At 33.4% G+C, this 241050-nt stretch overlaps 14 protein-coding genes and 1 long non-coding RNA gene across 27 annotated transcripts; 6 read left to right on the forward strand and 9 right to left on the reverse strand.

Annotated features, from left to right (window-relative positions):
- Window positions 1-2442: 2442 nt before the first annotated feature.
- On the forward strand, window positions 2443-15992 carry LOC106668060. Its single transcript, XM_014396480.2, has 5 exons — window positions 2443-2540; window positions 11521-11619; window positions 14489-14590; window positions 14666-14874; window positions 14934-15992. The coding sequence occupies exons 1-5, from the start codon at window positions 2529-2531 to the stop codon at window positions 15955-15957; spliced, it is 1446 nt and encodes a 481-aa protein (XP_014251966.1). The 5' UTR covers window positions 2443-2528; the 3' UTR covers window positions 15958-15992.
- A 42-nt stretch (window positions 15993-16034) lies between these two features.
- LOC106668061 (DNA polymerase beta-like) lies at window positions 16035-19429 on the reverse strand. The gene is made up of 8 exons (XM_014396482.2): window positions 19331-19429; window positions 17438-17509; window positions 17174-17373; window positions 16960-17120; window positions 16776-16898; window positions 16522-16702; window positions 16279-16462; window positions 16035-16225 (listed from the first exon to the last, which is right to left on the reverse strand). Exons 2-8 carry the CDS (start codon window positions 17499-17501, stop codon window positions 16134-16136), a joined length of 1005 nt encoding a protein of 334 aa, XP_014251968.1. The 5' UTR covers window positions 17502-17509; window positions 19331-19429; the 3' UTR covers window positions 16035-16133.
- On the reverse strand, window positions 17516-18976 carry LOC106668002 (DNA-directed RNA polymerase II subunit rpb1-like; the record flags this gene model as incomplete). The annotated part of the gene is made up of 1 exon (XM_024224850.1): window positions 17516-18976. A coding segment is annotated over one exon (588 nt), but the record flags the coding sequence as incomplete, so codon positions are not given.
- Window positions 19430-21164: 1735 nt separating the features above from the next.
- Window positions 21165-31275, reverse strand: LOC106668023 (ectonucleotide pyrophosphatase/phosphodiesterase family member 5-like). 2 transcript variants are annotated; one of them, XM_014396404.2, is made up of 7 exons: window positions 30589-31275; window positions 28630-29083; window positions 28364-28567; window positions 28026-28277; window positions 23760-23832; window positions 23617-23700; window positions 21165-21468 (listed from the first exon to the last, which is right to left on the reverse strand). In XM_014396404.2, exons 1-6 carry the CDS (start codon window positions 30946-30948, stop codon window positions 23637-23639), a joined length of 1407 nt encoding a protein of 468 aa, XP_014251890.1. In that variant the 5' UTR covers window positions 30949-31275; the 3' UTR covers window positions 21165-21468; window positions 23617-23636. The 2 variants fall into 2 exon arrangements, with proteins under 2 accessions (XP_014251890.1, XP_014251891.1); XM_014396405.2 differs by lacking the exons at window positions 21165-21468; window positions 23617-23700; window positions 23760-23832 and adding an exon at window positions 27749-27787 and having other exon boundaries at window positions 30589-31274.
- Window positions 25230-42789, forward strand: LOC106668024. Of its 2 annotated transcripts, none has more exons than XM_014396407.2 (8): window positions 25230-25316; window positions 40334-40385; window positions 40461-40499; window positions 40847-40887; window positions 41030-41066; window positions 41822-41910; window positions 41981-42102; window positions 42168-42789. In XM_014396407.2, exons 2-8 carry the CDS (start codon window positions 40362-40364, stop codon window positions 42386-42388), a joined length of 573 nt encoding a protein of 190 aa, XP_014251893.1. In that variant the 5' UTR covers window positions 25230-25316; window positions 40334-40361; the 3' UTR covers window positions 42389-42789. The 2 variants fall into 2 exon arrangements, with proteins under 2 accessions (XP_014251893.1, XP_014251892.1); XM_014396406.2 differs by lacking the exon at window positions 25230-25316 and adding an exon at window positions 37298-37655.
- Window positions 42790-58113: 15324 nt separating this feature from the next.
- Window positions 58114-89851, forward strand: LOC106668068 (formin-G). 2 transcript variants are annotated; one of them, XM_014396491.2, is made up of 7 exons: window positions 58114-58182; window positions 84350-84640; window positions 88350-88605; window positions 88829-88927; window positions 89015-89239; window positions 89344-89509; window positions 89580-89851. In XM_014396491.2, exons 1-6 carry the CDS (start codon window positions 58177-58179, stop codon window positions 89496-89498), a joined length of 1032 nt encoding a protein of 343 aa, XP_014251977.1. In that variant the 5' UTR covers window positions 58114-58176; the 3' UTR covers window positions 89499-89509; window positions 89580-89851. The 2 variants fall into 2 exon arrangements, with proteins under 2 accessions (XP_014251977.1, XP_014251976.1); XM_014396490.2 differs by lacking the exon at window positions 89580-89851 and having other exon boundaries at window positions 89344-89523.
- A 4935-nt stretch (window positions 89852-94786) lies between these two features.
- Window positions 94787-120189, forward strand: LOC106668066. 2 transcript variants are annotated; one of them, XM_014396487.2, is made up of 3 exons: window positions 94787-94858; window positions 115840-116460; window positions 118851-120189. In XM_014396487.2, the coding sequence occupies exons 1-3, from the start codon at window positions 94853-94855 to the stop codon at window positions 119922-119924; spliced, it is 1701 nt and encodes a 566-aa protein (XP_014251973.1). In that variant the 5' UTR covers window positions 94787-94852; the 3' UTR covers window positions 119925-120189. The 2 variants fall into 2 exon arrangements, with proteins under 2 accessions (XP_014251973.1, XP_024080636.1); XM_024224868.1 differs by lacking the exon at window positions 94787-94858 and adding an exon at window positions 104899-105054.
- Window positions 100110-121873, reverse strand: LOC112126224. Its single transcript, XR_002909842.1, has 3 exons — window positions 121785-121873; window positions 100393-100552; window positions 100110-100319 (listed from the first exon to the last, which is right to left on the reverse strand). It is a non-coding gene; the product is annotated as an uncharacterized LOC112126224 (long non-coding RNA).
- An 822-nt stretch (window positions 121874-122695) lies between these two features.
- Window positions 122696-163989, reverse strand: LOC106668017 (lysosomal-trafficking regulator). 3 transcript variants are annotated; one of them, XM_014396388.2, is made up of 45 exons: window positions 163707-163986; window positions 143837-143925; window positions 143614-143773; window positions 141289-143551; window positions 141110-141223; window positions 140527-140669; window positions 140339-140458; window positions 138631-138770; window positions 138400-138563; window positions 138218-138327; window positions 137983-138142; window positions 137762-137908; window positions 137569-137703; window positions 137343-137494; window positions 136927-137286; window positions 136788-136863; window positions 136387-136562; window positions 136152-136319; window positions 135661-135930; window positions 135276-135599; window positions 135113-135211; window positions 134990-135055; window positions 134424-134567; window positions 134182-134364; window positions 133973-134105; window positions 133738-133907; window positions 133440-133634; window positions 133195-133378; window positions 130784-130933; window positions 130531-130705; window positions 126952-127329; window positions 126560-126894; window positions 126292-126497; window positions 125954-126073; window positions 125649-125893; window positions 125515-125581; window positions 124930-125055; window positions 124630-124868; window positions 124287-124573; window positions 124020-124235; window positions 123663-123840; window positions 123397-123598; window positions 123122-123336; window positions 122992-123063; window positions 122696-122919 (listed from the first exon to the last, which is right to left on the reverse strand). In XM_014396388.2, exons 1-45 carry the CDS (start codon window positions 163794-163796, stop codon window positions 122796-122798), a joined length of 9870 nt encoding a protein of 3289 aa, XP_014251874.1. In that variant the 5' UTR covers window positions 163797-163986; the 3' UTR covers window positions 122696-122795. The 3 variants fall into 3 exon arrangements, with proteins under 3 accessions (XP_014251874.1, XP_014251875.1, XP_014251876.1); XM_014396389.2 differs by lacking the exon at window positions 134990-135055; XM_014396390.2 differs by lacking the exons at window positions 122696-122919; window positions 122992-123063; window positions 123122-123336; ... (2 more) ...; window positions 124020-124235; window positions 124287-124573 and having other exon boundaries at window positions 124723-124888; window positions 163707-163989.
- A 1707-nt stretch (window positions 163990-165696) lies between these two features.
- Window positions 165697-180177, forward strand: LOC106668014 (WW domain-binding protein 4). The gene is made up of 6 exons (XM_014396377.2): window positions 165697-165975; window positions 178654-178726; window positions 178801-178935; window positions 179049-179400; window positions 179462-179765; window positions 179823-180177. Coding segments are annotated over exons 1-6 (1068 nt in total). The 5' UTR covers window positions 165697-165973; the 3' UTR covers window positions 180025-180177.
- A 5029-nt stretch (window positions 180178-185206) lies between these two features.
- Window positions 185207-215516, reverse strand: LOC106668013 (1-phosphatidylinositol 4,5-bisphosphate phosphodiesterase classes I and II). 5 transcript variants are annotated; one of them, XM_024224858.1, is made up of 25 exons: window positions 215259-215516; window positions 214973-215200; window positions 205122-205199; window positions 204290-204358; window positions 201555-201695; window positions 201353-201486; window positions 201210-201294; window positions 196568-196668; window positions 196195-196508; window positions 195819-196138; window positions 195516-195750; window positions 195285-195452; window positions 195003-195212; window positions 194825-194918; window positions 194193-194418; window positions 194032-194132; window positions 192061-192292; window positions 191779-192007; window positions 191599-191714; window positions 191438-191532; window positions 190338-190509; window positions 190099-190271; window positions 187950-188094; window positions 187744-187887; window positions 185207-187630 (listed from the first exon to the last, which is right to left on the reverse strand). In XM_024224858.1, exons 4-24 carry the CDS (start codon window positions 204353-204355, stop codon window positions 187798-187800), a joined length of 3447 nt encoding a protein of 1148 aa, XP_024080626.1. In that variant the 5' UTR covers window positions 204356-204358; window positions 205122-205199; window positions 214973-215200; window positions 215259-215516; the 3' UTR covers window positions 185207-187630; window positions 187744-187797. The 5 variants fall into 5 exon arrangements, with proteins under 5 accessions (XP_024080626.1, XP_014251860.1, XP_014251861.1 ...); XM_014396374.2 differs by lacking the exons at window positions 214973-215200; window positions 215259-215516 and adding an exon at window positions 212353-213069; XM_014396375.2 differs by lacking the exons at window positions 214973-215200; window positions 215259-215516 and adding an exon at window positions 212353-213069 and having other exon boundaries at window positions 185207-187645.
- A 108-nt stretch (window positions 215517-215624) lies between these two features.
- Window positions 215625-216814, reverse strand: LOC112126101 (N-acetylglucosaminyl-phosphatidylinositol de-N-acetylase). The gene has a single exon (XM_024224861.1). It carries the CDS (start codon window positions 216738-216740, stop codon window positions 215874-215876), a length of 867 nt encoding a protein of 288 aa, XP_024080629.1. The 5' UTR covers window positions 216741-216814; the 3' UTR covers window positions 215625-215873.
- Window positions 216340-220617, reverse strand: LOC106668056 (protein cornichon homolog 4). Its single transcript, XM_014396473.2, has 5 exons — window positions 220281-220617; window positions 220101-220169; window positions 219924-220036; window positions 219725-219865; window positions 216340-216821 (listed from the first exon to the last, which is right to left on the reverse strand). Exons 1-5 carry the CDS (start codon window positions 220350-220352, stop codon window positions 216755-216757), a joined length of 462 nt encoding a protein of 153 aa, XP_014251959.1. The 5' UTR covers window positions 220353-220617; the 3' UTR covers window positions 216340-216754.
- A 1459-nt stretch (window positions 220618-222076) lies between these two features.
- Window positions 222077-226600, forward strand: LOC106668065 (coiled-coil domain-containing protein 97). 2 transcript variants are annotated; one of them, XM_014396485.2, is made up of 6 exons: window positions 222077-222253; window positions 224183-224520; window positions 225759-225937; window positions 226006-226176; window positions 226228-226350; window positions 226423-226600. In XM_014396485.2, exons 2-6 carry the CDS (start codon window positions 224203-224205, stop codon window positions 226553-226555), a joined length of 924 nt encoding a protein of 307 aa, XP_014251971.1. In that variant the 5' UTR covers window positions 222077-222253; window positions 224183-224202; the 3' UTR covers window positions 226556-226600. The 2 variants fall into 2 exon arrangements, with proteins under 2 accessions (XP_014251971.1, XP_024080628.1); XM_024224860.1 differs by lacking the exon at window positions 222077-222253 and adding an exon at window positions 223049-224128.
- Window positions 226601-227375: 775 nt separating this feature from the next.
- Window positions 227376-239223, reverse strand: LOC106668051 (prolyl endopeptidase). 2 transcript variants are annotated; one of them, XM_014396461.2, is made up of 17 exons: window positions 239138-239223; window positions 238978-239056; window positions 238773-238868; window positions 238489-238712; window positions 238249-238436; window positions 238102-238184; window positions 235248-235393; window positions 235018-235180; window positions 234752-234952; window positions 231897-232085; window positions 231730-231843; window positions 228314-228462; window positions 228031-228243; window positions 227833-227974; window positions 227654-227764; window positions 227523-227591; window positions 227376-227457 (listed from the first exon to the last, which is right to left on the reverse strand). In XM_014396461.2, the coding sequence occupies exons 3-17, from the start codon at window positions 238836-238838 to the stop codon at window positions 227392-227394; spliced, it is 2124 nt and encodes a 707-aa protein (XP_014251947.1). In that variant the 5' UTR covers window positions 238839-238868; window positions 238978-239056; window positions 239138-239223; the 3' UTR covers window positions 227376-227391. The 2 variants fall into 2 exon arrangements, with proteins under 2 accessions (XP_014251947.1, XP_014251946.1); XM_014396460.1 differs by having other exon boundaries at window positions 238978-239209.
- Window positions 239224-241050: the final 1827 nt, after the last annotated feature.

Raw genomic sequence — 241050 nt, forward strand, 5'->3', positions numbered from 1 at the left:
ATCTCTTTTTCCAACTCAATTTCCATATCTTTTTTGTATCTCTATTTCCCAAGTTGTACCTAACTTTACCTATCTTTTCAACTGTTTAGTTCCCTCTTTCGCCCTCTCTCTCTCTCTCTCTCTCTCTCGCCCTCACTCTCTCTCTCTCTCTCTCTCTCTTTCTTTCTCTTTCTCTCCTCTCTTTCCTTCTCTTTCTACTTCGCTCTCTATCTATCTGTCTATCTTTCTGTTTGTCTTTATCCATATCTCCTCCTTCTATCTTTATATTTTTTCTCTATTCCTTCTTGTCCCTATCTCTCAAGCATATATTTACTTTTTTTTTCGCAAGAACTTACAACCGACCAACAGCCAGATCTAATTTTTTATGAATTATTATTAAAATCGATTTAGGTGGCCACTTCTTCCAACTTCAGTATATATTCAGTACAATAATTGTGCTACATGTCTTTTACGTTTTTCCTATATTAGTGACATTTTTCAATTTTTTAAAATAAATTAATTATACCTCTCTCTCTCTCTCTCTCTCTCTCTCTCTCTATCTATCTATCTGGCTCTCTTCCCTTCTCTTCCTGCTTCGCTGTCTATCTATGAATCTTTCTGTTCATCTTTCTTCATATCTCCTATAATCAATTATCGCCATAAATGATTTTATCTGATTTATCTATCGATCTATCTCCATCATTTATTTGATCTATCTATTTATCTAATTTATCTATCTCCGTCTATTTATTTTATCTATCTATTTATCTAATTTATCTATCGCTGTCTATTTGTTTGAGCTATTTATCTCTATCTATTTATCTACTCTGTATATCTATCTCTATCTACTTATTTTATCTATATATCTATCAACCTATCTCGATCTATTTTTTTCTATCTATTTATTAATCTATCTCCATCTATTTATTCACCTATATATCTATCAATCTATCTCAATCTAATTATTTTATTTATCTATGTATTTATTAATTTATTTTACCTATTTCTTTAAATTTCTATCTCCAACTTATTTCATCTATCTAGTTAACTATCTCCATATATTTATTTTATCTATATATCTATCAATCTAACCCGTTCTAATTATTTTATTTATCTATCTATTTATTAATCTATCTCCAAATATTTATTTTAACTATCTATTTCCATCTATTTATATGTCTATTATTTATTTTATCTATATATCTATCAACTTATCTCAATTTAATTATTTTATTTATCTATCAATTTATAAATTTATCCGAATCTATTTTTTTAGCTATCTATTTAACTATTTGTTTCCATTTGTTTATCCAATATATCTATCTAACTATTTCCATCTATTTATTTTATCTATGTATTTAACAAATAAATATATGTATCTATTTAGCTCCATCTCAGACTATTTATCTATTCTATCAATCTATCTCTTTCTATTTATTGTACATATCTATTTACCTATCTTTATCCATCTATTCATCTAATCTCTCTCTCTCTCTCTCTCCTTCTCTCTATCACTCTCATTTCTTCTCTATTTCTTTATATCTTGTTCTCTCTCTTTCTCTCTATATCGTTCTTTCCCTTCCCGTCTGTTGTGTTCTGACTATTTATTTTCTACCTACTATGTGTGGTATTTATTTGTCAATCTACTTCTTTTTGTAAGTACATTTTCTTAGTTACATCTAACTTTGTTTACAGATTCAACTTTTCAGTTGCCTTTCTCTCTTCTACTTTCTTTTACCATAGGCTTAACTTTAGGGCTGCACGTGAACATCAGATCTTGTACCATTTTTGATATTGGACCCATTGGGATGCTGAACATTGGCGCTTTGGAATATTTCATTACAATCTCAGTATAAAGCAGATAAGTTTTATAGCATGTAATATGACTTAAAAAGCATCACTTGGACCCAGAAATCAGACCTCTCTCTTTCTCTCTCTCTCTCTCTATCTCTATCTCTATCTCTCTCTCTCTCTCACTCTCTCTCACTCTCCCCCTTCTCTATTTCTCACTCTATGAAAACTATGAACATATTTTTTAATATAATAATCGGCACAGTAATCGGACATGATACTCGGGCTTCGATCTTCTCCGGTCCGCCAAACCTCGCTTTGTGTGTTGTCCGAAGCGTTTGATCAAAACACCTAAAATAGGTCATAACCAATTTAATTAAATCCTCCTTACATAGACAGACCAAAATAATTGGAAACGACCAATATACAGTTTCGTCAGCGGGAAGACCTCAAGACTTGAACTTGAGGCTTGTTAAGTCCCGTTCGAATAAATCTAAAGGAAACTTTAAACTTACTCTTCATCAGGACTTAGTGAAAACTTGCCGAATTCTCTCTTCGTCCTTCGCATGAGGTCATGCGCTTAAATAAAAATCAGTTTTCTATTGTTACACAGCTTTTAAGCACGATTCGGTTTTACAAAGAGGAGCTTTGAGGGGAAACTCCGAGCACTTTCGAATCTGTGTCGAGTGGGGGCAAAGGAATGAATTCCCCTGACCACGCCGGTCTAACTCACAGTCAGTCGCCAGTGCCGAACAGCCATGGATTATATCGTAAGTAACAATGATAAATTGGAAATGAAAGAAATAAATAAAACAGAGTTCTTATTTTAAAAAACAAAGGAGGTCATCTACTAAATTACTCAATCAAAACAAAAAATAATGGAATAACTAAAAAGCTAAAATTTCCATGCACTTTTTTTTTGATCATCAATCAGTCAAAAATTTCTCTAAATTAAACTTGCGTTTAATTTTTTTCAATTAATCATGCTAAAATGGAAATAGAGAGTTCGTCTCTTCTACGACCGGTCTTAAGTTGATGTAGGTGTAAATTTCTCCTTCGGTCAAGGCTGCCTCCTGTTAAAATTAAGTTCCCTAACTTTGAGGCTTGATATGAAACCATCCAATTATTATGGATGCACATAAGAACCGAACAAAAAATTAAATTCTTGACGGTTTTTCTTTAGTATGCCTTAACTCAATTTTTCCATCTCTTGTCGATTGGGTGAAATATTCAATTTTTTCCAACGGTACATAAATTTTATTCGTATGTAAAGTCTGTTTGCTTATTTAAAACGCATTGAGGAGGAGGCTAAAAGTGCCTCGAAATACATAAAAATAAAAAAAGATATAATTTACGAAAAGCTTGAATAGAAAAATCACCCAAACATACAGGTTAATATTTTTATAATTTTTCTAGAGGAATTCGTGTACTTTTTTGTCAAATTTACATAAAACATGACAGTTATAAGCTTTAAAATGAAGAAAAAAAAGACTTTAAAAGACTGTACGAATTGGCTCAAACTTTCACCCCCAACTTATGCTACAAATTTTCACCATGCAAATATACAAATTTATTTTGCAAAACTTTACACTTCATTCTTTTCTCAAAAATAAAAATAAATAAAACACGTAAAGTCACAGTAGGACTCATCGTCTAGCAATAATTACCTCATTTTAGACTTTTTATTTTTTAGTCTATTATTATATTTTTACACCCTTTTTTTAAAAATTTGTTGTCAGGGTACTTTAGTGTCGGAACAATTTTGAAATTTTAAATGAGAACGTACACTTTTTACCCACTGTTTTCAAGTGATTACTCTGAATATTTAAAATGTTTAACAAATGGGGTAAAAACATAAATCTGCACTAAAATAGGTACATGTTTGTAAACAAAATTATTGTGTTTTTTTGATAATGTTATATTTTTAAGAGAAATTCAGCCGGGACATCAAAAAAGACACCCTATACACAAAGTAGGAAACAATACAATTAACAATTAAAATTGAAAAGTAAAGTTTAATTACATTTTAAACTAAGTTCGATTCAACATGTCAAACTGTCTTATAAAAATCTTCAATGGCATTTTTAGTAGTTTAATTATTTAATGAAGTACATAACAAATACAAAATTATTTATTCTTTAAGTTGATTCTAAATGGTCGAAAACCAGGCAATCGAGTTTGTCATTTTATAATTTTCTAACGTTTTAATTTGTATTTCATGGATTTAAATTGACGAGTTAACGTTTAAAAAGCCCGTAGAAAAATTCGTCAGTCAGATTTATGCAAAATATTACAAATATAAAGTTTTAAAATATATGTATGCAGAAATCGACTGACAAACCTTGACTCATACTATAAATTCTTTAAAAAAAACACTTGCAATTTAATTTGACAGAAAACAGTCGACTTGACGTTATAAAATTGTATTATTATGGGTATAAAAACTTTAGAAAAAAATCTGTCCTTGAATTAATTATTTAGGCTTCTTGAAAAACGTCGAATACTTGCAATTGTTTAATTTGACAAAAATCTGACGACTTGACGTTAAGAATTTTCATTATTATTGATATAAAACTTTAGAAAAAATCTGTCCTTGAATTAATTATTTAGGCTTCTTGAAAAACGTCGAATACTTGCAATTGTTTAATTTGACAGAAATCAGTCGACTTGACGTTAAACATTTTTATTATTATGGATATAAGAACTTTAGAAAAAAATCTGTTCTTGAATTAATTATTTAGTCTTCTTGAAAAACGTGGAATACTTGCAATTATTTAATTTGACAAAAATCAGTCGATTTGATGTTATAAATATTCATTATCATGGACACAAAACCTTTAGAAAAAATCTGTCCTTGAATTAATTATTTAGGCTTCTTGAAAAACGTCGAATACTTGTAGTTGTTTAATTTGACAAAAATGAGTCGACTTGACCTTATAAATTTTTATTATTATGGTCATAAAAACTAAAAAAACAAATCTGCCCTGAAATTAATTATTTAAGGTTTTTGAAAAACGTGGAAAACATGGAATTGTTTAATTTGACAAAAATTATTCGACCACTTTATAAATTTTTATTATTATGGACATAAAAATTAGAAAAACAAATTTGTCTTGAAATTAATTATTTAAGCTTATTTCAAAACGATGAAATACAGGCAATTGTTTAATTGCGACGAAAGTCTCGATTTATTTGCCATTTCATAGTGATTTAACTTTTCAAATTTTATTTTTAATGGACCTAAAGCAAGCTTAATTTTTTGTAAAATTTTAGAAAGATAAATTTGAATGACAAACGTTTATCTTTTTTTTTATGAATCACAAAAATTAAATATAAATTCCCAGTACGGCCCACCTGAATTATTTTAAAAAAATTAAACATATTTAAATGGAAGGTTCCTTGAAATACATAGTTCTCAGAAGAGCCAAATTTTGATCATACACATTTACCAATTTATTAATTTAAACTAAATACCAAAAAATGTTGTTACATTTAACAAAAATCTCGATCTTTAGACAATTTATACTGATTTCACGTTTTAAATTTTAACGTTTAAAACTTACCTGGCGTTATAGTTGAAAGTGGCTCTTTGTCACTTCAACTTCGTTTGCGACTTGTTACTTCGTACTTCTTCAACTTCTTAAGACTTATTGGATGTCGTTAATCCTTCTGTCGGATTAACAGAAAAGCTAGATTTTTGAATAGATTTTTACAATAAAACGGTCAAAAATATATTCCCTTTTTAGTATCCCAAATGGTAACTGTAGTGATTGATTGTTTTGATTTAGAAAGTTTTAATTTGCCCGGTGGGCAGGCAAAATCCGGGGAAAAGTGAGAAACAGAGTGGCACAGACAAAAGATTCTTCAAGAAATCTCGTGAGACGGTGCAGGGAATAAATTCATTCTAGAGATTTTTATCGCACACTTAAGATTTAATATTACTCTAAATAATAAAATAATATTTTCTTAAATGAATTTAAAAATATATCAGATCTTCATGTTAAAACTTGCCTCGACGTATGAAAAATAATCCAATTTTTTAATTCTTGACCGTCACGGATTTAAAAGTCAAATATTGATCAGTAATGATTAAATACAGTATAGGAAACTTTTCATATCCACTGGATTAAATTTACACGTTAAAAAACATTCACAAATATTAAATATGATTTCGCGTAAAAAAACGCAGTGATCGAAGAAGAAAATTTTTCCTCAGATCATGGCGATTTGTTTTATTCTGTTGTCTGTTTTATTTTAATTTCATACTGGCTCTTTCTAATTGCTCTTTGTTACATCTGAAATAACGGCATTCAATGTTTCCTTGGATGCTATTCACGAAAAAACCTCCAAAATCTTTACGCTACAGTTTAAAACGCTTTGAATTTTTGGTTTGTTGTAATATCGAATGAACAGACTAGCTGTTCAGTATTTATAGTTTAAAGTATCAATTTTTTTCATAAATAAGTTAAATTATTTCGTGTTTTAGACGTGTGTTGAGTTGTATATCCTATTAATTTTAACGATTATTACTGATATATTGTAAATTTATGGTAAAGCTGTCTTTAATTTTTTTCTATCTCTGTTTAATTATCTTTCTATCTATATATTTTCATTTCTCTCTCTCTCTCTGTCTCTCTCTTTCTCTCTCTCTCACTCTCTCACTGTCTCACTCTCTCTCTCCCTCTCACTTTCTTTCTCTATCCACCTCTATCTGTCTATCTATCTTTTATGACCACTCTCCATTTGTCGGGATTTCTCTCTCTCTCTCTCTCTCTCTCTCTCTCTCTCTCTCTCTCTCTCTCACTTTCTTTCTCTATCTACCTCTATCAATCTATCTATCTTTTATGATCACTCTCCATTTGTCGGGATTTCTCTCTCTCTCTCTCTCTCTCTCTCTCTCTCTCTCTCTCACCCTCTCTCTTTCTTTCTCTTAATCTTCCTATCTCTCTCTCTGTCTATCGATCCATCTATCTACCTACCTATCTATAGGTATATTTATATCTCCATCTCTTCATCTATCTATTTCCTTATATGGATTTATATTTCGTTCTTCGTATACACATACATGATGTGATAGATATCAACCTTCATACTACAGTCGCGGATTGCAATCAAAAATAAAGATTTGCAAAAATGCAAATTTGGATGCTTTTGAGTGATATACGCCCTTTACCAGAGCTTTAAAACTATTTCTTATCATTTGAATAGTTATCAAATAGAAAATCTGCTTACATTTAAAAAATAATGGCTTCAACCTTACCAGTTTTAGAAGTAGAGTGGACGAATTCTAGCCATCCATGTTGTACGGACGGGTGGTCCGTACAACATTTTTATTTTTCGTCTATCCGTCCGTCGGTTTTATATATTTTTCTTTAAATATATTATCTTTTTTTTTGTTTTAACTTTTATAAAGATTATCTAAATTTTAATGCAAATAAAATATAATCTCTGCTGTCTACTTTAGGGGGAAGTAGGGAAGAAAAGGAAAATTTTCTTTTTTAGATATTTTGTCATTCACCCCAAGCACAATTTAAATCTGTTACCTACCAAGTGTGGAATAGAGAAAGTTACTTTTTACAAGTAACTTCGACCCCATAAACAAAAACTTACAATCTAAGCTATTGGGGGGGGACAAATTGTACTCTTTTCGAAAACAGGTGTGTCCAACGCACGGGACCGTCCCTGCGTCCATAACCGTTAACGTTCGGCACGTCAAAATAGCAGAAGGTGGACGATATTTTATCGTTCGGATCTAAGAGAGAAAGTGTCGCACTTGGCCCAATGCTATTCGGATTGAGACACGACGTATCCAATAAGTGATGGGCTCGGATTATAAACGTGACGAACGGCCGGCGATCACTTTCTTCGGCGTGGGATTTTATTTGGGTTACGAGGTCTCTGTGCTATATGTTGTCAGCGCCCACACGTCCTTCCACTTCCTACTCATTTGCAGTTCGATCATAAAAGATGGTATTCGATCATGGTTGATGATGACAATCACGCCTGAGACTGATTGGCTGCTTAATCCAGTTCATCAGCTCGATGAACAGAGAAATCCCTTGATTACGCGTCATCTTGTTTTTAAATATCTAAAAGGGAAACTTTCTTAATTAGTACGATGAAAGTAAACTCCAACATTCTCAATTTTTCGCCAAAAAAAAAAAAATTGTCCTGAAATTAATTAGTCCTGTCGGCATTGTCTTAGGAGGATCGTTCTCATAATTGTTTTTATGTTCAGTATTGTTGTTTATAATTGTAATTAATTTTAATTATTTTAACAAAAGAAATATATTACCTGAGAAAAAACTGTCAAAAATATAATATTTTCAAATTTTTTTAACCATCTTTCTCCACTTAAGGAGAGTTGGCTTGATGGTGAAAGTAACCTTCAAGAAGGTGGGACGCAGAGGTCATCGCCGAGTTTTGTAAACAACTGGCATTATGTTTATTAAACATAAATGCACCTGTACATGGATCCCACGTTTTCACGCTATGGCAATATTAATAAACATTTATAAAACGTCGCCATAAATACGCTAATAAATACATTCACACAGAGGAAAAATCAAATTCTCTATTCTAAGTTAATCTAATCGGTTCGACAGGTCTATGGATGGTAGATATCCATACATGATCAACCACTCACGCAAATAAATACATTCATGCAATGTCAAAGATTATCTAACCTAAGTTTGGCAAGAGCTTAGGTCGATCCCGAAAATTATGTATAGCCTAAACCGACGGTTTGGAGCACGGCAAGGGGATTTTCACCTTGACGCCCTTCCTTCATTCCCGATAATAAATACATTCATGCAATTTTAAAGATTATCTACTAAGTTTGGCAGGTCACAGGAGCTCGATATACTGGTGAGCGTTATCCTGAAAATTATGTATATCCTAAACCGATGGTTTAGAGCCCGGCAAAAGGATTTTAACCTTGACGCCCTTCCTTCATTCCCGATAATAAATACATTCATGCAATTTCAAAGGTTATCTAACCTAAGTTTGGCAGGTTTCAAGAGCTGAGGCCGATCCCGAAAATTATATATAACCTAAACCGACGGTTTGGGGCCCGGCAAGGGGATTTTAACCTTGACGCCCTTCCTTCAATCCCGCTAATAAATACATTCAAACATAGTAAAAACATTAGTTATTCTATTTTGTTACACATGTCTATGGGCTATTGATATTTCACAGACTGTGCTGTCACAGTCAACCACTTAGGCAGATACATTGACACAGTAAAAATCAAATTTCTTTCCTAAGTTAATATAACTGGTTCGACAGGTCTGTGGATGATCGATATTACACAGACTGTGCTATAAACACTCAACCATTCGAGCAGATAAATACATTCACACAATAAATACACATTCATGCAATTTTAAATATTATCTAACTTAAGTTTGGCAGGTCACAAGAGCTCGATATACTGCTGAGGCCCATCTCGAAAAATATGTACACACTAAACCTACGATTGGGTGCCTGGTAAGGCGATTTTCACCTTCATTCCCGCTAATAAATACATTCACACACAATAAAAATCCTAAGTTATTATATTTGGTTCGATAGGTCTGTGTATGCTGGATATTCCACAGACTGTGCTGTACATACTCAACCACTCAGGCAGATAAACACATTCACACATTTTAAAGATGATCTAACCGAAGTTTGGTAAGTCTCAAGTGCTCGATACATGCTGAGGCCCCATCACGACAACTACGTTAAAATGTATAGTTTAAACCAACGGTCAGGAGCCCGGCAAGGCGATTTTCAACTTGATGCCCTCCCTTCAATCCCGCTAATAAATACATTCACCACAGTGAAAATCCTAAGTTAATCTAATTGGTTCGACAGGTCTGCGGATACTAGCTGGGCTAGTTCTAAGAACATCATTGGTTTAACTTTGCAGAGCTTTGTCAGTGTGTCTCTGGTCTTAAATATTTTATCAAATTTTGCCATTGCTCTCCTCCCTAGAAGTAGTAATCTTAGCGCTTGAAAATACAAAGTCTGTCACTTATATTTGCCGGTGTTCGATCAAGCTCTTGGTTTTTTTAATGTTTAAGTGCGACCCAACTTTTGCACTTTTTTTTTCACTCTCGTCATAACCTCAACTCCTCCAGCCATTAAAATGATTTCTCAGTACAACCAGAGAATACTTTAGCACTTATGACAATTTTTATTTGTGGAAATCTTAAATTGTTTATGTCTCTTGAATGTTATAAACTAATTAATAAATATGGTGTTTTAATAATTTTTTACGAAGTTTCAGAACGATCTGATATTACAGAGTGTATCAAGGTTCACTAGCAAACTGAAAGCAAAATTTTGTGCAAAAAAATTAAAGGAAGTAATAACTGACTAGAGAATTCTGATAATGACATTAAAAAATTATAATCAGTCTCGTAGTAAAAAAATTACAAAAAATTTTTAAAATAAGAAGTAAGCTTCACAGTTGAGTCAAATGTTCGACGAAGAAACGATAGAAGTTACACTTTCGTCAGTTTACACACCTTATTCCAAATTTGGTTTCGCCGACCTGACCACTCATTGACCGAATTTCTTCCCTGCAAACAAACAAAACCCGAAGAAAGAGAAACTGTCAATATAAGAGAAAGCTTTTTTTGAATGATACGGTGCAAAACAATTTTTTTTTTGTTCAAAAATTAGAGATTGATTAAAGTTGGATAACAGAAAGAGGGAGAAACAAATGTAAAGTACTTGGTGGTGGTAAAAAAGTATATTTTTATTGGTAAAAAAATGTTTAGCCAATGCTTTTAAAAACCTGATTTTTTGAAAATGTTAGATTTGATTTCTTCTGGTCTGGACTCCAATGTAAAAACTCAATTTAATCTGTCAATAATTAATTGAATTCGAAAGTTGTCAGTCGAACCGTATCAAAAAAACCGCAACCATTATTAAAATGATGATGTGGTTTTCTGTCAAACTGGAAAAATTGGATTTTTTATCAAAACTTTTGACAAATAATTCTATGTTTACCACGGTTAAAAAAAGAAATCCTAAGCTATAATTTGATGAAAATTTTTAGACCTGGGATCAGATAAAAACAAAATACCATATCGTTGTTCTAATCGCAACCACTTTCCATCCATGCCCGAAGACAAAGCTCTTTCACCAACGCCGTTGTTGAAAATAGAATTTGAATATCGTCAAAACGGTCGAGGTCGTCGAAATGTTAAGGGTGAAATGTACGATGTGGGAAAAGGAAAAGAAAGTAATGCTCTTGTACCAGCGGACCTCCTAGAATCGACCTTAAGCTGCCTTGGCCTCTAAACCCTCAAGGCCATCCAAAACGGTGCCTTTGGGTCAAACACCTTCCATATTTCTTCAGCCCATTTTTATTATGTGGAAAAACTTTTTATTTGTCATTTTAATTCAAGCGTGAAGTTCCTAAGGCATCCTTGCGATCCGAGAGGGAAAGTGTGTCCAAAGTCTTTTCTCCAATAATAAAAAAATGATAAAGTACAATCGTATTAGATAATATTTCGGACTTTGTCTAATTCGTCGTGGCTGTTTAGGAATTAGTTATGTCTTTAATAAGATGGATGGAGAAAGCCCGGAGGAACCGTTTCCTCTTCACAAATACGATACTGGATCTCAGGAAATGCTGCTTTCCCTTGGCAACATAGAATCCGTATTAGCTCGACACTTTCCATTTCTAATATTCTTCTAAGCCCTAGACAAAGTTCGATTCAAAGACAATCTAACCATTTTCATTTTAATTTTCAGTGTCTTTTCCTCTTCGTCTTTTTTGGCGCTTCGGCGGCTGTTGAAATGTCTCCAAGGTCCAACAGGATAAGATTTCCGACGAATGAATCACCTTCTCAGGTAAAGTATATTTTACGTGTTATTTGATTAATAATTAATTGTTTTAATGTTCAATTAAGCGATTTTTCTAATTTTATTGTTCGGCCTCGAACAAAGCTTTATGCCCGCAACGCCTAAGAGAAAAGCTGGTTTAGCCTACCTTTCACAGAATCTAAACAAAAACAGATAACTCATAACGAAATAAAATACATGCAATCGTTTACACATATTCACATAGGAGGCCAATTTTTACTATAACTTCCTACTTTAGAATTTAATTTTTTTAAGTATATCAAACAAAAGTTAATTCAAGGTGTAAGCAGGAGCCGCCCCTTTATGTGCTTATCGCTTAACTACTTTTTGTCTATGATAAGGTAGGGATCCAAAAATACAATAAACACCAGAGAGAGATATACATAAATATTTATTTTTAAATTAGCTCGTCTTAATCTGGTAACAAACCAAAAGAAACGAAAAACAATCCAGGCAAGTCAGCCACAACTTTAGGATGGGCACAAGAGGACTGATGATCGTCAATACCATTTAGACATCATCCAGCGTCTTCCAGGATCTTCTTCCTGCAGCTCCTGGGTCCTTGACTTGTCACAATGGATGGTCCTTACTAGCTAGCACGGCTGAGGCCCAGACAAAGTTTGGCTGTTTACTGCAGACTCAGCTAACTTGACATGGCACTAAGAACCCTAAGGCTCTGAGTTTGGTGTGAGTGAATGAGCTGCCGAAATGAGTGCTGAAGTTCTAAGGGTAGTGTGGCAAAAGTTTCAACAATAAGAGCTCTGAGGTGAATATGGCAAAATGAGTTACCAATATGAATGGTGTGGCTATGAGGTTAATTTTACAAAACATGAGGCTCTGAGGTTATTTTGTCAAAGCGTGTAGCCAATAAAAGTGCTGATTGTCTGAGGTGAATATGACTAAACGAGTTGGCAATATGAATGGTGGTGCTATGAGGTTAATTTGACAAAACATGAGGCTCTGAGGTTATTTGGTCAAAATGTGTAGCCAATAAAAGTGCTGAGTGTCTGAGTTGAATATGAGTAAACAAGTTGTCAATGTGAACACAGTGGCTGTGAGGTTAATTTGACAAAACATGAGGCTCTGAGGTTATTTGCTCAAAATGTGTAGCCAATAAAAGCTGAGTATTTGAGTTTAATTTAAAAAATTAGTTGGCAATATGAATGGTGGTGATATGAGGTTAATTTGTCAAAACATGAGGCTCTGAGGTTATTTTGTCAAAACGTGTAGCCAATAAAAATGCTGAGTGTCTGAAGTGAATATGACTAAACGAGGTGAACACTGTGGCTGTGAGGTTAATTTGACAAAACATGAGGCTCTGAGGTTATTTGCTCAAAATGTGTAGCCAATAAAAGCTGAGTGTTTGAGTTTAATTTAAAAAATGAGTTGGCAATATGAATGGTGATGCTATGAGGTTAATTTGATGAAACATGAGGCTCTGAGGTTATTTTGTCAAAACGTGTGGCCTATAGAAACATTGAGTTCTGAGGTTAACTACACAAAACAAGTCACCAATATGTACACTTTGGTTCTACAGCAATTGTGAGTGAATGTTCAGGCAACGCCCCAAATGTACAGTCTCACAGCTGGATGAACTGTGTCAGTGTCAACCTTCCCACACTAAATAACTCTGGCTTTCATTAGTGCATAGACAATTCATCTTTGCATTCATTTAACTTCCAGATTGTGGGAAACCTCTTTTGCTCCCTACCGGATGGATGGTCTGTTCTACAGCCTTATTTTCAACATATTTTCTAAGACAGGCTTACAAAGAGAAAAACAAAGAAAACCCCTAAGCTGTATGTGAGGTTAGACTGAACTTGCAGCTTTGTCTTTCCTAAGGTGGTTAACAGCAGCAGGTATTACCCGACCCCCAAAGTTGACATTACAATACCGGCCTGTGCTTAAGAGGATAGCCTCTGTTTTTGTCAGACTTATTTTAATCCTCCATTTGTTACTGCCAATTCATGACATGGCCTTTGTAAGTCTCTAATACGTAGATGGTAATGTCATCAGTACATAAGGCCAGTCTACAGTCTTTTAGTCTTGGCTTTGTATTGGATAAAATAAAAACAAGATCAGGTCCTATTATGGATCGCTGTGAGCACCAGCAGATGTGTCACAACTTTGAGAAAGGGTTGAGTTGAGACAGATTCGAAATGTCCTATCATATAAATATTAGTGAATGATTTTAATGAAGCATGGGGGGAAAGCTGTAGTCTATCAGCCTGCTTATCCCTCCAACAGCCAAACTGCTCAGTCAAGCACCTTTAGGATGTCCATCAAAACCAAGCCAGTATGAATAGATTAAACAGCCCAGTTGCATCAACAACTCTAGCTAATTAGTAGTGGGAAATCCTGACTCAAACCCAAACTGTTCATATTGGATTATAAAAATGGTGTATATTGCGATGCACAAGCTATCCAACCCTTTCAATCAAAAGTCCTCAGACAAATCATAAAAGCTCCTTACTACATCACCGACCTTACACCTCCTATACACGACCTCTACATTCCTTTTGTTGACTTATCCATTCCCTATGTTTCATAGGGCATTAGTGTTTGTTCTTTGACCGTGTTAAAAAGAAAGTTTTGATGATCCAATTTGTTATATATCTTGTTATATACTTAGGATACAAGTAAAATAATTTTTTTTAAATTGTAAGGATAATTTTAGTTATAGTTAAGGTGTGTGTGTTGTAGTTTGGTTGTTCCCAATCCTTCTAGTCTGCCACTGAGCACCACTAAAAATGGTAAAATCCAGAAACATCGAGATGATTACAAATGACCCATCTACAAAGTTGAGAATTGATAATTTTTTTAAACAATAACCAACAAGACTGATCTTCTTTTACAGAATTACTTTGGACCACATATGTTCCCAGCGGAGAGTCAAGATGTACCTATAATTCGTGGAGTTCCAAATTTCAAGGGTATCCCACTCAACGTTGTACCACAGGTAATTTTATCGAGAAATCTAATTACAATAATAAAATCAATGTTCTTTAGCATTAAACAGATTATCTACTTTTAGGTCTCTTCTCTTTCAAAACCTTTTGGAGAAGAATCTTTAAAAGGTTACTCTGAAGGTATAATATATCAGCAGCCTGGTGGGTATGATGATGAGTTCTATCACGCCTCACCACCTGTAAGATCTGTTCCGTATGGTTCTCCTAAATTGCATGTTGGAAACAGCAATAAACCATCTAATTCTGGAAATAAACAAAAAAAGCACACAGAAAGGTATTAAATATGTTCATGGGTAATTAGATTTATTATTCATATTATGATTTTATTTTTAGACATAGGTTTTCACCTCAGAGATACAACCACAACCAAGTCAATCCGGGTAAACCTTTCCCACCTGCTGCAACACAAATATTCAATTCAAATCTAGGTAAAGAAACAAAACCAGAAAATGTTTATAAACATTTCATAATGACACACCACGGACTGCAGAAACAGCACAGTAATGGAAATGCTGATAGTGATTTTATGGAAGCGTTTAAAAATCACCAAATTAAGAAGCTTAGACCTCAGCAGCAGCCTGTAAAGCATTTTGCTAATAACGATGAAGAATATTTTGATTATGAACAACCTAGACCTCAATGGCAAATGAAGGAACATTTGCAAGAACTCACAGGCCACCCGATGCACTTTAAAAATAGCCATCCACACAATCATCACCAGCACAATGAAGAAACGAAGCAACATTTTCAACAAAATCCTGAAGAAAGCTACAGTTACGAGGATAGCTTCGAATCCCAAGAAGTTGTGAATAAATTCCCGCACAAGTACGTACCGGCCAACGATCATGTTCAGGAATATCATTCGGGTCATGATACAAGGCATAAGCCAAAATACGAAAATCACAAACACAATTTCCCGGAGGTTCAAGTCCACAGGAGGCCGGCTGAATACCAACAGAGCCATTTCAAAAAGGTTAAAGAGGAACCTTTTTTGGAAATAACAAAAGAAAAGATTACAAAGTACAACCCGCACAACTTTGAAAGGATCCACAGAAATCCGCCTTTCGAGCACAAATTGACTTCAGGCTCTGAGTGGATTCCAATCAACGCCCCTGAGGGCGCACTCCCCGCCAAATCTTACGAGATCCCAGCGCCGGATTTGTCCAAGGGCCACGATCACGCCCAGTTCCAAAGGATTACCGGCCAAAATTTTCACACAAACGAAAGAGTTCTGTACAGGCCTGGAACCGGCGACAACTTCAAATTAAGCCAAAGACCTAGTAACATAGTCTACGGAGGAAGAAAGAAAATTGGAAATGAGGAAGTGGTATCGGCTTCTGTGATGGTTAAGCAATAAAACAACCCGATACACATTAAATTAAATAATGGGTTTATGTTTTAATTTATTTTCTATTAATTACTGTATATACTATATTGTAAATAAGATCTCTTATATTGAATTAAAAACATAATTTATTGTAAATAACAAATAAATACACGATAAAATATATTGTTTCTATATTTAATGTAATTTTAACCTCTCTCCATTGGTTTTTTGTAAGGAAAATCTATATAATCAAATATATCTTCTTCAGAGGTCACTTTCACAGGTTCGCCTGGAACTCCTAATAAATATTTATTTTATGAATGAAATCAAAGAATAAGAAAAATGCCGTACCTGTTACGCCCATCGGCCTAAGGCAATATTCATTTAGGGTGAAACCATTTTTCAACGCATGCGCTCTCATTTCTTGATTAAAAGTATCACTTCCGGTAAAGTAGAGCGTGGCACAGTGGTACTGATCATGAGGTGTCAATCTTATATCCAAACGCCTTGATATGTCTTTTATCTTGCAAACTCCCTAGGGTCGAAAATTTAAGATTAAATCTCAAGCGATAAGGAAAACATGTAGATATATACCATAAACTTAACATCGCCGATTGATATAGTATCGGTAATGAGTTTGCATTTTTTTAGAGTTTCAACAATACTTTTCAAAAGATTAGCTTGTAGGGTTTTATTTTTGTTTTTGTTCACTTCAGAAGTAAACGTGGGGTGGGTGATGAGAAGGTCGATGTCACCACTCTCGGCTTTACCTCGTCTGAAATATATTATTTTTATCTTTTACACTTAAGCACATAAATATAAAACATCAGGGTTATTGATTTATAAACCTGTAACTCCCACAGATTGTTGTCATGAAATTTTCATCTAGCTTTTTAATATTTTCTTTAAGTAATTTCTCAATTTCTTCAATTTCAGCCCTTGGGATTTTCTTTTCAAAGTCTTCGACGTATCTGTATATTGTGATAAAAGATCAAAGTAAAAACTTTTAATTTATTGATTATGTTAACATACTTAAGACCTATTTGTTGGTGATGGGTCAATTTGTCCATGTTTTTCTTCAAGTCTTCGAGTGATTTAACGCCGCTGTTGAACAACTCCATCGCTTTGGCCGGTCCGATTCCGCTCACTCTTGTCAGAGTATTGACGGCTTGTGATGTTTCATCGTTCCGAATCTGTGAAAAAAATTCCTTTTAAATAATATAAAACAAATAAAGCGAAAACGTACATTGTCGAGTTTTCTCAATTTCCCAGTGTTCATGAACTCATCGATTTTTTCGGCGATTTTAGTTCCAATGCCTTTCAGTTTTTTAGCCTCCTCGCCGTTTTTGATGCGATTTGGGAGGGCTGCTAGCGTCTGAGCGGCCTTCCTGTAAGCATTGTGTTTGTGGATATTCCTGTTAACATTCTTCTCATAATCAGCGAGCTCTATAAGCAATAATAATATCATTAAACCAAACTCATGAATTGGTACATCAGGTTTTTTACATACCATGAAGGAACTCACAGAAATCATGATTCGGATTGGATATATCTTCAGCCTTACGTTTTCCCATACCAACAGCTAAAAAAATATTTTAAAAAATACAAATAAGATGTTGTACTAGTCCAACGAGGCCAAAAGTCTTGGTTGATTAAAAAAGTTAGCCTTCTCCCCAATACTTGAATAATGTGTCATCAAAAGGCCAATAAAAAAATACATCAAAAGAACTGAATGTGCAAATTAAATAATAAAAATTAAAAACTCAAGTTTGATAAGTAAACTGTAACAATTAGGCCTTACTCACACAGGGATACTCGGTGACCGAGAGACCCTGCCATGATTAATTAGGGGGTGTCAATCAAACAAGGTATTCACCTCTGAGCGACTGAGATACTCAGTGACCAAAAGAACCATCATGCATAATTAGGTGGTGTGTCAGTCAGAGTACAGGGTTGCCCCACGCGGTTACTCAAGGACCAGTCATGTTGGCATCCAAGTCGTCCAGTCTCTCAATTGCATTGTACCTATAGCGTGTGCCATGAACAATGTTCAATTTAAAATTTGTGTTAAAATGATTACAAGTTGAAAGTGTATTTGATGAAGGATATGGAAGAGAGAGCATAGCATGAAGGATGGACAACTCCAACTTTTCTCATTCTGTGCTAGTGGTACTGGATTATGATACCATCATCAATACTAGAATCATTAGGCACTGCCTAGGGATTGAATACATGTAGTGTATAAAACTGATTGATTTTCTATTCAAACCGCAAAAAAATTGGTAATACGAGCTACTCGAGTCATGACTGTATAAGGTGATGGGCTACTTGAGGCGTGACTGTATAAAGGTAATGGACTACTGGAGCCATGGCTATGTGAAGGTGATGGGCTACGCAATTCATGGCTGTATAAAGATGAAGGACTATTGGAGTCATGGCTAGGAGAAGGTGATGGGCTGCTTCAGCCATGAAGGTGTGAAGGTGATGGGCTACTTGAATAGAGACTGAGTGAAGGTGATGGGTTACTTGAGTCGTGACTATATGAAGGTGATGGGCTGCTTCGGTCCTGGCGGTGTGAAGGTGATGGACTACTTGAGTCCTGACTATATGAAGGTGATGGGCTACTCAAATTATGACTAGGTGAATGTGATGGATTGCTAAGATCATGACTAGGTGAAGGTGATGGGCTATTTGAGTCGTGATTATATGAAGGTGATGGGCTATTCGAGTTGTGATTGTATGAAGGTGATGGGCTACTCAAATCATGACCAGATGAAGGTGATGAGCTACTCAAATCATGACTAGGTGAAGGTTCTGAGCTACTCAAATTATGGCTAGGTGAATGTGATGGATTACTAAGATCATGACTAGGTGAAGGTGATGAACTACGCAAATCATGACTAGGTGAAGGTGCTGAGCTACTCAAATCATGACTAGGTGCAGATGCTGAGCTACTCAAATCATGACCAGGTGAAGGTGCTGAGCTACTCAAAACATGACTAGGTGAATGTGATACTAGAATTATGACTAGGTGAAGGTGACAAGCTGTTCAAATCATGACTAGGTGAATGTACTGGGCTACTTGAGTCATCCAATCACTCAGTCTTCTGGATGTCAGGCAGCAAGTGACCATATATGAATATCCTCGTGTAAGTAGGGCCTTAATAATAATGAGAATGTCCTTTATATCCTATACATTGATAAAATCATCATCAAATTAATTAAATGATTATCGAATTATATTCTCTTCCCTATATATGATAAACTTTGGAAGACCATACCAGATAAATTTACTTATCTAGGAAGTGTAGTAGAATTAATATTTCAAAAATACAACTGTCAACATGAATACTAATTAATAACTATTTTATCATTGCAGGTTTTTTAAATATTTAATACTCACAATGTAAGCCAAAAGGAGACACTAAACAGTAATTAATGCTGAAATGTAAACAAAAAACCTACTAACATGTTAGCATGATAAGAAACAAAATCGATTTTTTACATTGAATTTATTTCCCTCTTAACTTTAACTATCTCATCGATTTATGAAAATTCCAAAGATATATTTGGTTAATCATCAATAATCCAAAATAATCATTACATATCTTGGATGGGTTTCTTCACTCACCCCTTCCCCATCTGGGTGATTCTGGTTCCTATAAGGGAAAAGAGGAAAGGTGGAATTGAGCAAGAGGTTTATTAAAAAGTAACTAGGCTTGCTGAGGAGTTCCACAGAATTTTTACTTAATTATGAATATACTTACTTGCATACAAAATGCCAACACCAGTAGGAGTAAGACACACAAATAACCCAGAGATATGCTTTTTCTGTCATAGCTCAATTCCTAGTTTGTGGTTGGAAAGGGGATCCGGAGAAACAGTTTAAACTTCAATGTTCATCTCCCAAGAGACATTGCACTTTTTCATGCTGAATGAAACTTCTACAACCTGTCTGAGCTCTTTCTTTCCCTTTAGGGCTGGGCCACACTCCGTGCTTGGCAATGGGGCCACTTGGGTCTGATAATGGTTTTAAGAAGAGGAAAACAAACTTGGTAAAAGCATAGATACTCTGAATAACAATTATTATTTCACAAATCCATTGAATAGAATATCAAGCCTATTTCATTTCACTACATCTCCCTGACTCTGTCCTCTCACTGACCTTATAAATGAGGAAAAACTATCGGACAGATGGACAACTCTCTTAATGCAAGGGTTAATCATGATCTGGTCATAACACTCAGGAGTTTCCTTTACACAGACATCCCTAGACCTCCAAATTTATGGTGGCCCTTAGCTCATTGAACCATGTCCACATCTTGTGACAACTTTCCCATACTAAATACCTCTTTCATTAATTTATTAAGGGCTAGTCGCTTGTTGCATGCCGTCCAGGTTTTTGGAAAATGTTTCTTTACTCCCTGCTGGTTGGCGACCTGTCAGATTTAGTGCCCAATAAAAAAACATTTGTTTAAAATTCTTAACCACTTTTTCTAAGTCACACTAAGACTGGCTTAAAAAACAGACTGCTATTTCAAAACATACTTTATTTGTAACAAATCATCAGTGTCAACGATTAGCTAAACCATTTGTGAAATGTAAAATAAAAAAAATTATAATTTTTCTTACGGTTAACATCACAGTGAACCATTGCAACATAAATTAAATAACAAATAATACTCTCAGTAAAAAAACAAAAATGAAAAAAAAATTCAAGAAAAAATTATAAAGGTCTATGAGAAATTAATCATTAAAATAGTTTTTCATTATTAAATAATAATTTAATATTGCACAGCCAACATATTTTTTTGTACATATTTTAACATAAAGTACAGAAGTGCAAGTGAATTTATCAAATAGACTAAATGAAATAGTCCTCTCATTCACAGTCAATTATTACTGGACGGTAATTTTATTTATTAAGTGTAATGTAGGGTTGAATACATTAAAATTTAATTATTCTGGTTTTTTTACATTTGAATAATAATAAATGCAAAATTTTGCCTAATGAAATAGTTATTTTATTGGCCTTCTGATTTTGCATATGTCGTAGTTGTACGAGTATCAGGGAGGAAGCCAAAAGAAAACAAAATTATCAAGCTTTTGGTCTATTTAATGACTTAGTAATTAGAACAAATATCAAAAATTTTCTTTTAGAATCTGTCTGGACATCAGAGATGCAACAACTGAGTTTAGTTGTTTTTTTTTTTGTTTTTTTTGTGATATTTATTCTCATTTAAGTTATAGATTGTAGTCCTGATGAAGACATTAAATAGACCAAAAGCTTGACAATTTTGGAATTTTTCTCCCCGATACATAATACATTTTAATTTTTATTAAGTTCCTATAAAAACGTAATCACCTGTTTCAACAATGTTTTTCATTTTATTATTGAATCAGTTTATTATCACAGATAGAACATTTCTCACTACGTGAAGCTTTCTATGCACAATTGCATCTTTTTGGAAAAAATTATCACTAAATGTTGCTCCTACATGGCAGTCAGTTTAACAAAAGTGGACATTTTTGGAATTTAACCTGAAAAAAAAAGTTTTTAAGTTCATTTATTGTATGACACATACTGTTAAAGTTATATAAAGCCATGATTATAGTTTTGATATAAGTAAAGGACTTTATAAACAAAAGATTTCTTTTCAAGACTTTTCAATTAGCCCAAGAAGAGAGACAACTTCAGGCAAGCTGAAGAAAGAAGTTCACCAGTTATCCAAAGTTTACTTGACAATGCCAGAGAAAAAGAATGAAAATAAAGAAGTAAGAGTGATGATAAAGAAAAGCGTTTCAGAGAAAAAGAAGCATTTTTAATGAGGCTAGACGAGATAGGGCCAGGAGGAATCTCCAAGACACAAGCCACAATCTTGAAATTTGTCTTATTGATGCAACCAAGCAGATATAAGAACTTAAGGTTTTGGACGGCTCCAAACCCGACAAGGGCCCAGGCCTGGGGTCTTTGGGTTGTATCTTAAGACCGAACTGACAGTACCTAGGTAAATGTGTTTCAGTTTGAAATCATAGCGACCACTGTGCCAGGGAAATAAAAAGGATAGGAATACATTCCCAGAAGATAGCTATCTTCTCTGACTGTCAGGCAGCACTAAAGACCATAGCCTCATGCGAGGTGAAGGCAAAGAATGTTAGGGACTGCACAGAGGTCTAATGGAATAACCTGACTCTAGCATGGGCCCCTGAGCATTCGGGGCACATTGGCAACAAAAAGGCTGACATTTTGGCCAAAGAGGGAGCCAACATGGACTCTCTGAGTCCTGAACCCTACTGTGGCGTAGTAACTTGCCAAAAAAGAGGATACATCTTAAAATGGATCCTTAATTAGTACAAAACCTAGTGGAACAATGCCACAGGTATGAGGCATGCGAAGAGATTTATAGAATCATCAACAAAACTTACAAAGGAATTGCTGTAGGGCAACTGTAACAGAACAAGGATTTTGGTTGGACTCCTAACACAGCACTGCCACTTAAAAAAGCACGAGCACTGGATAGGAGTACAGAAAGAAGAAACACTGTGTAGATACTGCCAAGAAGAGGAGGAGACAACATAACACATTTTATGTTTCTGTGAAGGTCTATGTAGGTGCAGGTTGTTGCAACTAAGACAAGAACACAAGCAAGATCCTACACTAAGGAGCTGCTGGCAAGGCTATGGAGGTTGATTAACTATCTGAAGCTAGCCAGTGAGTTATAAAAAACAGGGGAGCACAATAGATCTACCCAGGTTGAGGTGCAGAAGGCCTTATGACCTCCTCTTTTATCCCTACCCCTATAACCTAAGGTTTTGGAGGATCTGAAGAAAGACAGCATTGGATGCATGGCTTTTCCACCTTGAAGGCAGCAACATGGGTTAAGTTGTCCACTTTTGCCGAATAGCTTGACTGAAGTGTAATCTTCCTTACAAGCTTCTTTCTCCTGCAAGACCATCTTGTCAGATCATAGGCTCAGTCTTATGGTGATGGCTCAATTGCAAGTGATAGCCTGCTAGAAGTTAATCCAAATGAAGTAAGAAAAGGGATTAATATGTTAATGTATCAAATGGCTCAGATTAAAATGGAGCAAAACTACCTGAAAGCCAATTTGAGTGACTTTAGGAAGTATATCAACTTTGTACTAAATTAAAATATACTCTTCAGCTTTTAAGACAGGCTCTTGTGGGCTCTTTACAGGTGTCAAAAAACTGTAGTTTTACAGTTACAGTTTCAAGCAATGCAGAGTAAAACTGAAGAAGGCCATCAAATGCAAGTGAAACTTACATTGAAATTGCACTGAAGAACATAACACAAGAAAAAGTCCGATGTGATGACCAACTTGAAAAGATTCAAACATTGGTTAAGACAAGAGATTTCTTCAAGATGAACAGGGCTACAAAACTCGAACTTGAGAGAATGTGAAAGGAAGGTGACATTTAAAGATTTCAGATCATAAAGCAGGAGAAAGATGCATCAAATCAGGCTAGAAAGGTGCCTATGTGTCGTAGCTGGAGGAAAGGTGTACTTTACATAAAGACTATAGTAGAGAGGTTGAATCAAACTTTTGGATTTCATCCCTTACAGAAATTAAACTTCAAGCAAAACTCACCAATTGATGATTGTAATATAAAATACTGTATCTTGAAAAAACCAAATTAATGTAAATTGAAAATTAACCAATTACTTACTAGAAAAATACTTTTGACTGTTACAATTCATCATCATCTACGTTAAGTTTGATGTAGTCAGAATTGTCGCTAACAACCAGATATCTACAATTAAGCATGGATTAGAACAAAGAATGAAAAGAGGCTTCAATTTTAGGGCTTACTTTTTAACATAAATGATTCCTAAAACCATTCCAATAATTCCGAGCAGGAGCAAAATCCCAACTGCAATAGTCACTGCAACAATGTTTCAATTATTACATTTACAATTTAATTAAAACACTGTAAAAAGAAAGTTATATTCAATTTCAATGAGCAAACATAATTATGTAGCATTATTTTTAATTTAAATAAAATTTTGATTTTGCTTTAGCCAACCAACACCTATAAAAACTATATTCATTAGCTGCCTATCCGCGGTGGGTTTGTCTGTCAGACGTTTCAGCATTTTGCCCTGAAGTTGGTGAAATGCCGAAAAATCTGACAAACAAACCCAGTGATTATAGTCAGGTCAAAATAATCAGTAACCAATCTATAAAAATGTTATTAACAACATAAGAAATGTAATTAAAATTGTAAAACATTTTTTTCTCTTATTCATTTCAGAGGAAAATTATGGTTGTTTTTTCTTTTCAACATCAATTCAATTAAAAATTTTGTTAGACAAAAAAATTAATATTAATTAATTGTGAATACACAAACATACAGTAACTACTTTACTCATTTTTATCTCCGTCTTTTAATTAAATTTCAGATATGAACCTTCAAGAGTGTACTAATTTGACTTAATAAGACTTAACTAATTTGACTAATTTGATTTAACAAGAACAAAGTGATTGATTATTAATATATTTATAGGTTGAGGGCATTAAGTTTTTTATTTTCAAAACAGCCTAATTTTTACGATAAATTTTTTCCATTATTTAAAAATAAATATAAAAATAAGAAAAATGTATTAAACATGAGTGAGAGATTTTTATTTTTTTACTGGAAATAACCTCAAATCCCAGTCATATATTTAAATATTAATCCATATATGTATTTAATAGTCATAATTGACTGTATTTAAATTAATCATAGTTTTTATCGAAGGTCTCAGTTGAGATGAAAAAGCTACCGTCATGAGTGGGATTCAAACCCACGACCCTTAGCTCAATACGCAGCTGCTCAAACCATTGAGATTTCGTGACTTCTAGTTAAGTTGGGATGAAGGTTGTAGGTTCGAATCCCACTCGTGACACTAGCTTTTTCATCTTACCCAAGACCTAGTTTAAAAAAAACCATATATTTAAAAGTTAAAAAAATTTTTAATTTTTTAATTACGGTAAAAATAACCACGGTAAAGTAAAACTTCAAGGGACAAGTGCAAAGAAAATAAAACTAATTTTACATATAAAACAAACAAGTAACATAGATGCATACAAAAAAAATAACACAATATATACAAAATGACATTTGCATATCTATAATAAATGCAACATTGTTTAAATAAGAATTGAATAAGTAAGAATTAAGGTGGAATAAATTTCAATTTTTATCACACATTAAAACTGTGACAAATTTATTAGTCATGGAAATGTAGATTAGGGAGCTATAAAATTATTCACAATTTTTGGTTTAGGTTAATCAAAGGGAGAAAGTTGATAAATAACAAATGTTCTAAAATACATTATTATTATAGTTATTTTTTATTTATTCTCTAAACAAGGAGGATGCCAAAGGTATGTTGTTTCTTATTGATTTTTTAAAATAATAGGTAGCTTAAAAACTAGCGATAGCATTTTTTGGTTTGAAATTTGGCTCAAGTTCAAATATAGTGGTAATTTTTCTAATATACAATTTACTACTGTATAAATTTCTTGTTTTTCATAATCCATGTTTTCCTTTTTCGCTGTCGTATAGCAATTTTATTACAAATGTTAAATGTATTTGAAACTTTTCAGTATAAAAATGAATACAGTGAAACTTCCCTTAACGGACATCTCTTCCCGTCTTCCCATTAAACCCTTCTATAAAGTTGCAACTCCCAATAACAATATAACAACTTAGACAGCTTTTTCGACTATATTCTGTCTGAATGAAACTCTCCCAAAAACGGACAGTAGCCAATAGAGAATAATTTTTTTCTGAGAAAAACCGTTTCTCCTGTTTTATTCACCTTCCAATATTTTCCAAATATTCCCAGATTATGCCACTTTGTATGTACTGTTTAAGTACTTTTTTGTGTATGTCCGATAATTAAAGAAAAAACTATATAATTAAAACAAGTGAAACACTAAGTATGCAAGACACGGTTGCAGTTTTCCATTGGAAAACCTCTATACAAAAGAAATTCTAAAGAATAAAAAGGAACTTTTAGACAAATTTTTCAAACATGGAAATGACCTAGACTTTTTTTTAAAATGGCTATAAACCAGGATGTGTGTGAATGGTTTTGCCATGCTCGGACTTACCACTGTCCAGTCTGCTTATCCGAGAAAATGCCTTAGAAGTTGCAAGACATTTAGGGCAAATTGATTTTAAAGCATCTTCAGGTTGGCATGATAAATTTAGATATAAGATGTCTTTCAAAACCATTAATGGAGCGAAGGACCGAAGTTGTAAAGTAATTCCTGTCATACAGGATAGCTTGACGATGAGGGGTCAAACTATTTTACTTCTTTCATACTATTCTCAATTAAAAAACCAAAAAAAAAAATTAAAAAACCCTAACCACTTGGCTGCGGTCTCCTGAATGAATGAGATTGTAGAGCAAAGTCATAGAAAAGCTAAACGATGAAGAGTCAAAACATTTTACACTCCTTTTTTCATACTATTCTTAATTAAAAAAAAAAAAATTCAAACCAAAAAATTCAGATTCAGACCTAGAGTAGCTAGTGTGGCAAATATGAATCAACCGCCCTAACCACTTGGCTGCAGTCTTCAGAATGAATGAGATTGTAGAGTTAAGTCATATAGAAAAACTAAACGACAAAGAGTCAAAACATTTTACACTATTTTTTTCATACTATTCTTAATTTTAAAAAAACACTAAGATTCAGACATAGAGCAGCTAGTGTGGCAAATATGAGTTGAACGCCATAACCACTGAAGGACCGAGGTTGTACACAACTGGATGGAAAAACTTAAACAACACCATACTGATTTTAAACCCAAAAACGTTTTTAATTGCAGAGACCCTTACTTTTTTAGAACATCCAAGATGTACAAACTGTTACAAAATGAGCTTTGGCACAGAGGAAAAGTTTCAAATTTTAACTTTGCTTCTATGCAAAAGTATGCTCGGTGAAAAACCCTCTTGTCATAGAAAAGTTAAAATTCTATTGATATCTTGTACTGCCCATTGTGACTTTGTAAAACTAATTTTTTTTCACTCTTATCCCAAAAATGGACACCTCTGTATAGCGAACAATATATCATTCCTCACGATAATCCGTCATAGAAAAGTTACAATGTAAATGTCAAAGTATGAAACAAATTTGTCAAGAGTAATATAATTTTTTTCCCTAAAATGCCTTTTATTGTTCACTCCTTTTTCATTTGAAGGTTGTTTTTTTTTAAGTTCTGTTAGCACAGGTTTTACATTACTGTGTTTAATAATGTCTGTGTTTGGACTATGAAATAATACAAACAAGTCGGTTTGTCGTAGAGTAACATTTAAATTCTCACTGATTAAAACATTTTTCAAAATTGCTCTTTACCATTGTGAAAAATATTTTATTGGAATAAAGGATGACCAAAGCTAAATGCAAACTAAAGGAAACTCAATTTAAGTAAGCAAAATTTATTTTCTGCATACACATAATAAATTATATACAACACTATTATTAAATATTTACATTTACAACAAATCCATTCGTGTTATTTGTTAATTTTCTTCCAATTAACCATAACATTTATTATTATATTTTTAATTAATTTATAATAAGAAAAAAAGATAAAATATTCAATCACCGCAACCATGTCAGAATCAGATTTTGTTGTAATAAAGCAAAACTATGTTATTAGGCTATATACATGCGTGCAAATATACAGAAAAAATTATGAAAGTGATGTATCTTGTAGTGCTAGTGAAAACGAAGATTTTTCGTTTGTGCTCATAAGCAATGAATAATGAGTGCAAGTATCAACAGCAAAAAAATGAGTTTTGTTTCCGTCATTTGGTGAAATTCTCCTTACTATAAGTGTGAGGCTGAAATTAAACATTTATTTACATTTTATTACATAAAAAAATTAAAAAAAAAAAAAAAAGCTGTGCTATATTATTAGAGTGAGCACACACGATTTAAAATGTGCAAAACCATGCATATAAAACTCAAAAGCAAGTTACCAAAGAATCAAAACATGCAACAGTTACCATTTTAGCTAGTGTTTCTTTTAAAATTTAATTATATTATAAATTGTCGATAAAGCTGGAATAAAATACAAACCCAGGGCAAAATTCTGAAGCTTGAGTGCCCCTGAATTAACAATTGATTCTATCCTATCAAACGATCCATCCTGCTTTATCCCTGATGTGTCTAAATTCAGGATTCGAGCGAACAGTAAAAACAGATCCACTGTAAAAATCTTCGGTGCTCTGAAATTCTCTTTGAACATTGGACCTATCGCTAAAAAGTAGGGATGCATCTTAATTGTTTCTGGATCGTATCCATGCACACCAAATGGTCCATCTCCTGTCACTAAAATCAAATGAAATTTGTTAAAGTAACTTAAGTTTTGTAAAAATAGGATTTAAAAATTACTTATATTAATTAAATTAGCTTACCATTGAAATATTCTATATACCATTTTATGTTTTCGTACAAATCCTGAAAAGCGTATTTTGGCTCAGCAAGAGCTAGGATTGGTGGAGCTCGCCTACATTTTTTATAGTGAAACGAATCCGGAATGTCATTTCTTTTGTACACTTTGAAGTTTTTCAGTTCTTTTGATTTTTTATCTAAGACATTAAATACTTCGTCTTCTTTACCTGAAGAAATTCAAAACCGTCAAATAAATGTCGAGTTAAAAAATTAAACAAACTAAACCTACCAACAACTGGATAGACCTGGAGGACTGGCGATGATCCGTACATTTTTGCATTCGAGCCCACAAAATCATTCAAATTAATAATATTGTTTTTAGCCACACTTTCCATCCCGTGATCGCTGAGGAATATCACATTTGTGTCGCCGAGGCCGTTTTGTTTTAACTTTTTCATAAGGTACCCGGCAACATCGTCAACGCGTCGAATCTGTGCATTGGTTTGAGTGGCATTAGGCCCGTACGCATGTTCATGTCTGTCCGGCTCTTCGAAATAAAGTAAAACCAGGTTGGCTGGATTTCTTTTGTCTGTCATCCATGATATACCAACATCGACTCTTTCTTTAAACGGTGTACTAGTATTGTACAGAAGGAAGTGGGTTGGCTTTGTATTGTTGTAAGAAAAATCTGACCCAGGCCACATACTAACTCCACTCACACCACCAAGCTTTTCATTTAATATCTGCAATTTACAAAAAAAAATTGCATATATTTAAAAACTATTATAATGATAATAATTAAATTTAATAATCAGCATTTTGCTGCAAGGAAGGGATCTCACCTATGAGGATAGGCCATACCCGACTGACACAGACACCTGCTTTTGAGGCAAACCCCGTGCAGGTGTTCTGCATATAGAGAAAAGTTTATCAGTGTCACACTTTGTCGAATAGTGCCAGGCCTTGGCACCTTATAGGGAGTGAGTAGGCATAGCACTCGATTTAAAGGCTTAGGCATGAGAGTATTTTGTTGGACCCCCTGTTCTGATAAGGGTGTCTCCCCATCTTTAAATATTGTAAATAATGTACGTAATGTCTGGGTGATTGAGTGAGAGGGCTGACTTATATGACTCCATTGTCGGTAGCCTTCATAATGAACAGTAGTGCATTTTTTTTCTCAGCCCACATGAGATAAAGCTCTAATTTATACTCGTACAATTTGTATATAATGATTTTTGCATTTGCAATTTATATGTATAGTTTTATGTAATTTTGTTATTAATAAATGAATTTTCATCTGTTAGCTTGAAAATAGGTACCTGCTTAAAAAGTGAAAAGAAAAAGACAATGTGAAGTTCATGAAATATACCAGTCACAAGATAAATTAAACAATGCACGTTAAATTATGTAAATTAATTATTTATCCCATGATAACAGGCTAAAATATTTCTCAATTAATATATCATTAATTATTTTTATCTTGTTTTTTTTTTTGCTAAAAGAGTTTGAAAACTGAAACAATATACCATAAAATTAAATTAATAGCAAATTAGTAAATTAAAATTATACAAATAAATAAAAAATAAACTATTATAATGATGTTTGTTTTTTTAGTGGCCGGTTGTTTAATAATTGCTTAGATTCATGAGTAGTGGTCAAAAAAAGAGATAGTTTATAAAAGACAACTTTTTCATTTTTTGCCGACGTTCCGACCTTTATTCAGGTCATCTTCAGGGCGAAAAGTGTGACACTATTCTTGTGGTGTCATATCGCATTTGCACAAAACCAATATGACGCCACAAGACTAGCACCACACTTTATGCCCTGAAGATGGTCCAAATAAAGGTCGAAACGTCAGCAAAAAAATGAAAAAAGTGTTTTTCCAAACTACCTCATTCTTCACCGGTAGTCAAGAATCCAACAAATTATCATAACAATAATTAATTTATGTTCAAATGTAGTTATCTCTTTAACATTGGCAAGAAAAAAAGTTATCTCTATTGTTTTATTGAAGGAATTTTTAATTGAAAGTGTTATCTGCATATCTCGCCAATCTGTTGTAAAAAATTAGATTAAGCGGGCAGCCTGATAATAAATTAAAGGAAATTTTTTTTTATATAAAGTTACAAAAAAAGTACAGTCAGTCAAGGATTTCTTGGCTGTTCAATACTAAAGAAAAGGCGATTATTTTATAATTAAAAAAACTTAATTTAACAAAGTTATACAATTTACAATATAAATATCATACCCAAATTGGTACAATGGAGTCGTCGTAGTGCCACAAGTCGTATCCGTACGTGAGGACTTTCTTTCGCTCAGCATCGTACACTTTGCTCTGGAGGACTCCGTGGTTCTCAGCGTACAAGCCGGTGGATATTGAAAAATGGTTCGGAAACGTCTGGGTCGGGAAAACATTAATGACCACCTGGGCAACCGTCGACTTGCTGACCACACGGTTAATATTAGGCGTTATATTCCTGTCCAAAAAGTCAAACCGGAACCCATCGAAAGACACTACGACCAGCTTGTTCCTATTCGGACCGGATGGCAAAGCGAACGGATGCTGAAAGCATGCTAGAAAAATTGCAACAAAAGCAATACGAGCCATCTTTTTTTAAATTTCTTTGTTATTTTTAAAATTATAAATGCTTTAAATCACACAAGACATAACTAGAGAATTTATGAGTTATTTATCAAGGCAAATTATAAATTATCTTTTTTGTTTTTTCTTTTCCTGGTAACTGAACTAAACCACCTAGTACATTATCACAAATCAATTTACTTAAGTGTACTACCACAGTCGATTTAAATTATAAAATACATTAAAACAATATCACGGGACGGTTTCCCTGAGGTAATGAGCAATAATTAATTTAATTAACACAAAACTGCCATTTGGAATGTGTGCCCCAGGGCTGTCATACTGTGGCACGTTTGAAAGTTTTGAGGTTTTATTACGGTTCTTCTCCCTTCTCTTGCCATGGCAACTCCCTCCACACTTTTCCACCTTTGCAATTTTTGAGTCACAGATAAAAGACAAATGTTATGTAAATGTATTCTGTATGTTAATCAATAAGCATTGTGCAAATGGAAAACCTGAAATGAAGCTTAACTTGGCAATAAAACCATAAAGAATAAAAATGGCACAATACCAGGGATAAATTTAGGCTACCCATATCCCATAAACATGTGCATCCCAAATTTTTGAAACGTTGGATAACGTTGAAAGTCCAGGTTTTTCATAATTTTAATAAATAGAAAAAATTGTAACTATACTAAAAGTATATAGCCCTGGGTGTGGCAAGAATTGAAAAACAAAAATAAGCAAAAAAAGGAACTACTCCAAAGTAGTTGCTCAAGGGGAGTATTTGGATCACACAGGGTGTAAAAAATACACATATACAAAAAAAAATTATTATTATTTAATATACAAAACCTTTCACAATTCAGTTTTTCTTTAAACAATCAGTTTTTAATTTTTTTAGATTTTACGTATACACACATGTACAAACACTCAAACGCACACAAAAAAAAAATCATAATTCAATTTTTCTTTAAAAAAAATCAGTTTTTCAGATTTATTTCAGATTTTACTCTGATAATTTCAGGGTATTACATACTCTTCGTTATGTGTTCAGGCAAGAGAATAAAAATTAAACCAATATTCTAAAGGTGTGTGATGCAAATGGAAAATATGAAAATTTTTAACTTGGCAATAAAACCATAAAGAATAAAAATGGCACGATATCAGGGATAAATTTAGGCTGCCCATATCCAATAATTTTGAAACCTTGGATAACATTAAAAGTCCACATTTTAATAAATAAAAAAAATTGTAACTATACTAAAAGTATACAGCCCTGGATGTGGCAAGAATTGAAAAACAAAAATAAGCATAAAAATGGCATAATATCCCAGAAATATTAGGGATAACTAAATAGGAAAACTAAATTTGCCTAAAAAATTTAGGCTGCCCATATCCCATATCCATGTGCATCCCAAGCCAAACTTTTGAAACCCTGGATATCATTAAAAATCCAGGTTTTTCATAATTTTAATAAATAAAAAATTTTTAACTATACTAAATATAGTTTATATATTTAGTATATATTATATATTTAGTTTATATACAGCCCTGGGTGGGGTAAGAATTTAAAAACAAAAATAAGCAAATACTAATTGCCACAGGGGAGTATTCGGATTACACAGGGTCTAAAAAAATTCATAAGTACAAAAAAAATTATACTTTATTATAATTTCATACACAAAACCTATTGTAATTCAATTTTTCTTTAAACAATCAGTTGGTGTGAAATGACCTTAGCTGTTAAAACACCCTTAAAAATTAATAATACTAGTAACAATCAGTTCTTAAAATTTATTTAACATTTTTCACACATTTTTAAGCATCAGGAATATTATACTGATGCAAGAAAAATGTAGACTTCATGTTTAAGCAGTGAAGGGAAATGAGGGGATTCATTGAACAAAATAAATCCTGGAAAATTCATGATCTACATAAATTAACTACATAAGCAATTGGAAGAACAAGAATTGTATGTTGTGGCACTTAAAAATAATATTCTATTGAATAGCACCATCAGAAGCCATGCCAATTAATTATTACCAAAATATTTTGGGTACACCCATAATATTGTAATTTTTTCACTTAACCAGACTATACACCGAAAAGGAGTCTTCACAAATGACTTACCAAATGTGTTTTGCCTGCAGTGTAGTTTCTACTCACATTCAATCGCAATCAAACATTTTGTCTTGGTTTTTTAATCAAACTGACTAATTTTGAGCCTAAACCTTTCCTTTTATATTAGCAATTCTTATGTGTTTAGACAACAGAATAAAAATTAAGCCAATATTCTAAAGATGTGAGATGGCTTTTCTACTAAATAATCATCCAGTGTGGTTTTAACATTTTTTCAATTAATAATAAACTTAAAAACGTCAAAAGAGAAAGTATTAAAATTTTGAAAATATTTTTTCTGCTTACATTCCCTAATAAATTGTAATAATCATTGTAAAATATAATTGATAATAATTTTTAAATAATGTTTAATTTGTTTCCTTTAAAATGCTGACTTTTTGATTTTTTTTTCCAATTTTGATTTCTGGAATGATTGGAGTAGTGAAGTTCGATATTTTTATGATATTTTTTCATAAAATGATAGTATCCTTTCTTTTGCTCACTGTTATTGAAAATCAACATGGTATCTCATCTTAAAATTTTTAAGTACATTCATTTCAAAATAATGTTTAATAAAATTTATTTATATTATTTTGTAATATTTCTCAATAGGGCGAGTAATTAACATTGGGCTTGGATTTTTTTTTTATTTGTTATCTTTGGCTATTCTTTGAAGTGTTTATTTGGTTAAATAATCTGGTCAAAAGGTAAAAGACTTGAACGCTTTGATATGAAAATTTTCTGCAAATATTTCATTCGATTTACATAATATAAAATCAATTCAGCTTTGTTAAAGCAGCTTTACTTGTGATTTATTTGTTTTAGTTTGTGAATATTTTTTTAGTTTGTGAATATTTTTTTCATTATTGTTGTATGATTATGTTCCATCCATTAAACTAATGTTAATCCAATTTTTTTACTTACACAGATTTGAAATAAGTATTTATAGTATTGAAAAATGCAAGGAAAAATGTATTTATTTTATTATGACATTTTTAAATTTAATTATTAAAACTATAAAAAATATATTAATATTATATAATAAATATAAAACAATTTAATAGCAGAGGCATCAGTGGCAACAACGGTTTAGGCGTTGATCGTTGGCGTTCATCACTGTATGGTTTGAACCCGACGGACAAATGGGCTTTTTTTCAAAAACACCGGCACCCTAAGAGTTTATATGATCTCTGCTGTTGCAGTTAAAACTATTTAATATTTGTCTTTTCAAAAATTGGTAGGTAAAAGAGTTGATAAATATCCATGAACTTGTGTTTTTTAATATAGAGGGAATTGTTTTCTTTCTAATTTGGTTCTTGAGATTTGTTTACACGTAATTTGCTTTGTATTACTTCTTAATGTCCCTGAGAAATTTTATTTGTGTGAAAACTCCACTTACAAATATAAAGCTTCTAAATGACACATTGTGTTTGAAGGTCATTTAATAATAAAAATGTAAAGCTTATCTGTTACTTGGCGTTTATATCTTTTGAAAAACAAAATAGTAAAATTATATTCATATCTGCTCAAATTTATTGTCAAACTAGCCTTGACTTGTGTTAGTCCATATCCTGGAAAAAAATATGATTATTGTGTCTTTATGAACACACTGAATTGGATTACCTAGTGAAATAATTGTATAGGAAAAAATACCTCAACAAATAGATTTGAATGATATACATTTTGAAATGGTTTGAAAATTTAGGACAGATAAATGAAGGAAAAATTGAAAATTAATAACAGGAATGGTGGCGTTTGCACTTTTCAGTTAGATGTACATGCATGGCCTATTCTTAGTTGTGTGAGAATGATTCTTCTACGAGTCAGGTCCATTTTATGGAACTAGACATCTATATTATTCAATGATGATGACCCTGCAGCCTTCCGACTTATTGTACTTTTCTAGTTCTTTAGTGCAATCGATTCAATCCTTCTCTTAAGAAGGGCTAAGTCATTGCTGCTAACTTCCTTGGGTTTTCTTTATATCCTGAGTTAAGTCTCCATTCACATTCGAAGAAGCCATGTGTGGCTGATTCCTCCTCATTGCATTACCTACAATAATGAGATGTTTTCTCAGTTGCCAGTGACCGGTATATAGTTGTAGGTACTCCTCTGAATTTAGCCATCTCTGTAGTAGTGAGTTTGCCTTGGGGAGAGTACTACTACTATATGTCTTTATTTCTTAATATAATACAAAGTTTACAAATCGGCAGTATATGTTGCAGAGCAAGAAAGACGTTCCTTATGGTTTAAAACTGTCTGAGGGAGTCTAGCAGATAAACTTATATAACTAAAATCTCTCTTTTTAGTATTTACAAGTAATTATAATTAGTATTTACAAGTAATTATAATTAGTATTTACAAAAGGAATATACACTTTCTTCAAAAATTTCAGTAATGTAATAATACAACATAATTATATAATAATAGCTGAAAAATTATTGCAAATATATACATCTCTTATTTATGATTACCTATAATGCATATAACTCAATAATAAAATAAACTAAACTAAAGTAAATGGAAATAATAAAAGTAAAAGTAATCTATAATAATAATAAGGAAAAATCTTGCCATCCATTCTGTCATTTAATATTACATAACCAAAATTATCAAGTATTTCCAATATCTTTTTTCCTTTTACATTTACCGTTACATCTTTGGAATTTCTACTCGAGTTAATCAATTTATCATTACTAGTGAAGTATTTTTCTGGGATTTGCTGCCAAGTACCGATTCTAGCATTAAAATCTCCAATCATAACAATGTTTAAATCATTACTATCTGATACTAAATTAAACAGTCTGTTGAAATGCATGTTCCACTAGATAAATGTACATACTTATTTGTTTTAACATTTAACATATCTATGTTTTTAATTTTACAAAAAGAAATATACCTTACTGCCACACTTCTTATATTAATGCCATATAGACAGCCTTCCGATGCTCTCCCAAATTTCACCTCTTTTGTTGCTGGGATCCATAATAGCTGGAAATCTTGAAAGGTTGATGAATAGTCCTCTTAATCCTTAGCATCTATGAAGGTCTCAAAGAGGAAAATAATGTCGAAGTTCTTGAGGTAGTTAAAAAAATTCTTACTTTTTTTTTATTCTTCAAGCCATGAATGCTGTATGCCGATATATCCAAATCCGTGTCAACTGATGATTGCTATTTCTTTTTAGATGTATTTTTCCCTGCTGTGTTTGTGTTTTCTCTGGCATCCCCAGCACTGTCCCCTGAAATACTAGGCGGCTTGGACATTAGTTCAATTTTTTGATTCCATGTAACATCTGGTTTGGTTCTTTTATGTTCCTTAATGATTTTTGTGTTTAATTCATTTTCAGATGGGGTGAATTATTAATGGTATTTTTTTAAGCTGATCGAACGTTTTATTGCCATTTTTAGTGGAGGACTCTCTAATTATCAACTTATACTTTAAAATTGCAAATTTTCCTTCTCTTCGCGATTAATGCCGGCTGTTCTGCGTGTTTCAGCTACTTCTTTTGGGAAGTCTTCACCTATCAAAATATTCGTTCCTTTTAACTTGGAACTATTTTTTACAATAAGTAATTTAGTGCGGAATTGTGTGAGTTCAATTAAAACTGGCCTGGCTTTGTCCTTCTCGCTCTTACCAATTCTTCTCACAAAGTCATAATCGGAGAGTGTTAGGTTTAACTCCAGCTTTTTATTTACAAAGTCACGAACAAAGGCTCCTTGTTCCCAATAATCAATGAATTCATTCTGCACTCCAAAAATTATTAAATTTTGCTTTCTATTATCCCTTTCCAAGTACCTCACTTTTGCGCTTACATTCTTGTATTTATTCTGGACGTCAATAATTGACTCTTTAATTTCCATAACTGTCAATTTGGGGAGAGTAGTTTTAACATAAACTGGGTCTAGCACTGCTAGAGTTGACCTTCTCCATTCTGAGATGGTATGGATTTTATGTTGCTTTTGTTATCCCAAGAATAGTTTCAGGGTCTATAGTCCTGCAGATCCTCCTCTTGCTATGTAATATGCTTGCCTTTTTGTTACACAAAATTCCTTATCTTTTCTCTTTATACTTACTAGAAATCCAAAAAAAGGACAAATTTTGATAGCTAGTCTTCTAATAAAGCAAAGCAGTTTAGGTGTTTTTTAAAAAATATATATATAAATAGATATTTGTGTATAAAATAATTGTTTGAATTAATGTGGTCAAATATGAATTTGGGCGCCAAGCAATGTGAGCATAGGATGCGCTAATGCTCCTCTGGGGTTTTGACAGCTTTCATGACAAGCTATGCTCCCCAAGTGAACTGACAACAAAAACCCAAGGGTTCTTGTTTTCCTCGTGCACCCAGTTTGTTTTTTGGTTTTTGTCATCGTTAGCAAAGTTCTCCCCTCTAACTTGACTCCAATTCATGCTTTTATTTATTTATTTAAATCGTCCACACCCCTGGTACACACTTATGTCTAATGAAAGAGGCTGTTTGTAGAAATCAAGTGAGGAATAAGGCAGAAGAAAAATTTTCACATCAATGTTTCAAACTTTTGTCCTGGATTGGAATAGCAAGACCCTGGAATGGGTGCTTGCTTCGGGCTTTTTAAGAAAAGGCCCAAGAAAAGGTATGATGACTCATTGTAAATTTTGTTTGTTTTACCATACATTATACCTTATGCTTTGTTCAATAAAAATGTCAGTGTAGAATAATTAAAATAAAAAATGAAAAGGTAGAGAACAGGAGTACAGTTGAATAACTAAAGATAAGATGAGTACTGTAGGAAAAAAGGATTGATACGGGGTATGTAGAGATTAACGATAGGGAAAGAATTTACTTATTTATTCAAGAGGAGAGTTGTTCAGACATTCCTTTTTAAATTATCAATTTACGTACTTGAAAGGAAAGGTACTCAGCAGGAGTAAGACACATAAATGGCCTGGAGATCCGATAAATTAACTATACAAGCAATAGGAAGAATGTACGACTTGGTGGTATGAAGGTGGCACTTCTAAATACAATCATCAGAAGTCACGTCGCCAATTAATTATGGCACCTGTACATCAAAATATTTTGGGTACACCTATGTAATAATTTTGCAATTAATAGTAATTTTGTCACATGACAAAACCATACACCAAAAAGGACTAATCACAAACTTACTAAACATGATTATTCAGAAATTGTGAGATGCGGTCTGGTGTGACGTAGGTTTTAGAAAAATATTTTCTTTATCGTGACAACGTTTTGATCTTATTGAGATCATCTTCAGGGCCTGGGATTTACAAATGTTTAAATTTAACAAAAATATGTAGGATGTGGAAAAAAGTGAATTTATACAATGCAAATAAATATTTTTTTATATTCAATCAAAGTATTTCTACTCACTCAAAGTGTTGTTTTTTTCTGCGTAATTATGGCACAATTAATAAGAATGGCACAATTATGCAGAAGACAAACACTTTGAGTGAGTAAAAATACTTTGATTGAATATAAAAAATATTTATTTGCATTGTATGAATTCACTATTTTCCACATCCTACATGCTTTTGTTAAATTTAAACAATGTTTGTAAATCCCAGACCCTGAAGAAGATGATCTCAATAAAGATTGAAATTCATTAATTTCGTGGTCCGCTTGACCAATTAATATATTACAATTAATTAAGGTTTTTAGTTGAGATAAAAGTCATTGGCACGAGCGGGATTGTGGGTTCGAATCCCGTTCGTGCCATTGACTTTTTTATCTCAACTAAAACCGTAATTAATTGAAAGATCGAAATGTTGACACGATAAAGAAAATGTTTTTCTGAAACCTACATCACATCAGACCGCATCTCACGATTTCTGAATAATCATCGACAAATGGTCACTAATCACCACACATTACTAAACATGTTTTACCTTGTCTGTGTTTTGACTTTTTCCAGTCAAGCTGAAATTCCTACTCCTGAGTGAGTAATAGCCTAGATCTGAAGGATACACATAGGAGCTCTTAATAAAGATTTGGAATCTGATAAAAAGCCTTAAACTTAACAAAGAGCTCTCGACAGTGATTGAGATTACACAATAGACCAATATTAGTCAGGGTGAGGAAAGTCGTAAAAATGTTTTAACCTTTAATCATTGTCTACCATCACTAGTCATTTCACCATCTTCAGCAGTAGCTTATGAGTACGATAGGGAAACAACCAAATTATACGTAAGTATTACATCCTGAGGTTTCTCCAGGCTGTTTGAAGCAAACCAGAAATACCATTTTAGTATAGTTTCAAGTGGGGAGAAACCACACTGGCAAAGTCGAATGTTCTGCTTCAGTCTGCTCCAGACAGAATTAGTCATTGTTTTTTTTTTTTTTTTTTTTTTTTTTGAGTCATTTGTCTATGTCTCATGCCTCTATATTTCAAGAAACAGCGGATGTTATTATTAACAAGGTTGAAGACCTGAGGACCAAGGTTGTAGATAAATTGTCAGAGGTGAGAAAACAAAAATTGTTAGTTTAACTTAACCACACAAGCAATTGGAAGAACCAAGAATTGTATGATGTGACACTTGAAAAAATATTCCATTGAATAGCATAATCAGACGCCAATTAATTATGGTGCCGGTGCATCAAAATATTTTGGATCACTTAACCAGACATTACACCAAAAAGGAGTCTTCATAAATGACTTACCAAACGTGTTTTGCCTGCAGTGTAGTTTCCACTCAAATTCAATCGCAATTAAACATTTTGTCACGGTTTTTTAACAAACTGACTAATCTAAAGGTGTGAGATGGCTTTTCCACTAAATAATCATCTAGTGTTATTTTAACATTTATTCAATTAATAATAAACTTAAAAATGTCAAACGAGCAGAAAGAGAAATTATTAAACTTTTTAAAGATGCTTTTTCTGCTTACCTTGTCTAATAAATTGTAATAATATTATCAAATATAATTATGTATTATATATTATTAATAATTATTATATATCATTATTATACATTATATAATTAATTAATAATTTTTAAAATATCAACCCATACAACTTGGCTGTTTGTAAAACAATTGTATATAAAATATCGAATCTTTTTTCTCTCTCTCTCTCTCTAACTTCTTTTTCTCTCTTGCACAGTTTAGAGCAGTGGTTCCCAACCTGATGTTGTTTGGAGACCCCCAAACCAATTTTAATTTTCCACGGACCCCCTGATGATACCGGGGACCCCTGGGGGTCCGTAGGGACCACTTTGGGAACCACTGATTTAGAGTACGGTTCAGTTCAATAGTTTGTATTTTTTTGTGATCTGTTTATTTTTGTTGTTAGGAACGTCACACTTCATAAATGCGTTTACATGCGAAACGAGGATACAATTGAGGTATGATTTTATTTCTCTTTTGCATTTATTTTGAAAATTGTAAAACGTCAAATTTAATGATTTGTAAAATTTCAGCTTCAACTCTTAGTCAATGCTGATGCAGATGAGATGACAGTAAGTGCTAACATATATTTTTGTACTCCGGCTGACGGACTGTTGTCCATGCCATAAAGTATTTTGTAACATATTTTGAGTTTGTTGTATTCCATGTAAATAAATACTATTATTCATTCATTCATATATTTTTGTAGATTGTTTAGGTAAATTCAAAAAGCTTTTAGCTGTATCTAACTAAAAGCTGTTTGAATTTACCTCAACAATCTGTTATGAGGTTCTATCACAAAGACGTGCATATATTAACAGAAATATATATATATTTTTTTTATTAATTACAACAAATAACATTTTTTGTTTTTAATTATACTAAAAAGAAAAAGTATTTCATTTTTGTTTTGTTTTAGGAAAATGAAGATTCCTCAGATGTGTGGACCATGTCTGGAAAGTAAGTTTGACCTTTTACCATTCCCCAAACAGATAATTGTTCTTTAAAAAAATTAGAAGACTAGTTGATTCATTAGATACAAACTAGAAGTAACACTTGTATTTTATGTAATAAATCTATTTCTTTGCATTCATGGATATAGTTTACCGTTGAACAATCCCTACGATAAGTTGTCCAAGGTAAGTTTCTAATAAAAAAAAAAGAAAAGAAAAGAAAATATGCAGATGATTTCATCACACAGCCTACAGCACTTCATTTTTCTCCTGTATACATAATTCCCTTGCACTCATAACAGTTCAGTTGCACACGTGTAGGTACAATTGGTGTCGGTCAATGAAATAAGTCAATTTTTTGTGGAAAATCTCATTTTGATGCAATTTAAACAATAGGCGTAAAAACATTTTTGTTTATATAACTGAAATGTAAGTTTTTCTCATTTAAAACTATGGGTCTATTGGTTTTTTTCATGTTAATATAAAAAAGTTTTAATTTAAATGTAAGAACTAAAAATCTGTAGCGTCAAAAATATCAATGGACAATGGTATTAAACATGCATCAAAACATGTTGCACATTCTTTTCTTGGCAAAATAATTGGTTATTTCCTATTTCATATATCTTCCATCTCATTTCCTCAACTAACTGCTTTGTATCAAATTGCCTTGTTTTGTTATATAATCAAACTGCTTCATTCATTTTATTTTAATTTTTAGTTTTCTTTAATAATGTTAAGAGGTTTCTGGTCTATTTTTTGAAAAATAGTGCTGTCTTAATTTGAGTAATTGTAAGTAGAACCTAATCGATTTTTAACTTTATATGTTTAATATGAACAAAACAGCTTATTTGGATTAAAATTTATAGGATGTTTAACCAAGGGCTATCTTGGTATTTTATGCTTATGGATTCTTAATATGTATATATGCTTTGGTATTATAGGTAAGCTGGGGGAGGAGAAAATTAGAGAAAAATTTAATTACCAAATCAGAACAATGTTTACTGGAAAATCTTCACAATGAGGATTTAGAGTATGGATTTTTTTTCAAAAATAAATTATTAGTAAGCTTTTGTTATTTATGTCACGATTTTTCTCTTTAGAGGTGCACAGCTTCTTCCACTCGACGCGCACACACTTGCCACTCGGGCTCTTCAGAAGAGGAAAGTCAGTTGTTCATCAGGCACCCCTCCAAGTTCAATAGACTTAGAATGGGAAAACGAAGGTAAATACAGATATACAGCGATATTGTAACATTTTGTTCAATTTTTAATTTAATTTCAAATTTAGCTGTATTCACCCATACGTACAAATTCAAAAGCCAATGTAACTCGGTTGTGGAAGATGTATCCTCGAATTCCGGCTGTGGGGAAGCCAGCCCGTCCGATTCGCTCGAATGGGACCCTTGCGACCCAGCGGGCATGGATTTGGAAACGGAACAGTTGTTAAATGAAATCGAACAATTGACCAATAAGGCTTTGAATGAAACAGGAGATTGGACAAACACATAAGCTCACACTCTGGACCATCTTAACAGGCCAATTTTTTTATCATGTAGAATCTGTGATATTTTACTGTTTTATTACCATATTTCTTAACTTATTTTTACTAAGATTTGAAGCAGAGTTGCAGAAGGAAAACTGTTCTTATTTCTAATCGTCTGAACTTTCGAATGGGCCATAAATAAAATTATTATTATAATCTAATTGCATTAATTAAATGCAGATACAGTGCTCTTTCCTTAATCTGAACTTCGGTACTCTGAACATTCTAGTAATCTAAAATACAAAAAAATTCAAGAACTCAGAATTTTAAAGGAAAGAATAAAAACATTAAGTGGGGGAGAGAATGGACAAATATAGTTTAATTTAAAAGCATCACAAATTTGGGTCACAATCTTTCTTAAGCCTAGTACGCACTGGGATTCTTTGAGTCCATTCATGTTGCAGGGCAGAGTCGGGGCTGTGTAGATTCATTGTTGCGATGCAGCCCCGACTCTGCTCCGCGACAAAGAATCGTGTCCAGACCAAGATTCAGTTAACATTCATCAGTGCCTGTAAAAATGACAGAGGTACTAGCTCTTAAAGGAATTCCCTTGCTCTTTTTGCATTATACGTAGTGAATCCAATCGGAGGTGCATTAAAAAAAACCCAAAAAGATGGTAGGTTCGACAAATATTTCATGGCGGGAATCAGCACGGGAAAAATCTTTTGGACACATTGCGATTAAAGTTCAGAAATTTTTTGAGGATGTCCCCGACCGATTTTGAAACCATTTTAATGAAAGTCGGTGGTCAAATTTCCAAGAAAGATACCCACTTTCGGGAATCTATCTCTCCCGCCACTCTCCGGTTCCTAGCAAGTGGAGACTTGTATACAAGCCTCAAGTACACCTTCAGGATTTCAAAACAATCAATATCAGATTTTATTCCAGAAATGTGCGAAGCCATCATTCATCGTTTTTTGGGCCAAACCGTTCGATGTTTGGCTTTTCAATTCCTGATTTCTGTCCATAAACGATACATCCTACAAACACCGATGGGAATGCACGTCTTTGATAAACTGTAATGTCAACTCGGTACTCCACAACATACCTTTATACAAGACACTGTCAAAATCTTCAAGAAAACACTACAACATCAACTAAATAAACGAGGCAAGAGTGCTTGTTCTGATTCACGTCCGTACTGGCAAATGCGCAACATTGAGTCAAAGAATCCTATATCAGATGGGATTCAAAAGAGTTCAAAAATGCTAGCCCGCAACACACCAGATTTATCGCAACAATGAGTCGGGGCAGCCTGGACTCAGGCTAGACACGCAGCTGAGACTCTCCGGCGATTCAAAGGGTCAACTCAAAGAATCCCAGTGCGTACTAGGCCTTACAATTAATGAGAGAGGGGGAGAGAGAGAGAAAGTGTGAAAGAAAAGAGAGGGAGTGAGTAAGTGAGAGATAGTGTTTGAGAGGGAAAAAGAAGAGAGAAGTAGTGAGTAAGTGGGTGGGTGAATTGAAAGAGTAAGTGAGTGAAAGTTAGCTCAAGACCAGCTTAGATTATACAAATTTTTGTGATGTTTTATTCAGTGGTTCACTCACCTCCTACCACTACTAAAAAATGAAGTGTTAGATCAGTATACATTTTTCTTGTGCTAAGTATAATAATACTACTACTAAAAAATGATTAAATAACAGGAAAAACCAATAAATAAAATGTTAAATAGATTTTTTTTTAAATTGACAATATATAGGTATTTTACTGTTTTATGTATGCAACAATAATAAAGTGCTGTGTTGCAATTTTTTTAAAACATTTTATGCATTTTTTTAACACCCTCTGCAATCTGAATTTTTCAGTCATCCGAATACTCCCTTGCATATATTAGTTCCGATTACTGAGAGAGCACTGCTCAGAATTAACGATACCTTTGACATGTTAACTGTAATTTATTATTTTAATACAAGAAATCTTCAAATTAAATAAAGCTTTTCTTCCCGAAAGCTCGAATTTTATAGACGGTTGTGAAAAGAAGTATTATATCTATTACTTTTTTAAATATAATTTTGTAATTTTATACCAATTTTTAAGTGTCGGTTATTTATATGTATCATTCAAGCTCATTTTAATGATAGCACAGTGTGTTGTAAATTGTTCTTAATTTTCTCTGCCTTAATTTTCTTTTCTAGTGTTAATATATATGAAAACAATATGAGCACTTAAATGCACATATACTAGTTATTTATTGTGACTTAATTGAAGAAAGAATGTAGGCCTGGATTACCCCATTTAAACATGTGCCACTTAATTATAATTATAATGCCACTATTTTGTATAGTACTAAATTAGGGCTGTTCGAATTTGTAGTTTTCATTGTTGTTCAATTAATCTTGGGGTAAATTTTAACTAGCAATGATTAATTATAAATTTAAGATATTTATACATAATAATTAAGCACAGATTGAGAAATGAAGGGAATTTTTATTTTGTTGCTTTTTCTGTAAACTGTCTTAAATTTGTTCTTCAACATTCTAAACGGAGTAAAGTTAATTTTTTTTTCAGAAATTCTTATTTCGTACTATTAAAAAAAAAAAATATTAACTGTCCATAATTTAAAAGTTAAAGTTTAATCAATGCTATTACAATAAAATCGTCTTCCATGACTATTTTAAGTCCATCCAAAATTTTAATTTTGCATAAATACAAGAATCGTGTGTTCTTTCGGTAAAATATCAAAAAATAAACAATATCCTATTTCTATCAATTAAAGGTATATTTTAAATTAGTAAAAACAAATTTTGTTAGGAAAATTTGAGGAATAGGACAAAATAAAGAAGGCAAGATTAGATGAACTAGAATCGTCAGGTTTTTACTTTTGATCTAAATAAAAATTAAGTAGAAAAGTTGGCTAGAAAATTTCGGTAGGTAAATTTAAAAAAAAAATTAATTTGTCATTGTTTAAACTCACTCTTACACACATTCACCTTTGGTTTTCAGCCTTTTTTGACACATATCAGAAAATAATCATATCCTTGTCGGATACACCGTATATATTTTTATATAAAAAATTAAAATGTTCAAATGAAAACTTTAATTTTTATTTAATTGGTTGAGTGAGTTTTCAGAATAATCTAATCTCTAGAGGATTAAAGTGCCTTCAGATTACGAAATCAATTGCTGAAGAGTGTTAATTTGGAAGGCTACTTACAGTAGAATTAGTAGTAGAATAAAAAAAAATGAATTTAAAAGTACTGAATAATTCATTGTTATTCTTGAAACGATGAGCTGAATGTCAAGCCATTTTAAAACAAACTGTAAAATAATATATTTTGTGGCATTTAAATTCACCGAGTTTGTATTGACATTGAAAATATTTGTAATTGTATAATTTTTATTTATTTTTTACTTTAATTTTTGATGAACGGTGCGGATAATAATTCGTGTTTGTCAAGGGAGGTTACCAAAAATTGTGCCTTAGCAATAAGTTAAATTTTTAAATCGAAACTAGTACTCCTAAACTGGGTAAATGACTAATAAAACGGATTATATTTAAATTCATGTTCAAAAATTTTAAAATTATCTGGCCTGTTTCTTAATTTATTGATACATATGTGGATCCAAAAGACATTGCTAGTTTTTAAAACAGAATTATAAGGGTAAGGAAGGAGAAAGAAAACTGCACAAGAAAGGTCTTGGATAAGTTCAATTAAACATAATTCCTCAGCTTGAAAATACATAGTGTATATTAAGTAATAAACAGTTTTCATTTATTTATGTCATTATAACATTGTGTACATGTAATTTATAATTTTAAATGATTGTCACAGTGCACCAACAATGAATGGAGTTTCTTTTGTACTGATTAATAAAGTATGCTGTCATTAAAAGTAAAACATTTCTTAATCCATACTTAAACCATAATTTGATTTATTGAGAACGGATTTGACCTGTGAATTAATATAAAAGATTTAAAATAGAACGAAATCAGCGATATACACAAGGATATAATTACTAATATTTATAATATAAATTGTATTAATATTTATATATAATTTGTTACTATTTATTGGTAGGCCCGGCTTCAGTGGTTGAATCTCTTCTGCGGTCGCATTGTACATCCCAAAGCCTTTCCTCCTGGGGGCAAGTGTAGCACTGCAGTTTGTTAGTAGGTGTGTTGGTGTCTCCTCTGCCTCTTTGCAGAATCCTGTTAGGATTCTCAGTTTATTCCTGCTTCCTTTGACACATTCTGTAACTTCTTTTCTTCCAAAATTTGTTAGGAGATTCTTGGATTGCCTGTGCCCAATGAGTGAATTCCATTGTTCCTTCATTTTCTTTTTGTCCTTCTGTCTGTGGTACTCATTGATAATGTGGGTTCCTATGCCACAGAAGGGTTCAGGTGCTGTCAGCAGTGTAGCAGCCCCTTTTTTTTGCAAGGGTGTCTGCTTTCTCGTTGCCTTCTATTCCCATGTGTCCTGGGACCCAGCAGAGGCTGACTTTGTTCTGCATACTAATAAGTTTAATTTGGTTTTGTAGTTCAACACCTATTTGTACTAATGATATTTGAGCTTAGTGCTTTGATTGCTGCTTGGCTATCTGACATGATAGCTATGTTCTTGTTTATGTACCTTTTAGTCAAGTTGATTTGAGTATATCTCTTCTTTCGGGAATCTCAGCTTGGAAGATACTGGTGTATTTTCCCATGGGTTCTGAGTATTTGCTTCCAGGACCGAATACTCCTACCCCTGTACTTTCTTGTGTTCTAGATCCATCTGTGTACCAAAAGATAGTGCCATTCTTAAAGGAGGTGTTTTCCTCTCGTTCCCAATTCATTTTAGTACTTACGTTTATTTGGAAGATTTAATTAAATTCAAACATCCTGTTCATGTCATCTCTTGGAGATTGCTATACTAGGAATATCACCTTTATTCTACCAGTGCTATCCACTATCCTATGACCTATAACTTTTATGAATCGTCCTAACCATTGCAGCCATCAACGCCCCCTGTCTTTTTTTATGTCCAATATGAAAATTCAAGTCGAACGTCCTAACCAATAGGCCACCGCCATATAATTATAAATAATTATTTATAATTTTAAATATATGAGTAAGTAATTATTTTCTCTTACAATTTGAGAACCTAAACATAAAACTTATGTGAGAAACTAAACATGAAAATTTTTATAATAAACAGATTTTCTGAAAAAAAATTTGATGTTTTATTTTAAGAATGGGAATTTATAATTTTAACATAAACTATCTGTGCGGATGCGCTAATGCTCCTCTGGGGTTTTGACAGCTTTCATGACAAGCTATGCTCCCGAAGTGAACTGACAACAAAAACCCAAGGGTTCTTGTTTTCCTCGAGAACCCAGTTTGTTTTTGTTTTTTGTTCTCTCTCCCTTGACTCTGATTCATGCTTTTATTTATTTAAATTGACTACACTCCTGGTCCCTATGTCTAATAAATGAGGCTTTTTTTTTTTTTTTTTTTTATTGCTCCTATGACATGCTATTATTTCGGTGTCACATGTTTTTTCCTTTCTTGCTTTTATACGATCTTTGTTGATTACAAATTGTTAGAAAAAAAAAAAAAAACTGTAAACCCAATTAAACGAGATCAGAAATTGGTGTTTAATAAAAATTATGATGGTTAGAAACAAAATTCTCCAAAACACCAGAAAATAATTTAGTTATATTTCTAAAATTTAATTAACAATTCACCTTATCAATGTATTTTATTAATTATTTACTTTTGATCTTGTTTAATTTGTTTACCTTAAAATAGTAAGTTGTAATTAATATGACAAGTAAAATATATATAGTTTCAAATAAACAACAAAATAAAATAAAACAAAAAAATCATGATTTACACTCTTCTTGCTTTTTTCTTGTTTTCTTTTTTCAATGTTTCAGTGTTCACGCGGACTGAGTTCAGTTCAGTTACAACAGTATTGCATCTAGGACTAGTATTTTTGTTCCTGGTACCTAGGCTTTGGGGATTTCGGATGCAATCACTGACTATACCAGTATACTACAGATACCAGACCCTAATTGTCTTTTTAACAGTGAAACATAGCAGATATAGCATAAAATACTTTGTTGTGTTTTAACCTAGAAAGAGATCCTTTTCCTCTCTCTATATATTTTATTTTCCTCTCTTTAAAATCAACACGACTCTCTTCTCTTAAACTTAGTTTATGGTGTCAAATTAACCATTTAAATTTAATCATAGCTAAATTCTCAGTAATTTTCTTTAATTTAATAATTAGAATTTCAACACCATTCTACGTATTCTCTCAAGAATAAGAGTAACTTGGGTATCTTGTTTGATAATAAGTTGTAATTTAAAGTGTATATTATTAGTGTTAATAAAAAAGCTTTCAAAATTCTGGGTTTTGTTATAAGACACGCTCGTAATATTCATAGTTTTTGTTTTATTCTTGAATTTTCTACTGTTGTATGGAATCCATACTTTTCTTCTCATTCTGAATTTTTTAGATAAAGTTCAAAATAAATTTATTAGAATCCTTTATTTTCACGGGGTACGAGTCTACCCAGGCATTTAACCCCTCGGGTCTTGGTCGCCCACCCTTCATACATATCCTTTATTTTCAATTTTCTCTCCATTCACCCTCAGAACTGTATTTTTCTCTTTACATTCTTCCCGCACTAGCTGACAGAAGGTTTTTTTTTCAATCTATTATTTCTTTATAATATAATCAACGGGTAACTGATTTTACTGGACTCACTTTCATTGTGGGGAATACATGCTACCAGGCATTCATCCATGTTTAGTGTACCCTTTTGTAAAACAAATTACATATTTTATTCACTTATAAATGGAATAATGACAGAAGAAAATAAAATATGTCCAAATATTAATTTGTTTTTTTCATTTAAAAATAAATGGAAGGCAATAGTTTTACAGATGGTTTTGGAATAAATATAGTCATATTATATAAAATTTAATTAACCTCTTATATAAAATATTAGACATTATTATATAAAACATATCAAGATATTTTATTGTTTATTGTTGTTTTGTTCTTGTTATTTTATACATTTTGTTTATCTATTTCATAAAGTGTTTTTAACCTCGTGATTTGTATTCTTTATAAAAGGAACATACATATAATTTAAAATAACTAAGTTAGTGTCATTTCCCAGAAATAAGAATAAGAAGAATTAAGAATAAAATAAGAAAGTCATGTTAAATCTGTTACCACACGCGATTTCTAACCAAAATTAAATTGAGGTTTGTATAAGATCTTTTTTGCTAAAGTTAATCGTTTCCGAATTAAATGGGTGGATTATAGAAGTTGATACACCCATTTAATTCGGAAACGATTGACTTTAGCAAAAAAGATCTTATAGAAACCCAAATTTAATTTTGGTTAGGAATCGCGTGGTGGTAACAGATTTAACATTACTTTCTTATTTTATTCTTAATTTTTCTTATTCTTAGTTCTGGGATATGACACTAAATTTGTTATTTTAAATGAGAATAACATATTTTTATTGAACAATTGAATTCTAGAGCTTATTTTATGGCACTTTTAATGAAAGGAAAATTTTTATAGGATCGACCATTTCTGGATTATGCCATACGGAAGACGCGAGAGGGGTTATGCTTTTTCCCTGGCCTCCAGACAAAAGAGCACGATGAGTGGCAGTAAATTGTGAACCATTTTCTGTAACTTTATGAATTCAATTGCCTTAGAAAACCTTTATGGTAGTACAAAAGTCTAGACTAGAAGCTACTTATTTAAAACTAAATTAATTAATTTCTGTTTAAGTTAATTTAATAATGCACTGTCGCTCACAACAATCACTTCCACATTCATCTCAAACTATCTTATAAACGTGTACATTTTGTTTTGCAAATGTTAAGTCCACTGACAATTTCTTCCAGAAAATTTTTTACGTAATTTTTTATAACGTACTTACAATTATATATTGAAGACAAATTAATGTTTCATGTATTGTTTTTTCGGTGTTGAAATGATCGTCTTTTAAAAAGCATAGTTTAGTTATGATGTGCGCTTTTGTCAAGGCGGATAATGGATTGTTTGCACTGAGGACTTCACCTTGACCCTGGGAGAAAGTCCGTGGGTGAGAGTTGTCGAATTACAAACTACATCTTTAATACTATTACGACTACGTCGGGTCTTGAATTCCGTAACGGGGACATTGACCGTAAAAATACGGTTCTTTTTAACCTCGAGATATTACTAGGTTAATATCTTATCCTTAGGTATTAAGGATTTTCCAGTGGTTCTGTAGAAAGATAATTGGTTCTTGAAAAAATTCTTGATAGAATCGACCAATAGATATTGTAATTATGTAGTGAACGGGGTTTTGGTCAGTATGTTTCCTTGTGGATTGTTTGATTAGATACGTAGAAGCATTTACTATTTTCCGGAAGATTTTGGTTGGGGAAATCTCGATTGTAGTTGGAATGTTTGGTTGAACCCCATAGTTCAATGTCATATGTCCAAAAGGGTTTATCGTCTCTCATATAAATAGTTTGTTGAAGCGTCAGTTTTGATCGTTTGTCTAAAAGTCGTGAGAGTGTTTTGTCTAGTCAGTGCCTTTTTAGTCTTGTTTATTCCAAGTCGTCTTTTATCGATATACAGCACGAGGTAGTGGACGTGGTATAAGGAGAGTGATGTAGGTATAGTGGTGGTATTTATTCTACGTCGGAGGGAAAACGTCATGGATTGGCTTTTACCTACATTTATTTTTATCTACCACTTTTTCAGCCAAGGTTCTGTCTCGATTGGATGAGCCTGTAGAGGTGATGTTAAAGGAAATAACCTTTATTTGAAGTAGGGTACCGGTGTACGTTGTAAACAGGAAGGGACCAAAGATGCTACCCTGTGAGAGTCCAGCTTTAACAGGATAGTAGAGAAAGATGTTCCCTGACTGACCCGAAAGGAGATAATTCAGTGGGACAAAGAAAGCACCCCTCATTATGAGATAGGATGTTTTGTTCTTCTGATTTTTACGAGAATAGGTAGGAAGCTTATCGGGTGAAGGATTGAGGTAAATGGGGTAGGTTTTGGGATCATTTTTATAATGAAAAACTTCCGTTGTAAAGGAAAGCTTGTAGTTCTTAGGACAGCATTATATATGCTAGAAACGTTTTTAGGAGGATCGAAGGATTTCAGAGGTTATAAGGTCATACTGGAGTTTTTTTTGGTATGGTTTTTTGTCAACTGGATTTTTGAAGATCGGAAAGCTTTGACTAGTTCCGGTGGTTTGATTTTTTTAAAGTTTCAAATTGGTTTGAGTGATGGTTTTAAGTGATACAAATTCGGTTAGGATCATAGCATTGTTGGAAGATGGAAGAAGAAGCGCCAGGGTGCTTAACATTTTCAGAAGAATTGTCCGAAGGGTCTTCCATTCTTCTCCTGGAGGTTACTGAAGAAGGCATGGATCAGGTCGCCATCGTGTCACATCTCAGAGAGATGATAATTTTATTGTTTCGAATGTATTCCGTAATCGATATACCGCTGTTGAGATCGAGCGACGCCTTCAACAAATTATAAATGGTTATATCACTGTAAGGCGAAGACTTTCAGAAACTGGAAAAAGCGAGAAAGCTGCCGCTGGTCCAGAACTGACAAGGCACTTAACAGCTCGGTTAAGTTTCGCAAGAAATCACATCCTGAGCAAGATTGGATTAAAATCTTGTTTTCGCATGAGTCAAGGGTTTGTTTGAGGTCTTCTGACGGCCGCGAGAAGGTTTGCAGAAGAACAGTAGAGCGATGTATCCTCATAACTTCGGAAAAGGTATGTAGGTGATGTTATGGTTTGGGCAGGCTATGGAAGGTCGCACATGATCTTCATGAACTGTGCTATACATTGAAGATGTGCTTCAGAAGGTGTTCCTTGTGCCCCACTAATTGAATTATTTTTATTCATGACAATTCAAAGCCCCACATAGCTAGGATCTTTGGTGACTGGTGACGTAACTGGGGCATTTGACCAACGAAAGCTAGTTTGGTTTTGATGGACGTCTAGAAGGCGTTTGACACGGTTTGGCAAGATGGAATGATAAGCAGGGTGATAGACAGCTTTCCCCCATACTTTATTAAAATCGTTCACTCATATTAATGCAATAGAAAATTTTGAATCACTTAACTCAACTCTGTCTCAAAGTTGTGATGCATCTTCTGGTAACAGGGATCCATAATAGGACTTGATCTTTTTCTTATTTTTTTCTATTACAATGCCATGACCTAAAACCTGCAGACTAACAGACAGAGTAACAAATGGAGGATTAAAATAAGTCTGACAAAAACGGAGGCTATCCTCTTAAGCACAGGCCGGTGTCAACTTTGGGGGTCGAGTAATACCTTGGTCTGCTACTGTTAAGCACCTTGGGAAAGACAAAGCTTGACAATTTGTGTCTCGACTGGGCAGAGACTCTAAAATGTCACCAGTAAACAAGGAGTGGTCTCTAGAAAGTAGTGGTCTGATCAATGCTCTTGTATGTTGGCCCCTCATCGGATTTGATATCTCAACCCTGTCTTAAAATTGTATCGCATCTGCTGGTATCCCAAAGGGGCCTGTTATTTTTATAATTTTTCAATGTAATGCCAAAACCTAACGATTGCAGACTGGCCTTCTATGCTGATGTCATTGCCATCTACACTTCGTCCTGGAGAGTGGATACAATAGCAGCATTGGCAGGTTCTGTAACAAATGGAGGATTGAAATAAAACCAACAAAAACGGAGGCTATCCTCTTGACAAAGCGCAGGTCTGTGTTGTATCCCACTGGTAAGTACCTTGGGGTAATACTTGACCAACTTGAAAGTAAGCTTTTGCCGCCCATGTAATGGATAGAGTGACTAAAGGCAAAGCTGAAATTCGTGTTTCCCTTATTGTGCAGAGACTCTAACCTGTCCCTGTAAACCATCTTCTCTTCTATAAAGTAGTTGTTAGACCAGATGTTCTTGTATGCGTGTCCCTCATGAGGCTTGACTTCACGATCGAAAACATAAAACACGTAAAACGCATCACAAAGAATTAATTTGAACGGTGTGTGCTAAGCAGTAATCAGTTCGACAAATTGGGTTCTTTTACTTGGACTTTGTGTACAAGCAAAGGAGAGTGAAGAACTCTTTAGTGCCCTTTCCTAGGGCTTATGGTTTTTCTTATTTTTTTAACCTTAAATTAAATTTTTTTAAAGATGATTAAAGACCGTTAAATTTCCAATAATATGTGATAAACAGTAAACTTGTAAACGTTGGGAAAATAAGCGTTTTAATAGACAGAACTTAGAAATTTTTTTTTTTTTTCAAAGTTGAAAAACTTACTACGGCGATTCTAAATTACTATTTCCAAACCTAGAGGCCAGTAAATTTTAGAAAACGTACTCCATTAAATATCCTTTTAGTAGAGTAATTGCTTTTTTAATTACTTTTTCGAAGATGAAGAAATTGATGAAAAAAGAAACTGATGGAAAAAACCGTGATTGACGGATTGTTAAGGTGGAAAGATTAAAACAAACAAAAAAAACACAAAGAAATTTTGAATGAATTTATCAAAAGATTTTAATTTGGGTTCAAAACCGAAATATTGCAAGTTTTTACTTATTTACCAACACGACTCCAACTTTGATTGAATCATTTTTATATTACTATTCCCCGGAATAAAAGAGTTTTAATATCCAAAACGTTTTTACGTATCTAGGTGATATCTTGTTAACACTATGGCTACTTTTTTTAATTTTTTTTAGTCTTTCCACCTATCCAACCTGTCAACCACGGATTTTTCATTTTCTTCATCAATTTCTTCATCTTTGAAAAAAGTAGTTAAAAAAGTAATTACACCACTAAAAAGGATATTAAATGGAGTACGTTTTCTGAAATTTTCTGTTCTCTAGGTTTGGAAGTAGTAAAAATATTTTTTAAAGTTCTGGCTACTAAAACGCATATTTCACCAAGTTTAGTATTTATCACAACTTATTGGAAATTTAACGTAGCTTTCAGTGGTATCAACGGATTTGTTCAAAACCTTTTAGTTTTAGAGTTATCATTGTTTATTTGAAGCAAGGTCGTGAAATTTTAAAAAATCAGAAAAACGGGAATAACGCCGAAACTTTTGAGATTGGGACCATAGTTAATTAGGACGTTTTGGTTCCATTTTGAATGCAGAATCTACTGGCAAAGTTTGTAACACGAGTAGCCGAACAACCTGTATAATATTATTGACAGAAATTTTACGAACCTTAACATCCTTTTAAAATTTAAAGCAAATTTTTTAAAATCTGTTAGCTCTTCTTTTATGTCGAATTGTTCGTAAAGTACGGACAAATTATTAGATATTTTTTCCAATTTAGCCATAATATGACTTGAAGTAACGTCCCCGCATCCCAATATCTGAAATAAATTGTATAATGACTAGCAAGGATGTAATAATCGAGCTAATATTAAAGATATAAAAATAATAAAATAAATATTGGAATATTTATCTTTTACGACTATGAAGTAGCCAACTATGACTTTTTTCGTAAGTTCGCTCAAGTAAAAGGTTGTAATTGTCGCCAAGTATGAAAAACCGTTTATGCGCGTGCTGTGTATTGTGAATTGCCAGTAAATTGATGTTTCAGTGGGAAAAAATGTACACCGACGGTTTCCTTCCTATTGCAAAAAGTCCGTTACATCCCTAGCTAAATGGGTGAATTGTTCATTTTTAATGTCACACTTAAATTTCACTATATTTCCTTTATGTCGTGTATAATTAATTAGGTCGACTCCATTATGCTACAGAGGTAGGTTGTTAAAATCTAATGTGTACATTTTTTCTTATGACAAAAGTTCACTGCAGCATAACATTGCCACGTAATCTGTTCTTTTACGTATTGCGATAAAAAATCAAAACGGTCAGAGATATGTATTTAAAAAATTGGCTTTTGATGATGATGATGATCCTAAGAAGAGGAGTTTGTGCCCCTCAGGCACTGTAGCCTTCTACATTGACTGTCGCTGTTACAATTTCATTGTTGAAACTTCTTTTAACATAAGCCTAGCACCTTTAAAGTGCACTTCTCTTTTTGTCTTTTTTTGGGTCTATTCTGAGATTGTTTTAGTTATCCCAAGAATAGATAAAAGGCGTATATGCAGATCTTCCTTTTTGCCAGAGCGCATGCTTTTTCGTTACCCCAAAATTCCTTATCTTTTCTCTTTATACGTAGTATATCAGAAATCCAAAAAATGACGAATCAATGCTAGTCGTCCAATAAAGAAAAGTATTTAAGATTTTTTTTAAATGATAAAAGATGTTATTATATCATATAAATGTTTGAAACAAAGTGGTCAAATTTGAATATGGGCGCCTAGCAATGTGAGCATAGGATGCGCTCACGCTGCTGGGGTTTTGACAGCTTCCATGACACGCTATGCTCCCCAAGTGAACTGACAACAAAAACCCAAGGGTTCTTGTTTTCCTCGAGAACCCAGTTTGTTTTTGGATTTTGTCGCCGTATTGCAAAGTTCTCCATTCTCAATTGACTCCAATTTATGTTTTTATTTATTTAAATTGTTTACGTTCCTAGAACGTATGTCTAATTAATGAGGTCTTTTTTAAAAATTAAGTGTTGGTGGAAACAGGGTTGTTACATTGTATATAGTACGGGTATTTTTGTGCCCTGGTACCGAAGATATCAGATTTTCCTAGGTTTTGGAGATTTCCTGTGCAATCACTGACTAATTTTGATTATTTTTTCCACTATAGCTTCCTAGCAAGCAGTGTTTTTCTATGGCCCAAGTTTTTGTTTTAATTTTGATTTTTTAAAAATAATTTTGATTATTTTCTCCACCGTAGCCTCCAGCCTCCTGACTGCATAATCGGCAATTGGGATCATCATTGCATATGGATGTTATGTCGATATTTTGTCAGATGCTAGTGACCAGTATATACTATTACTCATCTGAGTTTAGCCCACTCTTGGTGAATGTTGTTTTAATATAAGATTTGTGTATCGAGCACCTCTTGACTTTATCCACTTCTCCTTTTGTCTTCTTTGGATCCATTCTGAGTTGGAGGATTCCATGTTTGATATTCCAATAATATCATCAGGGCTATATACAGACTGGCAGGTCCTTCTCTAGCCAATGTATTTGCTTTTTCGTTAACCAAAATTCCCTTGTTCTTGTCAACCATCAAGTTTTCGAGAATTTGGTTGCATTAACTGACTAGTTTTGATGTGATTTTTTTTACACGTTAACGCTTTAATAGCTTGGCTATCCGATCTTATTACGATATTTTTGCACTTGTAACTAAGATTTTTTAAGGCACAACATTGATGGCATGTATTTATGCTTGAAATGCCAAAGTGTACTTTCTTAATGAGTTTGAGTGTTGATAAAAAGTCAGTGTCTGTCTGGGTAGACCAGCGGCGTGTCTAGCCGAAAATCGTGGGTTCGAATCCCGCTCGTGACACTGACTTTTTTATCTCAACTAAAAACCTTAATTAATTGAAAAGTATTAATTGCTCAAGCGGACCACGAAAACTAGTGAATTTTGGTACAAATGTAAGTCTTATAAGTAAAGGTACGAATTTCGCTCGTGACACTGACTTTTTTATCTCAACCAATATCTTACTTAAAGATTAATTAATTGAAAAACGTTATTCGGTCAATCGGACCACGAATTCTGATGAACTTGTAAATTATATATACCAACGTGTATATAAATTTACATACGTTGCATATTTGTTTGATTATTAATCTTTTAATTTATTTAATTTGTTTTTTATTTATTCATTTGTTTACGTTGATTAAACTTAAATTGATTATACTATTTATTATGCCAAGTTGTTATATTTTATTATTTTTATGTAGTTATTACATTTGCACTTATCATTTACTCCTGTGACATCACTAAAGTTACTCAATTCAATATGTACCTGATTTCATTTTGCTTATTTCCTATTTTTGTGTTGTTTTTTTAATTTTCCGCGAGCACAATATTGTTAAAACCTCTATATTTAGACTAGGGATCAAATAGATCAATTTTTTTGGAGGGGGTGCCGGTGTTTTTGAAAAAAGGCCCATTTGTAAGATGTCGTGTTCGAATGCAGGGCCGCTGGATTCGAACCCGGGACCTTTACCTTACAGTGATGAGCGCCGTGTCAACGACTAAACCGTAACGGCCACCGACGCCCCCTAGATCATTTATTGTAAAGGGATGTAACAGTGCCCTGCCACTTCCCCTGAAACTTAAAGGAATTTGTTCTAGGTAAATTTATTACAAATAAATAAAATCTAATATAAAAAAATCTGTCAGGTAAGGTTGGTATAGATAATTAGAATCTGTTTTGTGATTGAAATTGTTCAAACTGTCTATGGCACCTTTTGAAGATGGTTGCTGTTGATCTTTGTTTCGATTTCACGACAAAATTGTGTTATTCCTGTTTTCTTTGATTTGTTAATCATAAATGGGTAGAAATTTCTCGCTTTTTATATGAAACTATTGCTAAAACGTCGTTTACCAACGTTATCAGTCATGTCTATGTCAGACTTGACGTGCGCGTGAGATCTTAAACGTCCTTCCCGTCGTTTTATTTCCCAACGACATCCAGGGCGTCGAATCGGGAACCGAATGGTGCCTCCAATCAAAACTGCCAAGATGCTTCCTCCGTGTCGTATGGGGCACCGAAGGAGAATATGAAATTTCGTAACACGCCGGAACTGGGGGGTGGACTTACACCAAGTGGGGACCCCTGCGTTATAAGAAAGTTGCTATCACTTTTGAACCCTCAGTTAGTGCAAGGAATTAGAGAGTGCTGTTCACAATGAAAGTACGTACTACGTTTTTTCATTTTAAACTATTTAACATTTTTTAAATAAAAAAAATTATATAAAAATATTTGAAAATTAGCAGGCAATATACTTCAAAGATTAATAGTTGACCAATAATAAGATTTAAATCACTTTAATTAATTATACTTTTTATCTAAGATTTTGGTTGAGATGAAAAGTATAATTAATTCAAATAATTAATACTATCAATTTTGACTGTTATGATTATCATCATTAGGTCTGAAGATGTCAAATCATCTATATTCGATCATGGTCAATTTTTTGAAAATTTCATTACAGATTTTTAAAATGTTTGCCTGTTTTTTATTATTTCAATCAGTCAGCGCAAAACATCGCCAGAAAGACACCAATGAAGTTGGTGTGATGTGGGATTTTTTTTTCTAACAGTAACAATAAGGACTAAAATGATTGGAGACGTAATTAATCTTTTTATGTAAAGTTTTGGTTGAAATGAAAAAGTCATTGTCACGAGCGGGATTCGAACCCACGAACTTCGGCTCAATACGCCGCTGCTCTAACCACTTGAGCTATCGTGACTTCAAAAGATTAATTAATTGAAAGAAGTAATTTGGTCAATCAGACCACTAAATTTAAGGGATTTTTTATAAATTTGAACACTCCAGGTTGTAAATTGTCCAAAGGTTTATAGGCTATAACATTAAAAAACAAATTTCATGAAAAAAAGCGACAGTTATTTACAAAGATCCAGCCGAAAGGTGTATGAGTGAAAAGTAAACAGGCGAGAAAATTCGTACCCATGGAAATAGATCTGTTCAGAATTGAAACAAATCTTAATATAATCCATTATGCTTAGTGGTCTAATTGACCAAATTAATTATTTCAATTAATTATTGTTTTTATGTAAGGTCTTGGTTGAGATGAAAAAGTTAGTGTCACGAGCGTGGGTTCGAATCCTGCTCGTGACACTAACTTTTTCATCTCGACCAAGATCTTAACATAATGTTTATTTATTATTAAAGTATAAATTTTGGTCACCCAATGTAGCTTTATGTTGGTTGGATAGCTTCACAGTTTTTCAAAAAAATCTTCGTAGTTTAGTTTTTTGCTGGGAACTTTGGTGTATATTGTAGTCCAATATTTTCTTCTATTGCAACGGAATTGGATTTTTGGTTCATTTAGATTTCAAAGGAGGAGCCCCGGCTGGCTTCCTGCACAAGGCATGCTTAAGGGTGCGGAACATTTCACATGTCCGTTTCACTTTTACGCATGTAAGTTTCACATTGGCACATTCCTAGATAGACAGAACGGATATATTTCGAATATACTCCAATTGGATCGGGGGAAAAACACTATTTGAAAAAAATCAGGAGCAATAAGCAAAATATCCTTGGTATCCTTGGAGAAAAATAAAACAAGAATATTACCCACAAAAATAAAACACATTACGTTTTATATACATGATACAGTTTCAAATAAGGACAAACAGTTTTTGATCAATAAGTCAGGATCAATTTCATTATATATTCGTGGAATTTTTCTTAAATAAAGAAGTCACCACTTTGGGTATGTCCATCAATTTCTTTATTATACTTAAAATGAGAGCTAAAACTCTTTTGAGCCAGAAATTATGAGCAGTGCTAAACATAATTAGAAAAGTTCATTTCAAAAGAATCTACGTTTAAAAAATGAACAATCAATCAACAGTACGCTCTGCAGAAAGTAAAAGACTCTTCAGGTGGTCGACACTTTTTATTTCCTCTCATTCCCGTCATTAAAACTGACTTTTGCTCGAACACAATGGAAAGTATTTCCTCTGAGTTGATGAGAGTAAGAGAAAAGGTCCGTCCAAGTTGAGTCTATTAATCACTAGGCTACTTCCTTACTGTGAAATAAAACCTAACACTCCGGTGAAATTTTATTCTTCAAATTGATCAAATCGAAGTGAACTCGAAGCTTCAGACTTAGAAATGAAAACTTTCTATACCAGTTTATTCTTCAAATTACATATCTTTTTAAAGAACAAACTAATTTTAAAATTACTTGCTTGATATTATTGACACCTTTCTGTTTCTTTTTATACCGGGTTCGATATATGGTGGCGCTGACATTTGGAGTTCCGGTCCGGCGAGTGTTGAAAACGAAAGTCGAGAGTCGAAGAAGACACCCAAATGTGTATGTTGAAAAAATTTGAAAGTGGTAAAAGAGCCCTTGACAGAAAACTAGCTTTTGATCTGAGTTGAGGATTTGAGAACTATCCTTTACAACGCGTTTAAGCAATTTGAACGCAGCGATAACCGGCTTTTGTAAAAAGAAAGTGAATTTTCTATTTAAAAAGGAACAAAGTTTCCAAACAACTTTTGCACGCATTCACACTCTCTGAAATTTTCAGACACACATATTCACAAATTGCTTTACTCTTGCATTCACTCTCACTCACGCATTAACACACACTCTTAGTTGTCTAACAACCCGCATTTATTCACAAATTGACTTACTCATACTTACACTAACTCACGCTTTAACACACTCACATTCTCAGTCATTCACAGACATACACCTATTCACAAATCGACTTCCTCATACTTGCATTCACTCTCACTCACGCATTAACACACTCATACTTTCAGTCATTCACAAACATACACCTACTCACATATCATACTCGCATTCACACTCATTCATGCATTAACACACCACGCTCTCAGCCATTCACAGACCCAACCTATCCGCAAATTGACTTACTCTCACTTACACATTAACACACTCACACTCTCAGAAATTTACAGACAAACACTTTTTCACAAATTGACTTGATCATAGTCCCATTCACTCTCACCAATACATTAACACACTCACACTTTCAGTCATTCACAGACAAACACTTTTTCACAAATTGTCTTGCTCATAGTCCCATTCACTCTCACCGATACATTAACACACTCATACTCTCAGAAATTTACAGACAAACACTTTTTCACAAATTGACTTGCTCATAGTCCTATTCAATCTCACCGATACATTAACACACTCACACTTTCAGTCATTCACAGACACAACCTATTCACAAATTCGCTTACTCTTACCCGCATTCACTTTCACTCACGCATTACCCCACTCACACTTTCATCATTCTCCGACACACACTTATTCACATCTTCTGTTAGACTTATCACATTCACACTCATTCATGCATTAACACACCACACTCTCAGTCATCCACAGACACACACTTATTCGCACGTTCATTTGGTCTAAACAGATTCCCTCTCACTGAAAAATTAACATGCTTACACTTTCAGTCATTCACAGACTCTCAGCTGCAAAAGTGAATGAGAAATAAATTTTATTTTGCCCTGCAAATATTAGATTTAAAGTAACGATGTCCCTATTCGGAATTTACCATTTCACTTTATTTCGCGGAAGCTCATATTAAAAGTGAAAATTACAAGTGATATCAATCAAAAATACTCATGTCTTTCTATAATAACAGTGTTTTTTTCTGTTCCTATTTTCTCTTATTTTGCGGCTTTGTAGTCAGCCTAATACGACTGTTTCACCATTTTTTTCTGGCCCAGTTTCACTCCCTGTTGTCTTACGGCTGTACCTTCAAAAGTTCGAACACAATCAGCATAAATTCATTCAAGTACCGGGTTAAATGTAATGGAAGTTTAAATTAAATTTTATTCTTTAGACAAAAGACCGGATATAGAAATTTGATCAAAATGTGCTTGCTTCACTTATCCCACCTCGAAATAAATGGAGTTTTTTTTTTTTTTTTTTAACTGGACATGTTAAAGGACTGCGACAAATTAAGGCAATAATCGATTCGCAAGCCGATTTCACTCATGGTAATCGTGAAAAGGTTAATTTGAAAAGAGAAAGAAGTATTAAATGATATTTCAATATTTCAGATCCGCCTGTTGTAAATTACTCGACTTTCAGTATCATTTATCAATACAAAAAGCGACTCAGTCATTTCAGAACAATGAAACTTCTGCAGAGAAAGAATGAAAATTCAATGGAAAATCCAATTAATTTGAATTTATAGGAGTCCGATTTTTCGTTCATTATAACTAAGCTAAGAAAACAAAAAATCACTGATATCATAAATATCAGAAATCAATAAAAAATTGCAGCTTATGTACACAAACAAAAATGCCAACACTCACATTTTTTTCACAAGTTGATGGGCTCATCAGATACAGATTAAAGTAGGTATAAATAACTTCTGTAGTGTTGTCCAATTTTTCTGCTTCGCTTGTTCGCTATATTTCCTATTTTGTTTGATTTCCAAGTTTAATTTTTTTTGGGACTTTTTTATTAAGTTAAAGATGGCTTTTATAACTTCTGTAGTGTTGTTCGTTTATGTCTGTGTTTACTGAAGGTATTTTGTCCAATTTTTTTATTAGCTTTTTTTATTAGGTTAAAGTTGGGTTCTTTAATAGTGAAAACCGATAATTTCTTTCATAGTGAATAACCAAAGCAGAAAAATTATGTTGATTTTTTTCTTTCATTTTTGCATTTTTTAAATTAAAGTTGGGTTGGGGGAAATTCTGTAGTGTTGACTTTTTTTTGTGTGTGTTTACTGAAGGTGTTTTATTCAGTTTTTCTGTTTTGGTTGTTCGCTATGTTTATCATCTCTTTTTTTAATGTATTTTGTTTGATTTTTACATTAAATTTTTTAAAATCTTTTTGTTGGGTAAAAATTCGTTTTTAGAACTTGGGTAGTGTTGTCCGTTTTTTTTTTTCTGTTTTTACTGAAGGTATTTTGCCCATTTTTTCTGCATTGGTTGTTCGCTATGTTTATCATTTTTTATGTATTTTGTTTGATTTTTACATTTAATTTTTTTTAAACTTTTTTGTTAAGGTAAAAAATTGGTTTTTATAAATTCTGTGGTGTTGTTAGTTTTTTCTGGGTTTAGTGAAGGTATTTTGTCCATTTTTTTCTGCTTTGGTTGTTCGGTTTGTGTATTGTCCCTTTTGTATGTATTTTTTTATTTTTACTTTTAATTTTTTTAAAGTTTTTCTATTAGGTTAAAGTTGGGTGTATAACCCAAGGGGTGGTGTTGTTCTTTTCTGTCAGTGTTTACTGAGGGTATTTTGCCCATTTTTTCTGCTGTGGTTGTTCGCTACGTTTATCACCTCTTGCATATATATTGTTTTACATTTAATTTTTTTAAACTTTTTTATTAGGTTTCTTTCTGTCCTTACTGAAAGTATTTTGTCCAATTTGTCTGCTTTGCTTGTTCGCGATCTTTATCATTTGTTTTTAAATGTATTTTGTTTGATTTTTACATTTAATTTGTTTTTAACTTTGTTGTTAGGGTAAAATTGGTTTTTATAAATTCTGTGGTGTTGTTAGTTTTTTTTTTTCTGTGTTTAGTGAAGATGTTTTGTCCATTTTTTCTGCTTTGATTGTTTGCTATGTTTATCGTCCTTTTTTATGTATTTTGTTTGATTTTTACGTTTATTTTAATTTTTTTAAGCTTTTTTTATCAGGTTTGTATCAGGTTGGGTTGTACAAATTCTGTAGTGTTGTCCGTTTTTTGTGTGTTTACTGAAGGTATTTTGTCCATTTTTTCTGCTTTGGTTGTTCGCTATGTTTATCATCTCTTTTTTATGTATTTTGTTTGATTTTTACTTTTAATTTTTTTAAAAACTTTTTTGTTAGGTTAAAATTGGTTTTTATAACTTCTGGAGTGTAGTTAGTTTTTTCTGTGCTTAATGAAAGTATTTTGTCCATTTTTTCTGCTTTGGTTGTTCGCTGTTTATCGTCTTTTTTATGTTTTATTTTCTTTTTATTTTTTTAAATAAAAGTAATCGTGTTATCTTTAGCCATACAAGGTATACCATCCTCAGGACAGCTCGTCGTGTCCTTGAAGATGAGGTACGTTTTTAAAACGAATGATGCTCTTGAGGATGGTCACAATATAAAGATACAACTGATATTAGTGTGTGTTGAAAGTGAATGTATTTATTAGAGTGAACGTGTAGTGTAGATAGAACTGAGTGGGTAGGGGCTGAAATGACCTAGCTGTTGATCGCCCTTGAAGTCCAACCAGCTAGACGGATGGAATCGTTAATTTATTGTAATTTACAAAAGCTAGAATTGCCGGTGGTCTGCGAGAAATAGTAATGAATAGTAGACTCAACTCTGTGTATGTCGATAGGTGGCCCTGGGAGGATCTGACTCGTAGAAGAGTCATCCTCACCCGATTAACAATAGGCCATGTGAGGTTGACGAACCCTTGGGGCTAATTCTTGGCTCTATATAGAGAGCGCGTAGAAATGCCGCCTGTTATGAGAACCGAGTGCGTTGAGAGTGTATTTATTGGCGTGAATGCATAGAGTGAGAAATAGGCGGAATATTTCTTTTTATCAGATCATCTTTTTCTTAACATTTTCACTCTCTGAAACATATCGTTATCCTGCCTATATCAAGTTTTTTCCTTGGTAGTTAAAAAAGTATGGAACGTAATAAAGGCAAAGTGCACACAGCACAGCCGGATGACTTCTAACGCGGAACAAAGGAAAGCGATGTTGTTATTTTCACTTGTAACCACCGAGAAATATTTCCAGGGCACTCGGATGTCACACCGTGTCGAGATTCGGTTAGGCCTTTGTTTTAACATGCCTTCGACTTTCTACGTTAAACTACTTAAAAAGATCATTACCAACGCTTCTGCCAAAACGTGTGGAACACATGACTCTGTGCATACAAATGAATTTGAAATGTGAAAACCGTCCAGAAAATCGAATCCTATAGATTTATAATTAATTATAAGGAAAAAAGTTTATATAAATCTAACAAACTTGTTCCATCAAAAATCTATCAGTTGTGTTGAAATATTTTCCATAATTATATAACTAGCGGAAACATTTTTATCTATTGAATTAATTTCATCACGTTCAGAACAAGAAAAAGGTGGATTTTGGGCAGGAAAATAATATTTCACATTAAAAATGGACATATGATTTTTTTCTAGGTTTGGTCTACATTTTTGGTGGAAATCCACCATCAAAAGTTGAATATCAATGAGATCTTTAGTATATTGTATATAAGCTTCATCGATATTCAACCTTTTATAGTCATATAAATGTCTTTTTCTTGTAAAATTGGCGAGTTGTATGAAAATTTGTTCACAAATCCAAATTTGAATTAAATTTAAACGTATTGAACATATTCGCACATGTGAAAAATAGTGAGAAAATTTTAAAATGTAAAATCAAGATATGTTTAATTAAAAAAATAAAAATAAACTATATATTTAATGTCTTGGAACCTTGAGGACCGAGTGGTGAGGGCGTTCGACACTTATTTGCCTAGCTAGGGGTCCTGGGTTCGAATCCCGGCACAGCTCATGGAATTTTAATTTATCATAATAAGGAAAATATTTTAAAGTGGTTCGAAACCTCGACCGCGACATCTTTAGCATTAATCTTAAAAAATTTGGATATTTTAAACAAACAGTCCAATTTTTACGGAAAAAAATTTTCATAAGAAAAATAAGGAATTAGGCATTCTCAATTGAACTTGAAAGTTTTATTGGGTGCTCTCTATAATTAATTTATTGAATAAAATTTCATTAAAAATTTGCATTCTACGTAAAAATTATAGGGAAGAAGCGATACAATTTAAATTCTCCCACTATTAAGAAGAAAAACCAGCTTGTATGTATTACATACTTACAACGTATAATATGTGTATTGTACATATTTCCAACATACATAATTTGTCTATTAAAAAAATTAAAAAGCTTCTCTCAAAAAAGAACTGTCACAATTTTTACTAGAAATAAGTACCCGCCTCAAGGAATATCGAGTACTTTGAGGTGAGGGTGTGACGGCTGGAGAGTAAAGTAATTTATTAGCGTGAATGGGATGGGTTACCGAGGAATATCGGATACTCTGAGTGTGTGTGCTAGATGTCTGTTGGTATAGGTGTGGTGGTCTCGCTCAATGGTTGCAGATTGAAAAATGCGCGTGAAAGAGCCTTTTTTACTATCAATTAAGCAATCAAACTTTAGATACAATTGGGTTAATTTCCGTTTTTTTGATAAATGACAAAAGCTATATCTTTCCTCAACCCGAATAAATTCATGACTTCTAAATAAATGGTCCGGTTTTCACGAAACAAATCAAAGTAAAAGTAAAAAGGATATCTTGTGATGAAAAAAAGACAAAGAAATCACCATATCAGAGTGGATACAAAAGAAGTGGAGAAAATCTAGAGATGCCAGACACGGCAAAATGCATCCAAAAGCTGGGATGACTCAAACTGATGATATCTTGAATACCTGGGCGCAAAATAAATTTTCGGTGACAAAAAGGCAGGCACACACGCAAAATGTCATATAGAGGCCATGAACCTATTCGTGGGAAACAAAACAAACTTATAATCCGTCTTGTTAGAATAGATATTCAAAAAGACAAAAGGAGAAGCGGACAAATTCCAGAAGTGTTTCTAAGGCACTTATGATAGAAGAAACATCACCAAAACTGGCAAACACACTGCTACAGTTAGAGAGGCTAAACTCAGGTGATAGGACTACTATATTGGCCACTGGCATATAAGAAAACATCTTCTTAACTTACAACATGGTAATTTTCAATGATGACCCCATTTGTAGGTTATGGAATGAGGAGACAAACACGGCAAACTATAGAAGAACCATCACAAAAACTGGCAAACTGACTGCTACAGCTAGAAAGGCTGAACTTGTGAGTGGCATCTGAGAAAACATCTACATATCATGGGTATAATCAATGAAGATCCTGGTCAGGTTATGCAATGCTGAGGAAGAAACAGCCACACGTGGCTTCTCCGAATTCCAAGCAACCACTCATGCAGACATTACCTGAAACGCAACGAAAACCCAGGAGAAGAATTTGCTTCGACATCAGTCCAAGACCTAATACATCCTAAAAGAAGGTTGAGTCGATTATACTGAGCAGGGAAAATAGGAAAAGTACAATAAACTAGAAGGCTGTAATGCTTGGGCAACATAAAAACCCCATTTCCTAGCTCTATTCATCATCAAACATATTTGATGCCATAAGGCTTGAGGACCTGTTGGCAAAGAAATGGCATACAATGGGAAAGTTCGCTATACTGAAACTGTGGTATGATTTGACCATTAGTCTTACCGGCACCCCCAGACCTGGATGCTATAAGGCTTGAGGACCTGTTGGCAAAGAAATGGCATACTTGCAATGTGTAAGTACGCTATACTGAAGCCGTGGTATGATTTGACCATTAGTCTTACTGGTACCATACATCTGGATGCCACCACATCAACATCAGTTGAATTTTGAAAATCAAGGACCTAATACTTCTTGAAAGAAGGATTGAGTCTAGCTGAACTAAAGAACTAGGAAAAGTACAATAAGCCAGAAGGCTGCAGTGCTTGGGCATCATAAAAACCCCATTTCCTAGCTCAATATATACCTACATAATATAGTTTTTTTTGGTTAGTTCTAAATTATTAACTACCTCATCACAACTCTATAACGGCAAAAGCAATAAGTCTTGCGGTTTGAGACGTTTGATCTTTTTGGTTAGATGTTCCTCGTCTAACAGATGTTTCAGCACATAAAATATGCTGTATGTAAAATAAAACTGTTATCCTCCCTGGCATCGCCAGGTGTTTCAGGTAGTTTATTTATAAAAATAAGCACAAATACACATTTACAGTCTGTTTACTAGCCTTTATGGTTTTCTAATGATCGAATTCCCCCTGGAACTTGTAAGAGTGAAAGGAGAAAGAGGTTGGCCAATTATTTCACAAATTTCCAAACAGCGCCTAATCCGAAATTCTTTTCTTCAACCCGGTGAAATGTAAATTGCGAAAACGACAAGAGCCTAAACGGGAAATGCTCTCGTCGAAAGACAATTCGTCTCTAAGGAGCCGAGAAAACGAAAGTTTCCGTTCACACGGGGCAAAAACAAGGTTGGAATTTTTAATTGTCATCACGGCCCCTTGTCTAGCTAGAATAGAAACAATTAAGAGGAAATTCTTCGACCGAATTCGCTGATCTGGCTTTTGTAAGCTCGAGAATGCTCGACTAGGTATGCAAATAGACCAGTTTTGAGCTTTCAAACCCTTTCCTTTTGTTAAGTCGGAAAACAAATCTAAATCTCATCCGATACTGATTTTATCAAAGTTCAATCACCGGCCAACCTTGATCCTGAAACCGATGATATTTATAATACGATTTCTAAATAGTACCTTGGTTGGGGATGATGACGGGAAGGAATTCTTACGAAATCGAGAATGAATTGGACGAGATCCTACAACGATAGGCTGCCGGTAGAATCCACTTTTTTAATTTTAATTAGATAATATGCATAAGCGGCTCCAAATACATCAAAGTATGCATTAGAAAAAAATCTTTTAACAATTCAGCACAAAACCTCAGATAAAAGCATGATTGTGCAGTGTACTGCCTACAAAAAGAAAGTTCTAACTTTTGACATATTAGGTATGAAAATTCCATTAATTTTTTAAAATTAGATTTTTATTAAAAACAATAATAAATCAACATACAATAAAGATATAAAATACATGCTAGTTGTCCTGAAATTTGACTTTTTAAGTCCGTGGACATAATATCCACACAAAACTGTATAAATTATTAAGACTCAAAACATCTTGGTCAAGAGAAATATTGGACCAGTTTCAAAAATTCAACTTGATGTTTATGGACAGGAACTCTCTATTTTTTTATTGAAAACATGGCCTTACTTTATCAACTGGTGGTTAAACCTTATTCCACCCAGCTCTAGGAATGCCAGAAAACCAATGGTCAAACCATACCATGGTTTTAGAATAGCGTATATAGGCGTGGATCCTAGTACTGAAGAAAAGCAGAAAACCTTAACATTGATACAGTACAGGCAGCATGAAGCCAGCATCAGTCCGTCATCAAAGGTCACATCAAGGTTAAAGCACCTTTTGGACGAGGTACATCTAACCAGAAGACTCAAACGTCTCAAGCCACATGGCACATTGCTTTTGCTGGTGCAGCTTTGTGGTGAAGTGGTTAATAATTAAGAACTAAATAAAAAAACTACATTATGTAGGTATATAGCCTTATAGCATCCAGGTCTAGGGGTGCCAGTAAGACTAATGGTCAAATCATTCAATGTTTTCAGAATTGCTGTACTTTAGAAATGCAAAAGTCTTAATGCAGAAACAGTAATGGGAGCATAAAGCAGCATTAGTCCATTATCAAAGGGGTAAAACCATGCTAAGATTGTAGCACCTTTTCTGTACGAGGAACATCCTACCAGAGTACTCAAATGGCTCAATGACTTATTGCTTTTGGTGAAGCACGTGTAAACGTTGTGGTGAAGAGCTTAATAATTAAGAACTTAACAAAAAACTATATTATGTAGGTATAAAGCCTTATGTCATTCAGGTCTGGGGGTGCCAGTAAGACTAATGGTCAAATCATACCACGGTTTCAGAATAGCGTACTTTCCCATTGTAAATATGCCATTTCTTTCGAACAGGTACTAAGGCCTTACGGCATACAGGTCAAGGCATCAAATATGTTTGACGATAAATGGAGCTATGAAATGGGGTTTTTATGATGCCCAAGCACTGCAGCCTTCTGACATGTTGTACTTTTCCTAGTTCTTTAGTTCAGAGTAATCGGCTCAATCCTTCTTTCAAGTAGTACTTGTTCCTTGACTCAAAATTCAACTTGATGTTGATGAGCAGGAGCTCTATATTTCCCATTGTTAGTACGCCATTTCTTTGCCAACAGGTACTCACGCCTTACGGCATCCAGGTGTATGGGTACCAGTAAGACTAATGGTCAAATCATACCACGGTTTCAGTATAGCGTACTTACCCATTGTAAGTATGCCATTTCTTTGCCAACAGGTACTCACGCCTTACGGCATCCAGGTGTATGGGTACCAGTAAGACTAATGGTCAAATCATACCACGGTTTCAGTATAGCGTACTTACCCATTGTAAGTATGCCATTTCTTTGCCAAAAGGTACTAAGGCCTTCGGCATCCAGGTCAAGTCATCAAATATGTTTGATGATGAATGGAGCTAGTAAATGAAGGTTTTATGTTGCCCATGCACTTCGGGCTTCTGACCTAGTGTGCTTATCCTATTATATTTTTTCCAGTGTAATCGATTCACCCCTTTTTTAGGAAGTATTAGGTCTTTGACTGTTGTTGCAGCAAATTCTTTTCTTAAGATAGACTGAAATAGATACAGAGATTGGTGAATATTGATAGATCGATGATTATAGAAAGGCAAATAAATAAAAAGGAAAAATTGGTGTACGGAAGATTAAAAAGCGAAGAAAAGAGAGAGAGAAAGAGAAAAACAGAGAAGGGAGAAAGTTGTGTGTGTGATGGAGAGAGAGAAAGAGAGAGAATTTTATAGTCCCTCTCCCCCTCTCTCTCTCTCTCTCTCTCTCTCTCTCTCTCTCTCTCTCTCTCTCTCTCTCTCTCTCTCTCTCTCTCTCTCTCTCTCCCCTCATCCTCTATCTGTTTATATATCTATCTCACGCTCCTCATATATCGATTCACCCGATACATCAGTCCAAAAATATCGATATGAAGTACTCTAGAGGTATTCACAATTCTTTTTATAAATTTTTGTATATTCAAAGGGATGGGGGAAACGAGATGATATCGGGTCAGGAAAAGACAGTTTTTATATTATTATAAAAAATTTAATTACATCTCAAAAATGCAACCGCAGGAGTAGGCTTGCTGCAGGAAGCCTACTTAAATACGTATTTCAAAACAAGTAAGTCACTGATGACAGAAATAAAATTTTTGTGTCGATTCCTTGACAATCATCGGCAGCTCCAGGCTTTGAAAAAACCCTTTCGATTGGTATCAAATTTGACGAAATAGTTGCGTTTTTCTGTGAAAGTTTGTATAGATTTGTGTATTAACTTTCATCCCTTGCCACGTCATCGGATCTTGATGCAGATTAGCAACACCCACAGTTAAATATTTTCTTAGCTAATCGGAAGTCCCTCTTTTTTATGGTGGGCAAATATTTTCAAATCAGGGGATTTCTAACGTTTTCCTATCCTATCACCAGCCTCTCTACCTCAAGTCCTCGTCAATCTAGGATAAAATAAACACACAATAAATACAAAATGCTTCATACAAATAATAAGAGTGTAAACATTTAAAAGACATAGTAGTCCGGTGAGCATACTGCCCCAGAGTATTCGATATTCCTCAGGGTAATAGGCGGACCCTACACCTACAGTAACATTGCATAGTACTTTTATTGTGCGATAGTATTGAATGACATGCAGCTACCGTGTAAGACTGAAAATATTGAGCAATATTAATCCCTCACAGTGCAACGAAAAAATATTGTGAAATAAAAATTAAACTCGCTCAAACTTATGTTCACTCACTGAGCGAACTTCAATACTAACCCTAAACGGTCAAAATATTGCGCAATTCGTAATATTGTGCAATATAATTGATCGTCTAGAGTCGCAATAAAAGAAGAAGCTTCACGCTAATAAATTACATTCACACACCAAATTCATTCATGCTGCTCCAAGGTGCTCGATATTCTTCGGGTTAATAGACGGCCCTTAGTCCTGCAATAACATTGCACAGTACTTTTTATTGTGCAATAATATTGAATGCACAATACTTTTATTGTGCAATAATATTGAATGCACAATACTTTTATTGTGCAATAATATTGGATGATATCTTGATCCCAATTTATCACGCAATATTTTGACGGCCCATAAGCGCCAATGTTTTCGCTTGTGCAAGACCTCATGTTACAAGATGTCAGACCAAGATTAGGCCGCAGATATCGTGTAAGACCATAAAAAGACAAATTAAACCAGCCCAGATTTTTGTTCAATCAGTGAGCACACTAACCCTAAACGGTCAAGAATATTACGCAATTTCTAATATTGATCGTTTAGGTCCACCGTAGAAGAAAAAGCCTCACGCTAATAAGTTCACGCACTTCATTCATCCTGCCCCAGAGTAATCAACATTCCTGGGAATTTCTTCATTCACAGTAATTTATTTCACTTACTAACGAGCTTATCTGCTTATGAGCTGTTTTTCATTGTCATTTTTCATTTAAGCAAGTAAATATTGATACAACACATATCTCATAGATTTGCGCCCAAGTACTCGATATTCATGGGGGATCTAGGAGTCTGACCACTCCATTTTCGCTAATAAATACATTTTAAAATATTTATGGTTCTGAGGTCTCTCAGCGAAGTGACATCAAATTTTTGTATATTTATTGTCATCTTTCGCAGCTTGAACCACCATTCAAAGGATATGACATGGGTTGTTTCGAGTTGAGATGAACTTTATGAGAACAAATCAAATCCGCATATGTGGTGAGGATAGTTTCAGGAAAGGTTGGTGTGTCTGCGGTGTAAGTAGAGGATAGTTCCTAAGATTCTTTCTTGTGGTACCCTTGCATCTGAACGATAGCGGGCTGATAGAGAGGACTGATGACTTGATCTGTCGGTATACTATCGGAACCCGATGTAACGGTTGCTTCACATTAGGAATACCCTGGAGCAGCAATTTTAGCGATGATGTCTAAAACGCGATGGCACTGCTGAACAGAGGAATAAGAACGCCTCAACTAATAATCAGGTTTACAGGACTGAAGAATGGGATAATATTTACAGTTTTTCTAGTTCGACCATAACAGACTAATTGGACAGTAGAAAAAAAAGATGTTTATGAGGTTTTTTAGACTTTTGGATCATTCGGTTGAGAGAAACTTTCCATTGTGATGACAAGTATGCAGTTCTAAAGACAGACTTGTATAGATGTGCAGGGAAAACATATCCTTTTTTTTAGGAAGGTGTCAAAGAATTTTTACGGTAGGTCCAAACCAGGAAGTTTCTTTAAATGGTACAATATAAAATAAAATTTGTATTTAGTTATGTTTGTATTGATATGCTTTAGTGAACAATGCATCCAAACGAATTTTTTCCATCCAAACCTCTTATATTTTACGGTTTGAAAATCCCGTTTGAGCAACTAAAAGGTTAAAAATTTATCTTCCCGTCTACAACCAGTTTTCTTTCCTAACACTGTGTCGCAACATCTGCGGGATGAGTTTGAAAAAAATCCAAATCCAAAAAGGGGGCAAAAAAAGCACTTCCCACCTTTTAATTTAATGCCTACGATCCGTGAACAGATTAAAGATAGCCGATCTGATGACTATGACATCTTGAAAAATTAACAGTCGTCCAATGATGAATGATTCTTACTGAACTGAAAACATAAAGAGTCAGCTCCAAAGTTGATGCATAAACTAAAAAATGGAAGAGAGTAGTAAGAGTCATGAAAACTTACCAATAATAAGAAAGGATATCTATAAACTAAAAGTTTCTGAAATGAATTTTACTAATTTTTTTACAAGATTGGACTTTTTTAAATTGAATATAAAAATAGTTCGTTTCATTTTCAAGATTTCCTTTGCATTTATAGGTTTATTATTTGTTATTTATGTTTTATTATGTTATGCAATATAGTGACTAGACCCTTTCTTGTCATCATGGGATTTTTGTAAATTGAACAGCTTCTCTAAGGATTGTTTTTTTTCTGAACGAATTTCCTTACTATCTTTCTCCCAGCATTGTAGGAAAATTCCCGAATGCTTTTATGTTCAACTTTATTTCCGTGTCACCACCATGAGCATGCTTGATAGTTGTTTTCCTACGGAAAGAAAAGCCTAAGTCCCATTGTAAAGAAACAGTAATCTTCTGCAATTGTTTTATTTTAATGGTGTATTATTTTATAAAATAATTAATCATTTACTTTATTGCTTCGCAAAAAGAATGCATGTAAAATAGTGGAAAGTTCGATTTTTTCATCATAGAATCATAGGGAAATCATGTTTCGTCAAATGACCAAGTGTGACGCATAGATGCAGTTTTGTCTCAATCCTCTCACTTTCTAAAACAGGTTTGAGCTTTCTTCGGCCAATTGAGTTCGTTTGGCGTTACAGCTTAAATAAGAACGAAAAAAGTCTGAACAAAATTTTCCCTTGCAAAATCTTATAATATAGAAAAAATTAACAAAAATAATTAATAGTTTAAAAACACGGCTTGATTTATAATTAATAAAAATACGTGTCACTTTTAAAAAATGTACAATTTTAATCGCAACGCCTAAGAATTGACTTAAACCGTTAAAAAATAAGCATTCATCGCCATTTAAAAACAAAGTGCAAGAAGGTTTCGCAAGAATTCCTAAATATTTTAAGACATGATCCTGGTTGTTGATCACCTTTAGATTAAGTTAATGTTCAGGTTTTTCTTTGTCGGGGCTGGAGTACGGCAAGGAAGCATTCTAGGTCCTCTTCTGTGTGCAATACACACTGCCAATATCTCTCTGAATCCTACCATGACGATACATTTATCCTTTCCTCGCATCAAAATACAGAAATAGCCGCCTCCAACATCCAAACTTTTTAAACGATATCAATGGACCAAAAGATGGAGAATAAAAATTAATTTTAAAAAAAGTATCCACACAACCTTTACCCTCCGCGGCATTTCCAACACTCTACTTTAATATCACTAAATTCACTAATTTCGTGGTCCGCTTGACCAATTAATATATTACAATTAATTAAGGTTTTTAGTTGAGATAAAAAAGTCAATGGTAAAATTCAAAAGGTGCGGTTGAGATGGGAAGTTGGTGTCCGAGTGGATCGAGGTCACGATAGCTCAAGTGGTAGAGCAGCGGCGTATCAAGCCGAAGATCGTGGGTTCGAATCCCGCTCGTGTCATTGACTTTTTATCTCAAATAAAAACCTTAATTAATTTAACATCACTGTTGATATAGTGAAATATCTATGTTTCTCGAGAAAAATCGACATAGAGCCCCCATACTAAACTGAAAAGGCAGGAAATTAAAACATCACTCCTGACATAGTGAAATACCTATGTTTCTCGATAAAAGACCGACACGAAACCGCCACACTAAATTGAAAAGACAGGAACTTAAAATATCACTCACGACATAGTGAAATATCTATGTTTCTCGATAAAAGACCGACATGGAGCACCCATACTAAACTGAAAAGGCAGGAAATTAAAACATCACTCCTGACACAGTGAAATATCTATGTTTCTCAATAAAAGACCGGCTTGAAGCCTCCACACTAAACTGATAAGACAGGAACTTAAAACATCACTCCTGACATAGTGAGTCAGTCTAAATCTACTTAATAACCACTAGGTTATGTCGTCATTCGGGCCTCACGCCATTTTTTTATTGTATATATGTGTCACGTTTCGATTTGAATGTACCGCCAAGCCCCTCCACACACATCTGACAGTGAAAGGAGTAGGGGCTAGGAAAGGGCTATTTTTTTCAGTAAAAAAAAAACCAATTCCCTTTCTGTCCTCCGTGGGTTAAGAGCTGTTTTATTGTAATTAAGAAAAATTTGGTGTGCACACAAGTCAAGTGAGTAAATTTTATGTTTTGACGTCAAAAAAACTAAAAATAATAATTGTATTTTAATATAAAAAAGAGTTGTAACAAAAAATATATTTTTATAAAGAAAACTAAAAGAGATAGCATTTGATTTTAAAATTGATATTAAAATATTAATTGTATTTTCTAATTGGTGGTCAAAAATTAATAATAATAACAATAATAATAATTTCCTTTCCTTTTACTTTTCTTTATAAAACGAGAATTAAATTCGATTTTAAAATTAATGTTTGTAGATTCTGAAATAGGTTTTATTAAAGATTCTTTAAATTAAAAATAATAATTAATAAAATAAATTGTAATTTTATTTGGAAATAAAGTGTAATAAAAGATTTAAATTTAATTAATATTTTGGTCTCGTATTTATTTTGGTTTGAATTGAATATTGGAATTTTATATATCAAAAAAAGGTGCCTGATCATTAAATTAAATAATTGTAGTCAGGTCCGATCATAAAAAAATCTGGGACCTTGTTTTCGGTTTTCCGCATTCAGGGTTGGGCCCAAAACAGAAGAGACACGCTTACATATGTATGTAAATGTGCATGTGCATATGATTTCTTTATTAATTGTTGATTTTATTAATTTTGTTAATTAATATATCACTTTTGTTGTTGCATCTCTAGATGCAGGAACAAAATTCATACAAATAAAAAAACATTTAAAGTTAGTGCAGGATATATGCCAATACTACTGTGGAAAAATAAGCTTGGCAGTACTTACATGAACGTTGCTTTCTGTAATTATGGTTTCACAAGTTGCTTATCACATCAAATGTTAATTATGAATAATTTAAAATACAATATATCAGATTTGTTATGGTAAGCCAGTACCTACTTAGGTTTTATTGGCAGTACCAATGAATTTAATCGGGGAGTAGGTTATATAACCTAATACTTACTAATTATGAGCTAAGCATATATCTTGAAATGACACTGGGTACGCCTACACTCACGGGTTGCGAGAGACCCAGTACCTGGTCAACATCATCAACTTCAAAGGCTGTACCGTTTACTCCAGTAAATCGATTCGTGTTTAACTTAACTTCCATTTGGGTTCGGACGAGAGGTCAAACCACTTTACAATATATTTTTCATAATTTTAATTAAAAATCTAACCCAGGATCGATAGCGTGGCAATAACCACTCGGTCACCTGTCCCAGCAGCAAGTAAAATCTCTAATTACTTTTTCTTTAGTTGTTAATTATTTATTTTCCTCCAAAGAAAATTGTCAACTTGTTTATGTAACCTAAGCTAAGGTATTGGTACCATCCAAACACTATTTCAAGACATGACGATTATAGATTTTTTTGCTTGAGATGAAGGAATAAAATGAGAAAAATAATTTATATTTGATTACATTCTGGAAAAATTTTTGTTCCGGTGGAAAAATCGAGAAATCACAAGAATTCTTTAGCAGATTTGTTATATAAAGAAAGTCGATACATTTCGATGACTGAGATCTGTTCCGATGAACGGACTCCCACCCTGGAACTGTTCTTAATTAGCGTTATAATTAAAATATTTAAATCATATAAAAGTATGTTATATAAAGTTACATTTTACCGGATTTTTCCAGGAAATAATATCGATTTTAGTAAAGCGTATGGAACTGGGTAGAGTTGTTAAAATCAGGAGGGCTTGACTTCCAACTTCCAACTACCCGTTGGATTTTGCAAACGAGGGTTAAATCATTTTACAATACTTTCTCCATATTATTCACAATTGAAAATACACGGGATATGCCGGGATTCGAACCCAGGACCGCTACCTTGGCAAAGCCGGACGCCTTAAATATTCGTCCATCGCATAAAAAAACACTTAAAGATTGATATGAAACAGCTTAGCATTTAATAAAAACGAAATAATGAAGACTACAATTATTAATAAATCGTAGAATCATCGTTCTTCCTAACTGATGACTCCATTTTCTTAAGTTTTCTTCGGCAAGAAAACAATTTTTCGTTTAATTTATAAAAGTTTTAGTCCGATTCAATAATTTTATATTTTCTGAAATTAAAATATTTTGTAACAAATTACCTCTTCTAGCAATTATCGTTCCCTATTCTTTATTACTTTTGTCTTAGATTCTGCTGTATTAATTTAATTGACTTGAACCCCCAGACCTTTCTGTTTAAGTTATTTGAATTTTTATCGAGTTTTATTTACCTGGAACCTATTCCTTGGTTGTGAATTTCGTTTTAATAAACGTGTAGGGAAGCTAGATGAAATAATCAACCATTTAAAAAAATTTAATTAGTACGTTTTTAATTTTCCGGTTTCACCATCAGAATTCAAAGGATGAGAAAGAAAGATCTCAAAAATGTTCCAAAAAATAAAGGTTAAAAAGGTTCGATTAGTTTATCAACAATCTATCGAGTAAATATAAACCGAATTGGTAATCGCCTGAGTCATTCGAGCTGACTTGGGTATCGTACTTATGTCCATAGTTCCCCGGGTCTCAAGCCGTCGTGGATGATGAAGATGATCCTACTTGAACTTAAGGGGATAAGTACGGGCTTCTGAGTAATCACACGAGCCTCAAACAACTTTATATTCATCTATGTTCTGTCTGTTGATCTAGTACGGTTTCTTTTATTTTTCCAAGTTTGTCCTTACGTTTCGCATTGTTACTATAAAGAGCCTTGCTTTAGAAAATTCCCCAATTTCGGCGACAAAACCTCTACTTTGTTTCAATTTTTCATTTCGTTAATCTTAAGAAAAATAAAGTGTTATTGGGTATTTTAATTGGACAAATAAAAATAGATGTAGTTCGTTTGTCATTCTAACAAAATGAGAAAAAAGATCAACAGTGTTTTCTGTAAAAAGGAATAGGCCAAAGGTGCTCCCTTGAGGAACACCTGTACCTCAATCAATAGAATAAGATTATAATCCAATAAATTCTCCCTCCATCTCTCTCTCTCTCACTCTCACTCTCACTCTCACTCTCTCTCTCTCTCTCTCTCTCTCTCTATATATANCTCTCTCTCTCTCTCTCTCTCTCTCTCTCTCTCTCTCTCTCTCTCTCTCTCTCTCTCTCCCTGCCTCCCTCCGTCCCTCCCTCCCTCTCTCTCGCACATACCAAAACTTTACACGCACTCACTACCGACACACAAGCTCAAAAGGATCAATCTTTTGTTTACTTTCTTTCTACAAAGGATGAAAAAATAATGGCTTGTAAAAAACGTTCAATCTAGGTGATTATGATGATGATGTAAATCTTATGGTTTTATGGCTCTCGAACACTGCAGCTTTCTGGCCTGGGATCCTTCTATTTTTCATTGGCTCTCATTGCTACAAGTCCTTTTCCTGTTTCCTCCTCCTCATTCCATAACCTATAAATGGGGTTATCATTGAATATTGGACAGTATATTAGTCCTGCCCCCTGAGTTTACCTCTCAAGCTGTAGAAGTGTGTTTGCCAGTTTTGGTGATGGGTCATCTATCATAAGTTTCTAAGGCATCTCTAGAGTTTGTCAGCTTCTCCTTTTGTCTTTTTTTGGATACGTTTTAAGATGGATGATTCTGTGTCTGTATCGTCATCCCAAGGTTTTGCACTTATATGGTCTTGTGGATCCTCTTCTTGTCTGCGTTACCCAAAATTCTTTAGCGTCCTGGTATCTAAGATATCGTTGTCGCGTTTTCCCAGGTTTTGGAGATTTTATATGCATGTGAGGCATGACCATATTATCAAAAGCTATTAAATTAATTAATTATTTGCTATTTTTCCAAGTTTTTTAAAAAATGGTTTGTATTATTTTAGTTGGGATCTCTTGGATGCAGTTTATGTCAGTAATAGGCGTCTTCCTGGTAAATGTTGGATAATATCGTTCAAGACTTTTCAACACAAATAGACAAATTGGGTCTAAGGATGTCTGATTATATAATAGCATCGTAGAATTGGAACACCTCAGTCTGAGTTGTTATTTAAGCCGGATTTATTGATTCATAGACCAATGAGGCGAGGTTGGGGAAAAAAAATTGGGCCTCGTTGAAAAGACTTTCACTAATTCTTGGATGTTCTAAGACGAGGCAGGGACTTTCTTATTCATTTTACGCAATGTGTGTTATGAAAAGCCGGATATTCCGGCAATGTCGATGGGTTAATTTACAAAGCACCGGAATTTAGTACGGGCAAAGAATAAAAATGTAATTTGTGCAGTTTAGTTGCCCCCCCTCCATTTCAAAGAAAATCCCTTTTCCTACACATTATATACTTGGACAAATTACAAAGATTTTTTAAACATAAACTCTTTTCTTATTTCAAGAGAAAAATTGTCAAATATTTACCTAAATTCCCCATTAATACATTTTCTTGACATAGAAATTAATGATGTCCGGGTAAAGCTGAATATATAATTATTATCCCAAGTTGGTTGTAGTGTGCTCATTTTTCATTGCAAATACTATAAACCTATGGCAAAATTACGAAAAACTGTATTGTCCTATTCACTATATTAAAAAAATGAAAATTTAGTGATTCCCATCAAGTTATGCCTGATTGACGTCATTATTAAATTAAAAATTAATTGGCCTTGGAATTTTGCTTATTTTCAAGTTGTTTTTAGTGTGCACATTTTTCATTTGCAAATGCTATAAAGCAATGACAAAATTACGACAAAAATGTATTGTCTTATTTAAAATATTTAAAAAAATGGAAATTTCGTGATTCTCATCAAGTTACGACTGATTGACGTCATTATTAGGGATGCATGCTTTTAGGTTATCAATTATCATAAATCAAAATTGTATTAAATAGAAATAGAACTTTGTACATAGCAAATGGTGTTTTTATGTTTTATTATTGTATCAAAATTAAAGATTAATTGGCATTGGAATTTTGCTTATTTTCAAGCGTTTTGTAGTGTGCTCATTTTTCATTATAAATGCTATAAAACCGTGACAAAATTACCACAAAATTGTATAGTACTGTTCAAAATATTTTAAAAAATGAACATTTCGTGGTTCCCATTAAGTTACGACTGATTGACGTCATTATTGGGGATGCATGCGTTTAGGATCATGACGTCATTGTTGGAGTTGGTTTTTCGATATGCTAAGCTCGTAATCGCATTTTGATAATTATTTTGCTTAAAGCATAGAGCAAATATTATATTTCTTATATTTTATAAGTAATCAGAGTAAATAAAAATAATCTTTTGAAAAATAACTATTGTTAATTACAAAAATTTGTTGTTTTACCACAATAAACAATTATTTTGAAAGATTTTAAATACATTAAAATTTACGGAAACGTTTTAAGAACGAATTTCATGTTTCCAAAATATTTGGTACAATAGGGAATTATAATAATGTGATACTTTCTCGATATTTTTTACTTTCAATCATAATTTAATTTATATTAAATGTGTTCTTAATTCATAACGTAAATTGAATTAAGTAAAGTTTTTTTAATTCTAAAAACGTCTTAAAATTATGCTACTGATGTTTTGTTAAACATATTCCAACTCACATAGAATTTTGATCATATGTTCTAGCTAATAATTTACAAATTTTAATTAAAGGATATATTTTATGTATTAATTGTTTTAGTTCTGATGCTGGTGATTTAGTCATGAAAAGATTCGAAATTAATATTATTTGTTTTCAATCTGATTCATTGTCTTTTTTTTACTTACCGTTTTTATTATTTTTTCTCGAAAATATTATTGGGACCTTTATGGTTTGTAAGGTTTAAAATTATTGAAAATTATTGACCATTTTAGGTTTTCATAAATGACATAATAATTTATTAAAGAAGAAGTCAGCAGTCGTTAATCGTCGTGGGCGTGAATTTTACGGATCGTCGGACGTGAAATCCCAGAGGTCCGGCAGACCGTTGTAAGATACCATTAATTTAACAGGTCTAATAACATTTGTCGTGCACGGCTTCAGGAAGTTGTCACGCAGGGGATACGAACTCATTTTATAGAAAATACCGCTGGAATTAATCTAACAGTTCGGGGATGGGCCATTTCCCAATTTCTCTTTTTCACTTGCAAGATTCAAAAACAAAAAAAATGCCATACACATTCTTTGGCTGACTAATTTCTCCTGTTCTGCCCAATTGAAGATTGACAGGTGTATTTAGAAAATATCACAAATTATGTCATTCCTGTTGGTCAACAAACTATTTTTCTATTATTCAAAAGTTTAACAGAATTACATCCTATTTAACCTAATGAAATTGCAACCTTAAACGTTCCTCATCCAGTTTTTGCAATTAAATTTCATGATAAATTTATATAATTTAACTCCAAAAACTCTACTGTTACTATAAAAAACGTAACAACCATTCCATTTATTTAAAATACATTTGTCATACTAACAAGTACAACAAACGATATAGAAAAATGAGTCCTTTGTACAATTAAATTCACTATTTTTCGTGGTCCGCTTGACCAATTAATAAAATTCAATTAAGTAAGGTTTTTAAGTTGAGACAAAAAAGTCCACTGACTTTTCACGGGCGGGATTCGAACCCACGACCTTCGGCTTGATACGCCGCTACTCTACCACTTGAGGCTTGAGCTATCGTGACTTCGATTCCCTCGGGCACTAACTTCCCATCTCAACCCCCACCTTTTGAATTTTCCCTCCTGTTTTGCCATTTTTCATTTGAACGACATTTGATTAAAATTAAACGAAACGCATGAGAACGCATGTCGTTTTAATCTGCAGATTGCGAAGTTAAATGAATAGCTTCAGTATCATTTAGGTAACGGTGAAGGTTGTCAAGTAGTTTTTTTGTTTCTATTGGATGATACGAAAAACTTTTACTTTTGTCTTGATATACTCTACTTTAGAGTTAATTAAGGAAAACCTATCACTTTAGGCAATATGTCAAGTAAATCATATCCATCCTCGGCATACTCTAAATAATTTCACACATCGTCAGCTGCTGCTGCACTTAAAATATTGATTAATGTCTTATTGAGTAAACTCTCTTTCTCATATTTTAACAAATCCCTTGCACTATGCCGTTGTGCTCGCCCAGCACTTTTCCATGTATATCCACAATTTTGCCTCTTTGCACAGACTGTGGAGCTAACTTAGCTATTGTTTCACTATAGCTCTCAGAAACGAAGCATATATCTTGACTGTCTGGCTTTTCAGAAATTCGCAAACCAAAATGTTTTTAAGTTAAGTTTTTAACCAAAAGTGCTAAGAAATTTACTAAGCAGAAAAAAAAGGCAAAAGAAACCCAGAGCAGCTAGTATTCAAATTCTCCTTTGTTCTATTTGACGTTCTATACTGTCTTAAACGACTTATAAGCGCGTTTCAGTTTGTATAGGTAAAAACCAGAAGTTTTATAAAGACGTGAGGTGCACATAGTGCAAAAATTTTAAACATGAGACGCTAAATACCAAGTTTCCTTTGTCGTTTTAATCTGCAGATTGCGAAGTTAAATGAATAGCTTCTGTATCATTATAAGGGTAACGGTGAAGGTTGTCAAGTAGTTTTGTTGTTTCTATTGGATAATACTAGAATTCAGAAAGAAAGAAATTAGTTATGTTCTTTATCTTGTTTCACAACAATGCATCTTTTCAAGCCATATACATACTCTTGAAAAGATAACCCATAAGGGGATGATTTTGTCGATATCGTTTTGATCTTCGCCTATTTCCAATATTGCAAACCCATTCTTTTTAAGGCACTTTTTCAATATTGGAAAAATACTCAAGTAACAGCTCAAACCATCAATACCGCCATCAAGGGCCATTTTCGGTTCTTTTAAGGCTGCTAAGTACATGAAAGTTGGCATGCACGGTTCCACTTTTGGTGGCAATCCACTTGCAACTTCAGTAGGCAATGCTGTGGATAATTTGCTTAAAAACAAGATATCNTTTCCTAGCTAGCCCATTCTAAACGAAGCGGAAGAGTATCCTGTTCGGACGAATTACGTTAGATGTAGCAGTGTCGTCTATGTGTTGTTCGTTGCGTATAAGAATGGCGAACAATGCCAAGTTCAAGTGTAAATAAAATTTTATTTGGTTCATTGCTTGATCCGGTAAACCGGCCGATTCTGATTCACGTAATATAAACGGTTCAACCAGAACGTCATGTGCGGTACTAAGTGCAAAACCCGACGAGAGTGAAAGTGAAGAAAGTGGCCGGGCCGGGCCTGCACCTGCTCCCGGGTTCACGAACCACTTCTTCATGAATTTTTCTGCCCGTTCTTCGAAGAAAGTCCATCCAGGCAGAGCCGTTGAACCGCTCTGAACTTTGACGCCCGCTCCTCCCACGTCAAGGTGAAAGCAGCGTTTCGATAAAGGGTCCATATGGAAAAAAGTGACATTTCTCAAGTGGGAATTATCAAATTTTTCAGACCATCTCGACGCCGCTAATTTTTACAATATTTGGGATTCAGCACAAGTAGCTCAGATTCTTAGAGACAATAGGATTTATTGGTACAGACCATTTTTTCGTGCACAATCACGACCTAACGTTTATGATTTAGGTTTGGAAGTTTCCGATATTTTTGGTCCTCACTGACCCACGCAATAAAAATACTAAAAACGTTCGAAGGAAAGAGTGTTTTTTTTGTTTTTTTAAAGAAGAAATTCACTTTCTTCGCCTTTCTAGTCTTTCCTCTTCAGACAAATTACATAACATATATTAAATTTGATCATGTTCTTTCTATTTCAATTAATTAATTATTTATATTTTAATATTTTAGGTTTTTTTATTATTGCTATGTCTTGGCGGAGGTCCTGCCATTGTCTTTGCAACGGCGAAGGACACGAGCGATCAGAAGGAAGAAGCGGGCGTCGTAACTGAAAATCCGTCCAGCCTCACGCCAGCCGAGCAGGCGATGCTCGAGGAACTAGTCGACCATGCGATAGCTCAAGAAGAACTGCTCAGAAGTCGAAGGTCGGGCTTGATCAAGAAAAAATCGGACAAGATCAACAGACTCAGCTCCCTCGAGCATCCTCCGAGCGATCATTACGGCCCTCCGGAGCCACTCTCGGTAAATATCTCCATACCCAATTAGATGGTCGGTGAGTTGATTGGTACAATAATACAAGACGTTTATTCTTATACGCATCAGTGATGATTATCAGTAAAATCGAGCAGAATCGTTTACTATAATCTCTCCTTTTTTTCTTTTTTTTTTTTTGCAGAAAATGAAAGTAGAAAGAATGTTTCATAATTTGTATATATAACTGCTATTTTACATAGTAATTAGACCAATTTTACCCATGTAGCAACAGCTTTATGTTAGCCAGAGGCAGTTACTTAAAAGTTCTTCTAAATTTTCTCTCTTTCCCTCCTTCTCTTCCTGTATCGCTCTCTCTCTCTCTCTCTCTTTCTCTCTCTTTCTTTTCCTCTCTCTCTCTTTCTTTCCCTCTCTCTTTCTCCCTATCACTCTATCACTCTTTCTCTCGGTTTATTTTTTTCTATCACTCTCCTTCGCCCTCTCACACTTTACGTAGCTACCTATCTATTTATCTTTCTATCTACGTTCATTTCTCTCTCTCTCTCTCTATCTCTCTATCTATCTAGTTATTTATCTATCTATCTTTCTCCCACTCTTCCTGTATCATTCTCTGTCTTTCACCCTCTCTATTTACCAATCGCTTTCTCTCTTTCCCTTGGATCTCTCTTTGCCTCTATCAATCTGTCTCTCTCTCTCTCTGCTCTCTCACTCACTCTCTCTCTCTCTCTCTCTCTCTCTCTCTCTCTCTCTCTCTCTTTGTCTCTTTCTCCTTCTCTCTCCCATGACTCTCTCTCTCTCTTTCCTCCCATTCAATCAAAATCAATCTATGTATATATGTTTTTCTTTTTCTCTTTTTTTATGTTGGTCATATATTCAATCACAACACTCATCTAAAAAGACCTAATATCTGCAAAGCTTGTTTCAAATTGACTATTTCTTACATTTCAGACTGAAATTTTTAATTGAGTTATATGTATTGTACGTCCATTATTTATTGACGCATTTTAAATATTTATATTCATTCAGTTTAACTTTTTACTTCCACACTACACGAAATTTACTAAAATTCTTTTTGTGCACAAGAAAACTGAAAGGATATCGAAGGATGTTTATTTTTGCCCTGTAATCAATGAAACTTTTGTTGAAGTTGTAACGCTTGTACCGACAATGGACATGACATACTAACAGAACGTAGGTACCACGTCGTAAAACAGTAAGTACTTCTTTTTACAAAGCTTTTAAAGTTCTGACACGATGATTTATATCATACGTGTCAAGCCATGTGTTAACCGACATGCAAATCATAAGGAAATAAGTTTTACCTTTGATAAACAGGGACAAACTTATTTTGTAATACGTTAAGAATTTAAGCTTTTTATATTATAAAATTTCTATCATCAATTCAATTCTTTGAAAACCATTAAATTATTTTATTTTTTATATTTATATGATGTCTTTATATATACTTAATTAGTTAAAATAGAATATACTTTATTTGATTAATATTTACTCTTGTGATTTTTATTTGCTGTTTAAATTGAGTTTAGGTTGGTCAAGTGAAGTTCCTGCTTCCCTACTTCATTATTAATTTATGATTTTTCTTACTAGGTCATTACAATGGCCTTTGTGCGTGAATTAAGTTTTATTTAAATTTCAGTATAAAATGTAAATATGAAAATTATTCCTCAAAAGATAGGCCATTATCAACTACTTTAGCTCATCTTTCTGCCAGAAGGATTTGGTGGTGATACCAGTTCTTGGTTTTCGAGGCGAAGAACTCGCAACCTAATTTGACATACTGGTAGACCATAGTCAGACGGTGCGACGTCAGGGTTGTAAGGAGGGTGGGACAAGATGCTAACACCATTTATTTCTGCAAAAAAATTTCAGCTAAACTTGAACGATAGGCAGCAGCGTTGTCTGCTGAAATAACGCTTTATCCTGATTGAGGAAGAGTACTTATCTTTTAAAACCCCATATATTCTTTAAAGCTCAGTAAAGCTCTGCACAACCCCTGCCATCTGGAACTGCGCATAGTGCAAAACACCCTCACAAATTCACCAAACACAAAGCATAATTAAAAATATCCATTTTACATCGTTCGTTACAATTGTCTTCCAAAATCTATGATGATTTGGATTTTGAACCTGAACCAAAATGCTGCAGTGTTACGATGCATATTTTCACCTTCCACTGCACAAATTTCCTCGGCTGCTGCCTTCGCACTTATTCCTTTTTTCCCGTAGTGCCCAGAGACCACGAATATTATTTTTTTCTTCCGACATTTTCTGTGTGATTTGTAAAATGGAATGAAAGGCAGTCAGTTGGTATACATAATTAAATAAAGGATTAGCCAAAGTAATCAACGATGTATGCATAATATGCATCAAAGGCTAATAAGGATTAAAACTAAACTTCAATATCAACAATTAATTACTGTACAAAGACTTTTGTAATGACCTAGTACTAATTGAAATGTAACTAAAACTATTTTTGATCAAATGTCATTAAAATGTTTTTCCTCTAATTGATAATAATCTTGAAAAATTTTTTTTAAATAAACTGGAATTGACTTCTTCTGTAAAAAGGCTGCTGGATGATTCTTGGCTTGGGTTTGTGTACTAACAATTCAACTGGCGTAGCCTTAATGAAAGTTAAATATTGGGCGATAATTAATTTAGTACATTTCTAACTTTCACTCAAATAGGAGATTTCAAAAAAGTAGTAAAATGCTCGAATATCAACTCTACGTAACAATCTTGGACAGAGTGTCAAAAAAATTTTCATATCCCTGGGTAAATTAAATAATAAAAATAAATTCACTACTTTCGTGGTCCGCTTGACCAATTAATACATGACAATTAATTAAGGTATTTTAGTTGAGATAAAAAAAAAGTTAATGGCACGAGAGGGATTCAAACCCACGACCTTCGGCTAGATACGCCGCTGCTCTACCACCTGAACTATCGTGACATCTCAAAATCAAGTGATCGTGATCTCAAAAAAAACCCTCAGAAAACTCACAAGGTGGGGTTGAGATGGGGAGTTGATGTCCGAGTGGATCGAGGTCACGATAGCTCAGGTGGTAGAGCAGCGGCGTATCTAGCCAAAGGTCGTGGGTTCGAATCCCTCTCGTGCCATTAACTTTTTTTCATCTCAACTAAAAAAACCTTAATTAATTGTCATGAAATAAAAATAAAATTAATTTCACAGGAGGATGTTTTTATTAATCGACAGGCAATTTTTATCAAAATTACTTTTTGTTTTTCATACACATGCCAATTTTTCTACAACAATTTCAACAAACAACGTGACGCCAAAGATTATTGGTGTGCGAGAGGTGGTTCACTGTTATGTAAACTTTTGCCTTATTTTTTTCAATTTTTTATAACCAATAACAATTTACATATAAATAAAAATCTTTAAAATTGAGCGTTATGATTTCTAACTTATGATTTTCAACTTAGGATTGTACCAGTGATGACTTCCGTGATCTTTACTTCTGTTACTTTTCTGAACATAAAAATTTCATATGATATTGACATGAATTTTCTTTTTAAGTCTAGATTTAATTAAATTAGTTCAATTTTGATTACTTTTCTACATAAATTGTTACCTACTTTACATTTGGGTGGTGTAATCAGTTTAATATCTATTTTAAAACAATCAAACTATCTCAAGTTATGTGTTAAAGTTGCAAATGTAAAAAAAAAATTAATTAAGGTTTCTTGTGTGTTAGTATGGAACCAAATCATTCAGCTTGTGGTCATTCAAGAAGGCCATTTTGAACGCTCTCATTCAAGCCGTCAAGGCGATAACTGGCGGTGTTCTTGCGCTAAAAGGACAATTAGTCAAGGTCAAAGGTCATATTGTCGCTGCCAAGGGCAAACTGCTCGAGACGAAGGGTGACGCCATAACAGAATTTGGAAAACATCTGGCGACGAAAGCTCTGCTCACACCAGTCCATCTATCTAACTATGACCACTCAGGACCGGGTTAGTACTGAAATTAAGTTTTGCACATTCTAGTTGTAAGTTTTGTATTTAAAAATACATTTTTGTGTATATAAAGATAAATTTGATTAATTTATTTTAAAGACACAACTGCTTTATTTTATTTTCTGATGTGCTTTGTGATTAGCTTTTAAAAATAAGTATAGCACATGCACTGATTTTTATATACAGCTGTATAAAAACACCATCACACAAATTGTTGCAGCACATGGTCCATATCCATCAGCAGGATCTCCTAGCTATGGTCCCCCTGCTCATCACCCTCCACCCGCTCAAATCCCACCACCTAGCTCTAATTATGGAGGTACAGCTACTCTTAGAGCTTTCTTTCTTCTTCTTTCAATTTAGCCAAATCAATTTTTCTTAATCTTTGCAAAAAAAACAATTTCAGCTCCTTCATACGGACCACCTTCAGGACCTTACCCAGGTCATGCCCCACCATCTAGTTATGGCGCGCCACCACCACCATCGGCCAACTCTTACCTCCCGCCAAGCGGTGGATTTGGGTCGGAGTATATCCACGGAGAATTCCCACCCACAATGTTCGGACATCAGCTCAATAACGATTTCGGTAATCATCATCTGAAAAGGGATACAATTGACAATAACAAAGGATGTAAGTAACATATTAAACATGCTTGTAGAATTAAAAAAAATTATAGATGCAAAATATCGACATTGCAATGCAAGAAGTTTAATTAAATATTTTATTATTACCAGCTTCTGATGGTCTCCAAGCAGGGATCGTAGTGCTCAAACCTATCAATCTACCTCAGGCAAAAGAGCAAGATAGTGTATACAGACCACCTCAAGCATTCAGTACGAATGTGCATAAACACCGAAGAAGTATTAACAACAGACAAAGACAATTTTGACATTTTTTCAGGTATAATAAATATTAATTTTGAGTTTTATTGTCATTGAATATCTAAACATATGTTTTTTTATTTTTCTAGATCTCACGAAAAAAACTCATGGCAAGTGAATGTTTTGTGTGGAAGAATCTTTTTTCTATTTAACTATAAGTGTCATAAACTAAAAACAAAGGGGGCTTCATGCTCAGAATGTGCAGTGTAAGCTTAAAAGATCGACTAACTTCTGAATTTCTGAGTGGAGAAAGAGCAGATATGAGTTTTCATCTAGGTAGAACCATTCTATGTAAAATAGTGAATTTATAATTTATTAATTAGTCCTTTTGAGTAACTTATTCATCAAACTATACAATATGAACTTGTAAATATTATAAATAAATTTTTTATATTATACATTTTTTTTATTATGTCTTTCATGCAGCTACTACTTGACAAAATATCAAGTAACGAACAAAATTAACAATAGTATTTTAAAACCTGAAAACTTATGGGCTGAAACTTTGAACTTCTGCCAAGAGACACAATGAATCCAAACATCCCAATCCAAAATACTTAGAAAAATCTATGTTCTACTTTATCTTCAGAATGAAACCATCTGCAACGACCATAGTTTACCCGGCATACGGGACACTATCATATCCAGATATTCCACAATTCACTCATCCAACATTAACGCACTCATTCCACTGAATCCATTCAAACCATCCACATAGGCTAAAGAGACAAAAATCTGTCTAGTGACAATAGAGAACTAAAAAGGAGAGGTAATGTAATTTGGAGTGCCATGGGTAGTTTCTCCACTCTGATTATTTTATTTGTTTTTTCTTTCATTCTTCTGTTCACTATTGCTTGTCACCCAAAATTATGGGTAATTGTAATATTCAATATATAAAAATATCAAAAAATTGGATATTTCACAACAAATGTTTCATTCATCACCATGACTCATGACACTTATATATATGTAAATTTATGATGTACCAGAGTATACTCCAGGCTAAAAAAAAACCTGATAAAACCTTTTTTCTATTAATTCACAGGAAGAGAAGAATGGAATTTACGTTGACATGAATTTGTAATCAGTCATGTAATCACCTGTCAGACCCAGGGGGAGAGGTTAGTCCGTCCAACTCGTATTGACATGCTAGCTGATCAGGTTTCAAAAGCCAAAATTTTTATCGTGAATAATATGGAGAAAATATTGTAAAGAAGTTTGTCCCTTTGTCCGCGGGTTGGTTCAGAGTTTAGCCATGGTAAATAGTTCATTTCTAGACAGGGAACTGCGGCCTAGGTGGAGCATATGAATTAGTATGAGAGTGTGAGAGTGAATCTTATACAATAAAAAACAAAATACAACATAAGCATATACAATGTATTTAAAAAAGGCTCTTCTTGGCATGAAACAAACGGAACATTTACAATGTACAAGAAGTTCTTTTTCTAGCACAACAGTAATCTTTTACCAGGCAATGTTCAGAGATAAAACTTTAAACAAAATTCAAAATTAACTGAAATGAATTGAAAAGATATAAGTACCTTAAATCTTTCACTATGGCACAAAACAGTAAAATTTAAGACATCTTTCTGCCAGCGCACTCCTTTCCGGATTGGGGCTTATCTACTCTTTTTCCAATGTGTTTGCAATGATCGACCCTCTCTTCTACAGTGCAGATTCCTTTCTTCAGAACGATCATCACAAGTGTTGTTTATCTTATTGTTAGTTTTATTTTGATTTTTTGTATAAATGTATATATTCTTGTTTTCAAGTGGATTCCTTCATCACTAGCAGACGGTTTTGCAATCAATGCTGTATGATGCCCATACATCTATCTACCTATTGTATTTATCCATTTATCATCTATCTATCCATCTCTCAATTTATACATATACCTATCCATCTATCCACATAACTATCTGCTCATATATCTATCTACCTATTTATGCATTTATCCATCCATCTATCCACTTATCAATGTATCTGCCCATGTATCTATCCAACACTTTATCCACCTATTTCTCACTGATACACCTATCCATCTATCGAAATATCTATGTATCTGTCCATGTATCTACCTACCTATCTATTCATGTATCTATCAATGTATCTTGTCCATGTATCTCTCTACCAATTTATTTATACATTTATCTATCTCTCTTTATCTATATCAGCCCATATATCTAACTACCTATTTATGCTTTATCTATCTATCCATTTCTCAATTTATTCATATATCTATTCATCTATCCACATATCTATCTATATATCTGCTTATATCTACCAATCTATCCATTTCATTTTATCTATCCACCTCTCAATCTATTAATATTCCTATCCAATCACGACACATATATATGTATCAGCTCATATACCTGTCTACTTATTTATTCATTTATCTATTAATCTCTCAATTTATTCATATCCCTATGCATCTATCCACAAATCTTTCTATCTGCCCATATATCTATCTATCAATTTATCCATTTAACTATATATCCATCTCTCAATATACTCATATACCTATCCAATCTATCGAAATATGTATCTTGTCCACGTATTTCTCTTCCAATTGATCCATTTATCTATCTCTCAATACACTCATATACCTACCCAATCTATCCAAATATCTATGTATCTGTCCATATATTTATATAACAATTTATCCATTTGTCTCTTTATCTATTCCTCAATTTATTTACATTTTCATCTATCTACCTACATTTCTATGTTCCTATTTATCCATTTATTTATCCATTTATCTATCCATTTATCTATCCATCCATCTCTCAATCGATTCATATCCATCTATACATATCTAACTACCTATTTATGCTTTATCTATCTATCCATCTCTCAATTTATACATATACCTATACAGTTATCCATATATCTATCTGCTCTTAAATCGACCTATTTATCCATTTATCTATCCATCTATCCACATATCTATGTATCTGCAAATGTATCTATCTACCAATTTATCCACCTGTTTCTCTATCCGTTTCTCACTGTATTTATACACCTATCCATCTATCGAAATATCTATGTATCTGTCCATGTATCTACCTACCAATCTATTCATGTATGTATCTATGTATGTTTTCCATGTATCTCTCTACCAATTTATTCATTTATCTATCTCTCAATACACTCATGTACCTATCTAATCTATTTAAATATCTATGTATCTGTCCATATATCTATATACCAATTTATCCATTTATCTATCCATCCTCCTCCCAATCTATTCATATACCTATCTAATCAATCCACACATCTATGTATCAACCCATATAGCTATCTTCCTAGTTGTTCATTTATGTATTGATCTCTGAATTTATTCATATACCTATGCATATATATATATATATATATATATATATATATATCCACTCTCAATATTCTCATATACCTATCTAATCTATCCAAATATCTATGTATTTGTCCATATATCTATATACCTTTTTATCCATTTATCTCTCTATCAATTTATTCATATTTCAATCTATCTACATTTCTATGTACCTATTTAACAATTTATCTCTCTATTCATATCCATCTTTACACACATCTATGTATCAGCCCATATATACCTACCTACTTATGGTTTATCTATATATCCATCTCTTAATTTATTCCTATCCTATCCACATATCTATATATCTGCTTATACATCCATCTACAAATTTATCTATTTATCTAGCTATCAAACTCTCAATCATCTCATATACCTATTCAATCAAACCACATATCTGTGTATCACCCCATAATCTACCTATCTATTTATTCATTTATCTATTGATCTCTCAATTTATTCATCCACCTATCTATCTAAACACATATCTATCTATCTACCAATTTATCCATTTATCTATCTCTCCATCTCTCAATCAATTCATACACCTATCGATGTATCCAAATATCTATGTATCTACATTCCTATTTATCCATTTATCTCTTTATCTATTTCTCAATTTATTCATATTTCGATCTATCTATATACATTTCTATGTACCTATTAATCAATTTATCTATCTATCCACTTCTGAATCTATTCATATATCTTTCCATCCTTCGAACACTGAACACCAGCATTGGCTGGTTTCCCATAGCATGTGTCCAAGGGGTGCAATTTACGCATTATTATTTTTAACATGTACTAATATGTGTAGGCAAAAAATAATAATAAAAAATAAAAATAAATCTATTCTTCTATTACTCATCACGTAAAGTAATAGTGGTGATAAAAATTTGATAACTTTACCGGAATAAATTTTCAAATCTTTCATTATACAAAAATTGATTGAATATATAAAAAATATATTTTGCATTGTATAAAGTCAATTTTCCACATCCAAAATGTAATTGTTATATGTAGACAATGTTTGTAATTCCCAGGCCCTGAAGATGATCTCAATAAAGATCGAAACGTTGGCACGATAAAGAAAATGTTTTTCTGATACCTATATCATTCCAGACCGCATCTCACGATTTCTAAATAAATATCGATTAACGGTCACTAATCACCACACATTATACAAAAAATGGTTCCTATTGATGTCAAAATCTCAAGACGTTTGCAGTTAAAATGTTCAACTTTTACCGAAACTCCAATTTTATTTAATATATCACCAAAGCTAATATTGCTGTTTAATTATTTTAAAAGATGTATTTTTTGGTATTTCAAATTTCTTTTTACATACAGATAAATTATCCTGGGAAGCGTTCAGTTTAGTGTTACAGCATTGGTTTCTTGAATATTGTGTATGTAAAACATTAATTATATTCTGAAATTATACATCCTTTGATTTTTCATGATGCTAGTCAATAGCATAGTCATACACTCTTTCGCAAAAAAAAGTTATAAACCGGTTGAGAGAGATTTTGTGTGAATGGGTCGGTTGCACGAGTAATCGTCTGGAATCAGGGATTAGCTGAGATTTCTAATTCGTCCGAAACCCCTTTCTTCACCTTTTCAATGGTTGACAACGTCAAGATTGGCAGATCGGGGCATTTGAACAGCCTTAGGCCCGATCCTGTCGAACCGTTCCAATCAGCAAGAGAAATGCCACTCCTACCTTTCTCCGGAAAATTGCATACCCTCGGAAAGGTCAATAGATCTGAAACGAATCCGTGCCCTATCGTCTTGTTACGACTTATAACGGATGAGCCGGCAGCCGAGATATTACAAACCGGCCGAATGGAGGGAGAAAAGTGAGCAGGTTGCTTATTGAGGATGTCGGAGGGGAATAGGAAGTAGGATGTCGGGTCAGTGGCACACTTCTACAAGACGAGCTTTCCGTCATCAGTCTTCACCTTGCCCTTGACTTGGAACAACTCTTCAACCGACTCCGTAGACATGAGGGTACGTTAAACAAAACCAATAACATATAAATCATAAAATTTATCATATTTATAAAAACTCTTATGCTTGCGTTTGGATTTGACTTAGTCACTTTGCACGGTTCAGACTTCATAGAAAAAGATTTCAACAAATGTTCAAAAGCACCTATCAGATGCCGTACTAGATATACATACAGATATACTCGACTTTGAAACTTGTAATATTTATTTTATAGGAATTTTTTGTTAACATTCTTATGACATTCACTATTTTTCGTGGTCCGTTTGACCAATTAATATCATTTAATTAAGGTTTTTAGTTGAGATAAAAAAGTCAGTGTGACGAGTGGGGTTCGAACCCACGACCTTCGGCTTGATACGCCGCTACTCTACCACTTGAGCTATTTCACGATTTGAAGTCACGATAGCTCAAGTGGTAGAGTAGCGGCGTATCAAGCCGAAGGTCGTGGGTTCGAATCCCGCTCGTGACACTGGCTTTTTTATCTCAACTAAAAACCTTAATTAATTGAATTCTTATGACAGTTTAGTCATTAATCACATTCCATACAAATTATGTTATTTTTCATAAACTAGTAATTTGTACATGGCTTATGGGTGTCACTCTTCTCAATCCATTAACTTCACCAGCACATTCTGCACCCCAAACGGAAGAAAAAACACCTCATAAACCATGGTCCGAAACAACCCTTTCAAATTCAACATTTTTTTTCCCAACTACCTGCGGTTTTCGTCATTAATCTGTTTGAACTAGTGCTTTTTGGCGAAATCCAAAAGAAGCATTGAATTCTCCTAGAATTTTCAATTTAATTTTTCGTAAAAAACACAAAACCTTTGAAAAAGTGGTAAATTTAAAATTCGTAAAATAATTATTTTGTCTCCACTTTGAAAAAATCACGGTAGAGCTTGGTAAATTTCATAAAAACTTCTTCGTTTATTAAGCTTTCTGGCGGCAACACTTTTCTTTAATTACATCGGCCCGAAATGCAGGAATTTTATGGTAAGTGGAAAAAAAATTGGTGATGTTGTTAATCTAGTAATTCAACTTTTTGTCCTGCGCAAAATTTATTTCCCCAATTTTAAGTTTAAAAACACACACACACAAAAAAAGATAAACATAGCGAACAACCAAACCTAACTACACTACACACAGAAAAAATAGAAGAACAACACAGAAGTTTTAAAAACCAACTTTAACTTAATAAAAAAGCAGAAAAAAAGAAAACTACCGACAAACTAATTATACAAATAAGCAAAAAAAATCTTTGACATATGGAAAATCAACAATTAATTCAAATATTTGTGGGTTATAAAAAAATTTTGAAGTACATTTTAGGGCCAAAAAGTTATTATGTCATATAAATCACGATAAGCTGTGAGTGATAGTGGCAGAAAAGATTCAGACATTTTTCATTTGGAAACACTTTTGTTGAAGGCACAACAGAGAGAGAGAAAAAAAGAAAGGGATTGAGACAGATAGATAGATAGACTGTGAGAGAAGGAGTGAAACAGAGGGAGATGGAGAAGGAGGAAGAGAGAAGATAGGTAGATTGATCGACACAGAGAGAGAGAGAGAGAGAGAGAGAGAGAGAGAGAGAGAGAGAGAGGGAGGGAGGAAAATAGAAAGGAAATTGGTAGATAGAAAGAGATATAATATAGGAATTTAAAAAAGTTAGATAGATATATAAGAGAGAGAAAAATATATAAAGGAAAACAAAATAAGATTGATAGAGAGAGAACGAGTAACAGAGAGAGAGAGAGAGAGAGAGAGAGAGAGAGAGAGAGAGAGAGAGAGAGAGAGANATAGAAAGGAATATAGATAGATAGAAAGAGATATAATATAGGAATAAAAAAAGTTAGATAGATATATAACAGTGAGAAAAACATGTATAGGAAAAACAAAATAAGATTGGTAGAGAGAGAAAGAGTAACAGAGAAAAAGAGAGAGAGAGAGAGAGAGACAGAAAAGAGAAGAGACAAGAAGGAAGATATCCACACAAACGAGCACTCACACTCACGCACGAATGAGATGAAACAAGCACGCACGATAGATGGAGTAATAAATAGATAAATTGATAAAGAAAGAGGGAGAGAGCGAGAGACTGAGACATACAGGCAGCCAGACAAACAGGCAGACGGATGGACAGAAAGACAGACATACAGACAGAGAGAGAGGAGACAGGAAGAAAGATATACATACAAACATGCGCCCACACTCACGAATGATATAAAACCAATTCGCACGATAGATGGATAAATATATAGATAAATTGCTAGAGAGAAAGAGAGAGAGAGAGACTGAGACAGACAGACAGCCAGACAAACAGGCAGTCGGATGGGCAGAAATACAAACATACAGACAGAGAGAGAGGAGACAGGAAGAAAGATATACATACAAACATGCACTCAAACTCACGCACGAATGATAAAAAACAAACACCCACGATATATGGATAAATATATAGATAAATTGATGGAGAGAAAGAAAGAAAAGAGAGAGAGAGAGAAACAGAAAGGGACAAAGAAAGATCGATAGAGAGAGATACTAAAAGACAGGTGGTAACATACAAAAGAAAGACATATATAAGAGAGAGAAAGAGTGAGAGAAAGAAAGATAGGTACACAATTGCAATTCCTCAGAAAACACACGTGGAGTAAATGGGTAAATAAGGCAATAATAAAGCAATAAATTCAATTATATGTTTTTTTAAACAGGTTGATTTTTACTTGACTTTCTGATTTACTACTCGTGTTTTTTATCTGTGCGTGTCCGCACAAATCAAAAAATAACAAATAAACAGACGACAATAAAACAAATCAAGCTCGTTTTTAGTCTGTTTCTTAAAGTGAAATAGCATAACAATTTTTTATTGTCATTTGTAATATTGACCGACCTGGAAATGAACGTAAAATGTTTTATAATTGGATTCAATCTCACGCTATTGCCCCTAAAATGAATCTCAAGATATTTACCTATATGAATTATTAATACTATTATAAAACTGAGACGGTATTATTTTTTTTTAATAATTACACAACTAACAGATTTTAACATCGACTAGGCATTCGGTTTTTCTGTAAGGGAAGAAACTCTGTTTAAAAGGTTAGATTCCTCGATTGTTGGATGAAATATGGACGGGTATCGGGTGAAAGCCAAACAAACCTGATCTTTTCGCAGGATCTCGAGTTTATTTATTTTTAAAGTACGTCGACCCATCAACAGCAATGAAAATGCGTGCTATGTTGTTTCCGAGATTTAACTTTCTTTAACACCATTTAAACTTGGCCTGAAACATTTTTAGAAATCGTCACGTTTCTTGTCTAAAGTGGAGTAACAAAGTGTTAAATGTGCCCTTTGAATACATAAACTGCTTAAACTGAAGTAAACACACTCACACAAACACTTTTAAATCTTTTGACTTTTACAATCAACTGGTACATATCTCGAAACAAGTTTGTGTTGTTCTAGTGAATTTTTGTTTTTCTATACAGATCCGTTTATTTTCTATTTCATTCAAACGCATCTTCGCCTTTTTAGGATTCGTGGGAAATGTTACTCTAAGGGCGGAAATTTAAATTTTCGTACAGACGTAACACCCATCCGTTAAAAAAGAAACAAAAAAAGAGAAGGCCATTTCACGCGAACCGGGGTCTTTTAGAAAGTTGAAAGTCTTAAAAGCCCCTCTGGTGTCATTGTCGAGGACGGTAACACACTTTAAATTTACAAACGATCCTAGAACAGTTATCTAAGCCGGTGTCCTGAATAAAGAGAGCTTTAAACAATGCCGTTTTTAGACTTTTCTAAAAATACTCACATTTTCATACATTAGTTGCACAATGAAAATCTGTTTTTATTTTCTTGATTTTTAAAAAAACTTTATTATGTTTTAAAACTAAAATTTAAAACATTGAGATGAATTGCGCAAATATATTTTATTTTAAAAAAAGGAAAAAAATCCGTATCAATCGAACAAAATTCGGTTTTAGATGATTGGTAGAAAGGTCCAAGAGACGTAACTTTGCGAGATTAAATAAAGCGAAATCTCACTTTTTCTGCCTGTCCCAATCTTTTTTTTCTTCTCTGTTTTACCTTTCGTACACTACTTTTCCTTTTTTACTTATTTGTTTTTTTGTATGATCCACTCACTCATCCTCTCTCTCCCTCCCACTCTCGCCCTCTCCCCTCTCTCTCCTATCCTCTCTCTCTCTCTCTCTCTCTCTCTCTCTCTCTCTCTCTCTCTCTCTCTCTCTCTCTCTCTCTCTCTCTCTCTCTCTCAACCTCACCTCCGTTTTTTGCTCTGCATTTTTCTCCATCTTTCTATTTTGCTTTCTTTATCTCTGTACATCTCATTACCTCTCTATTTTTAACTGTCTTTCAATATCTACCTTTATCACTCTCTCTCTCTTTTTCTCTCTCTCTCTCTCTCTCTCTCTCTCTTTCTGACTCCGGTTTTTGCTGTGCATTTTTTTCTCCATCATTCTATTTTGCTTTCTTTATCAGTGTACATTACTTTTCTATTTTTAACTGTCTCTCACTATCTGTCTATCTTTCCCTCTTTCTCTCTCTCTCTCCCTGTCTCCATTTTTTGCTCTTCATTTTTTTCTGTAACTTTCTGTTTCGTTTCTTTATCTCTATATATCCCATTATCTCTAATGTTTTATTTTTTAACTGCCTCTCGTTATATCTCGCCTCTCTTTCTCTCTCTCTCTCTCTCTCTCTCTCTCTCTCTCCTTGGTTCGTAACTTTTCTCACACTCCCTTTTTATTTCTGTGCCTTTTCTACATTCATCAATCTATCAGTATGTAAATCTCTCTATCTCTACCTATCATGTAAAGTTTTTAAAATTTAAAAGTTCAAAAACCGAAATATCTATACGTAAAATTTAAGCACATGGTGAAATTCACGACAAAGATACTAGGTTTGCAAAGTCCCGTCTGCGAGTCGTTAAGCACAAAACCAAAACTTTTTAATAGGCCATTCTCGGTAAAAGAAGAAATGACTTTGCTTAGAGTACATATACACATAATAAACATAAAATTATGTAAAAATATCAACAATTTCCCTAATAGTCCTAAAAATCACTTTTTATCAAGTTACGATTGATGCTGAAAATTTGTTGCCTTAAAATTAGCTTCTTTTTTTATATATTATTATTCAGTGGCTAACATTTTTATTTCCACACTTATATTAACAATTTACAATTCATGTATTGAAAAAGTCTTTTTGTTCACTTGTTATATCAGTAATTTATTAATTGCTCAATTATTCTGTATGGTAGAAATTTCAATAGGCAATTTAATGTAAATACATATGAAATAAAGTTGTCATTATCTTCTCTCTGTCCATCTCATTTTTTGCTTCTTGTCCTTTCACCTCACTCTCTCTTTATTTCTCCATGTTTTGTACTCTCGTTTTTATATATTTTAAGACAGAATTCCACCCATTGGCAGATCAGGCAAAACAACTAGGCGAAAATAATTTGTACATATTTACTGTTGAAGTTATATTATATATATTTATAATTACTTAAGACTTACTGGGTCAGTCTACACTCGCCGGTCTACCTGTTGTTGCTCAGACACGTTTTGGCTACGCGCCATCATCATTGAGAGACTGTAGACGGTCTCGAGGACCGGTTCAACATGTTCACCGACTCTCAGACCAACGCCCTCATCAACTTTTTGCTGACACAATTTACTAAAACACAAACAATACGCTTATATTAGTGTTCTATTTTCGACAAAGAAAAAGCAAGATTTAAAATTTAATGCTTACAAATAATCAAACCTAATTATGTTAATTATGCTTGGGAGAATTCTAAATAAATTGTCAATGCCATAAGTTTGAAAAGTAAGTAAAAGGAAATAGAAAGAGAGCGAGAGAGAGAGAGTGATAGAGAGCGATAGGGGGGATAGTGAAAGTTCAATAGTTAAATACATAAAAAGATAGAGATAAAAAGAGAGAAGGAGAGAGAGAGAGAGATAGAAGGAATAGTGAAAGTACAATAATTAAATATATAGAAAGATAGAGAAAAAGAGAGAAAGAGAGAGAGAGAGCAGTAAAGGTACAATAGTTAAATAACTAGAAAGATAGAGAAAAAGAGAGAAAGAGAGAGAGAGAGAGAGAGAGAGAGAGTGAAAATACAATAGTTAAATAGATAAAAAGATAAAGAGAGAAAGAGGGATAGTGAAAGTACAATAGTTAAAGAGATAGAAAGATAAAGAGAGAGGGAGAGGGGGAGAGTGAAAGTACAATAGGTAAATAGATAAAAAGATAGAGATAAAGACAGAGAGAGAGAGAGAGAGAGAGAGAAAGAGAGGGATAAATAGTTATATAGATAAAAATATAGAAATACAGAGAGAGAAGGAGGGACAGTGAAAGTACAATAGTTAAATAGATAAAAAGATAGAGATAAAGACAGAGAGAGAAGGAGAGAGAGAGAGAGAGAGAGAGAGAGGGATAATGAAAGTACAATAGTTAAATATATAAAAAGATATAGATAAAGACGGGTACCACATAACTTTGTAGGTAAATCTGTATTTAAGTGAATATTTTACAATATTTGAAATAGGTACGTTAAAAAAAAATCGCCTTCTCCAGAGAGAATTTCTAGTGCTAATTTTGGTTTGTAAAGGCCGTTAAAAACAATGTGGTTTTCAATTGCTTTCTAAGGATGAAAGTGGCCGTATTGACCATCTCAGCGACCGCAGAATAAAAACAGAAGCATATCGATAATTTTCGAAACGGTGACCATTTATTCAGGAGCAAAATGCAAATTGTTTTTCTGTCAATTCACATTTCGCCTTTTCCCCATACATTTTTTCACCCCACTAACTTGAATTTTAATTAATGGAAAGCTGAACGAAGGGGCGAAATTGATCGAGGTTGACGTGCGTCCAGTAAAAGCGGATTTTGGTCAGTATTGAGATTAATATTAATGACTTAAGCGGATTAAACATTTATTTCTGGTCGAAACTTTTTTCTTCTTTTTTCGGTTTAATTCAATAAAAATACGCTTAACAATTGAGAACGCGGATGTGTGATATATCGGGCGTCTCTAGGCGTTGGTACTTTCAGGCACGTACCTCATTGTGGCCGGCACTTCTGAGGAGGTCAGTTGCATATTCCTTTCCGTCTTGCGAGAAAAAAACACTACGTGAATAGAATCCTTGAGAAAAACGGTCGTCTTTTCTAATAATATATCCTCGCTTTTCATCCTCTCAATGATATAACCACGTTTAGCAATTTATTACGATTTGCTACCCACAGACTGGCGGATCGTGACGAATTTTGTTTATATTAAACGTTTGTTACTTGAAATATTTTTATACAAGGTATCACAAACTTTGCCAGTGAATTTCACACCTCCGGAGTGACGAAAAGTCTGAACCATGGTCCTTATATCAACCCTTTCGCAAATATTCAGCATTTTATGTTTTTCTTTTTTTTTCATTTATCATCGGTTTTTGTCATAAATCGTAGCTCTTCAAATATTCNCAACGTGATTTTTTTTTGTTTTACAATTTCTGCAAGTTATAACTATCGTCTCTTTTTTATGTGTTTTTTGCGTTCAATTTTTTTTGTTTGTTCTTTTTTATTAGGTTAAACAACTCCTGTTTTGTTGTTCTTTTTTGTTTGTGGTTGGTGTACATATTTTGTTCATTTTTTTATTCGGTTGTTCTCTTTTTTATGCGTTTTGTTTCATTTTTCTTTCATTAAGTTAAAGTTGAGAAATAAATGTAGCCCAGGACAAAAGTGGAATTACTAGATTGTCATTACTAGAATTACTAGATTACTACATTGCCCCTTTTTCCCACCTTCACCACTTTTTTCCCATTTGGCATACAATTTCTACACTTTGGTACGATGTAATGAAAGAAAAAGAAGAAATTTTTTTGAAATTGATTTCAAATTTAGTTTTTTCCAAATTTTAAATTTATCTGTTTTTAAAAGATTTACCGTTTGTTTTTTCCCAAAAATTAAATGTTTTTAGTTTTTCAAGGAGGCCTTCTTAAAGGAAATTAAAGTAGATTTTAACGACTTCCTCGGATTTTTTTTTTTTGTTGTAACAATTGTAGTTTCCGGATTGCTATTGTTTTTCTGAAGTAAAGTCATTAAATCCTGAGAAAAAAACTAAAAAGTGAAATTTCTCCCTTACAGTTGATGATCGGACCATTGCACAGGGGGAATATTTTTGTCCCTCAGGAGGTGTGAAATTCACTGCCAAAGTTTGTGACGCGAGTAGCCTGATACCCTGAATATATATCATATTATATTACCTATCTAATATAATGATATATTATCAAAAATAAAATTTTGTCTTCTATGTGAATATTGATCGCTGGGCCTAGATCTCTCTGTCTGTCTGTCTCCTCTCTCTCCCTCTGTCACTCACCCTCTCTCTCTCTCTCTCTCTCACTCTTTCTCTCTCTCTCTCTCTCTCTCTCTCTCTCTTTCTCTCTTCCTCTCTTCTATCTATGTATGTATCTTTCTATCTATCTCTATCCATATATCTATGCATCTATCAATCTATCTCTATCTCTATCTATCGATCTATCTATGTATCCATCAATCTATCTCTATCTTTATCTATGTATCTATATATCTCCTATCTATCTATCTATGTATCCATCAATCTAACTCTATCTCTATCTATCTATCTCCTATCTATCTATGTATCCATCAATCTAACTCTATATCTATCTATCGATCTATCTATCTACGTATCCATCAATCTATCTCTATCTCTATCTATCTCTATCCATATATCTATGCATCTATCAATCTATCTCTATCTCTATCTATCGATCTATCTATGTATCTCTATCTTTATCTATGTATCTATATATCTCCTATCTATCTATCTATGTATCCATCAATCTAACTCTATCTCTATCTATCTATCTCCTATCTATCTATGTATCCATCAATCTAACTCTATATCCATCTATCGATCTATCTATCTACGTATCCATCAATGTATATCTATCTATGTATATATATATATGTCTATCTATCTCTCACTTTCTCTTTCTCTCTCAGATGAAAAATTCTAATAATTGTCTAATTACCACCAAAACGAGCCAAACCCACTTGGCGATGACCAGGCAGAATAAAAATCAAATAATGTTTATTTTTTAATAATAATAAGTTGAAAAAATTAAAATCATTCTTTACACTTTGGACAAATAGAATTTGCGATTTTAAACCTCCTACTTTCGAGCAATTATGTAGGTCCAATGAAATGGACCAAATAAATTCGTTTTCAAGCAATGTATAACAAATTCCTTTAGAAAAAATAACGTAAACAAATATACAAAATTTATGCAATAACTTACGGCCTTGTTTATGATGTACAATTCAATTCTTATTTATCCGACGTCTATCAGCAATTACAAAAGCGGTAGAGAAAAATCCGTTTAAAACAAGATTTAAAATGTTTCGAAAATTTTCCCGGCCAATTATGAAACAATAAATTATGTATTGAACCTAAAAGTAACGTTACGTACAAAACGTAGACATAGTTATGCTCGTGTCGCTTGACCAATACTGATGACATCTTTAATATTTTTATCACGTCTCACTTGGTTGCCAAACCGGAACACCCAGTTGTTATATTATGAATTATATTTGCACTTTTTACAAAAAAAAGAAGCCTCGGGAGCCTGGGGGATTATATGTAGGAAATAATTTTTTAAATAAGCCTTGACAAGAAATTTTGAAATCATGCTTGGTCGAAAAATGTATTTTTGGTATTAAAGGTTTATTATTGAATTGGGACTATTTCCTACCAAAAAACTTTGGTTTCTTTTCTCGTTTAAAGTCAAACGGAATTATTGTATAAATCCTCAGTGACGGATCAAATCCTCTTGGACTCCTTTTCGGTTCTTCGAACCATAGAATGAAATCACCGTCAATTCCAATTCGGACAGGTCGAATAAATTTCACCGGGGCGTTATTTCCAAAAATTGCTGGGCGGGCGAGTGGGTAGGGCGGGAAGACGGCGGTTAGAAAGTGAACTGGAATCCTGGAGATCCTTGTGGACATCAAATCCAAGTGGTCTCCGACAGTACCCGGACCTCCTCCGTCCGACCGTGGAAACGATTTTTAGCTCTCGAGAGGAATTCACATCACGAGGCAGACTCTTCTATGGGAATGATATGCGCTTTCTGAAGATGGAAAACTGCACTATAAAAGTGGTACGTCCGATCCGCAAATTTTTTAAATTCAATGCTAAGTTCGAGTTGGACTTCTTTCTTGAACATTTAATCTAATAATTCGCCTTTTTAAACAATTACAATAATTACTAATTTCGTGGTCCGCTTGACCAATTAATATATTACAATTAATTAAGGTTTTTAGTTGAAAAATGGCAAAAAGGAGGGAAAATGCAAAAAAGGTGCGGTTGAGATGGGAAGTTGGTCCGAGTAGATCAAGAGTTCACGATAGCTCAAGTGGTAGAGCAGCGGTGTATCAAGCCGAAGATCGTGGGTTCGAATCCCGCTGGTGCCATTGATTTTTTTATCTCAACTAAAAACCTTAATTAATTGTAATTACAATAATATCGAGTAATGAGGCTCAGACTGAGGGGAGTTTGGTCCAAAAGCTTTCTTAAGAAAATAAACATTAGTAGAAGAGTCCAAATAACTGGACAATTTGTTCTCGATATTCTTCGGAGTAATTGGGAGTAAGCCTATATTCACGCTAATAAATTACATTCGCACGTCGGACAAGTCCGACCAAGGTTTATACTCCAGAGTACTCGATATTCCTCGCAGTAATTAGGACTGAGCCATTCTATTCACGCTAATAAATTACTTCACTTGCCGGATTTGGTTTAAACTACCCAAGAGAACTAGATTTTCATCGGAGTAATTGCGAATGAGCCACTCCATTTGCGCTAATAAATTACATTCACTTGCCGGACTTAATTTAAATTATCCAAAAGTACTAGATTTTCTTGGCAGTAATCGCAAATGAGCCACTCCATTCGGGCTAATAAAATTCGGGAAAAATAAAGGCGTATTGACAAAACAAACACCACCTTCATGCCTTAAAATATACAATAATATTATTGTGACGTAAAAAACATGTCTCAAAAAATTATTATTAACCACTCGAAAAGCTGTAGCGTATAATATGATATAAACACATATAAATGCGTAATAAAGTACAAAATAAATATTTCTTATGCATACATAAATATTTAATCGAAATAAATAAGGTGGGAAGTTTCATATGGTGAGCTTTCTTTCGACTGGTTTCAACAAACGCGGAAACCTAAACCTGATTTCAGCTTTTCTGACTCAGAAACGGTGACATTTGACATTAGGATATTCTATTTAAATTGGAACAATTTCGCTTTTCTTCTAAACCGACCAAAAACAATTTATTTGAAATTTAACGATAAACCTGTTATACAAATAACTGGACAATTTGTTCTCGATATACTTCGGAGCAATTTAGAGTAAGCCATCCACGCTAATAAATTACATTCACTTGCCGGACTTGGTTTAAACTACCCAAGAGTACTAGATTTTCATCGGGGTAAATGCGAATTAACCACTCCATTCGCGCTAATAAATTACTTTTACACATTCATTCATAATACCTTGGAAGGCACGATATTCCTCGGAGTAATTGGGAATGAGCCAATCTATTCACGCTAATAAATTACATTCGCTTGCCGGACTTGGTTTGAACTATCCCAGAGTACTAGATATTCATCGGAGTCATTTCGAATAGCCATTTCATTCGCGCTAATAAATTACTTTCACACATTCATTCACACTACTCTAAAGTACTCGATATTCTTCGGAGTAATTGGGAATAAGCCACTCTATTGACGCTAATAAATTGCATTCGCAGTCGGATTTCGTTTAGACTTCTCCAGTCTCGATATTCCTCGGAGAATTTGGGAATGAGCCACTCCATTCGCGCTAATAAATTACTTCCCCGCATTCATTCGCAAAACCCCAGAGTACTAGATTTTTATCGGAGTAATTGCGAATGAGCCATTTCATTCGCACTAATAAATTACTTTCACACATTCATTCACACTACTCTAGGGTCCTCGATATTCTTCGGAGTAATTGGGAATAAGCCACTCTATTCACGCTAATAAATTACATTCACTTGCCGGACTTGGTTTAAACTACCCCAGAGTACTAGATATTCATCGGAGTAATTGCAAATGAGCCATTTCATTCAAGCCAATAAACTACTTTTACCCATTTATTCCAATACCCCGGAGGACTCGATAATCCTCGGAGTAATTAAGAATGAGCCACTCTATTATCGCTAATAAATTACATTTGCACGTCAAACTTCGTTTGTACTGCTCCAAAGTACTCCATATTCCTCGGAGTGATCGGGAATGAACCACTCCATTCACGCTAATAAATTCATTTGCCCGCCGGACTTGGTTTAACTTACCCCGGAATACTTCATATCCCCGGCTTAAGTGTGGATAAGCCCCTTCATTCACACTTGCCCAGAGTGCATTCTACATATTCTTCGAGTTAATTATGGATAAGCCCCTTCATTCACGCTAATAAATTACAACCACACAAATTTATAAATAATTAAGTGATTTGACCTTAAAAGGTTCAGTTTTAGATTATAAATTTTGACGAGATTATTTTATAAATGACATAGAGAAAGTGCCAACTGGTTTACATATCCATTACTATAATCATAATAATAAAATCAACATAATAAACACATACACACATAGTAATGTATGTAAAAACCCAGAAATGTTGGTTTTAATGGGCAATCTTACATAAAAGTATCTTGTTGAAATACATTTGGTAATTTATTTGTACTTGAGAGGTTGTATTTGTTTTCTATTCCCGGAAATGAGACGAGCTAGGCACAAAAACCGTTTTGTTACGCCCTCGTTAAATTTGAACATGTCATCAATTTAGCCGTAAAATTCGCCTTTCTCTTTTCATACGTTTTGTAATATTTCTGTTTTTTAAACTTTCTCGTCTCTTCGAGACTACGAGGCGACCTGGTGTAGAAAACAGCCTTTAAAGGCTAGACAAAAGGTTTGGACATTGTTTCTCTCTTGACAATGTAAATTCGATTCAATGAAAATTTTAATAACAACTAGAGTTTTCGTATGGAACTTTTACGTGAAACAATACCAAACTAAATAACCAGTCCAAAAATTAAAAACTTCATGTAACACACACACACACACTCTCTCTCTCTCTCTCTCTCTCTCTCTCTCTCTCTCTCTCTCTCGCTCTTTCCCTTCTATCGATCCATCCATCCAATCTTTCTCTCACTTACTCAATCTCCCTCTCACTCTCCATATATATATATATATAAATCTTTCTCTCACTTATTCAATCTCCCTCTCACTTACTCTCTCTCTTTTGCTCTCAATCTATTTATCTCTATATCTCACTCTTCAGTCTCTCTTTTTCTTTCTTTCTTTATACCTGTCTTCTCTCTTTTCTTTCTCCTTCTTTTTTTGTCTTTCACTCCCTTTCTCTTCTCTTTTTCTATTCTCCTGTCTCTCTCTTCTCTTTCTCTTGTTCTCTATCTTATTTCTCTCTTGCTTTTTTATCTTTTCCACATGCTTTATTATTTATTTGTCTTTCTGTACTGAACTATTTTTCTACATCTACCAATCTCTGCACCTTTGTCAGGCTAATTATCTATCTATTCATCCCTCACGCTTTTTTTGCCCCCTGTCTCCGTTCTTTACTCCGCCTTTTTTCACTTTTCCTTCTTTCCGTTTTACGTTCTTTATCTCTCTATTTAACTATCTTTTATTATCTATCTGTCTATACTTCTATCTATATATATCAATCTATCTATCTTTATTTCTTTCTGTCTCTCCTCTTTCCATATATTTTTTCTTTCTATTTCTCTCTCTCTCCCTCTCTCACACACACAAACACACGTCTTCACTTTTACCACACTCTTTTTTTTTAATTTATTTGTTTTGCTATATTGATCTATCTATCTATCTCTAAAAATGTTGTATCTTTGTCATCCTATCTATTTATTCATCTCTCACTCTTATTTTTTCCGCTCTCCCTCCTTTTTTTACTTTGCCTTTGTTCTGTTTTTTCTTTCTTTTTTTATTTTTGTTTTAATTTCTTTTCTTTACCTTTTATTATTTCTCGATTTAACTAACTAATCATTATCTTCCATCCGTATTTATCTTTCTCCCTCCCTTTATTCTTCTTTTTCTTTGTCTCTGTCTGTTTGTCTGTCTGTCTGTCTGTCTGTCTGTCTCACTCTCTCTCTCTCGCTCTCTCTCTCTCTCTCACACACACACACACCATGTATGTATAACAAATTAATAAGTATTATTCTCTCAATCAACTTTAATCAAACACTATACAAGTTGGAATCTGAAAGCTAAGCTAATAAGCTTAATATATCGTAAATCTGTGGGGAAAACAAGTAATTTTGACTTAATCGGTGAATGGAACTATTATTAAAACGATTATCACGGCATGTTTTTGTAATACCATAAAACCTATGCTAAGTGGTGATTTGTCGTAATTGCACACTTTACTTAAGATGTAAAATGCTCAAAATTACTTCACGAACATAGGTAAACAAGTAAGATTTCCTTTCATATCATTATTTAATTTTAATAACTATTTAAAGTCACTTTCTTTTTTCTTGATATCGGCTGACAGTTGATATCGCCCCTTGGCGGCAGTTGAAAGAGGTGAAATTTGGTCGGGCTAATTATTTAAAATAAAAATTTCGGTCATTTTGCTTTTACTCCCTCCCCCCTTGAAGATATCCCGGGCAGATGGTATTTTTTAATTGATTGCAGAGAAAGGGAGCCTCAGGAAGGGCAAAAATTGGAGAGAGACTCGCCACTTAGGATTGAGGCTGGTCAAAACCGGTTCTTTGCTCCGCGAGTCCAGAGCGAAAGTTGATCTCTCCAATATCAGACATGATGTAGATCAAGAGAAACACTAACCTAAGCTAAATAACCTAATTCTTTCTACGGGTATTTAAAAACTTTCATAAAAGGAAAAGAAAAAAAAAGCCCGTCGTCCAGTGTGACACTTGACCAATTAAAGGTAATAACTGGGAAGGGGGCAAGCGGGGCGGGGCCGGCTCGCCCTTTAATTTACTTCTCCAAGGAAGGAAACGACTTCTTCCTAGATGAAAAGTGATAGCTATGAGACTATCGGAAGATAGGAGAAGGGTGTTAATAAGCATGTCGCACCGAAATAGAGAGCGAAAGAAAAGTAGGAAATGAAAATATAAAAAACGTAGGTAGATATGATTGTAAAAGCGTTCATGATGCATTCTCTCCCTCCCTCTCACACTCTCTCGCTCACTCACACACTCTCTCTCTTTCTCTATTTATCTATCCGTCTATCTATCTATCACCCGTCTCTATCTCTATCTATCTATCTATTTTTATCTATCTCTCTATCTCTATCTATCTGTCTATCGCCCTATCTATCTATTTTTACCAGTTTATCTCTATCCACCTCAATTTCTACCTATCTTTCTATCTATATCTCTATCTTTATAAAGTATACACTCGATCTCTATACATTTATATGTATCTTTCTGTCTATCACTCTATGAATTTATCTAGCTATCTCCATTTCTATCTATCTATCTATCTCAATCTGTATCTACATCTCAATCACTATCTATCACCATATCTGTCTTTCTTTATCTATCTCTATCAATTTCTACCTCTATCTATCTCCAGTTTTATCGTCTTTGTTTATCTAACCAATTTATCATCTATGTACATATCTCTATCTCGATCTCTATCTGTCTGGCTATCTCTATCTATTTATTTATCTATCTATCTCTATCCCTTTTATTTTTATCTATCTATCCATCTTTATCTGTCTTTCTCTATCTATCTATATATCTATCTCTATCTGTCTGTCTATCTCTAAGTATCTCAACCTCTATCTATCTCTATCTCTATCTGTTTTTCTATATCTATCTACCTCTATCTCTATCTTTATCTGTCTGCCTATCTCTACTATTTCTCTATCTATTTTCATCTCTTTTCTATTTGTGACTATCTATCTCTATCTTTATCTGTTTTTCCATATCTATCTACCTCTATCTTTATCTGTCTGCCTATCTCTACCTATTTCTCAATCTATCTTCATCTCTTTTCTATTTGTGCAAATATATCTTTATCTCTGTCAATCTGTCTATGTATTTGTATCTCCATTTATATCTACATCTCTATCTGCATCTCTATCTCTACCTTTTTTCTACATTTATCTACCTCTATCTATATCTTTATCTGCCTACCTATCTCTACCTTTTTCTCTATCTATCTCTATCACTTTTTTATTTGTGTCTATCTATCTCCATCTATCTGTCTATCTCTAAGTATCTCTATCTTCATTTATATCTATATCTATCTCTATCTTATCTGTTTTTCTGTACCTATCTACTTTTATCTCTATGTTTATCTGTCTGCCTATCTCTACCTATTTCTTCATCTATTTATTTCTTTTTCTATTTGTATCTCTTTATCTCTATTTTTATTTGTATCTCGATGTATCGTCTTTTTTATTTTGCCTTTTTCTCCCTCTTTCTGTTTTTCTTTCTTTATCCCTCTATCCATTACCTATGTATTCAAAGCCAAACCGAAGACGGCAATCCCATTTAAGAAACATAGTAATTATAATCATAACTATTAATTAAGGTTTTTAGTTGAGATGAAAAAAAGTTAATGGCACGAGAGGGATTCGAACCCACGACCTTCGGCTAGATACGCCGCTGCTCTACCACCTGAGCTATCGTGACCTCGATCCACTCGGACATCAACTCCCCATCTCAACCTCACCTTTAGAATTTTCCCTCCTTTTTGCCATTTTTCGAATCCCGCTCGTGCCATTGACTTTTTTATCTCAACTAAAAACCTTAATTAATTGTAATATATTAATTGGTCAAGCGGACCACGAAATTAGTGAATAAACTAAAATATTTTATATTAAAGATAATTGTTAAAAGTATTTATTATCCATCAATTAAATTTGACGATTTAGCTTTGTTTATATGACATTGCACCTGCGAAAATAAAACAAAATTTTGAAATCCTCCATAAATTTTGAACCAACCCAATAGTAGATGTGCATCCAAAATTATCGAACCATTTCTCGTCTCAAACTTTTATTTATTGCCTTTTATTTTCTTAATACAGAGCTACTGAAAGGCAAAATGCTAAATTTTTTTATATCTCACATGCTGAATACTTTCGCGACACTAGTATTAAGGAAAACTGACATAAACGTAGGAAAACGATGGAGAGAAACTACAAGAAAAATTGTTCAGTCCATTCAAATTTTCTTTTCCTAAAAGTTCTATTATCTCTCTATTTATCTCTCTTTCATTATCTATTTATCTGTGATGTTATCTCTTTCTCTCTTTTTTTCTCTCTTTTTATCGTACATTTAAATGAGAGGTTTTTTTTAATTCAATCAATTTCAATACGGCTATAACAAAACTTAATTGGATTCAAAGCCAAATGGAAGGAAGAATCGGACGGTAATGGCCTTTTAAGAAACAAACGACTTAATTGCCGATACAGTTCCGCACGACTTGCAGGTCTTGCGGGTTTTTGTTTTCCTCGAGTCAATGTACATTATTGTCGCCATTGAATTCTCGCTTCGGGTATTCCGAGGTAAAATTAGAACCGAAACAGTACCGAACGGCCAAAAATAAAATTGTAGATTTAATCCTCAGATCTAACAATATTCTGGCTCGGAACAACTAGGTAGTATGACATATGCTAAGGGAAGCAAGGAACTTTTAGTCTAAGATCGTTAACCTCCGGACAAATTACAAATAAATCCCAAACCCAATTCAATACAAGTTTAACTATCTGTTTATAATCAGACGATCAGGATAACGGGTGAAAAATATATATATAAATCATAGAAAAACTTTGGACTCTAACATAGTAATCTTGTGTACTGCCCTACTCACTAGTGCTGATCAGCTAAAACTGGTGGGTTTAGTCAGGATATTTTAATCCCAGAGTATTTGAAAATAAAGCGCAATGCAAAGAATAACGTGAAAGCCATCACATTAACCATCTTTTCTCTAATAATTTTGAGAAGCTCAAATAGTTAAAAAACTAGGCTGGATGAACTTTATCGTTTTATCAGAACTAAAATGGCCCAGAATAGAACGAACCACTTTAGGGCTTCTAAAGCTAGACTTTACTTATCGCGAAAGCTTAAAGAAAGAATCGATATTTAAAATCAGTAAAGGCAAGAAATCCAAGTAAAAAATTACTTTTTAGTAGGACTTTTAGCATGCCCTGTTAGTAAGAGGCATCCACAATAGTCTTCAGGCTGAAAGGTAAAGAATAAGACAGGCTAACCAAAGCATCTTTTATAGAAATCTTAGAGGGAGAAATATGAAAAAATTTAGGATGTTTATCAAAGATTAAGTCAATAACCAGCACTCATAGCAGGCTGAGTAATTCTAATAAATCAACAATGTATAATTTTATTAATACTTGTTGACGATTATAAAATATTCATAAAATTAGCTCATCAACCCATCGGTTATTACTGTATTGATTGATTACCATACAAATTGAAGATTTATTCAGAAACTTTTTTTTAACTGAAGATTATTAATAATGGTAATCATTTGGAACGGGTCGATAAATGGAAAAAGACTCGCTGAAACCGGTTCATGGAACTTGTTTTTCGCGTTTTTCCACTCCGGATATTCAAGTAGTTTTTTTTTTTTTTAAGTTTTAGCAAATTAAATAGGCGATTTCTTCAGCTGAAACTGCATGCATAATAATATTTCCTGTTAAATGAGATGAAATAATGTTTTGACTATGTTGGCCAATTAATATTTTGACATTATCTTTTTATAGATTCATAAATAACAGAAATAGGTCAAACATAATTAGTACTATTTCTTAATGTTAAGCTTGGATCATTAGTTTATCAATTATCATTTCACAAATCATTTATTTAGTATTCCTTGGAGTATATTAAATCTAAAAGTAAACCGTGTTAACATTAATTTAAAAATAATTATTAGAATCTTAACGTTTTAAAGTGCGACTTCATCCATAAACTTCAGAACTTTTTTTTTAATTAGAAAGCCCCTGTGCAGGTGATTCTTTTTGTTGTGTCGTTTGATTGGGTGAACAGAGTTTACATTCTTCCTTTCATATAGGCAATTGACCACGGGGTAAACCCGACACTATAGTCAATATTGACCGTTCTGCTTTCCCAACATTTCCCTCGTCATGCCTTTCACCCTTGTGATAAATCAAAGTCGAGCGTAATAACCGTGAAAGTCAACAGTCAACTATTGACTGATTGACGGCGCCTTTTTGACGAGTGTGTAATCAATTCTTTGAGAAGATTGTAATTAGGCAGTCAATTTAGCCTAGAATATTAAACTTCTTCACTTATATGGTCTTTACTTCACACCATCTTCAGTGTGGAACGAACTCAGCTGTGATCAGTTTAACATTAATCTCCCACTTGCAGACCAACAGACTCATATTTATGTTGAAATGGCCTAAACTGCTTTATTAAGTACGTTTATTCTTGTTAATTTATGTTTCATTTTTAAACATTTATCTACACATCATCATCAGTGAGGAACATACAGTTACCTGATCAGTTTAACATGTTTTCTCCAACTTGTGGACCAACCGGCTCATATTTCTATTAAACTGATCACATTATTAGGCTCGTTTATTCTTTTAATTCATGTTTCATTTATATGTATTTTAACTTCACGCCATCTTCAGTGAGGAACCAACTCAGTCGTGTGGTCAGTTTTACACGTGTTCACGCACTCGTGGACCAACCGACTCATATTTATATTGAGCTACTCTAAACTGCTTTATTAAGTCCGTTTATTCTTTTTAATTTTGCATCATTTTTTACGCAACTTATCTTCACGCCATCTTCAGTGAGGAACCAACTCAGTCGTGTGATCAGTTTTACATATGTTCACTCCTCGCGGACCAACCGGCTCATATTTATATTCAGCTACTCTAAACTGCTTTATTAAGTCCGTTTATTCTTTTTAATTATGCCTCATTTTTTACGCATCTTAACTTCACGCCATCTTCAGTGAGGAACCAACTCAGTCTTGTGATCAGTTTTACATATGTTTACCCACTTGCTGACCAATCGACTCATATTTATATTGAGCTACTCTAAACTGCTTTATTAAGTCCGTTTATTCTTTTTAATTATGCATCATTTTTTACGCACCTTATCTTCACGCCATCTTCAGTGAGGAACCAACTCAGTCATGTGATCAGTTTTACATATGTTCACCCACTCGCAGACCAACCGACTCAGATTTATATTGAGCTGAACTAAACTTTATTAAGTCCGTTTAATCTTGCCAGTTCATGTTTCATTTATACGTATTTTATCTTCACGCCATCTTCAGTGAGGAACCAACTCAGTCGTGTGATCAGTTTTACATGTGTTCACTCCTCGCGGACCAACCGGCTCATATTTATATTCAGCTACTCTAAACTACTTTATTAAGTCCGTTTATTCTTTTTAATTGTGCCTCATTTTTTACGCATCTTAACTTCACGCCATCTTCAGTGAGGAACCAACTCAGTCTTGTGATCAGTTTTACATGTGTTCACCCACTCTCAAACCAACCGACTCATATTTATATCGAACTGATCTAAACTTTATTAAGTCTGTTTATTCTTGCAAGTTCATGTTTCATTTATACGTTTTTATCTTCACGCCATCTTCAGTGGGGAACGGACAGTTCAGGGATTAGTTTAACATATGTTCATCACATTAATATTGAGCTGATCTAAACTTTATTAAGTCCGTTTAATCTTGCCCGTCCATGTTTCATTTATAAGCGTTTTATCTTCCCGCCATCTTCAGTGAGGAACGAATTTAGTCGTCTGATCAGTTTAACATGTGTTCACCCATTCGCAGACCAACTCATATTTATGTTGTTGTTTTTTTGTTTTTTAATAGATTTTCCTGGTGTTGCTGAGTTTTATTTGTGCGAGAGTAGTAGAAGGAGGATATTATAAAATCAGGGCGCCCCCACCGCCTCCAGTGCCGCCTGCCAGCCTCCATTATGGTCCTCATCCACCTTCTCACCACCACCACTCTCCTCATCCTTATCGGATCTACCCTCCTCACCCTCCTAAGCACCACATGACCCCTCACATACTCCCGTACCACCCCCATTCCAGAGGTCCGCACGGTCACGTACACCACAAGAACACGGCCCATTCCAGGGAGTTCCAAAGGGTGCCCAACTTCGCCCAGAAGGCCTTGTACAACCCTTGGAAGCACTTCAACCCCTTCAGGGCACCCGTGGTGAAAGAAACGTTCAACCTTCCGCCGCCTTCTTACCTCCCGTCTTTCGTCAAGAACGAAGACAAAGGCCCCATCCACACGATACCAGCTCCCAACCTGGGCCCGGCCGACAAACCTAACATATTTCTGAAGCAAAACGAGTTCCTGGCACCCACTCACAACCACGGCCATTCTGGCGGACAGAAGATGTATAAACCTGAAGATGATCTCGTAGCTGTTCTTCAACACGGCATACACAAAGTCAATGTACCCCACAGTACAGGATACCAGGTAAATCAAATCTCTGTAAATATTTGTTTCTGAGATGACAAACGGCTAGTAGGAGTCATATGGTTGGGTAATAACTTCTGCTGTTTCCTCCTCACCATGGCAGAACCTCTCTTCTTCCACTCTCAATAGTTCTATTACTCCTCTTAATTTAGCCAGAGGGTTTGCCAGTCTTGATGAGTGTTGTTTTGGCATAAGTTTAATGTTTCTAGCACCTTTAGGGTTTCTTTTTTTGGATCCAGTCTGTATTTTTCATCCCAGGGCCTATACATGGCCTTGCAGATCCTCCTTTTGCCAGTGTGTCTGCCTTTTCGTTACCCAAAATTCCTTCGTGTTCACAGTCCATGCCAGTATATTTGTGCTTAAACCATAATACAATGGCAACACTGCAAAAAGTATTACAAACAAAGCAAATTGGTGCTATTTAACTAACTTTTAGAGCATAAACCACATACAATGGTAATAGTAAATTTAACTTTAAAATCCTGTTTAAAATACGATGATACAAGGTATTTTTATCAAATACTTTTATGATATTGTGTAAAGATAGAGTTTATAGAAAGTTTACTAGCATGATTCAATTTTATACGATAGAAAGTTTTTTTTTACGTACTTTATGAATCAGGCAGTAAGATAGTCATACATTTGTTTGTAATTATTTTTGAAAGCAGTTTATTCGAAAGGTAATCATTTTTCACGAAAATCATAAGTAGAAATTCAAGAAATTCAAAACAGGACCGGTTTCGAGGTCTAGAGGTGCCTCGGGCAAGCCTAGACAAAACGGAATCCGATTAGCATTTGGAAAGCCCTCAGCTTCTACTAACTGTCCAGTTTTGATTCTTATATCGCCCCTTTGAAACATGAAAAACATAAAAAGGACACGGGAAGATTTCTAAAGACGAGATTTACGTTTCGACGAGTAGCCTGTCAAAATACAAGTTCAAAAGGTCATCTGTCAGTTGTGAATCTTGAAGAAGAGAAAAGGACCTGGGGAAAAGACTTTTTCAAGAAAAATATTTCAAGGGTCCACAGATTTTCGCTGAGTTGATAGTTTGGTCTTACGCCTTCAAAATGAACAGAAACGACCTACCAATTCATCAACCTCAACTAACACTACACATAACTATCAGTAGTAAACAACCCTGTTTCCTCCGAAAATCGGTACAGGGGGCCCGGATACTCGCTGACGTCCTGGTCGATTCCCATGTCGGGTGGCATTCCTACACGCTTTCTGTATAGAACCAAGGAGTTTCACCCTTCAATCAGGTGGGGCACATCGCAATCTTATCCATGTTGGACACAAAAGTGTCTCAAAAGTGTCCATGTGTCAACCCCACATGGCCTATTCTTAATCGGGTGCGGATGACCTACGAGTCAGATCCTATCAGGGCCACTTATCGGCACTGCTATTGATAGGTGACATGATTCTCTATATAGAGCCAAGGATTTTTACCCTTCAATCAGGTGGGGCACATCGCAATCTTATCCATGTCGGACACAAAGGTGACTCAAAAGTGTCCGTGTGTCAACCTCGCATGGCCTATTCTTAATCTGGTTAGGATGACTTACGAGTCAGATCCTATCAGGGCCACTTATCGACATTGCTATTGATAGGTGGCATGACTCTCTGTATAGAGCCAAGGATTTTTACCCTTCAATAATGTGGGACACATCACAATCTTATACATATCGGACACAAAAGTGTCCGTGTGTCAACCTCACATGGCCAATTCTTAATCGGGTGAGGATGACCTACGAGTCAGATCCTATCAGGGCCACCTATCGACATTGCTATTGATAGGTGACTCGATTCTCTATATAGAGCCAAGGATTTTTACCCTTCAAAAATGTGGGACACATCACAATCTTATACATGTCGGACACAAAAGTGTCCGTGTGCCAACCTCACATGGCCAATTCTTAATCGGGTGAGGATGACCTACGAGTCAGATCCTGTCAGGGCCACCTATCGACATTGCTATTGAGAGGTGACTTGATTGATTGATTGATTGAATGATAGAGCCAAGGAGTTGCTGCTCTTAATACGCGAGAGCTTCTTTATCTTTATCCACCCAATTTTTTAACCTCCCAATTGGAAATTTGTTTGAGGTTGTAAGTCAAAATTAAGCCCCTAAAATGACTTTTATCGTTTAATTTTGAAAAACTTCAAGATAATGAACTATTGAGATCGCTATCAGCATTCAACAGTCCTCAGTTTTAGACTTATTTCCTGCCATATAAAATTGGGGTGGTTGAACTACCATTTTTGTTTTATGCCTTTTAAAAAATTCTGAAATTTAGTCGCTTGTCGTGGTATGCATACTTTCACCTAATGGGAAACTTTATACATACACGCACAAATAAGAGGAATGATTTTTTTCTTTGTTTTTTAGGTAACCGAAGACCCGAGTTTGCATCAACCAAACTCAGATAAGCCTTCCTACTTCGCCCCCGATCCGGATCCAAGCGTGCCAGCAGTGAAAGTGCCCGCGACTTCAGATCCGCATTCGATCCCGAGCAACGGACAAGTACCTCTCGACGTCTACCTACAACAGGAAGCCGATAAAATCGCCGCCCATCAACAAGCGGATAATTCGAACTCGCTCACCGCACAAGACCTGTTTAATCTCCTCAATTATCAACAAGGAAGTACTGTTAATCTCTTCCCCCAGCTGAGCCAGCCGCTCTTCCAGCCCAACCTCCAGTTATACAACCCGGGTGTTCTCCTGCAGCAGGATTATCACGGAGACGGCCTTCAGCAGTCTGTGCAACATTTTACCCCGCAGTTCCAGACGTTCAACTACGACGAAAGGACTCAGCAAGGCGCTTACGGCAGCAACAGCTTCCCGACGGCCAGCATGGGATTCCAATTGAACACCGATGACCTGTCCACCTCCGGGGACCTTTTCGACGATTTCAAAGACAACGAAGTAGCCGGCAATGAGAAAGAAGAGATTTTTAAAAAAATAGATGAAAATGAAATTTCCTCTAGACAAATTGAATCGAAGAGAAAACCCACAGACAAAAAAGACGAATTAGAAGTCAAGAATCAATTTGCCAGCACTGTCAATCACGTGCAAACTTTCACGCCTTATTATACGACTCCTACTCCAGCTCAAACCCCATCAACGGTTCAAAGCCCAAAACAAGAAAAACCTCAAGAAGAAAAGCCTGAAACCAACGAAAATGTAAAATCCCAGACGAAAACCCCTAACATTGACACAACACAAAATGTCGAAATAGTCAAGCCAGAGGAAAACTTTCAACTTCAGAAATCAATTCAGATATACGAGAACACCGGCCATGTCCTGTCCAAAGAGCTGAGCCCTAAGAGTACCCGGAAAGAAGGGAAAACGGCGAGAGGACTCGTCCTGGCGGAAATCGTGCCGGAAACCATCAGCAATCAGGCTGACGTCGGGGCTGCGAATATACCGTTTGGTGCTAGATTGCGGCCGAAAAGATTCTAAAATCCTTTTCTGAATTTCTACATTTATTTATTGGCTGCCTGCTTCGGCTTTATGACAATACAAGACTGCTATCATAAAAATTCGACACGAGGATAGGTCGGAATGTATATAGACATTTTAACTTTCTTTTTTCTCTTTTCTTTTTATTTATAAACTGTGGGATTTAACAAAGAGAAAAATTTCAGCATGTCAGTGCATTTCTAGTAGTTGGTTACCTGGTAGCAAAAAAAAAATTCAATAAAATTTGTGTTAAAAACAATTGCTCAACTGTAATTTGTATTTATATAAAAATTATATTTTTGTTACTACTGTTTAAAAAAATTAAACAATTTTTCTATATTTAATTTAATTTGTACAAACCAAATAAACTAACTTAAGTTGTTGTTTTAATAAAAGAGTCCTATCTTTTTTTATATATCCTTATACTATGTACATTTTTAATACATGTGGGAAGCAAANATCATCAGAGAAGGTGTTTCTCTTTTGTTCAACAAGGCCAGATCTTCGATAATTGTGGCAGTAGGTAATGCCCACAGTGGGATATCTAGCAATTTAAAACCCTCAACCGCCGGCAAGGTATTCCCTCCTAATCTCAACATTTCAGTACCGCGGATTTTGAGAGGTCTCGTCCTAGTTCTTAGGAACGAGTACATATCTTGGTGAGGGTTACGGAAAACTGAAGGAAATAGAAGATGGAAAGGCTTAGACCAAAGTCTAGCAACAAACCTAAGAATTGCCTCCTCCCTGAAAAGTTCCGGAGGAAGGACACCGGCATCATTGCAGAGACTATATAAAGGGCTTGTTCTAAACGCCCCTGTTGCAATCCTGATACCTTGATAATAAATTCTATCTAGAGGTTTTAAAGTTGATATTCGCACTGAAGAGTAACCTGCTGTTCCATATCGAAACTTTCCTCCTAAGTACATGCTGAATATTCTTAAAAGAATGTCTCTATTCGCTCCCCAATTGTAATTAGCGAGGAATCTCATCAGGCTTCAAGACAATTGTTTTTAAAATTGTGGAGAATTACTGATTACTTACACAGGGTGTACCAGAGAAAGAGCAGAAAAAAATTATGTGATACTATTTTATATCTCATCTTGTTTTACCTTCTATGGATTGCAATGAATGTATTTATTAGCGAGATTGATGAGCTGGCTGATGGCGGAATGAGTAGCCATCGACACTCAATTAAATTAGCTATGTAATGTGTTGGGTGAGAGGAATATCGAGTACTTTACCATCCTGAGTGAAGGGTGGAAATAGGAAAGAATGTATTTACGAGTGAGAGCCAAAAAGGGGGCAGCCCTCTCACCCAAGGGGCCAGAACCACTAGGTTCACCGGAGTGTGTGCTTAAGTTGGAACTGGAAATTGAGAAAGAAAACCTCAAGCCCTGGACAAATGCACCAGGTATGAGGCAAGCTAAGAGATTTATAAATCTCAAAACGAATGGCAAAGGAATGCCTCTCTCTCAGCAGGCAGGATTTGAGGAAAATTGCCCTCTTAGCTATCATCTTAACAAGATGGGCTAAGCAGATATAGATACATGCCAACCTTGTCAGTAGGAATCAGAGACTTGTCTTGCGTTGTGGATAACTAGCCGGGACTGCGAAGCTTTTGGCGTTTCAGGGTGAGCCGACTGGCCCAAGAAACACTCAAGCAGTCCCACTATAAAACTACAAAAAAATATCCGAATGGTGTAAAACGTGAAAATTTGATACGTGCACCACAGATGACAGCCCTCAAAGGGAAAACAGTTCCTAACATGGATTCTATCTAGGTTTCTTATTCTTGCGAAATGCACAGGACACACCTCATATTTAAAACCATGATATTGCACCAACATCATCACTACTCACATTTTAAGAGATGCTTGGTTCTAAAGTCTGGTTGAACTTCATCAACAAAGCAAGATAACCCGTCTTCCATCCATTTTTTTTTTTTTTTTTTTTTTAATAGGGTGAACAGAAATGTTAAATATTGATCAATTTAACATGTGTTCATTAATAGAGAGCTATTTCTAGGGAAATTCGTTTAAATCTAATCTTTTATCTCCCAAAGATATTAATTAACGCACATTTTAGAAATAAATTACAATATACTTATAAAAATATATTTATTAAATTAACTTGTTTATTCATTAAATGGTGATGATTAAATACAAATGGCATTATCAAAACAAACAACGTAGGACGCTAACCCACATAAAATAATAACATATATATATATAATTTTACTTTTTTTATGCAATTTCTTTCAGACGTATATAAATTACAAAAACATTTTATCGAAAATTTGGCCGTATATTTATTGTTCAAGAAATGTTCACGCTTTAACTTTAATCAATTACATTATTTAAAAATATCGACAGGTTTTATTTTTCTTACTCGATTATTTTTGGTATAACAAATTTAAAACACTGTAGACAGCAAATTTAACAAAACTAAGTTTTTACACATTCCATAAGTTAAAAAAAACAATTATGTACCTAAAAAAACAAACTATTGAGATCAGAAACTTTACAAGCTAAAAGGCTGAGACTATTATTAAAGATATCACATTTGAAATATTGCACAAATAAATATTTTTATTGTACAATAAACTTCGAACATTCAGTTTTAAAAAAAGTAACAGGCCTGTTGTAATTTTAGTCATTTTGCAACAATTTTTAAAAATCTTGAATATACAATTTATCACACAAAAAAAAGTTAATTGTTACACACACTAAAAATTGATAATTGTTTTCATTGAAAGTTTGGTTTCTTGTCAATTCATTCGCTCGAAATTCAACAAAACAAAAAACTTAAAATTATTGTCGCAATTCAATACTGATTTGATACGCTGAATCACATTTCGTTGAAAAACATGGATTATTGTAGATTTAAGAATCTTGGAACGACGGCTGCTGATTTCAACGATGACCCTTGCCAGATCACAACAAGGCCTTCAGCAGTAGAAGCATATAAATGTTGAGAATCTTGGGAATATGATAAACTGTAAAAATAAATTTTAAATAATAATAATAATAATAATAGTTAACAAAGGTTATAAAGAATTAGTATTTACCAAATTATAGGTTGAACTAGAACAGGTGCTGTAATAATTCCTACAGGTGTCAAATCCCAAGTACTCCACAACCTATATAAATTTTTTTTTTTAAATAATTGTTTAAAAATAAAATATTAATTGTAATTACCTTATAACACCGTCGATCATTCCTGTTGCGATAACATTGACTGAAAGTCCTTCAGGGGCTGAAGAAATCGTAATCGCTGTGATTTTATCTTCAGTGGTTAAGCTCCCGATAAGTTTGGCGTTAATTGAGTGCAAGCGAAGGATTGATCCACCCCCAGGGTCCTGTCCTACAGTGGCGATGTCACCTAACGTTTCACTTATGCTCACCAAAGTAATCTAAATTATGCAATAAATTAGGTGTTTTTTTTTTTGGTTTTTTTTAAGTCATTGATTTACCGGTATTGAGATCACAGGTAGGGAACGAATATATGTTAGAGTATTTATGTCCCAAATTGAAGCAGAACCGTCGTGCGAAGCAGATACAGCAATCGAGAAAAGCCTCGATATAGCTACATTAGATATCATATCCTTGTGGCCTACTAATGTCACTGGGACTTCATCAAATTCAACAGATTTGCCTGTATTATCAAAATAGTATCTAAAGGTGGAGAAAAAATACATAGTCAATATAAAACGTACAATCGTATAAACAACGCTCTTACTTGTAAACGTTTATTTTTCCAGAGAGGTAAACGACCCAGAGCTGATTACAATCAGGAATGGATGTGCAAAATAAAATCGACTCTCCGTACGCTCCGATTGCTGGAAACGGAACCTGATCTTTAGTTAGTTTCGCCCTAATTATTCCATCCCCATGACACCAAGTTATCAAAGCAGCTCCTAAATTAGAAACAATTTCAATCAATTAGATCAACTTAATTATTATTTAGCTTGATGTATAAAAATTCAAGTCAAAATTTAGTTATTTCAAGGCTTTTTGGGGGCTTTTTCCTGTTCTGGCTTGTTCTTTTATTTAAATTAGTCAATTTATTTTTATGTGATGTTTGTTTTCCTCATACCAAAGACTGTCGAAGGACCCTTGTTTGCTGTCAATGTTGATGTTTCCTTTATGTAGCTGAGAAGCAATGTGGAATTAGCCGCCAGACCAAATACATCATTGCTCAGCATAGCTACAAGGGTTGTTATCGGATAATAGTGGTTACGCTGGCTGACCATTATAGGCGGGCTGTCTGCTGGCGATCCCACATAATGCCCCCATTTTAGTCCTTTGACACCTAAAAATTATATTTTAAAACGAGTCTTTTAAAAATTTCAACTTTAATTACTTTGCAAGACAGGCGGAGCGGTCGGCGTTGGTGTGAGGTTTTTGACGACCATCGGGTGTGGGTGGTCGAAGAGCTGTTTGGGGGTCTGTCCGTACAGCCTCACCATTGACTTCCGGGCCGAACAAGCAATCGGGTCGTTTATAGATTCAGGATCAAAACCGAAATATGTCGCAGGAGGAAAGACGTTGATTGAGTTTACCGCTTCTTTACCGGTTTGCTTGTAGCCAAAAACCAGATCAATCCAATGAGGCATGTACTCCTTCACATTTTCAGATTCAAGTGCTTGCCTAAAATGTTTCAAAATTTACCAAAATCCAATTTAAAAAATATTTTAAAAAACTACCTGTGAATTAGTATAAATAATCGGGCATCTTTTGCCCAAGGAGGTAGAATTACATCATCAACAATCTGACCGTTTTGCATCGTTCCAAAATTGAACCCTTCTAAATTTAAGAGAAATTCAGGAAGGAAAAAAAACTCAGGAATCAATTCTTTAACGTCGGTTACTGATTCGCTACTGGTCAATCTCCAAGTTGTGTTCAGCGAGTGGAATGTTCGATCGGGCCAGTCAAAATTGTTATCCTTAAATAATACTCGCTTGACTTTATGGAACTAGAAATAGTTAGGCCAGATAATAAAATACCTGATAGTTCAGGAACATGTTCGTGAAAGGAGGAAGCCTGACGAGAAAGTGAAGTACGATCCCTGAGTTCGAATAGTGGCTGCTGTAGTGATACGGCTCATCATTGTTAATTTCATTCAGCAAATACTACAAATAAATTTAATATTAGATAGTTTTTAACAATAGCTTAATACGAGACATTACTAGAGAAAAAAAATTGGCACACTTTGAAATATTTTTTTTTAATGTACTTGTCTTATCAGTAATACTCTCAAAAACAAAAAAATTATCTATGATCATAAAACAAGCTTAAAAATCTTACTACTTAACAGACGATCCAAACTTCCACTTAATTACAAAAGATGCAATGCAAGATGTGATATATTCATCAGATTAAATCTGTCAGTTAAAAATGAGAAATGTGTTGTATGAAATGCACTATTGAAAAACAATGTTTTAGTTGGGTTAGTGAATATAATTTTTTTTTAACAAAATTTCAAAGTGAAGAAGTGGCCTTTTTTTAAAGATATTAGATAGATTTCTATTACTTTCACCTGCTCATATGAGGATAATTTGTAAATTGTAAAATTGAAAAGAAAAACTTACATTATAATTATTGATGTAATGAGCTTCATTCTGTTTTTCTTGTATCGCAATTGGCTTCATTAAATTCCTTCAATCAAAAGAAGTATGTTAAAAAAAATGAAAATTTTGAACTAATTAAGAAATGACAAACTTACCTAAAAGTCTTGGGGTTAGTTAAGTCCAGAACATCACTCATGTAGTCAGACAGTATAAACGGCAGTACGGGGTACTGCATTAAATCGTTGTAAGACCGGCCAGAGAGGGTGTTCAATATTATTAAATATTCCCAGTTTGTTATCAAGCCTTCGCACCACATTTGCACAGCGGTGCTCAATTGCTCGTTTGCCATTCTGTTCCCGAGATCGCATTCGTGAAGGACAGCTATGAAACTATCACGATCCTAGAAAAAAAGGGCACAAGTTGATTATCATATTCGAGTTTTATTTGAGCTCGTAGATACCTTGAATGTTTCAAAAGCGATGAGATAAGTTTTTCCATTTGTCAAAAATAGTTCAAGTGCTCTATCCTGAAGTTCAAACCTTCTTTTATGAAGTTCTTTGATCTCAGAGAATGCCCATTCCTTTACAAAAAATAAATAAATAAACATTTCCATAAATTATTTGGCAATGCTTTGTCTTTTTTTTCTTTTAATTAAGTAAAAATATATGATAATACTTCCAGTCATGAAGTTTTCAGGTTTACAACATAAAAAGGCTATATGTTATTAAAATCTATGCTTATTTCATTTTGAGAAAAATTTCTTGGTTATCGGAAAAAAAAGAAAATTTGATATACTACCATTGTGTTTCCATCAGAGCCTGGTACAAAATATAATGAACAATGGCCAATTAAAAGTTCTCCTGGAAGTACAAGATCGGGCGAAATGACGCTTGCCTGGCATGTATGTCTTATTTTTGTATTTGAATGTAGTCTGTCAATAAGGGCAGAACTAGTTGACAGCGCTCCTTCAAAAATAAAGCTGAATGGTTGTTTCACTTCTTTTCCTAAAAAATTATACAATTAAGAAATAAAAAATACAAAAATACAGTGAGAAAAAGTAACATACTGGAATTCACGATGAATTCTTTCTTAAAATATCTCTCGTCCATTTTTAAATGACAGCGCCTCAGCCTAATTCTGACTCGTCCTGGCCCTTCTGTACGATCAAGCTCCCAAGACTGAGGATATGTATTCGGAAAATGCCATACAGCGCGTTCATGAGTGAGATTTGAAATTATTTCCTTCCACTTAAAAACGGTCAGCACTTTTGCTCCCATGCCTGCCTTGATCGTCTCGAGATGGAGCTTTTTCTGATGGCCTTGAACCGTGTCGACCTCTTTGCTCACTCCAAAAGTACGCTCTGTTAATTCCATTATAAGCGTTTCATGTCTGAATACAACCCTACAAATTAAAAATTTATTTAAAAAATAATAATTGTGACAAGGAATTTTGACATACTTGTGAATTTGTGTGATATGAGGTGTGTTCCAAGTATATCTTTCGAAACTTTGTTGAACGCATTCCATAATTAGCTCAGCGGATTTGTCATTCGGACTCCCGTTTATGATGCCCAGCACGGAATTTCCGCACCACTCTTCAATTTTGAATATTATATCGTCGCACATTTGAATATCGCTGTCTAACATGTCTGTAACGCAGTGGCGCAGGTCCCACAAATACAGCGCCACGGTTTTCTCAAGCTGTGCATTTGAAATAATGTAAACGAGGACGTCCTTCGCCCTCGCCTCATTCACGAGAGTCTGTACTAAGAACATTTTCAAATCCTTGCTGTGCGATGGCGAAAGAAGCCAGACAAACATCTGAGACCCTAGAGTTCTAAAAAAAAAGATATAATCATCAAAAACTGAAAAATTAATATCTGGCTTATTAGAAAATATAAAATACAAAAATCAATATAAAACATGTAAATAATAAAACTGGTGAATGTAGTAATAGTAATTTACTACTAGTTATTTGCAAAATAAATATACTTGCATAACATGATCAATGTTAGCATCATAAATGGGCCATTTAATCTGAGAAGCTCTTTCATGTCAAGAGCAAACTGAGCCCACCAATAAAAACACAAGGAAGGATTGTGCTCACCTCTATGAGGCATACTCAATTGACATACGGTCACCTGTTTTTGGTACAAACCCTGCACGATGCCCTGTTTGTAAAGAAAGCACACTAAGTCGAGAAGTGCCAGGCCTTGAACCCTTAAAGGAGAAAAGTAGGCATGGCACTGGAGATAAAGGCTGACCATAGACATACGTGTATGTTGTTGTGTCCCCTGTTCCAACTTTTAAAGAAAACAGGCATTTCCCCATCTTTAGATGTGTTGCGTTGGTGTGCATGAGTAAGAGGGCCGATGGGTACTCAATATTCCACCCCCATTGGCCCTCGCAATGCATTGGGGTCTAATGACACCTTTGTCAGTAGCCCCCAATAAAAAAAAAAACAGATTCCCATCTTAGAATAAGTTTAGATAGTTGTTCAAAAAAGTAAAAAAAAAAAAACAGTTTTAAGATAAGACAAACAACCAATAAAAAGAAGGCTGTAAATCTGATAGATCGCTGTAGTATATGGGAGACAATTAGTTTTAGTTTAATTTAACGTTGTAGAAAAAGTGTATAGACTGGGAGGGAAGAAATGTGAGACAGACGGATCCCATTTCGCACGGCGGACATTGAGTCAGTCTTGTTCTAACGCTGGGAAGAAGAAGAAGAAAAATAACTTTATTCTGGGACTGGTGTCCCCTAAGAATAATTTACATGAAATAAATAAAGGAAGTTCCTACTATGAAGTTAAAAGTAAAAAAAAAAAAGAGAAATCTTGGCACAATGTATACCAATAAGGCAGGACAGAAGAAAAAATTACGAGAATATTAAACAAAAATAACAAATGTTAACGTGACGTCTCTGCTTGGAGGGAGAGGAGGTGATTATACAGGTGGGATTTAAAGGAGGAAAAGGAGGCAGCGTGACGAATAGAAAGGGTAAGGGAGTTCCACAGTTTAGGGGCTCGGATCAGAAAGGATCTTTCGAAGGTATAGGTTGTATGTTGCAGAAGGATAAGGTCGATTGGGGATGAGCGGGTCTTACGAGTGAGATGTGAGGAGTTGAATTGGAGGGATTGGATGATGTAAGGAGGACGACGAGTGTGGATGGACTGGAAAAGAAAGCAACCTAGGAAATACTGTGCACGGAAGGAGGGGAATAGCCAGGAAAGTTGGGAATACAACCCCGACACCCGGGATCCCCGTACACAAATCTTACGCAACAATTCATAATACGCTTCAATCGCGCGTACTCCCCCCCGAGAGACCACCGTATGCCAAACAGCTATAATCGAAGAAAGGAAGTATAAGGGAAGATACAAGGAGTTTGCGGGTGGAGAAAGGTAAGAGAAGCCAGGACCGACGAAACAGGCTGAGGGAGGCAATGGAATAGCGGGAAATTTGGGAAATGTGAGAATGCCAGGAAAGGTTTAGGTCAAAAACTACTCCTAGGTTTTTAACCGAAGAGCAGAAGGGGATGGGATGGTTATTTAGCATGAGAGGTGGGATGCTGGGGAGGGAATTAAGGAGTTGCCAGGACCCGATAATTATGGCGGTGGATTTGGACAGATTGAGGACTACGGAATTTTTATGGGCACATTCGTTGATGGAGTTTAGATCTTTTTGGATCATGAGAGTGGCCGAGTGAAGATCAGAAGGGTGGAAGGATATGTATATTTGGGAGTCATCGGCATATAGGTGACAGGACTGGATGGAGTCGGGCAGATCATTGATATAAATGGAAGAAGATGATCGCGGCCGCCTTGCTGATACTTGGTGAGTGTCTTGTGTTTTGTCCCCCTCAGGCTGAGTAGTTTAGGCAATCCTGTCTTCGTAGAATAGTTTGGGGAATTGTAACACCTGTAAATAGGAACCCAAGCCTTTGCTGTAAGTTCATGTGTAATTCTGGAACCTGCACTTGATAGGAAGCCCCCATCCCATATACCATTATTGTATAATCGACAAGAAACAAAATTCATTTATGTAATTTCGTTGAGGATAATAAAATGTTAGTATAGTAAGTAGTAGTTAATTGTTTTCCAAGGGCCAACCTAGCAATCGCCCATCCAGAAGGAAGCAAGTGGTGTTTCCCAAAAACCTGGAGACCATAGAACTGCAATAGTTAGATTGTCTGTCCTCTAAATAACAAATGTTGAAGTGTTATTTTGTGTGGGAATGTTATCACAGACACAATTCAACCAGCAATGTGTGACACCATGAAAGGGTCATGTCAACTGGGCGATACCCTTCTTAACTGAACCTCCCATCATGTGGGACCATAAAGGAAAACCCCCGATTCCACCTGGCCCAATGAACTTGATTTTCCTTTCCTCCCCTACTCAGGTCGAGAAACTGGTATAAAAGGGGTTTGGAAAGCAAAAGTCAAGCACACTCCGTCTGGGACTTAGCTGACCAGAGCCAGCAAGGACATAAAGTCATCTGTCAAGGACCCAGGAAGCTGCAGAAAGAAGATCCTGAAACACGCTTAAGCTGAGCATGGAAACTGGTATTGGAAAGCTGCATTTGGGCAAAGTCCTTTTGTTGATTTGTTGATAAGTTCATTCAAGAGTTGGAGTTGTAGCTGACTCGTCTAGACTGTTTGACAATTTTGGTTATTTGTGACTGTCTTGAAAAGGAATAGTGTCACGAGTGGAACACAACAATTATTATTGAAGTACATGCACTCTTCACTAGCAGCTTCCTGATTGACTAAAACCATCCAATTCGAAATTTGAATATAAGGCAAAAAGAGGGAAATGTGAAAAAGTTGTAGGTCGATATGAAGATTTTGTGTCCTGGGGGACCAAAGTCAGAGCACCAGAGTAAAGAGCGGGAGGTTGTAGGTTCGAGTCTAGTCATGACATTAGCTTTTTCATTACATACTTTACATAAATATCACTAAATAATTTTTTTTAAATAACAAGAATCTATTATATTGTGCATTATATAAAGCTTGAATAATTTGAGTTAAAATTTACCTGACAGTTTCTCTGACGGCCCAGATAACATTGGACCATGATGATCTTGTCGACATTGATTTTCTTTCAATTATTGTTACTAAAGACTGAAGTATGAAGAGCCAGACTTCCTTTGCAAATTCAGAAACTCTCCTCATTTCTTCTCCTTTGACGATGTTTTCATCATTTACCGGTTCTGTAAAAAAAACAACGCTTGTCAGCATGACTCGGAAAAACTTACCATTACAATCTTATTTCTTAATGTTAACTTTACCTGTGTAAACGACCAATTCAGCAGCTTTGCTGATTATAGTTTTAAATCTGTCATGTAATTCGGATTTTGAAAGTTTACTGGCGAGCTGTGTGACATTACAGCTTGATGACGAATTATACGATTCGTTATCATCATTGTTAAATGTCATGACTAAAAACACATTAGAAAAAACAATTAATTTATTGGCTAAAGCACCACACTAAGTTACATAAAAAGTATAAGCAATATCGAAAATCAAAAAATACTTTTTTTATTATGTATATAGCATATGCCAACATTTTGATATCTAGTGAGCTTATTTTTAATTATATTTAAGTTATAATGTTTATCTTTTCACCTTTAAAGAAAACAAAATAAAGTGAAACTGCTATGTGCGTCATTACGCTAAGATTCATGTTTTGACCAAATCGTTTAACTAAGTTGGTAGCACTGTGCTGTTACACTTAGTAATGCTTATTATGCGCATTTTGAAACTGAAAACTAGTGGTGTAAGACTACCCTACTATACAGGTTTTAAAACACCTAGTATTCAGTAGTTGCAACGTTGGAAGATTCATCTGATTTGGTTTTTCCTCTCTCGATAAACGCTTCGGTCAAAACCGCTGCTGTGACATGATCCTATGGAAGACTCACTGATTCCATTTTTCTCCCTTGATAAACACTTCAGACAAAACCACTGCATGTGATATACTCCTACGGAAGATTACAGAAGATACCAATACAATTTTTCTCTCTTGATAAATGCTTCAGTCAAAACTGCTACATGTATCATGAACTTTTGAAAGATTCAATGACTGTTTTTCTTTCTTGATAAACGTCTCAGTCACAAGCGCTGCATGTGGCATGAGCCTTTGGAAAGACTTGGTTTTTCCCTCTTGATAAATCCTTCAGTCAAAATCGCTGTGTGGCATGAATCAATGGAAGACTCACCGAATCGGTTTTTCTCTCATGATAAATACTTCTGTCAAAACCGCTGCATGTGACATGAGTCTTTAGATGACTCAACAACTCGATAAACGCTTCAGTCAAAACTGTTGCATTTAACATGAGCTTTCAGAAGACTCAACGACTCAATTTTTCTTTCTTGATAATTTCGTCGGTCAAATGTGCTGCATGTGGCATGAGAAGACTCAATTTTTTCTCTCTCGATAAATGCTTTGGTAAAAACTGCAGCATGTGACATGAGCCTTTGGTCAAAGCCACGCATGACATGAACCTGTGAATGACTCACGACTCAGTTTTTCTCTCCCAATAAGCACTTCGGTCAAAACAATTGCGTAAGACATCAGCCTATGGAAGACTCAACGACTCAGTTTTTCTTTCTTGATAAGTGCTTCTGATGTCCCACAAGGCAGCATTGTGGGGCCTCTCCTCTATTTGGTGAGCGTGAGTGATCTCTCATCCCAAATTCCAGGAACAGTCAAGACAGCACTTTTTGCTGATGATGTGGCTATATTGAGCACAGGGGAAACCAGCACAGAGGTACAACAGACCCTGTAACAAGTCACTGACCAAGTCTCTGAATGGGCGGACAAGTGGAAAGTCAAGCTAAACCCAGATAAATCAAAATTAGTCCAGTTCACTTATCTGAAAAAAGCCAATGAACAACTGGTACTAAATAATAAGAATATCAGTGAATCGGCACACACAAAATATCTGGGTTTTACTCTTGACCGGAGGCTGACTTGGCATCAACACATAAGCGATGTGCTAAAGAGATCACGATGCAGACTAATTGGCCTTAAACCACTACTTAAGAGCCCAACTATCAGTCTGAGCAACAAAAGACTATCCCTTTATATATCCCTCATTCGACCCATATGGCTCTGGTTTCGGGCCTCAGAGTCGAACAGCCAAATTAAGAGAATCCAGACATTTTAAAACAGGGCCTTACGGATTTTAACTGGAGCCCCCTGGTATGTGCGAAATACCTCACTGCACCGAGACCTGGACATTCCTCTAGTGGACCATGCTCTGAGAGACAGCTACCGGAAGATGTTTAGCAAGTTCCAGTCCCACCTAAACACAGAAATCTAAGGAATACCGGACCACCTACCTCCTGCACGTCCACACCGCAGACTCAAGCGCAAGCGACACACCGATATGATAACTAACTATAATTAACTGTGATTAAATTAGATTAAATCATGTATAAATAATTAATGGGGGGAGCTGCTGAGCTTAAAGATCAAAGAACTGTTTGATGCCGTTAAACATTATGCCACAACTATAAGGTACTAAAAGTTTAAATAAAGTTATTAAAAAAAAAAGTTGATAAGTGCTTCGGTCAAATGCACTGCATTTGTTATTACCCAAATTCATGATGAAAAATGTACATTTGTGTTTTGTGTTTACAAACAATATAAAAATCAAATTGTAAAGATAAACATATAAATAATTATTGTAAATACCAGATGAAAAAAAATAGGATCGCCTTGAATGCATTGAAACCGCATCGACAATATATTTAAGGCTGGATTGAATGTATGAGCAATGAAGTTGTTTAATGACAACACAACACTTTGACCCATCTCCACAACTTTTATTCTCAAGGCCATAGACGTATTCGATTTGCATTATTACGTCTGCGTAAATCTGGAAATTCAATTATTGTTTAATTAATCATCACTTGTAAAGTTTGACGTTTATATCTCACCTGCATGTTGTTACTTCCTGATGTTTGGATTGCATGTTGACCTATGGAAGAAAAAGAGTTGTTGATGTCAGTGATGATTAAATTAGGATTGCTGTCTTGAGTGTTGCTTAAATCGTACTGATGTATGACACAAACTAAGGTCTTTAAGAGCACTTCAACAAGTCCGTATTCCAAAATATTTTTCCACTCTCCAATCTAATATTAAACATTTTTTTTATCACCCAAAAAAAGCTTAATTTTGAAACAAGGTTTACAAAATTTATATTTAAACAGTGCTAGAAATGTTCAAAAGCCTTACCTTGAGAAAAAGATGGTGGAGAAAAACTGTAATGTCATGGGAGAGAGTGACATGAGTTACAGATTTTGGAAGAATGCTCAACAGAGGAGGAAGGCCGGGCAAATAAAAGTCATTTATGTCGGCTTCCACTTGCTGTTTTAACGTCAACCAATGAGTACGTGTCACAATTCCTTAAATTTCCGATATCGATAAATAACTTGATAATTTGTAAAAACTTTTAACATTAATGGCATACCAGCAAGCGCATCGGCCAAATCTGCAGTAGGAATCACATAACTGAGCTGCATTGCGAGAAGATGAAATCCTCGAAACTTGATAAACCTGTTTTTCTCTTCGGAATTAGTTCTCTCTAAATAGACTGATAATACCTTTAAAAAAAAAAAAATAATTTTTTTATAATGAAAATTTTTAAAAAATCAAAAATGTTATAAGATCATTATTTACCCTAACAACAGCAGTTGTAATATTTGTATTATTTTTATTAACCATTGCGATAAACGATTCTGGTATTAAAATGTTTTGTAGAGCTGTATGGGCCATATTGTCTGGTGACACGACGATTTGATCTCTTAAAATGCTCAAAAGTCCAACCGTTATGTCGTCGCCTTCTTTAACATCCACAGGTGCCTGGAAACAACGTACATTTGTGATTTTTGCATAAATATATTTTTTGGTTATTAATATACATTTTCTTCTTGTGTAAAGATATGCTCTTTGCATTTATTGTCTTCTTCTTCTGTAGATGAGCTATCCTCACTTGTATAATTCGCATTTCTGTTGTTCAGTATGCAATTTGAATGGTTTGATTTATTCCTCGCTGTCTCCTTTGGCTAAAATGTCACCAACTTTTGTAAAGTTTATTTTTTTTATTTTTTATTTTATTTTTTTTTTTTTTAATAAATAGAGGATAGAGTGGCCCATAGACGATCAATATTATTGCCCAATAATTTGACAGTTGCCCCTTAACATTCAATAATATTGTACAAAATTTTGTTTGTGCAATGAACTTGAATAGTTTGAAGGCGATATTGAAGTTTGTGCAATATTTTACCACTTGTTGATACTTCACAAAATGACTGATATTGCACAATAATGCCAACAGACAGTGCAATATTTTCTGGTTGTACAATATATTTTCAATTTTTCATGTATTGCACAAACTTACAATATCGTCTACACACGATCAATTAAATTGCATGACCCAAAATATTGTGCAATAATATTGATCGTCTATGGGCTGCTTAAGACTTACATCACCCATTAATCTATTCTGGCCTGTGTTATGTAAATGCTTCGTATTGCTCACTGTATCTCTTTGCTAAAATTTGTTTATCAATTTTTACAGTGAAATATCAAGAATATGAGTTTAAAGTACCTGGATATCGGTGAAGGATGGAACTTTCCGATTATTAATTATCTCTTTAATACGAACCTTCCCCACAGAATTTACTCCCTGAGTCCCACTTTGCCTCAACTATTAAAGAGAGAAAATGCTTTTAAAACAATAATCTTACGGATAAAAAAATAAAATAAAATACTTGAATATTATTAACGGCATTTTCGAGTTGCCCTGGGTCAACAGGCTGGGTAAATAGAACCTTATACTCATTCACATCCTGCCTATCGATGAGGTGAATACTTTTATTTGTTTTTTTGTATTTTGACGGAGGCCTTGGAGGGAGAACAAAATAGAGAGAAGACCTTGCAAAAGAAATATAAGACGCTTGTGCAAGTAATAAATAATCGGCTAAAACAGTGAGATGGTGCAACTGCGGCGGAGCAGTCATCAGCCCTCTGATTACTTCGACAAGGGACGCACACACGGAAGAGTCAAGTTTTCCAATGTCTTCAACAAGTCTTTCCTAAATTTTCAAATTTTTGTATAAATCTCATAATTTAATGGATAAAATTACAAGTAGAAACCTTGCAAAAGTAAAGAAGGGCGTCTAAAGCTTCTGCACGGTTGAGCTGATTTGAATTGAATTCCCTGTACGGATGGTCGTCTCTAAGAATGTAAAGCAACGCATCCAGAAACATTGAAAGACATGGCATCCAAAATTTCGCAGGTCCAATTATCAATTTTGTTACTACAAACGGTTCTGTTAAAATGAAATCTCCATGGGTGGTCACCTGATGCTTGTCTGCCAATACTGTTATAAGCCCTGGTTTATCGCAACAAGTATCCAAAATTGCCTATAAAAAAAAATAATAATAATAAAAAAGCATAACCAACTGATAAAATAATAGTTTGATAATCAACGTACTGATCTGCCTATCCTCGTTGTTTTTATCTGTCAGAGTTTCAGCATTTTATGACAAAGACAAAATCAATGAGGATAGGTAGACCAGGAACGTAACTATAAAATTATAGGTCCATCAGCCCGCAGACCACAGGATGAAATATCACAATTTACCTTTAGCATATGTGGTCCAGGTTTACAAAGATCTGTCTCGATGACATGTCGCATAAGAGGAAGGTAGCTGAACGATTCCGATTTCAGATGAGGCTGCGAGTGGCACAACCTCAATAATAATTCTAAGGCTTGTGCCTGTTCTAACTCGTTCCCGCCAAGCTCAACCACCTACCGGTAAAAATATATTTTTTTAAATTATCCATGACAAGAATATTATAAATTATCTCCAGCATACCCTGGCGAAGAGAATGACAAAAACAGATATTCCGCCCAAATTGTCGATAGCGGATGTCAGAGCGCTGTAGTTCTGCAAAATAGGAGTGCAGTACATGACGATAGGTACGGACATCGGGACGAGCTGACTGCTCCTTTGCTCCATCCCAATCACTCGGAATCCTCCACCAAGCCCGCCTGCATTAAAAAAAAATCCTACAAATCTATGTTCTTTTAAATCAAAAGTCAACCCTTCAAAAATATTTATTTTCAATAAGACTTAATTGTCAACATGCTAGAATTGCTTATATTAATAAGTTTGTTCAAATACATATCAAAGAAAACTTTTTTTTATTAATAACTTATAAAATATTTCAAATCTTGTTTACTGAAAGTTCTAATAAATATAAATCTTAATATTACTTGAAGAAGCTGAAGCCATAGGATATAAGTTGATCACATCTGGGCTTTTTGAGCAATAACTTAACAACACAGCCTCCTAAAAATAAAAAAAATAAAAATTATTGACAATTATTAACACAGCTAAATCAAAATTAGATACCTGCAACTCTTTTATTATGTCCTTTTTTTTAAGTAAATCATTCCATGGTATCCCGACTGTCATCGTTTTGGGGTTGAAGACTGAGTGCCATGCTGGTTCTACATTTCCGACTCTGCAATGGGTCATGTTGTAACAATCGGGACCCAAAGCCGTGAGCCAAATGCTCGTTTTCTTGTTGAGTACGGGCTTTCTAAACATGATCAGCCCGCCGAGTTGCCAACGGCCGACTTTGAGCCCCTCTTCAACGCCAAACCTGGTATCACCGATCATAAGACTGGTCGGCTTGGTTTTTCTTATTAGAATCCCTTTAAAGATAAGAGGGACTTGCATTTCACACCATCCATCAATTATCAATAAAACCTGAAATTAAAATTATTATTATTATTTTATCACACGAACGATTTTTAATAACTGACCTCAATGACGACTCTACTGTTGTGAACGGAATCCCGAACTGAAATGGCTAGGTGGTGCCATGCATTAGATGTCAACCGACCCTCGAGGGAAACTTCGGATACAACTTCCTGCTTGGCCCCATCTGGACGTGTTAAACGTATGTACAACAATTCTAAAAATAAATAGAATGTGACAAAACAAAACAGCAAAAAAATTTATTAATTTTTTTTAAATGTTCATTAATACCTCGGGAAGTATCAGCCCAAAATTCAAGAACATGAGCTTCATACCCAATTGAGATTATATGCAACAACTGATTGACATCGAACTCATCCAATCCGGAACTTCGACCACTTTCAGAGCTTGTACTTTCTGTGTACCCTGTATATTAAAGCATTGTTTAAATTTACTTATTAAATTTTAATAATAATAATAATACCATCATTTGGTTCCATTGATTCTGAAGGTAAATTTGCTTCCAATCTTAGCCAGAGTGAAATGGAAAATCCTTGAACCCACATGGCCCAACCGAGCTCAGTGTTGATCGGCAGAAATAGCGCACTCCTCGTCCAAGAATTATGCATTCCTAAAATATTTTTTAAAATGTCAAATATTTCAATATTTAAAAACAATTTTTTTAAATTAACAAATAAAACGTACCGCTTAATACATGATTCTGATGCATTGATATACTCAGTTTGTGAGCATTGGTCGAGTTGACCAAGTTTGTATTTGAATATGCAGCTGGAAAGCATAAAATGTATTTTGGCTGTTGGACAATTCCACTCAATAATTTTAGAAGGCACGGTAATAACATTTTCTGGGAACAATTTAGATATATATAAAATTTTGTAAAATTTTGTTTTTCGAGGATTTTTTTTAAACTCTTACTTACAAGAGGAGGTTTATCTGCGGTGAAAAGCCTAATAAACAAAGTTAGCTCACTAGAGTCAATATTGTACTTAGCCAAATGTCCGAACAAATCTAACACTGCACTTTGCATTTCTTTAAAAAAAAAAAAAAAAAAAATACATAAAATTATCAGTAATCTTGTCTTCAATACTTTTCCATACTTACCAATATTTTTATTTTCATCTGAAATTAATAAATCTGAAAATTTCAAGATTAATTCTTTGTTGAAACCGCTTTTAGAAAGCTTGACTGAATTTTCGGGATTGTCTCTCAAGCATGAGCTCAACTTGTAAATGCTATGAACGCATTCCTTTGACCATTTCTTGTCCCTGAATTAAAAAAAAAAATTAATACTAATAAAACAAAATATATAAGTAAATAGAAGATAAAAGTTACTTGTAGTACGTCACAATAAGATGAATGACAAGATGCCAAAGACTCGGATGGGCTATTGTACAGTACCGCCTGTCATAATGCAATGAAGAGATTCTTCTGCTCGGAGGTAAACTCCCTTTCACAGAAGCATTATTTTTTTCCTTTAAAAAAGTTTACATTTTTTAAATCATATTTCAATTTAATTAAATAATTTAATTAATTTTGTAAACCCCAAATAGTTAGAATAAATAATACACTGCAATTGTTAATATTATTATTATGTTTTCAAAAAACAGTATTGAATTATTTATTAAGGTAAAGTTCTCACACTTTGCAATTAGGCAAGCTAGTATCACCATAAATTTAGGATTGTGTCAATCGGATGGGCTAGGAATGGAAGCTCCTAGAAATTATGGGGTCTTGTACAGGCACAGGATGCATTTGCTTTTCCTACCAACAACTTGGGACCAATATAATCCAATATTCCAAGGATTGGAAAATCAAATATATTGAGACATGAAGGAAGCAGTGAAGTGCCAAGACACAAATAGAGTCAAGACCAGGGAAAGTGGACTAACAAGTAAAGTCGGGATAAGGGAAAGTCAAAACCAGGTGAGTCAACTGATGAGTAAAGTCAGTTTAACTTCAATGAGGGAAAGTCAAGACAAAAGAAATCAAGACCAGGAGAGTTGACTGACGACGTCAAGACTAAAGAACGTCAATGTGTAGTAACAAGTAGAGCTGAAACCAGGAGAACCGACTAATGATTATAGTCGATATAAGGGAGAGTTAAGACCAAAAATAGTCAGGACCAGGAGAGCTGACTAATGAGTATAATCGAGATTAGGGAAAGTCAAGATGAAAGAGAGTTGACACCCAGAGAGTCAACTGGTGAGTGCAGTCAGGGAGAGTCAACTAAAAAGTAGAGTAAAGACCAAAGAAAGTTGAGACAGGAGAGCTGACTAACAAGTAGGGCCAAGACCAAAGAAAGTCGAGACCAAGGAGAGTCTGTTAATGAGTAGAGTCAATATTAGGGAGAGTCAAGACCAAAGAAAGTCGAGTCCAGGAGAGTCGAGACCAGGGAGAGTCAAGACCAGTAGAGCCTATTGATGAGTAGAGTCAAGTCATTAGGGAGAGTCAAGATCAAAGAAAGTTGAGACTAGGAGAGTTGAGGGCAGTCGAATAATGACTAGAGTCGAAACCAGAGAGAGTTGAGACCAGGACAGTCGAATGATGAGTAGAGTCAAAACCAGGGAGAATTGAGGCCTGGGGAGTCGAATGATGACTAGAGCCAAAACCAGAGAGAGTTGAGACCAGGACAGTCGAATGATGACTAGAGTCAAAACCAGAAAGTGTTGACACAAACAGAATCGACTAATGAGTAGAGTCAAAACTAAAGAGAGTCAAATGACACAAAACCAGAGAGTTGAGACTAGGGGAGTCGAATGACGAGAGTCATCTAGAGTAAGTACATCTTGTAAATAACTTCACCCCTTGCTTTATAGTTGTGGCTGACTTAAATGTAACTAATTTGATCAATATTGTTGCAATAAATATGATTGAATCTTATCTATGGTTTTTGTATTTATTTTTGCCTTAACTTCTTTCCTTACAAAAAGTAAAAAAACACGTATTTAATGTTTTTTGTCTCGGTTAGTGAAAGGTATATAAAGCATAAGCACCGCATTTGATTTAATTTACATCAATAAATACAAATTTTCATATTTACTTGTAGGGTTTGGCAAGGTAAATCGATATCAGCGTCGTATCCTTCATCTGCGGAATTTTCAAGAGATGAATCAGAATTAACGTCCTCTAAAGCGTTTGCTAGTCCAAATTCTAAATCAAGCTGCACATAACCAGACTCAGTAAATACAATAACATAGACAAAAAATTATTTATTTTTAAAAAACAAACTTTTGGCATTGGATGGATAGGAACCAAAATCTTTTTACTAGGGTTTGCACCACTGCTTCGAATAAAGACGTCACAAATTTGCTTTAGACCAAGTTCTCCTTCGATTACTTCTTCCAGTTTGGTTTTTAAGCCCAATATCCCTCCTAAGAGAATAAAACAGTCAATTAATTGTAAATATTAAAAGAATTAGAATATAATTTTTTTTCCTTATAAACAACTAAATCAGAACACATTTTTTTTTCTAATTGAAAAATTTGTCACAGGTGGTATTCAAAGCCACGACTTTTGGCTAAATTTGCCGCTGCTTTACTTTTTGAACCATGACTTCGATCGTCCATGCCACAAACTTATCATTTTGAATCCCCATTTATTCCAATTGTAAGCAAATCACGGGGTATTATCAAATTAATGCTTTTCATAAAAAAATCCAAAATATAAATTTATTCAACATAATTTACCAACTCATCAATTTTTAAGTAGAAATGTGGTTATGTTCTGATTATCGTAAAGCCAACTTTGGTTGTATAATGTAAGTAACATTATAAAAAAATTTTATTGTGCATTTAAAGTTAATAAACAGTACCTGGGTTCCCAGAATATGGGCAAATGACACTCAAAATTATTAGTGATTCCAGTAATTTCAAATGCAGTTGATTGCACAAGTGAATTTTATCATTAAAGTCTGTTCTTCCTTCTTCTAAAACGAAAAATTTTTTTTAGATCGTATATAGAATTTTATGTAGTAATGAATGAATGAATTACCTTTTTTCTTTATCCTTTTTGAGATAAATTGTAAAAATGGTAAAAGAAGGGTGTGACAAGTCATGCTCAAACGTCTGTCGAAAAAGGCGCGAATTTGTGGACAGTAAAGGCACAGATTCATCCAACTTTTCCAGAAAAACCCAAGCTTCTCGAGTATTTTATTATAGTTGTCGATGTCAGTCTCTTTGGGGAAAATAATTTCAGTACAATTTTCCTTCCTGGTGTACACTTCCGTTTTCCTCACTAAGTTGAGATATTCAGTCGTGCATTTGAGGACAAAATCAAGAAGTGGTTGAATTTCTAGTAAGTTTTCTTCAAGCATATCAGCGATATTTTGTTTCTCTAACTTCCACACACATATGATGATTATCATTTCGATTATTATGCAACAATGATTAGTGAAGTTTCTATCTTTAACCAAATCTAAAATATGGACCATGCCATTTCTATGTACAAATTCATCGGCGAATCTCATCCGTCCGAGAAGATTGGTGAATGCTAAAAGACATATGGTTGTAGTCAATCTTTCCTTCTCAGTCTTATTGCTCTCATATTGTCTTTTTGTTTTTAGAAAAACGGGGTAAAATACACCAAAAAGTATTTCGCGCTTTACCTGAATGGAACATCTAGGGGTTATTCTCATGAGGTGGGAACCTATTGTGTAAGTTATGTTATAATTTGATGAAAGCAGCATGTCTTGAAACGCTTCTAGACAAGTCCATCTGTGTTTTGTAAGATCGGCGAAAGATTTGTCTTCCTTTTCTTCGACATTCAGGCACACCTGGCACATCGTGACTAAATCTATCGCTCCCACCTCTCGATAAATCGTTTTTTCTAGAAGTAACAGTCCAAGATTTTTGACTTTTGTATCCGACTGTTGGATCACCTTCAAGATACGAGACACGAGAGTTGGCGCCGGAAAGCAACAGCAAGTTCCACACTGCATCATCGCTTGCATTGTTTTTATAGTAATTTCTCTTCCTGCCTGTTCCGAAAGAAATCTGGTAAAAATCATAAATAGAGAGGTAATCGCACAGCTCTGAACATTCAAGTGGGAAGATGGAAGTAAATTGTTTGTAAACACTTTTCCAAAAATATTATCATGATGATGCGACACCAATGCATAACGGCAACCCTTGTGTTTTGCTTTTTTACAAGTCCTTAAATGAACAAATTTGGTTCGAATTTGTTTAAAGGTTAAAATCAATTCACTGAGCAATTCTATTATTTTCTTAACACGGTTTAAAGTATCCCAGCCCTCGCTGTTATCCTGTATCATACAAAAAATTGTTTTATCGATAATCCTACCATTAAAACTATGTAAAAACTGTTGAAAGTATGGAAAAAAAATTGGTATTTTTTCTGGATTTTGGTTTTGTAAAAGAAGACTATGAATCAGGTTAATCACAGCGTACATCATTCCAAAAATGAAGTCTTGTAAAAGCGCATTATACTTTTTACTATTATGAGCTTTTATGATTCCATCTTCTAAAAGTCTCAGCATAATTGGTAAGGCACCTTTAGTAACAATGGAGTTGGTGGCATCCTCTTGTAATAGCACTTTGTCTAATGCTGTCAAAAACAAACGTGTCATACCACCTTTAAGTTCATTGATCTGTTTGGACGCGTTAGCTACAGTGCTAAATTGCAGAGAACACAATTGTTCCAGAGCAAAATTAAAACACGCTATAGTAAGATTGTTTCTAGGCTTTTCCATCTGGCAAAATCCTTCCAATATTTCGACTACTAACACACGGAATTGATAACTGCTCATTTCTTCTTTTAAAACTGTTGTTATTTTTTCATCTTTAAAATCATCAGGTACAAGTTTCTTAATTTTCTTTCTAAAAAATGCTGCCTGGCATGAGAGATTTCTTTTTAATTCATCATCGCTACGCACTGACGTGCAATATTCCAAATCCATAGGATCGACCCATAGTTTTAACGAGTGTGCCCTGTGAGGTTCGGGTTCGACCGTTTCCGAATCTGTAGTACTTTTCACCTTCTCCTCTTGTCTTCTTTCTCTTTTGCAATGCGAGGAAGAGCTAACTTTTCGGCTAGGCCCTGGAGAAGAACCATCAATACCGTTTGATATGGAGAACAGCCTTAATTTGACTTTAGATATCAAACGAAATTTACAGACTTGTTCGATATCAGGGGCAGTCTTGTGGACGACAAAAGGATTCACACTGTCAGTGTGTCCATCATCCACTGCGTAAACCGACGTCAATAGGTTCGTCAGCTCGGCAGCACATAACACATCCTAAAAAAAATAAATTGGCAGTAAATTACAAGAAAAGAACAATTAGTTTCTTCACAAATTACCTGCACTCCGAGTGCATGGAGAAGCGCGATGCTCCTCCAACCTCTCCCACACAAAAAGTGTTTCTGGATTGGTTTGAAATCATCATCTTCGCTACGGAGCGTGCAAATATTTTTAATATCGGCGACTATTTCATTTGCCAACACATTTCCAATGTTATTGCTTGAAAATAAAAGAATAGAAATTATTGTTAACGTAATGCTATGTTATTATAAAATTAGTTACCTGCTTAGAGAGATTATTTCAGCAGGTGTTTTTCCTCCATGTAACTCCCAAAGTGATTCAGCCAAAAACAAATCAAGCCAGGCACTCCTCTAAAAACATTTAAAGAAATTATATTACACTTAATAAATAATTGTTAAACTGCTCTATAAATACTTAGAAAGTCAACATACATATAATTATATACTCAAATAATCAATTATATAAGTTGTGATTTTAACTTTGTAACTAATTTAAAGAATTTAATTTACAAACCAACTCCAATTTAAGGTTCTTTATAATACCGAAACATTAATTATTTTGTATCCAGTACCTGAATTTCAGGTACTCAATTTTTTTTTTTTTTTTTTTTTTTTAAGAAAATACAATGTATGGTAAATACAAAATATAACTTCACTAGTTTCAAACCCATCTCTCAAGTGGTAGAGTAGTAGTGTATCTATCCAAAGGTCATGGGTTCGAATCCCGCTCGTGACACTAACTTTTTTTTATCTCAGTTAAAAACCTTAATTAATAGAACAAAATTTATTGTATATATGTAACGTTTATTCCAAGCAGGAAAACCATATGTACACACACCGCTTATGCACACAATATTGAAACAAATGAGAAAATATTATTAGGACCTAAAAAAGATAAAATTTATAAAAAATGATAAATTCGTTAGAAGTAGATGGTGATGAATGAGCAAAGTTCACTATTTCAGTATTCTCAAAGAACATAGTTTATAGGAGGCTGATATTTGCCTGATTTTTTTTTTCAACTGCTTAAAATTTTAAAAATTGGAAAGGTTTGACTTAGGGTTGTGATACGTTCATGTTTCATTCCATGATATTTTATGATTTTATCTCTCAACATTTGAGCTGATCGAAAGATTTCTCCAAATTTGTCTACTGTTTGCCCCTGTTTTTCTTATATTTTATCCATTACTTCATCCTAATATTTGGTGATTTAATTGTTCTTCCAATGCTTCATTAGTGAGTTCTCAACTGCGGATACGAAAGTCTACTGTGTGTGTAATAATTATGCTTCTTTATTCATCACAATCGAAGTAAAATAATTAAAAATTATCCAATCCATTACAAACTTAATTATAAAAGATAGAAAGTTTTATTTTATTGTATCCCCTCCCCCAATGCATTAGTGTTAAATAATAAAATCAGAATACCAGTAGAATGTAATAACTAGGGGAATTGTAACATCTTAAAATTCTAAATAAGAAAGATAAAAGCTAGCTTTTTTTTTTAATTATTATTGTTTTTGCTTTGTGGCTGCCAGATAGACCTTAATCACCTTGAACTACTAATCGCCTGAGTTGTTTGTAATAGTAACACACAAAAAACACAGTCTAAAAAGACTGTCATTTGTTGAAAACTTGAAAACAGCACCAATTTACAGATCAAAATGTTTAGAAACGACCAAACTAGTTTCATAATTAATTTGTAATTATTACCCTATTTGTGGATACCCTAAATTCTTTTAATATTAAATTCTATTTATTTTATATAAAATTTAAGTATTTTTATTCAATGCCTGATAAAAAGAATACGTTGACACAATTACAATGTTTTCCGCTGAACTACTAATACAAAATTTTTAAAAATATGCAGATCTGTTTCAGGATTTGTAAATTTATATAGAAACCCGGTGACGATTAACAAGGCGATTTACTATGCAAATGTTATCAGGTATCATTTACTACAAGTTTTTTTCCCTCTTAATTAAATAACACTGCCGATCTAGTTGTCTGATTATGATAAATAGGAGCAATGAATTTGTATTAAATTAATAGCATTGAACCGGTGACCTGCTTTATTCTATCTCAAAATAACAAACAGACACATACACGATGTAATAAAAAAAAAGTTTTTAATTTTATATTCTAAAAACTTTTTTATCTTATCTACTGTGAACGCTAGAAAACAGCATTGGCATGGATGACTATATCTTAACTATTAACTGGGGCGGAAAATTTAATCAAAAGAATGATCTTTCGAATTGATCACCCTGGAACAAATTAAAATAAGTTACCATTTTTTTTTCAAAAGAAGCATTTATAAACAAACAACTAACCTGCAAAACAATATGCCATACTTATAGGTTAAATGTAGATAAGTTTAACACATAAACAATAAGTGCATAATAAAACAACAAAATAGATAGAAAGTGTCCCATCAAATTGAAGGGTGCAATTCCTAGACTCCATTGAAAGCATGTGCCACCTGACATGGGCATTGTGCTTGAACAAGGCAGCGAGTATCTGGGTCCCATGTTCAGTTTCTTGGTAAAAACAGGGTCGTTTTATCAGATGTGGCAATGATAGTGTGCCCCTAGCATGTGTTGAGAGTGAATGTATTTATTAGCGTGAATATGTAGTGTGAACAGGCAGAATATTGAGTACCCATCATCTATTAGGTTAGTTAGTTACCCTATACACAAATGTGTTGGAATATCAAAACTCCACACCTCACCTTAATTAAGTGAATGGTATGTAAATATGAAAAAATGTATGAAGGGTGTGAATGGGTTTGGATTGGGAACTGCATGCGTTGGGTGCTGAAATGACCTAGCTATTGACAGCAACCTCAGCGATTGGATGGACAAGACCTAGGTATGACCCCAGACTACGAACACATGGCGGTGGGGAGATTCTAGAGGCCTTCCGTTAATTTATTGTAAATTAAAAAAGCTGGAATTGCCTGGTGTACTGCGAGAAGTACTAGGCTCAACTCTCTCCCTCTCAATGTGCAGATTTGAGCTCATACAAATTCAAAATCCAAACAACGAAATAGAAGGAAAAAAGACATAGAACATTAAAAACAAATATAGGATAAACTAGCAATGAAATAAAAAGTGTATAAATTAATAAATGCTTAAATAATAAATCAATCGCTAAGACCAGTTTAACTTAAACAAAAAACCCTATTCAAAAACCAAGTACCACAGACATACAATTGACAGCAATAGCTAACTTTTTTTCCTAATGCAATAAAATATTTATTATCATCTGTAAAAAATAATACATTTTGACATTCATGAAATGCATATTTATAATACACGCCCTGAGGGGAGTTGGCAACTATTGTTGTTCCCCTAACTTTACTCAAGGGCTAGTCCTTAGCGAGGAGGTCCCAGGGACATTTCCAGATTATATAGGACATGGATTGAGCTAGGGAGGTGGGGGTGGGTAAAGAGTTTATCGTGAAACTTGAAACATTTAGTGGGGATTAATTGATGACCTGGATACACCATAAAAGAAACACTCTTAAATCAGATGCAAAACGCCAGAAATAATTTAGGAAGATGGTGTGAGAAACCCCTAAGAAAACATATCTCATACCTTTTACAATAAGAGAGAAGCTAAATCTAAAAGCATCCACTGTAAAGAAAAAGTTAAAGAAAAACAACAAAACCTTACTAAATGAAACTGCAAAAAGGGACTAAACTAAGACATAAAAAAGGTCTGAATATGGCCTAAACTATGAAATCAAGCAATAAAATTAAACTGTGTATGGAATCCGTCTAATGCATGTAGGACTTAGTAAAAATATATAAAAACTTTATTCGCTAAAAATTCTAACTGACCACAAATTACACAAATTCCACAAAAACATACAATTCTAACCTCCATGTCAAAAAGAAAATGAAATCCTAAGAAAAAAATTAAGGAAAACATACATGCAAACAGAGTTTGTCAATTAATAAAAATATCCAGCTGCTCAAATAAAGAATTCAGAAGTGAAACAACATAATTAATACGCATAAAAATAAATAAAAAATAAAGGAACGACAAAATTGGAAATTCAGTGTAATTAACAATAGAATTTAAATTTAATTAACTAGTAAGAATATAACTACCAAGGGAAAATAAAATAACCACAAATTCCAATCAAAAACTTTGTAAAAATTGTGAATAAGGTGACAAAACGGATTGTCAATGCAAGAAGACAGAAAGCAGAAAGAAAACTTATTAAAATAAATTAGAAAAACGTGCGGAAACTATGACAGAAAATGCCCTGATCGTGGCTAAACCTATTAAATAGTAAAAAGCAATCAAAATAAACTGTAAAATTCAAGTGAGTCAGAGCAATAAAAACACATAATTTAGTTCAGTTTGATTTTTTTACATGATAATAATTGATAAATATAGACCTTAGTTTTAATAAATAGAATAAAAATAGTGCAAAATCTCTTGTAACCCGTGTAACCGGAGATTGTTAATTGTTGACCCAGTCCATTATGTAATTCTGAGACGTGAAAGTAGAAAAAATCGACGGGCGTCGCTGCCAAAGGGTTTCTGTTTACTGACCTTGTGTGATACAATTATTATTAATTATTGCATTAAGGAAATTAATATCTTTAGCTGATAAGAGATTCGATTTAAACGGATTTCCCTATTAATTCACAAGTCAATCGTGATTTTACGACTGTTCTTCGTGATAATGTAAATCGCCGGGTTTATTTTTAAATACTGCAAAATCCAAACAGATGGTGGTGGTTGTTGATCTGCGAGTCTGTGAACACATGTTAAATGGATCAATATTTAACATTTCCACAATAGATCTAGTGGAGGAGAGCATTGTCATAATTCTGCGTCAACCTTCTCCCAATGTTAAAAAAATACATATTTAACATAAATTGCGATACTTAGTCGATATTTTACTTGAAGATGACTGTCTTTTTCTTTTTACGCATCTTTTATGGTGGAGGATAGTTTGAGATGAGACTATTAATATGATCTACCATGGCTGCGTGAAGACAGCTGTAGATCAGTGTAGCTTGCTTTGACAATGAAGTTCAACCAGACTTCAGAACCAGGAGTCTCTTAAAATGAAAGTAGTGATGATGTTGGTCCAATTATTGGTTTTAATTTAAGGTGTGGTGCCTTGTTCATTTTGCAATAAGAAACCTAGATAACAGAGTCCACATTAGGAACTATTTTCCCATTCAGGGGTATCACCTGTGGTGCATATCTCAAATTTCCACTTTTTACACCATTCAGAGATTTTTTAAGTGAAGTTTTATAGTGGCACTGCTTGTGTGTTTCTTGGGTCAATGTTTAGAATTGACAAATCTTCATTATCGTCCAATTTAGGAAAGTCTAATGCATATACAAGGTACAACAAGGGACCCAGGATGCTTCCTTGTCTAACACCCGCATACATATAACGGCTATTTTATTCTTTATTATTAAGTACAGTAAGGAAAAATTCCCAAGTAGTCGTCTTGCATAATAGTTAACATAGCAATATTTATATATGAATATTAAGAAATAGGTATAAAATTTATAAGCAGCATGCCAAGTGCAAAGTTAAAAGTAAATTTGGTACATAGCGCATTAAGATACAAAATATAAGCTTAATAGAAACTATTAACAAATTATTTATTGCCACAAATGGCAACTTTATTCAATTTGTGAGAGAACACCAGCAAGGCCCTGCTGGCAGAGAAAAATATTTATAATCTGCAAACTTTTCTGACATATTCGTTCGATATGGCTGTTGAAGGCTATAATGAGTTCCTTCACTAGTCCTAATTTTTCACCATTCAAATACACTACCTCTTCTAGCTCACCTTTCCTCTTGAAAACCAGAACATTAGACTTGAACGAGTTAAAGGCGATTTTATTTTTCTTTGCCCAGTCATTAATTAGGAGCAATGATTCATTTCAGATAGCTTCCATTCTAATGGTGTGTGGGTGTGGGTTAATGATAATGATAAAAATCAGACGCAGTTTTCTTACTGCAATTGCATTTTCTTTCTTGTTAAAGCTCTCCTTTGATCAAAACCCAAACAAATTACCCAGTTTATATTTTCAGCCCTTATAGAGTTCATAAATACATAGAAACCCATAACAGACAAGATGGAAATTAACAGGATTTCTAAACTAATTTTAAACAATAAAAATCTAACGTCAAGCCGTCAAAGATTTCTTGCAGACTATCAGAAAATATATAAATGCATATTTCAGTCCTATCTCTTAAAGAAATCTTTGTGTTATATCTTGAGGGCCGTTATAGATACTGAACCGATCAAAAAATAATAGCTTTATAATTTGTTATTGCATTGGTGCAAACACTTAAAAATGTTTAAAAAAATTGTTAACTCAATGCCTTGGGCTATATATTGACAAACGAATGACATGGAATTCACACATACGACTCAAAAGACAAGAACTAAACAGTCACTTCAGACTTCTTAAAAGATTGCTGGACAAACGATCCAAATTGACTTTACAAAACGAACAGCTCATTTATATTACTTTTTTGAGATCCATATGGACAACTTTGGGGTTCGACAAAATGTTCCATCCCAATGCATCCAATCCCTACAATCCAAAATCCTCCAAACCATCCAGTCCTACCGCAATGACCTTAATTTATCCAATAAAACTCATAGAAAAGTTTCACAAACATTTATCCAGTCACACAAACCCTCAGAAACCTTTCATCCCGCACCCTTCCACGTAATCTTCCCAGAAGTCTGAAGCATCACTGGGCTCGCGACCTCCTAAGTGACAGTGAAAGTGATTAACACTAATATATAATATATTTGGACCAATTAACACTAATATATAGGAGTGACTACTAACGAGTAATTTCTCTTTTTCTTCTTTTTTTTATGTTTTGTTTTTAAAATTTTAAAAAATTTACTTAAGCGCAACAATTTATGTAAATAAATAAGTTTTTAAAAAAATGGGCAGTTAATAGCCAAGATAGATTATATTAAACTAATGAACTGCTATAAAAAGCATGGATAATGCAGTCAAAACCAGTTTTTGTTTTTCAATTTTTTATTAAAATAATCCTAATCATAACATTTATTAAAACACAACATACGTCAGGGTGTTTGTCAGGTTTTTTTTTTTCATACAATATAAAATTCATAATCCAAGATAATCTGTTAATGGGTTTATTGGCCCGTAGTAGTCTACATACGGTGAATGAAGCATGAAAAAAAACACGTGTTAATCTTTGACTAATTGCGAATGTTGCGATTGCATTATCTATTTATTAGATCGAGATAAGGATGGACGCGAAAATATCTAATTAGATGGCTCAAGACCTAATTGAATAATCGTCTGTTTCAATTGAGCGATTCCATCTTCGACCTAAAGAGATAAATATTTTCTATTGCGCTTTTCTCTTTTGAGCGTTGAAATTATTAATTAAAAAAAGTGATGAAACAATTCACATATAAATCTTTACATAATTACTGGGAATTTATTGAAAAAATCCCAAAAGTTGCACATATTTTACACAAATCCGGTTCTGAAATATTCCCAACACATCTTATCTCGGTTTTCTTTAAATAAATGTTGATAAGTTTTGGCGTCCTCATGCGATATAAATTAAATCACAAACCTATAATGTAAAAAGGCTAACAAAAAAAGTTTTAATCGCACTTTAACTTATACCACTAAAAATTGACAACCCGGAAAGCAACTATTACTTTAAGGTTTATGCTGTGAAACACTTACTCTTTGACAGATTGTTCTTTCTTTCTTTCTTCCTTCACACCCAAGAGAAAGACAATTGGAAAAAAAAAATCTTCACAACATCGAGACGAAATGGTTGATTTCATGCATGACCCAAACGACAGACAAATACATGAAAAACTAGGCGAGATAAAATCTTAAAAATTATCTTTCTTGATAAATCTAAATGTCAAAAAATTAAATAACCCATGAACATTAGATCTATTGATACGAAATTAAAAAGTAACCACAATGTCATTTTAAAAGTAGATAAAGGAAATACACTAACGGGCAAATTCAACGCATCACCCTTAAATTTTAATGTATTTAGGTTTATTTATATTTTGCATACCAAAAATAGGTTTGGTTGTAACAATAACACACTTAAAAAGCAAATGCTTATAACTTCATTCTTAAAAAAAATTTGGGTAAAGAAAAAATAAAAATAAATAAATAATATAAAAGTAATATATAAAATAATATTTTAAAAAATTTTTTTTAGCTCCTATAAAAGCAAGTATTTCCACCTCTGGCATAAATCACGTCTGTTAAATGCCTGCTTGGAAAGATTTTTGGTAAAATCCTGAATTACGTTGAGGAATATCAAGTGTGAACTTAGTCTGGAGTGCGATTGTAATTTATTAGCGTGAATGAAGGTGTTTATCCCTAATTACCCCGAGAATAATGAGTGTGAACAAAATCTAGTGTGTGAATGTAATTAATTAGCGTGAATGGCGGAGTTTATGCGTCATTGCGTCGAAGAATATACAGTATGAACAAAGTCTGAAGTATGAATGTAATTTATTAGCGTGAATGGAGGGGTTTATTCCCAATTACCCGGAGGAATATCGAGTGTGAACGAAATCTACTGTAGGAATGAAATTTATTAGCGTGATTGGAGGGGTTTATTCCCAATTACCCTGACGAATATCGAGTTTGGACGAAGTCTGGTGTATGAATGTAATTTATTAGCGTGAATAGACGGGCTTATCTCCATTTACTCCGAGGAATATCGAGTATTCTGAGGTAGAGTGAATGAATGTGTGGATATAATTTATTAGCGTGAATGGCTATCAATAATTGACCGTGTTACTTAACTATACTTTTTGTCTAAGGTCTTTGTTGAGATGAAAAAGCTAATGTCACGAACGGGATTCGAACCCACCACCTTCGGCTAAATACCTTTCGAACCATTCGCTAACCCCGTGGCCACTTCATAAGTCGCAAAAAAATCCAATCCTGATTACACGATATTTGAAAATATGGCAAAAAGAGGGGAAATTGGAAAGGCTGTAGGTTGAGATGAGGTGTTGGTGTCCGAGTGGATCAAAGAAGTGATAGCTGCTCAAGTGGTTGTAGCATTTATTTAGAAGAATTATTTAGCAGAAGGACGTGTGTTCGAATCCCGTTCGTGACACTAGCTTTTCATCTCAACCAAGACTTTAGAAAAAAAGTATAATTAATTAAAATTCCGAATATTGTTAGAGCCATATTACCAAAGATATGCCATTCCAATTAGAACGATTGCAATTTCAACCAATTATGTGGATTGAATTTGGAGAATTCATGTTTTTCTTAGGGACAATTATATGTTGCATGCTCCCGCACACGAAAACGAAGTGATTGGTTTATACATTGGTTTATTACCAACTAACCCGAGGAATATCGAGTGTGAATGTAATTTATTAGCGTGAATGGAGGAGTTTATTCCTAATTAAGCCGAGGAATATTGAGTGTGAACAAAGTCTGGTATGTGAATGTTATTTATTAGCGTGAACGGAGGGGCTTACTTCCATTTACCCCAAGGAATATCGATTATTCTGAAGTAGAGAGAATGAATGTGTGAATGTAATTTATTAGCGTGAATGGAGGGGTTTATCCCTAATCACGCCGAAGAATATCGAGTATGAACAAAGTCTGATGAGTGAATATAAATTATGAGAGGGCAATTCCTATTTGCAGGGTTATATTTTATTTATGGTTTTATTAAAATAATTAAGAAAGAAGCGCTAATAATTTCTTTCTTGTAACTTAATATGAAAACTCGTCCCGGGATGACATGCAATACCTCGCGCTTATTGGATTTCTCTTTTTTTAGCTATACTTTTACGGTTTCAAAAATTTTTATGGCTTCATTATTTATTCTTTATTCATATTACAACAGTTATAAAACAAAACAGGAATTTCGTATAAAGACAATAGATTTACGAAAATGCCTCATTTCCAGGCTTCCAGGGCGATGTTTTATTTACAAAGACTTTTTTTAATTTATGTGAAAAGTTAAAAATATGTAATACGATATCGAGAATATCCAGAGACCGCAAAAGAATTTTGAAACAAGGGAATCAGCTTTCAAACCCAACAGGATTAAAGGATATTATTTTTTTTTTAATCCGACAAACAGCATCGAGTTTTGTTATACACGTATTATAAAATACAATGAAAACAAATAACAAAATATTGGAAATTTCTTACTTCTTTTGTTAAGGCCAATTTAAACGATTAGTTGGAGTTAGTTAAACCAATAAAAATATCCAAGCATAATTTTTATCAAGTTTTTTTTTTAAATTAGTCACTATGATGAACAACATTGCATCTGTATAGATAAATTAAGACAATGTTAACTATAATATCAATAGAAATGTCGTCATATTATAACTTAACTGTCTGGCACTAAAATAACACAATTTATATATCGAAATAATAATAAAATCTCTACATTCTACATAGTCTCTTCTGCAAGCTCGTAGAAGGTAGGAGGCCATTTTCTACAGGTTAAGACCATTTTTTTCTCGAATGTGTTCCTTCGAGCATAAAGCATTTTTTTAACGGGTATTGTCGGTATCTCTTCCTTTAGTCGCACTTCCACATTCCTCATCCCACTTCTCATTTATCTCTTCATTTCCTCTTTAATTATGATCAAAATTCCTTCCACTAACATTCTGTTATAACCATCCTAACAAGTCCATTTTTCCATTATTGGCTTGAGAGCATCTTGGTCTTGCATCCAAAGATATCCTGTTAAATAATTAGAAGCATGAAGTATCCCAAACTGCTCGAATTATGTGAGTGTGATTATGTTTTTATCTGATGTTTTACAGTAACCACTAATGTTTATAGGTTGTATAAATTTTTTTAACTTTATTTGCATTATTCATATATTTGTACTTAGTGTCAGCGATAAAGGGAAGAAGGTCTCTATCATCGATTAAAGTGACGTGGCGGGTTCTCAGAATGGGAATGTGCAGAGACTCGAGCAGTTTGGTTAGGATGATTCTAGAGCTTGGATTGTAACTTCTGGAATCTGGAACGTATCAGTTTGTGTTCAAGCAACGTTGAGGTCGTTGTGGATAGGGAGGTTAGTGTCGTAGTAAGGAGCTTTCACGATCTGTCCGAGCATTTTTGATGGCTTGGCAAAACCCCATCAGTTCCACTCCATATATCCAAAGTGATCGCAGTAAAGTCTTGATTAGGGTTAATGTAGTAAGGTCGTTTTTCTCCATTCAGTCTTGCCACTTTTTGCGCTAGTTTTCGATAATCTCAAAGTGTTTTTGGAAGTAGGAGGTAGTTTGGATAGGATTCGAGCAGAGGACGAAATTGTAGCAGGTAGGTAAGCAGTATATTATGCAGGGTGGGCGACCAAGACCCGAGGGGTTAAATGCCTGGGTAGACTCGTACCTAAAGGGTCCGGGACTTGGTCAGCTCACGAGTCCTGCATAAACCTCTTGGACTTGTTCACAAACCCCAAGATTTTGGACCATTTAATCTCGGGGAAGGATTTGGTGATGTCCTCTCCTTCAAAAGTCTCGAATCTAGACTTAACGTACCTATCGCACTCTGAGAGGTAGTGCCGTGCCGTTTCTTCTTTTATTTCACAAAAATCGGCAAAAGGGGTCTGGTAGAATACCCATTACGAAGAGGTGTCTTCCCAGTGGGCAATGGCCCGTCAGGATACCTAAGAGCTTCCTAATTCCCTTCCTTGAGTTAGAGAATAGCCATTTCGATTCTACTGGTTTGATCTCCTTAACAAACTCCTTCGATTGCCTGTGTCCAGGGGACAGATTCCATTCCCTAAGGAATTCATACCCCAGTTTTTGATACTCTCTTTCGCTGTGCTTATAGAGTGAGGTAATACCGGTTGTGGCCCGACAAACGCAGTATTTGAACCTTCCTTGGCCAGGCTATCCGCCTCTTCATTGCCGTAGTGTCCTTTATGTGCGGGTATCCAAATAAGGGTTACCCTATTCTCATACCTGGAAGTGATCCTATTGATAAGATCAACAGTTTCCTCCATCCGTCTAGATGTTGATAAATCTATTTGTAATGACCTAAGACTAGCCTGACTGTCGGAAAAAATTCTAATACCTTTTCCCTTGATTTTATTTTCCATAAGTGTTCCACAACACACATTAATGGCCCAGATTTCTGCCTGAAAAACGGAGGTGTTATTGCCAAGAGGGGAGGAGACGCTGATACCTAATTTAGGTATATGGATTCCAGCACCGCTTCCTTTACCTTTGATAAGTGAACCATGTGTATAGCAGTCTATGTTACGATGGTCCTCATCCGCACTATAGTTGTATTCACAAGGAGTAACTACCTGAAAGTACTTTTTCCCCGAAGGCGTTTTAACCTTTTTATCGCTAACGCTTAATAGTTGGCCGTTAACCTTACTCAATAATTGTATGATTTTCGAGTGACCTATGGTAAGCAGTATATAGCCTTGAATTGTATATAGTTGAGTCAAGACGGTCAAAACAGTTTTTGATTCTAGAAGTCTTCGTCTGTTAAGTTGTTGACTCTTTTATTTTTGTATACACAAAGATTTTGTGGGGAATCAACGTCAGTCTGCTTTCTAGGTATCTGTCCTATAGTATTTGACATGAATGGAAATCGTTATCTCTTAGTTGTTGGTGTACCATTGAAGGCAAGATTGCAATGCAGAGTACATCTTCATTCAGTCTTGTCCTCCACCTTTTTGCACATGTCTTCGATAAGCTCCAGGTGTCCTTGGATTTTGGAGGTAGATTGGATAGGATTCGAGTTAGAGGACAAATTTCCGCAGTGGTAACGATGGTATCTGGATGTATAGGTAGCAGTATATATGATATACAGGATGGGGCCAAGAATGCTGCCGACCTGACATCCGAAAAACTCGTTGCCGCACCTCACTCTGAAGCAGCGGTTAGATATGATCAGTAAGGTAATATAGAACCATGCAAAGCTAGAAAATAAAACGAGCTCCAAAAAAATTATGATGGATGTAATAATGTTACCTACTCAATGGATTTATATTTTCCCTTCAACTTACTCATGATATAATTGCGAACAGGTTCACGAGTAGCTTTAAAAAGACATTAAGTACTTGTAGACTTCATTGTAGTAACAAGGAGGCAAAGGTCGGATTTTTGGCCTATTACAACCAAAAATGTATCATCAAAAATGTACACAGGTAATCGGAAACGACCAGATTACAGGTTCATCACCCGTCAGACTACACGGAGAAATCTCCCAAAAATATAGAGGATTGTACACAGGAAAATGTACCTATCTTGACCGGAGTGGATGAAAATTTTTTTTTATTCTTAACGGTTGTAAACATCTGTTGCGTTTCAACGAGTTGATAAAAATACATGAAGACATATAAATGAAGTGGTCATTCAATGAACTGTTAATTATATTAGATTAGTGCACAGTTTATTTCCCCGATTTTACAGGTAAAGGCTATTAAAAGTACACAATTTGCAAATAACTAAACAAATAGAGCTGTGTGTTTACATGACGATAATGAGACATACATGAAATGAATACGAAAATAGAACATAAACTGATCTAAACATTTATATCTTGAGTGCGAACTTAATTGATTTAAAAAAATGCTAATATTACATTGGAATAAGAGGTGTGGACACATTAACTTATTGATGGGACTTTCTTTTATGTAATTAGTCTTATGGGCGGAATGAAGAATATATCATGTTTCCGGGATGAGAGCTGGGGAACATTAAAGTTTAATGCATATATTTATTTAGTAGCAATAATAGACAGTAATAATTATCTAAATAATTATACTTTTCATATAATGTCTTGGGTAATTTTTGGGCGAAGAAAAAGGTACCACAGTAGCGTTTAGAGCAGCGGCGTACTGAGCCGAAGGTCATCGGTTCGAATCCCGCTCGTGACACTAACTTTTTCATCTCAACCAAGACCTTACATAAAAAGTATAATTAATTAAATTTCGATAGGATTTATTTGAAACGAAAATAACACCTAAAACTTTAATTTCAGAGAGTTTTGCCAAAGGAACATTTTCTATAGCATAATCAAAATTGATGGGGTAAGTTTTACGAGTGCGACAACATTACATTTCTTAACATGCAGCATTGAATTCCGTCGACACTATTCATGAGTAGAGATCAGATCAGACTGGAGATCAATACTATCCTGAAGGGTTGATGGTTTTAGAAAGCCTCAAATCATCGCCATCAAGAAGGAAATTCTTATTTTCAATATAATATTTTAAACCATTAATAATTAAGTAGCATGAGTAAGAGATGTCCACTTTATGGTACACCTCGTAGCATTGAAATCTTTTAAAAAGAAGTTGTTTATTTTCACTAACTGTTTCCGATTAGAAGATAAGATTTAAACCACTTTAATGATCATGGTTGCCTCGGTCAATTGCTTTAGCTAGATTGTGTCCAATTGGTAATTACTTTTAAATGGTCAATTGCAAATTGAAGGGTGAGGAGGTTTGACGTGGTAGATTAATGACTCAATAATGGCTCATCAACTACGAGGTGTCGTAATCCAGGGTTGATATTATTATATAATAATGATTCGAACAGTTTGCCTATATTTGAAGGTTTGGATAATGGGCAATAATTAGATACTAGAGATTTGTCGGCCGACTTAAAGATTGTAACAATGTAAGACAACTTCCAGACATATGGAAATATTATAACTAACTATAGTAACTGTATTTATTCCAAGACTATTTTAAGAAATTTCAACAAAATTATCTCAAAGTATTACTACATTTTCTTTTAAAATCTTTTTTAAAAATGAGAAGTAACAACTACGTGCAATATCCAGTAAGACTACGTACAAGTTGTCTAGTAAAAATACCACTTCCTCGCTCTCATTAATGTATTTTCAATGCATGGACTATTTATAGTTTGGGTCGTAAAAGGTCATCGTGTTCCTCCTACCCTCGCCGAGGCGAAACCAGTCAGGAAAGGTCAATAGCTGATAGCATCCTCTGATACCATGGAAGAATTATAGGTTTTGATGAAGTTTTTACCCATATCTTGAGGTTGCATGGGTTGGCCCACCATAAGTCAGACATCATCACGGTTTAGATCATCATGATGTCTTGGCGGAAATCGATCGAGGAATGATACTGGGCACCATTGAGGTATCTCTCTTTCCTTCAAAACAGCCCTCATTTACATTGTTATCAAACAAGGACGTATCCTGAGGTTCCACGGATTAGCCAAGATGGCCACCTTACTTGGGCCATCATCACAACTTTGACGATTATGATGATTACCCAGAAACTTGTCAGGAAGCATCAATAGTTGGGAAGATATATGGTGTCATGGAAAAGTTTTAGGATTTTTTGTAGTTTCAGCCTGTTTTAACCCATATCTTGTGGTTCCATGGGTTGGCCAAGATGCCCACCGTAAGTCAGTCATCACGGTTTAGATCATCATGATGATTCATCAGAAATACATCGAGAAATACTGGGCACCAATGAGGTAGCTTTCTTTTCTTCAAAACAGCCCTCCTTTACATTTTTATCAAACAAGGACCTATCCTGAGGTTCCCACGGGTTAGCAAAGATGGCCACTTTACTTGGGCCATCATCACAGCTTTGACGATTATGATGATTACCCAGAAACTTGCCAGGAAGCATCAATAGCTGGGAAGATATATGGTGTCAAGGAAAAGTTATAGGATTTTTTGTAGTTTCAGCCTGTTTTAACCCATATCTTGTGGTTCCATGGGTTGGCCAAGATGCCCACCGTAAGTAATCATCATCACGGTTTAGATCCTCACGATGATTTGCCGGAAATCCATCGAGGAATACTGGGCACCAATGAGGAATCTTTCTTTCCTTCAAAACAGCCCTCCTTTTCACTTTTTATCCAACAAGCCGTATCCTGATGGTCCATGGGATAGCTAGGATGGTCACCCTAGCAGGGCCATCGTCACAGCTTTGACGATGATGATTAGCCAGAAATAAGTCAGGAAACGTCAATAACTGATGGAATCCACTGATGTCATAGAAAAGTTGTAGGATTTTCTTAAGTTTCATTATGAAATCTAAATTACGAAATCAAAAGTCAAAAAAAGGCTTCGTCCTTTCAGTTCTTATCCTTACTTGGCACTCGATATAAATACTTTAATTTATTTATGACGATAAAAAAGTGTCGTCGTTGCAATAAGTTTAGATACGTTTTCACCTTCCTTGAAATGCGTTTAATAAAGTATATGTTCAATTTATAAAAATGCTCTTCATTACTAAATGAAGCTAAAAGTGTTACAATCCATGCATAATTTTTAAAAAAATTTCTAGTTCAAATGTAACTTTTTCCATTCAAATTAAACTATTAAACTATAAATTTCATGACCGTGGATATCATCCATCAGTATGTGGATAATTTTTTTCGGACAAGTTGTAAGAAACACAAATCGATTTCAAGCTGACGTTTCGAAGATTTATTTCTTCTTTTCAGGGCTAGAATGTCTACAAAAGGCACACAATAACATAAGTTGTAAAACTAATACAAATATTTTATAACTAACTAATATAAACTAATATAAGCTTTTAAACTTACAAGCCGAAATTGTGAGCTTTCTACTAAAGGAAAAGTTTCAGTTTGTTCGCTTTTCATATTTGTTCTTTTGATTTGTGATGTACAGCCAGGCCAGACGGACCATTGTTGATCGAGGTAAAGATCAGTTTTATATGCTTATCAACAAAATTTGTCAAAGAAAAACTTTTATCAAATCAAATTGAACGTTTTCGAAACCAAAATGAACTATGTGTAAATAAAATTAAAATGGAATTTTTCTAAATAAAATGCTCAAATAAAAATGTTAAAAAATCAAATTGAACTTTTTCCAAAACCAAATCAACTTTTGCCATCCCGAATTAAACTTTTTCAAATCGAATCGAACTTTTTTCGAACAATAATGAATTTTTAATCAATTAAATTGAAGTTTTTTCCAAATCAAAATCAACTTTTCTCAAACCGAATTATATTTTTTCAAAACCGATTTTTAATTTTCCAAATCAAAGTGAACTGTTACCAAAACAAAATCAATTTTTTCAAGCCGTTATACTTTTTCAAAAGAAATTTTTACTTTTCTGGAGTAAGTGAATTTTACCGAAACAAAATTAATTTTTTCAAACTAAATTAAAAATCAAATTGAACTTTTAACAAATCTAAAATTAACTTTTCCCAAACGAAATTGAAGTTTTTTAAAAACAAATCGAACTTATTCCACATCAAATTAAACTTGTTCCAAATCAAAATGAACTTTTCCTAAAAATAAACCATGCGAAATTGGTTTTGAAAAAATATATTTTGTTTTGAGAAATTTGGTTTTGTTTTGAAAAAAATTCAATTTAATTTTTTAAAAATTCAATTCGTTTAGAAAAAGTTCATTTTGATCTGACAAAAGTCCAATTTCATTTTTTTTAAATTTTGTTTGAAAAAGTTCGTATTGATTTGGTAAAATTCATTTTGTTCCAGAGAAGTAGAAATTGATTTAGAAAAAGTGTAATTCAGATAGAGAAAATATGATTTGGTTGCGTAAAGTTCAATTCTATTTGAAAAAAGCTATCATCAAGCAATGGAAAAGTTCATTTTGATTCAGAAAAGTAGAAATTGGTTTTGAAAAAATATATTTCGGTTCGATAAATTTGATTTTGTTTTCAAAAAAATTCAATTTAATCTATTAAAAATTCGATTTGGTCGAAAAATAATCCATCTTGATTCGAAAAAGTTTAATTCGTTTGGTTAAAAATCCAATTTTCCTTGAAAAAAGTTTATTTTGATTTCGTAAAGTTCCATTTGAATAATTAAAAATTCAATTTTGTTCGAATAAGGTTCATTTTGATTTGAAAAAGTTTAATTCGGTTTGACAAGTTGGTTTTGTTGTGGAAAATTTTCAATATGGTTTGAAACGGTATAATTTGATTTCTTTTTAAAAGTTCAATTTTTTACAATTTTATTTGACTATTGTTTAGAAAAAGTCCATTTTAATTGAATTACCGAAGAATTCTTTTTGGTATTCAATTTTATTTTCATTTAACAATGGTCCATTTTTGGGAATCGTTCATTTGTATTTGGGAAAATTTCAATTTGATTTTTTAATTCAATTTTGTTTAGAAAAAGTTCTTTTTGATTTGATAAAATTTCAATTAGGTTTTGTTTTTTTCATTTATGTTTGAAAAAAGTCCGTTTTGGTACGGTAAAATTCATTTTGATCCATAAAGTACAAATTGCTTCTAAAAAAGAATAATTCCATTTGAAAATTGTTGATTTTTTTTGGTAAGAGTGAATTTTGTTTTAGAAAAAGTGCACTGATTCGGAAAATTAGAAATCGGTTTTGAAAAAATATAATCGGTTTGATAAAAGTTGATTTTGTTTTGAAAAAAAAAGTAATTTAATTTATTAAAAACTCAATTTTGTCGGGAAAAAAATTAATTTTGATTTGAAAAAGCTTAATTCGGTTTGATAGTTCATTTTACTCAGGAAAAAGTCCAATTTGATGGGTTAAAAAAAATATATTTTGCTCGAAAAAAGGTCGTTTTGTTTTGGTAAAAGTACCATTTGATTCACGAAAAATTCTTTGTTCGAAAAAAGTTAATTTTGATTTGAAAAAGTTTAATTCAATTTGATAAAAGATTTTGTTTTGCAAAAAAAATCAATTTAATTTATTAAAAACAATTTACTCGGAAAAGTTCTTTTTGATTTGAAAGAGTTCACTTTGATTCGAAAAATTAGAAATTGGTTTTGAAAAAATATAATTCCGTTTGAAAAAAGATTATTTTGTTTTGAAAAAAGAAGTTCAATTTAATTGATTGAAAATTTAAAAAAAAAACTTCATTTTGATTTGAAAAAGTTTAATTCGGGTTGATAGTTCAAAAGTTGATTTTCTTTTGACAAAAGTTAAATTTAGTTTGAAAAAGTTCAATTCAATTTATTAAAAATTCAATTTTCTTTTTAACAATTCAATTCGATTTTTTATTTTTTTTATTTGAGAATTTTATTTAGAAAAAGTCCATTTTAATTTCATTTATGAATAGTTCTTTTTGGTTTCAAAAACGTTCAATTCGATTTGATAAAAGTTTTTCTTTGACAAATTTTGTTGAGAAGAATATAAAAATGAGTTTTCCCTCGATCAACAATGGTCCGTCTGGCCTCGCTCTACATCATGAATCAAACGATAGCAAACATGAAAAGCGGAAAAACTGCAACTTATCCTTTAGATATTTAAATTAACAAACAAAAAATAAAATACAATTTTATTTTTATTGATGAAATCAATCAACAGTTGCATTTCGGCCTTTAACTGTAATTGTAAATTTAAATAAATTATCTAGTTAAATTGAATATTTCTTTCTTTTTTTAACAATCTGTGTTACGAGGCTCTGAAAATTCATTTCAATAAAATTATTTTTTGATTTTGGTCCGTATGATCTCGCCGTTTCCGTACTTTCTTCTTTGGACATTTTTGACAAACCATTAGAGATTATTTACTTTTTTTTATTTGGACTATTTGATCCTAAAAATCCGTGTCAAAATTTGTTCAAATTTTTTTTTCTTTTACTTTTCAACCTGAAATGCGACATTACAACTGGCACGAAATCAATTTTTTTCAATTTTGATTTATTTACTCTAATTATTATCGATTTGTTTGTCTATTTTGTTGTCCATAGTTGTCTTGATTTAACGGAAATTCCCCCTGAATGTAAAGAAAATATTTATTTAACGGGTCAAACGTTAAGACATTTATCCGATCCGGCCTGCGTTGTCCTAACTTGTCAGGATGTTGCAAATCCCTCATTCAACAATGGCAAGATTTCGTCTTTTTTCTGTGTAAAATTGAACTTTTTAACTCGACTTAAAAAAACAATTTATTACAAAATTCAAATTTGATTTTTTTTAAATAACAACGTTAGCAAAATTATACCAGACAATGGGGTAAACATGGAAGTTGCTAGATAAGGCAGGAAGTTCTACTCTAACAATTTTTTTAAATATGTGTTAATTTGTTTATAATTGATTATTTTTGTTCATAATTAGTTTTGGAGAAACATTTAGAGACTCGCTCATGATTTTTATCTTTCTTTTTTTCTTAAAAAAAAGGGCCAAATACCTCGTACGAGTTGCTTTCAGCTTTGGTGAACGACTCCCAAAATAGATGAATCTTCGTTGACGCCTTACTCGCAATACTTTTATCACCCATAGATGTTAAAAGTCATAACTCGTTTATAAATAATTATAGAATTTTAATTATCGACTTTTATGAAATCGGTCCGAGTTTGGAATTTTCGAAGAACGCAGAGTCCACCGTTCTGTTATGTAATCGCAAATAGGAACGAAACGGGCCGAGAGGAAAGTGTCTCCACTGGCCAAAGGAAGGAATGAGACTGTGAATGTGATAAGCTGATAACGGAATATGGGGAAGTTACGTTGACTGTTACTCAGCTCCAACGCTGCCAACCTTCCTATTCTCAATCTGGACGACAGCAAAAATATAAAAACACATAATGTTTAATTATTTACCAAACTTCTTTGGTTTATTTATTAAAATATATTAAATTAAGTATGAAAATATCAAATTCAAAGGTTGCACAATACTTCTAAAACTTTTTGGTAATTACATTCAAAATCGCCATTTTATTTTTCATCAGTACATTATTCATTTTGATACTTATTTATTAACTTTTATAGTACAAAGTTTATTTATTTCAGTACTTTTTACCTAAGAATGGAAAAAAAGCAATTAATTACATTCCTAGCATAGCAGACACACACATGAAAATATGATTTCAAAGGCTGAGCAATACTTAGTTCAACTTTTACAATAAAATAATAATTAAAAAATACTCTTTCTAATAAAAATTAATTTTAAAAATAATTAGGCATAAAAAAACTTGAGTTCTTCCAAATTGAACTTTCACAATTGAAAAATAATAATAAAATTTTAAAAAAATCTTTCTTTCACATCTTCACACATCAAAAAGTTCAGTTTCCCTGAAAAATTTTAAAAAAATTGCGTGAAAAAAACAGCTTTGCCCACTAAGTTGAACTTTCACAATAATAATTAGACATAAACAAACCTGAGCCCTAGGCAACAAATTGAACATGCACAATTAAAAATAAATAAAACAAAATAGTAATTAGCCATGAACAAATCTGAGCACTTTCTACCAAGTTGAACATCCACAATTATAATAATAATTTAGCTTGTTAGACAAACTTGAACTAACACAATAAAAAAACCAAAGGATGGAGCTTTTTTTAACATCTTCACATCTTGAAAAGTCTAAAATTTTTCCAGTTACAATAAAAATTAATATAAAAAAATTAGACATGAACAAAGCCCAAAAAACCTCACCTCTTCCCTTCAAATTGATATTTCACAATAAAAAAATATTAAAAAATCTTTCTAATAAAGATAAATCGTCAATAATAATAATAATAATTAGGCATGAAATCTGAGCTCCTACACCAAGGTGAACTATCTCAATAAAAAACCAAATGATATGAGCTTTTTTAACATCTTAACACCTTGAAAAATCTAAAATTTCTCCAGTTACAATAAATATTAATTTTAAAAAAAAGACATGAACAAAGATAAAAATACCTCAGCTTTTCACTTCAGGTTGAACTTTCAGAATAAAAGAATAAAAATCATCTTTCTAATAAAAATAAATTGTAAGCAATAATTATTGTTAGGCAGGAAATTCTGAACTTCCACCAAGATGAACTTTCACAATAAAAAAAGAAAAAACAAAGGTTGAGAGTTTTTTTAACATCACACCATGAAAACTAAAATTTCTCTGGTTCCAATAAAAATAAATAATGAGACATGAACAAAAAAACTTGAACTCTTCCCACCAAGTTGAACTTTCAATAAATAAAAACCAAAGGAGCGATAGCTTTTTTTACCACTTCACACCTTGTTGTATTTTTAAATCGTTCCGGACTATACAGTTTTTTTTTAATCTAAAGAATATTTGAATTTTTTTTTACTCATTGCATAGTTTAAGTTTTTTGGCAGAGTTTGTTCGAACGATAAAAGTTTGGAGGGAAAAAATTATACCACGGCCTTGTGTATTTATACCCGTACATGAGAGCTTTTTTTTTTGTTCCAATTCTTCAAAAGTTTTTCTACCGGGCATCCTCACTGCGTCCATGTTCCGAACTTGTTCGGCATCCGCGCCAGATAACTTTGTTGTAGGAAAGTTCAAAAATAGCCACGACGCGCATGCGACTTACGGCCGACGACGACGTTACAACTTTGAACTTTTTAGAACGGTGTCAGTCCCGAGACCGATGACAACCCGTCGCTCCGTTTACATTCCGTTATAACCTTCTCCACTTACAAATAAATGTTATCGAAGTACTACAACAAAAATGTAAGTATGAACATTTCTATCGTCATTAACGATAATTTTCCCCTTTGATCTCTAACAACGGCTACATTTTACTCCACTAAATCCCATTTATATTTTTTTGTTCTTCTAATAATAGCTTTTCTATTTTCTTTTTGTTATTGTGTTTTGATTGTTTGTTGCACAGATAGTTTTTTTTTATTGTTTTAACGTTGTTTTTGTGTGTAGAGGAGCGTTTCAGCACCTCACTGCCATTTAAAACTGGCGATTTGATACAGATTGCTTTCCTTTATACAGATTAGCCATGTAATCAATTTCCTATTCTGATGTTGGAGTCTCCCTTGCCAAACTATTAAACTATTTTTATCTATTGGCTCCCAAATGAACTCTCGGCTTTTTGATCCCGTTATTGAATTATTTCTCCCCAAGTTGAGATTCGTACAAGTTGACAGGACTTAGATATAAACATATAAAATAGTACAAAATTTGTTTAATGTTTTTACGAATAAATTAATAATCTTCACACAAAAAATCTATGATAATTATTATTTTTTTCTAAGGTCTTGATTGAGATGAAAAAGCTAGTGTTATGAGCAAGATTTGAACTGAAGGTCTTCCATCAGTAGTTTTTCGTCTCAATCTAGACATTAAATAAAAAGGATAATTAATTGAAATAATTAATACAGTAAATTATGACCATTAAACATATATGGGCCTATGATAATGCTGCATTGTAAGGTACATTTTTCCTTTTTTTACATATTTATTGGGCTGGTGCAAAAATAATGCAGGCTTTGAAAAGGCAGTCAAAACTATTTTGAATTTCTATAAAATGAAATTAAGATTATAATTTTTTAAATTTAAGGTCTTGATTGAGATGAAAAAGCTTCACGAGCGGGATTTGAACCCAAGATCTTCGGTTCAAATCCTGCTCGTAACACTAGCTTTTTCATCTCAACCAAGACCTTAAATACAAAGAATAATTAATTGAAATAATTAATACGATCAGTTATGACTGCCAAACGTATATGGGTTTACGATAATGCTGCATTTTGAAGTTCAATTTTTTTTCCTTTTTTTATTTTTTATTTATTGGGCTGGTGCAAAAATAATGCAGGCTTTGAAAAGGCGGTCAAAACTATTTTTAATTTTTATAAAATGAAGACTGATAATTATTATTTTTATTTAAGGTCTTGGTTGAGATGAAAAAGCTTTTCAAGCTTCACGAGCGGGATTTGAACCCAAGACCTTTGGTTCAAATCCTGCTCGTAACACTAGCTTTTTCATCTCAACCAAGACCTTAAATAAAAAGAATAATTAATTGAAATAATTATTACGGTCAATTTTGGCCGCCAAACATATATGGGTCTATGATAATGCTGCATTTTGAGGTTCAATTTTTTTTTCCTTTTTTTATTTGTTGGGCTGGTGCAAAAATTATGCAGGCTTTGAAAAGGCGGTCAAAACTATTTTTAATTTTTATAGAATAAAGACTATGATAATTATTGTTTTTATTTAGGGTCTTGGTTGAGATGAAAAAGCTTTCAAGCTTCACAAGTGGGATTCAAACCCAAGACGTTCGGTTCAAATCCTTCTTGTAACACTAGCGTTTTCAACTCAAACAAGACCTTAAATAAAAAAGAAGATGATAATGCTGCATTTTGAGGTTCAATTTTTTTCCTTTTTTTATTTTTATTTATTGGGCTGGTGCAAAAATAATGCAGGCTTTGAAAAGGCGGTCAAAACTATTTTTAATTTTTATAAAATGAAGACTATGATAATTATTATTTTAATTTAAGGTCTTGGTTGAGATGAAAAAGCTTTCAAGTTTCACAAGCAGGATTCAAACCCAAGACCTTCGGTTCAAATCCTGCTTGTAACACTAGCTTTTTCGTCTCAACCAAGACCTTAAATAAAAAGAATAATTAATTGAAATAATTATTACGGTCAATTTTGGCCGCCAAACATATATGGGTGTATGATAATGCTGCATTTTGAGGTTCAATTTTTTTTCCTTTTTTTATTTTTTATTTGTTGGGCTGGTGCAAAAATTATGCAAGCTTTGAAAAGGCGGTCAAAACTATTTTTAATTTTTATAAAATGAAGACTATGATAATTATTATTTTAATTTAAGGTCTTGGTTGAGATGAAAAAGCTTTCAAGCTTCACGAGCGGGATTTGAACCCAAGACCTTTGGTTCAAATCCTGCTCGTAACACTAGCTTTTTCATCTCAACCAAGACCTTAAATAAAAAAGAATAATTAATAAGATCAATTATGCTGCTAAACATATACGGGTCTGTGATAACGCTGCATTTTGAGGTTCAAAACTATGTACTCTAAGGCTGATGGATATCCAAGCTGTATATGCTATTGTACATTTTTTTTTTTTTTTAACTATGTAAATTCATAATTTTTCCTAAATATTATTATTATTAAATCCATTATATTCTGTGGTCTGATTGACCAAATAACTGTTTTCAATTAATTAATCTTTTTATGTAAGTTATTGGTTGAAATGAAAAAGTAAGTGTTACGAGCGGGATTCGAACCCATAACCTTCGGCTTATTATTATTAAATTCAATTTTTAGAATTTCCATTATTTATTGATTTTTAATTATTATTTATTTTTTTATTTTTTAACTGTTGTGTAAGTGATCGATCATTAGGGACCGGTTTTGTATGTATTCACATTTTTTTCTCTAAGCCTCCTAAGCCAGTTTTGAAACTTTAACTTGGTGTTTCGTGCTATTTAGAAACAAATAAACCCTTATTTTATTTTACAAATTTGTAATTTTGAGGCTTTTTACATATAAATATGTTTTGTTGATATAACGTATATAAGCATTTTGGCATATACGTAAATGGTTGTTACAAAATTTGGTACAAATTTAACGAAATTATGAATCTAAAGACTAAAACTAACAATAAATAAGGCTAAGAGGCATGCACAAAATTGAGATAAATTTAACTAAGCTATATCCAATTACACAGATAATAAATAAGTACTTATATTATACGCACTATATATTTCTAATAACATGTCTGGGGGTACCTGGACACGAAGGGAGGGTGACGAAAAGGCGAGACATCCCAACCTTCAGACATAAGCACTGCAATCCGACCCTCTAATTCTAAAAATGCAATGAAAAAATGTGATTAAAAGAAAGTGGAAATGGAAGAAACTTTCACGTATCAAGAGCACTGTCGATAGGTGGCCCTTGGGTCATCCTCACACGACTCAGGATAGGCCATTTGAGGTTGACTAATGGACATTTACTTTTGGGCAAAGCCTGCTTGTGTCTGGCATGTAGAGAAAGGTTGCTCGAAGTACTCCAACTAATTGAAGGTTATTTTCCTTGGCTACATACAAAGGGCGAGTAGGAATGCCACCCGATAGGAGAATCGTTCTTGAGCCAGCAAGTATCTGGATTCCCTGTTCTGATTTTTGTATAAAACAGGATTATTTTGTGTCTCTAGCCTGTGTTGAGAGTGAATGTATTTATTTGCGTGAACGTGTAGTGTGAGAAAGCCGATGGCAGAATACTGAGTACCAATCAAGGGTCATGGCGGAATATTTAATGCCCCACCATGTAAATAAAAAATAATTAAAAGTGAGTAAGACTGTGAATGGGGTTGGATTTAGAAACTTGTGATGGGGCTGAAATGTCCTAGTTGTTGACAGAACCTGGATCTTGTCTGACCCCAGACTGCCTTTCTTGAAGCCTGTCAGTAATTTATTGGAAGATGCAATTACTGGTGACACTTTGTACGTGCATATGCAAATTTGAACTTATATAAATCAGCAATCAGCAATTGATGGTGAATCAAGGCATCATTGCTGTCAGCTCGTCTGACAGTTTTCCATCAATTATTGGATACCCAAGTAAATTTTTCAAAATTAATAATTTGACTTACTGTGCTATTTATTTGTCTTTCACCACAGACGTATACACATTAATTAGAATAATACTTTTTAATTCATTCAAAAATATTCTTACTTAAGATATAGACAATAAATTTATTTTACTAATAATTCAGTGAGAAATATGGCAGACATTTAGTTAATTTTTTGCCAGAAAGGGCTTTAATATTCTTTAGTAATAACTAATAAGGATTCATTGTTTGACTCAAAGCGGTTTATATAATATTTTATGTACGGTTTCGCTGAGGACAAGTTGAAGAAAGGTGACTGCAAAAGACCCAGGGTTACTAACTCATGATGGATTTGGTCATTTTAATAATAAAAATTTCTATTTCAAAACATTCAATAATGCATATATTTACTAGATTTTAAAATAAAATTTCATAGTAATCAGTAGAGATGTAGAGAAATGATCTTATGTATTCCGGTGTTATAATATATTGTAGGAATATAATTGTAATTTTCTGGATGCTTTAGTTTAGAAGCTAGTTTTTATTATTAGAATATAAAACTACTCAGCTAGTGTGCATTTTGATAGAAATAAAATTTCACATAATAACTAGAGATGCAAAAAATCGACATACTTACCCCACCTTTATTATTTTCAGAAAACAAAATACTTCAATTATAAATGTTCAATATATAATTTTTATAAACATATAAAATAAATAAACAAAGGTGAAACAGTTATCATAAATATTTACATTTGTGAGGATAATAAAGAATGTAGTTTAAACATTGAAAAAAAATTCATCATTATTTCAAATTGTTTCTAGTTTTGTAGTAAACCAATATTGGCAAATTTTGCACGCTCAATGATTTGTTACTGTCGTTATTTGTTAAAAAATTAGAAAAGTTATATGAAAATTATAAATTGTCATTTTATAAATACAAAATCGATGAAATCTATAATTTTTTTATAGCTTTAAAAACATGTGTACTTATTCAAATTAATTATTTTCTTATCCTAATTGAATCTGTCAGTTTTGCATGTTCAGGTATTGGTTAGAAATTTATATAGTATCAAATATATAGAGAATGAATTCTAAATAAATGTCCTAACATAAAAAAAAAACTTCAATTTTTTTTGTTTGTCTAGCTGTTTGTAAATCTTTTTAATATACAAACTTTGTTTTCTCTTAAAATATTTCTTGCTAGTTTTATTAACGAATAACTGAAAGTAAATAACTTGGTCTGCTTTTCAGCTGAGACAAGAAGTTTTTGTTTTTATATAGAACTCAATTGTGAGGTGAATGTTTGTTTAATAAAACAAAAAAATCAATATTTTGATCAAGTTGCACGTATGTGTTCATAATAAATTAGTGACATTTTTGAAATCTTGATGAACAGTTTGTGTTTGTGTTTGTGAACATTACCAAACAAAACAAAAACATAATACAAAATTATGGAACCATGTGACTTAGACTTCATCTGTACTTGTAATAGTCGCCTACCCTCACAAGTAATAGTAGAACTGTTGGCTTGCAGGGAGTGAAAAATGGGCATAGAAAATCACCGGCATCACAATGAAACTGCCAGAAGACGTTGGGGTCTGCTTGCCCAAGCTTTACAGACTAATAGACAAAATCAAAGAAATACAGACATCCGTGATAATATATCAGTGAGAAGAATATCGAATTTTGGTCTGATTCAAATCGCGCCTCTTGTTTCCGACTGGTTTCTGTACTCAACAGGAAATAAGTACGACATTAGAATACACCATCTGAATCAGGCCTTGACACCTGAGGACCTCATGGGCTTCAACAACACGGGAAACGTCTGTGTCTGGCCGTCCGAAGAAGTCCTGGCCTATTACGTCCTGTGCAATTTGAGATATTTCGCCGGCAAATCTGTATTGGAGTTGGGCGGAGGTATGTCTTGCCTTGCCGGATTGTTCATCGCCAAGTACACCTCCGCTTCTTACATACTGCTCACCGATGGAAATAAAAACTCTGTGACCAATGTAAAACGTATCTTGAAGGAAAATGATCTCTCGGAAAAAAGAGTCAACTGTAGAATATTAGAATGGGGTGAACTGACAGAAGACAAATACGATATCGTGTTAGCTGCTGATTGTCTATTTTTTGATAATACGCGTAAAGATCTGGTAGTCACAATGTGGCACTCAATGAAAAACGGAGGTTCGGGCTTGGTGACCGCACCGAAAAGGGGCTCAACCCTCAATAAGTTCCTCGAAGAAGCTCAAAATATTGGCTTTAAATACTGTGTAAGTGATTGTTACAACCAAGATATCTGGGAGAGGCACTTGAAATTACAGCAAGACTGCCCTTACTACGATGCTAATATCCATTATCCTGTATTTATCCTTCTAACAAAATCTCTATAAACCAAGAAATTCAAGAAAAAAAATCTGAAGATTATTAATGATCTGATATGAAATTCAATTATTTTTCTACCTAAAACTGATATTTAAAAATTGTTTTTGTTACAATTTATCTAATATCAAAATATGTTTCTTTGAAGGATTGTGATCTTAAATTTGTCATTTGATAAGTTTGATGGTTCCGTAATAAATTAAATTAGCCACAAACTTTATTTTCATATAGGAATATAGTCTAAACTCTAGTAAAAAATAGTAGTTTTAAATAATTTATTAATTGTGCCTTGATAAATTAATGAAACAGGGTAGTTTTATTATATTTCTCCTCAGTTTAATAAGTTGAAGATAATCGGCATTTATGCAAATTTGAGTTGTTTATCACAGTAACACCGTACATTTTTATCTGATTGCTTTAACGCAATTTAAGTTGGATTACATTCCTTAGAGAAAATAATAATAACGACATACATTATATCTCCTTGCAGTTTTCGGATTGTCAACAGATTGTGAAAGAAATTATAGACTTTTTTTTTTAAACTACGTATTATTTATAGTATATAATTCTGAGAATTTATAAATTTAAAAATATACTATTGTGATTTGTGGTTTAGATATAAGTATGTCCACAAAATGTAGTCTTTTGTTCAAACTTTTTTAATATTAAACTTCCAAGTGAAAACAAAAATTGTAAGATTCAATTTTATCAAAGAAAAAATATAAAACTTAATATGTTGTTTAATATTTAAAAAAAAACTATTGATTCATTTTCTCCATGATTTATTTTATTTTATTTTTTTTTTTTTGTATCCTGGTGTACAGTTTTTTACAATTTTTGTGTTTTACTTGTCCAAATTTTTAAAGGTGTGGAGAATCAGCAGATTTAAACACTTATCTCAGCTGGTATTTACATAATAATTTTAAGACAATGAAATTTTTAAAAAAATTGTTTTGGGTATAAGTTTGATCGTCCCTGATCACCGGTCTGCTCGACATTATGAAGACAAAATCTATAATATTAAAAATAAAAATAAATGAATAGATCAAAATGTGCAGGGATAGAAGAGCCAATAATTGATTTTTTCTTTAGAAAAATCTAGATTATAAAAAAATATCATGTTAATAATTATTGTATATTTTTATATAGACACAAAAATATGAGATACACCGTGTGCTTTTAAAAGTTAGTAAAAGTGCTTTAAGAAGAAATATTGCCTCTTAAAGGAGCTAGTATTAAATTTGTAACATTAGCTCAATATTATACTCCAAATATATACGACATAATCGAATTAAAATTAAATAATTTAAATTGAATGAGGTCAAAGTTAAAATTTTATAACCTGTGGTCTTAAAAGTGCCACTTAAAAGCTCATCGATTTTTTTTTTTTCCTATATTGTACTTTAACCATTTTGGTACTACTGGGTGTTTTTCCGTCAATCTGCCTGTATTGTATTAAAGTTGGGTTGAATGAGTTGTAAAAAAAATTGTCTTAAGTGTGTTTTGTTTAATTGAGCCTTGGTCGCTTATGGGAACAGTGAAGTTATTCACAATTATCTAGTTTTTTTGTTCAGTATTAGTAAAAATTCCATTATCGCTGAAGATTTGTAGTACCTAATTGACCATGTTCCTATGTATATTTAATAATTTAATAGCCATGCTAGTCTTTACCAGTATTGAATTTCTATTAATGTAATATTTCTTTTAAAAAATTCACTATCAATTTCTATGGGGCAGGAATGCCTTTTTTACTAATTAATGTTTCATTAAAACAGTTTCTAGTGTATTTTTCTTGTAATACTAATACTATGACAGTACTTAATTTTATTATATTTTAAGAACTTTCTTTACTCTACTGATTACTTAAGTTTGTATCTTAATTTTGGTACTTAAACGATAGCGGGACCATGATCTGCTAGTCGATTACTATTGCTATCAGTATTAATCTTGAGTATTGTTAATTATTTACAGTTTTTTTTTATCAATTACCTAATTTACACTACTTTTGTCTTATCGTATCAATTTCAGTATTGCACTAGATAGCCACTTTAATTGTATGGCTGGGAGATTTTGAGAAAATATAAACAGCGAAGTTGACTGACTGTGGAATGTTTATTTTTTAAGAAAACTTAACGAAATTTAATAGTAAAATAAGTGCCAAAAAAAAAACAACTTAGTGCCATTATAAAGATTACATAGTCTCTGTTATGTGTGATATACCCTTAAATATAACATTGTTACATATATTTAATCTATTGTTGGACTATTAGAAAATATTTAATATTGTTACCCTATTTGAATGAATAGCAAATAAATTTGATTGTTGCTTAACTTGTTGCCTGTTGAAACCTTTACCCTCAAAATATAAAATAGCCGATACAATCCGGATAATTTTCTTATTAAAATGGCAAGATGTTGAAAAAATTTTTTTCTTCCTCTGACTTCTCTCTGAATTTGAAGGTTGGCAAAAGTAAAGCATTACTTAGCCAATGATGTTTTCTTTTTAGCCTGAAATTCTGTTAGTTCAAGGAGGAATAAAAAATATTAAAAGATTGTTCACGTCTCTCTTTACAAATTCATTTAAAAATGCTTGTATTGAGGGACTACGGCTCGGAACACCCCGGGTGGTTAGCCCCTAGAATTTTTGAACCCTTCCTCTCCTCCATTTTTATTTCAACTCTCGCTCTTTTCAAATTGAAAATAATCCACAAAAAAACAAGCATGTCGGGTTCAAATAGTAATTTGAACTGGGACCTTAACTTTACAATGTGTAAACGCCTAAACCTTTGCAGCCACCTATACTCACCAAAAATGAGCTGGATCATCACAATGAATTTCTTTTGGGAGGGTTGGTCAATTAAGGATTCTATTACTGTACTGCGACCTGTATAGACCTCTATGTGTACATAAGACTTATTATTACCTTGGGAAGTGTGTTTTCCCTCAAAACAACCCCTTTTCTCTTTGCCTCGTTGCACACTTCTCCTGGATTGAAAATTACCAAAGTGGCTGTACTGTAACAGTGCTAGTGCTTCACATTCACAAAGGATATGTGCTGATGTCTCTGGTTTCATTTAACTCGGCATGTTTTTGTCTCTGCTTTGCCCAAATGAAATTATTAAAGCAGGTGTCATCTGCAGCTATGATGGGATGGGTTTTTGCTATATTGAATACTTAAAACTAAATTCACTGTATTTTCCATCATTAAGCTAGGTTTCTGCTGTGTGAAAAAATCTCACTATTTCGTGTTAAACATTAACATGAAATAAACATTTTTCAACCTAGAAATGAAACAAGATGCTGTTTATAACTACACAAAGTTCTGCTTCAGTGTTTGCTATCATGGCGATACTTTCTGTAAACAAGAAAACAAAGTTGAGTTGTTTTATTAGTTTATTTTATTTATTACTTTTTATTTTGAGTTCTTTAGCTGTGATACGTTCGGATAAGTAAAATACATTCCTCCTCGTTTATTCTCATACTTGAGAAAAGTCCGTTTCCATGGAGAGAAACAAACAGTGCAAAATACTTTGATGCTCACTAACAAACTGCCAACCTGTCAACATAAAACATCCTCGTGCCAAAATATTCGCAGTCCTGTTTAGGTCTCCACAATGTAAGACAAGTTTCGCACAGCTTTAGGTCTGTGTTGTTTATTGCACGTCAAGTTTGGAGTTATGGGTGGTATGGTGTAGTTGAGAACTTCCATTGATTTTTCCTCCCCTCCACAAGGCCTACATGTATATAGATCGCAGACAAGCAGGAAGATACTGTTTTTAAAAGATGCTTTAACAGAAATAAGGGGAATTCATGGGTGCATTAGATGCCGGTACAGCAGAATTTCAAGTGACTTAAGTCCCGAACACGACCCCTGGGAGTATGCTTCAGCACAGCTTTAGAAAGGGCATCCAGGATGATCTCCCATGTTACCAAGTCGCCTACTCCATACCTTACTATGAACCAGCACACGGGCACTACTGGGGTCTTCATTTGTGGGGAAGACAGATCCAGTAGTATCTGTGTGCCAGTTCAACGTGAGTTCACCAACTCGCAGACCAAACCCCGTCATCTACCTTTACTGTAAGCTAAATTCTAAGAACTTAGACCGAAGAAAACCAGTGTGGATGAAGGTGTGGCGTGCGCTGTGTACTACACCATCACACTTCATTGCTCCCACTGTACTGTAGAGAATTATATGCGATTTGATACACACTTGATGTGATACGAGATGATAGTGGTTCTGTTTACCTCTTTTGCACCAATTCCCTCAGCATGGTTACTGCTGTTTATGACCTCTGTCTTTCTTGATTTAGAACAGGCCTTCGATCGAGTCTGGCACTCAGGCTTGCTTTGGAAACTGAGGAACATCCTCCCTCATACGTACTATCTTGTACTGAGATCTTATCTGATGGATCGATTTTGTCGAGTCTGTCAGGGAACTGAATTCTCACAGTATGTACGCATAAGGGCGGGTGTTCCTCAGAGAAGCATACTTGGCCCTTTTCTATTTTCCATATATACTGCAGATATTCCTACACACGTTAACATTTTGACACACACATTCGCTGATGATACAGCGATTCTTATACGCAATTCGGACCCCTCAATTAACACTCAATACTTACAACAACACCTGAATGAATTAACACTATAGTTCACAAAGTGTAGAATAAAGGTAAACCTAACAAAAAGCACACAGATCAATTTTACCTTACGTAAAAATGTCTGTCCTGCGGTGAGTATAAATGGAATTCCATTGCCTACCACTGACCTTGTGCGTTATCTTGGACTTTTCATGGATAAACGACTGACTTGGAATCCTCATACAAGGCTGAAAAGACAAACCGACGTTATAAATTGTTAAAAAGACTACTCGACTCATGATCAAAATTAGACCTTGAAAATAAACTTTTAATTTACAAGACAATGATTAGACCTCTCCGGGCGTACGGTTGTGAAGTGTGGGGCTCAACCAAGGATTCCAATTCCCAGCGTCTCCAATCAATCCAATCTAAAATTCTCCGTTAAATTATAAATGCTCCTTTTTACATTTCAAATTACACTATCCATAAAGACCTACACATCCCGTTTGTACATGAAATCATCAAAACCCGATATAAAAAATTTCATCAATCACTGAACACACACAGTAATCTATTCGTACGAAATTTATCACTTCCAACCCTACCTGAAAATCCTACAAGACGATTGAAGCGAAAGTGGCCCCGAGACCTTCTCATTGTGTGAAGACTGAACAACATATCAGTGTGAAGAAGTGTTACCACTAGGCAACTTCTCCTACAAGAGCCTCAAATGATAATTCAACATATACGAACATATTTACTTAATACATCACTTGTAGTTGTAAATACCAAATAAATGTAATTTAAAAAAAATATATGACCTCTCCTCTTTCATGCTCTTGTTGGAGAGGTATGACCCAACCTCCGGACATAGCCATGGCCCTTTGATGCTAAAAATGCAATTGAAAATATGATTTAAAAAAAGTGGCAGCGCCAGTGAGCCGGATCGGCAGAGACAAGCTCTCTCATATCCAGAGCACTATCGATAGAGGATGTGACTTGTAGAATGGTCATCCACATGGATCTTATTTTTTGGCCAAAGCAGTATGTGTCCACGTGCAAAGGTTATGACCCACCTAATTGAAGGGTGCAATTTCTTGGCTCCATATAGAGTGCATAAGAATGGCATGTATGTTGGCTCCATATGTGAGCATGTTTCTGAATTCACACTTCCAATACTTGGAGGAGACAGGGTTGTTTTATTGTATATAGTGCTGACAGTTTTGTGTCCCTAGCTTGTTGAGAGTGAACTTATTTATTGGCGTGAATGTGATCCCATCAACCCCCAATAAGGTTAGTTTTAGGTGTAAAAGGTGATGGAATAATATTGAGTGAATGATATGAAAATAGGAAAGAATGTATTTAAGAGTGAATGGGTTTGGATCTAGGAACTGCATGTGTTGGAGGCTGAAACGACCTAGCTGTTCACCCCTGAAGCTCAAACTCGGTCAAGAAATTTCAAAATTCAACTATTTTTTATTTAAATTTTTCTTTCAAACTATTGTTTCATTTGGAACAAATATGTATACATATGAATTGTTTTTATTAAATGTATACATTTTTCTATGGAAAAAATTCCTTGTCATAAATATGGTAAAATGTGAGCAAATTTAGACAGGTACAAAACAAACAAAAAATAAGCAAGTGGATAAAAATGCAGCCGTATATGTTTTATTATATAATTATTTTTTATTTGTTTTATATATTGACTTAAAATCTAATTTTTATGTACACATTAATAAAAATTAGTCAAAATTGCTAATTAAATGAAATATTTTGTTTTATATTAATATATTTTTATATGGGATAATGTAGTATACTAGATTTTTTTTTCATTTTTCTTGGTATGGATTCTTAGGGCTGACTATTGGAAATCACAAGATAGGAAATACTGCGATTTTTGTAAATGTTGGATCGCTGACAACAAACCTGTAAGTTTTATCCACTGATGCAATGATTTTTCAACTAAAGCTATATTTTTTTAAACCATTTTTTTCCACTACAGAGCGTACAGTTTCACGAAAATGGTAAAAGACACAAAGATAATGTCTCAAAGAGGCTATCGGACATATCGAGAAGGAGTGCCAAGAAGCAAAAGGAAGCGGCGAAGCTCGATATGGAAATGAAGAAAATGGAAGCGGTAATTTTTTTTTTTAAATCTATCTTTAAGAATAATTCAAGTTTCTTGAATCAACTTTATCGCTGTTTTAATGAATTAATTTAAAAATTTCTGATTTTTACTTTTTTTTTAAGGCTGCGATGCGAGCTTACATGAAAGATATCGCGTCAAACCCTGACTATAGTTCACAAGAGTTCAAAAATCAGATCGAATCGAGAGGGGACGATCTTACCAGGTTGTGCATGACTTTAGAACAGCCAGGCCCTAAGCGCAACTTGAATCTGTTTCCGTCTAATCAACAGCTACAGCTGCTTCAACAACAGCAGCAGCAACAGCACCAACAACCACAACAACAACAACAAGAGGGAAAGAAAAAAGACAAAAAGAACAAAAAAAAGGTTGCAGTTGTAAAAGAAAAGAAAAGAGTCTGGTTTGAAACAATGTCTGCACAAGGACATCTATATTACTGGAACAGTGAAACAAAACGTAATTAATTTAATGTTTAATAATAAATTATTATTGTACTATAAGTTATTTTGTTTTAAAGAATCATCGTGGATTAAACCTGAGGAATTTATTTCTCTCGATGAACAAAAGATGCTGGCAGAGGCACCTTTGGTCAGGCAAGAAATTGACATGCAGAAAGCAGACGAGGAGAGAGAGAGATTCATAGACACAGTCGAAGACGAGGCAGAAATCAGGTCTTGGAGAATGAGAGAGGAAATAAGGAAAGCGGTCAGCGTCGTCAAAGAAGAAGAACCCGAACCTCCGAAATGCGAGATTTCAGGTCCTATATTAGGGCCAGATCCTAAACCTGAGCCGTACGGGAAATGGACTGTAGTTAAACAAGTGTAAGTTTTTATATAATTTATAAATTTTATAGATTAAAAAAAAATTTTTTCTTTTAGCGAGCAAAAAGTTGTAGACTTGCAGGTACCAAAGCAAGAATTCGTTGAGATCAATGTTCCTCCGGTGTACGAGCCCAAAATTAAAATAAAAGAGAAGCAAGTCACTTCTTTGGAAGATGAAGGAGGTCCTTCGAGTTTTAAAAAGCGCAAGCCGAATCCAGGAAGGATGAACATAAGGAGAAGGCTAGATGACGACGATTGAAACAAATTATTGATTAAAAAAACTGTTTTTATAAAGTAATTTATAAATGTGCATTTGTATAAATGTTGGTCTTTATTTGGTTCAAGGTGTAAAATATTTTTTTTTAAATTATGTAAATAGAAATTTTTTTCAGTACATACATTATCAGTGCAAGATTGTTTTTTGTTCTTTCTTCCTCGACATTAATCTTGAAAACCGTGCTGTAATCTTTTTATCTTTATTTGCACACTTAAACCTTCTGGTTGATATGTTCTTTCAAAAGTTAACACTTTTCCCTAGTAATTTTCGATCTCGTTCAGTAAATAAATTAATAGATAAAAAAATAATTGTACTACCCCAATTTTAATGTGAATGTAACTCCATACTGAAGCAGAAAAGCCAAAAGAAATAAAAATGTGAAATACTGAACAAGGTAAGAAGTGTACTTTTTGCCTAATTTTTAATACCACTCACCCATGCAAGCAATATTTTTTATAAATCTAATATTTATGGTATGAAAATAAAAATAAAAACTCCCTAATCTGAACTTTGATACTCTGGACATAACATTAATTCGAATTGGGATAAATTTCAAGGATTTAAAATTTTAAAAGAAACATGGGGTGAAGCGAGATTGGGGGTGAGAGAAAGTGAATGTGGGAAGTTTAAGAGAGAAAAATAAAAAAGAGAGTGAGTGAATGAGAGATAATGAGTGAGTGAGATAGTAAGAGCATGAAAATGATGGACTAAAAGTGAGACAGTAAATGAGGAAAAATGTGAGAGATAGTAAGATCGTGAAAGTGAGTGACTAAAAGTGAGAGATATAGTAAATGAGAAAAAGTGATTGAGTGAGGAAGATAATAATGAGTGAGTGAGATAGTAAGAGCATGAAAATGGGGGACTAAAAATGAGACAGTAAATGAGAAAAAATTAGAGAGATAGTATGATTGTGAAAATGAGAGAGAAAGACGTAGTAAATGAGAAAAGTGATTGAGTGAGGAAGATAATAATGAGTGAGAGAGATAGTAAGAGGATGAAAATGAGGGACTAAAAGTGAGAGATATAGTAAATGAGAAAAAGTGAGAGAGATAGTAAGATTGTGAAAGTGAGAGAGAAAGATATAGTAATAATGAGAAAAAGTGAGTGAGAGATAGTAAAAGCATAAAAACAAGTGACTATAGTGAGAAAGATGTAGTAAATAGGAGAAAGTGAGAGTGAGAGATAGTGAGGGCATGAAAATGAGTGACTAAAAGAGTGAGAGAATAAGAGTATGAAGGTGACTGACTAAAAGTGAAAGAGAGACATAGTAAATGGGAGAAAGTGAGGATGATAATAATGAGAGAGATAGTAAGTGTGAAGTGAGTGAGAGAGAAAGAGGTAGTAAAATGGGAGAAATAATACAAGAAAAAAATAATCTTTTTTTCATTTGGAAGCTTAACTTGTAAATTAATTATGATTTAAGCCGTAATTTTTAATATGGCAACTAGATTTTTATATTTGTTATATCGCCTGCATATTGCTTTATCATGGAAGAATCTTACGGACTGCTGCTTTAAAGAGAGGTGTGGCAATGTGTTCTCATAAATCAGACCGATTCAAGCCAGCATCCTACAAGGGAGCATTCTTGGTTCAATCATTTCCATCATTTACACTGCTGACTTTCCTATACACCCTATTACCATCATCGCAACAAACCTGGATGATCTAATCCTTCCTTTGTGTCTTGACATTCAACACTAAACTTACCTACTGCGACATATGGAATCCAACATGCAATGCATCCTATCCTTCCAATCAAAAGTCATCAGACAAAATACTCCAATTTCATGACTAATCTCACCATCCACAACCTCAACATTCCTTTTGTCAATGAACTGATTCATTCCCAGCATCAAAAGTTTCATACTATCCTCTCGATCCTGATTCTACTGCTCGAACCCTCTCTACCCGATGGCCTTGAGACTTCCTTGTACCTTTAATAATAATAATGTTTATTGCACACAAGAAGAAAAAAAAAATTACATATAATTCACACAAGAAAATAAACTTAATACAGCAAGGTAACTGTCTGCCGGAGCTTGAATTAATTATTTACTAATCCTGTAAAATAAACGTACAAATGCATTAAACTAAATCTATGCTAAGTGTAATATCTATAACAAAATACTAAATCAAAAGGACACAAAACTGAGACCGGAGAAACAGAAACACCAAATATCAAGGGAAAGAGCAGGGGCAAAGAGACGCAGTAAAAGAGGAAAAGAAAAGTTAATTACTAATTAAATTCGTTTACTATTAGCCTTCGATAGGCTCCACTTTAGCATAATTTACCAAGTTTGTCCAATCTGGTCCGTTGAGCAATCTGATGCATCTGTCCATTGATACGGTTCTTTCGCCGAACACAGATAAACAATAGGGGGACAGAATGGGGATTCCGCGACAAAATGGTATATGTCTTCCTTTACCTGGTAATTGCATAACTCACACTCCTGTTGGCTGAGGAGATCATACGGCTTATACCGTAGGTTTAGCAATTGTCCCCTCAGTTTTAGGATCCAACTGTAATTTTCTTATTTGGCTTTTGGTCCCTAACCAAGCTGGCACATCTGACTCCGTGATCCAGCATCCTATATATACGGTAACGGGAAGCCTTAATGGCTTAATCCCTCAAACTGAGTTTCTATGGGCCTCTGGGTACAGCGCTTTTCCTTTTTCCTCCCTTCAGTTTTTTTAAGGCTCTTTTTAGCCTTACGTCAATTTGAGGCTTTTATTGACCCACGCCTCATATTTTAATTTATTTTTGGGGGACCACGAGGAATACCCAGTACAACTTATTTTTAAAAAGTTTCATAACGGGCCTTTTACAGAAGAAAATCCTGGCACCCCCCCACCCAAGAAGGTTGTGCATTTGGGATTGGAAGGACTTAATAAGCTTCTTGGGTAACCAAAACAAAAACAAACAAAAATCATTTGTACTCATATATTTATTTTGATTTTACAAAGTGCACAACTAGTGTGTGCAAATAAACCTTTTACAAAGAAAATTTTGATCTTACAACACACAGTGATAATGCTGGAAAATGGTTACTTTTTTAATTAGGTAATCGTTAATATTTTCTGTGATTCATATAAAGTTGGTATAGCACAATAGTTAAAAGATATATATTTTCTTTTAAACAAGAGGTCTTTTACAACCACAGGGTCTAAAAATAGGCTGGTACTTCATACACACAATACTCTAAATTTTCTCAAAAAACTTCTTCGTTAACCCAAACAATTACTTTTTACCCCTTTAAACACAATATCGACTACTTCCACTTAAATATTAAGTGAAACACTTCTACTTAATTTTCATTTAAATAAGACCTATTGCTGTCTTTTACCAAAATATATTGTCGACAACATACCTCATACTGAATTTTTAATCTCAACAAAACAAAACTCTAACAGGTACATCGATTTTTTTAAAATATAGAATAATAATTAAGATAGATTAAGTTTAAAAAATTTCTATTTTAATTTTGATTTTGCGTGTCGAGTGTGAAGAGCGAATATAAAACAAGTAGTGGTCCCAGGCGTTAAATCAAAAATAAATTTGAATAAATCTTTAAAATATAAACAATAACATTAAATGTATGTAGATAAGAGCTATTGCAGAACAAATCTCAAGTACTGCCTTGGAATTATAAGCTTTGATTAAAATTGGCAAGATTGTTTTTTTAATTTTTTTATTTACTCTATTCGTTGTTAATATATTGTACATACATTTAATGCTGGTATAAAAAGATGAAAAACATTTTTCACACTTTGCATCTGCTCTTTTCCGGTTATTCTTTGTTACAAAATCGAACGCACCTAAATAAATCACTGTTTTATATTAATTGTGCAATTTAGGCCATTTGAAATAAGTAAAATTTGAGCATCAAAAAAAACAAATAATAATAAAATAAATAAATAGAAGATAAAAGGTATTTTTATAATAGAAAACAAAGGATTTTTTCAAAGATGAATATTTTAAGTATACTCGTCTTCATGAATTTACGTTACAAATGAATGTTTGACAATTTTACTAAATAAGTTTGTCAAAAATGCATTTAATATAGGCCGATGATTTTTTTTTTTGTATTTTTTTTACACATGTTTAACAAACATTATAACAATTATCAACAAACAAAACTTCAAAATCACAAATAAATTTACACCACTATAGACTAATATTCGCATAACATTTTTGGGTATCTGCGTCATTACTTAAGTCCACATCGGAAAATTGTACAACTCGCGATCGGTATTACATACTAAGTTCTATGCAAAACTGGAAACACTTTTAATATAAAAAAACAAACAATTAGCTTATATATATTTCAGGTTAATCAGTGGACTTGGGTACTTGAATAATGTAATAACGTCAAGTACATAATAATCTACTTCTCATGATAATGCTCTATAGTAAAATTTTTAATTATTTGCAAATAATTAAGCATGCCTATATGAATCTATTTTATTTTTTATTTTTTTAGATCGGTATAAACACACAATACTTCAATTAGAATACACACAAAATATTTCACTAAGTAAATTCACTTTTAACTGTACTAGGTTTGAAATAATTTGTATTTTATTTTTATTATTATAACAGACATAATGGATAGTACTTCATAAACTTTTTTTCAATTATATTATGCTCATTTAATTCTGATTCGCCTTAGAATAAATTTAATCGTGGCTATTTTCATGAATTACTCGTCGTTAAAACTACTGGACACACATTTAAAAAAAATTTGCCAATATTTTAGAAATAAATTGTATTAGAATTTCATTTCAATATGGCACTATTTCGATCTACTCAGAAATAGATCTATTTATTTTAATGAATAGTTCGCATAAACAAGACATTTTTTTCCCCTGATTGTACGATTATTTTCAGTTTTTAAGTTTTACAGAAAATGTACTTTGCAAAGAGTGTGTCTGTACTAATAAATTATTTATTAATTATTTACAGTTATGGAAGATAATTTGCCATAAAGATTTTTGAGATAATGTGACTCAATAAGTTTCAATTGTATTAAAAAGGTTTTTTTAATTTTTAAATTTTTTTAAATTTTTATTTATTTATTTATTTTTAAATAGAAAACCAATTTATCGAATCTTAAAGTTTTTCATTATGTTAAAATTTAATAAAGGACGTCAGTTTCTAACAAATTTCTAATTTAAATATGAAAATATGAAACCGACATCCTCAGGGTTTATTAATCAAAAAGTTGTTATATACACATTATTTACAGTGCTTTTCTTAAAATTTACATATCCTTTTGCTTTAAATTTATCCTTTTTTTTAACATTTTGGAAAAACCAATAAATAGAATTTTTAAAAAACAAGATTGAAACAGGGTTGAGTTTTCAAATAAATAATTTGCGGAATGATTGAACTTCACCCTCAAAATAAAATTAAAGACTTGGTCAAAATTGAAAAACGCCCACACGACAAGCGATTTGACTTGAATCAAAATTATAGGATAAAACACAACCATAGTTTAGTCTTTAAATACGTCATATTAAATATAAAACGAATCTTAGTGCGTTTATTTTATGTCATTTATAAAGGATGGATTTTTTTTCGGCCTGTTTCAACATTGATTTTTATAAAGGACACCACATTTCGTAAAAAATAATCAACAATTAATCCAACTTTATAACAACTGGAAAATATCAAGGAAACATGCAAATATTTATAAGTTTGGCTTAAATCAATTTGTACCATATGTGATGATCAGTTAATTAACGGTTCACCCAGGGGTTGGTGACAAAGAGCAGGGGAAAAAGAAAAAAATTGTGTTTAGCTAATTTAAAACAAAAAGTGTTTTTGGTGTTAAAGAAATTAAGGCAGTGGCCGAATAGCTAAGGTGCCCGATTTGAATTTGCCAGCGTTTCTGGGTTTGAATCCTGGCTTAAAAGCTACGATAAAATGTATTATAAAGCGGTTTGACCCCTCGACTGCAAAACCCGATGAGTTGTTGGACCAACCCCTTTCCTAGATGATTTACTTTACTTACAATTAGTGAGATTTTTTTTTAAGTTTCATTAGTTGCTTTTAATGCGCCGAGTCTAAAACCAAACCCTGGATGGTGTTATACATTCCATGTCATTCTTATTCTAAATCTAGATTTTACAATTATCTTAAAGGCTATGGAAGATAGTCATCATATAACAACCTGAGTAACAATTTTATATAAATAATCAACAACCATTTAACTATGGTAAACTAAATAAAACATCACTTGTTTTTATTCACTAACCTTTAATAACATTAAGTTGAAATATTGTTACAGAAAAATGAGTGACTCTTATATTATATATTAATTTATAATTATTTAATGCAAAATTTAAAATTCTAAAATGGGGATACAACTTGCAAGTCAGATCATTTTTTTGCAGGCAAATACGGTTTAAAACGAGATTCACTCCTCCTTGCAACAACATTAACATAAAAGTAATATGTCATTACGTAAAATGTTGAAAATGAATTATTAAACTTCATTATCAATCGCATTTATATCCACAGCCTGTGCAATATATCTACGAAAACTGATTGTCACATTGTTTTCTGATAAAATTATATTTAATTTTTTTTTATTATATAATTTTATTATAATACACATAAAAGAAAACTTTTTTCTCATTTACTAACTACTACCACATGACTCGCAACAGCCATTAATGTACACAACATTTTTAAGTCCGATTCAGACTTTTTACCACTGATGGTCGGATAAATTAATCTCTAAGCGTTACACTAAAAAGAAACGCGATGAAAATATCTTCCAAGTATATTGTGAAATCATCAAAACGGATAATTGGTCAATAGATTCAAATTGACATCGATAGACCTTGCAATGGTTTAAAGTATGAATCGACCCTGTTTAAAAAGCAAGAGCTTTTCATTAACAATAAGAAACTACAAAAACAACAATATTCTCTATCCAAGATCGTAACCAGACTAGATTCATTAACATATATTCTCTTTTAGAATTATGATTCATATAATATATACTTTTATATAAGACCTATATCACAAAAGATTAATAAAGGGATCACATTATTTAATCCTGCGACTTAAATTAAAATAATCTAAAAAAAATTGACACAACTTATTGAACTTTATTTAAAAAAATTACAACCTTAGATTTTAAAACTCCATTGCTTTTATAATTTTTATCACAAAAAAAGTTTGACAAAGGCAATAGAGCATATTTACACAAGCGAGAAAACCCTCGTAAATAAATACTTTTTTTTTAAGTTCAATAAGTTACGACAACAAAATTTTACCACAGGAAAGTAGACAATGAGAAAAAAAAACTTATTCTCAACGGGAAATCAAAATATATCGTCTTTTGGGTACGATTTTCACAGAATGCTGTATTTTATTGAGGCACGGAAAGACCTACCGACAGGTGGGGCATCTATTTGACAAAACACGAAGATTTTTTTTAAGGCCTAAAGCCCTAGTGTAGACTACCTTGTTTCCTAAATATCTTCTCTTAAAAGACACTTAACCCCTAAGAGAATTTGCGAATGCCTTTATTTTTGGGATGTTAATAGAGCATTTCCCTTTAATAAACTTCAGCAGCTGAAACAATCGATACTATTCTCAATATTATTTTTATTTACTAAAAGCTTTTTCCTCTGGGGAAAAAAAAAATCTAAAATTGATATCACGTCACAATTTCAAATTTCACTCACCTCATTTGGAGAAATGACTAGCATGGAAATTCCTTTGGAATAACAAAGCTCACATCAGCGTTCGCTCGATCGTGGTTCTAATTCAATTTCTTGCTCTATTCGCTGACTTTTCTTTTCAAGTTCTTTAATTAAAGCATTTTTGGCCTGAAAATATTCCATGTTTTTGTAAAATTTCAATTGTTTTTTTAAAAATATAATAACATTACTTTGGCCTTCTCGTTAGTTAGCTGATTCTTAACTTCATTGTGCTGCCTTTCCAATTCTTCTCGTTTTTTCTCATATATCTGTGTCAGCCTTACCCTTTCGTGTACGCCTTTTTCTACCATGGCACTAGCGACTTCTCTCTTCATCCTTTGTACATAAAATTTAATTAATTAGTTCTACCGATGGTCAATCATTTTTCAGATTACTTTTCCTAATCCTTCCATTCTTGCTTTACTATCTTTGTAAGTAGTACTCTACTAATTCAACTAATGACAGCTTTTTTTGTCGTCATTTTGATATAAGTATTAATGCAAATAGTTATTTTAAAAATTATTCGGCATTAATAATCTGTCTGAAAATGCATTTCAAAACAATTGCCTGAATTTATTACAAATTATTTACTTGGCATTATTTTGTTTCAAATAGTATTCAAATAAGCAGATTTGATTTAATTTGATGTTTCAAAGCATTTTTTGTATTTTTTTTTTTTTTACATTACCTTTTTTATTATTATTTTGTAAAAAAACTGCTGCTAAATATCATCATTCAATTTTTTTCTCTCTCAGGGTCTGAATTTTATATCTAACCAAAGTACTCGCTAAAGCCTTTTTCTTTTCTTTTTTTGTCATGTCAAATTTAAAAAATTAATCAGTTCAAAATATTGTACAGAAACCAACAAAGAGGAACATGAAAGTAAAAAGTAGCTTTCACCAGAGGTTTGTTTTTTTAAGTTTACGTTTGATTTTCAAATTTTTGACCTCGCTTTTTGTCATGTTTCATTTTGTTGGTGCCACTCAGTCGATATGCTGATGGCAGATTCCACAATACGATGGGATTTATCCACTCATAGATACCATTCTGATCGTGTAGACCTTTTAATTTATAAATTGAGCTCTTACTTTCGATGCTCAAAATTGTAAATCTTTTACACCAAACTATGCACAAAAACATCAAACAATTCAATTTAAAAGATTTAGTGAACAAAATAAAATTTCCATCAAAATTTAAAAACAAATTGGCATTTCTGGTGGTCAAAATTGCAAATATTTGGCATCAAATCATAACATTGATTTTATGAAATAACATCTAATTTAATTTAAAAAAAAAAAAAAAAAATAGCACTTCTGATGCCAAAAATGCCAATCTTTTACATCAAACGATGCAGGATAACATCTAATTTCATTTAAATTAATAAATTTTTTGATCAAAATTAAAAAATAGCACTTCAGGTGCACAAAATTGCCCATCTTTTACATCAAACGATGCAGGATAACATCTAATTTAATTTTTAAAATTAAATTTTATGTAAAAATTAAAAAAAGCACTTCTAGTGCACACAATTGCAAATCTTTTACATAAATGAAGCAGAATAACATCTAATTTAATTTTTTTTAAACAAAATTTCTGGTCAAAATTAAAAAAAAAAATAGCACTTCTGTTGCACAAAATAGCAAATCTTTTACATCAAACAATGCAGAATAACATCAAATTTAACTTTTTTTAAATTAATTTAAAAAATTCAATTTTTGGTCAAAATAAAAAAATTCACACTACTGGTGTTCAAAATTACAAATCCTTTACACCAAATGATGCAGGAAAACAACTTTAATTTTTAAAAAAATTTCTTGATCAAAATTATTTAAAAAAAAAGTAAAATGGGAAGCGTAGTGGGGCCTCTTTGGCCACCTGTCTGCTTTTTCATTCCCAGCTAATTTGGACCTTCCTCCATTGTCCCAATCTTTTTAACTGTTCTTTTATTTATTTATTTTTTATTTTATTACTACTGGGTCCTACTGAGGCTATTCTCTTGATATTCTGGACTGCACTGAGCGAGTCAGTACAAAATAAAAAAGATTTATGAGATTTACTTTTTATGATATTCTGTGTGAGGGATATGGCGTTTAGTTCTGCAGTGAACACACTCGCGGTGGGAGGGAGTGACAGTTTTTAATTTCTCCCTCCGCACACCCAACGCCCTCTGGCATCTCTATATTCATCTTTGATGGGTTCAAACATTACTTTACATGCCTAAAATTATAAATCCTTTACATCAAACTATTCAGAAAAAATTCTAGTTTAATAAAATAAATTTACAAAAGTATTTTTTAACACCAAAATTGGTTGACCCCCTTAATATTTAAGTTGAATTACCTGACGAGTTCATCTCTGTCTCGGTGTTGCTTAGCCAGAGCTTTTACTTCTTGCTTCCTCGAGTTCTGCAGCCTTCGCATGACATCACTTGTTTCTCGTTCGAGGAGGACGTGGAGCATTTTCAGCTGTTGTGACTGTGATGCCTGCATGACTTTTTGTGCATTGGCAAAAACCTAAATAGGGTTTGTACTGGTTTAAAACAAATTTCAAAATTAAAGCCAGTAACGCGTCTTGTCTACCTGCTCGTGATACTTTTCAACAAGCTCTCGCTCTTGAGTGATGTGATCACGGAAAATTGCGAGCATCCTTTCCGAATGGCTTCGTGGTATCCCTCGATTCACGACTTCACCGTCACCGCCACCCTCACCGTCTCCTTCAGGTGTACCGCTAGTATCCCTAAAACAATAATACCTAACCAAATCAGTTCAACGAGCAGAAATAAGGCATAATTTATAAAAACTAGATATTTGTTTTGGACCTATTGGTTATTGTAATTTTACAGTTTAAACAAATATTGAAATAAATTGATATTTATTCCTAAATAAAAACTACCTTAAACTTTTTTAATGATAGTCCTTTTTAAACAGTTCAAACAATTTTTGGTTTATTATTTTGCATGTGTAGACAAACCCTTGAAAATAAATTTAATTACTTTTGATACACCAAACAGTTATTAACATTCATAAATAAGAAAAAAATATTTTGCGAAAAATTGAATTTTACACAAAGCAACAATTTCGACAACATGCTGTCAAAAAGTGGAAAAAAGAGATTAAAAAACAAACCAAAAACGTAATACCTACCAAAAGGACATCCATGAAATAGGCGTGATGTAAATATAAACAAATTAGCTAATGTGAATAAGTAAAAATTAAGATAGAAACAAGACGTGCAGCATATATTTTTAGATAAGACAAACAAAATACTCCTTGTAAGCATTATATGTTATTTACAAGTATATAATTTTTTTATTAATATACTACAATTTAAAAAATTCTCCTCTCCCCCCCCAAAAAAAAGAGAAAAACCAGCATTCTTACAGTTGTTCAAAAGAAATATAAAGTAAAGAATTGTGTAAAGAATTATTAGAAAGATCAAGCATGACTGTACAAAAAAGCAAATTATTTACAAAAAATGTATAAAAAATAAAACTAACAAAATAATCCTTCATGTTTGATTTTCATTTTTCTACTCAACCTCTTTGAAAGGCTGGTTCACACGATTATTATACATTTGATGTTTTTAACATGCTTAAAATATTGCATTTGTGAATGCTTGAACAAACAAGCAAGTGTTTATGTGAACCTAGCCCTTTTCTATGAACTGAACTGGAGCTCACATGTTTTTGCTAGAGAGCCGTTTCACCAATTTATTGCTCATATAAAACTTAGTCCTGGGCTTATCTGAATCCGCCGAAGCCAAGCGCATCCTTTCCTGAATAAAGAATAATTTTTTTAGTATTTCTGCCAAATTAAAGTAAATTTGGGTTAAAAAAATCACCTTGTCTTGTTTTTTCCGCAACGCTTCAAGTTTTTTCTCTAATTCGAGTCGTTTTTCTTTAACAGATTTGCTTTCCAAGAAAGACTCTACAGGATCAGCGATCATATCTTCAAGAACTAAATAAAAAATTAATTATTTTACATTTAAAAAAATATAAATAGAAATATATATGTAATTTACAATTAGTGGTTGTTTGGGTGGTGACTCTTGGTGGGCTGACGTGTATTACTTCTGGCGAAGTTACAGGTTGAGGCTCTTCCATTGTAGTTGGGAGTGGTGCTACCGCGATGGATGCTCGGTGAGCAGGATTGTGCCCGGTAGCTCCTCCTGACATTTCAGGGCACATTGATCCTATTCGTTTGAGCCTCGGAGCCGGTGGAGGGCCACCTTCATCACTCTGATTTCCCCCCTGTGTATCAATCATGGAATAAACTCTAAAATCTGGGTAAAATCAATTTTTACCTCCTCCTGTTCTGTACTGGGCCAAACATCCTGAGATTCTTCTAAGTCTGTGAGTACAGCAAGCTGTTGGGCCCTCTTGTCTAGCTCGCTCTGGTATTTAATCGGATTGGCAAGAGCTTCGGCAAAGTCTGAGAAGCCTTCTGGTACGTAATCTTTGACCACGACATGGAGGAAGAGAGTCGCGAGTTGTAAAGGTTGTCCACATTCTGTTCTCAACGTTACATGGCGATAACTAAAATTAATTAGTTATTATAAACTTTATAATATAATACTCTAGATGGTGGAGTATTAATTTTTCTGTTATTTAGTATTTCTTACATTCTTTCATCAAGTGACTTATTTTATTTAGACCACATTTTTTGTTATTTTGCTGGTTATTAATTTTTAGTATATATCATAAGGCATTATTTAAAGGGTAATCCATCCAATCTATTCTAACATAAACCTTCAACATAATCTGACTAATACGTTCCTTAAACAAACCCAATATCTAGGAAAAACAAAAAAATTAATGCAGTATTTAATCAAACATTCAAACCAGAAGCTTGTGTGCTGATTTTTTTTTCTTTCAATAAAAAAATCAACCTTTCCAAACATAAATGTAATTTTTTTTAATCCAAAACATAATTTCCTTCATTTTCTATAACAAAGTGCTAACATTCTGGTAGCAGAAATAGCCCATTTTTGTAAAAGTCTGATGACGTAGACAAGAAGAAATTTTTTGGTTTGGTACAAAATTGATTCATGTTTTGAAAATTTGTTTTATTTTTGCAGTTGCTTGTCATGTAATGTAAACAAAGCTAAATCCTCAAATCTAATTTATGAATTATAATAAATAAAACTGTTATCTTTTATGCAAACATTGTAGTTTATATTGAATTTTATAAGAGTGAGGGCCTGCAAAATTAAATCTGTCCAAGCTAGATTTTCATCAAATTTTTATGAAAATCTATGGAAATTGTACGAATTAAACTTGGGCGAAGTGCGCTCCAAACCGAAAACCCGAAACCAAACATGTACCCAAAAAATGTTATGGTGACTGTTTGACAGTGTAATTATAATTTCCTGAATTATGGTGAAACTATCACAGCAGAGAAATATGCACGGGAAACTGCAACGTCTTTGTCCAGCATTATTAAACCGTAAGGGGCCAATTTTTCTTCATGGTAACACGAGGCCGGCCATATGTTGCCAAACCTGTGGAAACCTAAGGACTTAGGATACTAAAATTAATTATATTCATATTCACCAGACCTTTTGCTTAAATACACACACACATTATTATTAAGGTCATTTAAGAAAAAAAAAAAACATATATATCAAATAAAAAATAATAAATATATAAAAATAAAATAAAAATGCTATCCAGAGGTTTATCAGTGCCTCAGGCTTCTGCGTTCAACATGTTAAATTACCAAAATTGAAAAAAAAAAAAAAAAAAATGCATGATTATTTTTAATCAAAAATGTTTTAGATACTGAAAATATTCAAGTTCATTTTATATATTAAAAAACCTAATCTAGTTGCATTAGAATTATTGTATTAGCACGTACCCATCTTATTTTTGCTAATGCCAGAATATAAAAATTAAATTGTGTAGGTATTCATTAAATTCACTAATTTCGTGGTCTGCTTGACCAATTAATACATTACAATTAATTAAGGTTTTTAGTTGAGATATAAAAAAAATGGCAAAAAGGAGAGGGAAAACTCAAAAGGTGGGGTTGAGGTAGGAAGTTGATGTCCGAGTGGATCGAGCTCAAGTGGTAGAGCAGCGGCGTATCTAGCCGAAGATCGTGGGTTCGAATCCCGCTCGTGCCATTCACTTTTTTATCTCAACTAAAAGCCTTAATTAATTGTGTACGTATTTTTAAGCCAAAATGAAAGATGGTAAAAAATTTAATCATTCCTCCGTTTTTGTTATACCTGGTCATATATTAAAAATTAAAATAGTAATATTTTAATATTTACCCAGGACAAAGTCCTATAACAGGGAGAACTCTGTGTCCAATGAATTTTCCTCCTTCCTCATAAGCTGTTATTCTAATGCAAGCCAATTCTGGAAGCACCACCTATAAATTTTTTTTTAAATAGTTGATTTATTCGTTAAACTTAGGTTTTACCAAACGTACCTTCTTGAAGACAAAAGGTTCCTCATCGTACACGGGATTAATCCCGTTATTTGGAACAATTTTGGTCCTGAACTTTTTCCTGACCGTGTCAGCCGGAAGCCCGTACATATCGACCTCTACGTACGTTCCGCATCTTTTATCCGTTAAAAACTGGCCGGATATGACATTGATTGAGACGGTGCCGGCAATAATTCCGTCAACGGTTGATTCAGCAAATGGATCAAACCTTAGAATATGAATAAATTGTAACATTTTTTTATCATTAACATAGTTTTTATGAATGATTAAGGGTATCAGGGTAGCAAGGTGAACCCTTGAGGTGCTGGTGTTTTTGAAAAAGAAAAAAAAAATTGTAAATATGTCATGTTCGAATGCAGGGCTACTGGATTCGAACCTGGGATCTTCACCTACAGTGATGAGCACCTTGTCAACGCCTAAACCATTTAAACCAATGAAGCCACTGATACCCCATTGCAATGGTTAAAGCGTTGATAGATGCTCATCACCGCAGCAGACCTGCATTTGAATCCAACAAACTTACAAACTTTTTTTTTAATACCGACACCCCGAGGTTTTCTATAACCTCGTAATGTAAATATCCTTTTAAAAAAATAAAAAATTCAAGCACTTGCCTACGATCTTGACGTCTCATAAATTCAGGTTTCAAGAGGTATCCACATCTTTGGTTGTATTCAAAAATACCCAAATTTAATTGCATTGCAAGATCTACAAATAAATTATTAAAAAAAAAAAAAAATAGAATTCAATTGACAAATTTTAAATATATTTTGAATTAATCAAATCACTGACCGAGAGTTTGATAATTTAGAGCGACCAGTTGACAACCAGCATTCCAAAATACTTGAGGCATGAAATTTGAAGAATCGAACCTTGTCCCAGCCGGATAAACTCGGCTTAGTTGTTGTTTGTTGTATTTTACAAATTCTATCGGGCTTTCTTTTAAAAGCATTGTAGCTTGTTTTTCATCAAAAGAACTCATTTCATAAAACCTATTTTTTTCTTTTAAAAAAATTAAAATTAAATAAATATATTTTATTGAAAAATAATTAAGGATAGAAGAGGACTATATACTTTCTGTTATTTCAAATGAAACAAAATGAACAGGTTGAACGTAATTAACAAGGGCAGAAATTTCAGCTCCCGCTTCAGTTTCCTTGGCAGAGGCCACTTTATCATCTTTCTCCAATGGTTTTTCATCCTCATCCCCACTTGAGCTTTCTAAATCATCCTCAGCTGGAACTAAAAATAGAATAATGCAACCAAATATCTTGAATAATATAATTTAGTGTATAAAAGTTTTACCATTTTCATCAGTGGCTTCATCGTTTTTTTCTTCAGGTTTTTCATCTGCGCTTTCTTTACTGCTCTGCCTGACAGGAGCTGCATGAGGGACATCGCCATTTCCCGTCGCAACTACTTCAATTTCTCCGGTTGTCCCCCTTTCTAATACTTTGTTGTGATGGTGCTTTTTCTTATTTTTAATGATTATCTTACGCTTCAGCAAAGAAGGCGGAGGAAGTGGAACTCCCGCCTCAAGCTAATAAGTTTTAAAATATTTGATCAAAATCGGATTAAAATCAGTAAATAATAATAGAAGTTTATTACCTTGTGAGAATCTAAAGGTGAATCTAAAAGCATATCACCGAAAATGTCCCTGCAGTACTGCGCTATTTTCGCTTGTTGCCTCGGGTTGCAGTGGTTCTCAAAAGAAAGTATGACTGGATAATCGGATGTCTTGAACGCAGACTCCGCTATTGCTTCGATCACGTCTTTAGCTGGGATTTCAGGTACAAATGTATATCCGTGAACAATGACAGGCTCTTCCGTCCTCCCACCATTCCAAAAATCTAGTTCGACACAACGACAACCAGCCAAAAGACACTGGCGATAAATTTCAACCGACGACTTCCCCGTTAACTGATGACCTGCAATTTTTACGCGTTATTTTAATAACAACAGTTTTAAAAGTATTAAAACGTACCAGTCAAATAGGTATTATGCGAAGAATTGATAAAATAATGTGCGAGAGGTTGATCCATATCATCACAAAGTTCAACTTTAGAAGGAGCAACTATAGGATTGTCTTCACTCATCATGTACCTCAGAAAACCTTCAAAACTCAATTGACCCTTATTGACATTGTTTTTGTTTATTTCATATTGGGCGATTATGTCTTTTGCCCTTGCTACATTCGCATACGGATGTAATATTTCATTCAACCTTGGATCTCTCTGAGTTAAATTCAAAAATTCTACCAACTGAGATGCAGACATTAACTTCTTCTTCGACCCACACCTAAAACAAAAATTTTAAATTATGTTTTATTTAATATATATATTTTTTTAAATTCTTACAATTCTTCAAATATTTTCTCTGCTTCAGTCCTCTGGGTCAAGTGTTTGTAGAAATTGAAAAACTCCTCAAATGAAAACTTTTCCGGTGATATCACCTCATCCTATTAATAAAACAAAATTTTAAAGAAAAAAAAGGAATTTTTAAAATTTTAATTTTAGACTTTATCTAAGACACTTTTGATTCCATCATTTTATTCATTTATTATCATTATTATTATTTAATTCCACAAGATCTCATAATTATCTTTATCTCTCTCTCTCTCTCTATCCTTTAATCTTTGAAATACAATTCATAAACTATTTTTTCTATTTTTTATTTTAATTTTACAGCTTTTATGTCTCTGATAAAACACAGACACACACTCTCCCACACTGACTAGAATGTGCTATTACTAGGGGAAAATATAACAGTACGTATTGAACAAATATACATGGATTGGATCATGATTCTAATTATTTAACAATTAAATTTAAAGAACAAAGTACAGGCTTTTTTGTGATTAAATAAAAAAAAGTGATTTAGATTAAAAAATTATTCGAGCTATTTTATGTGCAACATAATTGTATTATGTTATATTCTTTTTAATGTCTATAAAATCCACAAAATGTGAATTTTGATTTATTTTCAAATAAAGTTTAACCAAATTTACCTTTTCTTAAATCAAAAAGGCAAGCGAGCAAATAAATCATCATTGATTAAATTAAGTAGTTTCTCTAAATGGAAAACACTTTTATTTAATGGAATATCTTTAAAAAAACTTATGAATTATGATTTAGACAATCTTTTAGTTTTTAAATCTGTAAACCCTCTCGTTTTGTGCATTCAATGTTAATTTAAAACGGGCTGTTCGATTAATATTTGGAATATCTTGCGTTTACAAAGTGGACCCAATAATCAGGGAAGGCACTACCGTTTTCTTACTTAATTTACAATCAAATTGAAATCGCATTTCGCCTTGTATTATTAATAAAAACAATGTAATTTTGTTAAGTGGACAGTTTTAAACATTTTTAAATTTGTTGGCCAACAAGGCCAACCGCTTCGTTGGCTCTGATTCGCCTCCCGTGCACACTACGCAAATCAGGGCCAATGAAGTAGTTGGTTGTCTTTTGTTGGTTGAAATTTGCTTGTGTACTATTATGATTATGATGTATACTAGGAAATGGGGGTTTTATGTTCTCCAAGCACGGCAGCCTTCTGGCTTATTACCAGGTACTAAAAACATTTCTAGTTCGCTAGTTCAGTGCTTATTGACTCGATCTTTCTCTTAAGAAGTACTCGGTCATTGACTGTTGTTGCTACAACTCTTATATGATGAAAAGAGAAATGTTTTAAGAAATATGTATTGTTTATATAATATTTAACAGTAAGATTTAACAAAGACTTAAGTACCTTCTTGAGAAAAACAAATTATGTTTTGAATTTTTGATAAAACTGTTTTATTTAAAAAATTAAAAAACTTCAAAGACTTCTGGTGGTAACATCAAAAGGATTGACATTGACTGTGATTCCACATGGCCAAATCCCTTGGGGTCTGATGAGGATGAGCCAAGCATGGACGATGTTCAGCCTAATATATTTGTTGTCTTTCGTTGGCCAAGATTTGCTTAGTGTGTGCCTTAACAATTGACCCACCACCCAATCATTTTTAATCGTCTTGCTATTAGTGACACCTTCCCCAGGACCCAGTGACAAGTTATCTCATCCTCGTGGTTTTGTACCTTATTTTCTCCCCTTTCTATTCACAATTTCGCTTCTCTCTTAAACTTTTGTGAAAGTGAGAAAAAAAAACATTTAGCCACAATATCTATGTTTCATCGGGAATGTCCTACCTTCATCTACCACCAACCTGGCCCTTCCAAACCCTCTACCAACTCCATCAACCCTACTGTCTTTCTGATTTTTAGCCTCTTGTCTGCCAAGTGGACTCAGTTGTAGATTTACATTGTTTACGTACAGAGCAATTTTCAGAATATATATTTGTTTTTGTTGTTGCTTATTTATAAATATTTAGTGCAAGATGGAAAGATGTAGAGTTGGTTATTATAAGGTAATATAAGGGGACCACAGTGGCTGAGTGGTTAGGGCATCTGAAATGTATTTACCCACTAGCTGTTCTGGCGGCCAGCAGTGCCCATGGTTTTTTAAATTACAATGGTATGAAAAATGTATTGTGAAGAGGTTTGACCCCTTGTCCACAACACCTAACGGTTAAATGAACGTTAATCCCCAAGAATAATTATTAATAATTAAAATAATTATGCTAATTCATCAACAACCATGGACACTAAATATATTTACATTCTTAAATGTTTTCTTGAATGTGCTCAAACAACCAGGTTGAGATTCTAGCAATCGACTGGTTGTAATTGTGTAACGTACCAGGCACGTAGATGTAATTTTTCAGGGTATGGTATACTGCGCCTTTTAAGAGCTATTGTACCCCCCTTCTCTGCCTAAAGCACATCGGTCAGTCCTAATGCAACGCAGTAATATGGGCAATAAAAAACATAAGAAACAACGTGAGGACCAATGAAGGCATCAGATTCCTGGTTTCACAGCCAGCAAGGAACACAGTGTGGATTAAAGCACATATTGGCCATCGAGGGAATCAATCATCAGGGCTGCTCTAGACGAAACTTTGCAAATGTCATTCCACACCATGTTCCCACACCTTACATCCAGGCGGCTCCCGGGAAATGAAAGAAAAGTGGGAAGAAATATGATTCACATCCATCAATGTATCCCACACAAAAGGTTTTTTCCAACCATCTCGTCTCGCCTGAAAGCACTAATTCCAAACTAACTGGAAGATATCGCAAGTTCCCAGTGGCCATGGGAAAAATAAGGCTTACTTGAAGCAGTACAATTTAATTGAGGACAATACATGCCACTGTCTCCCAAACTATCATATATCTTGCCCAAATTTTGAGCCGCAGCGACGTGACTTTCAAGGATATCGTCGCGAGGGGAGTGCGTTGGCTGCCGAAATTGGCAGACCTACCCAAAAACCCTGAGTTCTTCAAATTCGTGAAGATTGACTTTGATAATGTTCTGTTGAAAACGTTTCCTACCAGTTTGTAAACTACAGTTGTTGGTTGAATTATTAGTTATTATTAAATCTGCATACGTATTTATAGCCCGCAATCATGTTCATATGCAGGTACATCATTATATTTTTTTTTTTAATCCAAAATAGTCCTATTAATTTAGAAATATATGTATTTGAGAGACCTGTGGCCTAGACCACCCTGTGGAGTTAAGACTAAGGCCACACGGAGTTGATAACGGCGCTTAGTTACCTTATGACTAAAAGGTACCTAATGTGTAAATGCTTATTTAGCTAAAACATCCACAGCCTGTTACTACAATCGTATCGATTGATTGTTGAAAATAGACTAGAAAAAAGCCTTTGGCAGAAAATATTTTGTGGAAATGTGAACGATTGCAAAAGGTAACTTATTGCTGAGTGCACCATATTAATTGCGAGAGAAGCAAAAATGGCAAATTTCCCTTGTAATCTTCCCACATTTTTTTTTTAGAACTGTTACATTTTTATAAGGTGGGGTCGATTCAGCAGCAAACATCGCTATTAATGCGATATCATTTATGATCAAAATTTAAAAGTCAGTGTGCAACACACAAGAAAAAAAACTGACTAGTCTGTTCATCACGCCCTAAGTGGTCATTCTCAAATGTTTCAAGTTGTTGTTCAAGAATGTATCACCATGGGAGTCTTTAGATAACTAGGCACCAACTGCGACACCTTCGGTGTGGCCTTAGCCTAAGGGTTAAATATTTTGTGTTAATTTTGCTGTGAATTCTACTTTTTTACTACTTATTATTTCACATTTATCATTTAAAGTTGATAGCACATAAATAGCATTGAACACATTTTAGCTTGTATAATTTAATATTATATTAAATACAAGGAACAATTTTGAAATTCAATTTGACTAAATTAAGGAATAAAATGTGGCCCATAGCCCTGTTGTAAATTTACTCTAAGTCCAATTTAAATGTATAATTTTGTAGTTTTAAAATTTTCAATTTGATATTTTTACATTAACTAAATTGAGTGAGATTTCTAAAAATGGCTGGACATAGATGATCTTGCCCATATAGTACTTACGAAAAATCAGCCCCTACTTAAATTGAGTTCCAATGGCGTATATTATGTTCACAAGTCCTGGCTCAAAAACAATTGGTTAAAAACCTTAAACTGAAAAGAAGAATTAGATCAAAAGTATGATTTCTTTTTGTATCAAATTGATCTGAAATAATGAGAAAGGTGAGAAAAAATGTATCTAAAGAAATAAAAGAATAATCATATCTAGTCAACTATGACGTTTCCAACAACTAACTTGAAAGAAAGACATCACCATTTTTAATATTGATGCACATTCCCAGGCATAGTTATATACGTTTTTACATTATCTACATGTTCGTTACTCTAAGGTTCAACTACATTTGTTGGCTTTATTATTATATATAGCAGTGCTGGTGCTACTAATATTAGTGTGTGCTTCCGACTTCTCCTTTAAGAAGATATTAAAGGGAGATATTGTGAAATTTTTGAGCATGAGGCACCAAAAGTGTTTTTGAGTGAAGTATTAAAAGTGAGAGATTTGGTTGTTTTACCTTTGCCGTCGATATTCCCGCCGATTCGAGAGCAGTTTTCACTCTCTTCCTGTCCTCTTTATTTTGTGTGAACATTTTGATTATACTGTAAAAAAAAATCATTTAGAAAAAACTACCCAATTTAAAAACAATGAATTACCTACTTTTTGATAGGAATTTTTGATGACTTATCTACACTCAGCTGCAATTTTGTATGCGCCTTGAGCAAAAATTTCATAACAGATCCATTCAGTTGAGATAAGTTAAATGCCAATTTTAATAATTCATCCGTCCATAACTAATAAACATAAAAGATAAATTTAATTAATATTCTTCAGTCAAGCACAGAAACGCTGAAAGACTCACTTGTGCAGTTTCCTTTTTTGTGCAACAGAAATTAATAAATGTTAAGTTCACAAAATCCGAACCATGACATAAAGTAACAGTCTTATCCTCCAGTAAGTCCTGAGAAGAGCCCATCGTGACGTTAAGTCTGAGCTTAGGATCCTAAAAATAGAAAAATTTGTAATAATAATCACAATTTATTGTCGTGTGTATCATAAAATAATTCAAAGAATCATTATTATCTTATTTAAGGTAAGAGAAATACATTTAGATTTATAGTTTTACTGTTATTAAAGATGATTAATTTTTAATCTGAGAAGGATGGGCTCTGGTGGCTGGTCAAGTCACCTATTTAAATGGAATGTTTTTATTGATATTAGGTCAAAAAATACTTGAAATGCATTCTTTCCAATAGTCCTAGGAGCTGAGACTTTTTTTTTTAATTTACATATTCTTTTTAAAGTACAGGTTTCTGCCTTTGTTGTGTATGTATTTGAAGGTATATTTAATTCTTTTTCTCCTTTTTTTAATTTATGATAAGAAAATAATATGCAAGTTCATATTAGACAATATTATAAAAAAGTTACAAAAATGAAGACATTTCAGTAAAGTAGGCAAAAAAATCATACAGGTTTTAAGCACCTTTTTTTAAGTTATTTTTAAACTATTCAAGACCTTTACCCTTACCATAGTACAGTGATGAGCACCGTATCAATGCAATACCTGTTGCAGCCACTAATGCCCATAAAGCACCCTTTAAACCCATGAAATATGAATTTTCAACACAATAAAAAGATGATAATTTACAGATCATGAGATGCGGTCTAATGTGGAGTCCATATTAGGCCGCATCTCACGATCTCTAAATTATCATCTTTTTATTGTGTTGAAAATTCATATTTTATGGGTTTAAAGGGTGCTTTACGGACATTGGTGGCTGCACTAAATATTACACAATAAAAGGAAATTTTGAGACATCCAGGGGAAATTTTTTTTCTCCGATGTCCAGGGTCCTTTTTACAAATTCTTAACTCTTCTAGATTTTATAGCATTAAAACTGTTCGATAACTGCATTTACCTTCTTTGAGTCTATTATCAATCAACCTTTAGTTTTTATAAGTACCTTACAAGAACTACCAGAAAAATAAGGATGAAATCAACAGACACTCATTAAATGTTTTACTTATTTTTGCAGAATCCAAAAGATTCACAATGATTATTCACGATGTTTGTTAGATGTTAACTCGTGATAAGTCGAATAGAGAAATGTCCAGTAAGATATTGAACGCTCTCTGTGTAGTTTATAGTTCTGAAAACTGTAAAAAGCCCCTATAGATTAGTCGAATTGTTTCAAAGTTACCACCTTTCCTGATCCTACATATTAGTATTAAGTTTTAGTGTATGTAAAAAGGAAATTAAGGTGTAGTGAATGAAAAAAGGAAATTAAGTTGTAATGTATGAAAAAAAATTAAGTTGCGATGTATGAAGAAATAAAATTATGTACTTTCTGTTTAAAAAAAAAAAAAGGAGATTAAGTTGTAGTGTATGAAAAAATAAAATTAAGTTGTAGTGTATGAAAAAATAAAATTAAGTTGTAGTGTATGAAAAAAGAAAATTAAGTTGTAGTGTATGAACAAAGAAAATTAAATTGTAGTGTAGAAAAAAGAAAATTAAGTTGTGGTGTATGAAAAACAAAAATGAAGATGTGGTGTGTGAAAAAAAAATTGAGTTGGAGCGTAGAAAAAACAAAAATAAGTTGTAGTTTATGAAAAAAAGAAAACAGTAATGTGTGAAGCAAGAAAATTAAGTTGTAGTATATGAAAAAGAAAATTAAGTGGTAGTGTAAGAAGAGAGTAGAGTTGTAGTGTATGAAAAAAGAAAATTAAGTTGTAGTGTACGATAAAAGAAAACTAAGTTGTAGTGTATGAAGACAGTAAAGTTGTAGAAAAGATAAATGGTGGAGTGAGTGTGTTGTTAAATCTTTTTAAAAAGATAGTTCCTACTAACAGTGAGTTACTATGAGGTTACTCACACAGTTTTACTGTGAGTGGAACTATCTTTTTAAAAAGGGTAAAGTTGTAGTGCATCCAAAATAAAATTAAGTTGTAGTGCAAGAAAAAAGAAAATGAAGTTTTAATGTATGAAGAAAGAAATTTCAGTTGTAGTATATGAAAAAAGAAAAGTTGTGTATGAAAAAAAAAATTTATTCTTTGTTTGAAACAATGTTGAAAAAAGTATTTTCTTAATTATGTAATATTTGATTTGACACTGACATAATTAAATATGAACAAACAGAGAATTGAAATTGTGTCATTTCGCCGACTTGTGACAATGCATGTCAAATATTTTGTTATCATATCGTCGGTACATAATACCCAAATCAAAGTGCATAACACGAGTACAAACAGAAAAAACAATTAACAGACAATTCAAAATGTGACAAGTTATGACAGATTAAACAGTGAAAATTGATGTCAGAACGACCTTTGTCTGAGCATATTGTGACGTCATATTTCTTTTTGAAATTGTCACAGGGGCAAAATGGAACATGATAATATCACTAGTGGGACATATCTGTTAAAGAGGAAACCGCTGTCATGTCACACCACATACCGTCTATCTCCAACCACTGAAACAATCATGCCTCTTTCTATTGTGTCCCTAGGTAAATTCTATACAGTATATAAAAAATTTATTTCAATTGTTAAAAATGTTTAATAAAAATATCAGCAATGGTAACTTATAAATAAGCTCACCTTTGGTATTTTAGCTTGTTTTCCAGTCCTACAGTCTCTAATAGTAGCAATATCAAGCAAATCCATTTCCTACAGGGAAAAAATTATATATAATTTAACTCTTCTTCAAAAATATCTAAGTAAATAAATGAATAACTAATTTGTATTTGTAATTCTATGCACTTAAAAATCAGATTAATTCAAAAATTAGAGTAAGACTTGCAAGTAAATGTAAATATAAAAGGAGAATTTATCAAGTTTGCACTTGTATGTTTCATTTCTATATAAAAATTAAATATATACATGACAATTATTTTAAAAAATCATTTACATTTTTGTAATGACCCTAAAATAACAAATGTAATAAATATTGGGATAATGAATTAAAAAATAAAATTAAAATAAAGATAAATGAGATTGATTTGTAATGTTATTCTTTGTGACTTTTGTTTTTAAATCAATTTGTGCCCCATTACACAACAGTAATGAACGGCATCCTCTATGTTCTTCATTTGACACAGGAAACAGGTCCCACTGAAACCCGGTTTCACTGTTGACCTTTTTTTCCTATTGTAAGAAATTACAAAATTTTATGTTTCAATTGTTAAACATGCGTTTGGAAAATTTTATACCACGAAGAATGCTGATTATTTTTCAAGTTTGGAAACGTGCCATGGGCAAAACGAATTGATAAAGAATGATCTGACACATCCGATTGGATTTCCGAATTTAGAAAAACTAAATGATTGGAAAATAATGTGGTAATGCGACCAAGTACGACAAAATTCAAATTTATAAGACCACATGTTTTTTATGCTGATACTTTGAAAAAAAAATGAAAAAAAAACCATACCTTGTTCTGGTCCAGCCAATAGAGATAAAATCCATTTTTGTCGACCCGCAGTGTAACTGGAGTCCCAACACCTGAATCCTGAATAACAAAAAAATGTATCAATTAAAATTTACAATAAATGTGGTTTTATATATATTAAAAGGACTTTTATTTTTGATGTTTGTCTGCTGTTGGTGTATGTATGCACACACACATTTCCACCAAATCTTACATTTTTATAAATAAAATACTATACTTATCACAAAAGAAGTTAAATTTTACAGCATCAATAATTTTACTTAAAATATACTTGAATTTTTTTTTAATTATTTAATTGTTTAACGATTGTTACTCTAAATAATCATTAACTAATGGTCGCTAAACACCACACATAATTCTTAATGTTCATGTTATTGCAATAGTTTATTTAAATTTTAATTAATTTTGCCTATCCAATTGTGTGAATATAATTTTTGGCTCATTTAGTAGTCTCTTTGTATTATTTATAAATAATGGGTCAACGATATGGCAGCTAATTGAAAGTTTATAATTTTTTTTTAACTTTCCCAGTTAATATGTGTTAGCTCAAACCCAATAAATTAATATTTCAATAAGTTAGATTTATTTTTTGAAATAACAATTTATTCATTCATTATCTTGGAAAAAATTGGCTCCTATAAATAAAAAAATCTTGGTTTATTATTCATTTTTATTGATCCTGGTTCAAACATGATGAATAAAAATAAACCAATTTGAAGAAAAATTTGGCGGTTCCAATTACTTGAAAAATAGCACACACACAACAACAACAAAAAATTAGCAATTCACGTTATTTTTATAACTCATACAGCAAGCTTTTACAATAGTATATTTTTAGTCGAAGGATAAAATTTAATTACTTTAGGAAAGTCATTTCCCTTTTTGCCTAATGATATCAGAGTAATAGTTTACGTTCACTTAGCATATTAATTTGAATAACGTGTCAACGGTAGTTAATTATAGGTTTATCTTCTTTTCAGTCATCAAACAGCAACTAATTAAAAGCTTATCTTATTGTCACTATCTTTTATATAGTTGAATAATAAATAAAGCTGTGTATCTAGGTAATTATGAGTTTATCTTCTTTGTAACAACATCCCCTGACGTCATCATTATTGTTTTAACAATAGAGAAATGGGATCAACTAAGATTATATTTAATTTTTATTTCATAGAATTTTGACCTTGGAGAAAAACATAAGCTTAAATAATACACAAATAAATAAAAGAAAAAAAATTAGATTTATTGTTTTTCGCTTTTCTTTTTGTTGGATATGGATGAGAATCAGGGCAAAGACTCCGTAAGCTTTTCCAACTTTTTATTTTTTACGTAGATGCATTTCAAGGCTCTTTCCACCTCCTCCTCAGTACATTTTTATTTTGAGTGTCAACAGACGACTCCAGGCTGTTGTCTGTTGTCCCAGTCAGCCGTCTGTTGACACTCAAAATAAAAACGTACTGAAGAGGAGGCAAAAAGAGCCTCAAAACGCATCTACGTAAAAAATAAAAAGTTAGAAAAGCTTACAGTCTTTATAATCTAGATTTATTATTTTTGATTATAGTAGATTAATATATTTTTAAAATGTATATTAATCTCATTTTCTTAAATCAATGGAATAAATTTTAAAATTCAATACAATTTTGTTTATTAATAAATTTCAGAATAGGCCGATTTTGGATGATTGGATAGCAAAAGGTGGAAGTGACCAAAATTAGACTCGATATGTAATATATATGCCGAACTTTCAAGAGGACATGGAATAAAAAAGTGGATTTTTGTTTTGCCCAGCCCCCATGAGACAATGTGAGCCATATAAAAACTAGGGGGTTTGGTCCGTTTTGGCCATATAGTGACCCAAATTACATCAATTAGACGAGTAGGCAGGGTGAAAACTTGTAATCAAGCCGCCAATTACTTTACATATATTTTACTATTTACATAGAACATTTACATATACATTTATACATAGAAGCTAATTGTACACTTAATGATCTCCTTTGTATATTTTAAAAATCGGGTGAAGCACAGTGCTTTCTCAGAAATCGAATATCTAGTCTCTACAATAATTAGTTCAGATTACTGAAAAATTTGAATTACGGAAGGTGTTAAAAAATACAAAATGTACAAAAAACAATTTTAACAGAAAACTGGATTATTTTGCAAACACAAAACATTAAACCTATTAGAGTACATATGTTAATTTTTCTTTTTAAATTTTTTTTTTAATTTATTTTGCATTTTCTTGATTGCTTCTTCCTATTTTTCTGTCCTTTTTGGGCAGTAGGTACACTTAACGCCAGAAGAATGTGGACTCATCTTTCATTTTTTGGTAGAGAACAGAGAAAGGGATTCATTGAAGAAAAGAAATCCTCGAAAATCCGTGTAGTCTTGGTCTTTCGTATGACCCCTCACTCACTCAACACTCTCACTCACTTACTCACATTCTCTTTTATTTTTCACTCACACATTCTTCCTCATTCATAATATCTCTTTCTTTTTCTCTCTATCACTCTCACCCCTTCCAAATTATGTTTCATTTGTTTCTTTTAAAAATCTCACTTCTTGAATTTTTTTTTCCTGTTCGGATTACTGAAATGTTCGAAGCGAAAATTTGGATTACGACACAGTTTTTATGATTGTTTTTAATTTTTTTCAAATAAATACAGACAAAAGATATGTTATCTCAAAACCAGTGATTTATTTTTTAAATATTTTTATTTATTTATTATCAATAAGTAGCACATAATTAATGTTTATCTTATTTTTATCATCTTTTTCATCATTTTTATAGCTTAATAATAAACAAACCGGATTTGGACGATACGCTACTTTGAACCTAATAGTTTGTTTTTTTCCCCTCCTTCAAAATATGTATATTTGGAATTGTGTCGTAATTTTTGTATACATTCATCACAAAAATGTAGCATATCTGAATAAAAATATTGGTTTAATTTTTACAAGGCTAGGAGCCAATTGTAGAAAGTAATGATAGATTAAAGATGATACTTTTGTTACAACATTTTTGCCGTAATTATGTACTTAACTTGGTGGTATTTGAAAACAGATAACTGTATATATACAAAAGATATGAATGATTTATTCTTTGAGATATGTTCGTTTTTGAAAGAAGATAGTAGTTATGGGTTTAAGTTTTTTTATCAGCCCTTAAATCTTGCATATAGTTGTATAGATAAATAAGCTACAATGTACAATGAGCATGTGTGTTAATTTATATGCAGTAATTAGTCTGAATTAAATAAATTTATTAAGACAATTTTTTAAATTCAATGAATGTTTTATAAACAACGAAAAAAATATTTGCATAAGAAATAATGACAAAATCAATTATTCCAATCTATCATCAAACTTTTTGCCATTTGTCGAGACCAGAAAGGATTATTTGATTAGTTGAGACATTTTCATCGATTGATATTAATTTCAGAGTAAAAGTTTAGGCTCACCAGGATATAAATTTCAACTAAATGTCAATAGGAGTTTAAAAAAATGTTAATATTGTTTTAAAACTGCCCAACCCCTGTTTTATAAGCAAACTGGATATACAGAAAATGTACATTCAAACCATTTTTTTTTCTTCTGACAAAAGTAGGGCATAATGAAAAGCACATCAATCTTTTATAACTGTGCTATGGATTAATAATAAACAAGCTGGATATACATAAGTGATATGCTAGCCTGAACCAAGAATTTCTCCTTTTAGAAATATATTTTGAATTGTATTTGTATTTTTTTTTAAATGTATATTTATATTCCCATAAAGAAGTAATTTTGTCTGAATTCAGTACTAATTACTGAATGTAATAAACCTTTATTTTCTTGGTTACAACAATACACACACAAAATAGTTGTTGTTTTTCAAAGTGCTGTTTTTACAAATTTAGCTGAAACCAAATGTTGAATAATTCAGCATTAATTCTTCGACATGTTTTTAAATATTCAAACAAAATTTCCCTATGAAGTAAGACTAACAGCCAATTATAATTGTTCAAACCCATTATTTCCATTGTTTTAGATTTTTTTTTAATACTATGTGATAAGTCTACCTTATTATTTATGTTCTTTTATTTGTTGTACTTTAATAATGAACGAAACCAGACAAAATGACTGTAATTCTAGGTTTAAATGTCAATTTCATTTAATTATGTTTACTAGTTTTGGGTTGGGTGAATATTTTAATATTCAAAGGAATAATTGCACTGAATTAAAAACTAATTAGCAAAAATAAAAAACTATCTTTTTCTTATGACTTAATTTAAGTTGTTTAAATTCTTTTAAATATGTAAAAGTAAAAACAGCTTATTAAGTAATACTATAAACATCAATCGAGGGGGGGGGGTGGCCACAATAGTTTAGTTGTTGTCAGGGCATAAGGTCCCGGGTTCGAATCCAGTGGCCTTGCATTCAAACCCAACATACTTATAAATGGGCTTTTTTTCAAAAACAAAACCACCCTGAGGGTTGATATGACCTCTGCTGTTGGAAACCCTTGTTTTAAAAAAATTAATAACCTGATCTGATTTTTTATATGCAATTACAACATTAAGATTTGTTTTAACCCAACAAGAGAAATTAATTAGGCTTGTTCTATCATATATTTTGTCAATATTCAGTTGGACTATTAATCAAGTACAAACAAGATCAAAAGATTGTATAAACAAGTTATCATGATTATAATAATGTTGACATATTATTTAAATTAGTACTCTAATGAAAATTAAAAATTATTTCTCTAACATTATCCTTTTTGCAATTGATAACTGACCTGTTGTTTAATAAATTGGAAAAAAATTATTGTTTGTCTTATTTCTTACATATATTGTTTTAAATGCAGGGTGATCAACCTGAAATTGGGTCCCTATCATTTTGGTCTGTCACCTTCATACCAACCCAGCAAAGATAGGCAAATAAAAATTATTGATAAAGATCAAATATAATGTATTATCCATACTTTTTTTTTTTTTTTTAATCGGCTGACAATTAAAAGTTTATCTTATTTTTATCATTCATTGTCCTGCTTACAGTTGGACTAAAAGCTGGGCAGTCATAAAAAACAAATTTTATAGCTCACTTGACCATTTCCTTTTTTCAAAATATCCATTTCATTGAATTTTACTTGCAATTGTATGCTAATTTATTGGATGTATAAGTGTTACTATTGTAATAAAACTTACTTTCTTTCCCTTAAGATTCATTTTGAATAATTTAGTATAAAAACCGAATCAAGTGAAATCGGCAATCATTTTTCCCCCAATGCACTCAATAATGCCCACCGGCTTACGAATTTGAATAAAATGCCAACAATAAACAAACTAAATTTAAAGTTTCTATCATTTTTTATAATTTAGTTGCAATTTAATATAAATTATTCGTAATTTTTTAACTCTGATGATAAATTAAAGGTTTATATTATTTTTATCACACATTATGTCTTCCTCAGAGTTGGATTATATTAAAAAAAAAAAAAATAGACAAATAAAATCATTATCAGTCTGTACTAACCAATAAATAAATGTCATATATTTATTGTCCTTTTGTTTTCTTAATGATAATTTTGTAAATGGTATTATTCCTTTTTTGTTCATTAATTACAGTTGAAGTGTAAATTATTCTGCACTAATCAATTAGTGTACATATTACACCTTTTCTTATTTATGATTCATGCAGAATAATTTAATTTTAATTGTGTAACATGGATTATTGGATTATTTTAAAGAATTGCCGTTTTTATTTATAATTTGTTTTTTGTTTTAAATTTCCATGTGGGTTTTTTAAACAAATGTAAATAGAAAAATCATGGGATTAAATCAATAAAAATACAGCAAAAACATAAAAAAAACCACATGGCCTTTTTTAAACCACAAATTATAAATAAAAAAAGACAAATCTTTAAAATAATCTGTTATAAAAGAGAGGGGAGAAGTTAGATACAGAGAGAGAGAGAGAAAGAAAGAGAAAGGAAAGAGAGAGAGAGAGAAAGAAAGAGAAAGAGAAAGAAAGAGAAAGAGAGAGAGAGAGAGTGAGGGAGTGAGACAGAGAGAGAGTGTGAGGGAGTGAGACAGAGCGAGGGTGGATGAGTGAGAGTGTAAGTGAACGATAGATATAGTGAGTGACATAATAAGAAATAGTGTAAGAGAATGAGTGAATGAGAGAGAGGGAGAGTGTGAGGGAATGAGAGAGAGGGAGAGTGTGAGGGAATGAGAGAGAGGGAGAGTGTGAGGGAATGAGAGAGAGGGAGTGTGAGGGAATGAGAGGGGGAGAGAGAGGGAGTGAGAGAGGTTAGATAGGGAGTGGGAGGGGAGAGAGAGGGAGTGAGAGTGAGAGTTAGAGAGTGAGAGTGAGAGGGGAGAGGGAGTGAGAGGGGTGAGGGAGACGGAGCAAGTGAGGCAGTGGGTGAGATACAATGAAAAATGCAGAGTGCAAGGAAGAGAAATAGTGTAAGTGAAAGAGAGAAAGAGTGTGAGAGGTAGTGAATAACGGAGAGTGCAGTGGGAGAGAGATAGAGTGAGAGTGTTAGTGAGTGAGTGAGTAAAAGAGGGAGAGAACGAGTGAGTGAGAGTATTTTTTCCATTTACGATGGTGGAAAACGCTTATTTTAAAAATTGGCATATGGCTTATCTTCTTATCAGCCAGAAGCTTACAGCTAGACTTGGAGACGGTGCATATTCAGTGATGATTGATGATTCATCTTTCTTCTTCTGTATTATTGAAGAAATGAACTTCGATCTTTTTTACGGTTCGTATTGAATAAGTTCATTGAATCTTTTTTTTGTAAATAGTAAAAAATTCCATGGGAATTGTTAGAATATGAAACAAACCGTTGTGTCAATAGGGTGATGGTAGATCGATCTGCTTTATTTGGCCCCGTTTAAAATTTTTATTTTAACCAGTTTTAAAGGGGGGACCGGTAAATAAACAGAAAGGGCGGAAGAAAATTTAGAACGACTCGGGTCAATTAAACGAAGACGGTTTTGAAAAAGAAGGAAGGTGAAAAGACCGGGGCTGGGTCGAATTCGATCGTAATTCAACAAGTGTCGTCAACGAAGACGGAAAGTCTCGGGGCTTCATCGCATACAAAATTAAAAGCTTCAACAGGTAGGTAATAATCTGCAGAAGATCCGCCTGAGGGCTTGGGTTAGAAGAAAAATATAAAAAAAGGTAGAAAAACCGAGGGTCGGAAATGTAAAATTTCTCATACCTCGTCCCATTTTATGACTTTTTCTCCATCGACCATGCATTTAGGTACGTCGAGAGTTTTCAACTGGACCGCCAACGGGGCCTTCGCGGCGTTAGTCATCTCGTCTGCAGAGGATCCGACTCGGAAAACGGATTAAATAGGAGAGAATTCAGATGTACACCGCTGGACTTGTCGCATAACGAGATCGAAGGTTATCCGGAGTAGAGTCCCAAAACAGTTCGGTATCTGGCAGCACTACCTTGTCATGGCACTATAATACTACGCGCAGTCTAAACGATCACATTTGTCGTCCTTTAACTGCAGTCTCTCCTCGGGACGTTCCAGCGAGTGGAGCCCGTCCACGGACAGAGCAGCTCGGACATTATCAAATCGACGGATCTACGAGAGTCGCGAGATCCTCACCACCACCGGACACTAAACGATACAGGCACAGCTAGAGACGTCGCCTGCAACTTTTTAGCTCCCGGATTCTGCGCATGTCCGCCGAGGGGGCATCAAAGATAACCGGCTGAGGCTCGAGCTCGATGGCACACCGCACGCTGCACACGAACGATCAAACGCACCTACGTCCTTGTCCTTACTCAGTACCAGTACCAAGTACTTCCAGTTCGCGATATCTACATAATAATAAAAAAATCGAATCAAAAGCAATTCAATAAAAATCCTAGTATGCGTGCGCTCAATTGTCCTATTAAAAATCAACCAAGTGAAAAATTTATTTATTTATTATTTGTTTTAAAAGTACAAATAAGGATTTAAGCCTCCTTACATGTACATATAATAAACTTATTGCTATAAATATAGTAAAATAATAATAATGAAACAATAAAAATATACAAAACGTACTATTGCTTATGTATTTAGCATAAAATCAAACGACAGTATATGCAGTATGCTTAAAATTTTAGCATAAAAACAAGTCACACCTTACGTCTACTTTTGCTTATGTATTTTGCATAAAAGCAAAGTTGACAGTGTATGCAGTATGCTTAAAATTTTAGCATAAAAACAAGGTACACCTTATGTGTACTTTTGATTATGGATTTTGCATAAAAGCAAAGTTGACAGTGTATGCACTATGCTTAAAATTTTAGCATAAAAACAAGGTACACCTTATGTGTACTTTTGATTATGTATTTTGCATAAAAGCAAAGTTGACAGTGTATGCAGTATGCTTAAAATTTTAGCATAAAAACAAGGTACACTTTGTGTGTAGTTTTGATTATGGATTTTGCATAAAAGCAAAGTTGACAGTGTATGCAGTATGCTTAAAATTTTAGCATAAAAACAAGGCACACCTTACGTGTATTTTTGCTTATGAATTTTGCATAAAAGCAAAGTTGACAGTGTAAGTACTATGCTTAAAATTTTAGTATAAAAACAAGGCACACCTTACGTGTACTGTTGCTTATGGATTTTGCATAAAAGCAAAGGACAGGGTATGCACTATGCTTAAAATTTTAGCATAAAAGCAAGGCACACCTTGTGTACTTTTGTTTATGGATTTTGCATAAAAGCAAACTTGATAGTGTATGTACTGTGCTAATATTTATCATAATAATGAAGCACACCTACTTTGTACTATTTCTTTTCCTTCTTTTTATTATTCAGCATAATCTGATGGGTTATTATGTTTATCAATGTAGCTAAACAGCATAGTAGACAGTATTATGCTTACATGTTTGGAAGAAAAAGAGGGATGTAAATAATGTTCCAAGTACTACAGTTTATGTATTCAGCATTAAACAAGACATACCAGTTGGTCTATTATGCTTATGGATTTAGCATAAAAGCAAATTTGACAGAGTATGTTCTATGCTTTTATATTCAGCATAAAAACAAAAAATACACCTTCTGTGTACTATTGCTTATATTCCTTTTTTATTATTCACCATAAAAACAAGATCCACAGTAGGTCTATTATGCATATTGATTTAACTAGAAAGCATCATAGACAATATATACTATGCTTATATATGTGGAATAAAAAGAGGCACACCTTCTGTGTAGTTTTGCTTTACAGAGCTTAGTGGAGTTTCACAAGGATCGGTCTTGGATCCAATTCTATTCATCCTTTAATTCAGTGAAATCAGCATTTTTGCAGATGATTCCAAGTTATTTGTAAAACCGACTGCACCAATTGAACAAATGATCATTGAATTTTTTACTGGCCGCTACTTTTGGGCCTTAATCTTGGCCTTGACAAGTGCTGTATTCTCCAACTGGGAATTTAAAATCCTCATTTAGCCTACAAATTTGATTGGTAGCTCTTTGGTCTATACTTCATTTCAAAAACTTGGGAATAACTAATTTAAAAAGTCTTCAAGATCGCAGAGAAAACATTCCTACAGGCCAAAGCACTTTCCTCAGTGCCTCTTCACACACCTCTTTTGGTGTGAAAATGCCTTACCGAAGTGGCTGTATCATAACCGGGCTAACGCTTCACATTCATATTCATTATGTTTCTGTCTTTGCTTTGCCCATCTTCTATTTGGTCTAGGTGATAGTTAAGAGGGCGGCGGCCAGAACAGGGGCCTATAATTTTACTCAAATCCAGGACAGCTGAGAGAGGAGTTCCTTCGACTTTATTTTTGAGAAATTTATAAATCTTGCCTCATACCTGCTGCTTTTGTTTTTCCTTTCTCAAGCCATTTTTCCTGTTCTAACCTAAGAAAACATTCCGATGCACTTAGCAGTTCCAGTCCCGTGGGCGAGAGGACCTTTTTTGGCTAGTTGGTCAGCCTGTTCATTTCCTGTATACCTTCATGACCCTTAACAATTTGTAACATTATCTTGTTGTTTTCCTAGAGCCTTTAGACAATTTAGACACTTCCAGATTAATTTGGAGCTGAAAGCAAACACATTTAGTACCTTTATGGCTTGCCTGACAGAGTAAATCTGTGCACCTTTCATATTTTTCTTTACTAAATCCTGTGCGCATATTGCGTGTACCTTGTTGAAAAAATTGTTGGGTCCAAAGGGGTCTAGGGTATAGTTTGGCCCTTTTACCCCCTTGTTCCATCAACTGTGCTGAAATTTAAGTAACATTGCTACCATTTCAGATAGGCAACTATGCTGAAATGTTAGCTTACAACATAGCATATTCATTAATTACTGTTGCTTTTAAATAATAAAGATTATAAAAATCAAAAATATAAATATGATTTTCCTTTGGCATTCCTTTAGCTTTACGTCCAACCTTCTTTTCAGTTATGTTCATTAGGCCCACTTGTGTGTAAGATGGAATAAAACTAAAGAAAATAATTATTGGCAAAAGGTTAAAATGTTATCTTTAATACATGTTACATTTAGGAAAAATCATTCAATGGAAGAATTACAAAGAGGTAGAAAAGTACATCATAAAAACAAATCAGTACATAATAAAAATTGTGTACAAAATGGAAAGACCAATTTTATTAAAGGTTTTATCAAAGAACGCGTTAAACTGAGGATGATGGAAGCATTGGTTCACCAGAATTATTTTGTCTTCTTTGAATGTACAAGAGCTACGTTATTTAATGTCAACTTGTACGGGTGAAGCTGTTAATGTACGTGTAGCGTGAGAAGAACATAAACACTTTTCTGAACCAAATATATTGTGATGCGTGTTTAGACATGGCCAATTTTATGATTTGTTGCTCTTTGTAAGAACAGGTTAGTACATAAGAAGAAAACGAAATGTCAAACAAAATGTTCATGACACCAAAGAATTTCCTCAATATGCTGACTGTATTTAGAGCATAGCATTCACAGTCATTTGGCAACATGTTATTTGTCCTTAGATATTCTAAACCTTTATAAATGGATATATGATTTTTATGTCCACTGACACCGCTTCCATCGAATGATATCACCATGTCGATGGCTAGTGTCTCAATTTGAGATAAAATAATATTCGCTATTAATATGTCGTTCCATTCTCCGATAGGATCGTCCAAAAGTGCGTCATGATGGTAGAGTTGGATGTTGTTGGGATTGATCCCCAGTGTCGCACAGCTAGCCCAGAGCTCCTCCCTCCTTACGTGGCCTTCTCCGTAGTAATCCCCAGAGCTGAGGCAAACCAGGTATAGATTCGAGGTTTTCAACAACTGAAGCACTGTAGGTCCAAAAAACATACACTCGTCATCCGGATGCGCTGTGACTAGAAGAACACGCCTCAATCTGTTCAAATCTTTCGACATGCCTTTCATCTTGTTTTGCCAAATGAAAGCGATAAACATAGACGTCGCAATGGCTATCATTACGAGGAGTAAGAAATGATAAATTAAAAACAAATAATGCTGTGGCACTTGACCAAAAATGCTGGAAAATGATATGCCAGCCCATGTCGTAAATGTGCTTTCTAACCAACCGATAACTATACCCCATATATCAGTAAATAAATCCATTGCGGTTTTATCAATTAAAATTCGGGTACATTAGTTGGTGCTCTTTCCAATGGGTCCTCGTTCAAAATTGATATTATCAAGCTGAAAAAAAAAAAAAATGTAAATAAAAAAACAGAATCAAATTGATAGATTTTTAAAAACTATTTTTTATCTATGTACATCTAATCTAAATATCTTAAAATCGAAGGATTAGACCAGTTAAAGACTCATTAAATACTCCACACATACCAGAATTATATACCAACCCAATATGTGACACCCAAAATATATACCTTGATTATTTTCCGATCATTATGGTTAATAATAATAATTTTTTGAAAAAAGCCCATTTGTATGTCAGGTTCGAACCCGGGACCTTACAGTGATGAGCGTTGTGTCAATGCACCTAAACTGTTACAGCCACCGATCAGTTAATTTAAATTGTAAGAAAAATAGTGCAATTTCATCATTTAATGGTATTTTTATTGCCACAAATGGGAAAACCACAGCTCAGACTGGAAGGAAAATTTTCTCAGAAGTGAAAATTTGAATTTGTAATATGTAATGATCCAGTTATTCTTAACCGTTGATAATGGCCAAATTTAATAACTCCTCTACGCTTTAATGGCATAAAGATGGCTGCCATCAATAGTGACCAGTTCTTTGGCAATCTTGGGCTGAATACGTGCTCGTCCAGTCCAACCACACACTGGCCAACGATGGGCCAGTGTGCAGTAGCACAGGGTTTACTGCACACCTTGTTTGCTCTCAAAAGAGAATTGGAAACGGCTGTTCATGATAAATGGGAAAGAATTATTTAGGATTTAACAAGAAATATTTTCCAAGGAATGCAAAGGCATTTAACGGACATGATTTGTGCTAGAGGTGGATAAACTCGATATATTAAAGGGGACAACAAAGTTTTTACAATTTTGTTTTTGAATATTCTGTTTTTTTGTTCTTTACTCAAGAATTGTTTTTGTTAAATTAGGTAATAACTTTCTCTTTTAAAATGTCTTATTTTTGGTAACCTATTTTTGGTACGCAAAATATGAATAAACCCTAAATACATTAAAATTTGAGGGTGGTACGTTAATTTTGTCCATTGGTGTATTTGCCCTAGCATTTTTATAAGTTTCATAGATTAGCTTAACGAATATTATTTTATTTCAAATTGGGACTCTAGCGTATCATTAGTAGTAGCTGTCAAAGGTCGTGGGTTCAAATCCTGCCTGTGATACAAATTTTTCATTTCGGAAAAAATGTGTATAATTAATTGAGTTTAGTAGATTTGTTATTGTTGTTGTATATTTGTAAATGTGCTTCTTGCCCGTCTATACTAATAAATAAATAAATATTAAGACAATCCAGTGACAACCAATCCTCTCCCTGGTTTGTTATATTTTTAAACCCTACCTTCCCTCCATACAAATAAGCATATTTGCTTAATGTTCACCAATCGCCGAGCAATAAGGATAGTGACAGCACCTGCTTGCAATAGCAAAATTTCAAAATTATCTAATAGACACTACAATATATTTCCGATTTCCCCAGAACTTTTACAACTTGATTTCAATATTACATCCAAACATAATAAAAAAAATTATACTTATTTTTATTTTTTTAATCACAACGAATAAACCAAGTGTTTTTTAAACAAGGGTTCATAACAGCAATAGTTGTATCAACCCTACTGGTGTTTTTGGAAAAAAAAATTTGTAAGTATTCTATGGATTCGAACCAAATTCATCTTACTAAAAAATTTAATAATTGCTTAACAATAGCTTTTAATAATAATAAAGATAAAAAGTGCTTGTATTTGGTCATATTGTATGTTTAATATATTCTATTTGAAACTTGGATAATATTCCAACTGAATATTGAGAAATATGTGACAGAACAAGCCTAATTCATTTCTTTTGATGTGTTTAAAACAAATCTTAATATTATAATTGCATATAAAAAATTACAGATAAGGTGATTATTATTTTTTACTTTTGTTTTTGTAAGTATATCGGGTTCAAATGGAATCGAACCTGGGACCTTTGCCTTACCTCCATCAGAACTTTGAAACTATTTTAATGATAATGATTATTCATTATCTTAATGATTTACCAATTTATTTAGGGTACTAATTTTTATGTCCCAGTTATTACAAGTGGGACGCAAGCCCAAAATATCCGTATTGATATTTGGTGCTCTACCACTTGAGCTAATCGGTCCCCCAAGTCTAATTTTTTATATCAACTTCTTCGCATAATCCAGGACCTTCACCTTACACTAATGAGAATAAATGCATAAACTGTTCTGGCCACCGACAGCCCTTTTTAGAAAGTTTGTAAACTCAATATAAAAAATAATGAAAAAAATAACTTTCCTAATTGACAATTCACTTTTTATCAACTTATCGATAAATAGACTGTTGCACCTTAAAAATACATCATGTTGCTCAGATGTGATTTTATTATTTTTTATTTTATTTTAATTTTAAAGAAGCTAATAATTGTTAAGTTCTAATCCTGAACAGCTTGCTTTGCTTACCTAATTTCCAACAACATTCCAAACACAAATCATTGAAGTATCGACAACTCGAGCCTTTAAAATTGAGATTGGAGCAGAGGGAATCCTTTTTTTCTTTTTCTTTTTTTGTTCCTCCAAATCATTTTACGAATAACACTTAATATCACATGGACAATTGACATTATACCGTGTAGAAACAATTTCACCTTCTCCGATTGAAGTTAATTTTTTCTTTGCGTACGGCCATCAAAAAGCGCAATGAATCATTTGAATTAAATCGAGTTGACGAGAACAAGCAGGCTCATAAAATAAATATTTTTAAATATGTAATTTTTAATTTTTTGGGGAGGAAAAAACATATGGAAACTTTTAAAGTAAAAGAGATTGTACAAGCCAGACAATGAAGATGTTTCAAATGTTAAGCAGACACTGTTTGAATAAATTATCCAGTAAATATAAATGAAGGCTTGTCGTTTGATACTCACCAGTAGAGATAAATGAAGAAAGAGATCAAATACCAACCGAGATAAATCATACAATTTCTCATGTGTCTGTTCAATTCGCCCTTCCCGTGGATTTCTGTCGGGTCGTAGACACCTGTATTTCCTAACGGGACCTTCAAATACCTAAAAACCAAACGGAATGTGAACATCACCAGAAGTTGGACGGGACCAAACGACTCACTCGTATGCCATCCAAGCGACTGGCGGTAAATTGATCAACGCCAGGACCCAATGACCGCAGAGTAGAAACAAAGGTATTAAAACCCCGTGTGCCACTAACTTAGGTACGATCCACTGTAATTCAAAGAACAATTAGACAGAGTAAACTTTAAGACAGTTTGAAAACGTTGAAACTCACAATATTCAGTTTGGCGCAGCACTGCCAAACGTTTAAATAATCGCATTCGAGATCGGATATTGTAATAATCTAACATAATAAATCAAGGGAAAATAAAAGAAATCCATTGAGATAACTGAGGAAAAAACCTAAACACAAAATCTTCAATTATTTTTGCTATAACCTGGTGCAAAAGGATACAAAATAGGCCAGCAGGAAGAGCAACGCGCCTGTATCGAGAAGGGAAAAAGCGAAAACCCAAGACTCGAACATTATTGACGCCGAGTTGGAATCGGATCAAAAAAATTTGAATGGCATAACAGCAATTTGGGCCGATTAAATTTAATAAAAGGACAAAGGACTTAAGGACACGACAAGGGTTCAACGATTTTTTTATCTGGAAATTAGAAACCCCGGCAGGAGCGTAACCTCCCGAGGACGATATGCGAGATCGAGACGACTTCACAAGGTCATACTTTCACCTATGACGTCAATTTTCATTTTGGATAACTAAAAATACGAGGCCTAAGGGCAAGCTGCAACAGTTATCAACTGCAAATACATCCCAAAGCAGACCAAATCCTGGCAGAATCACAATTTTCTAGAATCCAAATTGGATTACATTTTTATTTATTTATATACTTTAGGTCAGAGTTTAAAATCAAATTTCTGTACACATGCAGTACAAATTATTAGTATTTATACATTTTTTTGTATATTCCTTTTTAGGCGCTTTTATGAGAGTTTTTTTTTTCAAGGAAAAGCATTTTTTCTATTCCACTACATTTTATTACATTTTCATGTGAATATTGATTTCTAAAAATTATCAACATTTCTTCATTATTTTAATTATATAAAAAACAATATTTACAAAATACCTTATAAGAAGTTTTATCTCCTATTAATTCGTTAAATTAAAAAAATAAAATAAAAGATACGATATGTTTTCAAAAGTTTTTTTCATTTATAAATATGAAGTCTATTTAATATTTTCAGTATGTGAAGATAGTGTAGATGGACTATTAAAAAAATTCAATAATAACAATTCATTTGTGAAAAAAAATTAATCATGAAATAAACTTTCTAGATATGACAACAATTAGAAAACAAAATAAAATTTTAAAATTTAAACTGTATAAAAAATCATTGTGGTAGAATTTTAAATTACTTATTCCATCACCCTTTTTCTCAAAATAAATAAATAAATGCAATAAACAATTATTTATAAAGATGTATATAAATAACAGATCAAAAATTCCAAAGAGAAAATATGTCAACCATTTAAAGACCCGAGATCACCCAGATAAACTAATTAAATGAATTTGGTATATTGTATATAGTAATAAAAAAGAGTAGATAAACGGTTAAAAAGAGAAAATGTATGAAAAATATTTTTTTAGAACATTTACATATTATAAAATAATAAACTAGTAAATAAAAAGGCTGATATAAAAAAATGTAATTTTATATTCAGATTTATTAATTAAAATGGATAGAAGTAACTTGAAATTATAGTACAATAAAATAAAGAATAAATATGAAGTCCTGAATTTAAAACATTTAAAATTGCTGACTGCCAGAGAAAATAGGCTATTTATCATAAGATGTAAGTTTAAAAAGGAGAGTATTAATGTTAACAGTGTCCAATGCTAATAAATAATATGTATAATAAGGTGAATATATCATCAACAGGGTCATAAAACAGAAAAATAAACAGAAAATATGGTACTAGTTCAAACGTTGGTAATAATTCATTGCAGTTTTATTGAAATTATTAATTTTTCTAACTGTGATTAATTTTATTGTTTATTTAAACCTCAAAGATCGACAACAATTAATTGTAAAGATGTCGTTCACTAATCAAAGTCAATTCTACACTTTTTAAAAATAAAATTACTGAAGTATTTGAACTTTGACTGACTGTTGTTTAAAACTAACAGATTGTCAAGCATCTGTTTTCTTTGATTTTACAAGAAACTCACCAATTTCTGTTTTTTCACCCTTACGTCATTGACTCGAATGAGGCACCGCGAGAGTAGGCACAACGTTATCAACGGCGACAGGTTGCAAGAACTGTTTACAAAATATGGATTTTGTGTATACAATTGTTTAAAAAAAATATACAAATTGGATTTGGTTTTATACAAAAGAACAAAACATTTTTAACGCCGTCCGTAAGTCATTTTGTCGCATTGTAAAGTCATTTAATCATACTGTTTGCCAACATGTTATATTCTGTGGATAAGTTGTGAAGGGAAGATGTTTTATTTTCTCTATGACGTTTTATACCATTTTTAACTTAGATTTGTTTTAACGTGAGGCATTTGATTTGTATAGTATGATGAGGTGAATTGGTTATGAAAGGCTGGCATTTAGAATAGCAAAAAATGTTAACTGTTTCTTCTTTTAGAATATAAACGAGCTGTCTCTTTAACCCTAGATAACTAGTTTTAAGTCAGTTGAATTGACTCGATTTTGATTTTCAAGAGATTGACACGGTATCAACGGAAGGTCTGAGGCTGGATCGTATTCTCAGCGGTGACTGTGTTAATAAGACCTAAATTTTTGATTCCTTGTCATTTTTCGTGACTCATCAATCATCATCAAAATGACCAAATTTTCAAGGAAGATAACTAACATTCTCAATTTATAGCTCTATCATAGGGTCTTGGTTGTAAATTATGTCTCATCTTTCATCTTCATTCCATAAAAATAACACGAATCAACCTCTAATGATGGGAATGTAGAAAAAAGTTTTAATAAAGTTTATTATTATTATTTTATTAAAAATGTATTGTAATGTTTTTTGACCCCCGTTCGTGGCACCCAATGAGTAATTCGATGTTTAGCTGTCTTAAATGACAATTACTTTACTTTAACTTGAAAAAAAATGTCCAAGCTATGTTATAAAACATGTAATTTTAACCAATTTTCCTAAAGTATGCATACAAAAAGTCTGTATATATTACACTTATCTAACTAGTTTTATGAAATGTATTACAATTTAGGTTTAATTTTCCAATTTGAATCAGATAATCATTATTGATTTTTTTGTCCACTTACTGTTGTATCTGTACTGCACAAGCACTCTGAACCAGTGATGCGTTATATTTATGCTTCTTCCAACTGTTGTGCTGCAACTGTATGAATTTGCTTGTTAAACACTACCCATCATCTACATAAACACACAAACTGATCAAAATGCTTCTAAGCATCACTGGTTAAAAATAATTACTAATGATAATTCAAGTTTTGTTTCAATATCTTTTAAATAAATTGTTAGATTGTGCTGATTTTCTTTACTTTAGTTTGGTTGCTCGTTTCGTTTGGTTAAGAGAAAGCAAATGATGTTTACATTATCTTAATTTATTAATTGGAGAATGTCTAGCTTATTACATTTTATTTATAAGATGATTACTTATGTATATTTATTTGCTCAAATATGCCCACCCGTGTACAGAGTCAAACCTATCTTTCAGTCCACCGGAAATTCCAGCTTTTGCAATCTACAGTAAATTACTGGCTGTCCTAATCAATATTCCTCCATCAGCATTTACACCTATAATATAACTAACTTAATTGAGGGCACTCAATATTCTGACTCTCACATTACACATTCACGACAATAAATACATACACTCGGACACAACTATCATTACAATATACGATAAACAACTCTGCTGCCTCTAGGAATCATTAGAAGGGACCGAGATACTCGTTGCCATGCTCAACCACAATTCTCATATAAGGCGGCATTCCTACATGCTTTCTATAAGGAGCCAAAGAATTGCTCCCTTCTCTAGGTGGGACACATAGAGCAAACTTTCCCTGTATGTTGGACACATGCCCAGAAGAAAGTACCCAGACAATGAGAGGGTTTACAGAACCCCAGACCTATATTTCTGGGTAACCAGACAATGAGAGTTTACAGAACTCCAGACCTATATTTCCAGGTACCCGGACAATGAGAAGGTTTACAGAACCCCAGAACAATATGTCCAGATACCCGGACAATGAGAGGGTTGATAGAGAACCTGTGAAACATAGAAGTAACCATGCTGTGGTTGATATTTTTTATTTTCTTAAATATTAATTTTTTTTAGAATGTGACCAATAAAAAAAAATGGAGTCGATGGCAGTTGATAATGGTTTTGATAAAAATGAAGACCAAGAGAGCCTGAAGATTTCACTTTTGAACCGAATCTCTGAAAACAACGAAGCGCATTTTAAAAGCCAGCAAGTAGGCGATCCGGACTTAACGACTCACGAAAAGTTCACGATCGCGAAAGGAATACTGGACAAAAGCAAAGCCCTGTTCCTGTCCAAATACGGAAAATATTTACTTGACGAACATTTGAAGTATTTCGAAGGGAGCGACGACTATGAAATCAATTTTTACCTTAACGAGCTGCAGAAAGGAAAAAAGAAACTTGAAAATAAGGTAATTATAATAAATTTATTATTTGGTGTTAATAAATAATTTAAAAAAATTATTGTCGCTAAATACGGAATACTTGCTGTATAGACTAAAATACATAATTTATACATTGTACCTAAAACATTATACTGCGGATTAAAAATACCTCCACACTAAAAAGCATTTCGAAGTAAAAAATAATCTTAAATGGAGGAATTATCACAATTTTGACATCAGGAGGGAGGGCATTTATAAAACACATTAATTCGCTTGCTTTTTATTTTTTAGTTGAAATTGTTAGCCCTTCTAATTCATACCCATGAACTTGTTTGTTCTTGATCAGCATTATGTATGTGCTCAACAGCAAAAATTCCTAAGGCGAGAATATATATGTGTGACATGTCATGATTCTTAATTTTTTAAAAAGCTCTCTACACATTAGTAGGCATTATTTGTTAGTAGGCATCATCTGCAAACATAAAAATTTACCCTCAGCGCTCTGTACAGTCATTAATATATATTAAAAATAAGAGAGGGTCAAGTATGGAACCCTGTGGTACTCCAGATGTCTCTCCCCATTGAATTTTTTCTGGTGGCGATCGTGAAGATAAGAAACCCAAAGATCATTCCCAACAACCCGAATTATAATATTTTTTTGATTCGACTATGCTCTCAATTATTAACAGAGCATCTGTCAAAAGTGATTTTCTAAACCCAATTTTTCATATGTAAATCTGATTTTTTGATAAAGTTGATGAGTGGTGGTTTGCGTGTCTGTAAACATTATTGGGGGTGTCTTAACTTGTGGGTTTGTTGAGTTATTCAACAGATCCTCACATCTTCAGTGAGGAACTCGACGAGTGAAGACAAACCAAAGAGTGATCCTAGACCGGTTGAGCATAAATTTAGATGATCTATTGTTGAGTACCCCTTGTTAAATACTGAAAACAAAGCAATTGAACATGTGCAACTTTTCTCCTTTTTTGAAAATGTATAAGATTTTAGCAATTTCAGCTCTGCTGGGTGAAAGCTTGTAGAGAAGATGCAATTCACTATATCAAACAATTTTTTCGTCAGTTCAGAATTTTATTAAAGTGTTTAAAATGGCTTTGGGGTTAGACTTGACCATAACACCAACCCCAATTTAGACATTTTTTTTTTTTTTAATGACCAATTTCTTTGCCAATCACTTGTCAGATTGCTTTTACTTTTCTTATCTTGTTAAAATGTTACAATTCTCTTGTAATTTGTACATTTTTAAGGCTCTCATAAGGAATCGACGTCTGGAAGCACTTAGGCAACTTTGCACCGAAGGGGAATATTTTTCAGACATGGAGATGAAAAGGAGAAATCCTCTTCTTTTTGAAGAGTTGGTCGGACAATACCTAACTGATAAAGAGCGATCCGAGTTAGAAGAGAACACACAGCCATCAGACAAGTCGTGCGTATCGCATTTTTTAAAATATTTTTCACTTTTTACAATGTAACGTATAAAATAAAATTTTGTAGGTTTTCTTCTATATTTTTTAATATTATCGAAAAGAATGTAATGGATTCGAAGCTTAAACAAGAAATTCGAGAGGATTTTAATTCGATGGAACCATTTCTTACTCTGGCCCTTCCAACAAAGTCCTCAAATTGGGGCGAAATCACCGAAGACGCACCTTCTTCTTCTAAGAAGTAAATAACAAATTTTATATCTTGCTTAAATATTAAAACTTTTTTTTTTAGAGTTTTAGAAAATTCAAGACAGGAGGATATGTCAAATAACGCGAAAGCGCTTTTGGTCAATGAGTTCAGGTCTAGAGTCTACTCGGATTTCCTTGGCGGAAAAGATGAAGAATTCGATTACAGGTGGATTGATATTAATAATGATAATTTGTATTTACACATTTACGATATTTGTCATTGATACAAACATTTTAGCACGGTGGACGGTAATGATGAGTACGATGACCTGATCATGCTGGAAACCGATCAACAAGACAGTTACTTTGACGCAGAAAGTCCAAAAATTGTGTACAGTGATGACAGCAATGAAGATGTCATGTGTGATTGAATAATTTTAAACAAACCTGTAAATAAAATATAGTTTTTATTTCAATTTTTTATTTTATAATTTATAAAGTATTGAAAATCACACTCTTTGGAACATTAAAAAAATAAATAAACGAATTTACCAACGTACCACCCACCACCTTATAAAAAAGATGACTCACTGAAGATGGCAAAATGTTGAAACATCATGACAGACCAATCCAGCATGGATAATCAGCCAAGATAATCAGTAAGGATAAAATTACACGTTCATCACCGTGTAAACCACAGGAGGAAAAAAAACACTGGCACCCCGAGGATTCACATAACCTCGTAGTTGGAATATTCTCGTAAAAAATCAACTTTTTTATGACAATTAGTTTGTCTATTGTTTAAAGTAAATTTATTATAAAATAACATTATTTACTACTTACGGCACTTTTGAGACAAAAATGATCTAAAATAATAATGAATTTGATTTATGTGGTTTATTGATTAAATTATGTAGTTGAAAATTAAACATGAACCTTTAATAGTAAAAGGGAAAAATATAAATAAAATAACCAATTAAAAACAACATACTTAAATATAATATTTTGTATACAAGTATAGTACATAATATATGATACTTCACATAAAAATAATAATAAAACAGCTACAAATCGAGAAGAAATGTACAAAAACATGGTAACTTACCATGGCATTGTTTGAATACTGAAATATTCAAGCATAAATAAAAGTCAACAGTTTAGAAATTGTGTAATACACAACGATAAGTGGTGCATATTTGGCAAATCAAATTCAAATTTTAAACAGAGGGAGAAAAAATAATTTATTTCAAGTCCCTTTCCCTTTGTATTACTCGATATACTGGAGGTTTAAAGCTTTGAGCAGGAAACATATGATGTCTGTGCACTCCTCAATCTACAAGAAAAAATTAGACAAACTTAAATTAATTTAAAAAGATGATTAAAAACAAAAATTATTACCTTTTTTGTTGTTGGTTTTCCAGCTCCATGCCCAGACTTGGTGTCAACTTTTATTATTAAAGGTTTTTCCTGTGAAAATAATAAATAACATAAGTAATTATCTAAGTATTTTTGTATACAAATTTATAAACCTGTTTTGGATGAGACTTGAGTGTGTGTTGTAATGTAGCGATAAATTTTAAAGAATGTGATGGAACGACTCTATCATCATGATCTGCAGTTAATAATAACGTTGCCGGGTACTGAAATATGTTATTATATATATTATTATGTAAAAAGAGGCAAGAATAATACATATAAAAAAAATTACCTGATCATTAGGGACGGAAATGTTATGAAGTGGCGAGTATTTGAGAATATTTTTGAAATGTTTTTCTTCATCAGGATTACCGTAATCCGAACTCCACATAGCGCCGATTGTAAATTTGTGATATCTCAACATATCGAGAACACTGGGATGAAAAAAATCATTACAAGTGAAGTTTAATATTAATTGTTATTTACTCACCCGACCATGACAATGGCGGCGCCATAGAGGTCAGGTCTTTGATTTATACAAGCAGCTGTTAACAAACCGCCGTTTGATCCGCCTTGGATTCCTAGGAGGTCTTTTTTCGTGTAACCATTTGCGATCAAATACTCAGCAGCGGCGTGGAAATCGTCGAAAACGTTTTGCTTGTTTAAAAGTCGGCCTCCGTCATGCCACTTTTCACCGTATTCTCTAAAAATATAAAATACTGTTGGTATTAATCCGTCCGAGATGATCGTATATAATCGGTAAAATTGCTTACCCACCACCCCTAATGTTAGGAATAGCAATTATACAATTAAGATGTTTCATGAGGATTATTCGGAAAGTGCTATAAACCGGCTGAAGGCTAACATTGAATCCACCATAACCATACAACAAACAACCGTTATTACTGTCTTTCTTTAATCCCTGAAAATAAACAAACATTTAGAATTCTCAAATTAAACAAAATTAATAAAACATTCACACCTCACTACCTTTATCTCAAAACAAAAAATGCAAACATTTATTATTTACAAATATACATTTTGTATCAGTAAAAGAATAAAAAATTAGAAGGTGCGCAAGTGGTCAACATAAAGCATGCTTCCACATCAGAGTTGTGTTAATTTAAAATGTAATACATAACTGTATGAAAAAATAACCTCGACTATTGGGTGTGTGCATAAGTTTTTGTGTTTTTACAGATTTCGACTGAACCTTGTAAGGATCAATCCATTATTACTAGCATTAGCTCTTGGATGGGAAAAGGCCTATCAAAATGGTTAAAAAAGGAGTAGCTCATCCCTAAAGTCAGTTTAGGGTAAGCAGGCGATGGCCGAATAATCTTTCTTCGCTCGCTTTTCCCTAAGCGATAAGAGTAGTCGGCATAAGCGCTTCACTACTAATTCTTGTGTGGGGGAAGGTGAGGTTTTAGAATTTAATAAACCAGAGTATATTCAACATTTATTTTAACACTTTTCTGTCCTTTAAATGTATACCTCCACAACAAAATATTAATCTAATTAGTCAGACACAATTCTAGCTCTGGGATGAGACTATTAACAAAGGGACTTATTCCAAACGACGTTTCCCACGATCAGTATGCTTCTTGACTGTCAGCCGATGAGTCACAAAGACTGTCCTCGCTGGCTCTAGCTGGATGAGTCCCCTTGTTCTATTCCAGATGGCCGCCCAGTGTGGCTGCTCTGTTGGGATTGACTCCTGGAGTTCACTGTTCACTGCCTTTTGGTCTTGATTCACTGGTGTGAGCCCTTGGTCTTGACTGATTTTGATTTCTAAATCATACCTTTTTATATCAGTTTCTCTACCAGAGAAGAGGTTGAAAGGAAAATCAAAAGTCGGGGGAGTTCACACACCGCAGGTGGACTGGCACAGACGGGTGTCGTGCACCTGGTTGACATCGTTACATATTTTTTGCCTTGTGACAACCCCTCAGCACTAAATAACTCAACACTAGTTATTTATTTGATTGGCCATCTATTTCAGCTTTATTTTTTCCAGGTTGGTCTGGGTCTGCAATATCCTTCGACGTTCTTATTTGACCATCTGTGTAATTATTGCAGGGCTCCCATCTGTACTATGCTACACCTTTCGACTAACTGCTTAATTACTGGATAGTTAGTGTTTCCCACATTGGTGGGGACGACACATTGTTCTGTCTGGGTGATCGCCCCTTCCGATTTATAGCTATTTTTGCATGGTTGTTTAAACTAATTTTTACCACCAGCTTACAAATGTAACAAAAACTGAGGCCTTTTATCCTTTTTACGAAACATAGACCACTCATCAATAAACAGGTAATCTCATAGGGGTTCAATGTACAGCCGGTAAGTGATTGCGTAGGTGCCTGTTATGCAAGGTTGGAATAATGGTCAAGCACTTTTTTTTTTATTGTAAAAGGCTTGACAATATCCTGACAATTGGCTCGACAATTTTGACATATCGTCGGACTTGTGCATTGTCTTGGGGTATAGCAGTGGGCATAGATCGCTGTTGCGATACCTCAGATCTACAAGGATTTTTAAATGTGTATAGTGTTTATACTGTAACTGTGTTGACTTTATGTTAATTTATTCGACCGAATGCAATTATTAATGTGAAAGTAAGGTGTCATTTAGCTCGCTCCAAGGAATATCGAGACTCTGAGGTGAGTGAATGACATCTGTAAAGTAAAAGTAAGTTATTAATGAGAATGAAGTGGGTTCAACCCCACCCAGAGGAATATCGAGTACTCTGGGGGAGTGAATGTGACCAAACATCTATGTTTGTGGTGATGTATATTATATGTATTGTTTCTTTTCTGTATTTGACAACCAGAGGTACAAATTAGAGCAGGCATAGCCAACATACGGCTGGCGTAATGAATTTATGTGGCCCGTGAAATTTTTTTTCAAAATTAGCATTTAACTTCTAGTAATTAAACAAATGAATTCTCGATACTTCTATATTATAAAAAAAAATCCCATTATGAAGAATTAAAACTTCTATACTCATCTATGTTTACTGTACTCCTGTTGATAGATAGATGTCGATAGAATTAGAAATAATTCATTTACAACGTGACGAATTATTACATGAGAAATATCGAGAAAAGAAAGAAAATTTGTATAATTTTTATAATGAAAAATGTAGAAATTTTAAAAAACTTGCCAAGATGTATTTAATAATCTTTAGCTTAACTTATATTTGTGAACAAACCTTTTCTTTAATGAATCTAAATTGAAATCCAACAAGATCAAGATTGAATGATTTATATTTGGAAGCTGTGTTAAAAATAGCTACTGCAAGTAAAATCGGATAAAAAAATATATGATGCAAATCGCCTCAACATGTCGCATTAGCTACTATGCTAATTTATTGTATTGATTTACTTACGATTATTCATAAACAGATTTCATAATAAAATTTTTTTCACAGTGTTTTGCTTAACATTTTTCTATTTTAATTGTAAATTTTTTTATTGTTTTCAAGCATCCCTTCACCCAGATAACGCCTTATAAGCGTTTTTGCTCTACAGAGAACTAATCAAATTCTTGATAGATGTCATAAGGATGATGATCAGCAAGGAAACTATTTGTTAGAGGATTAACCTATTAGCTTTACAGTTCAGGCTAATCCTCGGTATTAATATTTCGTCTGGCCTATGAAAAAAAAAATTTCTTCCCAATCTGGCCTAGGAGCAAATACAGTAGGCCATGCCTGAACTAGAGGGTAACATTTTAGGATATCGATGTAGTATGCATTTAAAGGCAAAGAGTCAGTAACCAGATCAAGACGCTTGAAATAAAATACGTGCGAATGAACAGAAAAAGAAGGAAAACATGCATAGAGCTGGTGATGACCTCAGTTGTTTGTCGGCCCATAAACTTTATTATTTTTATTTTTTAATCTTCTCTTTTGAGCTGCACTTCATTTGAGGATGGTCCAAACCCATCATACTAAATTTTCTTCCCTTTTTGTCATAAAATATCATCTAAATAGTCATACTATAGAAAGCAAAAAAAATTATGTTTTGGATTAAAAATAAAGTATATTTATATTTTGGAAGTTTGAATTTTTTTCTGAAAAGCAAAATAGCACACACCCAATATTTAACACTTGGAAAAGTGAAATCTTATGGAATGGAAACCAAGACAGAAAAAAAATTCTTAATTTAAAATAGCCATAGCCTACCTTTTTATGCATGATAAACATTGGAATCTTTGTACCATCTTTACTCGAGTAGAAAATCTGTTCGAGCTCGTAATCTTCAGGTGTTAGACCGGGAATCGTCGTTTCCCTGAAAACCTACTTCAATTTTAGTACAATTAACTTACGACAGTTCTCGTCTAACCGCTTACTGTTGGAGGAGGGATGGGTGTTTGGCTAAAGTCGCATCTGTAAATTTTACCAGGCGTGAAAAAGGACTTGAAATCGTAAAACAATTCTGTGTATTTTTTCTCCCCTGAAAAACCTGTTACAGTGCCCATTTCAAGTGGCAGTTCTTGGATAAATGACCCATCTGACAAATTATGCACATGAAGAACATTCTGAAATAATACATATTACACGTTGTTTTAGTTATCAGTTGTTAAATGATTTGTTGGATTCGTGAGGAGTAGTCAAGAATGAAGTAGTTTAGAAAAACATCTTTTTCATTTTTTTGCTGACATTTCGACCTTTATTTGGGTCATCTTCAGGGCATAAAGTGTGGCACTATTCTTGTAGTGTCATATTATTTTGTGTGAAATTGTTGTGACATGTGTTTTTCTAAACTACCTCATTCTTGACAGCTCCTCACAAATCCAAAAATACATATTACATTTAAAGAGTAATTAAATTCTGTGTCTAAGTTCTGTTAATATTATAATAATGGGTAATAGGGATAAAACCTCAATTAATTTTGTGGCAATTTTATATATTTGTAAACCAGCAACAAACCTAAACATGTCTAACATTCAAAAACAATCATAAATTGAGACTAAAATGATCAGAAAAGACCTAACTATGGAGCTCGTTTAGTTTTTATTGAGATGTACAGTACTATTGTGTTAAATTTTTCCTAATAGATTTCCTGGATGATTTTTGTTTCTTTTATGAAGTTTAGAATTCTTCTCTGGGGTATTTTATTGTATGAGCGAGAAGGTTTGGAATCAAATAAAGAAAAATAATGGGATTATTAAAAGTAAATGTAATATAATAATTACTGACTCTGACGTTTTTATCTCAACCAAGACCTTACATGGAAATAATAGTTAATTGAAAGAGATAACTTGGTCAATTGACCACTAAAACATAAATGTATAATAATTACTGTGTGAAATTAAGCATTGCATGAATTAAAAATTCAAGAAATTAAATTACATGCAACCAATAAAATTAAAATTAAGATTTATTCTTGGAAATACGAGTCTTACATAGTTCAAATCTTCCAGTAGATGTCATTTTGGGCCTATAATTCATCAAAAGAACATCAATGACTATAATCATAACATCATAACCCCTCAAAATCACATATTTATTTAGATTTAGATGCAAAGAAGAGAATAAATATTCAGAAATCGTGAGATGTTAAGTTAATTATCGATTAACGGTCACTAATCACCACATTTCTAGAAGAGAATAAATTTAATCCATTATATTTAATGGTCTGATTGAACAAATAACTTCTTTCAATTAAATAATTTTTTAATGAAAGGTATTGGTTGAAATGAAAAAGTTAGTGTCACGAGCGGGATTCGAACCCACGACATTCGGCTCAATACACCGCTGCTCTAACCACTTGTCATGATAGCTTAAGTGGTTAGAGCAGCAGTGTATTGAGCCAAAGGTTGTGGGTTCAAATCCCACTCATGACACTTAATGTTTTCATTTCAACCAACACCTTTCATAAAAAGATTAATTAATTGAAATAAATTTAATGTCAAAATCTATCGAAAATCGTGTCAGTTATGAACTGGTACAAGTATAGTTAATCTGAAAACGAAATTTCCAAATACAATAACAGATGAGTTAGGGAAGAAACCAATGTCCTCGAAGGAGGGGAAGACTGAACGATTTAAAAACCGTCTCTTACCGAATGGGGCCCCATCGGTATGAGATGGTCTACATTGCTTCAGAATGGCTTTTCTAAGTATTGGGTTGGTGCAAAATTAATGCAGGTTTTGAAAATTTGTTTTATTTTTGCACGTACTTGTCATGTAAACAAAGCTAAATCCTCAAATCAATAATAAATACTTTTTTTTTTGTAATAAATACTTTACTTTTTGTCCAATTTATTTGGGCAAAGTGCAGCCCAAACCGTGCACATTAGTTTAGGGAGAGGGAAACAGCATTAGCGAATGCACAGTGCAACGACGGTTTCAGAGATTTTGATCTCAGACTGGGAAGGTCACACCACACAGTAGGCCTTCTGTTGTGGGCGTTGACCAACTTAAAATCTTGATTGAAGAAAATTTACATAAGACAACAGGAAAATGCGGAAGAGCTTAGTGTTGACCTCTCAACCATTGTTTGCCATCTAGAGCAAATTGGTAAAGTAAACAAGGTCAACAAGGAGCGTTGGTGGCCATAATGGTTTAAACATTGACACAGTGCTCATCACTGTAAGGCAAAGGTCCCGGGTTCAAATCCAGTGGCCCTGTATTTAGATCTGACATTTTGATCACTTCTTGAGGGATAAAATTCTTTAGAGAACACGGTGAAGCCGAAAATGCTTTCCAAGACTTTATTATGAGTCGAAATAAAGATTTTTATGTCAACGGAATAAAAGTGTTTACTACACATTGTCAAAGCTATATAGGTTGAGATGGAAAATAAATCGAATAAATTTTCTTTATTTTATAAAACTTAAAAATTGTTTGACTCCCTTTTCAAAACCTGCATTATTTTTGCACCAGCCCATATTACAGCCTGTTCCTAATGTATTTATTTACTTCTGAATCACAGTTACACACGTTAATAAAAATGATAAATGGTGGAATGTGTTCAATCTTTTTAAAAAAGTTTAACACATTTTCATATAACACAATACAAACTGATCACGCTTATTATGTTATTTATTATCCATATATTTTCCTATATTTTATTAAGCCATCATACTTATAACAAAAATTTTTTTTGTACAGAAAAAACTTCAATTCAGGTTTGAACCCAACTCCACATAGATGAATAGAATTGCCCAAAATTATTTTTAATTTATTAAGACAAAACTTACCTTAACATCATGTATGTAACAAAGAACAAGTTTGTCACCAGCGACACATGCGACCCAGTCCAATACATCTGAGCTATGTTCTGGAATAAGAGTTGTCCAATTTTCTTTACTGTAATGTTCAAAATCTATCACTATCAGCTTATAATTAGGAGCATCTTTGTTTGTCCTAAATACAAATTTTGACCCTGTGTTTGTTACATACTAAAAATATGATTTAAATTAGTTTGAAATTTTCTGATGAAACAGCATATATCTGACAAATTTACGTGATAATCGGCTTCTAATTTTCCAATGACTTCGGTCAATTCAATTTTCCCTGTGATTCCGTTAGGAAGGCTATTCAGGTCGGCGAAATAGAGGAGGTTAAAATGACAAGCATTTCTAGGTTCGACGACGAGCCATCTACCACAACTGCTTATTTGCGTAGCCCTGAAAGAAAAGATAAAATCAGGTAAAGAGGAAATCGTTGAAATTTCGGTAGACAGCTTTTTCTCACAGAAGGTATCCACAGTTTTCAGGGAATTCGATGCAAAGAACGTCGTCGCTCTGAGATGTACCCAACCTGTGATAATAGACCTTCTGGTTGTTCACAACACCAATATCTGAACCCACTGCTTTACTTGATTCAATATCAGGAAAATACTGAAATTGCAAATATAATAAGTTAATTAGTGTCTTATGATAGTGATTAATTACATTTATTAAACGAATCATTTAAATTAAATTTAAAGTTATGTATTGACACAAATTACTAAAATACATGGTTTCAATATTAATAATAAATTAATAAATACTGACAAAAGTCAAGTATTTTCTGTCATGCAGGAAAGGCAACACTTTTTGGGTTTGTGGATTTTTTTACCACTCTCCTGTTAATTCTCACATAAAATTGCAAAAGTAATGCTATGGTTTAACCTAGAACTGCTAGCATGGCACATAGTGTACAGAAAAATAACTTTTTAATTCTGATTTTTAGACTTTTTACACATTTTCCATTTGAATTTTCACCATAAATTCAATGTTCTATGGTGTCCATGCTATGCCAAGTAAATCCACTGCAGCTCTACAGAGTTTACTGTACTCCTCCCTTGTTTCATTTTTGGGAGCTCATAACACGTGTATTGCCCTGGTGTGCTGGTGTTCTTCCAACAAAGAAACTCATTTTAAAAGTTGATCAGGACCAAATTCAGTGTCGCTCAGATCCGATCCCACCCCAGACCTTTTACTGATGAATGCTTGTCAATTTTCATAGCACCCACCACCAGTCCCATTAGGCGCCAGAAAAAAAGTCTAGAGGACGGTAGGAATTAAACCTAAAAAAATTTTATTAAAAATTTTTCAGTTGATGTCTGAGTGGATCGAGGTCACGATAGCTCAAGTGGTAGAGCAGCAGCGTATCTAACTGAAGATCATGGGTTCGAATCCCGCTCGTGCCATTAACTTTTTTTCATCTCAACTAAAAACCTTAATTAATTGTAATGATTTAATAGGTCAAGCGGACCACGAAATTAGTGAATTTAAAGAATTAATATGAAGTACACTTCATTAAAGCTCTCCGTGGCCATTTCAATTGTCGTCGAGAATCCAAACCGATTACACGACATTTGAAAAATGGCAAAAAGGAGGGAAAACTCATAAGGTGGGATTGAGATAGGATGTTGATGTCCGAGTGGATCGAGGTCACGATAGCTCAAGTGGTAGAGCAGCGGCGTATCTAGCCGAAGATCGTGGGTTTGAATCCCACTCGTGCCATTAACTTTTTTTCATCTCAACTAAAAACCTTAATTAATTGTAATGATTTAATAGGTCAAGCGGACCACGAAATTAGTGAATTATTTATGTTGTAAAAAGTTGCCAGGGTGCCTGATAAATGATGGTTGTAAGCTCTTTACAAAGATCCAACAGTTTTCGTGTTGTCCTCTGTGAGACGGGGTCGAGCGTTGTTTAACAGAATCGGTCTTTTCCAATTGACCAAAGATGGCTTCAATAACGCCAACTTCTGGTGCTATTACATCAATTTGAGAGCAATACATTTCAGCATTCAAGCCCAAATGAAGTTCATCAAAGCATCACCATCACCTTTTTTGATGAATTGGGGGTCTTTGGAAAATATGGTGCAGCTTCTTTGTTGAATAATTGTCCAGAACGGCTGCTATCGTAGACAATTCACTTTTCATCACACGAATTTTGATTTGTTTTTGTTTGGGCAAAGAAGTGTTGCACAAACTTCATAGTGATAATTTTTTTGGCGGCCATTTAATCACGAGGAACCCAATGTTAGAGCTTTTTCACCTTTCAAATTGCCCTAAAGTGGTCAGAAAGATTCTCTGCAAGTTCTCAAAGAGTTTCTTTGTCCAAAGCTCTCAGAATGTTATGATCTATGGAAGATTCCACGACCATCTTTGTCTTCAAGGCTAATGTCTTACTCTCCAATTTTTTTAAACCATCTATAAACAGGGCTCTCACTCACACTGCTGTCGCCCCAGACTTCATTAATATTTCTGGCCGTTTTGGCACCGTTCCAACCGAGTTTATACTTGTAAAACAAAAGTATACAAAAAAAAACGAGCTGGCATCTTCATAGACTGAATTATTCCCAAGAAACATTTTTGTTTGGAAGAGGATTAAAAAGTGTCTTGACATTCATACAAAATCATCCATCAAACGTAAACTGCTTATTATGTAGAGGGGTAATTGAAAGAAAACCAGCATAATTTTCTGAGCAACCCTATAAGATGATTGTGAAGTTTAAAAAAATTTGTTTCTTTCTTTTTGTTAGTATTTCCACGATTCATTAACATTGGTGTGGTTGTATTGAGGAAAGACAAACAAAAATTTAAAAAAAGAACTATTTGACTACATATTTACTCAATTTTTTTCTAAATGAAAAACCCTGTGTCACTGGTGGGCTTAGAATTGGAATAAACGGGGAGATGAAATGAGAGGTTTGTGGCATGGGCGATCGTGACACAGGATTTTTAATTTTCAAAAAATAGTGTATAATTAATTGAGTAAATATATAATTAAGAATAAGTTGATAAAAAAAATAAAAAAGTTAGTATTGACCTAGAGAATCACATCTGTGAATCGTACACGTCCCACTTCAGTACAATCATTAATAAAATGTGTTTCTATATGAAGCCGTGATTTGCTTACAATTGGAATAAACAAGGAGTCAAAATGAGAGGTTTGTGGCATGGGCGATCGAAGTCGCGGTAGTCATGGGTTATATGTATAGGTATAATTAACTGTGTAATTATTTGACTACATTCCACATCAAATACTTCAAACATGAAGTTTAAAAATGAAATTATTATACATTAAAAATAACTTCTTTTTTTCTTGCTTACCCCATAAAAAGCCCCCTTGTTATCGTGTGTCCAAGCTAAAGACGTGAACTTTGTTTTCTCTAATTTCTCAGGAAAATCTTTGCCTAAACAAATTCAATTATTAAGATTTATACTTTAATACATAACATTTTATTTGTTAATTTTTACCAGTGGCTGTATCCTTAAAGTGAAAAGTCACCCAATCGGAACCACTCTGACTGAGCGCATATCCCATGACTTTGCCATCTTCCGAAAACGAACGTCCGGCAAAGGAAATTGACCCGTCTTCGGACAGAAGATTCGGGTCGAGGAAAACTGTAGGCTCGCCAGTCAGCGACTCCATCTTATATAAAACGCTAAAACAACCATTTAACGACACCATTCAACGGTAACTGATAACCAACATACCTCTGATTCTGAAGGCCGGTGTTCATTTGGAAAAAATAATAATCGCCGGCGCGGAAAGGGCAATCGTATTTCGGAAAGTCCCACATTTCCGTCAACTTGGTATTGACCTTATCGCGGCATGAACAATCATGAGTGTACGGAATTGATATTTTGTTCTGCTCGTCGACAAACTTCTTCGTCTCCTCACTGTCAGGGTCTTCAAGCCATCTATATGGGTCTGTAACCTAATAAAATCCGGTTGTTTATTAACTTTTGATTTTTGTTTTGTTTTTTTAAGTAATAACCTCGACTCCATGATGAACTTCTTTAACTGATTCATCCCTGCGGGGCACTGGGTAATTGAACTTCATCGCAGCTACACTAGTGCCTTTCTTGTGCTCCTAAAAGTGGCAATGTTTATTTTTTGAACGCTACAGAACTTTGTTTATATTAAACTGAAACACTTGTCTAAAAATTCACAGACATTTTAATTAATTAAATTAAAAGTACCTTGTCTCCCCGAGTATTATTGAATGATGATGAACCAAATCTTTGAAATAGTACGCCACGATTTAGAGTAGTCCTGTGTCTGAAAGATAAGGCCAAACTGGTTTTTTTGAGTGTACGTATAAATATTGAACCCATACAAGAGCATAAAAATATTATTTACTTATAAAAAAAAACTATGACAAGGGCCGCACGAGTTTGGTTTGTAGTCGTTTATGCAGACACTGCGGTTATAAATTAACCTTAATCAGACGTAGGATCAAAGCTTGCTTGATTTATTATATTTTATTTATTTATTGTGCTAACTCTGCAATTTTAAATATTAAATTTTGCCTGGTCTCAAAGGGAGAAATAAAAATGTTAATTTATTTCGGAAACTTTTGTCCGAACAAAAATTTTTTTAAAATAAAAGCGAAAATATTCCACGCTGAACTATCCAGATCAAGCTGAATCAACTGCCAATTGTGATGGGTGAACTCTCTAATTGTAAGTATGAATAATTAAATAAAATATATCTAATTAACATAATTTAGAGAATACAAACAAAATTTAACTGTAAAATATAATTATTCATAATATCCTAGGATAACATCGTAATGTATAATTGTAAATGTTAAACATAAAAAGTTGTGTCTACCGAATGTTGAGACATACATCAAATGAATATGAAAATATTATATAAACTCTCTAAACATTTGCCTTGAGTGTAGAAATTATTTAAAAAAATGAAAATGAAAGATTCTACTGAATTTATTTTGAACTTTAATAAAAGTTCAGAGTAATAAGAAAATTCAAGGTCAAATGAGTTTTGTACGTCAATGATGAATTGGAATTATAAAAATTACAAGTGTTTGTTATAAAAAAATTATATTAATTAATAATATANAATAATATTATATTACAATTATAAATTCATTTTTTATCTAAAATTTTCTATCAGTGTATAAATTCTAAAATTTTCACATCCTACATGTATTTGTACAATTTAAACAATCTTTATAAATCCCAGGCCCTGAAGATGGTCTCAATAAAGATCAAAATGTTGGCACGACAAGGAAAATGTTTTTCTAAAAATGAAAAAAAAAAAGAAGAGAGATTTTTGATTAACACTGATAATATGCTTCTTAAATTCCGACTTGCTATCTAACTAAATCTAAATAGAAGGAGAGAGATGCAAGTTGTGTCCTTTTATATAAACGTTAGGGCAAACCCAGATCACCTACATAATCAAATAAAAACTGATCCTAACATTATTATTATGTATTAAAAATGTTATTCTATGAAAACCATCCTAAACTCCCTACACCGAAGTGTACTTCCCTAATGAGTTTGATTGCTCACGCTTTGGGCTTGTACAGAAAATGCCTGATCTGTTTCCTTTGTTTGTTTAGGATCCATCTGTATACCATACCATTGTATCTGATGCGCTCCTGTGTTCTTCCTCTCCTTTATAATCTGTTGAGACTTTATAGGCTGTTGTAAAGAATGTTTCCAGGATCATGTAGTCAACCCTCGTTTCTAAGAATGAATGTCTGATTTTGTTAATTATGGCTGTATGCCTGAATTGTTGAGTTCCTATCCAATTTGATTGTTTTTGGAGCCTAAATGTTTCCAGTGGAGGTAGGTTTAGCAAAGTTTCTAGTGCACTTGGGTTGTTCTCATGCCACTGTGATACATAGGTTCGCGAGTCTTTGTGTTTATGACAAGCTATTTCATAAAGGTCGCCAAAGTGACATAAAAATCAATAAGGCAGAGTTCCAACGATGAGGAGGCAGACGAAAGGACGGCGGCAGGCCTAAGGAGAGGAGGCTGGATTTGGAGTTACTCAGTCGCTTGTAACTTTAGAAAGAATATAAAGTAAAAATAAAAGTGTGTGATGTTATAAATACACGCTCCCACAACGTTATAGTATGCTGCCTAATGTGCTACTTTTTATTAAGCTTAGGTCCACCAGATTAATGACACATAGGTTATTTTTGGTCTTGAAAATTTGTAATTATAAGGCAATTTGCATTGATCTATCATAGGGAAAAGTGCCTTTCTATCCTTTTCAAATTTTTTGCAGTACCATACGAT

The sequence above is a fragment of the Cimex lectularius genome, unplaced genomic scaffold (assembly GCF_000648675.2).
Source record: "Cimex lectularius strain Harlan isolate CLEC.00 unplaced genomic scaffold, Clec_2.1 scaffold88, whole genome shotgun sequence".
NCBI lineage: Eukaryota > Metazoa > Arthropoda > Insecta > Hemiptera > Cimicidae > Cimex > Cimex lectularius.

Bases quoted from the DNA above. Each gene is read 5' to 3' on its own strand.
- LOC106668061 (XM_014396482.2), bottom strand. From the start codon at position 17,501: ATGGGAAAACGTAAGGCTGAAGATATATCCAATCCGAATCATGATTTC. The intron at 16,703-16,775 runs GTTTATAAATCA...AATATATTTCAG, and splicing joins ACAATCTGTGGGAGTTACAG to ACGAGGTAAAGCCGAGAGTG. The intron at 16,463-16,521 runs GTATATATCTAC...TTTCGACCCTAG, and splicing joins TCGGCGATGTTAAGTTTATG to GGAGTTTGCAAGATAAAAGA.
- LOC106668013 (XM_014396374.2), bottom strand. From the start codon at position 212,451: ATGACTAACGCCGCGAAGGCCCCGTTGGCGGTCCAGTTGAAAACTCTC. The intron at 201,487-201,554 runs GTGAGTCTTTCA...TATGTTTATTAG, and splicing joins CAAAAAAGGAAACTGCACAA to TTATGGACGGATGAATTATT. The intron at 190,510-191,437 runs GTGAGCTCCAGT...TGATTTGGTTAG, and splicing joins CGGCTCTCTAGCAAAAACAT to GTATTATTGTTTTAGGGATA.
- LOC106668060 (XM_014396480.2), top strand. The intron at 14,591-14,665 runs GTAATTTTATCG...ATCTACTTTTAG, and splicing joins CACTCAACGTTGTACCACAG to GTCTCTTCTCTTTCAAAACC. The intron at 14,875-14,933 runs GTATTAAATATG...TTTTATTTTTAG, and splicing joins CAAAAAAAGCACACAGAAAG to ACATAGGTTTTCACCTCAGA.
- LOC106668056 (XM_014396473.2), bottom strand. From the start codon at position 220,352: ATGTTCGAGTCTTGGGTTTTCGCTTTTTCCCTTCTCGATACAGGCGCG. The intron at 220,037-220,100 runs GTGAGTTTCAAC...TTTGAATTACAG, and splicing joins GCTGCGCCAAACTGAATATT to TGGATCGTACCTAAGTTAGT. The intron at 216,822-219,724 runs GTGAGTATCAAA...TTTTTTTTTCAG, and splicing joins TTCTTCATTTATCTCTACTG to CTTGATAATATCAATTTTGA.
- LOC106668014 (XM_014396377.2), top strand. The intron at 179,401-179,461 runs GTAATTAATTTA...TTTGTTTTAAAG, and splicing joins CTGGAACAGTGAAACAAAAC to AATCATCGTGGATTAAACCT. The intron at 179,766-179,822 runs GTAAGTTTTTAT...TTTTTCTTTTAG, and splicing joins TGGACTGTAGTTAAACAAGT to CGAGCAAAAAGTTGTAGACT.
- LOC106668065 (XM_014396485.2), top strand. From the start codon at position 224,203: ATGGAGTCGATGGCAGTTGATAATGGTTTTGATAAAAATGAAGACCAA. The intron at 224,521-225,758 runs GTAATTATAATA...TACATTTTTAAG, and splicing joins AAAAGAAACTTGAAAATAAG to GCTCTCATAAGGAATCGACG. The intron at 226,351-226,422 runs GTGGATTGATAT...CAAACATTTTAG, and splicing joins GATGAAGAATTCGATTACAG to CACGGTGGACGGTAATGATG.
- LOC106668051 (XM_014396460.1), bottom strand. From the start codon at position 239,112: ATGGGTTCAATATTTATACGTACACTCAAAAAAACCAGTTTGGCCTTA. The intron at 235,181-235,247 runs GTGAGAAAAAGC...CTTTTCTTTCAG, and splicing joins GAAAACTGTGGATACCTTCT to GGCTACGCAAATAAGCAGTT. The intron at 227,458-227,522 runs GTAATAATTTTT...TTTTTCTTGTAG, and splicing joins GAAAACCAACAACAAAAAAG to ATTGAGGAGTGCACAGACAT.
- LOC106668068 (XM_014396491.2), top strand. The intron at 84,641-88,349 runs GTAAATATCTCC...CTTGTGTGTTAG, and splicing joins GCCCTCCGGAGCCACTCTCG to TATGGAACCAAATCATTCAG. The intron at 89,240-89,343 runs GTAAGTAACATA...TATTATTACCAG, and splicing joins AATTGACAATAACAAAGGAT to CTTCTGATGGTCTCCAAGCA.
- LOC106668023 (XM_014396404.2), bottom strand. From the start codon at position 30,948: ATGGCTCGTATTGCTTTTGTTGCAATTTTTCTAGCATGCTTTCAGCAT. The intron at 28,278-28,363 runs GTAAGCTAATTT...ATTTGATTTTAG, and splicing joins GTATATAGAATATTTCAATG to TGACAGGAGATGGACCATTT. The intron at 23,833-28,025 runs GTTTGTATTTTA...ACATTGTTGCAG, and splicing joins GCTTCAGAATTTTGCCCTGG to TGACTATTGCAGTTGGGATT.
- LOC106668024 (XM_014396406.2), top strand. From the start codon at position 37,612: ATGGGTGCTTGCTTCGGGCTTTTTAAGAAAAGGCCCAAGAAAAG. The intron at 37,656-40,333 runs GTATGATGACTC...TTTTGTTGTTAG, and splicing joins AAGAAAAGGCCCAAGAAAAG to GAACGTCACACTTCATAAAT. The intron at 40,500-40,846 runs GTAAGTGCTAAC...GTTTTGTTTTAG, and splicing joins CTGATGCAGATGAGATGACA to GAAAATGAAGATTCCTCAGA.
- LOC112126101 (XM_024224861.1), bottom strand. From the start codon at position 216,740: ATGGATTTATTTACTGATATATGGGGTATAGTTATCGGTTGGTTAGAA.
- LOC106668017 (XM_014396388.2), bottom strand. From the start codon at position 163,796: ATGGGTGATAAAAGTATTGCGAGTAAGGCGTCAACGAAGATTCATCTA. The intron at 141,224-141,288 runs GTAATTCATTCA...TTTTCGTTTTAG, and splicing joins AAAAAGGATAAAGAAAAAAG to AAGAAGGAAGAACAGACTTT. The intron at 122,920-122,991 runs GTAAATACTAAT...TTATTTTTACAG, and splicing joins CTAGTTCAACCTATAATTTG to TTTATCATATTCCCAAGATT.
- LOC106668066 (XM_024224868.1), top strand. From the start codon at position 105,016: ATGCGCTTTCTGAAGATGGAAAACTGCACTATAAAAGTG. The intron at 105,055-115,839 runs GTACGTCCGATC...GTTTTTTAATAG, and splicing joins AAAACTGCACTATAAAAGTG to ATTTTCCTGGTGTTGCTGAG. The intron at 116,461-118,850 runs GTAAATCAAATC...TTTGTTTTTTAG, and splicing joins CCCACAGTACAGGATACCAG to GTAACCGAAGACCCGAGTTT.